Raw genomic sequence first — 288,358 nt, 5'->3', positions numbered from 1 at the left:
GAATTTGAAAGATATTGACATGAATATATAACTGTTTGTATCAAAAAATGATAGATTAAACTGATATTTGCAGTTTTGATGCGGTTTTAGGTACGATATGAGCCGAAGAAGCCGATTTTGACTGGAATCTGTTTAAAATGACAAAGAAAAACCTATTATCAATTAAAGGAAGTGAATTTTTAAGTAGTTATCTGCAGTTTTAATATAGATTTCAGTTCGCTAAGTTATGAAAATGCATGTTTTGGCTATAATCTTCCGTAAATCAAGGGCGAAAACCAATTATTTGTCCCAAAAGAAGGTGTTTTAAGTATATATCTGCATTTCTAAGGTAGATTTGGGTACAATAAGAGGCGAAAAAGCAGATTCTAAGATTTTATCGAAATCGGCAACTATTTGACTCAGAAAGGTTGCCTTACGTCGAAATCTAATAGTTTATTAAGGTTTTCGTTACTAAAATGAACAAAGACGCCGATTTTGACTAGAATTTGAAAGATATTGACATGAATATATAACTGTTTGTATCAAAAAATGATAGTTTAAACTGATATTTGCAGTTTTGATGCGGTTTTAGATACGATATGAATCGAAGAAGCCGATTTTGACTGGAATCTGTTTAAAATGACAAAGAAAAACCTATTATCAATTCAAGGAAGTGAATTTTTAAGTAGTTATCTGCAGTTTTAATGTAGATTTCAGTTCGCTGAGTTATGAAAATGCATGTTTTGGCTATAATCTTCCGTAAATCAAGGGCGAAAAGCAATTATTTGTCCCAAAAGAAGGTGTTTTAAGAATATATCTGCATTTCTAAGGTAGATTTGGGTACAATAAGAGGCGAAAAAGCAGATTCTGACTAAGATTTTATCGAAATCGGCAACTATTTGACTCAGAAAGGTTGCCTTACGTCGAAATCTAATTGTTTATTAAGGTTTTCGTTACTAAAATGCCCAAAGACGCCGATTTCGACTAGAATTTGAAAGATATTGGCATGAATATATAACTGTTTGTATCAAAAAATGATAGATTAAACTGATATTTGCAGTTTTGATGCGGTTTTAGGTACGATATGAGTCGAAGAAGCCGATTTTGACTGGAATCTGTTTAAAATGACAAAGAAAAACCTATTATCAATTCAAGGAAGTGAATTTTTAAGTAGTTATCTGCAGTTTTAATGTAGATTTCAGTTCGCTAAGTTATGAAAATGCATGTTTTGGCTATAATCTTCCGTAAATTAAGGGCGAAAACCAATTATTTGTCCCAAAAGAAGGTGTTTTAAGTATATATCTGCATTTCTAAGGTAGATTTGGGTACAATAAGAGGCGAAAAAGCAGATTCTGACAAAGATTTTATCGAAATCGGCAACTATTTGACTCAGAAAGGTTGCCTTACGTCGAAATCTAATAGTTAATTAAGGTTTTCGTTACTAAAATGCCCAAAGACGCCGATTTTGACTAGAATTTGGAAGATATTGACATGAATATATAACTGTTTGTATCAAAAATGATAGTTTATACTGATATTTGCAGTTTTGATGCGGTTTTAGATACGATATGAATCGAAGATGCCGATTTTGACTGGAATCTGTTTAAAATGACAAAGAAAAACCTATTATCAATTCAAGGAAGTGAATTTTTAAGTAGTTATCTGCAGTTTTAATGTAGATTTCAGTTCGCTAAGTTATGAAAATGCATGTTTTGGCTATAATCTTCCGTAAATCAAGGGCGAAAACCAATTATTTGTCCCAAAAGAAGGTGTTTTAAGTATATATCTGCATTTCTAAGGTAGATTTGGGTACAATAAGAGGCGAAAAAGCAGATTCTGACTAAGATTTTATCGAAATCGGCAACTATTTGACTCAGAAAGGTTGCCTTACGTCAAAATCTAATAGTTTATTAAGGTTTTCGTTACTAAAATGCCCAAAGACGCCGATTTTGACTAGAATTTGAAAGATATTGACATGAATATATAACTGTTTGTATCAAAAAATGATAGTTTAAAATGATATTTGCAGTTTTGATGCGCTTTTAGGTACGATATGAGTCGAAGAAGCCGATTTTGAATGGAATCTGTTTAAAATGACAAAGAAAAACCTATTATCAATTCAAGGAAGTGAATTTTTAAGTAGTTATCTGCAGTTTTAATATAGATTTCAGTTCGCTAAGTTATGAAAATGCATGTTTTGGCTATAATCTTCCGTAAATCAAGGGCGAAAACCAATTATTTGTCCCAAAAGAAGGTGTTTTAAGTATATATCTGCATTTCTAAGGTAGATTTGGGTACAATAAGAGGCGAAAAAGCAGATTCTAAGATTTTATCGAAATCGGCAACTATTTGACTCAGAAAGGTTGCCTTACGTCGAAATCTAATAGTTTATTAAGGTTTTCGTTACTAAAATGAACAAAGACGCCGATTTTGACTAGAATTTGAAAGATATTGACATGAATATATAACTGCTTGTATCAAAAAATGATAGTTTAAACTGATATTTGCAGTTTTGATGCGGTTTTAGATACGATATGAATCGAAGAAGCCGATTTTGACTGGAATCTGTTTAAAATGACAAAGAAAAACCTATTATCAATTCAAGGAAGTGAATTTTTAAGTAGTTATCTGCAGTTTTAATGTAGATTTCAGTTCGCTGAGTTATGAAAATGCATGTTTTGGCTATAATCTTCCGTAAATCAAGGGCGAAAAGCAATTATTTGTCCCAAAAGAAGGTGTTTTAAGAATATATCTGCATTTCTAAGGTAGATTTGGGTACAATAAGAGGCGAAAAAGCAGATTCTGACTAAGATTTTATCGAAATCGGCAACTATTTGACTCAGAAAGGTTGCCTTACGTCGAAATCTAATAGTTTATTAAGGTTTTCGTTACTAAAATGCCCAAAGACGCCGATTTCGACTAGAATTTGAAAGATATTGGCATGAATATATAACTGTTTGTATCAAAAAATGATAGATTAAACTGATATTTGCAGTTTTGATGCGGTTTTAGGTACGATATGAGTCGAAGAAGCCGATTTTGACTGGAATCTGTTTAAAATGACAAAGAAAAACCTATTATCAATTCAAGGAAGTGAATTTTTAAGTAGTTATCTGCAGTTTTAATGTAGATTTCAGTTCGCTAAGTTATGAAAATGCATGTTTTGGCTATAATCTTCCGTAAATTAAGGGCGAAAACCAATTATTTGTCCCAAAAGAAGGTGTTTTAAGTATATATCTGCATTTCTAAGGTAGATTTGGGTACAATAAGAGGCGAAAAAGCAGATTCTGACAAAGATTTTATCGAAATCGGCAACTATTTGACTCAGAAAGGTTGCCTTACGTCGAAATCTAATAGTTAATTAAGGTTTTCGTTACTAAAATGCCCAAAGACGCCGATTTTGACTAGAATTTGAAAGATATTGACATGAATATATAACTGTTTGTATCAAAAAATGATAGTTTATACTGATATTTGCAGTTTTGATGCGGTTTTAGATACGATATGAATCGAAGATGCCGATTTTGACTGGAATCTGTTTAAAATGACAAAGAAAAACCTATTATCAATTCAAGGAAGTGAATTTTTAAGTAGTTATCTGCAGTTTTAATGTAGATTTCAGTTCGCTAAGTTATGAAAATGCATGTTTTGGCTATAATCTTCCATAAATCAAGGGCGAAAACCAATTATTTGTCTCAAAAGAAGGTGTTTTAAGTATATATCTGCATTTCTAAGGTAGATTTGGGTACAATAAGAGGCGAAAAAGCAGATTCTGACTAAGATTTTATCGAAATCGGCAACTATTTGACTCAGAAAGGTTGCCTTACGTCGAAATCTAATAGTTTATTAAGGTTTTCGTTACTAAAATGCCCAAAGACGCCGATTTTGACTAGAATTTGAAAGATATTGACATGAATATATAACTGTTTGTATCAAAAAATGATAGTTTAAAATGATATTTGCAGTTTTGATGCGGTTTTAGGTACGATATGAGTCGAAGAAGCCGATTTTGACTGGAATCTGTTTAAAATGACAAAGAAAAACCTATTATCAATTCAAGGAAGTGAATTTTTAAGTAGTTATCTGCAGTTTTAATGTAGATTTCAGTTCGCTAAGTTATGAAAATGCATGTTTTGGCTATAATCTTCCGTAAATCAAGGGCGAAAACCAATTATTTGTCCCAAAAGAAGGTGTTTTAAGTATATATCTGCATTTCTAAGGTAGATTTGGGTACAATAAGAGGCGAAAAAGCAGATTCTAAGATTTTATCGAAATCGGCAACTATTTGACTCAGAAAGGTTGCCTTACGTCAAAATCTAATAGTTTATTAAGGTTTTCGTTACTAAAATGAACAAAGACGCCGATTTTGACTAGAATTTGAAAGATATTGACATGAATATATAACTGTTTGTATCAAAAAATGATAGTTTAAACTGATATTTGCAGTTTTGATGCGGTTTTAGATACGATATGAATCGAAGAAGCCGATTTTGACTGGAATCTGTTTAAAATGACAAAGAAAAACCTATTATCAATTCAAGGAAGTGAATTTTTAAGTAGTTATCTGCAGTTTTAATGTAGATTTCAGTTCGCTAAGTTATGAAAATGCATGATTTGGCTATAATCTTCCGTAAATCAAGGGCGAAAACCAATTATTTGTCCCAAAAGAAGGTGTTTTAAGTATATATCTGCATTTCTAAGGTAGATTTGGGTACAATAAGAGGCGAAAAAGCAGATTCTGACTAAGATTTTATCGAAATCGGCAACTATTTGACTCAGAAAGGTTGCCTTACGTCGAAATCTAATAGTTTATTAAGGTTTTCGTTACTAAAATGCCCAAAGACGCCGATTTTGACTAGAATTTGAAAGATATTGACATGAATATATAACTGTTTGTATCAAAAAATGATAGTTTAAAATGATATTTGCAGTTTTGATGCGGTTTTAGGTACGATATGAGTCGAAGAAGCCGATTTTGACTGGAATCTGTTTAAAATGACAAAGAAAAACCTATTATCAATTCAAGGAAGTGAATTTTTAAGTGGTTATCTGCAGTTTTAATGTAGATTTCAGTTCGCTAAGTTATGAAAATGCATGTTTTGGCTATAATTTTCCGTAAATCAAGGGCGAAAACCAATTATTTTTCCCAAAAGAAGGTGTTTTAAGTATATATCTGCATTTCTAAGGTAGATTTGGGTACAATAAGAGGCGAAAAAGCAGACTCTGACTAAGATTTTATCGAAATCGGCAACTATTTGACTCAGAAAGGTTGCCTTACGTCGAAATCTAATAGTTTATTAAGGTTTTCGTTATTAAAATGCCCAAAGACGCCGATTTTGACTAGAATTTGAAAGATATTGACATGAATATATAACTGTTTGTATCAAAAAATGATAGTTTAAACTGATATTTGCAGTTTTGATGCGGTTTTAGGTACGATATGAGTCGAAGAAGCCGATTTTGACTAGAATCTGTTTAAAATGACAAAGAAAAACCTATTATCAATTCAAGGAAGTGAATTTTTAAGTAGTTATCTGCAGTTTTAATGTAGATTTCAGTTCGCTAAGTTATGAAAATGCATGTTTTGGCTATAATCTTCCGTAAATCAAGGGCGAAAACCAATTATTTGTCCCAAAAGAAGGTGTTTTAAGTATATATCTGCATTTCTAAGGTAGATTTGGGTACAATAAGAGGCGAAAAAGCAGATTCTGACTAAGATTTTATCGAAATCGGCAACTATTTGACTCAGAAAGGTTGCCTTACGTCGAAATCTAATAGTTTATTAAGGTTTTCGTTACTAAAATGCCCAAAGACGCCGATTTTGACTAGAATTTGAAAAATATTGACATGAATATATAACTGTTTGTATCAAAAAATGATAGTTTAAACTGATATTTGCAGTTTTGATGCGGTTTTAGATACGATATGAATCGAAGAAGCCGATTTTGGCAGGAATCTGTTTAAAATGACAAAGAAAAACCTATTATCAATTCAAGGAAGTGAATTTTTAAGTAGTTATCTGCAGTTTTAATGTAGATTTCAGTTCGCTAAGTTATGAAAATGCATGTTTTGGCTATAATCTTCCGTAAATCAAGGGCAACAACCAATTATTTGTCCCAAAAGAAGCTGTTTTAAGTATATATCTGCATTTCTAAGGTAGATTTGGGTACAATAAGAGGCGAAAAAGCAGATTCTAACTAAGATTTTATCGAAATCGGCAACTATTTGACTCAGAAAGGTTGCCTTACGTCGAAATCTAATAGTTTATTAGGGTTTTCGTTACTAAAATGCCCAAAGACGCCGATTTTGACTAGAATTTGAAAGATATTGACATGAATATATCAAAAAAGACGCCGATTTTGACTAGAATTTGAAAGATATTGACATGAATATATCAAAAAATGATAGTTTAAGCTGATATTTGCAGTTTTGATGCGGTTTTAGATACGATATGAATCGAAGAAGCCGATTTTGACTGGAATCTGTTTAAAATGACAAAGAAAAACCTATTATCAATTCAAGGAAGTGAATTTTTAAGTAGTTATCTGCAATTTTAATGTAGATTTCAGTTCGCTAAGTTATGAAAATGCATGTTTTGGCTATAATCTTCCGTAAATCAAGGGCGAAAACCAATTATTTGTCCCAAAAGAAGGTGTTTTAAGTATATATCTGCATTTCTAAGGTAGATTTGAGTACAATAAGAGGCGAAAAAGCAGATTCTGACTAGGATTTTATCGAAATCGGCAACTATTTGACTCAGAAAAGTTGCCTTACGTCGAAATCTAATAGTTTATTAAGGTTTTCGTTACTAAAATGCCCAAAGACGCCGATTTTGACTAGAATTTGAAAGATATTGACATGAATATATAACTGTTTGTATCAAAAAATGATAGTTTAAACTGATATTTGCAGTTTTGATGCGGTTTTAGATACGATATGAATCGAAGAAGCCGATTTTGACTGGAATCTGTTTAAAATGACAAAGAAAAACCTATTATCAATTCAAGGAAGTGAATTTTTAAGTAGTTATCTGCAGTTTTAATGTAGATTTCAGTTCGCTAAGTTATGAAAATGCATGTTTTGGCTATAATCTTCCGTAAATCAAGGGCGAAAACCAATTATTTGTCCCAAAAGAAGGTGTTTTAAGTATATATCTGCATTTCTAAGGTAGATTTGGGTACAATAAGAGGCGAAAAAGCAGATTCTGACTAAGATTTTATCGAAATCGGCAACTATTTGACTCAGAAAGGTTGCCTTACGTCGAAATCTAATAGTTTATTAAGGTTTTCGTTACTAAAATGCCCAAAGACGTTGATTTTGACTAGAATTTGAAAGATATTGACATGAATATATGTATCAAAAAATGATAGTTTAAGCTGATATTTGCAGTTTTGATGCGGTTTTAGATACGATATGAATCGAAGAAGCCGATTTTGACTGGAATCTGTTTAAAATGACAAAGAAAAACCTATTATCAATTCAAGGAAGTGAATTTTTAAGTAGTTATCTGCAGTTTTAATGTAGATTTCAGTTCGCTAAGTTATGAAAATGCATGTTTTGGCTATAATCTTCCGTAAATCAAGGGCGAAAACCAATTATTTTTCCCAAAAGAAGGTGTTTTAAGTATATATCTGCATTTCTAAGGTAGATTTGGGTACAATAAGAGGCGAAAAAGCAGATTCTGACTAAGATTTTATCGAAATCGGCAACTATTTTACTCAGAAAGGTTGCCTTACGTCGAAATCTAATAGTTTATTAAGGTTTTCGTTATTAAAATGCCCAAAGACGCCGATTTTGACTAGAATTTGAAAGATATTGACATGAATATATAACTGTTTGTATCAAAAAATGATAGTTTAAACTGATATTTGCAGTTTTGATGCGGTTTTAGATACGATATGAATCGAAGAAGCCGATTTTGACTGGAATCTGTTTAAAATGACAAAGAAAAACCTATTATCAATTCAAGGAAGTGAATTTTTAAGTAGTTATCTGCAGTTTTAATGTAGATTTCAGTTCGCTAAGTTATGAAAATGCATGTTTTGGCTATAATCTTCCGTAAATCAAGGGCGAAAACCAATTATTTCTCCCCAAAGAAGGTGTTTTAAGTATATATCTGCATTTCTAAGGTAGATTTGGGTACAATAAGAGGCGAAAAAGCAGAATCTGACTAAGATTTTATCGAAATCGGCAACTATTTGACTCAGAAAGGTTGCCTTACGTCGAAATCTAATAGTTTATTAAGGTTTTCGTTACTAAAATGCCCAAAGACGCCGATTTTGACTAGAATTTGAAAGATATTGACATGAATATATAACTGTTTGTATCAAGAAATGATAGTTTAAAATGATATTTGCAGTTTTGATGCGGTTTTAGATACGATATGAATCGAAGAAGCCGATTCTGACTGGAATCTGTATAAAATGACAAAGAAAAACCTATTATCATTTCAAGGAAGCGAATTTTTAAGTAGTTATCTGCAGTTTTAATGTAGATTTCAGTTCGCTAAGTTATGAAAATGCATGTTTTGGCTATAATCTTCGGTAAATCAATAGTTTATAAGGTTTTCGTTACTAAAATGCCCAAAGACGCCGATTTTGACTAGAATTTGAAAGATATTGACATGAATATATAACTGTTTGTATCAAAAAATGATAGATTAAACTGATATTTGCAGTTTTGATGCGGTTTTAGGTACGATATGAGCCGAAGAAGCCGATTTTGACTGGAATCTGTTTAAAATGACAAAGAAAAACCTATTATCAATTAAAGGAAGTGAATTTTTAAGTAGTTATCTGCAGTTTTAATGTAGATTTCAGTTCGCTGAGTTATGAAAATGCATGTTTTGGCTATAATCTTCCGTAAATCAAGGGCGAAAACCAATTATTTGTCCCAAAAGAAGGTGTTTTAAGAATATATCTGCATTTCTAAGGTAGATTTGGGTACAATAAGAGGCGAAAAAGCAGATTCTGACTAGGATTTTATCGAAATCGGCAACTATTTGACTCAGAAAGGTTGCCTTACGTCGAAATCTATTAGTTTATTAAGGTTTTCGTTACTAAAATGCCCAAAGACGCCGATTTTGACTAAAATTTGAAAGATATTGACATGAATATATAACTGTTTGTATCAAAAAATGATAGTTTAAAATGATATTTGCAGTTTTGATGCGGTTTTAGGTACGATATGAGTCGAAGAAGCCGATTTTGACTGGAATCTGTTTAAAATGACAAAGAAAAACCTATTATCAATTCAAGGAAGTGAATTTTTAAGTAGTTATCTGCAGTTTTAATGTAGATTTCAGTTCGCTGAGTTATGAAAATGCATGTTTTGGCTATAATCTTCCGTAAATTAAGGGCGAAAACCAATTATTTGTCCCAAAAGAAGGTGTTTTAAGTATATATCTGCATTTCTAAGGTAGATTTGGGTACAATAAGAGGCGAAAAAGCAGATTCTGACAAAGATTTTATCGAAATCGGCAACTATTTGACTCAGAAAGGTTGCCTTACGTCGAAATCTAATAGTTTATTAAGGTTTTCGTTACTAAAATGCCCAAAGACGCCGATTTTGACTAGAATTTGAAAGATATTGACATGAATATATAACTGTTTGTATCAAGAAATGATAGTTTAAAATGATATTTGCAGTTTTGATGCGGTTTTAGATACGATATGAATCGAAGAAGCCGATTCTGACTGGAATCTGTATAAAATGACAAAGAAAAACCTATTATCATTTCAGTTTGCAGTTTTAATGTAGATTTCAGTTCGCTAAGTTATGAAAATGCATGTTTTGGCTATAATCTTCGGTAAATCAATAGTTTATAAGGTTTTCGTTACTAAAATGCCCAAAGACGCCGATTTTGACTAGAATTTGAAAGATATTGACATGAATATATAACTGTTTGTATCAAAAAATGATAGATTAAACTGATATTTGCAGTTTTGATGCGGTTTTAGGTACGATATGAGCCGAAGAAGCCGATTTTGACTGGAATCTGTTTAAAATGACAAAGAAAAACCTATTATCAATTAAAGGAAGTGAATTTTTAAGTAGTTATCTGCAGTTTTAATGTAGATTTCAGTTCGCTGAGTTATGAAAATGCATGTTTTGGCTATAATCTTCCGTAAATCAAGGGCGAAAACCAATTATTTGTCCCAAAAGAAGGTGTTTTAAGAATATATCTGCATTTCTAAGGTAGATTTGGGTACAATAAGAGGCGAAAAAGCAGATTCTGACTAGGATTTTATCGAAATCGGCAACTATTTGACTCAGAAAGGTTGCCTTACGTCGAAATCTATTAGTTTATTAAGGTTTTCGTTACTAAAATGCCCAAAGACGCCGATTTTGACTAAAATTTGAAAGATATTGACATGAATATATAACTGTTTGTATCAAAAAATGATAGTTTAAAATGATATTTGCAGTTTTGATGCGGTTTTAGGTACGATATGAGTCGAAGAAGCCGATTTTGACTGGAATCTGTTTAAAATGACAAAGAAAAACCTATTATCAATTCAAGGAAGTGAATTTTTAAGTAGTTATCTGCAGTTTTAATGTAGATTTCAGTTCGCTAAGTTATGAAAATGCATGTTTTGGCCATAATCTTCCGTAAATCAAGGGCGAAAACCAATTATTTGTCCCAAAAGAAGGTGTTTTAAGTATATATCTGCATTTCTAAGGTAGATTTGGGTACAATAAGAGGCGAAAAAGCAGATTCTGACTAAGATTTTATCGAAATCGGCAACTATTTGACTCAGAAAGGTTGCCTTACGTCGAAATCTAATAGTTTATTAAGGTTTTCGTTACTAAAATGCCCAAAGACGCCGATTTTGACTAGAATTTGAAAGATATTGACATGAATATATAACTGTTTGTATCAAGAAATGATAGTTTAAAATGATATTTGCAGTTTTGATGCGGTTTTAGATACGATATGAATCGAAGAAGCCGATTCTGACTGGAATCTGTATAAAATGACAAAGAAAAACCTATTATCATTTCAAGGAAGTGAATTTTTAAGTAGTTATCTGCAGTTTTAATGTAGATTTCAGTTCGCTAAGTTATGAAAATGCATGTTTTGGCTATAATCTTCGGTAAATCAATAGTTTATAAGGTTTTCGTTACTAAAATGCCCAAAGACGCCGATTTTGACTAGAATTTGAAAGATATTGACATGAATATATAACTGTTTGTATCAAAAAATGATAGATTAAACTGATATTTGCAGTTTTGATGCGGTTTTAGGTACGATATGAGCCGAAGAAGCCGATTTTGACTGGAATCTGTTTAAAATGACAAAGAAAAACCTATTATCAATTAAAGGAAGTGAATTTTTAAGTAGTTATCTGCAGTTTTAATGTAGATTTCAGTTCGCTGAGTTATGAAAATGCATGTTTTGGCTATAATCTTCCGTAAATTAAGGGCGAAAACCAATTATTTGTCCCAAAAGAAGGTGTTTTAAGTATATATCTGCATTTCTAAGGTAGATTTGGGTACAATAAGAGGCGAAAAAGCAGATTCTGACAAAGATTTTATCGAAATCGGCAACTATTTGACTCAGAAAGGTTGCCTTACGTCGAAATCTAATAGTTAATTAAGGTTTTCGTTACTAAAATGCCCAAAGACGCCGATTTTGACTAGAATTTGAAAGATATTGACATGAATATATAACTGTTTGTATCAAAAAATGATAGTTTATACTGATATTTGCAGTTTTGATGCGGTTTTAGATACGATATGAATCGAAGATGCCGATTTTGACTGGAATCTGTTTAAAATGACAAAGAAAAACCTATTATCAATTCAAGGAAGTGAATTTTTAAGTAGTTATCTGCAGTTTTAATGTAGATTTCAGTTCGCTAAGTTATGAAAATGCATGTTTTGGCTATAATCTTCCATAAATCAAGGGCGAAAACCAATTATTTGTCTCAAAAGAAGGTGTTTTAAGTATATATCTGCATTTCTAAGGTAGATTTGGGTACAATAAGAGGCGAAAAAGCAGATTCTGACTAAGATTTTATCGAAATCGGCAACTATTTGACTCAGAAAGGTTGCCTTACGTCGAAATCTAATAGTTTATTAAGGTTTTCGTTACTAAAATGCCCAAAGACGCCGATTTTGACTAGAATTTGAAAGATATTGACATGAATATATAACTGTTTGTATCAAAAAATGATAGTTTAAAATGATATTTGCAGTTTTGATGCGGTTTTAGGTACGATATGAGTCGAAGAAGCCGATTTTGACTGGAATCTGTTTAAAATGACAAAGAAAAACCTATTATCAATTCAAGGAAGTGAATTTTTAAGTAGTTATCTGCAGTTTTAATGTAGATTTCAGTTCGCTAAGTTATGAAAATGCATGTTTTGGCTATAATCTTCCGTAAATCAAGGGCGAAAACCAATTATTTGTCCCAAAAGAAGGTGTTTTAAGTATATATCTGCATTTCTAAGGTAGATTTGGGTACAATAAGAGGCGAAAAAGCAGATTCTAAGATTTTATCGAAATCGGCAACTATTTGACTCAGAAAGGTTGCCTTACGTCAAAATCTAATAGTTTATTAAGGTTTTCGTTACTAAAATGAACAAAGACGCCGATTTTGACTAGAATTTGAAAGATATTGACATGAATATATAACTGTTTGTATCAAAAAATGATAGTTTAAACTGATATTTGCAGTTTTGATGCGGTTTTAGATACGATATGAATCGAAGAAGCCGATTTTGACTGGAATCTGTTTAAAATGACAAAGAAAAACCTATTATCAATTCAAGGAAGTGAATTTTTAAGTAGTTATCTGCAGTTTTAATGTAGATTTCAGTTCGCTAAGTTATGAAAATGCATGATTTGGCTATAATCTTCCGTAAATCAAGGGCGAAAACCAATTATTTGTCCCAAAAGAAGGTGTTTTAAGTATATATCTGCATTTCTAAGGTAGATTTGGGTACAATAAGAGGCGAAAAAGCAGATTCTGACTAAGATTTTATCGAAATCGGCAACTATTTGACTCAGAAAGGTTGCCTTACGTCGAAATCTAATAGTTTATTAAGGTTTTCGTTACTAAAATGCCCAAAGACGCCGATTTTGACTAGAATTTGAAAGATATTGACATGAATATATAACTGTTTGTATCAAAAAATGATAGTTTAAAATGATATTTGCAGTTTTGATGCGGTTTTAGGTACGATATGAGTCGAAGAAGCCGATTTTGACTGGAATCTGTTTAAAATGACAAAGAAAAACCTATTATCAATTCAAGGAAGTGAATTTTTAAGTGGTTATCTGCAGTTTTAATGTAGATTTCAGTTCGCTAAGTTATGAAAATGCATGTTTTGGCTATAATTTTCCGTAAATCAAGGGCGAAAACCAATTATTTTTCCCAAAAGAAGGTGTTTTAAGTATATATCTGCATTTCTAAGGTAGATTTGGGTACAATAAGAGGCGAAAAAGCAGACTCTGACTAAGATTTTATCGAAATCGGCAACTATTTGACTCAGAAAGGTTGCCTTACGTCGAAATCTAATAGTTTATTAAGGTTTTCGTTATTAAAATGCCCAAAGACGCCGATTTTGACTAGAATTTGAAAGATATTGACATGAATATATAACTGTTTGTATCAAAAAATGATAGTTTAAACTGATATTTGCAGTTTTGATGCGGTTTTAGGTACGATATGAGTCGAAGAAGCCGATTTTGACTAGAATCTGTTTAAAATGACAAAGAAAAACCTATTATCAATTCAAGGAAGTGAATTTTTAAGTAGTTATCTGCAGTTTTAATGTAGATTTCAGTTCGCTAAGTTATGAAAATGCATGTTTTGGCTATAATCTTCCGTAAATCAAGGGCGAAAACCAATTATTTGTCCCAAAAGAAGGTGTTTTAAGTATATATCTGCATTTCTAAGGTAGATTTGGGTACAATAAGAGGCGAAAAAGCAGATTCTGACTAAGATTTTATCGAAATCGGCAACTATTTGACTCAGAAAGGTTGCCTTACGTCGAAATCTAATAGTTTATTAAGGTTTTCGTTACTAAAATGCCCAAAGACGCCGATTTTGACTAGAATTTGAAAAATATTGACATGAATATATAACTGTTTGTATCAAAAAATGATAGTTTAAACTGATATTTGCAGTTTTGATGCGGTTTTAGATACGATATGAATCGAAGAAGCCGATTTTGGCAGGAATCTGTTTAAAATGACAAAGAAAAACCTATTATCAATTCAAGGAAGTGAATTTTTAAGTAGTTATCTGCAGTTTTAATGTAGATTTCAGTTCGCTAAGTTATGAAAATGCATGTTTTGGCTATAATCTTCCGTAAATCAAGGGCAACAACCAATTATTTGTCCCAAAAGAAGCTGTTTTAAGTATATATCTGCATTTCTAAGGTAGATTTGGGTACAATAAGAGGCGAAAAAGCAGATTCTAACTAAGATTTTATCGAAATCGGCAACTATTTGACTCAGAAAGGTTGCCTTACGTCGAAATCTAATAGTTTATTAGGGTTTTCGTTACTAAAATGCCCAAAGACGCCGATTTTGACTAGAATTTGAAAGATATTGACATGAATATATCAAAAAAGACGCCGATTTTGACTAGAATTTGAAAGATATTGACATGAATATATCAAAAAATGATAGTTTAAGCTGATATTTGCAGTTTTGATGCGGTTTTAGATACGATATGAATCGAAGAAGCCGATTTTGACTGGAATCTGTTTAAAATGACAAAGAAAAACCTATTATCAATTCAAGGAAGTGAATTTTTAAGTAGTTATCTGCAATTTTAATGTAGATTTCAGTTCGCTAAGTTATGAAAATGCATGTTTTGGCTATAATCTTCCGTAAATCAAGGGCGAAAACCAATTATTTGTCCCAAAAGAAGGTGTTTTAAGTATATATCTGCATTTCTAAGGTAGATTTGGGTACAATAAGAGGCGAAAAAGCAGATTCTGACTAGGATTTTATCGAAATCGGCAACTATTTGACTCAGAAAAGTTGCCTTACGTCGAAATCTAATAGTTTATTAAGGTTTTCGTTACTAAAATGCCCAAAGACGCCGATTTTGACTAGAATTTGAAAGATATTGACATGAATATATAACTGTTTGTATCAAAAAATGATAGTTTAAACTGATATTTGCAGTTTTGATGCGGTTTTAGATACGATATGAATCGAAGAAGCCGATTTTGACTGGAATCTGTTTAAAATGACAAAGAAAAACCTATTATCAATTCAAGGAAGTGAATTTTTAAGTAGTTATCTGCAGTTTTAATGTAGATTTCAGTTCGCTAAGTTATGAAAATGCATGTTTTGGCTATAATCTTCCGTAAATCAAGGGCGAAAACCAATTATTTGTCCCAAAAGAAGGTGTTTTAAGTATATATCTGCATTTCTAAGGTAGATTTGGGTACAATAAGAGGCGAAAAAGCAGATTCTGACTAAGATTTTATCGAAATCGGCAACTATTTGACTCAGAAAGGTTGCCTTACGTCGAAATCTAATAGTTTATTAAGGTTTTCGTTACTAAAATGCCCAAAGACGTTGATTTTGACTAGAATTTGAAAGATATTGACATGAATATATGTATCAAAAAATGATAGTTTAAGCTGATATTTGCAGTTTTGATGCGGTTTTAGATACGATATGAATCGAAGAAGCCGATTTTGACTGGAATCTGTTTAAAATGACAAAGAAAAACCTATTATCAATTCAAGGAAGTGAATTTTTAAGTAGTTATCTGCAGTTTTAATGTAGATTTCAGTTCGCTAAGTTATGAAAATGCATGTTTTGGCTATAATCTTCCGTAAATCAAGGGCGAAAACCAATTATTTTTCCCAAAAGAAGGTGTTTTAAGTATATATCTGCATTTCTAAGGTAGATTTGGGTACAATAAGAGGCGAAAAAGCAGATTCTGACTAAGATTTTATCGAAATCGGCAACTATTTGACTCAGAAAGGTTGCCTTACGTCGAAATCTAATAGTTTATTAAGGTTTTCGTTATTAAAATGCCCAAAGACGCCGATTTTGACTAGAATTTGAAAGATATTGACATGAATATATAACTGTTTGTATCAAAAAATGATAGTTTAAACTGATATTTGCAGTTTTGATGCGGTTTTAGATACGATATGAATCGAAGAAGCCGATTTTGACTGGAATCTGTTTAAAATGACAAAGAAAAACCTATTATCAATTCAAGGAAGTGAATTTTTAAGTAGTTATCTGCAGTTTTAATGTAGATTTCAGTTCGCTAAGTTATGAAAATGCATGTTTTGGCTATAATCTTCCGTAAATCAAGGGCGAAAACCAATTATTTCTCCCCAAAGAAGGTGTTTTAAGTATATATCTGCATTTCTAAGGTAGATTTGGGTACAATAAGAGGCGAAAAAGCAGAATCTGACTAAGATTTTATCGAAATCGGCAACTATTTGACTCAGAAAGGTTGCCTTACGTCGAAATCTAATAGTTTATTAAGGTTTTCGTTACTAAAATGCCCAAAGACGCCGATTTTGACTAGAATTTGAAAGATATTGACATGAATATATAACTGTTTGTATCAAAAAATGATAGTTTAAACTGATATTTGCAGTTTTGATGCGGTATTAGATACGATATGAATCGAAGAAGCCGATTTTGGCAGGAATCTGTTTAAAATGACAAAGAAAAACCTATTATCAATTCAAGGAAGTGAATTTTTAAGTAGTTATCTGCAGTTTTAATGTAGATTTCAGTTCGCTAAGTTATGAAAATGCATGTTTTGGCCATAATCTTCCGTAAATCAAGGGCGAAAACCAATTATTTGTCCCAAAAGAAGGTGTTTTAAGTATATATCTGCATTTCTAAGGTAGATTTGGGTACAATAAGAGGCGAAAAAGCAGATTCTGACTAAGATTTTATCGAAATCGGCAACTATTTGACTCAGAAAGGTTGCCTTACGTCGAAATCTAATAGTTTATTAAGGTTTTCGTTACTAAAATGCCCAAAGACGCCGATTTTGACTAGAATTTGAAAGATATTGACATGAATATATAACTGTTTGTATCAAGAAATGATAGTTTAAAATGATATTTGCAGTTTTGATGCGGTTTTAGATACGATATGAATCGAAGAAGCCGATTCTGACTGGAATCTGTATAAAATGACAAAGAAAAACCTATTATCATTTCAAGGAAGCGAATTTTTAAGTAGTTATCTGCAGTTTTAATGTAGATTTCAGTTCGCTAAGTTATGAAAATGCATGTTTTGGCTATAATCTTCGGTAAATCAATAGTTTATAAGGTTTTCGTTACTAAAATGCCCAAAGACGCCGATTTTGACTAGAATTTGAAAGATATTGACATGAATATATAACTGTTTGTATCAAAAAATGATAGATTAAACTGATATTTGCAGTTTTGATGCGGTTTTAGGTACGATATGAGCCGAAGAAGCCGATTTTGACTGGAATCTGTTTAAAATGACAAAGAAAAACCTATTATCAATTAAAGGAAGTGAATTTTTAAGTAGTTATCTGCAGTTTTAATGTAGATTTCAGTTCGCTGAGTTATGAAAATGCATGTTTTGGCTATAATCTTCCGTAAATCAAGGGCGAAAACCAATTATTTGTCCCAAAAGAAGGTGTTTTAAGAATATATCTGCATTTCTAAGGTAGATTTGGGTACAATAAGAGGCGAAAAAGCAGATTCTGACTAGGATTTTATCGAAATCGGCAACTATTTGACTCAGAAAGGTTGCCTTACGTCGAAATCTATTAGTTTATTAAGGTTTTCGTTACTAAAATGCCCAAAGACGCCGATTTTGACTAAAATTTGAAAGATATTGACATGAATATATAACTGTTTGTATCAAAAAATGATAGTTTAAAATGATATTTGCAGTTTTGATGCGGTTTTAGGTACGATATGAGTCGAAGAAGCCGATTTTGACTGGAATCTTTTTAAAATGACAAAGAAAAACCTATTATCAATTCAAGGAAGTGAATTTTTAAGTAGTTATCTGCAGTTTTAATGTAGATTTCAGTTCGCTAAGTTATGAAAATGCATGTTTTGGCCATAATCTTCCGTAAATCAAGGGCGAAAACCAATTATTTGTCCCAAAAGAAGGTGTTTTAAGTATATATCTGCATTTCTAAGGTAGATTTGGGTACAATAAGAGGCGAAAAAGCAGATTCTGACTAAGATTTTATCGAAATCGGCAACTATTTGACTCAGAAAGGTTGCCTTACGTCGAAATCTAATAGTTTATTAAGGTTTTCGTTACTAAAATGCCCAAAGACGCCGATTTTGACTAGAATTTGAAAGATATTGACATGAATATATAACTGTTTGTATCAAGAAATGATAGTTTAAAATGATATTTGCAGTTTTGATGCGGTTTTAGATACGATATGAATCGAAGAAGCCGATTCTGACTGGAATCTGTATAAAATGACAAAGAAAAACCTATTATCATTTCAAGGAAGTGAATTTTTAAGTAGTTATCTGCAGTTTTAATGTAGATTTCAGTTCGCTAAGTTATGAAAATGCATGTTTTGGCTATAATCTTCGGTAAATCAATAGTTTATAAGGTTTTCGTTACTAAAATGCCCAAAGACGCCGATTTTGACTAGAATTTGAAAGATATTGACATGAATATATAACTGTTTGTATCAAAAAATGATAGATTAAACTGATATTTGCAGTTTTGATGCGGTTTTAGGTACGATATGAGCCGAAGAAGCCGATTTTGACTGGAATCTGTTTAAAATGACAAAGAAAAACCTATTATCAATTAAAGGAAGTGAATTTTTAAGTAGTTATCTGCAGTTTTAATGTAGATTTCAGTTCGCTGAGTTATGAAAATGCATGTTTTGGCTATAATCTTCCGTAAATCAAGGGCGAAAACCAATTATTTGTCCCAAAAGAAGGTGTTTTAAGAATATATCTGCATTTCTAAGGTAGATTTGGGTACAATAAGAGGCGAAAAAGCAGATTCTGACTAAGATTTTATCGAAATCGGCAACTATTTGACTCAGAAAGGTTGCCTTACGTCGAAATCTATTAGTTTATTAAGGTTTTCGTTACTAAAATGCCCAAAGACGCCGATTTTGACTAAAATTTGAAAGATATTGACATGAATATATAACTGTTTGTATCAAAAAATGATAGTTTAAAATGATATTTGCAGTTTTGATGCGGTTTTAGGTACGATATGAGTCGAAGAAGCCGATTTTGACTGGAATCTGTTTAAAATGACAAAGAAAAACCTATTATCAATTCAAGGAAGTGAATTTTTAAGTAGTTATCTGCAGTTTTAATGTAGATTTCAGTTCGCTAAGTTATGAAAATGCATGTTTTGGCTATAATCTTCCGTAAATCAAGGGCGAAAACCAATTATTTGTCCCAAAAGAAGGTGTTTTAAGTATATATATGCATTTCTAAGGTAGATTTGGGTACAATAAGAGGCGAAAAAGCAGATTCTAAGATTTTATCGAAATCGGCAACTATTTGACTCAGAAAGATTGCCTTACGTCGAAATCTAATAGTTTATTAAGGTTTTCGTTACTAAAATGAACAAAAACGCCGATTTTGACTAGAATTTGAAAGATATTGACATGAATATATAACTGTTTGTATCAAAAAATGATAGTTTAAACTGATATTTGCAGTTTTGATGCGGTTTTAGATACGATATGAATCGAAGAAGCCGATTTTGACTGGAATCTGTTTAAAAAGACAAAGAAAAACCTATTATCAATTCAAGGAAGTGAATTTTTAAGTAGTTATCTGCAGTTTTAATGTAGATTTCAGTTCGCTGAGTTATGAAAATGCATGTTTTGGCTATAATCTTCCGTAAATCAAGGGCGAAAAGCAATTATTTGTCCCAAAAGAAGGTGTTTTAAGAATATATCTGCATTTCTAAGGTAGATTTGGGTACAATAAGAGGCGAAAAAGCAGATTCTGACTAAGATTTTATCGAAATCGGCAACTATTTGACTCAGAAAGGTTGCCTTACGTCGAAATCTAATAGTTTATTAAGGTTTTCGTTACTAAAATGCCCAAAGACGCCGATTTCGACTAGAATTTGAAAGATATTGGCATGAATATATAACTGTTTGTATCAAAAAATGATAGATTAAACTGATATTTGCAGTTTTGATGCGGTTTTAGGTACGATATGAGTCGAAGAAGCCGATTTTGACTGGAATCTGTTTAAAATGACAAAGAAAAACCTATTATCAATTCAAGGAAGTGAATTTTTAAGTAGTTATCTGCAGTTTTAATGTAGATTTCAGTTCGCTAAGTTATGAAAATGCATGTTTTGGCTATAATCTTCGGTAAATCAAGGGCGAAAACCAATTATTTGTCCCAAAAGAAGGTGTTTTAAGTATATATCTGCATTTCTAAGGTAGATTTGGGTACAATAAGAGGCGAAAAAGCAGATTCTGACAAAGATTTTATCGAAATCGGCAACTATTTGACTCAGAAAGGTTGCCTTACGTCGAAATCTAATAGTTTATTAAGGTTTTCGTTACTAAAATGCCCAAAGACGCCGATTTTGACTAGAATTTGAAAGATATTGACATGAATATATAACTGTTTGTATCAAAAAATGATAGTTTATACTGATATTTGCAGTTTTGATGCGGTTTTAGATACGATATGAATCGAAGATGCCGATTTTGACTGGAATCTGTTTAAAATGACAAAGAAAAACCTGTTATCAATTCAAGGAAGTGAATTTTTAAGTAGTTATCTGCAGTTTTAATGTAGATTTCAGTTCGCTAAGTTATGAAAATGCATGTTTTGGCTATAATCTTCCGTAAATCAAGGGCGAAAACCAATTATTTGTCCCAAAAGAAGGTGTTTTAAGTATATATCTGCATTTCTAAGGTAGATTTGGGTACAATAAGAGGCGAAAAAGCAGATTCTGAGTAAGATTTTATCGAAATCGGCAACTATTTGACTCAGAAAGGTTGCCTTACGTCGAAATCTAATAGTTTATTAAGGTTTTCGTTACTAAAATGCCCAAAGACGCCGATTTTGACTAGAATTTGAAAGATATTGACATGAATATATAACTGTTTGTATCAAAAAATGATAGTTTAAAATGATATTTGCAGTTTTGATGCGGTTTTAGGTACGATATGAGTCGAAGAAGCCGATTTTGACTGGAATCTGTTTAAAATGACAAAGAAAAACCTATTATCAATTCAAGGAAGTGAATTTTTAAGTAGTTATCTGCAGTTTTAATGTAGATTTCAGTTCGCTAAGTTATGAAAATGCATGTTTTGGCTATAATCTTCCGTAAATCAAGGGCGAAAACCAATTATTTGTCCCAAAAGAAGGTGTTTTAAGTATATATCTGCATTTCTAAGGTAGATTTGGGTACAATAAGAGGCGAAAAAGCAGATTCTAAGATTTTATCGAAATCGGCAACTATTTGACTCAGAAAGGTTGCCTTACGTCGAAATCTAATAGTTTATTAAGGTTTTCGTTACTAAAATGAACAAAGACGCCGATTTTGACTAGAATTTGAAAGATATTGACATGAATATATAACTGTTTGTATCAAAAAATGATAGTTTAAACTGATATTTGCAGTTTTGATGCGGTTTTAGATACGATATGAATCGAAGAAGCCGATTTTGACTGGAATCTGTTTAAAATGACAAAGAAAAACCTATTATCAATTCAAGGAAGTGAATTTTTAAGTAGTTATCTGCAGTTTTAATGTAGATTTCAGTTCGCTGAGTTATGAAAATGCATGTTTTGGCTATAATCTTCCGTAAATCAAGGGCGAAAACCAATTATTTGTCCCAAAAGAAGGTGTTTTAAGAATATATCTGCATTTCTAAGGAAGATTTGGGTACAATAAGAGGCGAAAAAGCAGATTCTGACTAAGATTTTATCGAAATCGGCAACTATTTGACTCAGAAAGGTTGCCTTACGTCGAAATCTAATAGTTTATTAAGGTTTTCGTTACTAAAATGCCCAAAGACGCCGATTTTGACTAGAATTTGAAAGATATTGACATGAATATATAACTGTTTGTATCAAAAAATGATAGTTTAAACTGATATTTGCAGTTTTGATGCGGTTTTAGATACGATATGAATCGAAGAAGCCGATTTTGACTGGAATCTGTTTAAAATGACAAAGAAAAACCTATTATCAATACAAGGAAGTGAATTTTTAAGTAGTTATCTGCAGTTTTAATGTAGATTTCAGTTCGCTAAGTTATGAAAATGCATGTTTTGGCTATAATCTTCCGTAAACCAAGGGCGAAAACCAATTATTTGTCCCAAAAGAAGGTGTTTTAAGTATATATCTGCATTTCTAAGGTAGATTTGGGTACAATAAGAGGCGAAAAAGCAGATTCTGACTAAGATTTTATCGAAATCGGCAACTATTTGACTCAGAAAGGTTGCCTTACGTCGAAATCTAATAGTTTATTAAGGTTTTCGTTACTAAAATGCCCAAAGACGCTGATTTTGACTAGAATTTGAAAGATATTGACATGAATATATAATTGTTTGTATCAAAAAATGATAGTTTAAACTGATATTTGCAGTTTTGATGCGGTTTTAGATACGATATGAATCGAAGAAGCCGATTTTGACTGGAATCTGTTTAAAATGACAAAGAAAAACCTATTATCAATTCAAGGAAGTGAATTTTTAAGTAGTTATCTGCAGTTTTAATGTAGATTTCAGTTCGCTAAGTTATGAAAATGCATGTTTTGGCTATAATCTTCCGTAAATCAAGGGCGAAAACCAATTATTTTTCCCAAAAGAAGGTGTTTTAAGTATATATCTGCATTTCTAAGGTAGATTTGGGTACAATAAGAGGCGAAAAAGCAGACTCTGACTAAGATTTTATCGAAATCGGCAACTATTTGACTCAGAAAGGTTGCCTTACGTCGAAATCTAATAGTTTATTAAGGTTTTCGTTATTAAAATGCCCAAAGACGCCGATTTTGACTAGAATTTGAAAGATATTGACATGAATATATAACTGTTTGTATCGAAAAATGATAGTTTAAACTGATATTTGCAGTTTTGATGCGGTTTTAGATACGATATGAATCGAAGAAGCCGATTTTGACTGGAATCTGTTTAAAATGACAAAGAAAAACCTATTATCAATTCAAGGAAGTGAATTTTTAAGTAGTTATCTGCAGTTTTAATGTAGATTTCAGTTCGCTAAGTTATGAAAATGCATGTTTTGGCTATAATCTTCCGTAAATCAAGGGCGAAAACCAATAATTTGTCCCAAAAGAAGGTGTTTTAAGTATATATCTGCATTTCTAAGGTAGATATGGGTACAATAAGAGGCGAAAAAGCAGATTCTGACTAAGATTTTATCGAAATCGGCAACTATTTGACTCAGAAAGGTTGCCTTACGTCGAAATCTAATAGTTTATTAAGGTTTTCGTTACTAAAATGCCCAAAGACGCCGATTTTGACTACAATTTGAAAGATATTGACATGAATATATAACTGTTTGTATCAAAAAATGATAGTTTAAACTGATATTTGCAGTTTTGATGCGGTTTTAGATACGATATGAATCGAAGAAGCCGATTTTGGCAGGAATCTGTTTAAAAGGACAAAGAAAAACCTATTATCAATTCAAGGAAGTGAGTTTTTAAGTAGTTATCTGCAGTTTTAATGTAGATTTCAGTTCGCTAAGTTATGAAAATGCCTGTTTTGGCTATAATCTTCCGTAAATCAAGGGCGAAAACCAATTATTTGTCCCAAAAGAAGGTGTTTTAAGTATATATCTGCATTTCTAAGGTAGATTTGGGTACAATAAGAGGCGAAAAAGCAGATTCTGACTAAGATTTTATCGAAATCGGCAACTATTTGACTCAGAAAGGTTGCCTTACGTCGAAATCTAATAGTTTATTAAGGTTTTCGTTACTAAAATGCCCAAAGACGCCGATTTTGACTAGAATTTGAAAGATATTGACATGAATATATAACTGTTTGTATCAAAAAATGATAGTTTAAACTGATATTTGCAGTTTTGATGCGGTTTTAGATACGATATGAATCGAAGAAGCCGATTTTGACTGGAATCTGTTTAAAATGACAAAGAAAAACCTATTATCAATTCAAGGAAGTAAATTTTTAAGTAGTTATCTGCAGTTTTAATGTAGATTTCAGTTCGCTAAGTTATGAAAATGCATGTTTTGGCTATAATCTTCCGTAAATCAATTGCGAAAACCAATTATTTGTCCCAAAAGAAGGTGTTTTAATTATATATCTGCATTTCTAAGGTAGATTTGGGTACAATAAGAGGCGAAAAAACAGATTCTGAATAAGATTTTATCGAAATCGGCAACTATTTGACTCAGAAAGGTTGCCTTACGTCGAAATCTAATAGTTTATTAGGGTTTTCGTTAGTAAAATGCCCAAAGACGCCGATTTTGACTAGAATTTGAAAGATATTGACATGAATATATCAAAAAATGATAGTTTAAACTGATATTTGCAGTTTTGATGCGGTTTTAGATACGATATGAATCGAAGAAGCCGATTTTGACTGGAATCTGTTTAAAATGACAAAGAAAAACCTATTATCAATTCAAGGAAGCGAATTTTTAAGTAGTTATCTGCAGTTTTAATGTAGATTTCAGTTCGCTAAGTAATGAAAATGCATGTTTTGGCTATAATCTTCCGTAAATCAAGGGCGAAAACCAATTATTTGTCCCAAAAGAAGGTGTTTTAAGTATATATCTGCATTTCTAAGGTAGATTTGGGTACAATAAGAGGCGAAAAAGCAGATTCTGACTAAGATTTTATCGAAATCGGCAACTATTTGACTCAGAAAGGTTGCCTTACGTCGAAATCTAATAGTTTATTAAGGTTTTCGTTACTAAAATGCCCAAAGACGCCGATTTTGACTAGAATTTGAAAGATATTGACATGAATATATAACTGTTTGTATCAAAAAATGATAGTTTAAACTGATATTTGCAGTTTTGATGCGGTTTTAGATACGATATGAATCGAAGAAGCCGATTTTGACTGGAATCTGTTTAAAATGACAAAGAAAAACCTATTATCAATTCACGGAAGTAAATTTTTAAGTAGTTATCTGCAGTTTTAATGTAGATTTCAGTTCGCTAAGTTATGAAAATGCATGTTTTGGCTATAATCTTCCGTAAATCAAGGGCGAAAACCAATTATTTATCGCAAAAGAAGGTGTTTTAAGTAAATATCTGCATTTCTAAGGTAGATTTGGGTACATTAAGAAGCGAAAAAGCAGATTCTGACTAAGATTTTATCGAAATCGGCAACTATTTGACTCAGAAAGGTTGCCTTACGTCGAAATCTAATAGTTTATTAAGGTTTTCGTTACTAAAATGCCCAAAGACGCCGATTTTGACTAGAATTTGAAAGATATTGACATGAATATATAACTGTTTGTATCAAAAAATGATAGTTTAAACTGATATTTGCAGTTTTGATGCGGTTTTAGATACGATATGAATGGAAGAATCCGATTTTGACTGGAATCTGTTTAAAATGACAATGAAAAACCTATTATCAATTCAAGGAAGTGAATTTTTAAGTTGTTATCTGCAGTTTTAATGTAGATTTCAGTTCGCTAAGTTATGAAAATGCATGTTTTGGCTATAATCTTCCGTAAATCAAGGGCGAAAACCAATTATTTGTCCCAAAAGAAGGTGTTTTAAGTATATATCTGCATTTCTAAGGTAGATTTGGGTACAATAAGAGGCGAAAAAGCAGATTCTGACTAAGATTTTATCGAAATCGGCAACTATTTGACTCAGAAAGTTTGCCTTACGTCGAAATCTAATAGTTTATTAAGGTTTTCGTTACTAAAATGCCCAAAGACGCCGATTTTGACTAGAATTTGAAAGATATTGACATGAATATATAACTGTTTGTATCAAAAAATGATACTTTAAACTGATATTTGCAGTTTTGATGCGGTTTTAGATACGATATGAATCGAAGAAGCCGATTTTGACTGGAATCTGTTTAAAATAACAAAGAAAAACCTATTATCAATTCAAGGAAGTGAATTTTTAAGTAGTTATCTGCAGTTTTAATGTAGATTTCAGTTCGCTAAGTTATGAAAATGCATGTTTTGGCTATAATCTTCCGTAAATCAAGGGCGAAAACCAATTATTTGTCCCAAAAGAAGGTGTTTTAAGTATATATCTGCATTTCTAAGGTAGATTTGGGTACAATAAGAGGCGAAAAAGCAGATTCTGACTAAGATTTTATCGAAATCGGCAACTATTTGACTCAGAAAGGTTGCCTTACGTCGAAATCTAATAGTTTATTAAGGTTTTCGTTACTAAAATGCCCAAAGACGCCGATTTTGACTAGAATTTGAAAGATATTGACATGAATATATAACTGTTTGTATCAAAAAATGATAGTTTAAACTGATATTTGCAGTTTTGATGCGGTTTTAGATACGATATGAATCGAAGAAGCCGATTTTGACTGGAATCTGTTTAAAATGACAAAGAAAAACCTATTATCAATTCAAGGAAGTGAATTTTTAAGTAGTTATCTGCAGTTTTAATGTAGATTTCAGTTCGCTAAGTTATGATAATGCATGTTTTGGCTATAATCTTCCGTAAATCAAGGGCGAAAACCAATTATTTGTCCCAAAAGAAGGTGTTTTAAGTATATATCTGCATTTCTAAGGTAGATTTGGGTTCAATAAGAGGCGAAAAAGCAGATTCTGACTAAGATTTTATCGAAATCGGCAACTATTTGACTCAGAAAGGTTGCCTTACGTCGAAATCTAATAGTATATTAAGGTTTTCGTTACTAAAATGCCCAAAGACGCCGATTTTGACTAGAATTTGAAAAATATTGACATGAAGATATAACTGTTTGTATCAAAAAATGATAGTTTAAACTGATATTTGCAGTTTTGATGCGGTTTTAGATACGATATGAATCGAAGAAGCCGATTTTGACTGGAATCTGTTTAAAATGACAAAGAAAAACCTATTATCAATTAAAGGAAGTGAATTTTTAAGTAGTTATCTGCAGTTTTAATGTAGATTTCAGTTCGCTAAGTTATGAAAATGCATGTTTTGGCTATAATCTTCCGTAAATCAAGGGCGAAAACCAATTATTTGTCCCAAAAGAAGGTGTTTTAAGTATATATCTGCATTTCTAAGGTAGATTTGGGTTCAATAAGAGGCGAAAAAGCAGATTCTGACTAAGATTTTATCGAAATCGGCAACTATTTGACTCAGAAAGGTTGCCTTACGTCGAAATCTAATAGTTTATTAAGGTTTTCGTTACTAAAATGCCCAAAGACGCCGATTTTGGCTAGAATTTGAAAGATATTGACATGAATATATAACTGTTTGTATCAAAAAATGATAGTTTAAACTGATATTTGCAGTTTTGATGCGGTTTTAGATACGATATGAATCGAAGAAGCCGATTTTGACTGGAATCTGTTTAAAATGACAAAGAAAAACCTATTATCAATTAAAGGAAGTGAATTTTTAAGTAGTTATCTGCAGTTTTAATGTAGATTTCAGTTCGCTAAGTTATGAAAATGCATGTTTTGGCTATAATCTTCCGTAAATCAAGGGCGAAAACCAATTATTTGTCTCAAAAGAAGGTGTTTTAAGTATATATCTGCATTTCTAAGGTAGATTTGGGTAAAATAAGAGGCGAAAAAGCAGATTCTGACTAAGATTTTATCGAAATCGGCACATATTTGACTCAGAAAGGTTGCCTTACGTCGAAATCTAATAGTTTATTAAGGTTTTCGTTACTAAAATGCCCAAAGACGCCGATTTTGCCTAGAATTTGAAAGATATTGACATGAATATATATCTGTTTGTATCAAAAAATGATAGTTTAAACTGATATTTGCAGTTTTGATGCGGTTTTAGATACGATATGAATCGAAGAAGCCGATTTTGACTGGAATCTGTTTAAAATGACAAAGAAAAACCTATTATCAATTAAAGGAAGTGAATTTTTAAGTAGTTATCTGCAGTTTTAATGTAGATTTCAGTTTGCTAAGTTATGAAAATGCATGTTTTGGCTATAATCTTCCGTAAATCAAGGGCGAAAACCAATTATTTGTCCCAAAAGAAGGTGTTTTAAGTATATATCTGCATTTCTAAGGTAGATTTGGGTACAATAAGAGGCGAAAAAGCAGATTCTGACTAAGATTTTATCGAAATCGGCACATATTTGACTCAGAAAGGTTGCCTTACGTCGAAATCTAATAGTTTATTAAGGTTTTCGTTACTAAAATGCCCAAAGACGCCGATTTTGACTAGAATTTGAAAGATATTGGCATGAATATATAACTGTTTGTATCAAAAAATGATAGTTTAAACTGATATTTGTAGTTTTGATGCGGTTTTAGATACGATATGAATCGAAGAAGCCGATTTTGACTGGAATCTGTTTAAAATGACAAAGAAAAACCTATTATCAATTCAAGGAAGTGAATTTTTAAGTAGTTATCTGCAGTTTTAATGTAGATTTCAGTTCGCTAAGTTATGAAAATGCATGTTTTGGCTATAATCTACCGTAAATCAAGGGCGAAAACCAATTATTTGTCCCAAAAGAAGGTGTTTTAAGTATATATCTGCATTTCTAAGGTAGATTTGGGTACAATAAGAGGCGAAAAAGCAGATTCTGACTAAGATTTAAACGAAATCGGCAACTATTTGACTCAGAAAGGTTGCCATACGTCGAAATCTAATAGTTTATTAAGGTTTTCGTTACTAAAATGCCCAAAGACGCCGATTTTGACTAGAATTTGAAAGATATTAACATGAATATATAACTGTTTGTATCAAAAAATGATAGTTTAAACTGATATTTGCAGTTTTGATGCGGTTTTAGATACGATATGAATCGAAGAAGCCGATTTTGAATGGAATCTGTTTGAAATGACAAAGAAAAACCTATTATCAATTCAAGGAAGTGAATTTTTAAGTAGTTATCTGCAGTTTTAATGTAGATTTCATTTCGCTAAGTTATGAAAATGCATGTTTTCCGTAAATCAAGGGCGAAAACCAATTATTTGTCCCAAAAGAAAATGTTTTAAGTATATATCTGCATTTCTAAGGTAGATTTGGGTACAATAAGAGGCGAAAAAGCAGATTCTGACTAAGATTTTATCGAAATCGGCAACTATTTGACTCAGAAAGGTTGCCTTACGTCGAAATCTAATAGTTTATTAAGGTTTTCGTTACTAAAATGCCCAAAGACGCCGATTTTGCCTAGAATTTGAAAGATATTGACATGAATATATAACTGTTTGTATCAAAAAATGATAGTTTAAACTGATATTTGCAGTTTTGATGCGGTTTTAGATACGATATGAATCGAAGAAGCCGATTTTGACTGGAATCTGTTTAAAATGACAAAGAAAAACCTATTTTCAATTCAAGGAAGTGAATTTTTAAGTAGTTATCGGCAGTTTTAATGTAGATTTCAGTTCGCTAAGTTATGAAAATGCATGTTTTGGCTATAATCTTCCGTAAATCAAGGGCGAAAACCTATTATTTGTCCCAAAAGAAGGTGTTTTAAGTATATATCTGCATTTCTAAGGTAGATTTGGGTACAATAAGAGGCGAAAAAGCAGATTCTGACTAAGATTTTAACGAAATCGGCAACTATTTGACTCAGAAAGGTTGCCTTACGTCGAAATCTAATAGTTTATTAAGGTTTTCGTTACTAAAATGCCCAAAGACGCCGATTTTGACTAGAATTTGATAGATATTGACATGAATATATAACTGTTTGTATCAAAAAATGATAGTTTAAACTGATATTTGCAGTTTTGATGCGGTTTTAGATACGATATGAATCGAAGAAGCCGATTTTGACTGGAATCTGTTTAAAATGACAAAGAAAAACCTATTATCAATTCAAGGAAGTGAATTTTTAAGTAGTTATCTGCAGTTTTAATGTAGATTTCAGTTCGCTAAGTTATGAAAATGCATGTTTTGGCTATAATCTTCCGTAAATCAAGGGCGAAAACCAATTATTTGTCCCAAAAGAAGGTGTTTTAAGTATATATCTGCATTTCTAAGGTAGATTTGGGTACAATAAGAGGCGAAAAAGCAGATTCTGACTAAGATTTTATCGAAATCGGCAACTATTTGACTCAGAAAGGTTGCCTTACGTCGAAATCTAATAGTTTATTAAGGTTTTCGTTACTAAAATGCCCAAAGACGCCGATTTTGACTAGAATTTGAAAGATATTGACATGAATATATAACTGTTTGTATCAAAAAATGATAGTTTAAACTGATATTTGCAGTTTTGATGCGGTTTTAGATACGATATGAATCGAAGAAGCCGATTTTGACTGGAATCTGTTTAAAATGATAAAGAAAAACCTATTATCAATTCACGGAAGTAAATTTTTAAGTAGTTATCTGCAGTTTTAATGTAGATTTCAGTTCGCTAAGTTATGAAAATGCATGTTTTGGTTAGTTATCTGCATTTCTAAGGTAGATTTGGGTACAATAAGAGGCGAAAAAGCAGATTCTGACTAAGATTTTATCGAAATCGGCAACTATTTGACTCAGAAAGGTTGCCTTACGTCGAAATCTAATAGTATATTAAGGTTTTCGTTACTAAAATGCCCAAAGACGCCGATTTTGACTAGAATTTGAAAAATATTGACATGAAGATATAACTGTTTGTATCAAAAAATGATAGTTTAAACTGATATTTGCAGTTTTGATGCGGTTTTAGATACGATATGAATCAAAGAATCCGATTTTGACTGGAATCTGTTTAAAATGACAATGAAAAACCTATTATCAATTCAAGGAAGTGAATTTTTAAGTAGTTATCTGCAGTTTTAATGTAGATTTCAGTTCGCTAAGTTATGAAAATGCATGTTTTGGCTATAATCTTCCGTAAATCAAGGGCGAAAACCAATTATTTGTCCCAAAAGAAGGTGTTTTAAGTATATATATCTGCATTTCTAAGGTAGATTTGGGTACAATAAGAGGCGAAAAAGCAGATTCTGACTAAGATTTTATCGAAATCGGCAACTATTTGACTCAGAAAGTTTGCCTTACGTCGAAATCTAATAGTTTATTAAGGTTTTCGTTACTAAAATGCCCAAAGACGCCGATTTTGACTAGAATTTGAAAGATATTGACATGAATATATAACTGTTTGTATCAAAAAATGATACTTTAAACTGATATTTGCAGTTTTGATGCGGTTTTAGATACGATATGAATCGAAGAAGCCGATTTTGACTGGAATCTGTTTAAAATGACAAAGAAAAATCCTATTATCAATTCAAGGAAGTGAATTTTTAAGTAGTTATCTGCAGTTTTAATGTAGATTTCAGTTCGCTAAGTTATGAAAATGCATGTTTTGGCCATAATCTTCCGTAAATCAACGGCGAAAACCAATTATTTGTCCCAAAAGAAGGTGTAATAAGTATATATCTGCATTTCTAAGGTAGATTTGGGTACAATAAGAGGCGAAAAAGCAGATTCTGACTAAGATTTTATCGAAATCGGCAACTATTTGACTCAGAAAGGTTGCCTTACGTCGAAATCTAATAGTTTATTAAGGTTTCGTTACTAAAATGCCCAAAGACGCCGATTTTGCCTAGAATTTGAAAGATATTGTCATGAATATATAACTGTTTGTATCAAAAAATGATAGTTTAAACTGATATTTGCAGTTTTGATGCGGTTTTAGATACGATATGAATCGAAGAAGCCGATTTTGACTGGAATCTGTTTAAAATGACAAAGAAAAACCTATTATCAATTAAAGGAAGTGAATTTTTAAGTAGTTATCTGCAGTTTTAATGTAGATTTCAGTTCGCTAAGTTATGAAAATGCATGTTTTGGCTATAATCTTCCGTAAATCAAGGGCGAAAACCAATTATTTGTCCCAAAAGAAGGTGTTTTAAGTATATATCTGCATTTCTAAGGTAGATTTGGTTACAATAAGAGGCGAAAAAGCAGATTCTGACTAAGATTTTATCGAAATCGGCAACTATTTGACTCAGAAAGGTTGCCTTACGTCGAAATCTAATAGTTTATTAAGGTTTTCCTTACTAAAATGCCCAAAGACGCCGATTTTGACTAGAATTTGAAAGATATTGGCATGAATATATAACTGTTTGTATCAAAAAATGATAGTTTAAACTGATATTTGTAGTTTTGATGCGGTTTTAGATGCGATATGAATCGAAGAAGCCGATTTTGACTGGAATCTGTTTAAAATGACAAAGAAAAACCTATTATCAATTCAAGGAAGTGAATTTTTAAGTGGTCATCTGCAGTTTTAATGTAGATTTCAGTTCGCTAAGTTATGAAAATGCATGTTTTGGCTATAATCTTCCGTAAATCAAGGGCGAAAACCAATTATTTGTCCCAAAAGAAGGTGTTTTAAGTATATATCTGCATTTCTAAGGTAGATTTGGGTACAATAAGAGGCGAAAAAGCAGATTCTGACTAAGATTTTAACGAAATCGGCAACTATTTGACTCAGAAAGGTTGCCTTACGTCGAAATCAAATAGTTAATTAAGGTTTTCGTTACTAAAATGCCCAAAGACGCCGATTTTGACTAGAATTTGAAAGATATTAACATGAATATACAACTGTTTGTATCAAAAAATGATAGTTTAAACTGATATTTGCAGTTTTGATGCGCTTTTAGATACGATATGAATCGAAGAAGCCGATTTTGAATGGAATCTGTTTAAAATGACAAAGAAAAACCTATTATCAATTCAAGGAAGTGAATTTTTAAGTAGTTATCTGCAGTTTTAATGTTAATTTCATTTCGCTAAGTTATGAAAATGCATGTTTTGGCTATAATCTTCCGTAAATCAAGGGCGAAAACCAATTATTTGTCCCAAAAGAAGGTGTTTTAAGTATATATCTGCATTTCTAAGGTAGATTTGGGTACAATAAGAGGCGAAAAAGCAGATTCTGACTAAGATTTTATCGAAATCGGCAACTATTTGACTCAGAAAGGTTGCCTTACGTCGAAATCTAATAGTTTATTAAGGTTTTCGTTACTAAAATGCCCAAAGACGCCGATTTTGACTAGAATTTGAAAGATATTGACATGAATATATAATTGTTTGTATCAAAAAATGATAGTTTAAACTGATATTTGCAGTTTTGATGCGGTTTTAGATACGATATGAATCGAAGAAGCCGATTTTGACTGGAATCTGTTTAAAATGACAAAGAAAAAACTATTATCAATTCAAGGAAGTGAATTTTTAAGTAGTTATCTGCAGTTTTAATGTAGAATTCAGTTCGCTAAGTTATGAAAATGCATGTTTTGGCTATAATCTTAAATAAATCAAGGGCGAAAACCAATTATTTGTCCCAAAAGAAGGTGTTTTAAGTATATATCTGCATTTCTAAGGTAGATTTGGGTACAATAAGAGGCGAAAAAGCAGATTCTGACTAAGATTTTATCGAAATCGGCAACTATTTGACTCAGAAAGGTTGCCTTACGTCGAAATCTAATAGTTTATTAAGGTTTTCGTTACTAAAATGCCCAAAGACGCCGATTTTGACTAGAATTTGAAAGATATTGACATGAATATATAACTCTTTGTATCAAAAAATGATAGTTTAAACTGATGTTTGCAGTTTTGATGCGGTTTTAGATACGATATGAGTCGAAGAAGCCGATTTTGACTGGAATCTGTTTAAAATGACAAAGAAAAACCTATTATCAATTCAAGGAAGTGAATTTTTAAGTAGTTATCTGCAGTTTTAATGTAGATTTCAGTTCGCTAATTTATGAAAATGCATGTTTTGGCTATAATCTTCCGTAAATCAAGGGCGAAAACCAATTATTTGTCCCAAAAGAAGGTGTTTTAAGTATATATCTGCATTTCTAAGGTAGATTTGGGTACAATAAGAGGCGAAAAAGCAGATTCTGACTAAGATTTTATCGAAATCGGCAACTATTTGACTCAGAAAGGTTGCCTTACGTCGAAATCTAATAGTTTATTAAGGTTTTCGTTACTAAAATGCCCAAAGACGCCGATTTTGACTAGAATTTGAAAGATATTGACATGAATATATAACTGTTTCTATCAAAAAATGATAGTTTAAACTGATATTTGCAGTTTTGATGCGGTTTTAGGTACGATATGAGTCGAAAAAGCCGATTTTGACTGGAATCTGTTTAAAATGACAAAGAAAAACCTATTATCAATTCAAGGAAGTGAATTTTTAAGTAGTTATCTGCAGTTTTAATGTAGATTTCAGTTCGCTAAGTCATGAAAATGCATGTTTTGGCTATAATCTTCCGTAAATCAAGAACGAAAACCAATTATTTGTCCCAAAAGAAGGTGTTTTAAGTATATATCTGCATTTCTAAGGTAGATTTGGCTACAATAAGAGGCGAAAAAGCAGATTCTGACTAAGATTTTATCGAAATCGGACTCAGAAAGGTTGCCTTACGTCGAAATCTAATAGTTTATTAAGGTTTTCGTTACTAAAATGCCCAAAGACGCCGATTTTGACTAGAATTTGATAGATATTGACATGAATATATAACTGTTTGTATCAAAAAATGATGGTTTAAACTGATATTTGCAGTTTTGATGCGGTTTTAGATACGATATGAATCGAAGAAGCCGATTTTGACTGGAATTTGTTTAAAATGACAAAGAAAAACCTACTATCAATTCAAGGAAGTGAATTTTTAAGTAGTTATCTGCAGTTTTAATGTAGATTTCAGTTCGCTAAGTTATGAAAATGCATGTTTTGGCTATAATCTTCCGTAAATCAAGGGCGAAAACCAATTATTTGTCCCAAAAGAAGGTGTTTTAAGTATATATCTGCATTTCTAAGGTAGATTTGGGTACAATAAGAGGCGAAAAAGCAGATTCTGACTAAGATTTTATCGAAATCGGCAACTATTTGACTCAGAAAGGTTGCCTTACGTCGAAATATAATAGTTTATTAAGGTTTTCGTTACTAAAATGCCCAAAGACGCCGATTTTGACTAGAATTTGAAAGATATTGACATGAATATATAACTGTTTGTATCAAAAAATGATAGTTTAAACTGATATTTGCAGTTTTGATGCGGTTTTAGGTACGATGAGTCGAAGAAGCCGATTTTGACTGGAATCTGTTTAAAATGACAAAGAAAAACCTATTATCAATTCAAGGAAGTGAATTTTTAAGTAGTTATCTGCAGTTTTAATGTAGATTTCAGTTCGCTAAGTTATGAAAATGCATGTTTTGGCTATAATCTTCCGTAAATCAAGGGCGAAAACCAATTATTTGTCCCAAAAGAAGGTGTTTTAAGTATATATCTGCATTTCTAAGGTAGATTTGGGTACAATAAGAGGCGAAAAAGCAGATTCTGACTAAGATTTTAACGAAATCGGCAACTATTTGACTCAGAAAGGTTGCCTTACGTCGAAATCTAATAGTTTATTAAGGTTTTCGTTACTAAAATGCCCAAAGACGCCGATTTTGACTAAAATTTGAAAGATATTGGCATGAATATATAACTGTTTGTATCAAAAAATGATAGTTTAAACTGATATTTGCAGTTTTGATGCGGTTTTAGATACGATATGAATCGAAGAAGCCGATTTTGACTGGAATCTGTTTAAAATGACAAAGAAAAACCTATTATCAATTCAAGGAAGTGAATTTTTAAGTAGTTATCTGCAGTTTTAATGTAGATTTCAGTTCGCTAAGTTATGAAAATGCATGTTTTGGCTATAATCCTCCGTAAATCAAGGGCGAAAACCAATTATTTGTCCCAAAAGAAGGTGTTTTAAGTATATATCTGCATTTCTAAGGTAGATTTGGGTACAATAAGAGGCGAAAAATCAGATTCTGACTAAGATTTTATCGAAATCGGCAACTATTTGACTCAGAAAGGTTGCCTTACGTCGAAATCTAATAGTTTATTAAGGTTTTCGTTACTAAAATGCCCAAAGACGCCGATTTTGACTAGAATTTGAAAGATATTAACATGAATATATAACTGTTTGTATCAAAAAATGATAGTTTAAACTGATATTTGCAGTTTTGATGCGGTTTTAGATACGATATGAATCGAAGAAGCCGATTTTGACTGGAATCTGTTTAAAATGACAAAGAAAAACCTATTATCAATTCAAGGAAGTGAATTTTTAAGTAGTTATCTGCAGTTTTAATGTAGATTTCAGTTCGCTAAGTTATGAAAATGCATGTTTTGGCTATAATATTTCGTAAATCAAGGGCAAAAACCAATTATTTGTCCCAAAAGAAGGTGTTTTAGGTATATATCTGCATTTCTAAGGTAGATTTGGGTACAATAAGAGGCGAAAAAGCAGATTCTGACTAAGATTTTATCGAAATCGGCAACTATTTGACTCAGAAAGGTTGCCTTACGTCGAAATCTAATAGTTTATTAAGGTTTTCGTTACTAAAATGCCCAAAGACGCCGATTTTGACTAGAATTTGAAAGATATTGACATGAATATATAACTGTTTGTATCAAAAAATGATAGTTTAAACTGATATTTGCAGTTTTGATGCGGTTTTAGATACGATATGAATCGAAGAAGCCGATTTTGACTGGAATATGTTTAAAATGACAAAGAAAAACCTATTATCAATTCAAGGAAGTGAATTTTTAAGTAGTTATCTGCAGTTTTAATGTAGATTTCAGTTCGCTAAGTTATGAAAATGCATGTTTTGGCTATAATCTTCGGTAAATCAAGGGCGAAAACCAATTATTTGTCCCAAAAGAAGGTGTTTTAAGTATATATCTGCATTTCTAAGGTAGATTTGGGTACAATAAGAGGCGAAAAAGCAGATTCTGACTAAGATTTTATCGAAATCGGCAACTATTTGACTCAGAAAGGTTGCGTTACTTCGAAATCTAATAGTTTATTAAGGTTTTCGTTACTAAAATGCCCAAAGACGCCGATTTTGACTAGAATTTGATAGATATTGACATGAATATATAACTGTTTGTATCAAAAAATGATGGTTAAAACTGATATTTGCAGTTTTGATGCGGTTTTAGATACGATATGAATCGAAGAAGCCGATTTCGACTGGAATTTGTTTAAAATGACAAAGAAAAACCTACTATCAATTCAAGGAAGTGAATTTTTAAGTAGTTATCTGCAGTTTTAATGTAGATTTCAGTTCGCTAAGTTATGAAAATGCATGTTTTGGCTATAATCTTCCGTAAATCAAGGGCGAAAACCAATTATTTGTCCCAAAAGAAGGTGTTTTAAGTATATATCTGCATTTCTAAGGAAGATTTGGGTACAATAAGAGGCGAAAAAGCAGATTCTGACTAAGATTTTAACGAAATCGGCAACTATTTGACTCAGAAAGGTTGCCTTACGTCGAAATCTAATAGTTTATTAAGGTTTTCGTTACTAAAATGCCCAAAGACGCCGATTTTGACTAAAATTTGAAAGATATTGGCATGAATATATAACTGTTTGTATCAAAAAATGATAGTTTAAACTGATATTTGCAGTTTTGATGCGGTTTTAGATACGATATGAATCGAAGAAGCCGATTTTGACTGGAATCTGTTTAAAATGACAAAGAAAAACCTATTATCAATTCAAGGAAGTGAATTTTTAAGTAGTTATCTGCAGTTTTAATGTAGATTTCAGTTCGCTAAGTTATGAAAATGCATGTTTTGGCTATAATCCTCCGTAAATCAAGGGCGAAAACCAATTATTTGTCCCAAAAGAAGGTGTTTTAAGTATATATCTGCATTTCTAAGGTAGATTTGGGTACAATAAGAGGCGAAAAATCAGATTCTGACTAAGATTTTATCGAAATCGGCAACTATTTGACTCAGAAAGGTTGCCTTACGTCGAAATCTAATAGTTTATTAAGGTTTTCGTTACTAAAATGCCCAAAGACGCCGATTTTGACTAGAATTTGAAAGATATTAACATGAATATATAACTATTTGTATCAAAAAATGATAGTTTAAACTGATATTTGCAGTTTTGATGCGGTTTTAGATACGATATGAATCGAAGAAGCCGATTTTGACTGGAATCTGTTTAAAATGACAAAGAAAAACCTATTATTAATTCAAGGAAGTGAATTTTTAAGTAGTTATCTGCAGTTTTAATGTAGATTTCAGTTCGCTAAGTTATGAAAATGCATGTTTTGGCTATAATCTTTCGTAAATCAAGGGCGAAAACCAATTATTTGTCCCAAAAGAAGGTGTTTTAGGTATATATCTGCATTTCTAAGGTAGATTTGGGTACAATAAGAGGCGAAAAAGCAGATTCTGACTAAGATTTTATCGAAATCGGCAACTATTTGACTCAGAAAGGTTGCCTTACGTCGAAATCTAATAGTTTATTAAGGTTTTCGTTACTAAAATGCCCAAAGACGCCGATTTTGACTAGAATTTGAAAGATATTGACATGAATATATAACTGTTTGTATCAAAAAATGATAGTTTAAACTGATATTTGCAGTTTTGATGCGGTTTTAGATACGATATGAATCGAAGAAGCCGATTTTGACTGGAATCTGTTTAAAATGACAAAGAAAAACCTATTATCAATTCAAGGAAGTGAATTTTTAAGTAGTTATCTGCAGTTTTAATGTAGATTTCAGTTCGCTAAGTTATGAAAATGCATGTTTTGGCTATAATCTTCGGTAAATCAAGGGCGAAAACCAATTATTTGTCCCAAAAGAAGGTGTTTTAAGTATATATCTGCATTTCTAAGGTAGATTTGGGTACAATAAGAGGCGAAAAAGCAGATTCTGTCTAAGATTTTATCGAAATCGGCAACTATTTGACTCAGAAAGGTTGCCTTACGTCGAAATCTAATAGTTTATTAAGGTTTTCGTTACTAAAATGCCCAAAGACGCCGATTTTGACTAGAATTTGAAAGATATTGACATGAATATATAACTGTTTGTATCAAAAAATGATAGATTAAACTGATATTTGCAGTTTTGATGCGGTTTTAGATACGATATGAATCGAAGAAGCCGATTTTGACTGAAATCTGTTTAAAATGACAAAGAAAAACCTATTATCAATTAAAGGAAGTGAATTTTTAAGTAGTTATCTTCAGTTTTAATGTAGATTTCAGTTCGCTAAGTTATGAAAATGCATGTTTTGGCTATAATCTTCCGTAAATCAAGGGCGAAAACCAATTATTTGTCCCAAACGAAGGTGTTTTAAGTATATATCTGCATTTCTAAGGTAGATTTGGGTACAATAAGAGGCGAAAAAGCAGATTCTGACTAAGATTTTATCGAAATCGGCAACTATTTGACTCAGAAAGGTTGCCTTACGTCGAAATCTAATAGTTTATTAAGGTTTTCGTTACTAAAATGCCCAAAGACGCCGATTTTGACTAGAATATAAAGATATTGACATGAATATATAACTGTTTGTATCAAAAAATGATAGTTTAAAAATATATTTGCAGTTTTGATGCGGTTTTAGGTACGATATGAGTCGAAGAAGCCGATTTTGACTGGAATCTGTTTAAAATGACAAAGAAAAACCTATTATCAATTCAAGAAGTGAATTTTTAAGTAGTTATCTGCAGTTTTAATGTAGATTTCAGTTCGCTAAGTTATGAAAATGCATGTTTTGGCTATAATCTTCCGTAAATCAAGGGCGAAAACCAATTATTTGTCCCAAGAGAAGGTGTTTTACGTATATATCTGCATTTCTAAGGTAAATTTGGGTACAATAAGAGGCGAAAAAGCAGATTCTGACTAAGATTTTATCGAAATCGGCAACTATTTGACTCAGAAAGGTTGCCTTACGTCGAAATCTAATAGTTTATTAAGGTTTTCGTTACTAAAATGCCCAAAGACGCCGATTTTGACTAGAATTTGAAACATATTGACATGAATATATAACTGTTTGTATCAAAAAATGATAATTTAAACTGATTTTTGCAGTTTTGATGCGGTTTTAGATACGATATGGGTCGAAGAAGCCGATTTTGACTGGAATCTGTTTAAAATGACAAAGAAAAACCTATTATCAATTCAAGGAAGTGAATTTTTAAGTAGTTATCTGCAGTTTTAATGTAGATTTCAGTTCGCTAAGTTATGATAATGCATGTTTTGGCTATAATCTTCCGTAAATCAAGGGCGAAAACCAATTATTTGTCCCAAAAGAAGGTGTTTTAAGTATATATCTGCATTTCTAAGGTAGATTTGGGTACAATAAGAGGCGAAAAAGCAGATTCTGAATAAGATTTTATCGAAATCGGCAACTATTTGACTCAGAAAGGTTGCCTTACGTCGAAATCTAATAGTTTATTAAGGTTTTCGTTACTAAAATGCCCAAAGACGCCGATTTTGGCTAGAATTTGAAAGATATTGACATGAATATATAACTGTTTGTATCAAAAAATGATAGTATAAACTGATATTTGCAGTTTTGATGCGGTTTTAGATACGATATGAATCGAAGAAGCCGATTTTGACTGGAATCTGTTTAAAATCACAAAGAAAAACCTATTATCAATTCAAGGAAGTGAATTTTTAAGTAGTTATCTGCAGTTTTAATGTAGATTTCAGTTCGCTAAGTTATGAAAATGCATGTTTTGGCTATAATCTTCCGTAAATCAAGGGCGAAAACCAATTATTTGTCCCAAAAGAAGGTGTTTTAATTATATATCTGCATTTCTAAGGTAGATTTGGGTACAATAAGAGGCGAAAAAGCAGATTCTGACTAAGATTTTAACGAAATCGGCAACTATTTGACTCAGAAAGGTTGCCTTACGTCGAAATCTAATAGTTTATTAAGGTTTTCGTTACTAAAATGCCCAAAGACGCCGATTTTGACTAGAATTTGAAACATATTGACATGAATATATAACTGTTTGTATCAAAAAATGATAGTTTAAACTGATATTTGCAGTTTTGATGCGGTTTTAGATACGATATGGATCGAAGAAGCCGATTATGACTGGAATCTGTTTAAAATGACAAAGAAAAACCTATTATCAATTCAAGGAAGTGAATTTTTAAGTAGTTATCTGCAGTTTTAATGTAGATTTCAGTTCGCTAAGTTATGAAAATGCATGTTTTGGCTATAATCTTCCGTAAATCAAGAGCGAAAACCAATTATTTGTCCCAAAAGAAGGTGTTTTAAGTATATATCTGCATTTCTAAGGTAGATTTGGGTACAATAAGAGGCGAAAAAGCAGATTCTAAGATTTTATCGAAATCGGCAACTATTTGACTCAGAAAGGTTGCCTTACGTCGAAATCTAATAGTTTATTAAGGTTTTCGTTACTAAAATGCCCAAAGACGCCGATTTTGACTAGAATTTGAAAGATATTGACATGAATATATAACTGTTTGTATCAAAAAATGATAGTTTAAACTGATATTTGCAGTTTTGATGCGGTTTTAGATACGATATGAATCGAAGAAGCCGATTTTGACTGGAATCTGTTTAAAATGACAAAGAAAAACCTATTTTCAATTCAAGGAAGTGAATTTTTAAGTAGTTATCTGCAGTTTTAATGTAGATTTCAGTTCGCTGAGTTATGAAAATGCATGTTTTGGCTATAATCTTCCGTAAATCAAGGGCGAAAACCAATTATTTGTCCCAAAAGAAGGTGTTTTAAGAATATATCTGCATTTCTAAGGTAGATTTGGGTACAATAAGAGGCGAAAAAGCAGATTCTGACTAAGATTTTATCGAAATCGGCAACTATTTGACTCAGAAAGGTTGCCTTACGTCGAAATCTAATAGTTTATTAAGGTTTTCGTTACTAAAATGCCCAAAGACGCCGATTTTGACTAGAATTTGAAAGATATTGACATGAATATATAACTGTTTGTATCAAAAAATGATAGTTTAAACTGATATTTGCAGTTTTGATGCGGTTTTAGGTACGATATGTAGATTTCAGTTCGCTAAGTTATGAAAATGCATGTTTTGGCTATAATCTTCCGTAAATCAAGAGCGAAAACCAATTATTTGTCCCAAGAGAAGGTGTTTTACGTATATATCTGCATTTCTAAGGTAAATTTGGGTACAATAAGAGGCGAAAAAGCAGATTCTGACTAAGATTTTATCGAAATCGGCAACTATTTGACTCAGAAAGGTTGCCTTACGTCGAAATCTAATAGTTTATTAAGGTTTTCGTTACTAAAATGCCCAAAGACGCCGATTTTGACTAGAATTTGAAAGATATTGACATGAATATATAACTGTTTGTATCAAAAAATGATAGTTTAAACTGATATTTGCAGTTTTGATGCGGTTTTAGGTACGATATGAGTCGAAGAAGCCGATTTCGACTGGAATCTGTTTAAAATGACAAAGAAAAACCTATTATCAATTCAAGGAAGTGAATTTTTAAGTAGTTATCTGCAGTTTTAATGTAGATTTCAGTTCGCTAAGTTATGAAAATGCATGTATTGGCTATTATCTTCCGTAAATCAAGAGCGAAAACCAATTATTTGTCCCAAAAGGTGTTTTAAGAATATATCTGCATTTCTAAGGTAGATTTGGGTACAATAAGAGGCGAAAAAGCAGATTCTGACTAAGATTTTATCGAAATCGGCAACTATTTGACTCAGAAAGGTTGCCTTACGTCGAAATCTAATAGTTTATTAAGGTTTTCGTTATTAAAATGCCCAAGACGCCGATTTTGACTAGAATTTGAAAGATATTGACATGAATATATAACTGTTTGTATCAAAAAATGATAGTTTAAACTGATATTTGCAGTTTTGATGCGGTTTTAGATACGATATGAATCGAAGAAGCCGATTTTGACTGGAATCTGTTTAAAATGACAAAGAAAAACCTATTATCAATTCAAGGAAGTGAATTTTTAAGTAGTTATCTGCAGTTTTAATGTAGATTTCAGTTCGCTAAGTTATGAAAATGCATGTTTTGGCTATAATCTTCCGTAAATCAAGGGCGAAAACCAATTATTTGTCCCAAAAGAAGGTGTTTTAAGTATATATCTGCATTTCTAAGGTAGATTTGGGTACAATAAGTGGCGAAAAAGCAGATTCTGACTAAGATTTTATCGAAATCGGCAACTATTTGACTCAGAAAGGTTGCCTTACGTCGAAATCTAATGGTTTATTAAGGTTTTCGTTACTAAAATGCCCAAAGACGCCGATTTTGACTAGAATTTGAAAGATATTGACATGAATATATAACTGTTTGTATCAAAAAATGATAGTTTAAACTGATATTTGCAGTTTTGATGCGGTTTTAGATACGATATGAATCGAAGAAGCCGATTTTGACTGGAATCTGTTTAAAATGACAAAGAAAAACCTATTATCAATTCAAGGAAGTGAATTTTTAAGTAGTTATCTGCAGTTTTAATGTAGATTTCAGTTCGCTAAGTTATGAAAATGCATGTTTTGGCTATTATCTTCCGTAAATCAAGAGCGAAAACCAATTATTTGTCCCAAAAGAAGGTGTTTTAAGAATATATCTGCATTTCTAAGGTAGATTTGGGTACAATAAGAGGCGAAAAAGCAGATTCTGACTAAGATTTTATCGAAATCGGCAACTATTTGACTCAGAAAGGTTGCCTTACGTCGAAATCTAATAGTTTATTAAGGTTTTCGTTACTAAAATGCCCAAAGACGCCGATTTTGACTAGAATTTGAAAGATATTGACATGAATATATAACTGTTTGTATCAAAAAATGATAGTTTAAACTGATATTTGCAGTTTTGATGCGGTTTTAGATACGATATGAATCGAAGAAGCCGATTTTGACTGGAATCTGTTTAAAATGACAAAGAAAAACCTATTATCAATTCAAGGAAGTGAATTTTTAAGTAGTTATCTGCAGTTTTAATGTAGATTTCAGTTCGCTAAGTTATGAAAATGCATGTTTTGGCTATAATCTTCCGTAAATCAAGGGCGAAAACCAATTATTTGTCCCAAAAGAAGGTGTTTTAAGTATATATCTGCATTTCTAAGGTAGATTTGGGTACAATAAGAGGCGAAAAAGCAGATTCTGACTAAGATTTTATCGAAATCGGCAACTATTTGACTCAGAAAGGTTGCCTTACGTCGAAATCTAATGGTTTATTAAGGTTTTCGTTACTAAAATGCACAAAGACGCCGATTTTGACTAGAATTTGAAAGATATTGACATGAATATATAACTGTTTGTATCAAAAAATGATAGTTTAAACTGATATTTGCAGTTTTGATGCGGTTTTAGGTACGATATGAGTCGAAGAAGCCGATATTGACTGGAATCTGTTTAAAATGACAAAGAAAAACCTATTATCAATTCAAGGAAGTGAATTTCTAAGTAGTTATCTGCAGTTTTAATGTAGATTTCAGTTCGCTAAGTTATGAAAATGCATGTTTTGGCTATAATCTTCCGTAAATCAAGAGCGAAAACGAATTATTTGTCCCAAAAGAAGGTGTTTTAAGTATATATCTGCATTTCTAATGTAGATTTCAGTTCGCTAAGTTATGAAAATGCATGTTTTGGCTATAATCTTCCGTAAATCAAGGGCGAAAACCAATTATTTGTCCCAAAAGAAGGTGTTTTAAGTATATATCTGCATTTCTAAGGTAGATTTGGGTACAATAAGTGGCGAAAAAGCAGATTCTGACTAAGATTTTATCGAAATCGGCAACTATTTGACTCAGAAAGGTTGCCTTACGTCGAAATCTAATGGTTTATTAAGGTTTTCGTTACTAAAATGCCCAAAGACGCCGATTTTGACTAGAATTTGAAAGATATTGACATGAATATATAACTGTTTGTATCAAAAAATGATAGTTTAAACTGATATTTGCAGTTTTGATGCGGTTTTAGATACGATATGAATCGAAGAAGCCGATTTTGACTGGAATCTGTTTAAAATGACAAAGAAAAACCTATTATCAATTCAAGGAAGTGAATTTTTAAGTAGTTATCTGCAGTTTTAATGTAGATTTCAGTTCGCTAAGTTATGAAAATGCATGTTTTGGCTATTATCTTCCGTAAATCAAGAGCGAAAACCAATTATTTGTCCCAAAAGAAGGTGTTTTAAGAATATATCTGCATTTCTAAGGTAGATTTGGGTACAATAAGAGGCGAAAAAGCAGATTCTGACTAAGATTTTATCGAAATCGGCAACTATTTGACTCAGAAAGGTTGCCTTACGTCGAAATCTAATAGTTTATTAAGGTTTTCGTTACTAAAATGCCCAAAGACGCCGATTTTGACTAGAATTTGAAAGATATTGACATGAATATATAACTGTTTGTATCAAAAAATGATAGTTTAAACTGATATCTGCAGTTTTGATGCGGTTTTAGATACGATATGAATCGAAGAAGCCGATTTTGACTGGAATCTGTTTAAAATGACAAAGAAAAACCTATTATCAATTCAAGGAAGTGAATTTTTAAGTAGTTATCTGCAGTTTTAATGTAGATTTCAGTTCGCTAAGTTATGAAAATGCATGTTTTGGCTATAATCTTCCGTAAATCAAGGGCGAAAACCAATTATTTGTCCCAAAAGAAGGTGTTTTAAGTATATATCTGCATTTCTAAGGTAGATTTGGGTACAATAAGAGGCGAAAAAGCAGATTCTGACTAAGATTTTATCGAAATCGGCAACTATTTGACTCAGAAAGGTTGCCTTACGTCGAAATCTAATGGTTTATTAAGGTTTTCGTTACTAAAATGCACAAAGACGCCGATTTTGACTAGAATTTGAAAGATATTGACATGAATATATAACTGTTTGTATCAAAAAATGATAGTTTAAACTGATATTTGCAGTTTTGATGCGGTTTTAGGTACGATATGAGTCGAAGAAGCCGATATTGACTGGAATCTGTTTAAAATGACAAAGAAAAACCTATTATCAATTCAAGGAAGTGAATTTCTAAGTAGTTATCTGCAGTTTTAATGTAGATTTCAGTTCGCTAAGTTATGAAAATGCATGTTTTGGCTATAATCTTCCGTAAATCAAGAGCGAAAACGAATTATTTGTCCCAAAAGAAGGTGTTTTAAGTATATATCTGCATTTCTAAGGTAGATTTGGGTACAATAAGAGGCGAAAAAGCAGATTCTGACTAAGATTTTATCGAAATCGGCAACTATTTGACTCAGAAAGGTTGCCTTACGTCGAAATCTAATAGTTTATTAAGGTTTTCGTTACTAAAATGCCCAGAGACGCCGATTTTGACTAGAATTTGAAAGATATTGACATGAATATATAACTGTTTGTATCAAAAAATGATAGTTTAAACTGATATTTGCAGTTTTGATGCGGTTTTAGGTACGATATGAGTCGAAGAAGCCGATTTCGACTGGAATCTGTTTAAAATGACAAAGAAAAACCTATTATCAATTCAAGGAAGTGAATTTTTAAGTAGTTATCTGCAGTTTTAATGTAGATTTCAGTTCGCTAAGTTATGAAAATGCATGTATTGGCTATTATCTTCCGTAAATCAAGAGCGAAAACCAATTATTTGTCCCAAAAGGTGTTTTAAGAATATATCTGCATTTCTAAGGTAGATTTGGGTACAATAAGAGGCGAAAAAGCAGATTCTGACTAAGATTTTATCGAAATCGGCAACTATTTGACTCAGAAAGGTTGCCTTACGTCGAAATCTAATAGTTTATTAAGGTTTTCGTTATTAAAATGCCCAAGACGCCGATTTTGACTAGAATTTGAAAGATATTGACATGAATATATAACTGTTTGTATCAAAAAATGATAGTTTAAACTGATATTTGCAGTTTTGATGCGGTTTTAGATACGATATGAATCGAAGAAGCCGATTTTGACTGGAATCTGTTTAAAATGACAAAGAAAAACCTATTATCAATTCAAGGAAGTGAATTTTTAAGTAGTTATCTGCAGTTTTAATGTAGATTTCAGTTCGCTAAGTTATGAAAATGCATGTTTTGGCTATAATCTTCCGTAAATCAAGGGCGAAAACCAATTATTTGTCCCAAAAGAAGGTGTTTTAAGTATATATCTGCATTTCTAAGGTAGATTTGGGTACAATAAGTGGCGAAAAAGCAGATTCTGACTAAGATTTTATCGAAATCGGCAACTATTTGACTCAGAAAGGTTGCCTTACGTCGAAATCTAATGGTTTATTAAGGTTTTCGTTACTAAAATGCCCAAAGACGCCGATTTTGACTAGAATTTGAAAGATATTGACATGAATATATAACTGTTTGTATCAAAAAATGATAGTTTAAACTGATATTTGCAGTTTTGATGCGGTTTTAGATACGATATGAATCGAAGAAGCCGATTTTGACTGGAATCTGTTTAAAATGACAAAGAAAAACCTATTATCAATTCAAGGAAGTGAATTTTTAAGTAGTTATCTGCAGTTTTAATGTAGATTTCAGTTCGCTAAGTTATGAAAATGCATGTTTTGGCTATTATCTTCCGTAAATCAAGAGCGAAAACCAATTATTTGTCCCAAAAGAAGGTGTTTTAAGAATATATCTGCATTTCTAAGGTAGATTTGGGTACAATAAGAGGCGAAAAAGCAGATTCTGACTAAGATTTTATCGAAATCGGCAACTATTTGACTCAGAAAGGTTGCCTTACGTCGAAATCTAATAGTTTATTAAGGTTTTCGTTACTAAAATGCCCAAAGACGCCGATTTTGACTAGAATTTGAAAGATATTGACATGAATATATAACTGTTTGTATCAAAAAATGATAGTTTAAACTGATATTTGCAGTTTTGATGCGGTTTTAGATACGATATGAATCGAAGAAGCCGATTTTGACTGGAATCTGTTTAAAATGACAAAGAAAAACCTATTATCAATTCAAGGAAGTGAATTTTTAAGTAGTTATCTGCAGTTTTAATGTAGATTTCAGTTCGCTAAGTTATGAAAATGCATGTTTTGGCTATAATCTTCCGTAAATCAAGGGCGAAAACCAATTATTTGTCCCAAAAGAAGGTGTTTTAAGTATATATCTGCATTTCTAAGGTAGATTTGGGTACAATAAGAGGCGAAAAAGCAGATTCTGACTAAGATTTTATCGAAATCGGCAACTATTTGACTCAGAAAGGTTGCCTTACGTCGAAATCTAATGGTTTATTAAGGTTTTCGTTACTAAAATGCACAAAGACGCCGATTTTGACTAGAATTTGAAAGATATTGACATGAATATATAACTGTTTGTATCAAAAAATGATAGTTTAAACTGATATTTGCAGTTTTGATGCGGTTTTAGGTACGATATGAGTCGAAGAAGCCGATATTGACTGGAATCTGTTTAAAATGACAAAGAAAAACCTATTATCAATTCAAGGAAGTGAATTTCTAAGTAGTTATCTGCAGTTTTAATGTAGATTTCAGTTCGCTAAGTTATGAAAATGCATGTTTTGGCTATAATCTTCCGTAAATCAAGAGCGAAAACGAATTATTTGTCCCAAAAGAAGGTGTTTTAAGTATATATCTGCATTTCTAAGGTAGATTTGGGTACAATAAGAGGCGAAAAAGCAGATTCTGACTAAGATTTTATCGAAATCGGCAACTATTTGACTCAGAAAGGTTGCCTTACGTCGAAATCTAATAATTTATTAAGGTTTTCGTTACTAAAATGCCCAAAGACGCCGATTTTGACTAGAATTTGAAAGATATTGACATGAATATATAACTGTTTGTATCAAAAAATGATAGTTTAAACTGATATTTGCAGTTTTGATGCGGTTTTAGATACGATATGAATCGAAGAAGCCGATTTTGATTGGAATCTGTTTAAAATGACAAAGAAAAACCTATTATCAATTCAAGGAAGTGAATTTTTAAGTAGTTATCTGCAGTTTTAATGTAGATTTCAGTTCGCTAAGTTATGAAAATGCATGTTTTGGCTATAATCTTCCGTAAATCAAGGGCGAAAACCAATTATTTGTCCCATAAGAAGGTGTTTTAAGTATATATCTGCATTTCTAAGGTAGATTTGGGTACAATAAGAGGCGAAAAAGCAGATTCTGACTAAGATTTTATCGAAATCGGCAACTATTTGACTCAGAAAGGTTGCCTTACGTCGAAATCTAATAGTTTATTAAGGTTTTCGTTAATAAAATGAACAAAGACGCCGATTTTGACTAGAATTTGAAAGATATTGACATGAATATATAACTGTTTGTATCAAAAAATGATAGTTTAAACTGATATTTGCAGTTTTGATGCGGTTTTAGATACGATATGAATCGAAGAAGCCGATTTTGATTGGAATCTGTTTAAAATGACAAAGAAAAACCTATTATCAATTCAAGGAAGTGAATTTTTAAGTAGTTATCTGCAGTTTTAATGTAGATTTCAGTTCGCTAAGTTATGAAAATGCATGTTTTGGCTATAATCTTCAGTAAATCAAGGGCGAAAACCAATTATTTGTCCCATAAGAAGGTGTTTTAAGAATATATCTGCATTTCTAAGGTAGATTTGGGTACAATAAGAGGCGAAAATGCAGATTCTGACTAAGATTTTATCGAAATCGGCAACTATTTGACTCAGAAAGGTTGCCTTACGTCGAAATCTAATAGTTTATTAAGGTTTTCGTTACTAAAATGCCCAAAGACGCCAATTTTGACTAGAATTTGAAAGATATTGACATGAATATATAACTGTTTGTATCAAAAAATGATAGTTTAAACTGATATTTGCAGTTTTGATGCGGTTTTAGATACTATATGAATCGAAGAAGCCGATTTTGACTGGAATCTGTTTAAAATGACAAAGAAAAACCTATTATCAATTCAAGGAAGTGAATTTTTAAGTAGTTATCTGCAGTTTTAATGTAGATTTCAGTTCGCTAAGTTATGAAAATGCATGTTTTGGCTATAATCTTCCGTAAATCAAGGGCGAAAACCAATTATTTGTCCCAAAAGAAGGTGTTTTAAGTATATATCTGCATTTCTAAGGTAGATTTGGGTACAATAAGAGGCGAAAAAGCAGATTCTGACTAAGATTTTATCGAAATCGGCAACTATTTGACTCAGAAAGGTTGCCTTACGTCGAAATCTAATAGTTTATTAAGGTTTTCGTTACTAAAATGTGCAAAGACGCCGATTTTGACTAGAATTTGAAAGATATTGACATGAATATAGAACTGTTTGTATCAAAAAATGATAGTTTAAACTGATATTTGCAGTTTTGATGCGGTTTTAGATACGATATGAATCGAAGAAGCCGATTTTGATTGGAATCTGTTTAAAATGACAAAGAAAAACCTATTATCAATTCAAGGAAGTGAATTTTTAAGTAGTTATCTGCAGTTTTAATGTAGATTTCAGTTCGCTAAGTTATGAAAATGCATGTTTTGGCTATAATCTTCCGTAAATCAAGGGCGAAAACCAATTATTTGTCCCAAAAGAAGGTGTTTTAAGTATATATCTGCATTTATAAGGTAGATTTGGGTACAATAAGAGGCGAAAAAGCAGATTCTGACTAAGATTTTATCGAAATCGGCAACTATTTGACTCAGAAAGGTTGCCTTACGTCGAAATCTAATAGTTTATTAAGGTTTTTGTTACTAAAATGCCCAAAGACGCCGATTTTGACTAGAATTTGAAAGATATTGACATGAATATATAACTGTTTGTATCAAAAAATGATAGTTTAAACTGATATTTGCAGTTTTAATGCGGTTTTAGATACGATATGAATCGAAGAAGCCGATTTTGACTGGAATCTGTTTAAAATGACAAAGAAAAACCTATTATCAATTCAAGGAAGCGAATTTTTAAGTAGTTATCTGCAGTTTTAATGTAGATTTCAGTTCGCTAAGTTATGAAAATGCATGTTTTGGCTATAATTTTCCGTAAATCAAGGGCGAAAACGAATTATTTGTCCCAAAAGAAGGTGTTTTAAGTATATATCTGCATTTCTAAGGCAGATTTGGGTACAATAAGAGGCGAAAAAGCAGATTCTGACTAAGATTTTATCGAAATCGGCAACTATTTGACTCAGAAAGGTTGCCTTACGTCGAAATCTAATAGTTTATTAAGGTTTTCGTTACTAAAATGCCCAAAGACGCCGATTTTGACTAGAATTTGAAAGATATTGACATGAATATATAACTGTTTGTATTAAAAATGATAGTTTAAACTGATATTTGCAGTTTTGATGCGGTTTTAGATACGATATGAATCGAAGAAGCCGATTTTGATTGGAATCTGTTTAAAATGACAAAGAAAAACCTATTATCAATTCAAGGAAGTGAATTTTTAAGTAGTTATCTGCAGTTTTAATGTAGATTTCAGTTCGCTAAGTTATGAAAATGCATGTTTTGGCTATAATCTTCCGTAAATCAAGGGCGAAAACCAATTATTTGTCCCAAAAGAAGGTGTTTTAAGTATATATCTGCATTTCTAAGGTAGATTTGGGTACAATAAGAGGCGAAAAAGCAGATTCTGACTAAGATTTAATCGAAATCGGCAACTATTTGACTCAGAAAGTTTGCCTTACGTCGAAATCTAATAGTTTATTAAGGTTTTCGTTACTAAAATGCCCAAAGACGCCGATTTTGACTAGAATTTGAAAGATATTGACATGAATATAGAACTGTTTGTATCAAAAAATGATAGTTTAAACTGATATTTGCAGTTTTGATGCGGTTTTAGATACGATATGAATCGAAGAAGCCGATTTTAAATGGAATCTGTTTAAAATGACAAAGAAAAACCTATTATCAATTCAAGGAAGTGAATTTTCAAGTAGTTATCTGCAGTTTTAATGTAGATTTCACTTCGCTAAGTTATGAAAATGCATGTTTTGGCTATAATCTTCCGTAAATCAAGGGCGAAAACCAATTATTTGTCCCAAAAGAAGGTGTTTTAAGTATATATCTGCATTTCTAAGGTAGATTTGGGTACAATAAGAGGCGAAAAAGCAGATTCTGACTAAGATTTTATCGAAATCGGCAACTATTTGACTCAGAAAGGTTGCCTTACGTCGAAATCTAATAGTTTATTAAGGTTTTCGTTACTAAAATGCCCAAAGACGCCGATTTTGACTAGAATTTGAAAGATATTGACATGAATATATAACTGTTTGTATCAAAAAATGATAGTTTAAACTGATATTTGCAGTTTTGATGCGGTTTTAGATACGATATGAATCGAAGAAGCCGATTTTGACTGGAATCTGTTTAAAATGACAAAGAAAAACCTATTATCAATTCAAGGAAGTGAATTTTTAAGTAGTTATCTGCAGTTTTAATGTAGATTTCAGTTCGCTAAGTTATGAAAATGCATGTTTTGGCTATAATCTTCCGTAAATCAAGGGCGAAAACGAATTATTTGTCCCAAAAGAAGGTGTTTTAAGTATATATCTGCATTTCTAAGGTAGATTTGGGTACAATAAGAGGCGAAAAAGAAGATTCTGACTAAGATTTTTTCGAAATCGGCAACTATTTGACTCAGAAAGGTTGCCTTACGTCGAAATCTAATAGTTTATTAAGGTTTTCGTTACTAAAATGCCCAAAGACGCCAATTTTGACTAGAATTTGAAAGATATTGACATGAATATATAACTGTTTGTATCAAAAAATGATAGTTTAAACTGATATTTGCAGTTTTGATGCGGTTTTAAATACGATATGAATCGAAGAAGCCGATTTTGACTGGGATCTGTTTAAAATGACAAAGAAAAACCTATTATCAATTCAAGGAAGTGAATTTTTAAGTAGTTATCTGCAGTTTTAATGTAGATTTCAGTTCGCTAAGTTATGAAAATGCATGTTTTGGCTATAATCTTCCGTAAATCAAGGGCGAAAACCAATTATTTGTCCCAAAAGAAGGTGTTTTAATTATATATCTGCATTTCTAAGGTAGATTTGGTTACAATAAGAGGCGAAAAAGCAGATTCTGACTAAGATTTTATCGAAATCGGCAACTATTTGACTCAGAAAGGTTGCCTTACGTCGAAATCTAATAGTTTATTAAGGTTTTCGTTTCTAAAATGCCCAAAGACGCCGATTTTGACTAGAATTTGAAAGATATTGACATGAATATAGAACTGTTTGTATCAAAAATGATAGTTTAAACTGATATTTGCAGTTTTGATGCGGTTTTAGATACTATATGAATCGAAGAAGCCGATTTTGACTGGAATCTGTTTAAAATGACAAAGAAAAACCTATTATCAATTCAAGGAAGTGAATTTTTAAGTAGTTATCTGCAGTTTTAATGTAGATTTCAGTTCGCTAAGTTATGAAAATGCATGTTTTGGCTATAATCTTCCGTAAATCAAGGGCGAAAACCAATTATTTGTCCCAAAAGAAGGTGTTTTAAGTATATATCTGCATTTCTAAGGTAGATTTGGGTACAATAAGAGGCGAAAAAGCAGATTCTGACTAAGATTTTATCGAAATCGGCAACTATTTGACTCAGAAAGGTTGCCTTACGTCGAAATCTAATAGTTTATTAAGGTTTTCGTTACTAAAATGTGCAAAGACGCCGATTTTGACTAGAATTTGAAAGATATTGACATGAATATAGAACTGTTTGTATCAAAAAATGATAGTTTAAACTGATATTTGCAGTTTTGATGCGGTTTTAGATACGATATGAATCGAAGAAGCCGATTTTGATTGGAATCTGTTTAAAATGACAAAGAAAAACCTATTATCAATTCAAGGAAGTGAATTTTTAAGTAGTTATCTGCAGTTTTAATGTAGATTTCAGTTCGCTAAGTTATGAAAATGCATGTTTTGGCTATAATCTTCCGTAAATCAAGGGCGAAAACCAATTATTTGTCCCAAAAGAAGGTGTTTTAAGTATATATCTGCATTTATAAGGTAGATTTGGGTACAATAAGAGGCGAAAAAGCAGATTCTGACTAAGATTTTATCGAAATCGGCAACTATTTGACTCAGAAAGGTTGCCTTACGTCGAAATCTAATAGTTTATTAAGGTTTTTGTTACTAAAATGCCCAAAGACGCCGATTTTGACTAGAATTTGAAAGATATTGACATGAATATATAACTGTTTGTATCAAAAAATGATAGTTTAAACTGATATTTGCAGTTTTAATGCGGTTTTAGATACGATATGAATCGAAGAAGCCGATTTTGACTGGAATCTGTTTAAAATGACAAAGAAAAACCTATTATCAATTCAAGGAAGCGAATTTTTAAGTAGTTATCTGCAGTTTTAATGTAGATTTCAGTTCGCTAAGTTATGAAAATGCATGTTTTGGCTATAATTTTCCGTAAATCAAGGGCGAAAACGAATTATTTGTCCCAAAAGAAGGTGTTTTAAGTATATATCTGCATTTCTAAGGCAGATTTGGGTACAATAAGAGGCGAAAAAGCAGATTCTGACTAAGATTTTATCGAAATCGGCAACTATTTGACTCAGAAAGGTTGCCTTACGTCGAAATCTAATAGTTTATTAAGGTTTTCGTTACTAAAATGCCCAAAGACGCCGATTTTGACTAGAATTTGAAAGATATTGACATGAATATATAACTGTTTGTATCAAAAATGATAGTTTAAACTGATATTTGCAGTTTTGATGCGGTTTTAGATACGATATGAATCGAAGAAGCCGATTTTGATTGGAATCTGTTTAAAATGACAAAGAAAAACCTATTATCAATTCAAGGAAGTGAATTTTTAAGTAGTTATCTGCAGTTTTAATGTAGATTTCAGTTCGCTAAGTTATGAAAATGCATGTTTTGGCTATAATCTTCCGTAAATCAAGGGCGAAAACCAGTTATTTGTCCCAAAAGAAGGTGTTTTAAGTATATATCTGCATTTCTAAGGTAGATTTGGGTACAATAAGAGGCGAAAAAGCAGATTCTGACTAAGATTTAATCGAAATCGGCAACTATTTGACTCAGAAAGTTTGCCTTACGTCGAAATCTAATAGTTTATTAAGGTTTTCGTTACTAAAATGCCCAAAGACGCCGATTTTGACTAGAATTTGAAAGATATTGACATGAATATAGAACTGTTTGTATCAAAAAATGATAGTTTAAACTGATATTTGCAGTTTTGATGCGGTTTTAGATACGATATGAATCGAAGAAGCCGATTTTAAATGGAATCTGTTTAAAATGACAAAGAAAAACCTATTATCAATTCAAGGAAGTGAATTTTCAAGTAGTTATCTGCAGTTTTAATGTAGATTTCACTTCGCTAAGTTATGAAAATGCATGTTTTGGCTATAATCTTCCGTAAATCAAGGGCGAAAACCAATTATTTGTCCCAAAAGAAGGTGTTTTAAGTATATATCTGCATTTATAAGGTAGATTTGGGTACAATAAGAGGCGAAAAAGCAGATTCTGACTAAGATTTTATCGAAATCGGCAACTATTTGACTCAGAAAGGTTGCCTTACGTCGAAATCTAATAGTTTATTAAGGTTTTTGTTACTAAAATGCCCAAAGACGCCGATTTTGACTAGAATTTGAAAGATATTGACATGAATATATAACTGTTTGTATCAAAAAATGATAGTTTAAACTGATATTTGCAGTTTTGATGCGGTTTTAGATACGATATGAATCGAAGAAGCCGATTTTGACTGGAATCTGTTTAAAATGACAAAGAAAAACCTATTATCAATTCAAGGAAGTGAATTTTTAAGTAGTTATCTGCAGTTTTAATGTAGATTTCAGTTCGCTAAGTTATGAAAATGCATGTTTTGGCTATAATCTTCCGTAAATCAAGGGCGAAAACGAATTATTTGTCCCAAAAGAAGGTGTTTTAAGTATATATCTGCATTTCTAAGGTAGATTTGGGTACAATAAGAGGCGAAAAAGAAGATTCTGACTAAGATTTTTTCGAAATCGGCAACTATTTGACTCAGAAAGGTTGCCTTACGTCGAAATCTAATAGTTTATTAAGGTTTTCGTTACTAAAATGCCCAAAGACGCCAATTTTGACTAGAATTTGAAAGATATTGACATGAATATATAACTGTTTGTATCAAAAAATGATAGTTTAAACTGATATTTGCAGTTTTGATGCGGTTTTAAATACGATATGAATCGAAGAAGCCGATTTTGACTGGGATCTGTTTAAAATGACAAAGAAAAACCTATTATCAATTCAAGGAAGTGAATTTTTAAGTAGTTATCTGCAGTTTTAATGTAGATTTCAGTTCGCTAAGTTATGAAAATGCATGTTTTGGCTATAATCTTCCGTAAATCAAGGGCGAAAACCAATTATTTGTCCCAAAAGAAGGTGTTTTAATTATATATCTGCATTTCTAAGGTAGATTTGGTTACAATAAGAGGCGAAAAAGCAGATTCTGACTAAGATTTTATCGAAATCGGCAACTATTTGACTCAGAAAGGTTGCCTTACGTCGAAATCTAATAGTTTATTAAGGTTTTCGTTTCTAAAATGCCCAAAGACGCCGATTTTGACTAGAATTTGAAAGATATTGACATGAATATAGAACTGTTTGTATCAAAAATGATAGTTTAAACTGATATTTGCAGTTTTGATGCGGTTTTAGATACGATATGAATCGAAGAAGCCGATTTTGATTGGAATCTGTTTAAAATGACAAAGAAAAACCTATTATCAATTCAAGGAAGTGAATTTTTAAGTAGTTATCTGCAGTTGTAATGTAGATTTCAGTTCGCTAAGTTATGAAAATGCATGTTTTGGCTATAATCTTCCGTAAATCAAGGGCGAAAACCAATTATTTGTCCCAAAAGAAGGTGTTTTAAGTATATATCTGCATTTCTAAGGTAGATTTGGGTACAATAAGAGGCGAAAAAGCAGATTCTGACTAAGATTTAATCGAAATCGGCAACTATTTGACTCAGAAAGTTTGCCTTACGTCGAAATCTAATAGTTTATTAAGGTTTTCGTTACTAAAATGCCCAAAGACGCCGATTTTGACTAGAATTTGAAAGATATTGACATGAATATAGAACTGTTTGTATCAAAAAATGATAGTTTAAACTGATATTTGCAGTTTTGATGCGGTTTTAGATACGATATGAATCGAAGAAGCCGATTTTGATTGGAATCTGTTTAAAATGACAAAGAAAAACCTATTATCAATTCAAGGAAGTGAATTTTTAAGTAGTTATCTGCAGTTTTAATGTAGATTTCACTTCGCTAAGTTATGAAAATGCATGTTTTGGCTATAATCTTCCGTAAATCAAGGGCGAAAACCAATTATTTGTCCCAAAAGAAGGTGTTTTAAGTATATATCTGCATTTCTAAGGTAGATTTGGGTACAATAAGAGGCGAAAAAGCAGATTCTGACTAAGATTTTATCGAAATCGGCAACTATTTGACTCAGAAAGGTTGCCTTACGTCGAAATCTAATAGTTTATTAAGGTTTTCGTTACTAAAATGCCCAAAGACGCCGATTTTGACTAGAATTTGAAAGATATTGACATGAATATATAACTGTTTGTATCAAAAAATGATAGTTTAAAGTGATATTTGCAGTTTTGATGCGGTTTTAGATACGATATGAATCGAAGAAGCCGATTTTGACTGGAATCTGTTTAAAATGACAAAGAAAAACCTATTATCAATACAAGGAAGTGAATTTTTAAGTAGTTATCTGCAGTTTTAATGTAGATTTCAGTTCGCTAAGTTATGAAAATGCATGTTTTGGCTATAATCTTCCGTAAATCAACGGCGAAAACCAATTATTTGTCCCAAAAGAAGGTGTTTTAAGTATATATCTGCATTTCTAAGGTAGATTTGGGTACAATAAGAGGCGAAAAAGCAGATTCTGACTAAGATTTTATCGAAATCGGCAACTATTTGACTCAGAAAGGTTGCCTTACGTCGAAATCTAATAGTTTATTAAGGTTTTCGTTACTAAAATGCCCAAAGACGCCGATTTTGACTAGAATTTGAAAGATATTGACATGAATATATAACTGTTTGTATCAAAAAATTATAGTTTAAACTGATATTTGCAGTTTTGATGCGGTTTTAGGTACGCTAAGTTATGAAAATGCATGTTTTGGCTATAATCTTCCGTAAATCAAGGGCGAAAACCAATTATTTGTCCCAAAAGAAGGTGTTTTAAGTATATATCTGCATTTCTAAGGTAGATTTGGGTACAATAAGAGGCGAAAAAGCAGATTCTGACTAAGATTTTATCGAAATCGGCAACTATTTGACTCAGAAGGGTTGCCTTACGTCGAAATCTAATAAATTATTAAGGTTTTCGTTACTAAAATGCCCAAAGACGCCGATTTTGACTAGAATTTGAAAGATATTGACATGAATATATAACTGTTTGTATCAAAAAATGATAGTTTAAACTGATATTTGCAGTTTTGATGCGGTTTTAGATACGATATGAATCGAAGAAGCCGATTTTGACTGGAATCTGTTTAAAATGACAAAGAAAAACCTATTATCAATTCAAGGAAGTGAATTTTTAAGTAGTTATCTGCAGTTTTAATGTAGATTTCAGTTCGCTAAGTTATGAAAATGCATGTTTTGGCTATAATCTTCCGTAAATCAAGGGCGAAAACCAATTATTTGTCCCAAAAGAAGGTGTTTTAAGTATATATCTGCATTTCTAAGGTAGATTTGGGTACAATAAGAGGCGAAAAAGCAGATTCTGACTAAGATTTTATCGAAATCGGCAACTATTTGACTCAGAAGGGTTGCCTTACGTCGAAATCTAATAAATTATTAAGGTTTTCGTTACTAAAATGCCCAAAGACGCCGATTTTGACTAGAATTTGAAAGATATTGACATGAATATATAACTGTTTGTATCAAAAAATGATAGTTTAAACTGATATTTGCAGTTTTGATGCGGTTTTAGGTACGATATGAGTCGAAGAAGCCGATTTTGACTGGAATCTGTTTAAAATGACAAAGAAAAACCTATTATCAATTCAAGGAAGTGAATTTTGAAGTAATTATCTGCAGTTTTAATGTAGATTTCAGTTCGCTAAGTTATGAAAATGCATGTTTGGCTATAATCTTCCGTAAATCAAGGGCGAAAACCAATTATTTGTCCCAAAAGAAGGTGTTTTAAGGATATATCTGCATTTCTAAGGTAGATTTGGGTACAATAAGAGGCGAAAAAGCAGATTCTGACTAAGATTTTATCGAAGTCGTCAACTATTTGACTCAGAAAGGTTGCCTTACGTCGAAATCTAATAGTTTATTAAGGTTTTCGTTACTAAAATGCCCAAAGACGCCGATTTTGACTAGAATTTAAAGGATATTGACATGAATATATAACTGTTTGTATCAAAAAATGATAGTTTAAACTGATATTTGCAGTTTTGATGCGGTTTTAGGTACGATATGAGTCGAAGAAGCCGATTTTGACTGGAATCTGTTTAAAATGACAATGAAAAACCTATTATCAATTCAAGGAAGTGAATTTTTAAGTAGTTATCTGCAGTTTTAATGTAGATTTCAGTTCGCTAAGTTATGAAAATGCATGTTTTGGCTATAATCTTCCGTAAATCAAGGGCGAAAACCAATTATTTGTCCCAAAAGAAGGTGTTTTAAGTATATATCTGCATCTCTAAGGTAGTTTTGGGTACAATAAGAGGCGAAAAAGCAGATTCTGACTAAGATTTTATCGAAATCGGCCACTATTTGACTCAGAAAGGTTGCCTTACGTCGAAATCTAATAGTTTATTAAGGTTTTCGTTACTAAAATGCCCAAAGACGCCGATTTTGACTAGAATTTGAAAGATATTGACATGAATATATAACTGTTTGTATCAAAAAATGATAGTTTAAACTGATATTTGCAGTTTTGATGCGGTTTTAGATACGATATGAATCGAAGAAGCCGATTTTGACTGGAATCTGTTTAAAATGACAAAGAAAAACCTATTATCAATTCAAGGAAGTGAATTTTTAAGTAGTTATCTGCAGTTTTAATGTAGATTTCAGTTCGCTAAGTTATGAAAATGCATGTTTTGGCTATAATCTTCCGTAAATCAAGGGCGAAAACCAATTATTTGTCCCAAAAGAAGGTGTTTTAAGTATATATCTGCATTTCTAAGGTAGATTTGGGTACAATAAGAGGCGAAAAAGCAGATTCTGACTAAGATTTTATCGAAATCGGCAACTATTTGACTCAGAAAGGTTGCCTTACGTCGAAATCTAATAGTTTATTAAGGTTTTCGTTACTAGAATGCCCAAAGACGCCGATTTTGACTAGAATTTGAAAGATATTGACATGAATATATAACTGCTTGTATCAAAAAATGAAAGTTTAAAGTGATATTTGCAGTTTTGATGCGGTTTTAGATACGATATGAATCGAAGAAGCCGATTTTGACTGGAATCTGTTTAAAATGACAAAGAAAAACCTATTATCAATTCAAGGAAGTGAATTTTTAAGTAGTTATCTGCAGTTTTAATGTAGATTTCAGTTCGCTAAGTTATGAAAATGCATGTTTTGGCTAATATCTTCCGTAAATCAAGGGCGAAAACCAATTATTTGTCCCAAAAGAAGGTGTTTTAAGTATATATCTGCATTTCTAAGGTAGATTTGGGTACAATAAGTTGCGAAAAAGCAGATTCTGACTAAGATTTTATCGAAATCGGCAACTATTTGACTCAGAAAGGTTGCCCTACGTCGAAATCTAATAGTTTATTAAGGTTTTCGTTACTAAAATGCCCAAAGACGCCGATTTTGACTAGAATTTGAAAGATATTGACATGAATATATAACTGTTTGTATCAAAAAATGATAGTTTAAACTGATATTTGCAGTTTTGATGCAGTTTTAGATACGATATGAATCGAAGAAGCCTATTTTGACTGGAATCTGTTTAAAATGACAAAGAAAAATTTATTATCAATTCAAGGAAGTGAATTTTTAAGTAGTTATCTGCAGTTTTAATGTAGATTTCAGTTCGCTAAGTTATGAAAATGCATGTTTTGGCTATAATCTTCAGTAAATCAAGGGCGAAAACCAATTATTTGTCCCAAAAGAAGGTGTTTTAAGTATATATCTGCATTTCTAAGGTAGATTTGGGTACAATAAGAGGCGAAAAAGCAGATTCTGACTAAGATTTTATCGAAATCGGCAACTATTTGACTCAGAAAGGTTGCCTTACGTCGAAATCTAATAGTTTATTAAGGTTTTCGTTACTAAAATGCCCAAAGACGCCGATTTTGACTAGAATTTGGAAGATATTGACTTGAATATATAACGGTTTGTATCAAAAAATGATAGTTTAAACTGATATTTGCAGTTTTGATGCGGTTTTAGATACGATATGAATCGAAGAAGCCGATTTTGACTGGAGTCTGTTTAAAATGACAAAGAAAAACCTATTATCAATTCAAGGAAGTGAATTTTTAAGTAGTTATCTGCAGAAAATGCATGTTTTGGCTATAATCTTCCGTAAATCAAGGGCGAAAACCAATTATTTGTCCCAAAAGAAGGTGTTTTAAGTGTATATCTGCATTTCTAAGGTAGATTTGGGTACAATAAGACGCGAAAAAGCAGATTCTGACTAAGATTTTATCGAAATCGGCAACTATTTGACTCAGAAAGGTTGCCTTACGTCGAAATCTAATAGTTTATTAAGGTTTTCGTTACCAAAATGCCCAAAGACGCCGATTTTGACTAGAATTTGAAAGATATTGACATGAATATATAACTGTTTGTATCAAAAAATGATAGTTTAAACTGATATTTGCAGTTTTGATGCGGTTTTAGGTACGATATGAGTCGAAGAAGCCGATTTTGACTGGAATCTGTTTAAAATGACAAAGAAAAACCTATTATCAATTCAAGGAAGTGAATTTTTAAGTAGTTATCTGCAGTTTTAATGTAGATTTCAGTTCGCTAAGTTATGAAAATGCATGTTTTGGCTATAATCTTCCGTAAATCAAGGGCGAAAACCAATTATTTGTCCCAAAAGAAGGTGTTTTAAGTATAGATCTGCATTTCTAAGGTAGATCTGGGTACAATAAGAGGCGAAAAGGCAGATTCTGACTAAGATTTTATCGAAATCGGCAACTATTTGACTCAGAAAAGTTGCCTTACGTCGAAATCTAATAGTTTATTAGGGTTTTCGTTACTAAAATGCCCAAAGACGCCGATTTTGACTAGAATTTCAAAGATATTGACATGAATATATAACTGTTTGTATCAAAAAATGATAGTTTAAACTGATATTTGCAGTTTTGATGCGGTTTTAGATACGATATGAATCGAAGAAGCCGATTTTGACTGGAGTCTGTTTAAAATGACAAAGAAAAACCTATTATCAATTCAAGGAAGTGAATTTTTAAGTAGTTATCTGCAGTTTTAATGTAGATTTCAGTTCGCTAAGTTATGAAAATGCATGTTTTGGCTATAATCTTCCGTAAATCAAGGGCGAAAACCAATTATTTGTCCCAAAAGAAGGTGTTTTAAGTATATATCTGCATTTCTAAGGTAGATTTGGGTACAATAAGAGGCGAAAAAGCAGATTCTGACTAAGATTTTATCGAAATCGGCAACTATTTGACTCAGAAAGGTTGCCTTACGTCGAAATCTAATAGTTTATTAAGGTTTTCGTTACTAAAATGCCCAAAGACGCCGATTTTGACTAGAATTTCAAAGATATTGACATGAATATATAACTGTTTGTATCAAAAAATGATAGTTTAAACTGATATTTGCAGTTTTGATGCGGTTTTAGATACGATATGAATCGAAGAAGCCGATTTTGACTGGAGTCTGTTTAAAATGACAAAGAAAAACCTATTATCAATTCAAGGAAGTGAATTTTTAAGTAGTTATCTGCAGTTTTAATGTAGATTTCAGTTCGCTAAGTTATGAAAATGCATGTTTTGGCTGTAATCTTCCGTAAATCAAGGGCGAAAACCAATTATTTGTCCCAAAAGAAGGTGTTTTAAGTATATATCTGCATTTCTAAGGTAGATCTGGGTACAATAAGAGGCGAAAAGGCAGATTCTGACTAAGATTTTATCGAAATCGGCAACTATTTGACTCAGAAAAGTTGCCTTACGTCGAAATCTAATAGTTTATTAGGGTTTTCGTTACTAAAATGCCCAAAGACGCCGATTTTGACTAGAATTTGAAAGATATTGACATGAATATATAACTGTTTGTATCAAAAAATGATAGTTTAAACTGATATTTGCAGTTTTGATGCGGTTTTAGATACGATATGAATCGAAGATGCCGATTTTGACTGGAATCTGTTTAAAATGACAAAGAAAAACCTATTATCAATTCAAGGAAGTGAATTTTTAAGTAGTTACCTGCAGTTTTAATGTAGATTTCAGTTCGCTAAGTTATGAAAATGCATGTTTTGGCTATAATCTTCCGTAAATCAAGGGCGAAAACCAAATATTTTTCCCAAAAGAAGGTGTTTTAAGTATATATCTGCATTTCTAAGGTAGATTTGGGTACAATAAGAGGCGAAAAAGCAGATTCTGACTAAGATTTTATCGAAATCGGCAACTATTTGACTCAGAAAGGTTGCCTTACGTCGAAATCTAATAGTTTATTAAGGTTTTCGTTACTGAAATGCCCAAAGATGCCGATTTTGACTAGAATTTGGAAGATATTGACATGAATATATAACTGTTTGTATCAAAAAATGATAGTTTAAACTGATATTTGCAGTTTTGATGCGGTTTTAGGTACGATATGAGTAGAAGAAGCCGATTTTGACTGGAATCTGTTTAAAATGACAAAGAAGAACCTATTATCAATTCAAGGAAGTGAATTTTTAAGTAGTTATCTGCAGTTTTAATGTAGATTTCAGTTCGCTAAGTTATGAAAATGCATGTTTTGGCTATAATCTTCCGTAAATCAAGGGCAAAACCAATTATTTGTCCCAAAAGAAGGTGTTTAAAGTATATATCTGCATTTCTAAGGTAGATTTGGGTACAATAAGAGGCGAAAAAGCAGATTCTGACTAAGATTTTATCGAAATCGGCAACTATTTGACTCAGAAAGGTTGCCTTACGTCGAAATCTAATAGTTTATTAAGGTTTTCGTTACTAAAATGCCCAAAGACGCCGATTTTGACTAGAATTTGAAAGATATTGACATGAATATATAACTGTTTGTATCAAAAAATTTTAGTTTAAACTGATATTTGCAGTTTTGATGCGGTTTTAGATACGATATGAATCGAAGAAGCCGATTTTGACTGGAGTCTGTTTAAAATGACAAAGAAAAACCTATTATCAATTCAAGGAAGTGAATTTTTAAGTAGTTATCTGCAGTTTTAATGTAGATTTCAGTTCGCTAAGTTATGAAAATGCATGTTTTGGCTATAATCTTCCGTAAATCAAGGGCGAAAACCAATTATTTGTCCCAAAAGAAGGTGTTTTAAGTATATATCTGCATTTCTAAGGTAGATTTGGGTACAATAAGAGGCGAAAAAGCAGATTCTGACTAAGATTTTATCGAAATCGGCAACTATTTGACTCAGAAAGGTTGCCTTACGTCGAAATCTAATAGTTTATTAAGCTTTTCGTTACTAAAATGCCCAAAGACGCCGATTTTGACTAGAATTTGAAAGATATTGACATGAATATATAACTGTTTGTATCAAAAAATTATAGTTTAAACTGATATTTGCAGTTTTGATGCGGTTTTAGATACGATATGAATCGAAGAAGCCGATTTTGACTCTAATCTGTTTAAAATAACAAAGAAAAACCTATTATCAATTCAAGGAAGTGAATTTTTAAGTAGTTATCTGCAGTTTTAATGTAGGTTTCATTTCGCTAAGTTATGAAAATGCATGTTTTGGCTATAATCTTCCGTAAATCAAGGGCGAAAACCAATTATTTGTCCAAAAGAAGGTGTTTTAAGTATATATCTGCATTTCTAAGGTAGATTTGGGTACAATAAGAGGCGAAAAAGCAGATTCTGACTAAGATTTTATCGAAATCGGCAACTATTTGACTCAGAAAGGTTGCCTTACGTCGAAATCTAATAGTTTATTAAGGTTTTCGTTACTAAAATGCCCAAAGACGCCGATTTTGACTAGAATTTGAAAGATATTGACATAAATATACAACTGTTTGTATCAAAAAATGATAGTTTAGACTGATATTTGCAGTTTTGATGCGGTTTTAGTTACGATATGAGTCGAAGAAGCCGATTTTGACTGGAATCTGTTTAAAATGACAAAGAAAAACCTATTATCAATTCAAGGAAGTGAATTTTGAAGTAGTTATCTGCAGTTTTAATGTAGATTTCAGTTCGCTAAGTTATGAAAATGCATGTTTGGCTATAATCTTCCGTAAATCAAGGGCGAAAACCAATTATTTGTCCCAAAAGAAGGTGTTTTAAGGATATATCTGCATTTCTTAGGTAGATTTGGGTACAATAAGAGGCGAAAAAGCAGATTCTGACTAAGATTTTATCGAAATAGTCAACTATTTGACTCAGAAAGGTTGCCTTACGTCGAAATCTAATAGTTTATTAAGGTTTTCGTTACTAAAATGCCCAAAGACGCCGATTTTGACTAGAATTTAAAAGATTTTGACATAAATATATAACTGTTTGTATCAAAAAATGATAGTTTAAACTGATATTTGCAGTTTTGATGCGGTTTTAGGTACGATATGAGTCGAAGAAGCCGATTTTGACTGGAATCTGTTTAAAATGACAATGAAAAACCTATTATCAATTCAAGGAAGTGAATTTTTAAGTAGTTATCTGCAGTTTTAATGTAGATTTCAGTTCGCTAAGTTATGAAAATGCATGTTTTGGCTATAATCTTCCGTAAATCAAGGGCGAAAACCAATTATTTGTCCCAAAAGAAGGTGTTTTAAGTATATATCTGCATTTCTAAGGTAGATCTGGGTACAATAAGAGGCGAAAAAGCAGATTCTGACTAAGATTTTATCGAAATCGGCAACTATTTGACTCAGAAAGGTTGCCTTACGTTGAAATCTAATAGTTTATTAGGGTTTTCGTTACTAAAATGCCCAAAGACGCCGATTTTGACTAGAATTTGAAAGATATTGACATGAATATATAACTGTTTGTATCAAAAAATGATAGTTTAAACTGATATTTGCAGTTTTGATGCGGTTTTAGATACGATATGAATCGAAGAAGCCGATTTTGACTGGAATCTGTTTAAAATGACAAAGAAAAACCTATTATCAATTCAAGGAAGTGAATTTTTAAGTAGTTATCTGCAGTTTTAATGTAGATTTCAGTTCGCTAAGTTATGAAAATGCATGTTTTGGCTATAATCTTCCGTAAATCAAGGGCGAAAACCAATTATTTGTCCCAAAAGAAGGTGTTTTAAGTATATATCTGCATTTCTAAGGTAGATTTGGGTACAATAAGAGGCGAAAAAGCAGATTCTGACTAAGATTTTATCGAAATCGGCAACTATTTGACTCAGAAAGGTTGCCTTATGTCGAAATCTAATAGTTTATTAAGGTTTTCGTTACTAAAATGCCCAAAGACGCCGATTTTGACTAGAATTTAAAAGATTTTGACATAAATATATAACTGTTTGTATCAAAAAATGATAGTTTAAACTGATATTTGCAGTTTTGATGCGGTTTTAGGTACGATATGAGTCGAAGAAGCCGATTTTGACTGGAATCTGTTTAAAATGACAATGAAAAACCTATTATCAATTCAAGGAAGTGAATTTTTAAGTAGTTATCTGCAGTTTTAATGTAGATTTCAGTTCGCTAAGTTATGAAAATGCATGTTTTGGCTATAATCTTCCGTAAATCAAGGGCGAAAACCAATTATTTGTCCCAAAAGAAGGTGTTTTAAGTATATATCTGCATTTCTAAGGTAGATCTGGGTACAATAAGAGGCGAAAAAGCAGATTCTGACTAAGATTTTATCGAAATCGGCAACTATTTGACTCAGAAAGGTTGCCTTACGTTGAAATCTAATAGTTTATTAGGGTTTTCGTTACTAAAATGCCCAAAGACGCCGATTTTGACTAGAATTTGAAAGATATTGACATGAATATATAACTGTTTGTATCAAAAAATGATAGTTTAAACTGATATTTGCAGTTTTGATGCGGTTTTAGATACGATATGAATCGAAGAAGCCGATTTTGACTGGAATCTGTTTAAAATGACAAAGAAAAACCTATTATCAATTCAAGGAAGTGAATTTTTAAGTAGTTATCTGCAGTTTTAATGTAGATTTCAGTTCGCTAAGTTATGAAAATGCATGTTTTGGCTATAATCTTCCGTAAATCAAGGGCGAAAACCAATTATTTGTCCCAAAAGAAGGTGTTTTAAGTATATATCTGCATTTCTAAGGTAGATTTGGGTACAATAAGAGGCGAAAAAGCAGATTCTGACTAAGATTTTATCGAAATCGGCAACTATTTGACTCAGAAAGGTTGCCTTACGTCGAAATCTAATAGTTTATTAAGGTTTCCGTTACTAAAATGCCCAAAGACGCCGATTTTGACTAGAATTTGAAAGATATTGACATGAATATATAACTGTTTGTATCAAAAAATGATAGTTTAAACTGATATTTGCAGTTTTGATGCGGTTTTAGATACGATATGAATCGAAGAAGCCGATTTTGACTGGAATCTGTTTAAAATGACAAAGAAAAACCTATTATCAATTCAAGGAAGTGAATTTTTAAGTAGTTATCTGCAGTTTTAATGTAGATTTCAGTTCGCTAAGTTATGAAAATGCATGTTTTGGCTAATATCTTCCGTAAATCAAGGGCGAAAACCAATTATTTGTCCCAAAAGAAGGTGTTTTAAGTATATATCTGCATTTCTAAGGTAGATTTGGGTACAATAAGATGCGAAAAAGCAGATTCTGACTAAGATTTTATCGAAATCGGCAACTATTTGACTCAGAAAGGTTGCCCTACGTCGAAATCTAATAGTTTATTAAGGTTTTCGTTACTAAAATGCCCAAAGACGCCGATTTTGACTAGAATTTGAAAGATATTGACATGAATATATAACTGTTTGTATCAAAAAATGATAGTTTAAACTGATATTTGCAGTTTTGATGCAGTTTTAGATACGATATGAATCGAAGAAGCCTATTTTGACTGGAATCTGTTTAAAATGACAAAAAAAACCTATTATCAATTCAAGGAAGTGAATTTTTAAGTAGTTATCTGCAGTTTTAATGTAGATTTCAGTTCGCTAAGTTATGAAAATGCATGTTTTGGCTATAATCTTCCGTAAATCAAATTCGAAAACCAATTATTTGTCCCAAAAGAAGGTGTTTTAAGTATATATCTGCATTTCTAAGGTAGATTTGGGTACAATAAGAGGCGAAAAAGCAGATTCTGACTAAGATTTTATCGAAATCGGCAACTATTTGACTCAGAAAGGTTGCCTTACGTCGAAATCTAATAGTTTATTAAGGTTTTCGTTACTAAAATGCCCAAAGACGCCGATTTTGACTAGAATTTGAAAGATATTGACATGAATATATGACTGTTTGTATCAAAAAATGATAGTTTAAACTGATATTTGCAGTTTTGATGCGGTTTTAGATACGATATGAATCGAAGAAGCCGATTTTGACTGGAATCTGTTTAAAATGACAAAGAAAAACCTATTATCAATTCAAGGAAGTGAATTTTTAAGTAGTTATCTGCAGTTTTAATGTAGAATTCAGTTCGCTAAGTTATGAAAATGCATGTTTTGGCTATAATCTTCCGTAAATCAAGGGCGAAAACCAATTATTTGTCCCAAAAGAAGGTGTTTTAAGTATAGATCTGCATTTCTAAGGTAGATCTGGGTACAATAAGAATCGAAAAGGCAGATTCTGACTAAGATTTTATCGAAATCGGCAACTATTTGACTCAGAAAGGTTGCCTTACGTTGAAATCTAATAGTTTATTAGGGTTTTCGTTACTAAAATGCCCAAAGACGCCGATTTTGACTAGAATTTGAAAGATATTGACATGAATATATAACTGTTTGTATCAAAAAATGATAGTTTAAACTGATATTTGCAGTTTTGATGCGGTTTTAGATACGATATGAATCGAAGAAGCCGATTTTGACTGGAATCTGTTTAAAATGACAAAGAAAAACCTATTATCAATTCAAGGAAGTGAATTTTTAAGTAGTTATCTGCAGTTTTAATGTAGATTTCAGTTCGCTAAGTTATGAAAATGCATGTTTTGGCTATAATCTTCCGTAAATCAAGGGCGAAAACCAATTATTTGTCCCAAAAGAAGGTGTTTTAAGTATATATCTGCATTTCTAAGGTAGATTTGGGTACAATAAGAGGCGAAAAAGCAGATTCTGACTAAGATTTTATCGAAATCGGCAACTATTTGACTCAGAAAGGTTGCCTTACGTCGAAATCTAATAGTTTATTAAGGTTTCCGTTACTAAAATGCCCAAAGACGCCGATTTTGACTAGAATTTGAAAGATATTGACATGAATATATAACTGTTTGTATCAAAAAATGATAGTTTAAACTGATATTTGCAGTTTTGATGCGGTTTTAGATACGATATGAATCGAAGAAGCCGATTTTGACTGGAATCTGTTTAAAATGACAAAGAAAAACCTATTATCAATTCAAGGAAGTGAATTTTTAAGTAGTTATCTGCAGTTTTAATGTAGATTTCAGTTCGCTAAGTTATGAAAATGCATGTTTTGGCTATAATCTTCCGTAAATCAAGGGCGAAAACCAATTATTTGTCCCAAAAGAAGGTGTTTTAAGTATATATCTGCATTTCTAAGGTAGATCTGGGTACAATAAGATGCGAAAAAGCAGATTCTGACTAAGATTTTATCGAAATCGGCAACTATTTGACTCAGAAAGGTTGCCCTACGTCGAAATCTAATAGTTTATTAAGGTTTTCGTTACTAAAATGCCCAAAGACGCCGATTTTGACTAGAATTTGAAAGATATTGACATGAATATATAACTGTTTGTATCAAAAAATGATAGTTTAAACTGATATTTGCAGTTTTGATGCAGTTTTAGATACGATATGAATCGAAGAAGCCTATTTTGACTGGAATCTGTTTAAAATGACAAAAAAAAAACCTATTATCAATTCAAGGAAGTGAATTTTTAAGTAGTTATCTGCAGTTTTAATGTAGATTTCAGTTCGCTAAGTTATGAAAATGCATGTTTTGGCTATAATCTTCCGTAAATCAAATTCGAAAACCAATTATTTGTCCCAAAAGAAGGTGTTTTAAGTATATATCTGCATTTCTAAGGTAGATTTGGGTACAATAAGAGGCGAAAAAGCAGATTCTGACTAAGATTTTATCGAAATCGGCAACTATTTGACTCAGAAAGGTTGCCTTACGTCGAAATCTAATAGTTTATTAAGGTTTTCGTTACTAAAATGCCCAAAGACGCCGATTTTGACTAGAATTTGAAAGATATTGACATGAATATATGACTGTTTGTATCAAAAAATGATAGTTTAAACTGATATTTGCAGTTTTGATGCGGTTTTAGATACGATATGAATCGAAGAAGCCGATTTTGACTGGAATCTGTTTAAAATGACAAAGAAAAACCTATTATCAATTCAAGGAAGTGAATTTTTAAGTAGTTATCTGCAGTTTTAATGTAGAATTCAGTTCGCTAAGTTATGAAAATGCATGTTTTGGCTATAATCTTCCGTAAATCAAGGGCGAAAACCAATTATTTGTCCCAAAAGAAGGTGTTTTAAGTATAGATCTGCATTTCTAAGGTAGATCTGGGTACAATAAGAATCGAAAAGGCAGATTCTGACTAAGATTTTATCGAAATCGGCAACTATTTGACTCAGAAAGGTTGCCTTACGTTGAAATCTAATAGTTTATTAGGGTTTTCGTTACTAAAATGCCCAAAGACGCCGATTTTGACTAGAATTTGAAAGATATTGACATGAATATATAACTGTTTGTATCAAAAAATGATAGTTTAAACTGATATTTGCAGTTTTGATGCGGTTTTAGATACGATATGAATCGAAGAAGCCGATTTTGACTGGAATCTGTTTAAAATGACAAAGAAAAACCTATTATCAATTCAAGGAAGTGAATTTTTAAGTAGTTATCTGCAGTTTTAATGTAGATTTCAGTTCGCTAAGTTATGAAAATGCATGTTTTGGCTATAATCTTCCATAAATCAAGGGCGAAAACCAATTATTTGTCCCAAAAGAAGGTGTTTTAAGTATATATCTGCATTTCTAAGGTAGATTTGGGTACAATAAGAGGCGAAAAAGCAGATTCTGACTAAGATTTTATCGAAATCGGCAACTATTTGACTCAGAAAGGTTGCCTTACGTCGAAATCTAATAGTTTATTAAGGTTTCCGTTACTAAAATGCCCAAAGACGCCGATTTTGACTAGAATTTGAAAGATATTGACATGAATATATAACTGTTTGTATCAAAAAATGATAGTTTAAACTGATATTTGCAGTTTTGATGCGGTTTTAGATACGATATGAATCGAAGAAGCCGATTTTGACTGGAATCTGTTTAAAATGACAAAGAAAAACCTATTATCAATTCAAGGAAGTGAATTTTTAAGTAGTTATCTGCAGTTTTAATGTAGATTTCAGTTCGCTAAGTTATGAAAATGCATGTTTTGGCTAATATCTTCCGTAAATCAAGGGCGAAAACCAATTATTTGTCCCAAAAGAAGGTGTTTTAAGTATATATCTGCATTTCTAAGGTAGATTTGGGTACAATAAGATGCGAAAAAGCAGATTCTGACTAAGATTTTATCGAAATCGGCAACTATTTGACTCAGAAAGGTTGCCCTACGTCGAAATCTAATAGTTTATTAAGGTTTTCGTTACTAAAATGCCCAAAGACGCCGATTTTGACTAGAATTTGAAAGATATTGACATGAATATATAACTGTTTGTATCAAAAAATGATAGTTTAAACTGATATTTGCAGTTTTGATGCAGTTTTAGATACGATATGAATCGAAGAAGCCTATTTTGACTGGAATCTGTTTAAAATGACAAAAAAAAAACCTATTATCAATTCAAGGAAGTGAATTTTTAAGTAGTTATCTGCAGTTTTAATGTAGATTTCAGTTCGCTAAGTTATGAAAATGCATGTTTTGGCTATAATCTTCCGTAAATCAAATTCGAAAACCAATTATTTGTCCCAAAAGAAGGTGTTTTAAGTATATATCTGCATTTCTAAGGTAGATTTGGGTACAATAAGAGGCGAAAAAGCAGATTCTGACTAAGATTTTATCGAAATCGGCAACTATTTGACTCAGAAAGGTTGCCTTACGTCGAAATCTAATAGTTTATTAAGGTTTTCGTTACTAAAATGCCCAAAGACGCCGATTTTGACTAGAATTTGAAAGATATTGACATGAATATATGACTGTTTGTATCAAAAAATGATAGTTTAAACTGATATTTGCAGTTTTGATGCGGTTTTAGATACGATATGAATCGAAGAAGCCGATTTTGACTGGAATCTGTTTAAAATGACAAAGAAAAACCTATTATCAATTCAAGGAAGTGAATTTTTAAGTAGTTATCTGCAGTTTTAATGTAGAATTCAGTTCGCTAAGTTATGAAAATGCATTTTTTGGCTATAATCTTCCGTAAATCAAGGGCGAAAACCAATTATTTGTCCCAAAAGAAGGTGTTTTAAGTATAGATCTGCATTTCTAAGGTAGATCTGGGTACAATAAGAATCGAAAAGGCAGATTCTGACTAAGATTTTATCGAAATCGGCAACTATTTGACTCAGAAAAGTTGCCTTACGTCGAAATCTAATAGTTTATTAGGGTTTTCGTTACTAAAATGCGCAAAGACGCCGATTTTGACTAGAATTTCAAAGATATTGACATGAATATATAACTGTTTGTATCAAAAAATGATAGTTTAAACTGATATTTGCAGTTTTGATGCGGTTTTAGATACGATATGAATCGAAGAAGCCGATTTTGACTGGAGTCTGTTTAAAATGACAAAGAAAAACCTATTATCAATTCAAGGAAGTGAATTTTTAAGTAGTTATCTGCAGTTTTAATGTAGATTTCAGTTCGCTAAGTTATGAAAATGCATGTTTTGGCTATAATCTTCCGTAAATCAAGGGCGAAAACCAATTATTTGTCCCAAAAGAAGGTGTTTTAAGTATATATCTGCATTTCTAAGGTAGATTTGGGTACAATAAGAGGCGAAAAAGCAGATTCTGACTAAGATTTTATCGAAATCGGCAACTATTTGACTCAGAAAGGTTGCCTTACGTCGAAATCTAATAGTTTATTAAGGTTTTCGTTACTAAAATGCCCAAAGACGCCGATTTTGACTAGAATTTGAAAGATATTGACATGAATATATAACTGTTTGTATCAAAAAATTATAGTTTAAACTGATATTTGCAGTTTTGATGCAGTTTTAGATACGATATGAATCGAAGAAGCCTATTTTGACTGGAATCTGTTTAAAATGACAAAAAAAAACCTATTATCAATTCAAGGAAGTGAATTTTTAAGTAGTTATCTGCAGTTTTAATGTAGATTTCAGTTCGCTAAGTTATGAAAATGCATGTTTTGGCTATAATCTTCCGTAAATCAAATTCGAAAACCAATTATTTGTCCCAAAAGAAGGTGTTTTAAGTATATATCTGCATTTCTAAGGTAGATTTGGGTACAATAAGAGGCGAAAAAGCAGATTCTGACTAAGATTTTATCGAAATCGGCAACTATTTGACTCAGAAAGGTTGCCTTACGTCGAAATCTAATAGTTTATTAAGGTTTTCGTTACTAAAATGCCCAAAGACGCCGATTTTGACTAGAATTTGAAAGATATTGACATGAATATATGACTGTTTGTATCAAAAAATGATAGTTTAAACTGATATTTGCAGTTTTGATGCGGTTTTAGATACGATATGAATCGAAGAAGCCGATTTTGACTGGAATCTGTTTAAAATGACAAAGAAAAACCTATTATCAATTCAAGGAAGTGAATTTTTAAGTAGTTATCTGCAGTTTTAATGTAGAATTCAGTTCGCTAAGTTATGAAAATGCATGTTTTGGCTATAATCTTCCGTAAATCAAGGGCGAAAACCAATTATTTGTCCCAAAAGAAGGTGTTTTAAGTATAGATCTGCATTTCTAAGGTAGATCTGGGTACAATAAGAATCGAAAAGGCAGATTCTGACTAAGATTTTATCGAAATCGGCAACTATTTGACTCAGAAAAGTTGCCTTACGTCGAAATCTAATAGTTTATTAGGGTTTTCGTTACTAAAATGCCCAAAGACGCCGATTTTGACTAGAATTTCAAAGATATTGACATGAATATATAACTGTTTGTATCAAAAAATGATAGTTTAAACTGATATTTGCAGTTTTGATGCGGTTTTAGATACGATATGAATCGAAGAAGCCGATTTTGACTGGAGTCTGTTTAAAATGACAAAGAAAAACCTATTATCAATTCAAGGAAGTGAATTTTTAAGTAGTTATCTGCAGTTTTAATGTAGATTTCAGTTCGCTAAGTTATGAAAATGCATGTTTTGGCTATAATCTTCCGTAAATCAAGGGCGAAAACCAATTATTTGTCCCAAAAGAAGGTGTTTTAAGTATATATCTGCATTTCTAAGGTAGATTTGGGTACAATAAGAGGCGAAAAAGCAGATTCTGACTAAGATTTTATCGAAATCGGCAACTATTTGACTCAGAAAGGTTGCCTTACGTCGAAATCTAATAGTTTATTAAGGTTTTCGTTACTAAAATGCCCAAAGACGCCGATTTTGACTAGAATTTGAAAGACATTGACATGAATATATAACTGTTTGTATCAAAAAATTATAGTTTAAACTGATATTTGCAGTTTTGATGCGGTTTTAGATACGATATGAGTCGAAGAAGCCGATTTTGACTGGAATCTGTTTAAAATGACAAAGAAAAACCTATTATCAATTCAAGGAAGTGAATTTTTAAGTAGTTATCTGCAGTTTTAATGTAGATTTCAGTTCGCTAAGTTATGAAAATGCATGTTTTGGCTATAATCTTCCGTAAATCAAGGGCGAAAACCAATTATTTGTCCCAAAAGAAGGTGTTTTAAGTATATATCTGCATTTCTAAGGTAGATCTGGGTACAATAAGAGGCGAAAAGGCAGATTCTGACTAAGATTTTATCGAAATCGGCAACTATTTGACTCAGAAAAGTTGCCTTACGTCGAAATCTAATAGTTTATTAGGGTTTTCGTTACTAAAATGCCCAAAGACGCCGATTTTGACTAGAATTTCAAAGATATTGACATGTATATATAACCGTTTGTATCAAAAAATGATAGTTTAAACTGATATTTGCAGTTTTGATGCGGTTTTAGATACGATATGAATCGAAGAAGCCGATTTTGACTGGAGTCTGTTTAAAATGTCAAAGAAAAACCTATTATCAATTCAAGGAAGTGAATTTTTAAGTAGTTATCTGCAGTTTTAATGTAGATTTCAGTTCGCTAAGTTATGAAAATGCATGTTTTGGCTATAATCTTCCGTAAATCAAGGGCGAAAACCAATTATTTTTCCCAAAAGAAGGTGTTTTAAGTATATATCTGCATTTCTAAGGTAGATTTGGGTACAATAAGAGGCGAAAAAGCAGATTCTGACTAAGATTTTATCGAAATCGGCAACTATTTGACTCAGAAAGGTTGCCTTACGTCGAAATCTAATAGTTTATTAAGGTTTTCGTTACTAAAATGCCCAAAGACGCCGATTTTGACTAGAATTTGAAAGATATTGACATGAATATATAACTGTTTGTATCAAAAAATTATAGTTTAAACTGATATTTGCAGTTTTGATGCGGTTTTAGGTACGATATGAGTCGAAGAAGCCGATTTTGACTGGAATCTGTTTAAAATGACAAAGAAAAACCTATTATCAATTCAAGGAAGTGAATTTTTAAGTAGTTATCTGCAGTTTTAATGTAGATTTCAGTTCGCTAAGTTATGAAAATGCATGTTTTGGCTATAATCTTCCGTAAATCAAGGGCGAAAACCAATTATTTGTCCCAAAAGAAGGTGTTTTAAGTATATATCTGCATTTCTAAGGTAGATCTGGGTACAATAAGAGGCGAAAAGGCAGATTCTGACTAAGATTTTATCGAAATCGGCAACTATTTGACTCAGAAAAGTTGCCTTACGTCGAAATCTAATAGTTTATTAGGGTTTTCGTTACTAAAATGCCCAAAGACGCCGATTTTGACTAGAATTTCAAAGATATTGACATGTATATATAACCGTTTGTATCAAAAAATGATAGTTTAAACTGATATTTGCAGTTTTGATGCGGTTTTAGATACGATATGAATCGAAGAAGCCGATTTTGACTGGAGTCTGTTTAAAATGTCAAAGAAAAACCTATTATCAATTCAAGGAAGTGAATTTTTAAGTAGTTATCTGCAGTTTTAATGTAGATTTCAGTTCGCTAAGTTATGAAAATGCATGTTTTGGCTATAATCTTCCGTAAATCAAGGGCGAAAACCAATTATTTGTCCCAAAAGAAGGTGTTTTAAGTATATATCTGCATTTCTAAGGTAGATTTGGGTACAATAAGAGGCGAAAAAGCAGATTCTGACTAAGATTTTATCGAAATCGGCAACTATTTGACTCAGAAAGGTTGACTTACGTCGAAATCTAATAGTTTCTTAAGGTTTTCGTTACTAAAATGCCCAAAGACGCCGATTTTGACTAGAATTTGAAAGATATTGACATGAATATATAACTGTTTGTATCAAAAAATGATAGTTTAAACTGATATTTGCAGTTTTGATGCGGTTTTAGATACGATATGAATCGAAGAAGCCGATTTTGACTGGAATCTGTTTAAAATGACAAAGAAAAACCTATTATCAATTCAAGGAAGTGAATTTTTAAGTAGTTACCTGCAGTTTTAATGTAGATTTCAGTTCGCTAAGTTATGAAAATGCATGTTTTGGCTATAATCTTCCGTAAATCAAGGGCGAAAACCAATTATTTTTCCCAAAAGAAGGTGTTTTAAGTATATATCTGCATTTCTAAGGTAGATTTGGGTACAATAAGAGGCTAAAAAGCAGATTCTGACTAAGATTTTATCGAAATCGGCAACTATTTGACTCAGAAAGGTTGCCTTACGACGAAATCTAATAGTTTATTAAGGTTTTCGTTACTGAAATGCCCAAAGATGCCGATTTTGACTAGAATTTGGAAGATATTGACATGAATATATAACTGTTTGTATCAAAAAATGATAGTTTAAACTGATATTTGCAGTTTTGATGCGGTTTTAGGTACGATATGAGTAGAAGAAGCCGATTTTGACTGGAATCTGTTTAAAATGACAAAGAAAAACCTATTATCAATTCAAGGAAGTGAATTTTTAAGTAGTTATCTGCAGTTTTAATGTAGATTTCAGTTCGCTAAGTTATGAAAATGCATGTTTTGGCTATAATCTTCCGTAAATCAAGGGCAAAACCAATTATTTGTCCCAAAAGAAGGTGTTTAAAGTATATATCTGCATTTCTAAGGTAGATTTGGGTACAATAAGAGGCGAAAAAGCAGATTCTGACTAAGATTTTATCGAAATCGGCAACTATTTGACTCAGAAAGGTTGCCTTACGTCGAAATCTAATAGTTTATTAAGGTTTTCGTTACTAAAATGCCCAAAGACGCCGATTTTGACTAGAATTTGAAAGATATTGACATGAATATATAACTGTTTGTATCAAAAAATTTTAGTTTAAACTGATATTTGCAGTTTTGATGCGGTTTTAGATACAATATGAATCGAAGAAGCCGATTTTGACTGGAGTCTGTTTAAAATGACAAAGAAAAACCTATTATCAATTCAAGGAAGTGAATTTTTAAGTAGTTATCTGCAGTTTTAATGTAGATTTCAGTTCGCTAAGTTATGAAAATGCATGTTTTGGCTATAATCTTCCGTAAATCAAGGGCGAAAACCAATTATTTGTCCCAAAAGAAGGTGTTTTAAGTATAGATCTGCATTTCTAAGGTAGATTTGGGTACAATAAGAGGCGAAAAAGCAGATTCTGACTAAGATTTAATCGAAATCGGCAACTATTTGACTCAGAAAGGTTGCCTTACGTCGAAATCTAATAGTTTATTAAGGTTTTCGTTACTAAAATGCCCAAAGACGCCGATTTTGACTAGAATTTGAAAGATATTGACATGAATATATAACTGTTTGTATCAAAAAATTATAGTTTAAACTGATATTTGCAGTTTTGATGCGGTTTTAGATACGATATGAATCGAAGAAGCCGATTTTGACTGGAATCTGTTTAAAATGACAAAGAAAAACCTATTATCAATTCAAGGAAGTGAATTTTTAAGTAGTTATCTGCAGTTTTAATGTAGATTTCAGTTCGCTAAGTTATGAAAATGCATGTTTTGGCTATAATCTTCCATAAATCAAGGGCGAAAACCAATTATTTGTCCCAAAAGAAGGTGTTTTAAGTATATATCTGCATTTCTAAGGTAGATTTGGGTACAATAAGAGGCGAAAAAGCAGATTCTGACTAAGATTTTATTGAAATCGGCAACTATTTGACTCAGAAAGTTTGCCTTACGTCGAAATCTAATAGTTTATTAAGGTTTTCGTTACTAAAATGCCCAAAGACGCCGATTTTGACTAGAATTTGAAAGATATTGACATGAATATATAACTGTTTGTATCAAAAAATGATAGTTTAAACTGATATTTGCAGTTTTGATGCGGTTTTAGATACGATATGAATCGAAGAAGCCGATTTTGACTGGAATCTGTTTAAAATGACAAAGAAAAACCTATTATCAATTCAAGGAAGTGAATTTTTAAGTAGTTATCTGCAGTTTTAATGTAGATTTCAGTTCGCTAAGTTATGAAAATGCATGTTTTGGCTATAATCTTCCGTAAATCAAGGGCGAAAACCAATTATTTGTCCCAAACGAAGGTGTTTTAAGTATATATCTGCATTTCTAAGGTAGATTTGGGTACAATAAGAGGCGAAAAAGCAGATTCTGACTAAGATTTTATCGAAATCGGCAACTATTTGACTCAGAAAGGTTGCCTTACGTCGAAATCTAATAGTTTATTAAGGTTTTCGTTACTAAAATGCCCAAAGACGCCGATTTTGACTAGAATTTGAAAGATATTGACATGAATATATAACTGTTTGTATCAAAAAATGATAGTTTAAACTGATATTTGCAGTTTTGATGCGGTTTTAGGTACGATATGAGTCGAAGAAGCCGATTTTGACTGGAATCTGTTTAAAATGACAAAGAAAAACCTATTATCAATTCAAGGAAGTGAATTTTTAAGTAGTTATCTGCAGTTTTAATCTAGATTTCAGTTCGCTAAGTTATGAAAATGCATGTTTTGGCTATAATCTTCCGTAAATCAAGGGCGAAAACCAATTATTTGTCCCAAAAGAAGGTGTTTTAAGTATATATCTGCATTTCTAAGGTAGGTTTGGGTACAATAAGAATCGAAAAAGCAGATTCTGACTAAGATTTTATCGAAATCGGCAACTATTTGACTCAGAAAGGTTGACTTACGTCGAAATCTAATAGTTTCTTAAGGTTTTCGTTACTAAAATGCCCAAAGACGCCGATTTTGACTAGAATTTGAAAGATATTGACATGAATATATAACTGTTTGTATCAAAAAATGATAGTTTAAACTGATATTTGCAGTTTTGATGCGGTTTTAGGTACGATATGAGTCGAAGAAGCCGATTTTGACTGGAATCTGTTTAAAATGACAAAGAAAAACCTATTATCAATTCAAGGAAGTGAATTTTTAAGTAGTTATCTGCAGTTTTAATGTAGATTTCAGTTCGCTAAGTTATGAAAATGCATGTTTTGGCTATAATCTTCCGTAAATCAAGGGCGAAAACCAATTATTTGTCCCAAAAGAAGGTGTTTTAAGTATATATCTGCATTTCTAAGGTAGATTTGGGTACAATAAGAGGCGAAAAAGCAGATTCTGACTAAGATTTTATCGAAATCGGCAACTATTTGACTCAGAAAGGTTGCCTTACGTCGAAATCTAATAGTTTATTAAGGTTTTCGTTACTAAAATGCCCAAAGACGCCGATTTTGACTAGAATTTGAAAGATATTGACATGAATATATAACTGTTTGTATCAAAAAATGATAGTTTAAACTGATATTTGCAGTTTTGATGCGGTTTTAGGTACGATATGAGTCGAAGAAGCCGATTTTGACTGGAATCTGTTTAAAATGACAAAGAAAAACCTATTATCAATTCAAGGAAGTGAATTTTTAAGTAGTTATCTGCAGTTTTAATGTGGATTTCAGTTCGCTAAGTTATGAAAATGCATGTTTTGGCTATAATCTTCCGTAAATCAAGGGCGAAAACCAATTATTTGTCCCAAAAGAAGGTGTTTTAAGTATATATCTGCATTTCTAAGGTAGATTTGGGTACAATAAGAGGCGAAAAAGCAGATTCTGACTAAGATTTTATCGAAATCGGCAACTATTTGACTCAGAAAGGTTGCCTTACGTCGAAATCTAATATTTTATTAAGGTTTTCGTTACTAAAATGCCAAAAGATGCCGATTTTGACTAGAATTTGGAAGATATTGACATGAATATATAACTGTTTGTATCAAAAAATGATAGTTTAAAGTGATATTTGCAGTTTTGATGCGGTTTTAGGTACGATATGAGTAGAAGAAGCCGATTTTGACTGGAATCTGTTTAAAATGACAAAGAAAAACCTATTATCAATTCAAGGAAGTGAATTTTTAAGTAGTTATCTGCAGTTTTAATGTAGATTTCAGTTCGCTAAGTTATGAAAATGCATGTTTTGGCTATAATCTTCCGTAAATCAAGTGCGAAAACCAATTATTTGTCCCAAAAGAAGGTGTTTTAAGTATATATCTGCATTTCTAAGGTAGATTTGGGTACAATAAGAGGCGAAAAAGCAGATTCTGACTAAGATTTTATCGAAAACGGCAACTATTTGACTCAGAAAGGTTGCCTTACGTCGAAATCTAATAGTTTATTAAGGTTTTCGTTACTAAAATGCCCAAAGACGCCGATTTTGACTAGAATTTGAAAGATATTGACATGAATATATAATTGTTTGTATCAAAAAATGATAGTTTAAACTGATATTTGCAGTTTTGATGCGGTTTTAGATACGATATGAATCGAAGAAGCCGATTTTGACTGGAATCTGTTTAAAATGACAAAGAAAAACCTATTATCAATTCAAGGAAGTGAATTTTTAAGTAGTTATCTGCAGTTTTAATGTAGATTTCAGTTCGCTAAGTTATGAAAATGCATGTTTTGGCTATAATCTTCCGTAAATCAAGGGCGAAAACCAATTTTTTGTCCCAAAAGAAGGTGTTTTAAGTATATATCTGCATTTCTAAGGTAGATTTGGGTACAATAAGAGGCGAAAAAGCAGATTCTGACCAAGATTTTATCGAAATCGGCAACTATTTGACTCAGAAAGGTTGCCTTACGTGGAAATCTAATAGTTTATTAAGGTTTTCGTTACTAAAATGCCCAAAGACGCCGATTTTGACTAGAATTTGAAAGATATTGACATGAATATATAACTGTTTGTATCAAAAAATGAGAGTTTAAACTGATATTTGCAGTTTTGATGCGGTTTTAGATACGATATGAATCGAAGAAGCCGATTTTGACTGGCATCTGTTTAAAATGACAAATAAAAACCTATTATCAATTCAAGGAAGTGAATTTTTAAGTAGTTATCTGCAGTTCTAATGTAGATTTCAGTTCGCTAAGTTATGAAAATGCATGTTTTGGCTATAATCTTCCGTAAATCAAGGGCGAAAACCAATTATTTGTCCCAAAAGAAGGTGTTTTAAGTATATATCTGCATTTCTAAGGTAGATTTGGGTACAATAAGAGGCGAAAAAGCAGATTCTGACTAAGATTTTATCGAAATCGGCAACTATTTGACTCAGAAAGGTTGCCTTACGTCGAAATCTAATAGTTTATTAAGGTTTTCGTTACTAAAATGCCCAAAGACGCCGATTTTGACTAGAATTTGAAAGATATTGACATGAATATATAACTGTTTGTATCAAAAAATGATAGTTTAAACTGATATTTGCAGTTTTGATGCGGATTTAGATACGATATGAATCGAAGAAGCCGATTTTGACTGGAATCTGTTTAAAATGACAATGAAAAGCCTATTATCAATTCAAGGAAGTGAATTTTTAAGTAGTTATCTGCAGTTTTAATGTAGATTTCAGTTCGCTAAGTTATGAAAATGCATGTTTTGGCTATAATCTTCCGTAAATCAAGGGCGAAAACCAATTATTTGTCCCAAAAGAAGGTGTTTTAAGTGTATATCTGCATTTCTAAGGTAGATTTGGGTACAATAAGAGGCGAAAAAGCAGATTCTGACTAAGATTTTATCGAAATCGGCAACTCTTTGACTCACAAAAAGGTTGCCTTACGTCGAAATCTAATAGTTTATTAAGGTTTTCGTTACTAAAATGCCCAAAGACGCCGATTTTGACTAGAATTTGAAAGATATTGACATGAATATATAACTGTTTGTATCAAAAAATGATAGTTTAAACTGATATTTGCAGTTTTGATGCGGTTTTAGGTACGATATGAGTCGAAGAAGCCGATTTTGACTGGAATCTGTTTAAAATGACAAAGAAAAACCTATTATCATTTCAAGGAAGTGAATTTTTAAGTAGTTATCTGCAGTTTTAATGTAGATTTCAGTTCGCTAAGTTATGAAAATGCATGTTTTGGCTATAATCTTCCGAAAATCAAGGGCGAAAACTAATTATTTGTCCCAAAAGAAGGTGTTTTAAGTATATATCTGCATTTCTAAGGTAGATTTGGGTACAATAAGAGGCGAAAAAGCAGATTCTGACTAAGATTTTATCGAAATCGGCAATTATTTGACTCAGAAAGGTTGCCTTACGTCGAAATCTAATAGTTTATTAAGGTTTTCGTTACTAAAATGCCCAAAGACGCCGATTTTGACTAGAATTTGAAAGATATTGACAGGAATATATAACTGTTTGTATCAAAAAATGATAGTTTAAACTGATATTTGCAGTTTTGATGCGGTTTTAGATACGATATGAGTCGAAGGAGCCGATTTTGACTGGAATCTGTTTAAAATGACAAAGAAAAACCTATTATCAATTCAAGGATGTGAATTTTTAAGTAGTTATCTGCAGTTTTAATGTAGATTTCAGTTCGCTAAGTTATGAAAATGCATGTTTTGGCTATAATCTTCCGTAAATCAAGGGCGAAAACCAATTATTTGTCCCAAAAGATGGTGTTTTAAGTATATATCTGCATTTCTAAGGTAGATTTGGGTACAATAAGAGGCGAAAAAGCAGATTCTGACTAAGATTTTATCGAAATCGGCAACTATTTGACTCAGTAAGGTTGCCTTACGTCGAAATCTAATAGTTTATTAAGGTTTTCGTTACTAAAATGCCCAAAGACGACGATTTTGACTAGAATTTGAAAGATATTGACATGAATATATAACTGTTTGTATCAAAAAATGATAGTTTAAACTGATATTTGCAGTTTTGATGCGGTTTTAGATACGATATGAATCGAAGAAGCCGATTTTGACTGGAATCTGTTTAAAATGACAAAGAAAAACCTATTATCAATTCAAGGAAGTGAATTTTTAAGTAATTATCTGCAGTTTTAATGTAGATTTCAGTTCGCTAAGTTATGAAAATGCATGTTTTGGCTATAATTTTCGGTAAATCAAGGGCGAAAACCAATTATTTGTACAATAAGATGCGAAAAAGCAGATTCTGACTAAGATTTTATCGAAATCGGCAACTATTTGACTCAGAAAGGTTGCCTTACGTCGAAATCTAATAGTTTATTAAGGTTTTCGTTACTAAAATGCCCAAAGACGCCGATTTTGACTAGAATTTGAAAGATATTGACATGAATATATAACTGTTTGTATTAAAAAATGATAGTTTAAACTAATATTTGCAGTTTTGATGCGGTTTTAGGTACGATATGAGTCGAAGAAGCCGATTTTGACTGGAATCTGTTTAAAATGACAAAGAAAAACCTATTATCAATTCAAGGAAGTGAATTTTTAAGTAGTTATCTGCAGTTTTAATGTAGATTTCAGTTCGCTAAGTTATGAAAATGCATGTTTTGGCTATAATCTTCCGTAAATCAAGGGCGAAAACCAATTATTTGTCCCAAAAGAAGGTGTTTTAAGAATATATCTGCATTTCTAAGGTAGATTTGGGTACAATAAGAGGCGAAAAAGCAGATTCTGACTAAGATTTTATCGAAATCGGCAACTATTTGACTCAGAAAGGTTGCCTTACGTCGAAATCTAATAGTTTATTAAGGATTTCGTTACTAAAATGCCCAAAGACGCCGATTTTGACTAGAATTTGAAAGATATTGACATGAATATATAACTGTTTGTATCAAAAAATGATAGTTTAAACTGATATTTGCAGTTTTGATGCGGTTTTAGGTACGATATGAGTCGAAGAAGCCGATTTTGACTGGAATCTGTTTAAAATGACAAAGAAAAACCTATTATCATTTCAAGGAAGTGAATTTTTAAGTAGTTATCTGCAGTTTTAATGTAGATTTCAGTTCGCTAAGTTATGAAAATGCATGTTTTGGCTATAATCTTCCGTAAATCAAGCGCGAAAACCAATTATTTGTCCCAAAAGAAGGTGTTTCAAGTATATATCTGCATTTCTAAGGTAGATTTGGGTACAATAAGAGGCAAAAAAGCAGATTCTGACTAAGATTTTATCGAAATCGGCAACCATTTGAGTCAGAAAGGTTGCCTTACGTCGAAATCTAATAGTTTATTAAGGTTTTCGTTACTAAAATGCACAAAGACGCCGATTTTGACTAGAATTTGAAAGATATTGACATGAATATATAACTGTTTGTATCAAAAAATGATAGTTTAAACAGATATTTGCAGTTTTGATGCGGTTTTAGGTACGATATGAATCGAAGAAGCCGATTTTGACTGGAATCTGTTTAAAATGACAAAGAAAAACCTATTATCAATTCAAGGAAGTGAATTTTTAAGTAGTTATCTGCAGTTTTAATGTAGATTTCAGTTCGCTAAGTTATGAAAATGCATGTTTTGGCTATAATCTTCCGTAAATCAAGGGCGAAAACCAATTATTTGTCCCAAAAGAAGGTGTTTTAAGAATATATCTGCATTTCTAAGGTAGATTTGGGTACAATAAGAGGCGAAAAAGCAGATTCTGACTAAGATTTTATCGAAATCGGCAACTATTTGACTCAGAAAGGTTGCCTTACGTCGAAATCTAATAGTTTATTAAGGATTTCGTTACTAAAATGCCCAAAGACGCCGATTTTGACTAGAATTTGAAAGATATTGACATGAATATATAACTGTTTGTATCAAAAAATGATAGTTTAAACTGATATTTGCAGTTTTGATGCGGTTTTAGGTACGATATGAGTCGAAGAAGCCGATTTTGACTGGAATCTGTTTAAAATGACAAAGAAAAACCTATTATCATTTCAAGGAAGTGAATTTTTAAGTAGTTATCTGCAGTTTTAATGTAGATTTCAGTTCGCTAAGTTATGAAAATGCATGTTTTGGCTATAATCTTCCGTAAATCAAGCGCGAAAACCAATTATTTGTCCCAAAAGAAGGTGTTTCAAGTATATATCTGCATTTCTAAGGTAGATTTGGGTACAATAAGAGGCAAAAAAGCAGATTCTGACTAAGATTTTATCGAAATCGGCAACCATTTGAGTCAGAAAGGTTGCCTTACGTCGAAATCTAATAGTTTATTAAGGTTTTCGTTACTAAAATGCACAAAGACGCCGATTTTGACTAGAATTTGAAAGATATTGACATGAATATATAACTGTTTGTATCAAAAAATGATAGTTTAAACAGATATTTGCAGTTTTGATGCGGTTTTAGGTACGATATGAATCGAAGAAGCCGATTTTGACTGGAATCTGTTTAAAATGACAAAGAAAAACCTATTATCAATTCAAGGAAGTGAATTTTTAAGTAGTTATCTGCAGTTTTAATGTAGATTTCAGTTCGCTAAGTTATGAAAATGCATGTTTTGGCTATAATCTTCCGTAAATCAAGGGCGAAAACCAATTTTTTGTCCCAAAAGAAGGTGTTTTAAGTATATATCTGCATTTCTAAGGTAGATTTGGGTACAATAAGAGGCGAAAAAGCAGATTCTGACCAAGATTTTATCGAAATCGGCAACTATTTGACTCAGAAAGGTTGCCTTACGTCGAAATCTAATAGTTTATTAAGGTTTTCGTTACTAAAATGCCCAAAGACGCCGATTTTGACTAGAATTTGAAAGATATTGACATGAATATATAACTGTTTGTATCAAAAAATGAGAGTTTAAACTGATATTTGCAGTTTTGATGCGGTTTTAGATACGATATGAATCGAAGAAGCCGATTTTGACTGGAATCTGTTTAAAATGACAAATAAAAACCTATTATCAATTCAAGGAAGTGAATTTTTAAGTAGTTATCTGCAGTTCTAATGTAGATTTCAGTTCGCTAAGTTATGAAAATGCATGTTTTGGCTATAATCTTCCGTAAATCAAGGGCGAAAACCAATTATTTGTCCCAAAAGAAGGTGTTTTAAGTATATATCTGCATTTCTAAGGTAGATTTGGGTACAATAAGAGGCGAAAAAGCAGATTCTGACTAAGATTTTATCGAAATCGGCAACTATTTGACTCAGAAAGGTTGCCTTACGTCGAAATCTAATAGTTTATTAAGGTTTTCGTTACTAAAATGCCCAAAGACGCCGATTTTGACTAGAATTTGAAAGATATTGACATGAATATATAACTGTTTGTATCAAAAAATGATAGTTTAAACTGATATTTGCAGTTTTGATGCGGTTTTAGATACGATATGAATCGAAGAAGCCGATTTTGACTGGAATCTGTTTAAAATGACAAAGAAAAACCTATTATCAATTCAAGGAAGTGAATTTTTAAGTAGTTATCTGCAGTTTTAATGTAGATTTCAGTTCGCTAAGTTATGAAAATGCATGTTTTGGCCATAATCTTCCGTAAATCAAGGGCGAAAACCAATTATTTGTCCCAAAAGAAGGTGTTTTAAGTATATATCTGTATTTCTAAGGTAGATTTGGGTACAATAAGAGGCGAAAATGCAGATTCTGACTAAGATTTTATCGAAATCGGAAACTATTTGACTCAGAAAGGTTGCCTTACGTCGAAATCTAATAGTTTATTAAGGTTTTCGTTACTAAAATGCCCAAAGACGCCGATTTTGACTAGAATTTGAAAGATATTGACATGAATATATAACTGTTTGTATCAAAAAATGATAGTTTAAACTGATATTTGCAGTTTTGATGCGGTTTTAGATACGATATGAATCGAAGAAGCCGATTATGACTGGAATCTGTTTAAAATGACAAAGAAAAACCTATTATCAATTCAAGGAAGTGAATTTTTAAGTAGTTATCTGCAGTTTTAATGTAGATTTCAGTTCGCTAAGTTATGAAAATGCATGTTTTGGCTATAATCTTCCGTAAATCAAGGGCGAAAACCAATTATTTGTCCCAAAAGATGGTGTTTTAAGTATATATCTGCATTTCTAAGGTAGATTTGGGTACAATAAGAGGCGAAAAAGCAGATTCTGACTAAGATTTTATCGGAATCGGCAACTATTTGACTCAGAAAGGTTGCCTTACGTCGAAATCTAATAGTTTATTTAGGTTTTCGTTACTAAAATGCCCAAAGACGCCGATTTTGACTAGAATTTGAAAGATATTGACATGAATATATAACTGTTTGTATCAAAAAATGATAGTTTAAACTGATATTTGCAGTTTTGATGCGGTTTTAGATACGATATGAATCGAAGAAGCTGATTTTGACTGGAATCTGTTTAAAATGACAAAGAAAAACCTATTATCAATTCAAGGAAGTGAATTTTTAAGTAGTTATCTGCAGTTTTAATGTAGATTTCAGTTCGCTAAGTTATGAAAATGCATGTTTTATTTATAATCTTCCGTAAATCAAGGGCGAAAACCAATTATTTGTCAAAAAAGAAGGTGTTTTAAGTATATATCCGCATTTCTAAGGTAGATTTGGGTACCATAAGAGGCGAAAAAGCAGATTCTGACTAATATTTTATCGAAATCAACAACTATTTGACTCAGAAAGGTTGCCTTATGTCGAAATCTAATAGTTTATTAAGGTTTTCGTTACTAAAATGCCCAAAGACGCCGATTTTGACTAGAATTTGAAAGATATTGACATGAATATATAACTGTTTGTATCAAAAAATGATAGTTTAAACTGATATTTGCAGTTTTGATGCGGATTTAGATACGATATGAATCGAAGAAGCCGATTTTGACTGGAATCTGTTTAAAATGACAATGAAAAGCCTATTATCAATTCAAGGAAGTGAATTTTTAAGTAGTTATCTGCAGTTTTAATGTAGATTTCAGTTCGCTAAGTTATGAAAATGCATGTTTTGGCTATAATCTTCCGTAAATCAAGGGCGAAAACCAATTATTTGTCCCAAAAGAAGGTGTTTTAAGTGTATATCTGCATTTCTAAGGTAGATTTGGGTACAATAAGAGGCGAAAAAGCAGATTCTGACTAAGATTTTATCGAAATCGGCAACTCTTTGACTCACAAAAAGGTTGCCTTACGTCGAAATCTAATAGTTTATTAAGGTTTTCGTTACTAAAATGCCCAAAGACGCCGATTTTGACTAGAATTTGAAAGATATTGACATGAATATATAACTGTTTGTATCAAAAAATGATAGTTTAAACTGATATTTGCAGTTTTGATGCGGTTTTAGGTACGATATGAGTCGAAGAAGCCGATTTTGACTGGAATCTGTTTAAAATGACAAAGAAAAACCTATTATCATTTCAAGGAAGTGAATTTTTAAGTAGTTATCTGCAGTTTTAATGTAGATTTCAGTTCGCTAAGTTATGAAAATGCATGTTTTGGCTATAATCTTCGGAAAATCAAGGGCGAAAACTAATTATTTGTCCCAAAAGAAGGTGTTTTAAGTATATATCTGCATTTCTAAGGTAGATTTGGGTACAATAAGAGGCGAAAAAGCAGATTCTGACTAAGATTTTATCGAAATCGGCAACTATTTGACTCAGAAAGGTTGCCTTACGTCGAAATCTAATAGTTTATTAAGGTTTTCGTTACTAAAATGCCCAAAGACGCCGATTTTGACTAGAATTTGAAAGATATTGACATGAATATATAACTGTTTGTATCAAAAAATGATAGTTTAAACTGATATTTGCAGTTTTGATGCGGTTTTAGATACGATATGAATCGAAGAAGCCGATTTTGACTGGAATCTGTTTAAAATGACAAAGAAAAACCTATTATCAATTCAAGGAAGTGAATTTTTAAGTAGTTATCTGCAGTTTTAATGTTGATTTCAGTTCGCAAAATTATGAAAATGCATGTTTTGGCTATAATCTTCCGTAAATCAAGGGCGAAAACCAATTATTTGTCCCAAAAGAAGGTGTTTTAAGTATATATCTGCATTTCTAAGGTAGATTTGGGTACAATAAGATGCGAAAAAGCAGATTCTGACTAAGATTTTATCGAAATCGGCAACTATTTGACTCAGAAAGGTTGCCTTACGTCGAAATCTAATAGTTTATTAAGGTTTTCGTTACTAAAATGCCCAAAGACGCCGATTTTGACTAGAATTTGAAAGATATTGACATGAATATATAACTGTTTGTATTAAAAAATGATAGTTTAAACTAATATTTGCAGTTTTGATGCGGTTTTAGGTACGATATGAGTCGAAGAAGCCGATTTTGACTGGAATCTGTTTAAAATGACAAAGAAAAACCTATTATCAATTCAAGGAAGTGAATTTTTAAGTAGTTATCTGCAGTTTTAATGTAGATTTCAGTTCGCTAAGTTATGAAAATGCATGTTTTGGCTATAATCTTCCGTAAATCAAGGGCGAAAACCAATTATTTGTCCCAAAAGAAGGTGTTTTAAGAATATATCTGCATTTCTAAGGTAGATTTGGGTACAATAAGAGGCGAAAAAGCAGATTCTGACTAAGATTTTATCGAAATCGGCAACTATTTGACTCAGAAAGGTTGCCTTACGTCGAAATCTAATAGTTTATTAAGGATTTCGTTACTAAAATGCCCAAAGACGCCGATTTTGACTAGAATTTGAAAGATATTGACATGAATATATAACTGTTTGTATCAAAAAATGATAGTTTAAACTGATATTTGCAGTTTTGATGCGGTTTTAGGTACGATATGAGTCGAAGAAGCCGATTTTGACTGGAATCTGTTTAAAATGACAAAGAAAAACCTATTATCATTTCAAGGAAGTGAATTTTTAAGTAGTTATCTGCAGTTTTAATGTAGATTTCAGTTCGCTAAGTTATGAAAATGCATGTTTTGGCTATAATCTTCCGTAAATCAAGCGCGAAAACCAATTATTTGTCCCAAAAGAAGGTGTTTCAAGTATATATCTGCATTTCTAAGGTAGATTTGGGTACAATAAGAGGCAAAAAAGCAGATTCTGACTAAGATTTTATCGAAATCGGCAACCATTTGAGTCAGAAAGGTTGCCTTACGTCGAAATCTAATAGTTTATTAAGGTTTTCGTTACTAAAATGCACAAAGACGCCGATTTTGACTAGAATTTGAAAGATATTGACATGAATATATAACTGTTTGTATCAAAAAATGATAGTTTAAACAGATATTTGCAGTTTTGATGCGGTTTTAGGTACGATATGAGTCGAAGAAGCCGATTTTGACTGGAATCTGTTTGAAATGACAAAGAAAAACCTATTATCAATTCAAGGAAGTGAATTTTGAAGTAGTTATCTGCAGTTTTAATGTAGATTTCAGTTCGCTAAGTTATGAAAATGCAAGTTTTGGCTATAATCTTCCGTAAATCAAGGGCGAAAACCAATTGTTTGTCCCAAAAGAAGGTGTTTTAAGTATATATCTGCATTTCTAAGGTAGATTTGGGTACAATAAGAGGCGAAAAAGCAGATTCTGACTAAGATTTTATCGAAATCGGCAACTATTTGACTCAGAAAGGTTGCCTTACGTCGAAATCTAATAGTTTATTAAGGTTTTCGTTACTAAAATGCCCAAAGACGCAGATTTTGACTAGAATTTGAAAGATATTGACATGAATATATAACTGTTTGTATCAAAAAATGATAGTTTGAACTGATATTTGCAGTTTTGATGCGGTTTTAGGTACGATATGAGTCGAAGAAGCCGATTTTGACTGGAATCTGTTTAAAATGACAAAGAAAAACCTATTATCATTTCAAGGAAGTGAATTTTTAAGTAGTTATCTGCAGTTTTAATGTAGATTTCAGTTCGCTAAGTTATGAAAATGCATGTTTTGGCTATAATCTTCCGTAAATCAAGCGCGAAAACCAATTATTTGTCCCAAAAGAAGGTGTTTCAAGTATATATCTGCATTTCTAAGGTAGATTTGGGTACAATAAGAGGCAAAAAAGCAGATTCTGACTAAGATTTTATCGAAATCGGCAACCATTTGAGTCAGAAAGGTTGCCTTACGTCGAAATCTAATAGTTTATTAAGGTTTTCGTTACTAAAATGCCCAAAGACGCCGATTTTGACTAGAATTTGAAAGATATTGACATGAATATATAACTGTTTGTATCAAAAAATGATAGTTTAAACTGATATTTGCAGTTTTGATGCGGTTTTAGGTACGATGTGAGTCGAAGAAGCCGATTTTGACTGCAATCTGTTTAAAATGACAAAGAAAAACCTATTATCAATTCAAGGAAGTGAATTTTTAAGTAGTTATCTGCAGTTTTAATGTAGATTTCAGTTCGCTAAGTTATGAAAATGCATGTTTTGGCTATAATCTTCCGTAAATCAAGGGCGAAAACCAATTATTTGTCCCAAAAGAAGGTGTTTTAAGTATATATCTGCATTTCTAAGGTAGATTTGGGTACAATAAGAGGCGAAAAAGCAGATTCTGACTAAGATTTTATCGAAATCAACAACTATTTGACTCAGAAAGGTTGCCTTACGTCGAAATCTAATAGTTTATTAAGGTTTTCGTTACTAAAATGCCCAAAGACGCCGATTTTGACTAGAATTTGAAAGATATTGACATGAATATATAACTGTTTGTATCAAAAAATGATAGTTTAAACTGATATTTGCAGTTTTGATGCGGTTTTAGATACGATATGAATCGAAGAAGCCGATTTTGACTGGAATCTGTTTAAAATGACAAAGAAAAACCTATTATCAATTCAAGGAAGTAAATTTTTAAGTAGTTATCTGCAGTTTTAATGTAGATTTCAGTTCGCTAAGTTATGAAAATGCATGTTTTGGCTATAATCTTCCGTAAATCAAGGGCGAAAACCAATTATTTGTCCCAAAAGAAGGTGTTTTAAGTATATATCTGCATTTCTAAGGTAGATTTGGGTACATTAAGAGGCGAAAAAGCAGATTCTGACTAATATTTTATCGAAATCAACAACTATTTGACTCAGAAAGGTTGCCTTACGTCGAAATCTAATAGTTTATTAAGGTTTTCGTTCCTAAAATGCCCAAAGACGCCGATTTTGACTAGAATTTGAAAGATATTGACATGAATATATAACTGTTTGTATCAAAAAATGATAGTTTAAACTGATATTTGCAGTTTTGTTGCGGTTTTAGATACGATATGAATCGAAGAAGCCGATTTTGACTGGAATCTGTTTAAAATGACAAAGAAAAACCTATTATCAATTGAAGGAAGTGAAATTTTAAGTAGTTATCTGCAGTTTTAATGTAGATTTCAGTTCGCTAAGTTATGAAAATGCATGTTTTGGTTATAATCTTCCGTAAATCAAGGGCGAAAACCAATTATTTGTCCCAAAAGAAGGTGTTTTAAGTATATATCTGCATTTCTAAGGTAGATTTGGGTACAATAAGAGGCGAAAAAGCAGATTCTGACTAAGATTTTATCGAAATAAACAACTATTTGACTCAGAAAGGTTGCCTTACGTCGAAATCTAATAGTTTATTAAGGTTTTCGTTACTAAAATGCCCAAAGACGCCGATTTTGACTAGAATTTGAAAGATATTGACATGAATATATAACTGTTTGTATCAAAAAATGATAGTTTAAACTGATATTTGCAGTTTTGATGCGGTTTTAGATACGATATGAATCGAAGAAGCCGATTTTGACTGGAATCTGTTTAAAATGACAAAGAAAAACCTATTATCAATTCAAGGAAGTGAATTTTTAAGTAGTTATCTGCAGTTTTAATGTAGATTTCAGTTCGCTAAGTTATGAAAATGCATGTTTTGGCTATAATCTTCCGTAAATCAAGGGCGAAAATCAATTATTTGTCCCAAAAGAAGGTGTTATAAGTATATATCTGCATTTCTAAGGTAGATTTGGTTACAATAAGAGGCGAAAAAGCAGATTCTGACTAAGATTTTATCGAAATCAACAACTATTTGACTCAGAAAGGTTGCCTTACGTCGAAATCTAATAGTTTATTAAGGTTTTCGTTACTAAAATGCCCAAAGACGCCGATTTTGACTAGAATTTGAAAGATATTGACATGAATATATAACTGTTTGTATCAAAAAATGATAGTTTAAACTGATATTTGCAGTTTTGATGCGGTTTTAGATACGATATGAATCGAAGAAGCCGATTTTGACTGGAATCTGTTTAAAATGACAAAGAAAAACCTATTATCAATTCAAGGAAGTAAATTTTTAAGTAGTTATCTGCAGTTTTAATGTAGATTTCAGTTCGCTAAGTTATGAAAATGCATGTTTTGGCTATAATCTTCCGTAAATCAAGGGCGAAAACCAATTATTTGTCCCAAAAGAAGGTGTTCTAAGTATATATCTGCATTTCTAAGGTAGATTTGGGTACAATAAGAGGCGAAAAAGCAGATTCTGACTAATATTTTATCGAAATCAACAACTATTTGACTCAGAAAGGTTGCCTTACGTCGAAATCTAATCCTTTATTAACGTTTTCGTTCCTAAAATGCCCAAAGACGCCGATTTTGACTAGAATTTGAAAGATATTGACATGAATATATAACTGTTTGTATCAAAAAATGATAGTTTAAACTGATATTTGCAGTTTTGATGCGGTTTTAGATACGATATGAATCGAAGAAGCCGATTTTGACTGGAATCTGTTTAAAATGACAAAGAAAAACCTATTATCAATTGAAGGAAGTGAAATTTTAAGTAGTTATCTGCAGTTTTAATGTAGATTTCAGTTCGCTAAGTTATGAAAATTCATGTTTTGGTTATAATCTTCCGTAAATCAAGGGCGAAAACCAATTATTTGTCCCAAAAGAAGGTGTTTTAAGTATATATCTGCATTTCTAAGGTAGATTTGGGTACAATAAGAGGCGAAAAAGCAGATTCTGACTAAGATTTTATCGAAATAAACAACTATTTGACTCAGAAAGGTTGCCTTACGTCGAAATCTAATAGTTTATTAAGGTTTTCGTTACTAAAATGCCCAAAGACGCCGATTTTGACTAGAATTTGAAAGATATTGACATGAATATATAACTGTTTGTATCAAAAAATGATAGTTTAAACTGATATTTGCAGTTTTGATGCGGTTTTAGATACGATATGAATCGAAGAAGCCGATTTTGACTGGAATCTGTTTAAAATGACAAAGAAAAACCTATTATCAATTCAAGGAAGTGAATTTTTAAGTAGTTATCTGCAGTTTTAATGTAGATTTCAGTTCGCTAAGTTATGAAAATGCATGTTTTGGCTATAATCTTCCGTAAATCAAGGGCGAAAACCAATTATTTGTCCCAAAAGAAGGTGTTTTAAGTATATATCTGCATTTCTAAGGTAGATCTGGGTACAATAAGAGGCGAAAAAGCAGATTCTGACTAAGATTTTATCGAAATCGGCAACTATTTTACTCAGAAAGGTTGCCTTACGTCGAAATCTAATAGTTTATTAGGGTTTTCGTTACTAAAATGCCCAAAGACGCCGATTTTGACTAGAATTTGAAAGATATTGACATGAATATATAACTGTTTGTATCAAAAAATGATAGTTTAAACTGATATTTGCAGTTTTGATGCGGTTTTAGATACGATATGAATCGAAGAAGCCGATTTTGACTGGAATCTGTTTAAAATGACAAAGAAAAACCTATTATCAATTCAAGGAAGTGAATTTTTAAGTAGTTATCTGCAGTTTTAATGTAGATTTCAGTTCGCTAAGTTATGAAAATGCATGTTTTGGCTATAATCTTCCGTAAATCAAGGGCGAAAACCAATTATTTGTCCCAAAAGAAGGTGTTTTAAGTATATATCTGCATTTCTAAGGTAGATTTGGGTACAATAAGAGGCGAAAAAGCAGATTCTGACTAAGATTTTATCGAAATCGGCAACTATTTGACTCAGAAAGTTTGCCTTACGTCGAAATCTAATAGTTTATTAAGGTTTTCGTTACTAAAATGCCCAAAGACGCCGATTTTGACTAGAATTTGAAAGATATTGACATGAATATATAACTGTTTGTATCAAAAAATGATAGTTTAAACTGATATTTGCAGTTTTGATGCGGTTTTAGATACGATATGAGTCGAAGAAGCCGATTTTGACTGGAATCTGTTTAAAATGACAAAGAAAAACCTATTATCAATTCAAGGAAGTGAATTTTTAAGTAGTTATCTGCAGTTTTAATGTAGATTTCAGTTCGCTAAGTTATGAAAATGCATGTTTGGGCAATAATCTTCCGTAAATCAAGGGCGAAAACCAATTATTTGTCCCAAAAGAAGGTGTTTTAAGTATATATCTGCATTTCTAAGGTAGGTTTGGGTACAATAAGAATCGAAAAAGCAGATTCTGACTAAGATTTTATCGAAATCGGCAACTATTTGACTCAGAAAGGTTGACTTACGTCGAAATCTAATAGTTTCTTAAGGTTTTCGTTACTAAAATGCCCAAAGACGCCGATTTTGACTAGAATTTGAAAGATATTGACATGAATAAATAACTGTTTGTATCAAAAAATGATAGTTTAAACTGATATTTGCAGTTTTGATGCGGTTTTAGGTACGATATGAGTCGAAGAAGCCGATTTTGACTAAAATCTGTTTAAAATGACAAAGAAAAACCTATTATCAATTCAAGGAAGTGAATTTTTAAGTAGTTATCTGCAGTTTTAATGTAGATTTCAGTTCGCTAAGTTATGAAAATGCATGTTTTGGTTATAATCTTCCGTAAATCAAGTGCGAAAACCAATTATTTGTCCCAAAAGAAGGTGTTTTAAGTATATATCTGCATTTCTAAGGTAGATTTGGGTACAATAAGAGGCGAAAAAGCAGATTCTGACTAAGATTTTATCGAAATCGGCAACTATTTGACTCAGAAAGGTTGCCTTACGTCGAAATCTAATAGTTTATTAAGGTTTTCGTTACTAAAATGCCCAAAGACGCCGATTTTGACTAGAATTTGAAAGATATTGACATGAATATATAATTGTTTGTATCAAAAAATGATAGTTTAAACTGATATTTGCAGTTTTGATGCGGTTTTAGATACGATATGAATCGAAGAAGCCGATTTTGACTGGAATCTGTTTAAAATGACAAAGAAAAACCTATTATCAATTCAAGGAAGTGAATTTTTAAGTAGTTATCTGCAGTTTTAATGTAGATTTCAGTTCGCTAAGTTATGAAAATGCATGTTTTGGCTATAATCTTCCGTAAATCAAGGGCGAAAACCAATTTTTTGTCCCAAAAGAAGGTGTTTTAAGTATATATCTGCATTTCTAAGGTAGATTTGGGTACAATAAGAGGCGAAAAAGCAGATTCTGACCAAGATTTTATCGAAATCGGCAACTATTTGACTCAGAAAGGTTGCCTTACGTCGAAATCTAATAGTTTATTAAGGTTTTCGTTACTAAAATGCCCAAAGACGCCGATTTTGACTAGAATTTGAAAGATATTGACATGAATATATAACTGTTTGTATCAAAGAATGAGAGTTTAAACTGATATTTGCAGTTTTGATGCGGTTTTAGATACGATATGAATCGAAGAAGCCGATTTTGACTGGAATCTGTTTAAAATGACAAAGAAAAACCTATTATCAATTCAAGGAAGTGAATTTTTAAGTAGTTATCTGCAGTTCTAATGTAGATTTCAGTTCGCTAAGTTATGAAAATGCATGTTTTGGCTATAATCTTCCGTAAATCAAGGGCGAAAACCAATTATTTGTCCCAAAAGAAGGTGTTTTAAGTATATATCTGCATTTCTAAGGTAGATTTGGGTACAATAAGAGGCGAAAAAGCAGATTCTGACTAAGATTTTATCGAAATCGGCAACTATTTGACTCAGAAAGGTTGCCTTACGTCGAAATCTAATAGTTTATTAAGGTTTTCGTTACTAAAATGCCCAAAGACGCCGATTTTGACTAGAATTTGAAAGATATTGACATGAATATATAACTGTTTGTATCAAAAAATGATAGTTTAAACTGATATTTGCAGTTTTGATGCGGTTTTAGATACGATATGAATCGAAGAAGCCGATTTTGACTGGAATCTGTTTAAAATGACAAAGAAAAACCTATTATCAATTCAAGGAAGTGAATTTTTAAGTAGTTATCTGCAGTTTTAATGTAGATTTCAGTTCGCTAAGTTATGAAAATGCATGTTTTGGCCATAATCTTCCGTAAATCAAGGGCGAAAACCAATTATTTGTCCCAAAAGAAGGTGTTTTAAGTATATATCTGCATTTCTAAGGTAGATTTGGGTACAATAAGAGGCGAAAATGCAGATTCTGACTAAGATTTTATCGAAATCGGAAACTATTTGACTCAGAAAGGTTGCCTCACGTCGAAATCTAATAGTTTATTAAGGTTTTCGTTACTAAAATGCCCAAAGACGCCGATTTTGACTAGAATTTGAAAGATATTGACATGAATATATAACTGTTTGTATCAAAAAATGATAGTTTAAACTGATATTTGCAGTTTTGATGCGGTTTTAGATACGATATGAATCGAAGAAGCCGATTATGACTGGAATCTGTTTAAAATGACAAAGAAAAACCTATTATCAATTCAAGGAAGTGAATTTTTAAGTAGTTATCTGCAGTTTTAATGTAGATTTCAGTTCGCTAAGTTATGAAAATGCATGTTTTGGCTATAATCTTCCGTAAATCAAGGGCGAAAACCAATTATTTGTTCCAAAAGAAGGTGTTTTAAGTATATATCTGCATTTCTAAGGTAGATTTGGGTACAATAAGAGGCGAAAAAGCAGATTCTGACTAAGATTTTATCGAAATCGGCAACTATTTGACTCAGAAAGGTTGCCTTACGTCGAAATCTAATAGTTTATTAAGGTTTTCATTACTAAAATGCCCAAAGACGCCGATTTTGACTAGAATTTGAAAGATATTGACATGAATATATAACTGTTTGTATCAAAAAATGATAGTTTAAACTGATATTTGCAGTTTTGATGCGGTTTTAGATACGATATGAATCGAAGAAACCGATTTTGACTGGAATCTGTTTAAAATGACAAAGAAAAACCTATTATCAATTCAAGGAAGTGAATTTTTAAGTAGTTATCTGCAGTTTTAATGTAGATTTCAGTTCGCTAAGTTATGAAAATGCATGTTTTGGCTATAATCTTCCGTAAATCAAGGGCGAAAACCAATTATTTGTTCCAAAAGAAGGTGTTTTAAGTATATATCTGCATTTCTAAGGTAGATTTGGGTACAATAAGAGGCGAAAAAGCAGATTCTGACCAAGATTTTATCGAAATCGGCAACTATTTGACTTAGAAAGGTTGCCTTACGTCGAAATCTAATAGTTTATTAAGGTTTTCGTTACTAAAATGCCCAAAGACGCCGATTTCGACTAGAATTTGAAAGATATTGGCATGAATATATAACTGTTTGTATCAAAAAATGATAGATTAAACTGATATTTGCAGTTTTGATGCGGTTTTAGGTACGATATGAGTCGAAGAAGCCGATTTTGACTGGAATCTGTTTAAAATGACAAGAAAAACCTATTATCAATTCATGTTTTGGCTATAATCTTCCGTAAATCAAGGGCGAAAACCAGTTATTTGTCCCAAAATAAGGTGTTTTAAGTATATATCTGCATTTCTAAGGTAGGTTTGGGTACAATAAGAATCGAAAAAGCAGATTCTGACTAAGATTTTATCGAAATCGGCAACTATTTGACTCAGAAAGGTTGCCTTACGTCGAAATCTAATAGTTTATTAAGGTTTTCGTTACTAAAATGCCCAAAGACGCCGATTTTGACTAGAATTTGAAAGATATTGACATGAATATATAACTGTTTGTATCAAAAAATGATAGTTTAAACTGATATTTGCAGTTTTGATGCGGTTTTAGATACGATATGAATCGAAGAAGCCGATTTTGACTGGAATCTGTTTAAAATGACAAAGAAAAACCTATTATCAATTCAAGGAAGTGAATTTTTAAGTAGTTATCTGCAGTTTTAATGTAGATTTCAGTTCGCTAAGTTATGAAAATGCATGTTTTGGCTATAATCTTCCGTAAATCAAGGGCGAAAACCAATTATTTGTCCCAAAAGAAGGTGTTTTAAGTATATATCTGCATTTCTAGGGTAGATCTGGGTACAATAAGAGGCGAAAAAGCAGATTCTGACTACGATTTTATCGAAATCGGCAACTATTTTACTCAGAAAGGTTGCCTTACGTCGAAATCTAATAGTTTATTAGGGTTTTCGTTACTAAAATGCCCAAAGACGCCGATTTTGACTAGAATTTGAAAGATATTGACATGAATATATAACTGTTTGTATCAAAAAATGATAGTTTAAACTGATATTTGCAGTTTTGATGCGGTTTTAGATACGATATGAGTCGAAGAAGCCGATTTTGACTGGAATCTGTTTAAAATGACAAAGAAAAACCTATTATCAATTCAAGGAAGTGAATTTTTAAGTAGTTATCTGCAGTTTTAATGTAGATTTCAGTTCGCTAAGTTATGAAAATGCATGTTTTGGCTATAATCTTCCGTAAATCAAGGGCGAAAACCAATTATTTGTCCCAAAAGAAGGTGTTTTAAGTATATATCTGCATTTCTAAGGTAGGTTTGGGTACAATAAGAATCGAAAAAGCAGATTCTGACTAAGATTTTATCGAAATCGGCAACTATTTGACTCAGAAAGGTTGACTTACGTCGAAATCTAATAGTTTCTTAAGGTTTTCGTTACTAAAATGCCCAAAGACGCCGATTTTGACTAGAATTTGAAAGATATTGACATGAATATATAACTGTTTGTATCAAAAAATGATAGTTTAAACTGATATTTGCAGTTTTGATGCGGTTTTAGGTACGATATGAGTCGAAGAAGCCGATTTTGACTAAAATCTGTTTAAAATGACAAAGAAAAACCTATTATCAATTCAAGGAAGTGAATTTTTAAGTAGTTATCTGCAGTTTTAATGTAGATTTCAGTTCGCTAAGTTATGAAAATGCATGTTTTGGCTATAATCTTCCGTAAATCAAGGGCGAAAACCAATTATTTGTCCCAAAAGAAGGTGTTTTAAGTATATATCTGCATTTCTAAGGTAGGTTTGGGTACAATAAGAATCGAAAAAGCAGATTCTGACTAAGATTTTATCGAAATCGGCAACTATTTGACTCAGAAAGGTTGCCTTACGTCGAAATCTAATAGTTTATTAAGGTTTTCGTTACTAAAATGCCCAAAGACGCCGATTTTGACTAGAATTTGAAAGATATTGACATGAATATATAACTGTTTGTATCAAAAAATGATAGTTTAAACTGATATTTGCAGTTTTGATGCGGTTTTAGATACGATATGAATCGAAGAAGCCGATTTTGACTGGAATCTGTTTAAAATGACAAAGAAAAACCTATTATCAATTCAAGGAAGTGAATTTTTAAGTAGTTATCTGCAGTTTTAATGTAGATTTCAGTTCGCTAAGTTATGAAAATGCATGTTTTGGCTATAATCTTCCGTAAATCAAGGGCGAAAACCAATTATTTGTCCCAAAAGAAGGTGTTTTAAGTATATATCTGCATTTCTAAGGTAGATTTGGGTACAATAAGAGGCGAAAAAGCAGATTCTGACTAAGATTTTATCGAAATCGGCAACTATTTGACTCAGAAAGGTTGCCTTACGTCGAAATCTAATAGTTTATTAAGGTTTTCGTTACTAAAATGCCCAAAGATGCCGATTTTGACTAGAATTTGGAAGATATTGACATGAATATATAACTGTTTGTATCAAAAAATGATAGTTTAAACTGGTATTTGCAGTTTTGATGCGGTTTTAGGTACGATATGAGTAGAAGAAGCCGATTTTGACTGGAATCTGTTTAAAATGACAAAGAAAAACCTATTATCAATTCAAGGAAGTGAATTTTTAAGTAGTTATCTGCAGTTTTAATGTAGATTTCAGTTCGCTAAGTTATGAAAATGCATGTTTTGGCTATATTCTTCCGTAAATCAAGGGCGAAAACCAATTATTTGTCCCAAAAGAAGGTGTTTTAAGTATATATCTGCATTTCTAAGGTAGATTTGGGTACAATAAGAGGCGAAAAAGCAGATTCTGACTAAGATTTTATCGAAATCGGCAACTATTTGACTCAGAAAGGTTGCCTTACGTCGAAATCTAATAGTTTATTAAGGTTTTCGTTACTAAAATGCCCAAAGACGCCGATTATGACTAGAATTTGAAAGATATTGACATGAATATATAACTGTTTGTATCAAAAAATGATAGTTTAAACTGATATTTGCAGTTTTGATGCGGTTTTAGATACGATATGAATCGAAGAAGCCGATTTTGACTGGAGTCTGTTTAAAATGACAAAGAAAAACCTATTATCAATTCAAAGAAGTGAATTTTTAAGTAGTTATCTGCAGTTTTAATGTAGATTTCAGTTCGCTAAGTTATGAAAATGCATGTTTTGGCTATAATCTTCCGTAAATCAAGGGCGAAAACCAATTATTTGTCCCAAAAGAAGGTGTTTTAAGTATATATCTGCATTTCTAAGGTAGATTTGGGTACAATAAGAGGCGAAAAAGCAGATTCTGACTAAGATTTTATCGAAATCGGCAACTATTTGACTCAGAAAGGTTGCCTTACGTCGAAATCTAATAGTTTATTAAGGTTTTCGTTACTAAAATGCCCAAAGACGCCGATTTTGACTAGAATTTGAAAGATATTGACATGAATATATAACTGTTTGTATCAAAAAATTATAGTTTAAACTGATATTTGCAGTTTTGATGCGGTTTTAGATACGATATGAATCGAAGAAGCCGATTTTGACTGGAATCTGTTTAAAATGACAAAGAAAAACCTATTATCAATTCAAGGAAGTGAATTTTTAAGTAGTTATCTGCAGTTTTAAAGTAGATTTCAGTTCGCTAAGTTATGAAAATGCATGTTTTGGCTATAATCTTCCGTAAATCAAGGGCGAAAACCAATTATTTGTCCCAAAGGAAGGTGTTTTAAGTATATATCTGCATTTCTAAGGTAGATTTGGGTACAATAAGAGGCGAAAAAGCAGATTCTGACTAAGATTTTATCGAAATCGGCAACTATTTGACTCAGAAAGTTTGCCTTACGTCGAAATCTAATAGTTTATTAAGGTTTTCGTTACTAAAATGCCCAAAGACGCCGATTTTGACTAGAATTTGAAAGATATTGACATGAATATATAACTGTTTGTATCAAAAAATGATAGTTTAAACTGATATTTGCAGTTTTGATGCGGTTTTAGATACGATATGAATCGAAGAAGCCGATTTTGACTGGAATCTGTTTAAAATGACAAAGAAAAACCTATTATCAATTCCAGGAAGTGAATTTTTAAGTAGTTATCTGCAGTTTTAATGTAGATTTCAGTTCGCTAAGTTATGAAAATGCATGTTTTGGCTATAATCTTCCGTAAATCAAGGGCGAAAACCAATTATTTGTCCCAAAAGAAGGTGTTTTAAGTATATATCTGCATTTCTAAGGTAGATTTGGGTACAATAAGAGGCGAAAAAGCAGATTCTGACTAAGATTTTATCGAAATCGGCAACTATTTGACTCAGAAAGGTTGCCTTACGTCGAAATCTAATAGTTTATTAAGGTTTTCGTTACTAAAATTCCCAAAGACGCCGATTTTGACTAGAATTTGAAAGATATTGACATGAATATATAACTGTTTGTATCAAAAAATGATAATTTAAACTGATATTTGCAGTTTTGATGCGGTTTTAGATACGATATGAATCGAAGAAGCCGATTTTGGCTGGAATCTGTTTAAAATGACAAAGAAAAACCTATTATCAATTCCAGGAAGTGAATTTTTAAGTAGTTATCTGCAGTTTTAATGTAGATTTCAGTTCGCTAAGTTATGAAAATGCATGTTTTGGCTATAATCTTCCGTAAATCAAGGGCGAAAACCAATTATTTGTCCCAAAAGAAGGTGTTTTAAGTATATATCTGCATTTCTAAGGTAGATTTGGGTACAATAAGAGGCGAAAAAGCAGATTCTGACTAAGATTTTATCGAAATCGGCAACTATTTGACTCAGAAAGGTTGCCTTACGTCGAAATCTAATAGTTTATTAAGGTTTTCGTTACTAAAATTCCCAAAGACGCCGATTTTGACTAGAATTTGAAAGATATTGACATGAATATATAACTGTTTGTATCAAAAAATGATAATTTAAACTGATATTTGCAGTTTTGATGCGGTTTTAGGTACGATATGAGTCGAAGAAGCCGATTTTGACTGGAATCTGTTTAAAATGACAAGAAAAACCTATTATCAATTCATGTTTTGGCTATAATCTTCCGTAAATCAAGGGCGAAAACCAATTATTTGTCCCAAATAAGGTGTTTTAAGTATATATCTGCATTTCTAAGGTAGATTTGGGTACAATAAGAGGTGAAAAAGCAGATTCTGACTAAGATTTTGTAGAAATCGGCAACTATTTGACTCAGAAAGGTTGCCTTACGTCGAAATCTAATAGTTTATTAAGGTTTTCGTTACTAAAATGCCCAAAGACGCCGATTTTGACTAGAATTTGAAAGATATTGACATGAATATATAACTGTTTGTATCAAAAAATGATAGTTTAAACTGATATTTGCAGTTTTGATGCGGTTTTAGGTACGATATGAGTCGAAGGAGCCGATTTTGACTGGAATCTGTTTAAAATGACAAAGAAAAACCTATTATCAATTCAAGGAAGTGAATTTTTAAGTAGTTATCTGCAGTTTTAATGTAGATTTCAGTTCGCTAAGTTATGAAAATGCATGTTTTGGCTATAATCTTCCGTAAATCAAGGGCGAAAACCAATTATTTGTCCCAAAAGATGGTGTTTTAAGTATATATCTGCATTTCTAAGGTAGATTTGGGTACAATAAGAGGCGAAAAAGCAGATTCTGACTAAGATTTTATCGAAATCGGCAACTATTTGACTCAGAAAGGTTGCCTTACGTCGAAATCTAATAGTTTATTAAGGTTTTCGTTACTAAAATGCCCAAAGACGCCGATTTTGACTAGAATTTGAAAGATATTGACATGAATATATAACTGTTTGTATCAAAAAATGATAGATTAAACTGATATTTGCAGTTTTGATGCGGTTTTAGATACGATATGAATCGAAGAAGCCGATTTTGACTGGAATCTGTTTAAAATGACAAAGAAAAACCTATTATCAATTCAAGGAAGTGAATTTTTAAGTAGTTATCTGCAGTTTTAATGTAGATTTCAGTTCGCTAAGTTATGAAAATGCATGTTTTGGTTATAATCTTCCGTAAATCAAGGGCGAAAACCAATTATTTGTCCCAAAAGAAGGTGTTTTAAGTATATATCCGCATTTCTAAGGTAGATTTGGGTACCATAAGAGGCGAAAAAGCAGATTCTGACTAATATTTTATCGAAATCAACAACTATTTGACTCAGAAAGGTTGCCTTACGTCGAAATCTAATAGTTTATTAAGGTTTTCGTTACTAAAATGCCCAAAGACGCCGATTTTGACTAGAATTTGAAAGATATTGACATGAATATATAACTGTTTGTATCAAAAAATGATAGTTTAAACTGATATTTGCAGTTTTGATGCGGTTTTAGGTACGATATGAGTCGAAGAAGCCGATTTTGACCGGAATCTGTTTAAAATGACAAAGAAAAACCTATTATCATTTCAAGGAAGTGAATTTTGAAGTAGTTATCTGCAGTTTTAATGTTGATTTCAGTTCGCTAAGTTATGAAAATGCATGTTTTGGCTATAATCTTCCGTAAATCAAGGGCGAAAACTAATTATTTGTCCCAAAAGAAGGTGTTTTAAGTATATATCTGCATTTCTAAGGTAGATTTGGGTACAATAAGAGGCGAAAAAGCAGATTCTGACTAAGATTTTATCGAAATCGGCAACTATTTGACTCAGAAAGGTTGCCTTACGTCGAAATCTAATAGTTTATTAAGGTTTTCGTTACTAAAATGCCCAAAGACGCCGATTTTGACTAGAATTTGAAAGATATTGACATGAATATATAACTGTTTGTATCAAAAAATGATAGATTAAACTGATATTTGCAGTTTTGATGCGGTTTTAGATACGATATGAATCGAAGAAGCCGATTTTGACTGGAATCTGTTTAAAATGACAAAGGAAAACCTATTATCAATTCAAGGAAGTGAATTTTTAAGTAGTTATCTGCAGTTTTAATGTAGATTTCAGTTCGCTAAGTTATGAAAATGCATGTTTTGGCTATAATCTTCCGTAAGTCAAGGGCGAAAACCAATTATTTGTACCAAAAGAAGGTGTTTTAAGTATATATCTGCATTTCTAAGGTAGATTTGGGTACAATAAGAGGCGAAAAAGCAGATTCTGACTAAGATTTTATCGAAATCGGCAGCTATTTGATTCAGAAAGGTTGCCTTACGTCGAAATCTAATAGTTTATTAAGGTTTTCGTTACTAAAATGCCCAAAGACGCCGATTTTGACTAGAATTTGAAAGATATTGACATAAATATATAACTGTTTGTATCAAAAAATGATAGTTTAAACTGATATTTGCAGTTTTGATGCGGTTTTAGATACGATATGAATCGAAGAAGCCGATTTTGACTGGAATCTGTTTAAAATGACAAAGAAAAACCTATTATCAATTCAAGGAAGTGAATTTTTAAGTAGCAATCTGCAGTTTTAATGTAGATTTCAGTTCGCTAAGTTATGAAAATGCATGTTTTGGCTATAATCTTCCGTAAATCAAGGGCGAAAACCAATTATTTGTCCCAAAAGAAGGTGTTTTAAGTATATATCTGCATTTCTAAGGTAGATTTGGGTACAATAAGAGGTGAAAAAGCAGATTCTGACTAAGATTTTATCGAAATCGGCAACTATTTGACTCAGAAAGGTTGCCTTACGTCGAAATCTAATAGTTTATTAAGGTTTTCGTTACTAAAATGCCCAAAGACGCCGATTTTGACTAGAATTTGAAAGATATTGACATGAATGTATAACTGTTTGTATCAAAAAATGATAGTTTAAACTGATATTTGCAGTTTTGATGCGGTTTTAGGTACGATTTGAGTCGAAGGAGCCGATTTTGACTGGAATCTGTTTAAAATGACAAAGAAAAACCTATTATCAATTCAAGGAAGTGAATTTTTAAGTAGTTATCTGCAGTATTAATGTAGATTTCAGTTCGCTAAGTTATGAAAATGCATGTTTTGGCTATAATCTTCCGTAAATCAAGGGCGAAAACCAATTATTTGTCCCAAAAGATGGTGTTTTAAGTATATATCTGCATTTCTAAGGTAGATTTGGGTACAATAAGAGGCGAAAAAGCAGATTCTGACTAAGATTTTATCGGAATCGGCAACTATTTGACTCAGAAAGGTTGCCTTACGTCGAAATCTAATAGTTTATTAAGGTTTTCGTTACTAAAATGCCCAAAGACGCCGATTTTGACTAGAATTTGAAAGATATTGACATGAATATATAACTGTTTGTATCAAAAAATGATAGTTTAAACTGATATTTGCAGTTTTGATGCGGTTTTAGATACGATATGAATCGAAGAAGCCGATTTTGACTGGAATCTGTTTAAAATGACAAAGAAAAACCTATTATCAATTCAAGGAAGTGAATTTTTAAGTAGTTATCTGCAGTTTTAATGTAGATTTCAGTTCGCTAAGTTATGAAAATGCATGTTTTGGCTATAATCTTCCGTAAATCAAGGGCGAAAACCAATTATTTGTCCCAAAGGAAGGTGTTTTAAGTATATATCTGCATTTCTAAGGTAGATTTGGGTACAATAAGAGGCGAAAAAGCAGATTCTGACTAAGATTTTATCGAAATCGGCAACTATTTGACTCAGAAAGTTTGCCTTACGTCGAAATCTAATAGTTTATTAAGGTTTTCGTTACTAAAATGCCCAAAGACGCCGATTTTGACTAGAATTTGAAAGATATTGACATGAATATATAACTGTTTGTATCAAAAAATGATAGTTTAAACTGATATTTGCAGTTTTGATGCGGTTTTAGATACGATATGAATCGAAGAAGCCGATTTTGACTGGAATCTGTTTAAAATGACAAAGAAAAACCTATTATCAATTCAAGGAAGTGAATTTTTAAGTAGTTATCTGCAGTTTTAATGTAGATTTCAGTTCGCTAAGTTATGAAAATGCATGTTTTGGCTATAATCTTCCGTAAATCAAGGGCGAAAACCAATTATTTGTCCCAAAAGAAGGTGTTTTAAGTATATATCTGCATTTCTAAGGTAGGTTTGGGTACAATAAGAATCGAAAAAGCAGATTCTGACTAAGATTTTATCGAAATCGGCAACTATTTGACTCAGAAAGTTTGCCTTACGTCGAAATCTAATAGTTTATTAAGGTTTTCGTTACTAAAATGCCCAAAGACGCCGATTTTGACTAGAATTTGAAAGATATTGACATGAATATATAACTGTTTGTATCAAAAAATGATAGTTTAAACTGATATTTGCAGTTTTGATGCGGTTTTAGATACGATATGAATCGAAGAAGCCGATTTTGACTGGAATCTGTTTAAAATGACAAAGAAAAACCTATTATCAATTCAAGGAAGTGAATTTTTAAGTAGTTATCTGCAGTATTAATGTAGATTTCAGTTCGCTAAGTTATGAAAATGCATGTTTTGGCTATAATCTTCCGTAAATCAAGGGCGAAAACCAATTATTTGTCCCAAAAGATGGTGTTTTAAGTATATATCTGCATTTCTAAGGTAGATTTGGGTACAATAAGAGGCGAAAAAGCAGATTCTGACTAAGATTTTATCGGAATCGGCAACTATTTGACTCAGAAAGGTTGCCTTACGTCGAAATCTAATAGTTTATTAAGGTTTTCGTTACTAAAATGCCCAAAGACGCCGATTTTGACTAGAATTTGAAAGATATTGACATGAATATATAACTGTTTGTATCAAAAAATGATAGTTTAAACTGATATTTGCAGTTTTGATGCGGTTTTAGATACGATATGAATCGAAGAAGCCGATTTTGACTGGAATCTGTTTAAAATGACAAAGAAAAACCTATTATCAATTCAAGGAAGTGAATTTTTAAGTAGTTATCTGCAGTTTTAATGTAGATTTCAGTTCGCTAAGTTATGAAAATGCATGTTTTGGCTATAATCTTCCGTAAATCAAGGGCGAAAACCAATTATTTGTCCCAAAAGAAGGTGTTTTAAGTATATATCTGCATTTCTAGGGTAGATCTGGGTACAATAAGAGGCGAAAAAGCAGATTCTGACTACGATTTTATCGAAATCGGCAACTATTTTACTCAGAAAGGTTGCCTTACGTCGAAATCTAATAGTTTATTAGGGTTTTCGTTACTAAAATGCCCAAAGACGCCGATTTTGACTAGAATTTGAAAGATATTGACATGAATATATAACTGTTTGTATCAAAAAATGATAGTTTAAACTGATATTTGCAGTTTTGATGCGGTTTTAGATACGATATGAGTCGAAGAAGCCGATTTTGACTGGAATCTGTTTAAAATGACAAAGAAAAACCTATTATCAATTCAAGGAAGTGAATTTTTAAGTAGTTATCTGCAGTTTTAATGTAGATTTCAGTTCGCTAAGTTATGAAAATGCATGTTTTGGCTATAATCTTCCGTAAATCAAGGGCGAAAACCAATTATTTGTCCCAAAAGAAGGTGTTTTAAGTATATATCTGCATTTCTAAGGTAGGTTTGGGTACAATAAGAATCGAAAAAGCAGATTCTGACTAAGATTTTATCGAAATCGGCAACTATTTGACTCAGAAAGGTTGACTTACGTCGAAATCTAATAGTTTCTTAAGGTTTTCGTTACTAAAATGCCCAAAGACGCCGATTTTGACTAGAATTTGAAAGATATTGACATGAATATATAACTGTTTGTATCAAAAAATGATAGTTTAAACTGATATTTGCAGTTTTGATGCGGTTTTAGGTACGATATGAGTCGAAGAAGCCGATTTTGACTAAAATCTGTTTAAAATGACAAAGAAAAACCTATTATCAATTCAAGGAAGTGAATTTTTAAGTAGTTATCTGCAGTTTTAATGTAGATTTCAGTTCGCTAAGTTATGAAAATGCATGTTTTGGCTATAATCTTCCGTAAATCAAGGGCGAAAACCAATTATTTGTCCCAAAAGAAGGTGTTTTAAGTATATATCTGCATTTCTAAGGTAGGTTTGGGTACAATAAGAATCGAAAAAGCAGATTCTGACTAAGATTTTATCGAAATCGGCAACTATTTGACTCAGAAAGGTTGCCTTACGTCGAAATCTAATAGTTTATTAAGGTTTTCGTTACTAAAATGCCCAAAGACGCCGATTTTGACTAGAATTTGAAAGATATTGACATGAATATATAACTGTTTGTATCAAAAAATGATAGTTTAAACTGATATTTGCAGTTTTGATGCGGTTTTAGATACGATATGAATCGAAGAAGCCGATTTTGACTGGAATCTGTTTAAAATGACAAAGAAAAACCTATTATCAATTCAAGGAAGTGAATTTTTAAGTAGTTATCTGCAGTTTTAATGTAGATTTCAGTTCGCTAAGTTATGAAAATGCATGTTTTGGCTATAATCTTCCGTAAATCAAGGGCGAAAACCAATTATTTGTCCCAAAAGAAGGTGTTTTAAGTATATATCTGCATTTCTAAGGTAGATTTGGGTACAATAAGAGGCGAAAAAGCAGATTCTGACTAAGATTTTATCGAAATCGGCAACTATTTGACTCAGAAAGGTTGCCTTACGTCGAAATCTAATAGTTTATTAAGGTTTTCGTTACTAAAATGCCCAAAGATGCCGATTTTGACTAGAATTTGGAAGATATTGACATGAATATATAACTGTTTGTATCAAAAAATGATAGTTTAAACTGGTATTTGCAGTTTTGATGCGGTTTTAGGTACGATATGAGTAGAAGAAGCCGATTTTGACTGGAATCTGTTTAAAATGACAAAGAAAAACCTATTATCAATTCAAGGAAGTGAATTTTTAAGTAGTTATCTGCAGTTTTAATGTAGATTTCAGTTCGCTAAGTTATGAAAATGCATGTTTTGGCTATATTCTTCCGTAAATCAAGGGCGAAAACCAATTATTTGTCCCAAAAGAAGGTGTTTTAAGTATATATCTGCATTTCTAAGGTAGATTTGGGTACAATAAGAGGCGAAAAAGCAGATTCTGACTAAGATTTTATCGAAATCGGCAACTATTTGACTCAGAAAGGTTGCCTTACGTCGAAATCTAATAGTTTATTAAGGTTTTCGTTACTAAAATGCCCAAAGACGCCGATTATGACTAGAATTTGAAAGATATTGACATGAATATATAACTGTTTGTATCAAAAAATGATAGTTTAAACTGATATTTGCAGTTTTGATGCGGTTTTAGATACGATATGAATCGAAGAAGCCGATTTTGACTGGAGTCTGTTTAAAATGACAAAGAAAAACCTATTATCAATTCAAAGAAGTGAATTTTTAAGTAGTTATCTGCAGTTTTAATGTAGATTTCAGTTCGCTAAGTTATGAAAATGCATGTTTTGGCTATAATCTTCCGTAAATCAAGGGCGAAAACCAATTATTTGTCCCAAAAGAAGGTGTTTTAAGTATATATCTGCATTTCTAAGGTAGATTTGGGTACAATAAGAGGCGAAAAAGCAGATTCTGACTAAGATTTTATCGAAATCGGCAACTATTTGACTCAGAAAGGTTGCCTTACGTCGAAATCTAATAGTTTATTAAGGTTTTCGTTACTAAAATGCCCAAAGACGCCGATTTTGACTAGAATTTGAAAGATATTGACATGAATATATAACTGTTTGTATCAAAAAATTATAGTTTAAACTGATATTTGCAGTTTTGATGCGGTTTTAGATACGATATGAATCGAAGAAGCCGATTTTGACTGGAATCTGTTTAAAATGACAAAGAAAAACCTATTATCAATTCAAGGAAGTGAATTTTTAAGTAGTTATCTGCAGTTTTAATGTAGATTTCAGTTCGCTAAGTTATGAAAATGCATGTTTTGGCTATAATCTTCCGTAAATCAAGGGCGAAAACCAATTATTTGTCCCAAAGGAAGGTGTTTTAAGTATATATCTGCATTTCTAAGGTAGATTTGGGTACAATAAGAGGCGAAAAAGCAGATTCTGACTAAGATTTTATCGAAATCGGCAACTATTTGACTCAGAAAGTTTGCCTTACGTCGAAATCTAATAGTTTATTAAGGTTTTCGTTACTAAAATGCCCAAAGACGCCGATTTTGACTAGAATTTGAAAGATATTGACATGAATATATAACTGTTTGTATCAAAAAATGATAGTTTAAACTGATATTTGCAGTTTTGATGCGGTTTTAGATACGATATGAATCGAAGAAGCCGATTTTGACTGGAATCTGTTTAAAATGACAAAGAAAAACCTATTATCAATTCCAGGAAGTGAATTTTTAAGTAGTTATCTGCAGTTTTAATGTAGATTTCAGTTCGCTAAGTTATGAAAATGCATGTTTTGGCTATAATCTTCCGTAAATCAAGGGCGAAAACCAATTATTTGTCCCAAAAGAAGGTGTTTTAAGTATATATCTGCATTTCTAAGGTAGATTTGGGTACAATAAGAGGCGAAAAAGCAGATTCTGACTAAGATTTTATCGAAATCGGCAACTATTTGACTCAGAAAGGTTGCCTTACGTCGAAATCTAATAGTTTATTAAGGTTTTCGTTACTAAAATTCCCAAAGACGCCGATTTTGACTAGAATTTGAAAGATATTGACATGAATATATAACTGTTTGTATCAAAAAATGATAATTTAAACTGATATTTGCAGTTTTGATGCGGTTTTAGATACGATATGAATCGAAGAAGCCGATTTTGGCTGGAATCTGTTTAAAATGACAAAGAAAAACCTATTATCAATTCCAGGAAGTGAATTTTTAAGTAGTTATCTGCAGTTTTAATGTAGATTTCAGTTCGCTAAGTTATGAAAATGCATGTTTTGGCTATAATCTTCCGTAAATCAAGGGCGAAAACCAATTATTTGTCCCAAAAGAAGGTGTTTTAAGTATATATCTGCATTTCTAAGGTAGATTTGGGTACAATAAGAGGCGAAAAAGCAGATTCTGACTAAGATTTTATCGAAATCGGCAACTATTTGACTCAGAAAGGTTGCCTTACGTCGAAATCTAATAGTTTATTAAGGTTTTCGTTACTAAAATTCCCAAAGACGCCGATTTTGACTAGAATTTGAAAGATATTGACATGAATATATAACTGTTTGTATCAAAAAATGATAATTTAAACTGATATTTGCAGTTTTGATGCGGTTTTAGGTACGATATGAGTCGAAGAAGCCGATTTTGACTGGAATCTGTTTAAAATGACAAGAAAAACCTATTATCAATTCATGTTTTGGCTATAATCTTCCGTAAATCAAGGGCGAAAACCAATTATTTGTCCCAAATAAGGTGTTTTAAGTATATATCTGCATTTCTAAGGTAGATTTGGGTACAATAAGAGGTGAAAAAGCAGATTCTGACTAAGATTTTGTAGAAATCGGCAACTATTTGACTCAGAAAGGTTGCCTTACGTCGAAATCTAATAGTTTATTAAGGTTTTCGTTACTAAAATGCCCAAAGACGCCGATTTTGACTAGAATTTGAAAGATATTGACATGAATATATAACTGTTTGTATCAAAAAATGATAGTTTAAACTGATATTTGCAGTTTTGATGCGGTTTTAGGTACGATATGAGTCGAAGGAGCCGATTTTGACTGGAATCTGTTTAAAATGACAAAGAAAAACCTATTATCAATTCAAGGAAGTGAATTTTTAAGTAGTTATCTGCAGTTTTAATGTAGATTTCAGTTCGCTAAGTTATGAAAATGCATGTTTTGGCTATAATCTTCCGTAAATCAAGGGCGAAAACCAATTATTTGTCCCAAAAGATGGTGTTTTAAGTATATATCTGCATTTCTAAGGTAGATTTGGGTACAATAAGAGGCGAAAAAGCAGATTCTGACTAAGATTTTATCGAAATCGGCAACTATTTGACTCAGAAAGGTTGCCTTACGTCGAAATCTAATAGTTTATTAAGGTTTTCGTTACTAAAATGCCCAAAGACGCCGATTTTGACTAGAATTTGAAAGATATTGACATGAATATATAACTGTTTGTATCAAAAAATGATAGATTAAACTGATATTTGCAGTTTTGATGCGGTTTTAGATACGATATGAATCGAAGAAGCCGATTTTGACTGGAATCTGTTTAAAATGACAAAGAAAAACCTATTATCAATTCAAGGAAGTGAATTTTTAAGTAGTTATCTGCAGTTTTAATGTAGATTTCAGTTCGCTAAGTTATGAAAATGCATGTTTTGGTTATAATCTTCCGTAAATCAAGGGCGAAAACCAATTATTTGTCCCAAAAGAAGGTGTTTTAAGTATATATCCGCATTTCTAAGGTAGATTTGGGTACCATAAGAGGCGAAAAAGCAGATTCTGACTAATATTTTATCGAAATCAACAACTATTTGACTCAGAAAGGTTGCCTTACGTCGAAATCTAATAGTTTATTAAGGTTTTCGTTACTAAAATGCCCAAAGACGCCGATTTTGACTAGAATTTGAAAGATATTGACATGAATATATAACTGTTTGTATCAAAAAATGATAGTTTAAACTGATATTTGCAGTTTTGATGCGGTTTTAGGTACGATATGAGTCGAAGAAGCCGATTTTGACCGGAATCTGTTTAAAATGACAAAGAAAAACCTATTATCATTTCAAGGAAGTGAATTTTGAAGTAGTTATCTGCAGTTTTAATGTTGATTTCAGTTCGCTAAGTTATGAAAATGCATGTTTTGGCTATAATCTTCCGTAAATCAAGGGCGAAAACTAATTATTTGTCCCAAAAGAAGGTGTTTTAAGTATATATCTGCATTTCTAAGGTAGATTTGGGTACAATAAGAGGCGAAAAAGCAGATTCTGACTAAGATTTTATCGAAATCGGCAACTATTTGACTCAGAAAGGTTGCCTTACGTCGAAATCTAATAGTTTATTAAGGTTTTCGTTACTAAAATGCCCAAAGACGCCGATTTTGACTAGAATTTGAAAGATATTGACATGAATATATAACTGTTTGTATCAAAAAATGATAGATTAAACTGATATTTGCAGTTTTGATGCGGTTTTAGATACGATATGAATCGAAGAAGCCGATTTTGACTGGAATCTGTTTAAAATGACAAAGGAAAACCTATTATCAATTCAAGGAAGTGAATTTTTAAGTAGTTATCTGCAGTTTTAATGTAGATTTCAGTTCGCTAAGTTATGAAAATGCATGTTTTGGCTATAATCTTCCGTAAGTCAAGGGCGAAAACCAATTATTTGTACCAAAAGAAGGTGTTTTAAGTATATATCTGCATTTCTAAGGTAGATTTGGGTACAATAAGAGGCGAAAAAGCAGATTCTGACTAAGATTTTATCGAAATCGGCAGCTATTTGATTCAGAAAGGTTGCCTTACGTCGAAATCTAATAGTTTATTAAGGTTTTCGTTACTAAAATGCCCAAAGACGCCGATTTTGACTAGAATTTGAAAGATATTGACATAAATATATAACTGTTTGTATCAAAAAATGATAGTTTAAACTGATATTTGCAGTTTTGATGCGGTTTTAGATACGATATGAATCGAAGAAGCCGATTTTGACTGGAATCTGTTTAAAATGACAAAGAAAAACCTATTATCAATTCAAGGAAGTGAATTTTTAAGTAGCAATCTGCAGTTTTAATGTAGATTTCAGTTCGCTAAGTTATGAAAATGCATGTTTTGGCTATAATCTTCCGTAAATCAAGGGCGAAAACCAATTATTTGTCCCAAAAGAAGGTGTTTTAAGTATATATCTGCATTTCTAAGGTAGATTTGGGTACAATAAGAGGTGAAAAAGCAGATTCTGACTAAGATTTTATCGAAATCGGCAACTATTTGACTCAGAAAGGTTGCCTTACGTCGAAATCTAATAGTTTATTAAGGTTTTCGTTACTAAAATGCCCAAAGACGCCGATTTTGACTAGAATTTGAAAGATATTGACATGAATATATAACTGTTTGTATCAAAAAATGATAGTTTAAACTGATATTTGCAGTTTTGATGCGGTTTTAGGTACGATTTGAGTCGAAGGAGCCGATTTTGACTGGAATCTGTTTAAAATGACAAAGAAAAACCTATTATCAATTCAAGGAAGTGAATTTTTAAGTAGTTATCTGCAGTATTAATGTAGATTTCAGTTCGCTAAGTTATGAAAATGCATGTTTTGGCTATAATCTTCCGTAAATCAAGGGCGAAAACCAATTATTTGTCCCAAAAGATGGTGTTTTAAGTATATATCTGCATTTCTAAGGTAGATTTGGGTACAATAAGAGGCGAAAAAGCAGATTCTGACTAAGATTTTATCGGAATCGGCAACTATTTGACTCAGAAAGGTTGCCTTACGTCGAAATCTAATAGTTTATTAAGGTTTTCGTTACTAAAATGCCCAAAGACGCCGATTTTGACTAGAATTTGAAAGATATTGACATGAATATATAACTGTTTGTATCAAAAAATGATAGTTTAAACTGATATTTGCAGTTTTGATGCGGTTTTAGATACGATATGATTCGAAGAAGCCGATTTTGACTGGAATCTGTTTAAAATGACAAAGAAAAACCTATTATCAATTCAAGGAAGTGAATTTTTAAGTAGTTATCTGCAGTTTTAATGTAGATTTCAGTTCGCTAAGTTATGAAAATGCATGTTTTGGTTATAATCTTCCGTAAATCAAGGGCGAAAACCAATTATTTGTCCCAAAAGAAGGTGTTTTAAGTATATATCCGCATTTCTAAGGTAGATTTGGGTACCATAAGAGGCGAAACAGCAGATTCTGACTAATATTTTATCGAAATCAACAACTATTTGACTCAGAAAGGTTGCCTTACGTCGAAATCTAATAGTTTATTAAGGTTTTCGTTACTAAAATGCCCAAAGACGCCGATTTTGACTAGAATTTGAAAGATATTGACATGAATATATAACTGTTTGTATCAAAAAATGATAGTTTAAACTGATATTTGCAGTTTTGATGCGGTTTTAGATACGATATGAATCGAAGAAGCCGATTTTGACTGGAATCTGCTTAAAATGACAAAGAAAAACGTATTATCAATTCAAGGAAGTGAATTTTTAAGTAGTTATCTGCAGTTTTAATGTAGATTTCAGTTCGCTAAGTTATGAAAATGCATGTTTTAACTATAATCTTCCGTAAATCAAGGGCGAAAACCAATTATTTGTCCCAAAAGAAGGTGTTTTAAGTATATATCTGCATTTCTAAGGTAGATTTGGGTACAATAAGAGGCGAAAAAGCAGATTCTGACTAAGATTTTATTTTGACTGGAATCTGTTTAAAATGACAAAGAAAAACCTATTATCAATTCAAGGAAGTGAATTTTTAAGTAGTTATCTGCAATTTTAATGTAGATTTCAGTTCGCTAAGTTATGAAAATGCATGTTTTGGCTATAATCTTCCGTAAATCAAGGGAGAAAACCAATTATTTGTCCCAAAAGAAGGTGTTTTAAGTATATATCTGCATTTCTAAGGTAGATTTGGGTACAATAAGAGGCGAAAAAGCGGATTCTGACTAAGATTTTATCGAAATCGGCAACTATTTGACTCAGAAAGGTTGCCTTACGTCGAAATCTAATAGTTTATTAAGGTTTTCGTTCACTTCACTTCCTTGAATTGATAATAGGTTTTTCTTTGTCATTTTAAACAGATTCCAGTCAAAATCGGCTTCTTCGATTCATATCGTATCTAAAACCGCATCAAAACTGCAAATATCAGTTTAATCTATCATTTTTTGATACAAACAGTTATATATTCATGTCAATATCTTTCAAATTCTAGTCAAAATCGGCGTCTTTGGGCATTTTAGTAACGAAAACCTTAATAAACTATTAGATTTCGACGTAAGGCAACCTTTCTGAGTCAAATAGTTGTTGATTTCGATAAAATCTTAGTCAGAATCTGCTTTTTCGCCTCTTATTGTACCCAAATCTACCTTAGAAATGCAGATATATACTTAAAACACCTTCTTTTGGGACAAATAATTGATTTTCGCCCTTGATTTACGGAAGATTATAACCAAAACATGCATTTTCATAACTTAGCGAACTTAAATCTACATTAAAACTGCAGATAACTACTTAATTCACTTCCTTGAATTGATAATAGGTTTTTCTTTGTCATTTTAAACAGATTCCAGTCAAAATCGGCTTCTTCGATTCATATCGTATCTAAAACCGCATCAAAACTGCAAATATAAGTTAAAACTATCATTTTTTGATACAAACAGTTATATATTCATGTCAATATCTTTCAAATTCTAGTCAAAATCGGCGTCTTTGGGCATTTTAGTAACGAAAACCTTAATAAACTATTAGATTTCGACGTAAGGCAACATTTCTGAGTCAAATAGTTGCCGATTTCGATAAAATCTTAGTCAGAATCTGCTTTTTCGCCTCTTATTGTACCCAAATCTACCTTAGAAATGCAGATATATACTTAAAACACCATCTTTTGGGACAAATAATTGGTTTTCGCCCTTGATTTACGGAAGATTATAGCCAAAACATGCATTTTCATAACTTAGCGAACTGAAATCTACATTAAAACTGCAGATAACTACTTAAAAATTCACTTCCTTGAATTGATAATAGGTTTTTCTTTGTCATTTTAAACAGATTCCAGTCAAAATCGGCTCCTTCGACTCATATCGTATCTAAAACCGCATCAAAACTGCAAATATCAGTTTAAACTATCATTTTTTGATACAAACAGTTATATATTCATGTCAATATCTTTCAAATTCTAGTCAAAATCGGCGTCTTTGGGCATTTTAGTAACGAAAACCTTAATAAACTATTAGATTTCGACGTAAGGCTACCTTTCTGAGTCAAAGAGTTGCCGATTTCGATAAAATCTTAGTCAGAATCTGCTTTTTCACCTCTTATTGTACCCAAATCTACCTTAGAATTGCAGATATATACCTAAAACAATTTCTTTTGGGACAAATAATTGGTTTTCGCCCTTGATTTACCGAAGATTATAGCCAAAACATGCATTTTCATAACTTAGCGAACTGAAATCTACATTAAAACTGCAGATAACTACTTAAAAATTCACTTCCTTGAATTGATAATAGGTTTTTCTTTGTCATTTTAAACAGATTCCAGTCAAAATCGGCTTCTTCGATTCATATCGTATCTAAAACCGCATCAAAACTGCAAATATCAGTTTAAACTATCATTTTTTGATAAAAACAGTTATATATTCATGTCAATATCTTTCAAATTCTAGTCAAAATCGGCGTCTTTGGGCATTTTAGTAACGAAAACCCTAATAAACTATTAGATTTCGACGTAAGGCAACCTTTCTGAGTCAAATAGTTGCCGATTTCGATAAAATCTTAGTCAGAATCTGCTTTTTCGCCTCTTATTGTACCCAGATCTACCTTAGAAATGCAGATATATACTAAAAACACGTTCTTTTGGGACAAATAATTGGTTTTCGCCCTTGATTTACGGAAGATTATAGCCAAAACATGCATTTTCATAACTTAGCGAACTGAAATCTACATTAAAACTGCAGATAACTACTTAAAAATTCAATTCCTTGAATTGATAATAGGTTTTTCTTAGTCATTTTAAATAGATTCCAGTCAAAATCGGCTTCTTCGATACATATCGTAACTAAAACCGCATCAAAACTGCAAATATCAGTTTAAACTATCATTTTTTGATACAAACAGTTATATATTCATGTCAATATCTTTCAAATTCTAGTCAAAATCGGCGTCTTTGGGCATTTTAATAACGAAAACCTTAATTAACTATTAGATTTTGACCTAAGGCAACCTTTCTGAGTCAAATAGTTGCCGATTTCGATAAAATCTTAGTCAGAATCTGCTTTTTCCCCTCTTATTGTACCCAAATCTACCTTAGAAATGCAGATATATACTTAAAACACCTTCTTTTGGGAAAAATAATTGGTTTTCGCCCTTGATTTACGGAAGATTATAGCCAAAACATGCATTTTCATAACTTAGCGAACTGAAATCTACATTAAAACTGCAGATAACTACTTAAAAATTCACTTCCTTGAATTGATAATAGGTTTTTCTTTGTCATTTTAAACAGATTCCAGTCAAAATCGGCTTCTTCGATTCATATCGTATCTAAAACCGCATCAAAACTGCAAATATCAGTTTAAACTATCATTTTTTGATACAAACATTTATATATTCATGTCAATATCTTTCAAATTCTAGTCAAAATCGGCGTCTTTGGGCATTTTAGTAGCGAAAACCTTAATAAACTATTAGATTTCGACGTAAGGCAACCATTCTGAGTCAGATAGTTGCCGATTTCGATAAAATCATAGTCAGAATCTGCTTTTTCGCCTCTTATTGTACCCAAATCTACCTTAGAAATGCAGATATATACTTAAAACACCTTCTTTTGGGACAAATAATTGGTTTTCGCCCTTGATTTACGGAAGATTATAGCCAAAACATGCATTTTCATAACTTAGCGAACTGAAATCTACATTAAAACTGCAGATAACTACTTAAAAATTCACTTCCTTGAATTGATAATAGGTTTTTCTTTGTCATTTTAAACAGATTCCAGTCAAAATCGGCTTCTTCGATTCATATCGTATCTAAAACCGCATCAAAACTGCAAATATCAGTTTAAACTATCATTTTTTGATAAAAACAGTTATATATTCATGTCAATATCTTTCAAATTCTAGTCAAAATCGGCGTCTTTGGGCATTTTAGTAACGAAAACCTTAATAAACTATTAGATTTCGACGTAAGGCAACCTTTCTGAGTCAAATAGTTGCCGATTTCGATAAAATCTTAGTCAGAATCTGCTTTTTCGCCTCTTATTGTACCCAAATCTACCTTAGAAATGCAGATATATACTTAAAACACCATCTTTTGGGACAAATAATTGGTTTTCGCCATTGATTTACGGAAGATTATAGCCAAAACATGCATTTTCATAACTTAGCGAACTGAAATCTACATTAAAACTGCAGATAGTTACTTAAAAAATCACTTCCTTGAATTGATAATAGGTTTTTCTTTGTCATTTTAAACAGATTCCAGTCAAAATCGGCTCCTTCGATTCATATCGTATCTAAAACCGCATCAAAACTGCAAATATCAGTTTAATCTATCATTTTTTGATACAAACAGTTATATATTCATGTCAATATCTTTCAAATTCTAGTCAAAATCGGCGTCTTTGGGCATTTTAGTAACGAAAACCTTAACAAACTATTAGATTTCGACGTAAGGCAACCTTTCTGAGTCAAATAGTTGCCGATTTCGATAAAATTTTAGTCAGAATCTGCTTTTTCGCCTCTTATTGTACCCAAATCTACCTTAGAAATGCAGAAATATACTTAAAACACCTTCTTTTGGGACATATAATTGGTTTTCGAACTTGATTTACGGAAGATTATAGCCAAAACATGCATTTTCATAACTTAGCGAACTGAAATCTACATTAAAACTGCAGATAACTACTTAAAAATTCACTTCCTTGAATTGATAATAGGTTTTTCTTTGTCATTTTAAACAGATTCCAGTCAAAATCGGCTTCTTCGACTCATATCGTACCTAAAACCGCATCAAAACTGCAAATATCAGTTTAAACTATCATTTTTTGATACAAGCAGTTATATATTCATGTCAATATCTTTCAAATTCTAGTCAAAATCGGCGTCTTTGGGCATTTTAGTAACGAAAACCTTAATAAACTATTAGATTTCGACGTAAGGCAACCTTTCTGAGTCAAATAGTTGCCGATTTCGATAAAATCTTAGTCAGAATCTGCTTTTTCGCCTCTTGTTGTACCCAAATCTACCTTAGAAATGCAGATATATACTTAAAACACCTTCTTTTGGGACAAATAATTGGTTTTCGCCCTTGATTTACGGAAGATTATAGCCAAAACATGCATTTTCATAACTTAGCGAACTGAAATCTACATTAAAATTGCAGATAACTACTTAAAAATTCACTTCCTTGAATTGATAATAGGTTTTTCTTTGTCATTTTAAACAGATTCCAGTCAAAATCGGCTTCTTCGATTCATATCGTATCTAAAACCGCATCAAAACTGCAAATATCAGTTTAAACTATCATTTTTTGATATATTCATGTCAATATCTTTCAAATTCTAGTCAAAATCGGCGTCTTTGGGCATTTTAGTAACGAAAACCCTAATAAACTATTAGATTTCGACGTAAGGCAACCTTTCTGAGACAAATAGTTGCCGATTTCGATAAAATCTTAGTTAGAATCTGCTTCTTCGCCTCTTATTGTACCCAAATCTACCTTAGAAATGCAGATATATACTTAAAACACCTTCTTTTGGGACAAATAATTGGTTTTCGCCTTTGATTTACGGAAGATTATAGACAAAACATGCATTTTCATAAATTAGCGAACTGAAATCTACATTAAAACTGCAGATAACTACTTAAAAATTCACTTCCTTGAATTGATAATAGGTTTTTCTTTGTCATTTTAAACAGATTCCTGCCAAAATCGGATTCTTCGATTCATATCGTATCTAAAACCGCATCAAAACTGCAAATATCAGTTTAAACTATCATTTTTTGATACAAACAGTTATATATTCATGTCAATATCTTTCAAATTCTAGTGAAAATCGGCGTCTTTGGGCATTTTAGTAACGAAAACCTTAATAAACTATTAGATTTCGACGTAAGGCAACCTTTCTGAGTCAAATAGTTGCCGATTTCGATAAAATCTTAGTCAGAATCTGCTTTTTCGCCTCTTATTGTACCCAAATCTACCTTAGAAATGCAGATATATACTTAAAACACCTTCTTTTGGGACAAATAATTGGTTTTCGCCCTTGATTTACGGAAGATTATAGCCAAAACATGCATTTTCATAACTTAGCGAACTGAAATCTACATTAAAACTGCAGATAACTACTTAAAAATTCACTTCCTTGAATTGATAATAGGTTTTTCTTAGTCATTTTAAACAGATTCCAGTCAAAATCGGCTTCTTCGATACATATCGTATCTAAAACCGCATCAAAACTGCAAATATCAGTTTAAACTATCATATTTTGATACAAACAGTTATATATTCATGTCAATATCTTTCAAATTCTAGTCAAAATCGGCGTCTTTGGGCATTTTAATAACGAAAACCTTAATAAACTATTAGATTTCGACGTAAGGCAACCTTTCTGAGTCAAATAGTTGCCGATTTCGATAAAATCTTAGTCAGAATCTGCTTTTTCGCCTCTTATTGTACCCAAATCTACCTTAGAAATGCAGATATATACTTAAAACACCTTCTTTTGGGAAAAATAATTGGTTTTCGCCCTTGATTTACGGAAGATTATAGCCAAAACATGCATTTTCATAACTTAGCGAACTGAAATCTACATTAAAACTGCAGATAACTACTTAAAAATTCACTTCCTTGAATTGATAATAGGTTTTTCTTTGTCATTTTAAACAGATTCCAGTCAAAATCGGCTTCTTCGATTCATATCGTATCTAAAACCGCATCAAAACTGCAAATATCAGTTTAAACTATCATTTTTTGATAAAAACAGTTATATATTCATGTCAATATCTTTCAAATTCTAGTCAAAATCGGCGTCTTTGGGCATTTTAGTAACGAAAACCCTAATAAACTATTAGATTTCGACGTAAGGCAACCTTTCTGAGTCAAATAGTTGCCGATTTCGATAAAATCTTAGTCAGAATCTGCTTTTTCGCCTCTTATTGTACCCAGATCTACCTTAGAAATGCAGATATATACTAAAAACACGTTCTTTTGGGACAAATAATTGGTTTTCGCCCTTGATTTACGGAAGATTATAGCCAAAACATGCATCTACATTAAAACTGCAGATAACTACTTAAAAATTCAATTCCTTGAATTGATAATAGGTTTTTCTTAGTCATTTTAAATAGATTCCAGTCAAAATCGGCTTCTTCGATACATATCGTATCTAAAACCGCATCAAAACTGCAAATATCAGTTTAAACTATCATTTTTTGATACAAACAGTTATATATTCATGTCAATATCTTTCAAATTCTAGTCAAAATCGGCGTCTTTGGGCATTTTAATAACGAAAACCTTAATAAACTATTAGATTTTGACGTAAGGCAACCTTTCTGAGTCAAATAGTTGCCGATTTCGATAAAATCTTAGTCAGAATCTGCTTTTTCGCCTCTTATTGTACCCAAATCTACCTTAGAAATGCAGATATATACTTAAAACACCTTCTTTTGGGAAAAATAATTGGTTTTCGCCCTTGATTTACGGAAGATTATAGCCAAAACATGCATTTTCATAACTTAGCGAACTGAAATCTACATTAAAACTGCAGATAACTACTTAAAAATTCACTTCCTTGAATTGATAATAGGTTTTTCTTTGTCATTTTAAACAGATTCCAGTCAAAATCGGCTTCTTCGATTCATATCGTATCTAAAACCGCATCAAAACTGCAAATATCAGTTTAAACTATCATTTTTTGATACAAACATTTATATATTCATGTCAATATCTTTCAAATTCTAGTCAAAATCGGCGTCTTTGGGCATTTTAGTAACGAAAACCTTAATAAACTATTAGATTTCGACGTAAGGCAACCATTCTGAGTCAGATAGTTGCCGATTTCGATAAAATCATAGTCAGAATCTGCTTTTTCGCCTCTTATTGTACCCAAATCTACCTTAGAAATGCAGATATATACTTAAAACACCTTCTTTTGGGACAAATAATTGGTTTTCGCCCTTGATTTACGGAAGATTATAGCCAAAACATGCATTTTCATAACTTAGCGAACTGAAATCTACATTAAAACTGCAGATAACTACTTAAAAATTCACTTCCTTGAATTGATAATAGGTTTTTCTTTGTCATTTTAAACAGATTCCAGTCAAAATCGGCTTCTTCGATTCATATCGTATCTAAAACCGCATCAAAACTGCAAATATCAGTTTAAACTATCATTTTTTGATAAAAACAGTTATATATTCATGTCAATATCTTTCAAATTCTAGTCAAAATCGGCGTCTTTGGGCATTTTAGTAACGAAAACCCTAATAAACTATTAGATTTCGACGTAAGGCAACCTTTCTGAGTCAAATAGTTGCCGATTTCGATAAAATCTTAGTCAGAATCTGCTTTTTCGCCTCTTATTGTACCCAGATCTACCTTAGAAATGCAGATATATACTAAAAACACGTTCTTTTGGGACAAATAATTGGTTTTCGCCCTTGATTTACGGAAGATTATAGCCAAAACATGCATTTTCATAACTTAGCGAACTGAAATCTACATTAAAACTGCAGATAACTACTTAAAAATTCAATTCCTTGAATTGATAATAGGTTTTTCTTTGTCATTTTAAACAGATTCCAGTCAAAATCGGCCTCTTCGACTCATATCTTACCTAAAACCGCATCAAAACTGCAAATATCAGTTTAAACTATCATTTTTTGATACAAACAGTTATATATTCATGTCAATATCTTACAAATTCTAGTCAAAATCGGCGTCTTTGGGCATTTTAGTAACGAAAACCTTAATAAACTATTAGATTTCGACGTAAGGCAACCTTTCTGAGTCAAATAGTTGCCGATTTCGATAAAATCTTAGTCAGAATCTGCTTTTTCGCCTCTTATTGTACCCAAATCTACCTTAGAAATGCAGATATATACTTAAAACACCATCTTTTGGGACAAATAATTGGTTTTCGCCATTGATTTACGGAAGATTATAGCCAAAACATGCATTTTCATAACTTAGCGAACTGAAATCTACATTAAAACTGCAGATAGTTACTTAAAAAATCACTTCCTTGAATTGATAATAGGTTTTTCTTTGTCATTTTAAACAGATTCCAGTCAAAATCGGCTCCTTCGATTCATATCGTATCTAAAACCGCATCAAAACTGCAAATATCAGTTTAATCTATCATTTTTTGATACAAACAGTTATATATTCATGTCAATATCTTTCAAATTCTAGTCAAAATCGGCGTCTTTGGGCATTTTAGTAACGAAAACCTTAACAAACTATTAGATTTCGACGTAAGGCAACCTTTCTGAGTCAAATAGTTGCCGATTTCGATAAAATTTTAGTCAGAATCTGCTTTTTCGCCTCTTATTGTACCCAAATCTACCTTAGAAATGCAGAAATATACTTAAAACACCTTCTTTTGGGACATATAATTGGTTTTCGAACTTGATTTACGGAAGATTATAGCCAAAACATGCATTTTCATAACTTAGCGAACTGAAATCTACATTAAAACTGCAGATAACTACTTAAAAATTCACTTCCTTGAATTGATAATAGGTTTTTCTTTGTCATTTTAAACAGATTCCAGTCAAAATCGGCTTCTTCGACTCATATCGTACCTAAAACCGCATCAAAACTGCAAATATCAGTTTAAACTATCATTTTTTGATACAAGCAGTTATATATTCATGTCAATATCTTTCAAATTCTAGTCAAAATCGGCGTCTTTGGGCATTTTAGTAACGAAAACCTTAATAAACTATTAGATTTCGACGTAAGGCAACCTTTCTGAGTCAAATAGTTGCCGATTTCGATAAAATCTTAGTCAGAATCTGCTTTTTCGCCTCTTGTTGTACCCAAATCTACCTTAGAAATGCAGATATATACTTAAAACACCTTCTTTTGGGACAAATAATTGGTTTTCGCCCTTGATTTACGGAAGATTATAGCCAAAACATGCATTTTCATAACTTAGCGAACTGAAATCTACATTAAAATTGCAGATAACTACTTAAAAATTCACTTCCTTGAATTGATAATAGGTTTTTCTTTGTCATTTTAAACAGATTCCAGTCAAAATCGGCTTCTTCGATTCATATCGTATCTAAAACCGCATCAAAACTGCAAATATCAGTTTAAACTATCATTTTTTGATATATTCATGTCAATATCTTTCAAATTCTAGTCAAAATCGGCGTCTTTGGGCATTTTAGTAACGAAAACCCTAATAAACTATTAGATTTCGACGTAAGGCAACCTTTCTGAGACAAATAGTTGCCGATTTCGATAAAATCTTAGTTAGAATCTGCTTCTTCGCCTCTTATTGTACCCAAATCTACCTTAGAAATGCAGATATATACTTAAAACACCTTCTTTTGGGACAAATAATTGGTTTTCGCCTTTGATTTACGGAAGATTATAGACAAAACATGCATTTTCATAAATTAGCGAACTGAAATCTACATTAAAACTGCAGATAACTACTTAAAAATTCACTTCCTTGAATTGATAATAGGTTTTTCTTTGTCATTTTAAACAGATTCCTGCCAAAATCGGATTCTTCGATTCATATCGTATCTAAAACCGCATCAAAACTGCAAATATCAGTTTAAACTATCATTTTTTGATACAAACAGTTATATATTCATGTCAATATCTTTCAAATTCTAGTGAAAATCGGCGTCTTTGGGCATTTTAGTAACGAAAACCTTAATAAACTATTAGATTTCGACGTAAGGCAACCTTTCTGAGTCAAATAGTTGCCGATTTCGATAAAATCTTAGTCAGAATCTGCTTTTTCGCCTCTTATTGTACCCAAATCTACCTTAGAAATGCAGATATATACTTAAAACACCTTCTTTTGGGACAAATAATTGGTTTTCGCCCTTGATTTACGGAAGATTATAGCCAAAACATGCATTTTCATAACTTAGCGAACTGAAATCTACATTAAAACTGCAGATAACTACTTAAAAATTCACTTCCTTGAATTGATAATAGGTTTTTCTTAGTCATTTTAAACAGATTCCAGTCAAAATCGGCTTCTTCGATACATATCGTATCTAAAACCGCATCAAAACTGCAAATATCAGTTTAAACTATCATATTTTGATACAAACAGTTATATATTCATGTCAATATCTTTCAAATTCTAGTCAAAATCGGCGTCTTTGGGCATTTTAATAACGAAAACCTTAATAAACTATTAGATTTCGACGTAAGGCAACCTTTCTGAGTCAAATAGTTGCCGATTTCGATAAAATCTTAGTCAGAATCTGCTTTTTCGCCTCTTATTGTACCCAAATCTACCTTAGAAATGCAGATATATACTTAAAACACCTTCTTTTGGGAAAAATAATTGGTTTTCGCCCTTGATTTACGGAAGATTATAGCCAAAACATGCATTTTCATAACTTAGCGAACTGAAATATACATTAAAACTGCAGATAACTACTTAAAAATTCACTTCCTTGAATTGATAATAGGTTTTTCTTTGTCATTTTAAACAGATTCCAGTCAAAATCGGCTTCTTCGATTCATATCGTATCTAAAACCGCATCAAAACTGCAAATATCAGTTTAAACTATCATTTTTTGATACAAACATTTATATATTCATGTCAATATCTTTCAAATTCTAGTCAAAATCGGCGTCTTTGGGCATTTTAGTAACGAAAACCTTAATAAACTATTAGATTTCGACGTAAGGCAACCATTCTGAGTCAGATAGTTGCCGATTTCGATAAAATCTTAGTCAGAATCTGCTTTTTCGCCTCTTATTGTACCCAAATCTACCTTAGAAATGCAGATATATACTTAAAACACCTTCTTTTGGGAAAAATAATTGGTTTTCGCCCTTGATTTACGGAAGATTATAGCCAAAACATGCATTTTCATAACTTAGCGAACTGAAATCTACATTAAAACTGCAAATAACTATTTAAAAATTCACTTCCTTGAATTGATAACAGGTTTTTCTTTGTCATTTTAAACAGATTCCAGTCAAAATCGGCTTCTTCGATCCATATCGTATCTAAAACCGCATCAAAACTGCAAATATCAGTTTAAACTATCATTTTTTGATACAAACAGTTATATATTCATGTCAATATCTTTCAAATTCTAGTCAAAATCGGCGTCTTTGGGCATTTTAGTAACGAAAACCTTAATAAACTATTAGATTTCGACGTAAGGCAACCTTTCTGAGTCAAATAGTTGCCGATTTCGATAAAATCTTAGTCAGAATCTGCTTTTTCGCCTCTTATTGTACCCAAATCTACCTTAGAAATGCAGATATATACTTAAAACACCTTTTTTGGGAAAAATAATTGGTTTTCGCCCTTGATTTACGGAAGATTATAGCCAAAACATGCATTTTCATAACTTAGCGAACTGAAATCTACATTAAAACTGCAGATAACTACTTAAAAATTCACTTCCTTGAATTGATAATAGGTTTTTCTTTGTCATTTTAAACAGATTCCAGTCAAAATCGGCTTCTCCGATTCATATCGTATCTAAAACCGCATCAAAACTGCAAATATCAGTTTAAACTATCATTTTTTGATACAAACAGTTATATATTCATGTCAATATCTTTCAAATTCTAGTCAAAATCGGCGTCTTTGGGCATTTTAATAACGAAAACCTTAATAAACTATTAGATTTCGACGTAAGGCAACCTTTCTGAGTCAAATAGTTGCCGATTTCGATAAAATCTTAGTCAGAATCTGCTTTTTCGCCTCTTATTGTACCCAAATCTACCTTAGAAATGCAGAAATCCAGAAAGGTTGCCTTACGTCGAAATCTAATAGTTTATTAAGGTTTTCGATACTAAAATGCCCAAAGACGCCGATTTTGACTAGAATTTGAAAGATATTGACATGAATATATAACTGTATGTATCAAAAAATGATAGTTTAAACTGATATTTGCAGTTTTGATGCGGTTTTAGATACGATATGAATCGAAGAAGCCGATTTTGACTGGAATCTGTTTAAAATGACAAAGAAAAACCTATTATCAATTCAAGGAAGTGAATTTTTAAGTAGTTATCTGCAGTTTTAATGTAGATTTCAGTTCGCTAAGTTATGAAAATGCATGTTTTGGCTATAGTCTTCCGTAAATCAAGGGCGAAAACCAATTATTTGTCCCAAAATAAGGTGTTTTAAGTATATATCTGCATTTCTAAGGTAGATTTGGGTACAATAAGAGGCGAAAAAGCAGATTCTGACTAAGATTTTATCGAAATCGGCAACTTTTTGGCTCAGAAAGGTTGCCTTACGTCGAAATCTAATAGTTTATTAAGGTTTTCGTTACTAAAATGCCCAAAGACGCCGATTTTGACTAGAATTTGAAAGATATTGACATGAATATATAACTGTTTGTATCAAAAAATGATAGTTTAAACTGATATTTGCAGTTTTGATGCGGTTTTAGATACGATATGAATCGAAGAAGCCGATTTTGACTGGAATCTGTTTAAAATGACAAAGAAAAACCTATTATCAAATCAAGGAAGTGAATTTATAAGTAGTTATCTGCAGTTTTAATGTAGATTTCAGTTCGCTAAGTTATGAAAATGCATGTTTTGGCTATAATCTTCCGTAAATCAAGTGCGAAAACCAATTATTTGTCCCAAAAGAAGGTGTTTTAAGAATATATCTGCATTTCTAAGGTAGATTTGGGTACAATAAGAGGCGAAAAAGCAGATTCTGACTAAGAATTTATCGAAATCGGCAACTATTTGACTCAGGAAGGTTGCCTTACGTCGAAATCTAATAGTTTATTAAAGTTTTCGTTACTAAAATGCCCAAAGACGCCGATTTTGACAGGAATTTGAAAGATATTGACATGAATATATAACTGTTTGTATCAAAAAATGATAGTTTAAACTGATATTTGCAGTTTTGATGCGGTTTTAGATACGATATGAATCGAAGAAGCCGATTTTGACTAAAATCTGTTTAAAATGACAAAGAAAAACCTATTATCAATTCAAGGAAGTGAATTTTGAAGTAGTTATCTGCAGTTTTAATGTAGATTTCAGTTCGCTAAGTTATGAAAATGCATGTTTTGGCTATAATCTTCCGTAAATCAAGGGCGAAAAGCAATTATTTGTCCTAAAAGAAGGTGTTTTAAGTATATATCTGCATTTCTAAGGTAGATTTGGGTACAATTAGAGGCGAAAAAGCAGATTCTGACTAAGATTTTATCGAAATCGGCAACTATTTGACTCAGAAAGGTTGCCTTACGTCGAAATCTAATAGTTTATAAGGGTTTTCGTTATTAAAATGACCAAAGACGCCGATTTTGACTAGAATTTGAAAGATATTGACATGAATATATAATTGTTTGTATCAAAAAATGATAGTTTAAACTGATATTTGCAGTTTTGATGCGGTTTTAGATACGATATGAATCGAAGAAGCCGATTTTGACTGGAATCTGTTTAAAATGACAAAGAAAAACCTATTATCAATTCAAGGAAGTGAATTTTGAAGTAGTTATCTGCAGTTTTAATGTAGATTTCAGTTCGCTAAGTTATGAAAATGCATGTTTTGGCTATAATCTTCCGTAAATCAAAGGCGAAAACCAATTATTTGTCCCAAAAGAAGGTGTTTTAAGTATATATCTGCATTTCTAAGGTAGATTTGGGTACAATAAGAGGCGAAAAAGCAGATTCTGACTAAGAATTTATCGAAATCGGCAACTATTTGACTCAGGAAGGTTGCCTTACGTCGAAATCTAATAGTTTATTAAAGTTTTCGTTACTAAAATGCCCAAAGACGCCGATTTTGACAGGAATTTGAAAGATATTGACATGAATATATAACTGTTTGTTTCAAAAAATGATAGTTTAAACTGATATTTGCAGTTTTGATGCGGTTTTAGATACGATATGAATCGAAGAAGCCGATTTTGACTAAAATCTGTTTAAAATGACAAAGAAAAACCTATTATCAATTCAAGGAAGTGAATTTTGAAGTAGTTATCTGCAGTTTTAATGTAGATTTCAGTTCGCTAAGTTATGAAAATGCATGTTTTGGCTATAATCTTCCGTAAATCAAGGGCGAAAACCAATTATTTGTCCCAAAAGAAGGTGTTTTAAGTATATATTTCGATAAAATCTTAGTCAGAATCTGCTTTTTCGCCTCTTATTGTACCCAAATCTACCTTAGAAATGCAGGTATATACTTAAAACACCTTCTTTTGGGACAAATAATTGGTTTTCGCCCTTGATTTACTTAAGATTATAGCCAAAACATGCATTTTCATAACTTAGCGAACTGAAATCTACATTAAAACTGCAGATAACTACTTAAAAATTCACTTCCTTGAATTGATAATAGGTTTTTCTTTGTCATTTTAAACAGATTCCAGTCAAAATCGGCTTCTTCGACTCATATCGTACCTAAAACCGCATCAAAACTGCAAATATCAGTTTAAACTATCATTTTTTGATACAAACAGTTATATATTCATGTCAATATCTTTCAAATTCTAATCAAAATCGGCGTCTTTGGGCATTTTAGTAACGAAAACCTTAATAAACTATTAGATTTCGACGTAAGGCAACCTTTCTGAGTCAAATAGTTGCGATTTCGATAAAATCTTAGTCAGAATCTGCTTTTTTGCCTCTTATTGTACCCAAATCTACCTTAGAAATGCAGATATATACTTAAAACACCTTCTTTTGCGACAAATAATTGGTTTTCGCCCTTGATTTACGGAAGATTATAGCCAAAACATGCAATTTCATAACTTAGCGAACTGAAATCTACATTAAAACTGCAGATAACTACTTAAAAATTCACTTCCTTGAATTGATAATAGGTTTCTCTTTGTCATTTTAAACAGATTCCAGTCAAAATCGGCTTCTTCGATTCATATCGTATCTAAAACCGCATCAAAACTGCAAATATCAGTTTAAACTATCATTTTTTGATACAAACAGTTATATGTTCATGTCAATATCCTTCAAATTCTAGTCAAAATCGGCGTCTTTGGGCATTTTAGTAACGAAAACCTTAATAAACAATTAGATTTCGACGTAAGGCAACCTTTCTGAGTCAAATAGTTGCGATTTCGATAAAATCTTAGTCAGAATCTGCTTTTTTGCCTCTTATTGTACCCAAATCTACCTTAGAAATGCAGATATATACTTAAAACACCTTCTTTTGGGACAAATAATTGGTTTTCGCCCTTGATTTACGGAAGATTATAGCCAAAACATGCATTTTCATAACTTAGCGAACTGAAATCTACATTAAAACTGCAGATAACTACTTAAAAATTCACTTCCTTGAATTGATAATAGGTTTTTCTTTGTCATTTTAAACAGATTCCAGTCAAAATCGGCTTCTTCGATTCATATCGTATCTAAAACCGCATCAAAACTGCAAATATCAGTTTAAACTATCATTTTTTGATACAAACAGTTATATATTCATGTCAATATCTTTCAAATTCTAGTCAAAATCGGCGTCTTTGGGCATTTTAGTAACGAAAACCTTAATAAACTATTAGATTTCGACGTAAGGCAACCTTTCTGAGTCAAATAGTTGCCGATTTCGATAAAATCTTAGTCAGAATCTGCTTTTTCGCCTCTTATTGTACCCAAATCTACCTTAGAAATGCAGGTATATACTTAAAACACCTTCTTTTGGGACAAATAATTGGTTTTCGCCCTTGATTTACGGAAGATTATAGCCAAAACATGCATTTTCATAACTTAGCGAACTGAAATCTACATTAAAACTGCAGATAACTACTTAACAATTCACTTCCTTGAATTGATAATAGGTTTTTCTTTGTCATTTTAAACAGATTCCAGTCAAAATCGGCTTCTTCGATTCATATCGTATCTAAAACCGCATCAAAACTGCAAATATCAGTTTAAACTATCATTTTTTGATACAAACAGTTATATATTCATGTCAATATCTTTCAAATTCTAGTCAAAATCGGCGTCTTTGGGCATTTTAGTAACGAAAACCTTAATAAACTATTAGATTTCGACGTAAGGCAACCTTTCTGAGTCAAATAGTTGCCGATTTCGATAAAATCTTAGTCAGAATCTACTTTTTCGCCTCTTATTGTACCCCAATCTACCTTAGAAATGCAGATATATACTTAAAACACCTTCTTTTGGGACAAACAATTGGTTTTCGCCCTTGATTTACGGAAGATTATAGCCAAAACATGCATTTTCATAACTTAGCGAACTGAAATCTACATTAAAACTGCAGATAACTACTTAAAAATTCACTTCCTTGAATTGATAATAGGTTTTTCTTTGTCATTTTAAACAGATTCCAGTCAAAATCGGCTTCTTCGATTCATATCGTATCTAAAACCGCATCAAAACTGCAAATATCAGTTTAAACTATCATTTTTTGATACAAACAGTTATATATTCATGTTAATATCTTTCAAATTCTAGTCAAAATCGGCGTCTTTGGGCATTTTAGTAACGAAAACCTTAATAGACTATTAGATTTCGACGTAAGGCAACCTTTCTGAGTCAAATAGTTGCCGATTTCGATAAAATCTTAGTCAGAATCTGCTTTTTCGCCTCTTATTGTACCCAAATCTACCTTAGAAATGCAGATATATACTTAAAACACCTTCTTTTGGGACAAATAATTGGTTTTCGCCCTTGATTTACTTAAGATTATAGCCAAAACATGCATTTTCATAACTTAGCGAACTGAAATCTACATTAAAACTGCAGATAACTACTTAAAAATTCACTTCCTTGAATTGATAATAGGTTTTTCTTTGTCATTTAAATCAGATTCCAGTCAAAATCGGCTTCTTCGATTCATATCGTATCTAAAACCGCATCAAAACTGCAAATATCAGTTTAAACTATCATTTTTTGATACAAACAGTTATATATTCATCTCAATATCTTTCAAATTCTAGGCAAAATCGGCGTCTTTGGGCATTTTAGTAACGAAAACCTTAATAAACTATTAGATTTCGACGTAAGGCAACCTTTCTGAGTCAAATAGTTGCCGATTTCGATAAAATCTTAGTCAGAATCTGCTTTTTCGCCTCTTATTGTACCCAAATCTACCTTAGAAATGCAGATATATATTTAAAACACCTTCTTTTGGGACAAATAATTGGTTTTCGCCCTTGATTTACGGAAGATTATAGCCAAAACATGCATTTTCATAACTTAGCGAACTGAAATCTACATTAAAACTGCAGATAACTACTTAACAATTCACTTCCTTGAATTGATAATAGGTTTTTCTTTGTCATTTTAAACAGATTCCAGTCAAAATCGGCTTCTTCGATTCATATCGTATCTAAAACCGCATCAAAACTGCAAATATCAGTTTAAACTATCATTTTTTGATACAAACAGTTATATATTCATGTCAATATCTTTCAAATTCTAGTCAAAATCGGCGTCTTTGGGCATTTTAGTAACGAAAACCTTAATAAACTATTAGATTTCGACGTAAGGCAACCTTTCTGAGTCAAATAGTTGCCGATTTCGATAAAATCTTAGTCAGAATCTAATTTTTCGCCTCTTATTGTACCCCAATCTACCTTAGAAATGCAGATATATACTTAAAACACCTTCTTTTGGGACAAACAATTGGTTTTCGCCCTTGATTTACGGAAGATTATAGCCAAAACATGCATTTTCATAACTTAGCGAACTGAAATCTACATTAAAACTGCAGATAACTACTTAAAAATTCACTTCCTTGAATTGATAATAGGTTTTTCTTTGTCATTTTAAACAGATTCCAGTCAAAATCGGCTTCTTCGATTCATGTCGTATCTAAAACCGCATCAAAACTGCAAATATCAGTTTAAACTATCATTTTTTGATACAAACAGTTATATATTCATGTTAATATCTTTCAAATTCTAGGCAAAATCGGCGTCTTTGGGCATTTTAGTAACGAAAACCTTAATAAACTATTAGATTTCGACGTAAGGCAACCTTTCTGAGTCAAATAGTTGCCGATTTCGATAAAATCTTAGTCAGAATCTGCTTTTTTGCCTCTTATTGTACCCAAATCTACCTTAGAAATGCAGATATATACTTAAAACACCTTCTTTTGGGACAAATAATTGGTTTTCGCCCTTGATTTACGGAAGATTATAGCCAAAACATGCATTTTCATAACTTAGCGAACTGAAATCTACATTAAAACTGCAGATAACTACTTAAAAATTCACTTCCTTGAATTGATAATAGGTTTTTCTTTGTCATTTTAAACAGATTCCAGTCAAAATCGGCTTCTTCGACTCATATCGTACCTAAAACCGCATCAAAACTGCAAATATCAGTTTAAACTATCATTTTTTGATACAAACAGTTATATATTGATGTCAATATCTTTCAAATTCTAGTCAAAATCGGCGTCTTTGGGCATTTTAGTAACGAAAACCTTAATAAACTATTAGATTTCGACGTAAGGCAACCCTTCTGAGTCAAATAGTTGCCGATTTCGATAAAATCTTAGTCAGAATCTGCTTTTTCGCCTCTTATTGTACCCAAATCTACCTTAGAAATGCAGATATATACTTAAAACACCTTCTTTTGGGACAAATAATTGGTTTTCGCCCTTGATTTACGAAAGATTATAGCCAAAACATGCATTTTCATAACTTAGCGAACTGAAATCTACATTAAAATTGCAGATAACTACTTAAAAATTCACTTCCTTGAATTGATAATAGGTTTTTCTTTGTCATTTTAAACAGATTCCAGTCAAAATCGGCTTCTTCGATTCAAATCGTATCTAAAACCGCATCAAAACTGCAAATATCAGTTTAAACTATCATTTTTTGATATATTCATGTCAATATCTTTCAAATTCTAGTCAAAATCGGCGTCTTTGGGCATTTTAGTAACGAAAACCCTAATAAACTATTAGATTTCGACGTAAGGCAACCTTTCTGAGTCAAATAGTTGCCGATTTCGATAAAATCTTAGTTAGAATCTGCTTTTTCGCCTCTTATTGTACCCAAATCTACCTTAGAAATGTAGATATATACTTAAAACACCTTCTTTTGGGACAAATAATTGGTTTTCGCTCTTGATTTACGGAAGATTATAGCCAAAACATGCATTTTCATAACTTAGCGAACTGAAATCTACATTAAAATTCCAGATAACTACTTAAAAATTCACTTCCTTGAATTGATAATAGGTTTTTCTTTGTCATTTTAAACAGATTCCAGTCAAAATCGGCTTCTTCGACTCATATCGTACCTAAAACCGCATCAAAACTGCAAATATCAGTTTAAACTATCATTTTTTGATACAAACAGTTATATATTGATGTCAATATCTTTCAAATTCTAGTCAAAATCGGCGTCTTTGGGCATTTTAGTAACGAAAACCCTAATAAACTATTAGATTTCGACGTAAGGCAACCTTTCTGAGTCAAATAGTTGCCGATTTCGATAAAATCTTAGTCAGAATCTGCTTTTTCGCCTCTTATTGTACCCAAATCTACCTTAGAAATGCAGATATATACTTAAAACACCTTCTTTTGGGACAAATAATTGGTTTTCGCCCTTGATTTACGAAAGATTATAGGCAAAACATGCATTTTCATAACTTAGCGAACTGAAATCTACATTAAAATTGCAGATAACTACTTAAAAATTCACTTCCTTGAATTGATAATAGGTTTTTCTTTGTCATTTTAAACAGATTCCAGTCAAAATCGGCTTCTTCGATTCAAATCGTATCTAAAACCGCATCAAAACTGCAAATATCAGTTTAAACTATCATTTTTTGATATATTCATGTCAATATCTTTCAAATTCTAGTCAAAATCGGCGTCTTTGGGCATTTTAGTAACGAAAACCCTAATAAACTATTAGATTTCGACGTAAGGCAACCTTTCTGAGTCAAATAGTTGCCGATTTCGATAAAATCTTAGACAGAATCTGCTTTTTCGCCTCTTATTGTACCCAAATCTACCTTAGAAATGCAGATATATACTTAAAACACCTTATTTTGGGACAAATAATTGGTTTTCGCCCTTGATTTACGGAAGATTATAGCCAAAACATGCATTTTCATAACTTAGCGAACTGAAATCTACATTAAAACTGCAGATAACTACTTAAAAATTCAGTTCCTTGAATTGATAATAGGTTTTTCTTTGTCATTTTAAACAGATTCCAGTCAAAATCGGCTTCTTCGATTCATATCGTATCTAAAACCGCATCAAAACTGCAAATATCAGTTTAAACTATCATTTTTTGATACAAACAGTTACATATTGATGTCAATATCTTTCAAATTCTAGTCAAAATCGGCGTCTTTGGGCATTTTAGTAACGAAAACCTTAATAAACTATTAGATTTCGACGTAAGGCAACCCTTCTGAGTCAAATAGTTGCCGATTTCGATAAAATCTTAGTCAGAATCTGCTTTTTCGCCTCTTATTGTACCCAAATCTACCTTAGAAATGCAGATATATACTTAAAACACCTTCTTTTGGGACAAATAATTGGTTTTCGCCCTTGATTTACGAAAGATTATAGCCAAAACATGCATTTTCATAACTTAGCGAACTGAAATCTACATTAAAATTGCAGATAACTACTTAAAAATTCACTTCCTTGAATTGATAATAGGTTTTTCTTTGTCATTTTAAACAGATTCCAGTCAAAATCGGCTTCTTCGATTCAAATCGTATCTAAAACCGCATCAAAACTGCAAATATCAGTTTAAACTATCATTTTTTGATATATTCATGTCAATATCTTTCAAATTCTAGTCAAAATCGGCGTCTTTGGGCATTTTAGTAACGAAAACCCTAATAAACTATTAGATTTCGACGTAAGGCAACCTTTCTGAGTCAAATAGTTGCCGATTTCGATAAAATCTTAGTTAGAATCTGCTTTTTCGCCTCTTATTGTACCCAAATCTACCTTAGAAATGTAGATATATACTTAAAACACCTTCTTTTGGGACAAATAATTGGTTTTCGCTCTTGATTTACGGAAGATTATAGCCAAAACATGCATTTTCATAACTTAGCGAACTGAAATCTACATTAAAATTCCAGATAACTACTTAAAAATTCACTTCCTTGAATTGATAATAGGTTTTTCTTTGTCATTTTAAACAGATTCCAGTCAAAATCGGCTTCTTCGACTCATATCGTACCTAAAACCGCATCAAAACTGCAAATATCAGTTTAAACTATCATTTTTTGATACAAACAGTTATATATTGATGTCAATATCTTTCAAATTCTAGTCAAAATCGGCGTCTTTGGGCATTTTAGTAACGAAAACCCTAATAAACTATTAGATTTCGACGTAAGGCAACCTTTCTGAGTCAAATAGTTGCCGATTTCGATAAAATCTTAGTCAGAATCTGCTTTTTCGCCTCTTATTGTACCCAAATCTACCTTAGAAATGCAGATATATACTTAAAACACCTTCTTTTGGGACAAATAATTGGTTTTCGCCCTTGATTTACGAAAGATTATAGGCAAAACATGCATTTTCATAACTTAGCGAACTGAAATCTACATTAAAATTGCAGATAACTACTTAAAAATTCACTTCCTTGAATTGATAATAGGTTTTTCTTTGTCATTTTAAACAGATTCCAGTCAAAATCGGCTTCTTCGATTCAAATCGTATCTAAAACCGCATCAAAACTGCAAATATCAGTTTAAACTATCATTTTTTGATATATTCATGTCAATATCTTTCAAATTCTAGTCAAAATCGGCGTCTTTGGGCATTTTAGTAACGAAAACCCTAATAAACTATTAGATTTCGACGTAAGGCAACCTTTCTGAGTCAAATAGTTGCCGATTTCGATAAAATCTTAGACAGAATCTGCTTTTTCGCCTCTTATTGTACCCAAATCTACCTTAGAAATGCAGATATATACTTAAAACACCTTATTTTGGGACAAATAATTGGTTTTCGCCCTTGATTTACGGAAGATTATAGCCAAAACATGCATTTTCATAACTTAGCGAACTGAAATCTACATTAAAACTGCAGATAACTACTTAAAAATTCAGTTCCTTGAATTGATAATAGGTTTTTCTTTGTCATTTTAAACAGATTCCAGTCAAAATCGGCTTCTTCGATTCATATCGTATCTAAAACCGCATCAAAACTGCAAATATCAGTTTAAACTATCATTTTTTGATACAAACAGTTACATATTGATGTCAATATCTTTCAAATTCTAGTCAAAATCGGCGTCTTTGGGCATTTTAGTAACGAAAACCTTAATAAACTATTAGATTTCGACGTAAGGCAACCCTTCTGAGTCAAATAGTTGCCGATTTCGATAAAATCTTAGTCAGAATCTGCTTTTTCGCCTCTTATTGTACCCAAATCTACCTTAGAAATGCAGATATATACTTAAAACACCTTCTTTTGGGACAAATAATTGGTTTTCGCCCTTGATTTACGAAAGATTATAGCCAAAACATGCATTTTCATAACTTAGCGAACTGAAATCTACATTAAAATTGCAGATAACTACTTAAAAATTCACTTCCTTGAATTGATAATAGGTTTTTCTTTGTCATTTTAAACAGATTCCAGTCAAAATCGGCTTCTTCGATTCAAATCGTATCTAAAACCGCATCAAAACTGCAAATATCAGTTTAAACTATCATTTTTTGATATATTCATGTCAATATCTTTCAAATTCTAGTCAAAATCGGCGTCTTTGGGCATTTTAGTAACGAAAACCCTAATAAACTATTAGATTTCGACGTAAGGCAACCTTTCTGAGTCAAATAGTTGCCGATTTCGATAAAATCTTAGTTAGAATCTGCTTTTTCGCCTCTTATTGTACCCAAATCTACCTTAGAAATGTAGATATATACTTAAAACACCTTCTTTTGGGACAAATAATTGGTTTTCGCTCTTGATTTACGGAAGATTATAGCCAAAACATGCATTTTCATAACTTAGCGAACTGAAATCTACATTAAAACTCCAGATAACTACTTAAAAATTCACTTCCTTGAATTGATAATAGGTTTTTCTTTGTCATTTTAAACAGATTCCAGTCAAAATCGGCTTCTTCGATTCATATCGTATCTAAAACCGCATCAAAACTGCAAATATCAGTTTAAACTATCATTTTTTGATACAAACAGTTATATATTCATGTCAATATCTTTCAAATTCTAGTCAAAATCGGCGTCTTTGGACATTTTAGTAACGAAAACCTTAATAAACTATTAGATTTCGACGTAAGGCAACCTTTCTGAGTCAAATAGTTGCCGATTTCGATAAAATCTTTGATAGAATCTGCTTTTTCGCCTCTTATTGTACCCAAATCTACCTTAGAAATGCAGATATATACTTAAAACACCTTATTTTGGACAAATAATTGGTTTTCGCCCTTGATTTACGGAAGATTATAGCCAAAACATGCATTTTCATAACTTAGCGAACTGAAATCTACATTAAAACTGCAGATAACTACTTAAAAATTCACTTCCTTGAATTGATAATAGGTTTTTCTTTGTCATTTTAAACAGATTCCAGTCAAAATCGGCTTCTTCGACTCATATCGTACCTAAAACCGCATCAAAACTGCAAATATCAGTTTAAACTATCATTTTTTGATACAAACAGTTATATATTGATGTCAATATCTTTCAAATTCTAGTCAAAATCTGCGTCTTTGGGCATTTTAGTAACGAAAACCCTAATAAACTATTAGATTTCGACGTAAGGCAACCTTTCTGAGTCAAATAGTTGCCGATTTCGATAAAATCTTAGTCAGAATCTGCTTTTTCGCCTCTTATTGTACCCAAATCTACCTTAGAAATGCAGATATATACTTAAAACACCTTCTTTTGGGACAAATAATTGGTTTTCGCCCTTGATTTACGAAAGATTATAGCCAAAACATGCATTTTCATAACTTAGCGAACTGAAATCTACATTAAAATTGCAGATAACTACTTAAAAATTCACTTCCTTGAATTGATAATAGGTTTTTCTTTGTCATTCTAAACAGATTCCAGTCAAAATCGGCTTCTTCGATTCAAATCGTATCTAAAACCGCATCAAAACTGCAAATATCAGTTTAAACTATCATTTTTTGATATATTCATGTCAATATCTTTCAAATTCTAGTCAAAATCGGCGTCTTTGGGCATTTTAGTAACGAAAACCCTAATAAACTATTAGATTTCGATGTAAGGCAACCTTTCTGAGTCAAATAGTTGCCGATTTCGATAAAATCTTAGACAGAATCTGCTTTTTCGCCTCTTATTGTACCCAAATCTACCTTAGAAATGCAGATATATACTTAAAACACCTTATTTTGGGACAAATAATTGGTTTTCGCCCTTGATTTACGGAAGATTATAGCCAAAACATGCATTTTCATAACTTAGCGAACTGAAATCTACATTAAAACTGCAGATAACTACTTAAAAATTCACTTCCTTGAATTGATAATAGGTTTTTCTTTGTCATTTTAAACAGATTGAAGTCAAAATCGGCTTCTTCGATTCATATCGTATCTAAAACCGCATCAAAACTGCAAATATCAGTTTAAACTATCATTTTTTGATACAAACAGTTATATATTCATGTCAATATCTTTCAAATTCTAGTCAAAATCGGCGTCTTTGGGCATTTTAGTAAGGAAAACCTTAATGAACTATTAGATTTCGACGTAAGGCAACCTTTCTGAGTCAAATAGTTGCCGATTTCGATAAAATCTTAGTCAGAATCTGCTTTTTCGCCTCTTATTGTACCCAAATCTACCTTAGAAATGCAGGTATATACTTAAAACACCTTCTTTTGGGACAAATAATTGGTTTTCGCCCTTGATTTACGGAAGATTATAGCCAAAACATGCATTTTCATAACTTAGCGAACTGAAATCTACATTAAAACTGCAGATAACTACTTAAAAATTCACTTCCTTGAATTGATAACAGGTTTTTCTTTGTCATTTTAAACAGATTCCAGTCAAAATCGGCTTCTTCGATTCATATCGTATCTAAAACCGCATCAAAACTGCAAATATCAGTTTAAACTATCATTTTTTGATACAAACAGTTATATATTCATGTCAATATCTTTCAAATTTTAGTCAAAATCGGCGTCTTTGGGCATTTTAGTAACGAAAAGCTTAATAAACTATTAGATTTCGACGTAAGGCAACCCTTCTGAGTCAAATAGTTGCCGATTTCGATATAATCTTAGTCAGAATCTGCTTTTTCGCCTCTTATTGTACCCAAATCTACCTTAGAAATGCAGATATATACTTAAAACACCTTCTTTTGGGACAAATAATTGGTTTTCGCCCTTGATTTACGGAAGATTGTAGCCAAAACATGCATTTTCATAACTTAGCGAACTGAAATCTACATTAAAACTGCAGATAACTACTTAAAAATTCACTTCCTTGAATTGATAATAGGTTTTTCTTTGTCATTTTAAACAGATTCCAGTCAAAATCGGCTTCTTCGACTCATATCGTACCTAAAACCGCATCAAAACTGCAAATATCAGTTTAAACTATCATTTTTTGATACAAACAGTTATATATTGATGTCAATATCTTTCAAATTCTAGTCAAAATCGGCGTCTTTGGGCATTTTAGTAACGAAAACCCTAATAAACTATTAGATTTCGACGTAAGGCAACCTTTCTGAGTCAAATAGTTGCCGATTTCGATAAAATCTTAGTCAGAATCTGCTTTTTCGCCTCTTATTGTACCCAAATCTACCTTAGAAATGCAGATATATACTTAAAACACCTTCTTTTGGGACAAATAATTGGTTTTCGCCCTTGATTTACGAAAGATTATAGCCAAAACATGCATTTTCATAACTTAGCGAACTGAAATCTACATTAAAATTGCAGATAACTACTTAAAAATTCACTTCCTTGAATTGATAATAGGTTTTTCTTTGTCATTCTAAACAGATTCCAGTCAAAATCGGCTTCTTCGATTCAAATCGTATCTAAAACCGCATCAAAACTGCAAATATCAGTTTAAACTATCATTTTTTGATATATTCATGTCAATATCTTTCAAATTCTAGTCAAAATCGGCGTCTTTGGGCATTTTAGTAACGAAAACCCTAATAAACTATTAGATTTCGACGTAAGGCAACCTTTCTGAGTCAAATAGTTGCCGATTTCGATAAAATCTTAGTCAGAATCTGCTTTTTCGCCTCTTATTGTACCCAAATCTACCTTAGAAATGCAGATATATACTTAAAACACCTTATTTTGGGACAAATAATTGGTTTTCGCCCTTGATTTACGGAAGATTATAGCCAAAACATGCATTTTCATAACTTAGCGAACTGAAATCTACATTAAAACTGCAGATAACTACTTAAAAATTCACTTCCTTGAATTGATAATAGGTTTTTCTTTGTCATTTTAAACAGATTGAAGTCAAAATCGGCTTCTTCGATTCATATCGTATCTAAAACCGCATCAAAACTGCAAATATCAGTTTAAACTATCATTTTTTGATACAAACAGTTATATATTCATGTCAATATCTTTCAAATTCTAGTCAAAATCGGCGTCTTTGGGCATTTTAGTAAGGAAAACCTTAATGAACTATTAGATTTCGACGTAAGGCAACCTTTCTGAGTCAAATAGTTGCCGATTTCGATAAAATCTTAGTCAGAATCTGCTTTTTCGCCTCTTATTGTACCCAAATCTACCTTAGAAATGCAGGTATATACTTAAAACACCTTCTTTTGGGACAAATAATTGGTTTTCGCCCTTGATTTACGGAAGATTATAGCCAAAACATGCATTTTCATAACTTAGCGAACTGAAATCTACATTAAAACTGCAGATAACTACTTAAAAATTCACTTCCTTGAATTGATAACAGGTTTTTCTTTGTCATTTTAAACAGATTCCAGTCAAAATCGGCTTCTTCGATTCATATCGTATCTAAAACCGCATCAAAACTGCAAATATCAGTTTAAACTATCATTTTTTGATACAAACAGTTATATATTCATGTCAATATCTTTCAAATTTTAGTCAAAATCGGCGTCTTTGGGCATTTTAGTAACGAAAACCTTAATAAACTATTAGATTTCGACGTAAGGCAACCTTTCTGAGTCAAATAGTTGCCGATTTCGATATAATCTTAGTCAGAATCTGCTTTTTCGCCTCTTATTGTACCCAAATCTACCTTAGAAATGCAGATATATACTTAAAACACCTTCTTTTGGGACAAATAATTGGTTTTCGCCCTTGATTTACGGAAGATTGTAGCCAAAACATGCATTTTCATAACTTAGCGAACTGAAATCTACATTAAAACTGCAGATAACTACTTAAAAATTCACTTCCTTGAATTGATAATAGGTTTTTCTTTGTAATTTTAAACAGATTCCAGTCAAAATCGGCTTCTTCGATTCATATCGTATCTAAAACCGCATCAAAACTGCAAATATCAGTTTAAACTATCATTTTTTGATACAAACAGTTATATATTCATGTCAATATCTTTCAAATTCTAGTCAAAATCGGCGTCTTTGGGCATTTTAGTAACGAAAACCTTAATAAACTATTAGATTTCGACGTAAGGCAACCTTTCCGAGTCAAATAGTTGCCGATTTCGATAAAATCTTAGTCAGAATCTGCTTTTTCGCCTCTTATTGTACCCAAATCAACCTTAGAAATGCAGATATATACTTAAAACACCTTCTTTTGGGACAAATAATTGGTTTTCGCCCTTGATTTACGGAAGATTATAGCCAAAACATGCATTTTAATAACTTAGCGAACTGAAATCTACATTAAAACTGCAGATAACTACTTAAAAATTCACTTCCTTGAATTGATAATAGGTTTTTCTTTGTCATTTTAAACAGATTCCAGTCAAAATCGGCTTCTTCGATTCATATCGTATCTAAAACCGCATCAAAACTGCAAATATCAGTTTAAACTATCATTTTTTGATATAAACAGTTATATATTCATGTCAATATCTTTCAAATTCTAGTCAAAATCGGCGTCTTTGGGCATTTTAGTAACGAAAACCTTAATAAACTATTAGATTTCGACGTAAGGCAACCTTTCTGAGTCAAATAGTTGCCGATTTCGATAAAATCTTAGTCAGAATCTGCTTTTTCGCCTCTTATTGTACCCAAATCTACCTTAGAAATGCAGATATATACTTAAAACACCTTCTTTTGGGACAAATAATTGGTTTTCGCCCTTGATTTACGGAAGATTATAGCCAAAACATGCATTTTCATAACTTAGCGAACTGAAATCTACATTAAAACTGCAGATAACTACTTAAAAATTCACTTCCTTGAATTGATAATTGGTTTTTTTTGTCATTGTAAACAGATTCCAGTCAAAATCGGCTTCTTCGATTCATATCGTATCTAAAACCGCATCAAAACTGCAAATATCAGTTTAAACTATCATTTTTTGATACAGTTATATATTCATGTCAATATCTTTAAAATTCTAGTCAAAATCGGCGTCTTTGGGCATTTTAGTAACGAAAACCTTAATAAACTATTAGATTTCGACGTAAGGCAACCTTTCTGAGCCAAATAGTCGCCGATTTCGATAAAATCTTAGTCAGAATCTGCTTTTTCGCCTCTTATTGTACCCAAATCTACCTTAGAAATGCAGATATATACTTAAAATACCTTCTTTTGGGACAAATAATTGGTTTTCGCCCTTGATTTACGGAAGATTATAGCCAAAACATGCATTTTCATAACTTAGCGAACTGAAATCTACATTAAAACTGCAGATAACTACTTAAAAATTCACTTCCTTGAATTGATAATAGGTTTTTCTTTGTCATTTTAAACAGATTCCAGTCAAAATCGGCTTCTTCGACTCATATCGTACCTAAAACCGCATCAAAACTGCAAATATCAGTTTAAACTATCATTTTTTGATACGAACAGTTATATATTCATGTCAATATCTTTCAAATTCTAGTTAAAATCGGCGTCTTTGGTCATTTTAGTAACGAAAACCTTAACAAACTATTAGATTTCGACGTAAGGCAACCTTTCTGAGTCAAATAGTTGCCGATTTCGATAAAATCTTAGTCAGAATCTGCTTTTTCGCCTCTTATTGTACCCAAATCTACCTTAGAAATGCAGATATATACTTAAAGCACCTTCTTTTGGGACAAATAATTGGTTTTCGCCCTTGATTTACGGAAGATTATAGCCAAAACATGCATTTTCATAACTTAGCGAACTGAAATCTACATTAAAACTGCAGATAATTACTTAAAAATTCACTTCCTTGAATTGATAATAGGTTTTTCTTTGTCATTTTAAACAGATTCCAGTCAAAATCGGCTTCTTCGATTCATATCGTATCTAAAACCGCATCAAAACTGCAAATATCAGTTTAAACTATCATTTTTTGATACAAACAGTTATATATTCATGTCAATATCTTTCAAATTCTAGTCAAAATCGGCGTCTTTGGGCATTTTAGTAACGAAAACCTTAATAAACTATTAGATTTCGACGTAAGGCAACCTTTCTGAGTCAAATAGTTGCCGATTTCGATAAAATCTTAGTCAGAATCTGCTTTTTCGCCTCTTATTGTACCCAAATCTACCTTAGAAATGCAGAAATCCAGAAAGGTTGCCTTACGTCGAAATCTAATAGTTTATTAAGGTTTTCGATACTAAAATGCCCAAAGACGCCGATTTTGACTAGAATTTGAAAGATATTGACATGAATATATAACTGTTTGTATCAAAAAATGATAGTTTAAACTGATATTTGCAGTTTTGATGCGGTTTTAGATACGATATGAATCGAAGAAGCCGATTTTGACTGGAATCTGTTTAAAATGACAAAGAAAAACCTATTATCAATTCAAGGAAGTGAATTTTTAAGTAGTTATCTGCAGTTTTAATGTAGATTTGAGTTCGCTAAGTTATGAAAATGCATGTTTTGGCTATAATCTTCCGTAAATCAAGGGCGAAAACCAATTATTTGTCCCAAAAGAAGGTGTTTTAAGAATATATCTGCATTTCTAAGGTAGATTTGGGTACAATAAGAGGCGAAAAAGCAGATTCTGACTAAGAATTTATCGAAATCGGCAACTATTTGACTCAGGAAGGTTGCCTTACGTCGAAATCTAATAGTTTATTAAAGTTTTCGTTACTAAAATGCCCAAAGACGCCGATTTTGACAGGAATTTGAAAGATATTGACATGAATATATAACTGTTTGTATCAAAAAATGATAGTTTAAACTGATATTTGCAGTTTTGATGCGGTTTTAGATACGATATGAATCGAAGAAGCCGATTTTGACTGAAATCTGTTTAAAATGACAAAGAAAAACCTATTATCAATTCAAGGAAGTGAATTTTTAAGTAGTTATCTGCAGTTTTAATTTAGATTTCAGTTCGCTAAGTTATGAAAATGCATGTTTTGGCTATAATCTTCCCTGAATCAAGGGCGAAAACCAATTATTTGTAACAAAAGAAGGTGTTTTAAGTATATATCTGCATTTCTAAGGTAGATTTGGGTACAATAAGAGGCGAAAAAGCAGATTCTGACTAAGATTTTATCGAAATCGGCAACTATTTGACTCAGAAAGGTTGTCTTTCGTCGAAATCTAATAGTTTATTAAGGTTTTCGTTACTAAAATGCCCAAAGACGCCGATTTTGACTCAGAAATGTTGCCTTACGTCGAAATCTAATAGTTTATTAAGGTTTTCGATACTAAAATGCCCAAAGACGCCGATTTTGACTAGAATTTTAAAGATATTGACATGAATATATAACTGTTTGTATCAAAAAATGATAGTTTAAACTGATATTTGCAGTTTTGATGCGGTTTTAGATACGATATGAATCGAAGAAGCCGATTTTGACTGGAATCTGTTTAAAATGACAAAGAAAAACCTATTATCAATTCAAGGAAGTGAATTTTTAAGTAGTTATCTGCAGTTTTAATGTAGATTTCAGTTCGCTAAGTTATGAAAATGCATGTTTTGGCTATAATCTTCCGTAAATCAAGGGCGAAAACCAATTATTTGTCCCAAAAGAAGGTGTTTTAAGTACATATCTGCATTTCTAAGGTAGATTTGGGTACAATAAGAGGCGAAAAAGCAGATTCTGACTAAGATTTTATCGAAATCGGCAACTATTTGACTCAGAAAGGTTGCCTTACGTCGAAATCTAATAGTTTATTAAGGTTTTCGTTACTAAAATGCCCAAAGACGCCGATTTTGACTAGAATTTGAAAGATATTGACATGAATATATAACTGTTTGTATCAAAAAATGATAGTTTAAACTGATATTTGCAGTTTTGATGCGGATTTAGATACGATATGAATCGAAGAAGCCGATTTTGACTGGAATCTGTTTAAAATGACAAAGAAAAACCTATTATCAATTCAAGGAAGTGAATTTTTAAGTAGTTATCTGAAGTTTTAATGTAGATTTCAGTTCGCTAAGTTATGAAAATGCATGTTTTGGCTATAATCTTCCGTAAATCAAGGGCGAAAACCAATTATTTGTCCCAAAAGAAGATGTTTTAAGCATATATCTGCATTTCTAAGGTAGATTTGGGTACAATAAGAGGCGAAAAAGCAGATTCTGACTAAGAATTTATCGAAATCGGCAACTATTTGACTCAGGAAGGTTGCCTTACGTCGAAATCTAATAGTTTATTAAAGTTTTCGTTACTAAAATGCCCAAAGACGCCGATTTTGACAGGAATTTGAAAGATATTGACATGAATATATAACTGTTTGTATCAAAAAATGATAGTTTAAACTGATATTTGCAGTTTTGATGCGGTTTTAGATACGATATGAATCGAAGAAGCCGATTTTGACTGGAATCTGTTTAAAAAGACAAAGAAAAACCTATTATCAATTCAAGGAAGTGAATTTTTAAGTAGTTATCTGCATTTTTAATGTAGATTTCGGTTCGCTAAGTTATGAAAATGCATGTTTTGGCTATAATCTTCCGTAAATCAAGGGCGAAAACCAATTATCTGTCCCAAAAGAAGGTGTTTTAAGTATATATCTGCATTTCTAAGGTAGATTTGGGTACAATAAGAGGCGAAAAAGCAGATTCTGACTAAGATTTTATCGAAATCGGCAACTATTTGACTCAGAAAGGTTGCCCTACGTCGAAATCTAATAGTTTATTAAGGTTTTCGTTACTAAAATGCCCAAAGACGCCGATTTTGACTAGAATTTGAAAGATATTGACATGAATATATAACTGTTCGTATCAAAAAATGATAGTTTAAACTGATATTTGCAGTTCTGATGCGGTTTTAGATACGATATGAATCGAAGAAGCCGATTTTGACTGGAATCTGTTTAAAATGATAAGGAAAAACCTACTATCAATCCAAGAAAGTGAATTTTGTGTGAAGTTGGTGAAGTTACCTGTAGTTTTAATGTAAATTTCATTCCGCTAAGTTATGGCCACGTGGAGACGTCGGGCTACTTCGTACCTATATCCGCAGCATGTCTCCAAAGTGAAGAGCCTCTAGTCGATAGAATAATGTCGGTAATTGAAGTCGGCAAATTGGATCCGTAACTTCGGGATAAGGATTGGCTCTAAGGATCGGGGCATGTCGGGCTTGGCGAGGAAGCGAGTTCCGGTTAACGAGCCGATCCGAACCCGGTCCCGAGCTTTGGCCTCCCGCGGAACCGCCTCGCTACGAGACCTTAAAAACTCCGGTTTTCCGGTGTTCTCTTCGCCCGCTATTTAACATTCAGCTCAGAACTGGCACGAACCGGGGGAATCCGACTGTCTAATTAAAACAAAGCATTGCGATGGTCTTAACGTGATGTTGACGCAATGTGATTTGTGCCCAGTGCTCTGAAGGTCAAAGTGAAAAAATTCAATCCAGCGCGGGTAAACGGTGGGAGTAACTTAACTATGCCTCTCTTGAGAGAGGTCATCGAGTGTGGACATGCGTTTCGCGGCTGCTCGTAAATCGGCGCTTTTCGCCATCGCCCTTGCGCCATCGAATCCGGGATAGTCGCGTGTGTCGTCTTAACGTGTTGTGTGCGTTCTGTAGCTTTCCCGATGGGCGTTTCGGGCATTTCGGGACAGATTGTGGAGACAGTGACAACCCCCTCATCTACACTATCTTGGAGCATTTCTAAACCTAATATGCGCCCCAGCCCTTCACTATTGCAGTAGAATGTCGCAACAGCACAGGGGTTAACCGCCAAACAACTTCGTGCGCGTCGTATTGCTTCCCAGGGGATTTCCCCTGCCGACTTCCCTTACCTACATTATTCTATCGACTAGAGGCTCTTCACCTTGGAGACCTGCTGCGGATATAGGTACGAACTGGCCCGACGTCTCCACGTGGCCATAACTTAGCGGAATGAAATTTACATTAAAACTACAGGTAACTTCACCAACTTCACACAAAATTTACTTTCTTGGATTGATAGTAGGTTTTTCCTTATCATTTTAAACAGATTCCAGTCAAAATCGGCTTCTTCGATTCATATCGTATCTAAAACCGCATCAAAACTGCAAATATCAGTTTAAACTATCATTTTTTAATACAAACAGTTATATATTCATGTCAATATCTTTCAAATTCTAGTCAAAATCGGCGTCTTTGGGCATTTTAGTAACGAAAACCTTAATAAACTATTAGATTTCGACGTAAGGCAACCTTTCTGAGTCAAATAGTTGCCGATTTCGATAAAATCTTAGTCAGAATCTGCTTTTTCGCCTCTTATTGTACCCAAATCTACCTTAGAAATGCAGATATATACTTAAAACACCTTCTTTTGGGACAAATAATTGGTTTTCGCCCTTGATTTACGGAAGATTATAGCCAAAACATGCATTTTCATAACTTTGCGAACTGAAATCTACATTAAAACTGCAGATAACTACTTAAAAATTCACTTCCTTGAATTGATAATAGGTTTTTCTTTGTCATATTAAACAGATTCCAGTCAAAATCGGCTTCTTCGATTCATATCGTATCTAAAACCGCATCAAAACTGCAAATATCAGTTTAAACTATCATTTTTTGATACAAACAGTTATATATTCATGTCAATATCTTTCAAATTCTAGTCAAAATCGGCGTCTTTGGGCATTTTAGTAACGAAAACCTTAATAAACTATTAGATTTCGACGTAAGGCAACCTTTCTGAGTCAAATAGTTGCCGATTTCGATAAAATCTTAGTCAGAATCTGCTTTTTCGCCTCTTATTGTACCCAAATCTACCTTAGAAATGCAGATATATATTTAAAACACCTTCTTTTGGGACAAATAATTGGTTTTCGCCCTTGATTTACGGAAGATTATAGCCAAAACATGCATTTTCATAACTTAGCGAACTGAAATCTACATTAAAACTGCAGATAACTACTTAAAAATTCACTTCCTTGAATTGATAATAGGTTTTTCTTTGTCATTTTAAACAGATTCCAGTCAAAATCGGCTTCTTCGATTCATATCGTATCTAACACCGCATCAAAACTGCAAATATCAGTTTAAACTATCATTTTGTGATACAAAGAGTTATATATTCATGTCAATATCTTTCAAATTCTAGTCAAAATCGGCGTCTTTGGGCATTTTAGTAACGAAAACCTTAATAAACTATTAGATTTCGACGTAAGGCAACCTTACTGAGTCAAATAGTTGAAGATTTCGATAAAATCTTAGTCAGAATCTGCTTTTTCGCCTCTTATTGTACCCAAATCTACCTAAGAAATGCAGATATATACTTAAAACACCTTCTTTTGGGACAAATAATTGGTTTTCGCCCTTGATTTACGGAAGATTATAGCCAAAACATGCATTTTCATAACTTAGCGAAATGAAATCTACATTAAAACTGCAGATAACTACTTAAAAATTCACTTCCTTGAATTGATAATAGGTTTTTCTTTGTCATTTTAAACAGATTCCAGTCAAAATCGGCTTCTTCGATTCATATCGTATCTAAAACCGCATCAAAACTGCAAATATCAGTTTAAACTATCAATTTTTGATACAAACAGTTATATATTCATGTCAATATCTTTCAAATTCTAGTCAAAATCGGCGTCTTTGGGCATTTTAGTAACGAAAACCTTAATAAACTATTAGATTTCGACGTAAGGCAACCTTTCTGAGTCAAATAGTTGCCGATTTCGATAAAATCTTAGTCAGAATCTGCTTTTTCGCCTCTTATTGTACCCAATTCTACCTTAGAAATGCAGATATATACTCAAAACACCTTCTTTTGGGACAAATAATTGGTTTTCGCCCTTGATTTACGGAAGATTATAGCCAAAACATGCATTTTCATAACTTAGCGAACTGAAATCTACATTAAAACTGCAGATAACTACTTAAAAATTCACTTCCTTGAATTGATAATAGGTTTTTCTTTGTCATTTTAAACAGATTCCAGTCGAAATCGGCTTCTTCGATTCATATCGTATCTAAAACCGCATCAAAACTGCAAATATCAGTTTAAACTATCATTTTTTGATACAAAAAGTTATATATTCATGTCAATATCTTTCAAATTCTATTCAAAATCGGCGTCTTTGGGCATTTTAGTAACGAAAACCTTAATAAACTATTAGATTTCGACGTAAGGCAACCTTTCTGAGTCAAATAGTTGCCGATTTCGATAAAATCTTAGTCAGAATCTGCTTTTTCGCCTCTTATTGTACCCAAATCTACCTTAGAAATGCAGATATATACTTAAAACACCTTCTTTTGGGACAAATAATTGGTTTTCGCCCTTGATTTACGGAAGATTATAGCCAAAACATGCATTTTCATAACTTTGCGAACTGAAATCTACATTAAAACTGCAGATAACTACTTAAAAATTCACTTCCTTGAATTGATAATAGGTTTTTCTTTGTCATTTTAAACAGATTCCAGTCAAAATCGGCTTCTTCGATTCATATCGTATCTAAAACCGCATCAAAACTGCAAATATCAGTTTAAACTATCATTTTTTGATACAAACAGTTATATATTCATGTCAATATCTTTCAAATTCTAGTCAAAATCGGCGTCTTTGGGCATTTTAGTAACGAAAACCTTAATAAACTATTAGATTTCGACGTAAGGCAACCTTTCTGAGTCAAATAGTTGCCGATTTCGATAAAATCTTAGTCAGAATCTGCTTTTTCGCCTCTTATTGTACCCAAATCTACCTTAGAAATGCAGATATATATTTAAAACACCTTCTTTTGGGACAAATAATTGGTTTTCGCCCTTGATTTACGGAAGATTATAGCCAAAACATGCATTTTCATAACTTAGCGAACTGAAATCTACATTAAAACTGCAGATAACTACTTAAAAATTCACTTCCTTGAATTGATAATAGGTTTTTTATTGTCATTTTAAACAGATTCCAGTCAAAATCGGCTTCTTCGATTCATATCGTATCTAACACCGCATCAAAACTGCAACTATCAGTTTAAACTATCATTTTGTGATACAAACAGTTATATATTCATGTCAATATCTTTCAAATTCTAGTCAAAATCGGCGTCTTTGGGCATTTTAGTAACGAAAACCTTAATAAACTATTAGATTTCGACGTAAGGCAACCTTACTGAGTCAAATAGTTGAAGATTTCGATAAAATCTTAGTCAGAATCTGCTTTTTCGCCTCTTATTGTACCCAAATCTACCTAAGAAATGCAGATATATACTTAAAACACCTTCTTTTGGGACAAATAATTGGTTTTCGCCCTTGATTTGCGGAAGATTATAGCCAAAACATGCATTTTCATAACTTTGCGAACTGAAATCTACATTAAAACTGCAGATAACTACTTAAAAATTCACTTCCTTGAATTGATAATAGGTTTTTCTTTGTCATTTTAAACAGATTCCAGTCAAAATCGGCTTCTTCGATTCATATCGTATCTAAAACCGCATCAAAACTGCAAATATCAGTTTAAACTATCATTTTTTGATACAAACAGTTATATATTCATGTCAATATCTTTCAAATTCTAGTCAAAATCGGCGTCTTTGGGCATTTTAGTAACGAAAACCTTAATAAACTATTAGATTTCGACGTAAGGCAACCTTTCTGAGTCAAATAGTTGCCGATTTCGATAAAATCTTAGTCAGAATCTGCTTTTTCGCCTCTTATTGTACCCAAATCTACCTTAGAAATGCAGATATATACTTGAAACACCTTCTTTTGGGACAAATAATTGGTTTTCGCCCTTGATTTACGGAAGATTATAGCCAAAACATGCATTTTCATAACTTAGCGAACTGAAATCTACATTAAAACTGCAGATAACTACTTAAAAATTCACATCCTTGAATTGATAATAGGTTTTTCTTTGTCATTTTAAACAGATTCCAGTCAAAATCGGCTTCTTCGATTCATATCGTATCTAAAACCGCATCAAAACTGCAAATATCAGTTCAAACTATCATATTTTGATACAAACAGTTATATATTCATGTCAATATCTTTCAAATTCTAGTCAAAATCGGCGTCTTTGGGCATTTTAGTAACGAAAACCTTAATAAACTATTAGCTTTCGACGTAAGGCAACCATTCTGAGTCAAATAGTTGCCGATTTCGATAAAATCTTAGTCAGAATCTGCTTTTTCGCCTCTTATTGTACCCAAATCTACCTTAGAAATGCAGATATATACTTAAAACACCATCTTTTGGGACAAATAATTGGTTTTCGCCCTTGATTTACGGAAGATTATAGCCAAAACATGCATTTTCATAACTTAGCGAACTGAAATCTACATTAAAACTGCAGATAACTACTTAAAAATTCACTTCCTTGAATTGATAACAGGTTTTTCTTTGTCATTTTAAACAGATTCCAGTCAAAATCGGCTTCTTCGATTCATATCGTATCTAAAACCGCATCAAAACTGCAAATATCAGTTTAAACTATCAATTTTTGATACAAACAGTTATATATTCATGTCAATATCTTTCAAATTCTAGTCAAATTCGGCGTCTTTGGGCATTTTAGTAACGAAAACCTTAATAAACTATTAGATTTCGACGTAAGGCAACCTTTCTGAGTCAAATAGTTGCCGATTTCGATAAAATCTTAGTCAGAATCTGCTTTTTCGCCTCTTATTGTACCCAATTCTACCTTAGAAATGCAGATATATACTCAAAACACCTTCTTTTGGGACAAATAATTGGTTTTCGCCCTTGATTTACGGAAGATTATAGCCAAAACATGCATTTTCATAACTTAGCGAACTGAAATCTACATTAAAACTGCAGATAACTACTTAATAATTCACTTCCTTGAATTGATAATAGGTTTTTCTTTGTCATTTTAAACAGATTCCAGTCGAAATCGGCTTCTTCGATTCATATCGTATCTAAAACCGCATCAAAACTGCAAATATCAGTTTAAACTATCATTTTTTGATACAAACAGTTATATATTCATGTCAATATCTTTCAAATTCTATTCAAAATCGGCGTCTTTGGGCATTTTAGTAACGAAAACCTTAATAAACTATTAGATTTCGACGTAAGGCAACCTTTCTGAGTCAAATAGTTGCCGATTTCGATAAAATCTTAGTCAGAATCTGCTTTTTCGCCTCTTATTGTACCCAAATCTTCCTTAGAAATGCAGATATATACTTAAAACACCTTCTTTTGGGACAAATAATTGGTTTTCGCCCTTGATTTACGGAAGATTATAGCCAAAACATGCATTTTCATAACTTAGCGAACTGAAATCTACATTAAAACTGCAGATAACTACTTAAAAATTCACATCCTTGAATTGATAATAGGTTTTTCTTTGTCATTTTAAACAGATTCCAGTCAAAATCGGCTTCTTCGATTCATATCGTATCTAAAACCGCATCAAAACTGCAAATATCAGTTCAAACTATCATATTTTGATACAAACAGTTATATATTCATGTCAATATCTTTCAAATTCTAGTCAAAATCGGCGTCTTTGGGCATTTTAGTAACGAAAACCTTAATAAACTATTAGCTTTCGACGTAGGGCAACCATTCTGAGTCAAATAGTTGCCGATTTCGATAAAATCTTAGTCAGAATCTGCTTTTTCGCCTCTTATTGTACCCAAATCTACCTTAGAAATGCAGATATATACTTAAAACACCTTCTTTTGGGACAAATAATTGGTTTTCGCCCTTGATTTACGGAAGATTATAGCCAAAACATGCATTTTCATAACTTAGCGAACTGAAATCTACATTAAAACTGCAGATAACTACTTAAAAATTCACTTCCTTGAATTGATAATAGGTTTTTCTTTGTCATTTTAAACAGATTCCAGTCAAAATCGGCTTCTTCGATTCATATCGTATCTAAAACCGCATCAAAACTGCAAATATCAGTTTAAACCATCAATTTTTGATACAAACAGTTATATATTCATGTCAATATCTTTCAAATTCTAGTCAAAATCGGCGTCTTTGGGCATTTTAGTAACGAAAACCTTAATAAACTATTAGCTTTCGACGTAAGGCAACCATTCTGAGTCAAATAGTTGCCGATTTCGATAAAATCTTAGTCAGAATCTGCTTTTTCGCCTCTTATTGTACCCAAATCTACCTTAGAAATGCAGATATATACTTAAAACACCTTCTTTTGGGACAAATAATTGGTTTTCGCCCTTGATTTACGGAAGATTATAGCCAAAACATGCATTTTCATAACTTAGCGAACTGAAATCTACATTAAAACTGCAGATAACTACTTAAAAATTCACTTCCTTGAATTGATAACAGGTTTTTCTTTGTCATTTTAAACAGATTCCAGTCAAAATCGGCTTCTTCGATTCATATCGTATCTAAAACCGCATCAAAACTGCAAATATCAGTTTAAACTATCAATTTTTGATACAAACAGTTATATATTCATGTCAATATCTTTCAAATTCTAGTCAAATTCGGCGTCTTTGGGCATTTTAGTAACGAAAACCTTAATAAACTATTAGATTTCGACGTAAGGCAACCTTTCTGAGTCAAATAGTTGCCGATTTCGATAAAATCTTAGTCAGAATCTGCTTTTTCGCCTCTTATTGTACCCAATTCTACCTTAGAAATGCAGATATATACTCAAAACACCTTCTTTTGGGACAAATAATTGGTTTTCGCCCTTGATTTACGGAAGATTATAGCCAAAACATGCATTTTCATAACTTAGCGAACTGAAATCTACATTAAAACTGCAGATAACTACTTAATAATTCACTTCCTTGAATTGATAATAGGTTTTTCTTTGTCATTTTAAACAGATTCCAGTCGAAATCGGCTTCTTCGATTCATATCGTATCTAAAACCGCATCAAAACTGCAAATATCAGTTTAAACTATCATTTTTTGATACAAACAGTTATATATTCATGTCAATATCTTTCAAATTCTATTCAAAATCGGCGTCTTTGGGCATTTTAGTAACGAAAACCTCAATAAACTATTACATTTCGACGTAAGGCAACCTTTCTGAGTCAAATAGTTGCCGATTTCGATAAAATCTTAGTCAGAATCTGCTTTTTCGCCTCTTATTGTACCCAAATCTACTTTAGAAATGCAGATATATACTTAAAACACCTTCTTTTGGGACAAATAATTGGTTTTCGCCCTTGATTTACGGAAGATTATAGCCAAAACATGCATTTTCATAACTTAGCGAACTGAAATCTACATTAAAACTGCAGATAACTACTTAAAAATTCACTTCCTTGAATTGATAATAGGTTTTTCTTTGTCATTTTAAACAGATTCCAGTCAAAATCGGCTTCTTCGATTCATATCGTATCTAAAACCGCATCAAAACTGCAAATATCAGTTTAAACCATCAATTTTTGATACAAACAGTTATATATTCATGTCAATATCTTTCAAATTCTAGTCAAAATCGGCGTCTTTGGGCATTTTAGTAACGAAAACCTTAATAAACTATTAGATTTCGACGTAAGGCAACCTTTCTGAGTCAAATAGTTGCCGATTTCGATAAAATCTTAGTCAGAATCTGCTTTTTCGCCTCTTATTGTACCCAATTCTACCTTAGAAATGCAGATATATACTCAAAACACCTTCTTTTGGGACAAATAATTGGTTTTCGCCCTTGATTTACGGAAGATTATAGCCAAAACATGCATTTTCATAACTTAGCGAACTGAAATCTACATTAAAACTGCAGATAACTACTTAAAAATTCACTTCCTTGAATTGATAATAGGTTTTTCTTTGTCATTTTAAACAGATTCCAGTCGAAATGGGCTTCTTCGATTCATATCGTATCTAAAACCGCATCAAAACTGCAAATATCAGTTTAAACTATCATTTTTTGATACAAACAGTTATATATTCATGTCAATATCTTTCAAATTCTATTCAAAATCGGCGTCTTTGGGCATTTTAGTAACGAAAACCTTAATAAACTATTAGATTTCGACGTAAGGCAACCTTTCTGAGTCAAATAGTTGCCGATTTCGATAAAATCTTAGTCAGAATCTGCTTTTTCGCCTCTTATTGTACCCAAATCTACCTTAGAAATGCAGATATATACTTAAAACACCTTCTTTTGGGACAAATAATTGGTTTTCGCCCTTGATTTACGGAAGATTATAGCCAAAACATGCATTTTCATAACTTAGCGAACTGAAATCTACATTAAAACTGCAGATAACTACTTAAAAATTCACATCCTTGAATTGATAATAGGTTTTTCTTTGTCATTTTAAACAGATTCCAGTCAAAATCGGCTTCTTCGATTCATATCGTATCTAAAACCGCATCAAAACTGCAAATATCAGTTCAAACTATCATATTTTGATACAAACAGTTATATATTCATGTCAATATCTTTCAAATTCTAGTCAAAATCGGCGTCTTTGGGCATTTTAGTAACGAAAACCTTAATAAACTATAAGGTTTCGACGTAAGGCAACCATTCTGAGTTAAATAGTTGCCGATTTCGATAAAATCTTAGTCAGAATCTGCTTTTTCGCCTCTTATTGTACCCAAATCTACCTTAGAAATGCAGATATATGCTTAAAACACCTTCTTTTGGGACAAATAATTGGTTTTCGCCCTTGATTTACGGAAGATTACAGCCAAAACATGCATTTTCATAACTTAGAGAACTGAAATCTACATTAAAACTGCAGATAACTACTTAAAAATTCACTTCCTTGAATTGATAATAGGTTTTTCTTTGTCATTTTAAACAGATTCCAGTCAAAATCGGCTTCTTCGATTCATATCGTATCTAAAACCGCATCAAAACTGCAAATATCAGTTTAAACTATCAATTTTTGATACAAACAGTTATATATTCATGCATTAAGGCAACCTTTCTGAGTCAAATAGTTGCCGATTTCGATAAAATCTTAGTCAGAATCTGCTTTTTCGCCTCTTATTGTACCCAAATCTACCTTAGAAATGCAGATATATACTTAAAACACCTTCTTTTGGGACAAATAATTGGTTTTCTCCCTTGATTTACGGAAGATTATAGCCAAAACATGCATTTTCATAACTTAGCGAACTGAAATCTACATTAAAACTGCAGATAACTACTTAAAAATTCACTTCCTTGAATTGATAATAGGTTTTTCTTTGTCATTTTAAACAGATTCCAGTCAAAATCGGCTTCTTCGACTCATATCGTACCTAAAACCGCATCAAAACTGCAAATATCAGTTTAAACTATCATTTTTTGATACAAACAGTTATATATTCATGTCAATATCTTTCAAATTCTAGTCAAAATCGGCGTCTTTGGGCATTTTAGTAACGAAAACCTTAATAAACTATTAGGTTTCGACGTAAGGCAACCATTCTGAGTCAAATAGTTGCCGATTTCGATAAAATCTTAGTCAGAATCTGCTTTTTCGCCTCTTATTGTACCCAAATCTACCCTAGAAATGCAGATATATACTTAAAACACCTTCTTTTGGGACAAATAATTGGTTTTCGCCCTTGATTTACGGAAGATTATAGCCAAAACATGCATTTTCATAACTTAGCGAACTGAAATCTACATTAAGACTGCAGATAACTACTTAAAAATTCACTTCCTTGAATTGATAATAGGTTTTTCTTTGTCATTTTAAACAGAGTCCAGTCAAAATCGGCTTCTTCGATTCATATCGTATCTAAAACCGCATCAAAACTGCAAATATCAGTTTAAACTATCAATTTTTGATACAGCCAGTTATATATTCATGTCAATATCTTTCAAATTCTAGTCAAAATCGGCGTCTTTGGGCATTTCAGTAACGAAAACCCTAATAAACTATTAGATTTCGACGTAAGGCAACCTTTCTGAGTCAAATAGTTGCCGATTTCGATAAAATCTTAGTCAGAATCTGCTTTTTCGCCTCTTATTGTACCCAAATCTACCTTAGAAATGCAGATATATACTTAAAAAACCTTCTTTTGGGACAAATAATTGGTTTTCGCCCTTGATTTACGGAAGATTATAGCCAAAACATGCATTTTCATAACTTAGCGAACTGAAATCTACATTAAAACTGCAGATAACTACTTAAAAATTTACTTCCTTGAATTGATAATAGGTTTTTCTTTGTCATTTTAAACAGATTCCAGTCAAAATCGGCTTCTTCGATTCATATCGTATCTAAAACCGCATCAAAACTGCAAATATCAGTTTAAACTATCATTTTTTGATACAAACAGTTATATATTCATGTCAATATCTTTCAAATTCTAGTCAAAATCGGCGTCTTTGGGCATTTTAGTAACGAAAACCTTAATAAACTATTAGATTTCGACGTAAGGCAACCTTTCTGAGTCAAATAGTTGTTGATTTCGATAAAATCTTAGTCAGAATCTGCTTTTTCGCCTCTTATTGTACCCAAATCTACCTTAGAAATGCAGATATATACTTAAAACACCTTCTTTTGGGACAAATAATTGGTTTTCGCCCTTGATTTACGGAAGATTATAACCAAAACATGCATTTTCATAACTTAGCGAACTGAAATCTACATTAAAACTGCAGATAACTACTTAAAAATTCACTTCCTTGAATTGATAATAGGTTTTTCTTTGTCATTTTAAACAGATTCCAGTCAAAATCGGCTTCTTCGACTCATATCGTACCTAAAACCGCATCAAATCTGCAAATATCAGTTTAAACTATCATTTTTTGATACAAACAGTTATATATTCATGTCAATATCTTTCAAATTCTAGTCAAAATCGGCGTCTTAGGGCATTTTAGTAACGAAAACCTTAATAGACTATTAGGTTTCGACCTAAGGCAACCATTCTGAGTCAAATAGTTGCCGATTTCGATAAAATCTTAGTCAGAATCTGCTTTTTCGCCTCTTATTGTACCCAAATCTACCTTAGAAATGCAGATATATACTTAAAACACCTTCTTTTGGGACAAATAATTGGTTTTCGCCCTTGATTTACGGAAGATTATAGCCAAAACTTGCATTTTCATAACTTAGCGAACTGAAATCTACATTAAAACTGCAGATAACTACTTAAAAATTCACTTCCTTGAATTGATAATAGGTTTTTCTTTGTCATTTTAAACAGATTCCAGTCAAAATCGGCTTCTTCGATTCATATCGTATCTAAAACCGCATCAAAACTGCAAATATCAGTTTAAACTATCAATTTTTGATACAAACAGTTATATATTCATGCATTAAGGCAACCTTTCTGAGTCAAATAGTTGCCGATTTCGATAAAATCTTAGTCAGAATCTGCTTTTTCGCCTCTTATTGTACCCAAATCTACCTTAGAAATGCAGATATATACTTAAAACACCTTCTTTTGGGACAAATAATTGGTTTTCTCCCTTGATTTACGGAAGATTATAGCCAAAACATGCATTTTCATAACTTAGCGAACTGAAATCTACATTAAAACTGCAGATAACTACTTAAAAATTCACTTCCTTGAATTGATAATAGGTTTTTCTTTGTCATTTTAAACAGATTCCAGTCAAAATCGGCTTCTTCGACTCATATCGTACCTAAAACCGCATCAAAACTGCAAATATCAGTGTAAACTATCATTTTTTGATACAAACAGTTATATATTCATGTCAATATCTTTCAAATTCTAGTCAAAATCGGCGTCTTTGGGCATTTTAGTAACGAAAACCTTAATAAACTATTAGGTTTCGACGTAAGGCAACCATTCTGAGTCAAATAGTTGCCGATTTCGATAAAATCTTAGTCAGAATCTGCTTTTTCGCCTCTTATTGTACCCAAATCTACCTTAGAAATGCAGATATATACTTAAAACACCTTCTTTTGGGACAAATAATTGGTTTTCGCCCTTGATTTACGGAAGATTATAGCCAAAACATGCATTTTCATAACTTAGCGAACTGAAATCTACATTAAAACTGCAGATAACTACTTAAAAATTCACTTCCTTGAATTGATAATAGGTTTTTCTTTGTCATTTTAAACAGAGTCCAGTCAAAATCGGCTTCTTCGATTCATATCGTATCTAAAACCGCATCAAAACTGCAAATATCACTATAAACTATCAATTTTTGATACAACCAGTTATATATTCATGTCAATATCTTTCAAATTCTAGTCAAAATCGGCGTCTTTGGGCATTTTAGTAACGAAAACCTTAATAAACTATTAGATTTCGACGTAAGGCAACCTTTCTGAGTCAAATAGTTGTTGATTTCGATAAAATATTAGTCAGAATCTGCTTTTTCGCCTCTTATTGTACCCAAATCTACCTTAGAAATGCAGATATATACTTAAAACACCTTCTTTTGGGACAAATAATTGGTTTTCGCCCTTGATTTACGGAAGATTATAGCCAAAACATGCATTTTCATAACTTAGCGAACTGAAATCTACATTAAAACTGCAGATAACCACTTAAAAATTTACTTCCTTGAATTGATAATAGGTTTTTCTTTGTCATTTTAAACAGATTCCAGTCAAAATCGGCTTCTTCGATTCATATCGTATCTAAAACCGCATCAAAACTGCAAATATCAGTTTAAACTATCATTTTTTGATACACACAGTTATATATTCATGTCAATATCTTTCAAATTCTAGTCAAAATCGGCGTCTTTGGGCATTTTAGTAACGAAAACCTTAATAAACTATTAGATTTCGACGTAAGGCAACCTTTCTGAGCCAAATAGTTGTTGATTTCGATAAAATCTTAGTCAGAATCTGCTTTTTCGCCTCTTATTGTACCCAAATCTACCTTAGAAATGCAGATATATACTTAAAACACCTTCTTTTGGGACAAATAATTGGTTTTCGCCCTTGATTTACGGAAGATTATAACCAAAACATGCATTTTCATAACTTAGCGAACTGAAATCTACATTAAAACTGCAGATAACTACTTAAAAATTCACTTCCTTGAATTGATAATAGGTTTTTCTTTGTCATTTTAAACAGATTCCAGTCAAAATCGGCTTCTTCGATTCATATCGTATCTAAAACCGCATCAAAACTGCAAATATCAGTTTAAACTATCATTTTTTGATACAAACAGTTATATATTCATGTCAATATCTTTCAAATTCTAGTCAAAATCGGCGTCTTTGGGCATTTTAGTAACGAAAACCTTAATAAACTATTAGATTTCGACGTAAGGCAACCTTTCTGAGTCAAATAGTTGCCGATTTCGATAAAATCTTAGTCAGAATCTGCTTTTTCGCCTCTTATTGTACCCAAATCTACCTTAGAAATGCAGATATATACTTAAAACACCTTCTTTTGGGACAAATAATTGGTTTTCGCCCTTGATTTACGGAAGATTTTAGCCAAAACCTGCATTTTCATAACTTAGCGAACTGAAATCTACATTAAAACTGCAGATAACTACTTAAAAATTCACTTCCTTGAATTGATAATAGGTTTTTCTTTGTCATTTTAAACAGATTCCAGTCAAAATCGGCTTCTTCGACTCATATCGTACCTAAAACCGCATCAAAACTGCAAATATCAGTTTAAACTATCATTTTTTGATACAAACAGTTATATATTCATGTCAATATCTTTCAAATTCTAGTCAAAATCGGCGTCTTTGGGCATTTTAGTAACTAAAACCTTAATAAACTATTAGGTTTCGACCTAAGGCAACCATTCTGAGTCAAATAGTTGCCGATTTCGATAAAATCTTAGTCAGAATCTGCTTTTTCGCCTCTTATTGTACCCAAATCTACCTTAGAAATGCAGATATATACTTAAAACACCTTCTTTTGGGACAAATAATTGGTTTTCGCCCTTGATTTACGGAAGATTATAGCCAAAACATGCATTTTCATAACTTAGCGAACTGAAATCTACATTAAAACTGCAGATAACTACTGAAAAATTCTCTTCCTGGAATTGATAATAGGTTTTTCTTTGTCATTTTAAACAGATTCCAGTCAAAATCGGCTTCTTCGACTCATATCGTACCTAAAACCGCATCAAAACTGCAAATATCAGTTTAAACTATCATTTTTTGATACAAACAGTTATATATTCATGTCAATATCTTTCAAATTCTAGTCAAAATCGGCGTCTTTGGGCATTTTAGTAACGAAAACCTTAATAAACTATTAGATTTCGACGTAGGGCAACCTTTCTGAGTCAAATAGTTGCCGATTTCGATAAAATCTTAGTCAGAATCTGCTTTTTCGCCTCTTATTGTACCCAAATCTACCTTAGAAATGCAGATATATACTTAAAACACCTTCTTTTGGGACAAACAATTGGTTTTCGCCCTTGATTTACGGAAGATTATAGCCAAAACTTGCATTTTCATAACTTAGCGAACTGAAATCTACATTAAAACTGCAGATAACTACTTAAAAATTCACTTCCTTGAATTGATAATAGGTTTTTCTTTGTCATTTTAAACAGATTCCAGTCAAAATCGGCTTCTTCGACTCATATCGTACCTAAAACCGCATCAAAACTGCAAATATCTGTTTAAACTATCATTTTTTGATACAAACAGTTATATATTCATGTCAATATCTTTCAAATTCTAGTCAAAATCGGCGTCTTTGGGCATTTTAGTAACGAAAACCTTAATAAACTATTAGATTTCGACGTAAGGCAACCTTTCTGAGTCAAATAGTTGCCGATTTCGATAAAATCTTAGTCAGAATCTGCTTTTTCGCCTCTTATTGTACCCAAATCTACCTTAGAAATGCAGATATATACTTAAAACACCTTCTTTTGGGACAAATAATTGGTTTCGCCCTTGATTTACGGAAGATTTTAGCCAAAACATGCATTTTCATAACTTAGCGAACTGAAATCTACATTAAAACTGCAGATAACTACTTAAAAATTCACTTCCTTGAATTGATAATAGGTCTTTCTTTGTCATTTTAAACAGATTCCAGTCAAAATCGGCTTCTTCGACTCATATCGTACCTAAAACCGCATCAAAACTGCAAATATCAGTTTAAACTATCATTTTTGGATACAAACAGTTATATATTCATGTCAATATCTTTCAAATTCTAGTCAAAATCGGCGTCTTTGGGCATTTTAGTAACTAAAACCTTAATAAACTATTAGGTTTCGACCTAAGGCAACCATTCTGAGTCAAATAGTTGCCGATTTCGATAAAATCTTAGTCAGAATCTGCTTTTTCGCCTCTTATTGTACCCAAATCTACCTTAGAAATGCAGATATATACTTAAAACACCTTCTTTTGGGACAAATAATTGGTTTTCGCCCTTGATTTACGGAAGATTATAGCCAAAACATGCATTTTCATAACTTAGCGAACTGAAATCTACATTAAAACTGCAGATAACTACTGAAAAATTCACTTCCTGGAATTGATAATAGGTTTTTCTTTGTCATTTTAAACAGAGTCCAGTCAAAATCGGCTTCTTCGATTCATATCGTATCTAAAACCGCATCAAAACTGCAAATATCACTATAAACTATCAATTTTTGATACAACCAGTTATATATTCATGTCAATATCTTTCAAATTCTAGTCAAAATCGGCGTCTTTGGGCATTTTAGTAACGAAAACCTTAATAAACTATTAGATTTCGACGTAAGGCAACCTTTCTGAGTCAAATAGTTGTTGATTTCGATAAAATATTAGTCAGAATCTGCTTTTTCGCCTCTTATTGTACCCAAATCTACCTTAGAAATGCAGATATATACTTAAAACACCTTCTTTTGGGACAAATAATTGGTTTTCGCCCTTGATTTACGGAAGATTATAGCCAAAACATGCATTTTCATAACTTAGCGAACTGAAATCTACATTAAAACTGCAGATAACCACTTAAAAATTTACTTCCTTGAATTGATAATAGGTTTTTCTTTGTCATTTTAAACAGATTCCAGTCAAAATCGGCTTCTTCGATTCATATCGTATCTAAAACCGCATCAAAACTGCAAATATCAGTTTAAACTATCATTTTTTGATACACACAGTTATATATTCATGTCAATATCTTTCAAATTCTAGTCAAAATCGGCGTCTTTGGGCATTTTAGTAACGAAAACCTTAATAAACTATTAGATTTCGACGTAAGGCAACCTTTCTGAGCCAAATAGTTGTTGATTTCGATAAAATCTTAGTCAGAATCTGCTTTTTCGCCTCTTATTGTACCCAAATCTACCTTAGAAATGCAGATATATACTTAAAACACCTTCTTTTGGGACAAATAATTGGTTTTCGCCCTTGATTTACGGAAGATTATAACCAAAACATGCATTTTCATAACTTAGCGAACTGAAATCTACATTAAAACTGCAGATAACTACTTAAAAATTCACTTCCTTGAATTGATAATAGGTTTTTCTTTGTCATTTTAAACAGATTCCAGTCAAAATCGGCTTCTTCGATTCATATCGTATCTAAAACCGCATCAAAACTGCAAATATCAGTTTAAACTATCATTTTTTGATACAAACAGTTATATATTCATGTCAATATCTTTCAAATTCTAGTCAAAATCGGCGTCTTTGGGCATTTTAGTAACGAAAACCTTAATAAACTATTAGATTTCGACGTAAGGCAACCTTTCTGAGTCAAATAGTTGCCGATTTCGATAAAATCTTAGTCAGAATCTGCTTTTTCGCCTCTTATTGTACCCAAATCTACCTTAGAAATGCAGATATATACTTAAAACACCTTCTTTTGGGACAAATAATTGGTTTTCGCCCTTGATTTACGGAAGATTTTAGCCAAAACCTGCATTTTCATAACTTAGCGAACTGAAATCTACATTAAAACTGCAGATAACTACTTAAAAATTCACTTCCTTGAATTGATAATAGGTTTTTCTTTGTCATTTTAAACAGATTCCAGTCAAAATCGGCTTCTTCGACTCATATCGTACCTAAAACCGCATCAAAACTGCAAATATCAGTTTAAACTATCATTTTTTGATACAAACAGTTATATATTCATGTCAATATCTTTCAAATTCTAGTCAAAATCGGCGTCTTTGGGCATTTTAGTAACTAAAACCTTAATAAACTATTAGGTTTCGACCTAAGGCAACCATTCTGAGTCAAATAGTTGCCGATTTCGATAAAATCTTAGTCAGAATCTGCTTTTTCGCCTCTTATTGTACCCAAATCTACCTTAGAAATGCAGATATATACTTAAAACACCTTCTTTTGGGACAAATAATTGGTTTTCGCCCTTGATTTACGGAAGATTATAGCCAAAACATGCATTTTCATAACTTAGCGAACTGAAATCTACATTAAAACTGCAGATAACTACTGAAAAATTCTCTTCCTGGAATTGATAATAGGTTTTTCTTTGTCATTTTAAACAGATTCCAGTCAAAATCGGCTTCTTCGACTCATATCGTACCTAAAACCGCATCAAAACTGCAAATATCAGTTTAAACTATCATTTTTTGATACAAACAGTTATATATTCATGTCAATATCTTTCAAATTCTAGTCAAAATCGGCGTCTTTGGGCATTTTAGTAACGAAAACCTTAATAAACTATTAGATTTCGACGTAGGGCAACCTTTCTGAGTCAAATAGTTGCCGATTTCGATAAAATCTTAGTCAGAATCTGCTTTTTCGCCTCTTATTGTACCCAAATCTACCTTAGAAATGCAGATATATACTTAAAACACCTTCTTTTGGGACAAACAATTGGTTTTCGCCCTTGATTTACGGAAGATTATAGCCAAAACTTGCATTTTCATAACTTAGCGAACTGAAATCTACATTAAAACTGCAGATAACTACTTAAAAATTCACTTCCTTGAATTGATAATAGGTTTTTCTTTGTCATTTTAAACAGATTCCAGTCAAAATCGGCTTCTTCGACTCATATCGTACCTAAAACCGCATCAAAACTGCAAATATCTGTTTAAACTATCATTTTTTGATACAAACAGTTATATATTCATGTCAATATCTTTCAAATTCTAGTCAAAATCGGCGTCTTTGGGCATTTTAGTAACGAAAACCTTAATAAACTATTAGATTTCGACGTAAGGCAACCTTTCTGAGTCAAATAGTTGCCGATTTCGATAAAATCTTAGTCAGAATCTGCTTTTTCGCCTCTTATTGTACCCAAATCTACCTTAGAAATGCAGATATATACTTAAAACACCTTCTTTTGGGACAAATAATTGGTTTCGCCCTTGATTTACGGAAGATTTTAGCCAAAACATGCATTTTCATAACTTAGCGAACTGAAATCTACATTAAAACTGCAGATAACTACTTAAAAATTCACTTCCTTGAATTGATAATAGGTTTTTCTTTGTCATTTTAAACAGATTCCAGTCAAAATCGGCTTCTTCGACTCATATCGTACCTAAAACCGCATCAAAACTGCAAATATCAGTTTAAACTATCATTTTTGGATACAAACAGTTATATATTCATGTCAATATCTTTCAAATTCTAGTCAAAATCGGCGTCTTTGGGCATTTTAGTAACTAAAACCTTAATAAACTATTAGGTTTCGACCTAAGGCAACCATTCTGAGTCAAATAGTTGCCGATTTCGATAAAATCTTAGTCAGAATCTGCTTTTTCGCCTCTTATTGTACCCAAATCTACCTTAGAAATGCAGATATATACTTAAAACACCTTCTTTTGGGACAAATAATTGGTTTTCGCCCTTGATTTACGGAAGATTATAGCCAAAACATGCATTTTCATAACTTAGCGAACTGAAATCTACATTAAAACTGCAGATAACTACTGAAAAATTCACTTCCTGGAATTGATAATAGGTTTTTCTTTGTCATTTTAAACAGATTCCAGTCAAAATCGGCTTCTTCGACTCATATCGTACCTAAAACCGCATCAAAACTGCAAATGTCAGTTTAAACTATCATTTTTTGATACAAACAGTTATATATTCATGTCAATATCTTTCAAATTCTAGTCAAAATCGGCGTCTTTGGGCATTTTAGTAACGAAAACCTTAATAAACTATTAGATTTCGACGTAAGGCAACCTTTCTGAGTCAAATAGTTGCCGATTTCGATAAAATCTTAGTCAGAATCTGCTTTTTCGCCTCTTATTGTACCCAAATCTACCTTAGAAATGCAGATATATACTTAAAACACCTTCTTTTGGGACAAACAATTGGTTTTCGCCCTTGATTTACGGAAGATTATAGCCAAAACTTGCATTTTCATAACTTAGCGAACTGAAATCTACATTAAAACTGCAGATAACTACTTAAAAATTCACTTCCTTGAATTGATAATAGGTTTTTCTTTGTCATTTTAAACAGATTCCAGTCAAAATCGGCTTCTTCGACTCATATCGTACCTAAAACCGCATCAAAACTGCAAATATCTGTTTAAACTATCATTTTTTGATACAAACAGTTATATATTCATGTCAATATCTTTCAAATTCTAGTCAAAATCGGCGTCTTTGTGCATTTTAGTAACGAAAACCTTAATAAACTATTAGATTTCGACGTAAGGCAACCTTTCTGATTCAAATGGTTGCCGATTTCGATAAAATCTTAGTCAGAATCTGCTTTTTCGCCTCTTATTGTACCCAAATCTACCTTAGAAATGCAGATATATACTTGAAACACCTTCTTTTGGGACAAATAATTGGTTTTCGCCCTTGATTTACGGAAGATTATAGCCAAAACATGCATTTTCATAACTTAGCGAACTGAAATCTACATTAAAACTGCAGATAACTACTTAAAAATTCACTTCCTTGAATTGATAATAGGTTTTTCTTTGTCATTTTAAACAGATTCCAGTCAAAATCGGCTTCTTCGATTCATATCGTATTTAAAACCGCATCAAAACTGCAAATATCAGTTTAAACTATCATTTTTTGATACAAACAGTTATATATTCATGTCAATATCTTTCAAATTCTAGTCAAAATCGGCGTCTTTGGGCATTTTAGTAACGAAAACCTTAATAAACTATTAGATTTCGACGTAAGGCAACCTTTCTGAGTCAAATAGTTGTTTATTTCGATAAAATCTTAGTCAGAATCTGCTTTTTCGCCTCTTATTGTACCCAAATCTACCGTAGAAATGCAGATATATACTTAAAACACCTTCTTTTGGGACAAATAATTGGTTTTCGCCCTTGATTTACGGAAGATTATAACCAAAACATGCATTTTCATAACTTAGCGAACTGAAATCTACATTAAAACTGCAGATAACTACTTAAAATTTCACTTCCTTGAATTGATAATAGGTTTTTCTTTGTCATTTTAAACAGATTCCAGTCAAAATCGGCTTCTTCGATTCATATCGTATCTAAAACCGCATCAAAACTGCAAATATCAGTTTAAACTATCATTTTTTGATACAAACAGTTATATATTCATGTCAATATCTTTCAAATTCTAGTCAAAATCGGCGTCTTTGGGCATTTTAGTAACGAAAACCTTAATAAACTATTAGATTTCGACGTAAGGCAACCTTTCTGAGTCAAATAGTTGCCGATTTCGATAAAATCTTAGTCAGAATCTGCTTTTTCGCCTCTTATTGTACCCAAATCTACCTTAGAAATGCAGATATATACTTAAAACACCATCTTTTGGGACAAATAATTGGTTTTCGCCCTTGATTTACGGAAGATTATAGCCAAAACATGCATTTTCATAACTTAGCGAACTGAAATCTACATTAAAACTGCAGATAACTACTTAAAAATTCACTTCCTTGAATTGATAATAGGTTTTTCTTTGTCATTTTAAACAGATTCCAGTCAAAATCGGCTCCTTCGACTCATATCGTACCTAAAACCGCATCAAAACTGCAAATATCAGTTTAAACTATCATTTTTTGATACAAACAGTTATATATTCATGTCAATATCTTTCAAATTCTAGTCAAAATCGGCGTCTTTGGGCATTTTAGTAACGAAAACCTTAATAAACTATTAGATTTCGACGTAAGGCAACCTTTCTGAGTCAAATAGTTGCCGATTTCGATAAAATCTTAGTCAGAATCTGCTTTTTCGCCTCTTATTGTACCCAAATCTACCTTAGAAATGCAGATATATACTTAAAACACCTTCTTTTGGGACAAACAATTGGTTTTCGCCCTTGATTTACGGAAGATTATAGCCAAAACTTGCATTTTCATAACTTAGCGAACTGAAATCTACATTAAAACTGCAGATAACTACTTAAAAATTCACTTCCTTGAATTGATAATAGGTTTTTCTTTGTCATTTTAAACAGATTCCAGTCAAAATCGGCTTCTTCGACTCATATCGTACCTAAAACCGCATCAAAACTGCAAATATCTGTTTAAACTATCATTTTTTGATGCAAACAGTTATATATTCATGTCAATATCTTTCAAATTCTAGTCAAAATCGGCGTCTTTGTGCATTTTAGTAACGAAAACCTTAATAAACTATTAGATTTCGACGTAAGGCAACCTTTCTGAGTCAAATGGTTGCCGATTTCGATAAAATCTTAGTCAGAATCTGCTTTTTCGCCTCTTATTGTACCCAAATCTACCTTAGAAATGCAGATATATACTTGAAACACCTTCTTTTGGGACAAATAATTGGTTTTCGCCCTTGATTTACGGAAGATTATAGCCAAAACATGCATTTTCATAACTTAGCGAACTGAAATCTACATTAAAACTGCAGATAACTACTTAAAAATTCACTTCCTTGAATTGATAATAGGTTTTTCTTTGTCATTTTAAACAGATTCCAGTCAAAATCGGCTTCTTCGATTCATATCGTATCTAAAACCGCATCAAAACTGCAAATATCAGTTTAAACTATCATTTTTTGATACAAACAGTTATATATTCATGTCAATATCTTTCAAATTCTAGTCAAAATCGGCGTCTTTGGGCATTTTAGTAACGAAAACCTTAATAAACTATTAGATTTCGACGTAAGGCAACCTTTCTGAGTCAAATAGTTGTTTATTTCGATAAAATCTTAGTCAGAATCTGCTTTTTCGCCTCTTATTGTACCCAAATCTACCGTAGAAATGCAGATATATACTTAAAACACCTTCTTTTGGGACAAATAATTGGTTTTCGCCCTTGATTTACGGAAGATTATAACCAAAACATGCATTTTCATAACTTAGCGAACTGAAATCTACATTAAAACTGCAGATAACTACTTAAAATTTCACTTCCTTGAATTGATAATAGGTTTTTCTTTGTCATTTTAAACAGATTCCAGTCAAAATCGGCTTCTTCGATTCATATCGTATCTAAAACCGCATCAAAACTGCAAATATCAGTTTAAACTATCATTTTTTGATACAAACAGTTATATATTCATGTCAATATCTTTCAAATTCTAGTCAAAATCGGCGTCTTTGGGCATTTTAGTAACGAAAACCTTAATAAACTATTAGATTTCGACGTAAGGCAACCTTTCTGAGTCAAATAGTTGCCGATTTCGATAAAATCTTAGTCAGAATCTGCTTTTTCGCCTCTTATTGTACCCAAATCTACCTTAGAAATGCAGATATATACTTAAAACACCATCTTTTGGGACAAATAATTGGTTTTCGCCCTTGATTTACGGAAGATTATAGCCAAAACATGCATTTTCATAACTTAGCGAACTGAAATCTACATTAAAACTGCAGATAACTACTTAAAAATTCACTTCCTTGAATTGATAATCGGTTTTTCTTTGTCATTTTAAACAGATTCCAGTCAAAATCGGCTCCTTCGACTCATATCGTACCTAAAACCGCATCAAAACTGCAAATATCAGTTTAAACTATCATTTTTTGATACAAACAGTTATATATTCATGTCAATATCTTTCAAATTCTAGTCAAAATCGGCGTCTTTGTGCATTTTAGTAACGAAAACCTTAATAAACTATTAGATTTCGACGTAAGGCAACCTTTCTGAGTCAAATAGTTGCCGATTTCGATAAAATCTTAGTCAGAATCTGCTTTTTCGCCTCTTATTGTACCCAAATCTACCTTAGAAATGCAGATATATACTTAAAACACCTTCTTTTGGGACAAATAATTGGTTTTCGCCCTTGATTTACGGAAGATTATAGCCAAAACATGCATTTTCATAACTTAGCGAACTGAAATCTACATTATAACTGCAGATAACTACTTAAAAATTCACTTCCTTGAATTGATAATAGGTTTTTCTTTGTCATTTTAAACAGATTCCAGTCAAAATCGGCTTCTTCGATTCATATCGTATCTAAAACCGCATCAAAACTGCAAATATCAGTTAAAACTATCATTTTTTGATACAAACAGTTATATATTCATGTCAATATCTTTCAAATTCTAGTCAAAATCGGCGTCTTTGGGCATTTTAGTAACGAAAACCTTAATAAACTATTAGATTTCGACGTAAGGCAACCTTTCTGAGTCAAATAGTTGCCGATTTCGATAAAATCTTAGTCAGAATCTGCTTTTTCGCCTCTTATTGTACCCAAATCTACCTTAGAAATGCAGATATATACTTAAAACACCATCTTTTGGGACAAATAATTGGTTTTCGCCCTTGATTTACGGAAGATTATAGCCAAAACATGCATTTTCATAACTTAGCGAACTGAAATCTACATTAAAACTGCAGATAACTACTTAAAAATTCACTTCCTTGAATTGATAATAGGTTTTTCTTTGTCATTTTAAACAGATTCCAGTCAAAATCGGCTCCTTCGACTCATATCGTATCTAAAACCGCATCAAAACTGCAAATATCAGTTTAAACTATCATTTTTTGATACAAACAGTTATATATTCATCTCAATATCTTTCAAATTCTAGTCAAAATCGGCGTCTTTGGGCATTTTAGTAACGAAAACCTTAATAAACTATTAGATTTCGACGTAAGGCAAACTTTCTGAGTCAAAGAGTTGCCGATTTCGATAAAATCTTAGTCAGAATCTGCTTTTTCACCTCTTATTGTACCCAAATCTACCTTAGAAATGCAGATATATACCTAAAACAATTTCTTTTGGGACAAATAATTGGTTTTCGCCCTTGATTTACGGAAGATTATAGCCAAAACATGCATTTTCATAACTTAGCGAACTGAAATCTACATTAAAACTGCAGATAACTACTGAAAAATTCACTTCCTTGAATTGATAATAGGTTTTCCTTTGTCATTTTAAACAGATTCCAGTCAAAATCGGCTTCTTCGACTCATATCGTACCTAAAACCGCATCAAAACTGCAAATGTCAGTTTAAACTATCATTTTTTGATACAAACAGTTATATATTCATGTCAATATCTTTCAAATTCTAGTCAAAATCGGCGTCTTTGGGCATTTTAGTAACGAAAACCTTAATAAACTATTAGATTTCGACGTAAGGCAACCTTTCTGAGTCAAATAGTTGCCGATTTCGATAAAATCTTAGTCAGAATCTGCTTTTTCGCCTCTTATTGTACCCAAATCTACCTTAGAAATGCAGATATATACTTAAAACACCTTCTTTTGGGACAAACAATTGGTTTTCGCCCTTGATTTACGGAAGATTATAGCCAAAACTTGCATTTTCATAACTTAGCGAACTGAAATCTACATTAAAACTGCAGATAACTACTTAAAAATTCACTTCCTTGAATTGATAATAGGTTTTTCTTTGTCATTTTAAACAGATTCCAGTCAAAATCGGCTTCTTCGACTCATATCGTACCTAAAACCGCATCAAAACTGCAAATATCTGTTTAAACTATCATTTTTTGATACAAACAGTTATATATTCATGTCAATATCTTTCAAATTCTAGTCAAAATCGGCGTCTTTGTGCATTTTAGTAACGAAAACCTTAATAAACTATTAGATTTCGACGTAAGGCAACCTTTCTGAGTCAAATGGTTGCCGATTTCGATAAAATCTTAGTCAGAATCTGCTTTTTCGCCTCTTATTGTACCCAAATCTACCTTAGAAATGCAGATATATACTTGAAACACCTTCTTTTGGGACAAATAATTGGTTTTCGCCCTTGATTTACGGAAGATTATAGCCAAAACATGCATTTTCATAACTTAGCGAACTGAAATCTACATTAAAACTGCAGATAACTACTTAAAAATTCACTTCCTTGAATTGATAATAGGTTTTTCTTTGTCATTTTAAACAGATTCCAGTCAAAATCGGCTTCTTCGATTCATATCGTATTTAAAACCGCATCAAAACTGCAAATATCAGTTTAAACTATCATTTTTTGATACAAACAGTTATATATTCATGTCAATATCTTTCAAATTCTAGTCAAAATCGGCGTCTTTGGGCATTTTAGTAACGAAAACCTTAATAAACTATTAGATTTCGACGTAAGGCAACCTTTCTGAGTCAAATAGTTGTTTATTTCGATAAAATCTTAGTCAGAATCTGCTTTTTCGCCTCTTATTGTACCCAAATCTACCGTAGAAATGCAGATATATACTTAAAACACCTTCTTTTGGGACAAATAATTGGTTTTCGCCCTTGATTTACGGAAGATTATAACCAAAACATGCATTTTCATAACTTAGCGAACTGAAATCTACATTAAAACTGCAGATAACTACTTAAAATTTCACTTCCTTGAATTGATAATAGGTTTTTCTTTGTCATTTTAAACAGATTCCAGTCAAAATCGGCTTCTTCGATTCATATCGTATCTAAAACCGCATCAAAACTGCAAATATCAGTTTAAACTATCATTTTTTGATACAAACAGTTATATATTCATGTCAATATCTTTCAAATTCTAGTCAAAATCGGCGTCTTTGGGCATTTTAGTAACGAAAACCTTAATAAACTATTAGATTTCGACGTAAGGCAACCTTTCTGAGTCAAATAGTTGCCGATTTCGATAAAATCTTAGTCAGAATCTGCTTTTTCGCCTCTTATTGTACCCAAATCTACCTTAGAAATGCAGATATATACTTAAAACACCATCTTTTGGGACAAATAATTGGTTTTCGCCCTTGATTTACGGAAGATTATAGCCAAAACATGCATTTTCATAACTTAGCGAACTGAAATCTACATTAAAACTGCAGATAACTACTTAAAAATTCACTTCCTTGAATTGATAATAGGTTTTTCTTTGTCATTTTAAACAGATTCCAGTCAAAATCGGCTCCTTCGACTCATATCGTACCTAAAACCGCATCAAAACTGCAAATATCAGTTTAAACTATCATTTTTTGATACAAACAGTTATATATTCATGTCAATATCTTTCAAATTCTAGTCAAAATCGGCGTCTTTGGGCATTTTAGTAACGAAAACCTTAATAAACTATTAGATTTCGACGTAAGGCAACCTTTCTGAGTCAAATAGTTGCCGATTTCGATAAAATCTTAGTCAGAATCTGCTTTTTCGCCTCTTATTGTACCCAAATCTACCTTAGAAATGCAGATATATACTTAAAACACCTTCTTTTGGGACAAACAATTGGTTTTCGCCCTTGATTTACGGAAGATTATAGCCAAAACTTGCATTTTCATAACTTAGCGAACTGAAATCTACATTAAAACTGCAGATAACTACTTAAAATTTCACTTCCTTGAATTGATAATAGGTTTTTCTTTGTCATTTTAAACAGATTCCAGTCAAAATCGGCTTCTTCGATTCATATCGTATCTAAAACCGCATCAAAACTGCAAATATCAGTTTAAACTATCATTTTTTGATACAAACAGTTATATATTCATGTCAATATCTTTCAAATTCTAGTCAAAATCGGCGTCTTTGGGCATTTTAGTAACGAAAACCTTAATAAACTATTAGATTTCGACGTAAGGCAACCTTTCTGAGTCAAATAGTTGCCGATTTCGATAAAATCTTAGTCAGAATCTGCTTTTTCGCCTCTTATTGTACCCAAATCTACCTTAGAAATGCAGATATATACTTAAAACACCATCTTTTGGGACAAATAATTGGTTTTCGCCCTTGATTTACGGAAGATTATAGCCAAAACATGCATTTTCATAACTTAGCGAACTGAAATCTACATTAAAACTGCGGATAACTACTTAAAAATTCACTTCCTTGAATTGATAATCGGTTTTTCTTTGTCATTTTAAACAGATTCCAGTCAAAATCGGCTCCTTCGACTCATATCGTACCTAAAACCGCATCAAAACTGCAAATATCAGTTTAAACTATCATTTTTTGATACAAACAGTTATATATTCATGTCAATATCTTTCAAATTCTAGTCAAAATCGGCGTCTTTGTGCATTTTAGTAACGAAAACCTTAATAAACTATTAGATTTCGACGTAAGGCAACCTTTCTGAGTCAAATAGTTGCCGATTTCGATAAAATCTTAGTCAGAATCTGCTTTTTCGCCTCTTATTGTACCCAAATCTACCTTAGAAATGCAGATATATACTTAAAACACCTTCTTTTGGGACAAATAATTGGTTTTCGCCCTTGATTTACGGAAGATTATAGCCAAAACATGCATTTTCATAACTTAGCGAACTGAAATCTACATTATAACTGCAGATAACTACTTAAAAATTCACTTCCTTGAATTGATAATAGGTTTTTCTTTGTCATTTTAAACAGATTCCAGTCAAAATCGGCTTCTTCGATTCATATCGTATCTAAAACCGCATCAAAACTGCAAATATCAGTTAAAACTATCATTTTTTGATACAAACAGTTATATATTCATGTCAATATCTTTCAAATTCTAGTCAAAATCGGCGTCTTTGGGCATTTTAGTAACGAAAACCTTAATAAACTATTAGATTTCGACGTAAGGCAACCTTTCTGAGTCAAATAGTTGCCGATTTCGATAAAATCTTAGTCAGAATCTGCTTTTTCGCCTCTTATTGTACCCAAATCTACCTTAGAAATGCAGATATATACTTAAAACACCATCTTTTGGGACAAATAATTGGTTTTCGCCCTTGATTTACGGAAGATTATAGCCAAAACATGCATTTTCATAACTTAGCGAACTGAAATCTACATTAAAACTGCAGATAACTACTTAAAAATTCACTTCCTTGAATTGATAATAGGTTTTTCTTTGTCATTTTAAACAGATTCCAGTCAAAATCGGCTCCTTCGACTCATATCGTATCTAAAACCGCATCAAAACTGCAAATATCAGTTTAAACTATCATTTTTTGATACAAACAGTTATATATTCATCTCAATATCTTTCAAATTCTAGTCAAAATCGGCGTCTTTGGGCATTTTAGTAACGAAAACCTTAATAAACTATTAGATTTCGACGTAAGGCAAACTTTCTGAGTCAAAGAGTTGCCGATTTCGATAAAATCTTAGTCAGAATCTGCTTTTTCACCTCTTATTGTACCCAAATCTACCTTAGAAATGCAGATATATACCTAAAACAATTTCTTTTGGGACAAATAATTGGTTTTCGCCCTTGATTTACGGAAGATTATAGCCAAAACATGCATTTTCATAACTTAGCGAACTGAAATCTACATTAAAACTGCAGATAACTACTTAAAAATTCACTTCCTTGAATTGATAATAGGTTTTCCTTTGTCATTTTAAACAGATTCCAGTCAAAATCGGCTTCTTCGATTCATATCGTATCTAAAACCGCATCAAAACTGCAAATATCAGTTTTAACTATCATTTATTGATACAAACAGTTATATATTCATGTCAATATCTTTCAAATTCTAGTCAAAATCGGCGTCTTTGGGCATTTTAGTAACGAAAACCTTAATAAACTATTAGATTTCGACGTAAGGCAACCTTTCTGAGTCAAATAGTTGCCGATTTCGATAAAATCTTAGTCAGAATCTGCTTTTTCGCCTATTATTGTACCCAAATCTACCTTAGAAATGCAGATATATACTTAAAACACCTTCTTTTGGGACAAATAATTGGTTTTCGCCCTTGATTTACGGAAGATTATAGCCAAAACATGCATTTCCATAACTTAGCGAACTGAAATCTACATTAAAACTGCAGATAACTACTTAAAAATTCACTTCCTTGAATTGATAATAGGTTTTTCTTTGTCATTTTAAACAGATTCCAGTCAAAATCGGCTTCTTCGATTCATATCGTATCTAAAACCGCATCAAAACTGCAAATATCAGTTTAAACTATCATTTTTTGATAAAAACAGTTATATATTCATGTCAATATCTTTCAAATTCTAGTCAAATTCGGCGTCTTTGGGCATTTTAGTAACGAAAACCCTAATAAACTATTAGATTTTGACGTAAAGCAACCTTTCTGAGTCAAATAGTTGCCGATTTCGATAAAATCTTAGTCAGAATCTGCTTTTTCGCCTCTTATTGTACCCAGATCTACCTTAGAAATGCAGATATATACTTAAAACACCTTCTTTTGGGACAAATAATTGGTATTCGCCCTTGATTTACGGAAGATTATAGCCAAAACATGCATTTTCATAACTTTGCGAACTGAAATCAACATTAAAACTGCAGATAACTACTTAAAAATTCACTTCCTTGAATTGATAATAGGTTTTTCTTTGTCATTTTAAACAGATTCCAGTCAAAATCGGCTTCTTCGATTCATATCGTATCTAAAACCGCATCAAAACTGCAAATATCAGTTTAAACTATCATTTTTTGATACAAACAGTTATATATTCATGTCAATATCTTTCAAATTCTAGTCAAAATCGGCGTCTTTGGGCATTTTAGTAACGAAAACCTTAATAAACTATTAGATTTCGACGTAAGGCAACCTTTCTGGGTCAAATAGTTGCCGATTTCGATAAAATCTTAGTCAGAATCTGCTTTTTCGCCTCTTATTGTACCCAAATCTACCTTAGAAATGCAGATATATACTTAAAACACCATCTTTTGGGACAAATAATTGGTTTTCGCCCTTGATTTACGGAAGATTATAGCCAAAACATGCATTTTCATAACTTAGCGAACTGAAATCTACATTAAAACTGCAGATAACTACTTAAAAATTCACATCCTTGAATTGATAATAGGTTTTTCTTTGTCATTTTAAACAGATTCCAGTCAAAATCGGCTCCTTCGACTCATATCGTATCAAAAACCGCATCAAAACTGCAAATATCAGTTTAAACTATCATTTTTTGTTACAAACAGTTATATATTCCTGTCAATATCTTTCAAATTCTAGTCAAAATCGGCGTCTTTGGGCATTTTAGTAACGAAAACCTTAATAAACTATTAGATTTCGACGTAAGGCAACCTTTCTGAGTCAAATAGTTGCCGATTTCGATAAAATCTTAGTCAGAATCTGCTTTTTCGCCTCTTATTGTACCCAAATCTACCTTAGAAATGCAGATATATACTTAAAACACCTTCTTTTGGGACAAATAATTAGTTTTCGCCCTTGATTTACGGAAGATTATAGCCAAAACATGCATTTTCATAACTTAGCGAACTGAAATCTACATTAAAACTGCAGATAACTACTTAAAAATTCACTTCCTTGAAATGATAATAGGTTTTTCTTTGTCATTTTAAACAGATTCCAGTCAAAATCGGCTTCTTCGACTCATATCGTACCTAAAACCGCATCAAAACTGCAAATATCAGTTTAAACTATCATTTTTTGATACAAACAGTTATATATTCATGTCAATATCTTTCAAATTCAAGTCAAAATCGGCGTCTTTGGGCATTTTAGTAACGAAAACCTTAATAAACTATTAGATTTCGACGTAAGGCAACCTTTTTGTGAGTCAAAGAGTTGCCGATTTCGATAAAATCTTAGTCAGAATCTGCTTTTTCGCCTCTTATTGTACCCAAATCTACCTTAGAAATGCAGATATATACTTAAAACACCTTCTTTTGGGACAAATAATTGGTTTTCGCTCTTGATTTACGGAAGATTATAGCCAAAACATGCATTTTCATAACTTAGCGAACTGAAATCTACATTAAAACTGCAGATAACTACTTAAAAATTCACTTCCTTGAATTGATAATAGGTTTTTCTTTGTCATTTTAAACAGATTCCAGTCAAAATCGGCTTCTTCGATTCATATCGTATCTAAAACCGCATCAAAACTGCAAATATCAGTTTAAACTATCATTTTTTGATACAAACAGTTATATATTCATGTCAATATCTTTCAAATTCTAGTCAAAATCGGCGTCTTTGGGCATTTTAGTAACGAAAACCTTAATAAACTATTAGATTTCGACGTAAGGCAACCTTTCTGAGTCAAATAGTTGTTGATTTCGATAAAATATTAGTCAGAATCTGCTTTTTCGCCTCTTATGATACCCAAATCTACCTTAGAAATGCGGATATATACTTAAAACACCTTCTTTTGGGACAAATAATTGGTTTTCGCCCTTGATTTACGAAAGATTATAAATAAAACATGCATTTTCATAACTTAGCGAACTGAAATCTACATTAAAACTGCAGATAAATACTTAAAAATTCACTTCCTTGAATTGATAATAGGTTTTTCTTTGACATTTTAAACAGATTCCAGTCAAAATCGGCTTCTTCGATTCATATCGTATCTAAAGCCGCATCAAAACTGCAAATATCAGTTTAAACTATCATTTTTTGATACAAACAGTTATATATTCATGTCAATATCTTTCAAATTCTAGTCAAAATCGGCGTCTTTGGGCATTTTAGTAACGAAAACCTTAATAAACTATTAAATTTCGACGTAAGGCAACCTTTCTGAGTCAAATAGTTGCCGATTCCGATAAAATCTTAGTCAGAATCTGCTTTTTCGCCTCTTATTGTACCCAAATCTACCTTAGAAATGCAGATATATACTTAAAACACCATCTTTTGGGACAAATAATTGGTTTTCGCCCTTGATTTACGGAAGATTATAGCCAAAACATGCATTTTCATAACTTAGCGAACTGAAATCTACATTAAAACTGCAGATAGCTACTTAAAAATTCACTTCCTTGAATTGATAATAGGTTTTTCTTTGTCATTTTAAACAGATTCCAGTCAAAATCGGCTTCTTCGATTCATATCGTATCTAAAACCGCATCAAAACTGCAAATATCAGTTTAAACTATCATTTTTTGATACAAACAGTTATATATTCATGTCAATATCTTTCAAATTCTAGTCAAAATCGGCGTCTTTGGGCATTTTAGTAACGAAAACCTTAATAAACTATTAGATTTCGACGTAAGGCAACCTTTCTGAATCAAATAGCTGCCGATTTCGATAAAATCTTAGTCAGAATCTGCTTTTTCGCCTCTTATTGTACCCAAATCTACCTTAGAAATGCAGATATATACTTAAAACACCTTCTTTTGGGACAAATAATTGGTTTTCGCCCTTGACTTACGGAAGATTATAGCCAAAACATGCATTTTCATAACTTAGCGAACTGAAATCTACATTAAAACTGCAGATAACTACTTAAAAATTCACTTCCTTGAATTGATAATAGGTTTTCCTTTGTCATTTTAAACAGATTCCAGTCAAAATCGGCTTCTTCGATTCATATCGTATCTAAAACCGCATCAAAACTGCAAATATCAGTTTAAACTATCATTTTTTGATACAAACAGTTATATATTCATGTCAATATCTTTCAAATTCTAGTCAAAATCGGCGTCTTTGGGCATTTTAGTAACGAAAACCTTAATAAACTATTAGATTTCGACGTAAGGCAACCTTTCTGAGTCAAATAGTTGCCGATTTCGATAAAATCTTAGTCAGAATCTGCTTTTTCGCCTCTTATTGTACCCAAATCTACCTTAGAAATGCAGATATATACTTAAAACACCTTCTTTTGGGACAAATAATTAGTTTTCGCCCTTGATTTACGGAAGATTATAGCCAAAACATGCATTTTCATAACTTAGCGAACTGAAATCTACATTAAAACTGCAGATAACTACTTAAAAATTCACTTCCTTGAAATGATAATAGGTTTTTCTTTGTCATTTTAAACAGATTCCAGTCAAAATCGGCTTCTTCGACTCATATCGTACCTAAAACCGCATCAAAACTGCAAATATCAGTTTAAACTATCATTTTTTGATACAAACAGTTATATATTCATGAAAATATCTTTCAAATTCTAGTCAAAATCGGCGTCTTTGGGCATTTTAGTAACGAAAACCTTAATAAACTATTAGATTTCGACGTAAGGCAACCTTTTTGTGAGTCAAATAGTTGCCGATTTCGATAAATTCTTAGTCAGAATCTGCTTTTTCGCCTCTTATTGTACCCAAATCTACCTTAGAAATGCAGATATATACTTAAAACACCATCTTTTGGGACAAATAATTGGTTTTCGCCCTTGATTTACGGAAGATTATAGCCAAAACATGCATTTTCATAACTTAGCGAACTGAAATCTACATTAAAACTGCCGATAACTACTTAAAAATTCACTTCCTTGAATTGATAGTAGGTTTTTCTTTGTCATTTTAAACAGATTCCAGTCAAAATCGGCTCCTTCGACTCATATCGTACCTAAAACCGCATCAAAACTGCAAATATCAGTTTAAACTATCATTTTTTGATACAAACAGTTATATATTCATGTCAATATCTTTCAAATTCTAGTCAAAATCGGCGTCTTTGGGCATTTTAGTAACGAAAACCTTAATAAACTATTAGATTTCGACGTAAGGCAACCTTTCTGAGTCAAATAGTTGCCGATTTCGACAAAATCTTAGTCAGAATCTGCTTTTTCACCTCTTATTGTACCCAAATCTACCTTAGAAATGCAGATATATACTTAAAACACCTTATTTGGGACAAATAATTGGTTTTCGCCCTTGATTTACGGAAGATTATAGCCAAAACATGCAATTTCATAACTTAGCGAACTGAAATCTACATTAAAACTGCAGATAGCTACTTAAAAATTCACTTCCTTGAATTGATAATAGGTTTTTCTTTGTCATTTTAAACAGATTCCAGTCAAAATCGGCTTCTTCGATTCATATCGTATCTAAAACCGCATCAAAACTGCAAATATCAGTTTAAACTATCATTTTTTGATACAAACAGTTATATATTCATGTCAATATCTTTCAAATTCTAGTCAAAATCGGCGTCTTTGGGCATTTTAGTAACGAAAACCTTAATATACTATTAGATTTCGACGTAAGGCAACCTTTCTGAGTCAAATAGTTGCCGATTTCGATAAAATCTTAGTCAGAATCTGCTTTTTCGCCTCTTATTGTACCCAAATCTACCTTAGAAATAGAGATATATTCTTAAAACACCTTCTTTTGGGACAAATAATTGGTTTTCGCCCTTGATTTACGGAAGATTATAGCCAAAACATGCATTTTCATAACTTAGCGAACTGAAATCTACATTAAAACTGCAGATAACTACTTAAAAATTCACTTCCTTGAATTGATAATAGGTTTTTCTTTGTCATTTTAAACAGATTCCAGTCAAAATCGGCTTCTTCGGCTCATATCGTACCTAAAACCGCATCAAAACTGCAAATATCAGTTTAAATTATCATTTTTTGATACAAACAGTTATATGTTCATGTCAATATCTTTCAAATTCTAGTCGAAATCGGCGTCTTTGGGCATTTTAGTAACGAAAACCTTAATAAACTATTAGATTTCGACGTAAGGCAACCTTTCTGAGTCAAATAGTTGACGATTTCGATAAAATCTTAGTCAGAATCTGCTTTTTCGCCTCTTATTGTACCCAAATCTACCTTAGAAATGCAGATATATACTTAAAACACCTTCTTTTGGGACAAATAATTGGTTTTCGCCCTTGATTTACGGAAGATTATAGCCAAAACATGCATTTTCATAACTTAGCGAACTGAAATCTACATTAAAACTGCAGATAACTACTTAAAAATTCACTTCCTTGAATTGATAATAGGTTTTTCTTTGTCATTTTAAACAGATTCCAGTCAAAATCGGCTTCTTCGATTCATATCGTATCTAAAACCGCATCAAAACTGCAAATATCAGTTTAAACTATCATTTTTTGGTACAAACAGTTATATATTCATGTCAATATCTTTCAAATTCTAGTCAAAATCGGCGTCTTTGGGCATTTTAGTAACGAAAACTCTAATAAACCATTAGATTTCGACGTAAGGCAACCTTTCTGAGTCAAATAGTTGCCGATTTCGATAAAATCTTAGTCAGAATCTGCTTTTTCGCCTCTTATTGTACCCAGATCTACCTTAGAAATGCAGATATATACCTTAAACACCTTCTTTTGGGACAAATAATTGGTTTACGCCCTTGATTTACGGAAGATTATAGTCAAAACATGCATTTTAATAACTTAGCGAACTGAAATCTACATTAAAACTGCAGATAACTACTTAAAAATTCACTTCCTTGAATTGATAATAGGTTTTTCTTTGTCATTTTAAACAGATTCCAGTCAAAATCGGCTTCTTCGATTCATATCGTATCTAAAACCGCATCAAAACTGCAAATATCAGTTTAAACTATCATTTTTTGATACAAACAGTTATATATTCATGTCAATATCTTTCAAATTCTAGTCAAAATCGGCGTCTTTGGGCATTTTAGTAACGAAAACCCTAATTAACTATTAGATTTCGACGTAAGGCAACCTTTCTGAGTCAAATAGTTGCCGATTTCGATAAAATCTTAGTCAGAATCTGCTTTTTCGCTTCTTATTGTACCCAGATCTACCTTAGAAATGCAGATATATACTTAAAACACCTTCTTTTGGGACAAATAATTGGTTTTCGCCCTTGATTTACGGAAGATTATAGCCAAAACATGCATTTTCATAACTTAGCGAACTGAAATCTACATTAAAACTGCAGATAACTACTTAAAAATTCACTTCCTTGAATTGATGATAGGTTTTTCTTTGTCATTTTAAACAGATTCCAGTCAAAATCGGCTTCTTCGATTCATATCGTATCTAAAACCGCATCAAAACTGCAAATATCAGTTTAAACTATCATTTTTTGATACAAACAGTTATATATTCATGTCAATATCTTTCAAATTCTAGTCAAAATCGGCGTCTTTGGGCATTTTAGTAACGAAAACCTTAATAAACTATTAGATTTCGACGTAAGGCAACCTTTCTGAGTCAAATAGTTGCCGATTTCGATAAAATCTTAGTCAGAATCTGCTTTTTCGATTCTTATTGTACCCAAACCTACCTTAGAAATGCAGATATATACTTAAAACACCTTCTTTTGGGACAAATAACTGGTTTTCGCCCTTGATTTACGGAAGATTATAGCCAAAACATGAATTGATAATAGGTTTTTCTTGTCATTTTAAACAGATTCCAGTCAAAATCGGCTTCTTCGACTCATATCGTACCTAAAACCGCATCAAAACTGCAAATATCAGTTTAAACTATCATTTTTTGATACAAACAGTTATATATTCATGTCAATATCTTTCAAATTCTAGTCAAAATCGGCGTCTTTGGGAATTTTAGTAACGAAAACCTTAATAAACTATTAGATTTCGACGTAAGGCAACCTTTCTGAGTCAAATAGTTGCCGATTTCGATAAAATCTTAGTCAGAATCTGCTTTTTCGCCTCTTATTGTACCCAAATCTACCTTAGAAATGCAGATATATACTTAAAACACCTTCTTTTGGGACAAATAATTGGTTTTCGCCCTTGATTTACGGAAGATTATAGCCAAAACATGCATTTTCATAACTTAGCGAACTGAAATCTACATTAAAACTGCAGATAACTACTTAAAAATTCACTTCCTGGAATTGATAATAGGTTTTTCTTTGTCATTTTAAACAGATTCCAGTCAAAATCGGCTTCTTCGATTCATATCGTATCTAAAACCGCATCAAAACTGCAAATATCAGTTTAAATTATCATTTTTTGATACAAACAGTTATATGTTCATGTCAATATCTTTCAAATTCTAGTCGAAATCGGCGTCTTTGGGCATTTTAGTAACGAAAACCTTAATAAACTATTAGATTTCGACGTAAGGCAACCTTTCTGAGTCAAATAGTTGACGATTTCGATAAAATCTTAGTCAGAATCTGCTTTTTCGCCTCTTATTGTACCCAAATCTACCTTAGAAATGCAGATATATACTTAAAACACCTTCTTTTGGGACAAATAATTGGTTTTCGCCCTTGATTTACGGAAGATTATAGCCAAAACATGCATTTTCATAACTTAGCGAACTGAAATCTACATTAAAACTGCAGATAACTACTTAAAAATTCACTTCCTTGAATTGATAATAGGTTTTTCTTTGTCATTTTAAACAGATTCCAGTCAAAATCGGCTTCTTCGATTCATATCGTATCTAAAACCGCATCAAAACTGCAAATATCAGTTTAAACTATCATTTTTTGGTACAAACAGTTATATATTCATGTCAATATCTTTCAAATTCTAGTCAAAATCGGCGTCTTTGGGCATTTCAGTAACGAAAACTCTAATAAACTATTAGATTTCGACGTAAGGCAACCTTTCTGAGTCAAATAGTTGCCGATTTCGATAAAATCTTAGTCAGAATCTGCTTTTTCGCCTCTTATTGTACCCAGATCTACCTTAGAAATGCAGATATATACCTAAAACACCTTCTTTTGGGACAAATAATTGGTTTTCGCCCTTGATTTACGGAAGATTATAGTCAAAACATGCATTTTAATAACTTAGCGAACTGAAATCTACATTAAAACTGCAGATAACTACTTAAAAATTCACTTCCTTGAATTGATAATAGGTTTTTCTTTGTCATTTTAAACAGATTCCAGTCAAAATCGGCTTCTTCGATTCATATCGTATCTTAAACCGCATCAAAACTGCAAATATCAGTTTAAACTATCATTTTTTGATACAAACAGTTATATATTCATGTCAATATCTTTCAAATTCTAGTCAAAATCGGCGTCTTTGGGCATTTTAGTAACGAAAACCCTAATAAACTATTAGATTTAGACGTAAGGCAACCTTTCTGAGTCAAATAGTTGCCGATTTCGATAAAATCTTAGTCAGAATCTGCTTTTTCGCCTCTTATTGTACCCAGATCTACCTTAGAAATGCAGATATATACTTAAAACACCTTCTTTTGGGACAAATAATTGGTTTTCGCCCTTGATTTACGGAAGATTATAGCCAAAACATGCATTTTCATAACTTAGCGAACTGAAATCTACATTAAAACTGCAGATAACTACTTAAAAATTCACTTCCTTGAATTGATGATAGGTTTTTCTTTGTCATTTTAAACAGATTCCAGTCAAAATCGGCTTCTTCGATTCATATCGTATCTAAAACCGCATCAAAACTGCAAATATCAGTTTAAACTATCATTTTTTGATACAAACAGTTATATATTCATGTCAATATCTTTCAAATTCTAGTCAAAATCGGCGTCTTTGGGCATTTTAGTAACGAAAACCCTAATAAACTATTAGATTTCGACGTAAGGCAACCTTTCTGAGTCAAATAGTTGCCGATTTCGATAAAATCTTAGTCAGAATCTGCTTTTTCGCCTCTTATTGTACCCAGATCTACCTTAGAAATGCAGATATATACTTAAAACACCTTCTTTTGGGACAAATAATTGGTTTTCGCCCTTGATTTACGGAAGATTATAGCCAAAACATGCATTTTCATAACTTAGCGAACTGAAATCTACATTAAAACTGCAGATAACTACTTAAAAATTCACTTCCTTGAATTGATGATAGGTTTTTCTTTGTCATTTTAAACAGATTCCAGTCAAAATCGGCTTCTTCGATTCATATCGTATCTAAAACCGCATCAAAACTGCAAATATCAGTTTAAACTATCATTTTTTGATACAAACAGTTATATATTCATGTCAATATCTTTCAAATTCTAGTCAAAATCGGCGTCTTTGGGCATTTTAGTAACGAAAACCTTAATAAACTATTAGATTTCGACGTAAGGCAACCTTTCTGAGTCAAATAGTTGCCGATTTCGATAAAATCTTAGTCAGAATCTGCTTTTTCGATTCTTATTGTACCCAAACCTACCTTAGAAATGCAGATATATACTTAAAACACCTTCTTTTGGGACAAATAACTGGTTTTCGCCCTTGATTTACGGAAGATTATAGCCAAAACATGAATTGATAATAGGTTTTTCTTGTCATTTTAAACAGATTCCAGTCAAAATCGGCTTCTTCGACTCATATCGTACCTAAAACCGCATCAAAACTGCAAATATCAGTTTAAACTATCATTTTTTGATACAAACAGTTATATATTCATGTCAATATCTTTCAAATTCTAGTCAAAATCGGCGTCTTTGGGAATTTTAGTAACGAAAACCTTAATAAACTATTAGATTTCGACGTAAGGCAACCTTTCTGAGTCAAATAGTTGCCGATTTCGATAAAATCTTAGTCAGAATCTGCTTTTTCGCCTCTTATTGTACCCAAATCTACCTTAGAAATGCAGATATATACTTAAAACACCTTCTTTTGGGACAAATAATTGGTTTTCGCCCTTGATTTACGGAAGATTATAGCCAAAACATGCATTTTCATAACTTAGCGAACTGAAATCTACATTAAAACTGCAGATAACTACTTAAAAATTCACTTCCTGGAATTGATAATAGGTTTTTCTTTGTCATTTTAAACAGATTCCAGTCAAAATCGGCTTCTTCGATTCATATCGTATCTAAAACCGCATCAAAACTGCAAATATCAGTTTAAACTATCATTTTTTGATACAAACAGTTATATATTCATGTCAATATCTTTCAAATTCTAGTCAAAATCGGCGTCTTTGGGCATTTTAGTAACGAAAACCTTAATAAACTATTAGATTTCGACGTAAGGCAAACTTTCTGAGTCAAATAGTTGCCGATTTCGATAAAATCTTAGTCAGAATCTGCTTTTTCGCCTCTTATTGTACCCAAATCTACCTTAGAAATGCAGATATATACTTAAAACACCTTCCTTTGGGACAAATAATTGGTTTTCGCCCTTGATTTACGGAAGATTATAGCCAAAACATGCATTTTCATAACTTAGCGAACTGAAATCTACATTAAAACTGCAGATAACTACTTAAAAATTCACTTCCTTGAATTGATAATAGGTTTTTCTTTGTCATTTTAAACAGATTCCAGTCAAAATCGGCTTCTTCGATTCATATCGTATCTAAAACCGCATCAAAACTGCAAATATAAGTTTAAACTATAATTTTTTGATACAAACAGTTATATATTCATGTCAATATCTTTCAAATTCTAGTCAAAATCGGCGTCTTTGGGCATTTTAGTAACGAAAACCTTAATAAACTATTAGATTTCGACGTAAGGCAACCTTTCTGAGTCAAATAGTTGCCGATTTCGATAAAATCTTAGTCAGAATCTGCTTTTTCGCCTCTTATTGTACCCAAATCTACCTTAGAAATGCAGATATATACTTAAAACACCTTCTTTTGGGACAAATAATTGGTTTTCGCCCTTGATTTACGGAAGATTATAGCCAAAACATGCATTTTCATAACTTAGCGAACTGAAATCTACATTAAAACTGCAGATAACTACTTAAAAATTCACTTCTTTGAATTGATAATAGGTTTTTCTTTGTCATTTTAAACAGACTCCAGTCAAAATCGGCTTCTTCGATTCATATCGTATCTAAAACCGCATCAAAACTGCAAATATCAGTTTAAACTATCATTTTTTGATACAAACAGTTATATATTCATGTCAATATCTTTCAAATTCTAGTCATAATCGGCGTCTTTGGGCATTTTAGTAACGAAAACCTTAATAAACTATTAGATTTCGACTTAAGGCAACCTTTCTGAGTCAAATAGTTGCCGATTTCGATAAAATCTTAGTCAGAATCTGCTTTTTCGCCTCTTATTGTACCCAAATCTACCTTAGAAATGCAGATATATACTTAAAACACCTTCTTTTGGGACAAATAATTGGTTTTCGCCCTTGATTTACGGAAGATTATAGCCAAAACATGCATTTTCATAACTTAGCGAACTGAAATCTACATTAAAACTGCAGATAACTACTTAAAAATTCACTTCCTTGAATTGATAATAGGTTTTTCTTTGTCATTTTAAACAGATTCCAGTCAAAATCGGCTTCTTCTACTCATATCGTACCTAAAACCGCATCAAAACTGCAAATACCAGTTTAAACTATCATTTTTTGATACAAACAGTTATATATTCATGTCAATATCTTCCAAATTCTAGTCAAAATCGGCATATTTGGGCATTTTAGTAACGAAAACCTTAATAAACTATTAGATTTCGACGTAAGGCAACCTTTCTGAGTCAAATAGTTGCCGATTTCGATAAAATCTTAGTCAGAATCTGCTTTTTCGCCTCTTATTGTACCCAAATCTACCTTAGAAATGCAGATATATACTTAAAACACCTTCTTTTGGGACAAATAATTGGTTTTCGCCCTTGATTTACGGAAGATTATAGCCAAAACATGCATTTTCATAACTTAGCGAACTGAAATCTACATTAAAACTGCAGATAACTACTTAAAAATTCACTTCCTTGAATTGATAATAGGTTTTTCCTTGTCATTTTAAACAGATTCCAGTCAAAATCGGCTTCTTCGATTCATATCGTATCTAAAACCGCATCAAAACTGCAAATATCAGTTTAAACTATCATTTTTTGATACAAACAGTTATATATTCATGTCAATATCTTTCAAATTCTAGTCAAAATCGGCGTCTTTGGGCATTTTAGTAACGAAAACCTTAATAAACTATTAGATTTCGACGTAAGGCAACCTTTCTGAGTCAAATAGTTGCCGATTTCGATAAAATCTTAGTCAGAATCTGCTTTTTCGCCTCTTATTGTACCCAAATCTACCTTAGAAATGCAGATATATACTTAAAACACCTTCTTTTGGGACAAATAATTGGTTTTCGCCCTTGATTTACGGAAGATTATAGCCAAAACATGCATTTTCATAACTTAGCGAACTGAAATCTACATTAAAACTGCAGATAACTACTTAAAAATTCACTTCCTGGAATTGATAATAGGTTTTTCTTTGTCATTTTAAACAGATTCCAGTCAAAATCGGCTTCTTCGATTCATATCGTATCTAAAACCGCATCAAAACTGCAAATATCAGTTTAAACTATCATTTTTTGATACAAACAGTTATATATTCATGTCAATATCTTTCAAATTCTAGTCAAAATCGGCGTCTTTGGGCATTTTAGTAACGAAAACCTTAATAAACTATTAGATTTCGACGTAAGGCAAACTTTCTGAGTCAAATAGTTGCCGATTTCGATAAAATCTTAGTCAGAATCTGCTTTTTCGCCTCTTATTGTACCCAAATCTACCTTAGAAATGCAGATATATACTTAAAACACCTTCCTTTGGGACAAATAATTGGTTTTCGCCCTTGATTTACGGAAGATTATAGCCAAAACATGCATTTTCATAACTTAGCGAACTGAAATCTACATTAAAACTGCAGATAACTACTTAAAAATTCACTTCCTTGAATTGATAATAGGTTTTTCTTTGTCATTTTAAACAGATTCCAGTCAAAATCGGCTTCTTCGATTCATATCGTATCTAAAACCGCATCAAAACTGCAAATATAAGTTTAAACTATAATTTTTTGATACAAACAGTTATATATTCATGTCAATATCTTTCAAATTCTAGTCAAAATCGGCGTCTTTGGGCATTTTAGTAACGAAAACCTTAATAAACTATTAGATTTCGACGTAAGGCAACCTTTCTGAGTCAAATAGTTGCCGATTTCGATAAAATCTTAGTCAGAATCTGCTTTTTCGCCTCTTATTGTACCCAAATCTACCTTAGAAATGCAGATATATACTTAAAACACCTTCTTTTGGGACAAATAATTGGTTTTCGCCCTTGATTTACGGAAGATTATAGCCAAAACATGCATTTTCATAACTTAGCGAACTGAAATCTACATTAAAACTGCAGATAACCACTTAAAAATTCACTTCCTGGAATTGATAATAGGTTTTTCTTTGTCATTTTAAACAGATTCCAGTCAAAATCGGCTTCTTCGATTCATATCGTATCTAAAACCGCATCAAAACTGCAAATATCAGTTTAAACTATCATTTTTTGATACAAACAGTTATATATTCATGTCAATATCTTTCAAATTCTAGTCAAAATCGGCGTCTTTGGGCATTTTAGTAACGAAAACCTTAATAAACTATTAGATTTCGACGTAAGGCAAACTTTCTGAGTCAAATAGTTGCCGATTTCGATAAAATCTTAGTCAGAATCTGCTTTTTCGCCTCTTATTGTACCCAAATCTACCTTAGAAATGCAGATATATACTTAAAACACCTTCCTTTGGGACAAATAATTGGTTTTCGCCCTTGATTTACGGAAGATTATAGCCAAAACATGCATTTTCATAACTTAGCGAACTGAAATCTACATTAAAACTGCAGATAACTACTTAAAAATTCACTTCCTTGAATTGATAATAGGTTTTTCTTTGTCATTTTAAACAGATTCCAGTCAAAATCGGCTTCTTCGATTCATATCGTATCTAAAACCGCATCAAAACTGCAAATATAAGTTTAAACTATAATTTTTTGATACAAACAGTTATATATTCATGTCAATATCTTTCAAATTCTAGTCAAAATCGGCGTCTTTGGGCATTTTAGTAACGAAAACCTTAATAAACTATTAGATTTCGACGTAAGGCAACCTTTCTGAGTCAAATAGTTGCCGATTTCGATAAAATCTTAGTCAGAATCTGCTTTTTCGCCTCTTATTGTACCCAAATCTACCTTAGAAATGCAGATATATACTTAAAACACCTTCTTTTGGGACAAATAATTGGTTTTCGCCCTTGATTTACGGAAGATTATAGCCAAAACATGCATTTTCATAACTTAGCGAACTGAAATCTACATTAAAACTGCAGATAACTACTTAAAAATTCACTTCTTTGAATTGATAATAGGTTTTTCTTTGTCATTTTAAACAGACTCCAGTCAAAATCGGCTTCTTCGATTCATATCGTATCTAAAACCGCATCAAAACTGCAAATATCAGTTTAAACTATCATTTTTTGATACAAACAGTTATATATTCATGTCAATATCTTTCAAATTCTAGTCATAATCGGCGTCTTTGGGCATTTTAGTAACGAAAACCTTAATAAACTATTAGATTTCGACTTAAGGCAACCTTTCTGAGTCAAACAGTTGCCGATTTCGATAAAATCTTAGTCAGAATCTGCTTTTTCGCCTCTTATTGTACCCAAATCTACCTTAGAAATGCAGATATATACTTAAAACACCTTCTTTTGGGACAAATAATTGGTTTTCGCCCTTGATTTACGGAAGATTATAGCCAAAACATGCATTTTCATAACTTAGCGAACTGAAATCTACATTAAAACTGCAGATAACTACTTAAAAATTCACTTCCTTGAATTGATAATAGGTTTTTCTTTGTCATTTTAAACAGATTCCAGTCAAAATCGGCTTCTTCTACTCATATCGTACCTAAAACCGCATCAAAACTGCAAACACCAGTTTAAACTATCATTTTTTGATACAAACAGTTATATATTCATGTCAATATCTTCCAAATTCTAGTCAAAATCGGCATATTTGGGCATTTTAGTAACGAAAACCTTAATAAACTATTAGATTTCGACGTAAGGCAACCTTTCTGAGTCAAATAGTTGCCGATTTCGATAAAATCTTAGTCAGAATCTGCTTTTTCGCCTCTTATTGTACCCAAATCTACCTTAGAAATGCAGATATATACTTAAAACACCTTCTTTTGGGACAAATAATTGGTTTTCGCCCTTGATTTACGGAAGATTATAGCCAAAACATGCATTTTCATAACTTAGCGAACTGAAATCTACATTAAAACTGCAGATAACTACTTAAAAATTCACTTCCTTGAATTGATAATAGGTTTTTCTTTGTCATTTTAAACAGATTCCAGTCAAAATCGGCTTCTTCGATTCATATCGTATCTAAAACCGCATCAAAACTGCAAATATCAGTTTAAACTATCATTTTTTGATACAAACAGTTATATATTTATGTCAATATCTTTCAAATTCTAGTCAAAATCGGCGTCTTTGGGCATTTTAGTAACGAAAACCTTAATAAACTATTAGATTTCGACGTAAGGCAACCTTTCTGAGTCAAATAGTTGCCGATTTCGATAAAATCTTAGTCAGAATCTGCTTTTTCGATTCTTATTGTACGCAAACCTACCTTAGAAATGCAGATATATACTTAAAACACCTTCTTCTGGGACAAATAATTGGTTTTCGCCCTTGATTTACGGAAGATTATAGCCAAAACATGCATTTTCATAACTTAGCGAACTGAAATCAACATTAAAACTGCAGATAACTACTTAAAAATTCACTTCCTTGAATTGATAATAGGTTTTTCTTTGTCATTTTAAACAGATTTTAGTCAAAATCGGCTTCTTCGACTCATATCGTACCTAAAACCGCATCAAAACTGCAAATATCAGTTTAAACTATCATTTTTTGATACAAACAGTTATATATTTATGTCAATATCTTTCAAATTCTAGTCAAAATCGGCGTCTTTGGGCATTTTAGTAACGAAAACCTTAATAAACTATTAGATTTCGACGTAAGGCAACCTTTCTGAGTCAAATAGTTGCCGATTTCGATAAAATCTTAGTCAGAATCTGCTTTTTCGCCTCTTATTGTACCCAAATCTACCTTAGAAATGCAGGTATATACTTAAAACACCTTCTTTTGGGACAAATAATTGGTTTTCGCCCTTGATTTACGGAAGATTATAGCCAAAACATGCATTTTCATAACTTAGCGAACTGAAATCTACATTAAAAGTGCAGATAAATACTTAAAAATTCACTTCCTTGAATTGATAATAGGTTTTTCTTTGTCATTTTAAACAGATTCCAGTCAAAATCGGCTTCTTCGATTCATATCGTATCTAAAACCGCATCAAAACTGCAAATATCAGTTTAAACTATCATTTTTTGATACAAACAGTTATATATTCATGTCAATATCTTTCAAATTCTAGTCAAAATCGGTGTCTTTGGGCATTTTAGTAACGAAAACCCTAATAAACTATTAGATTTCGACGTAAGGCAACCTTTCTGAGTCAAATAGTTGCCGATTTCGATAAAATCTTAGTCAGAATCTGCTTTTTCGCCTCTTATTGTACCCAGATCTACCTTAGAAATGCAGATATATACTTAAAACACCTTCTTTTGGGACAAATAATTGGTTTTCGCCCTTGATTTACGGAAGATTATAGCCAAAACATGCATTTTCATAACTTAGCGAACTGAAATCTACATTAAAACTGCAGATAACTACTTAAAAATTCACTTCCTTGAATTGATAATAGGTTTTTCTTTGTCATTTTAAACAGATTCCAGTCAAAATCGGCTTCTTCGATTCATATCGTATCTAAAACCGCATCAAAACTGCAAATATCAGTTTAAACTATCATTTTTTGATACAAACAGTTATATATTCATGTCAATATCTTTCAAATTCTAGTCAAAATCGGCGTCTTTGGGCATTTTAGTAACGAAAACCTTAATAAACTATTAGATTTCGACGTAAGGCAACCTTTCTGAGTCAAATAGTTGCCGATTTCGATAAAATCTTAGTCAGAATCTGCTTTTTCGATTCTTATTGTACCCAAACCTACCTTAGAAATGCAGATATATACTTAAAACACCTTATTTTGGGACAAATAACTGGTTTTCGCCCTTGATTTACGGAAGATTATAGCCAAAACATGAATTGATAATAGGTTTTTCTTGTCATTTTAAACAGATTCCAGTCAAAATCGGCTTCTTCGACTCATATCGTACCTAAAACCGCATCAAAACTGCAAATATCAGTTTAATCTATCATTTTTTGATACAAACAGTTATATATTCATGCCAATATCTTTCAAATTCTAGTCGAAATCGGCATCTTTGGGCATTTTAGTAACGAAAACCTTAATAAACTATTAGATTTCGACGTAAGGCAACCTTTCTAAGTCAAATAGTTGCCGATTTCGATAAAATCTTGGTCAGAATCTGCTTTTTCGCCTCTTATTGTACCCAAATCTACCTTAGAAATGCAGATATATACTTAAAACACCTTCTTTTGGAACAAATAATTGGTTTTCGCCCTTGATTTACGGAAGATTATAGCCAAAACATGCATTTTCATAACTTAGCGAACTGAAATCTACATTAAAACTGCAGATAACTACTTAAAAATTCACTTCCTTGAATTGATAATAGGTTTTTCTTTGTCATTTTAAACAGATTCCAGTCAAAATCGGCTTCTTCGATTCATATCGTATCTAAAACCGCATCAAAACTGCAAATATCAGTTTAAACTATCATTTTTTGATACAAACAGTTATATATTCATGTCAATATCTTTCAAATTCTAGTCAAAATCGGCGTCTTTGGGCATTTTAGTAACGAAAACCTTAATAAACTATTAGATTTCGACGTAAGGCAACCTTTCTGAGTCAAATAGTTGCCGATTTCGATAAAATCTTAGTCAGAATCTGCTTTTTCGCCTCTTATTGTACCCAAATCTACCTTAGAAATGCAGATATATACTTAAAACACCTTCTTTTGGGACAAATAATTGGTTTTCGCCCTTGATTTACGGAAGATTATGGCCAAAACAGACATTTTCATAACTTAGCGAACTGAAATCTACATTAAAACTGCAGATAACTACTTAAAAATTCACTTCCTTGAATTGATAATAGGTTTTTCTTTGTCATTTTAAACAGATTCCAGTCAAAATCGGCTTCTTCGATTCATATCGTATCTAAAACCGCATCAAAACTGCAAATATCAGTTTAAACTATCATTTTTTGATACAAACAGTTACATATTCATGTCAATATCTTTCAAATTCTAGTCAAAATCGGCGTCTTTGGGCATTTTAGTAACGAAAACCTTAATAAACTATTAGATTTCGACGTAAGGCAACCTTTCTGAGTGAAATAGTTGCCGATTTCGATAAAATCTTAGTCAGAATCTGCTTTTTCGCCTCTTATTGTACCCAAATCTACCTTAGAAATGCAGATATATACTTAAAACACCTTCTTTTGGGACAAATAATTGGTTTTCGCACTTGATTTACGGAAGATTATAGCCAAAACATGCATTTTCATAACTTAGCGAACTGAAATCTACATTAAAACTGCAGATAACTACTTAAAAATTCACTTCCTTGAATTGGTAATAGGTTTTTCTTTGTCATTTTAAACAGATTCCAGTCAAAATCGGCTTCTTCTACTCATATCGTACCTAAAACCGCATCAAAACTGCAAATATCACTTTAAACTATCATTTTTTGATACAAACAGTTATATATTCATGTCAATATCTTCCAAATTCTAGTCAAAATCGGCATCTTTGGGCATTTTAGTAACGAAAACCTTAATAAACTATTAGATTTCGACGTAAGGCAACCTTTCTGAGTCAAATAGTTGCCGATTTCGATAAAATCTTAGTCAGAATCTGCTTTTTCGCCTCTTATTGTACCCAAATCTACCTTAGAAATGCAGATATATACTTAAAACACCTTCTTTTGGGACAAATAATTGGTTTTCGCCCTTGATTTACGGAAGATTATAGCCAAAACATGCATTTTCATAACTTAGCGAACTGAAATCTACATTAAAACTGCAGATAACTACTTAAAAATTCACTTCCTTGAATTGATAATAGGTTTTTCTTTGTCATTTTAAACAGATTCCAGTCAAAATCGGCTTCTTCGACTCATCGTACCTAAAACCGCATCAAAACTGCAAATATCAGTTTAAACTATCATTTTTTGATACAAACAGTTATGTATTCATGTCAATATCTTTCAAATTCTAGTCAAAATCGGCGTCTTTGGGCATTTTAGTAACGAAAACCCTAATAAACTATTAGATTTCGACGTAAGGCAACCTTTCTGAGTCAAATAGTTGCCGATTTCGATAAAATCTTAGTCAGAATCTGCTTTTTCGCCTCTTATTGTACCCAGATCTACCTTAGAAATGCAGATATATACTTAAAACACCTTCTTTTGGGACAAATAATTGGTTTTCGCCCTTGATTTACGGAAGATTATAGCCAAAACATGCATTTTCATAACTAAGCGAACTGAAATCTACATTAAAACTGCAGATAACTACTTAAAAATTCACTTCCTTGAATTGATAATAGGTTTTTCTTTGTCATTTTAAACAGATTCCTGTCAAAATCGGCTTCTTCGATTCATATCGTATCTAAAACCGCATCAAAACTGCAAATATCAGTTTAAACTATCATTTTTTGATACAAACAGTTATATATTCATGTCAATATCTTCCAAATTCTAGTCAAAATCGGCATCTTTGGGCATTTCAGTAACGAAAACCTTAATAAACAATTAGATTTCGACGTAAGGCAACCTTTCTGAGTCAAATAGTTGCCGATTTCGATAAAATCTTAGTCAGAATCTGCTTTTTCGCTTCTTATTGTATCCAAATCTACCTTAGAAATGCAGATATATACTTAAAACACCTTCTTTTGGGACAAATAATTGGTTTTCGCCCTTGATTTACGGAAGATTATAGCCAAAACATGCATTTTCATAACTTAGCGAACTGAAATCTACATTAAAACTGCAGATAACTACTTAAAAATTCACTTCCTTGAATTGGTAATAGGTTTTTCTTTGTCATTTTAAACAGATTCCAGTCAAAATCGGCTTCTTCTACTCATATCGTACCTAAAACCGCATCAAATCTGCAAATATCACTTTAAACTATCATTTTTTGATACAAACAGTTATATATTCATGTCAATATCTTCCAAATTCTAGTCAAAATCGGCATCTTTGGGCATTTTAGTAACGAAAACCTTAATAAACTATTAGATTTCGACGTAAGGCAACCTTTCTGAGTCAAATAGTTGCCGATTTCGATAAAATCTTAGTCAGAATCTGCTTTTTCGCCTCTTATTGTACCCAAATCTACGTTAGAAATGCAGATATATACTTAAAACACCTTCTTTTGGGACAAATAATTGGTTTTCGCCCTTGATTTACGGAAGATTATAGCCAAAACATGCATTTTCATAACTAAGCGAACTGAAATCTACATTAAAACTGCAGATAACTACTTAAAAATTCACTTCCTTGAATTGATAATAGGTTTTTCTTTGTCATTTTAAACAGATTCCTGTCAAAATCGGCTTCTTCGATTCATATCGTATCTAAAACCGCATCAAAACTGCAAATATCAGTTTAAACTATCATTTTTTGATACAAACAGTTATATATTCATGTCAATATCTTCCAAATTCTAGTCAAAATCGGCATCTTTGGGCATTTCAGTAACGAAAACCTTAATAAACAATTAGATTTCGACGTAAGGCAACCTTTCTGAGTCAAATAGTTGCCGATTTCGATAAAATCTTAGTCAGAATCTGCTTTTTCGCTTCTTATTGTATCCAAATCTACCTTAGAAATGCAGATATATACTTAAAACACCTTCTTTTGGGACAAATATTTGGTTTTCGCCCTTGATTTACGGAAGATTATAGCCAAAACATGCATTTTCATAACTTAGCGAACTGAAATCTACATTAAAAGTGCAGATAACTACTTAAAAATTCACTTCCTTGAATTGATAATAGGTTTTTCTTTGTCATTTTAAACAGATTCCAGTCAAAATCGGCTTCTTCGATTCATATCGTATCTAAAACCGCATCAAAACTGCAAATATCAGTTTAAACTATCATTTTTTGATACAAACAGTTATATATTCATGTCAATATCTTTCAAATTCTAGTCAAAATCGGTGTCTTTGGGCATTTTAGTAACGAAAACCCTAATAAACTATTAGATTTCGACGTAAGGCAACCTTTCTGAGTCAAATAGTTGCCGATTTCGATAAAATCTTAGTCAGAATCTGCTTTTTCGCCTCTTATTGTACCCAGATCTACCTTAGAAATGCAGATATATACTTAAAACACCTTCTTTTGGGACAAATAATTGGTTTTCGCCCTTGATTTACGGAAGATTATAGCCAAAACATGCATTTTCATAACTTAGCGAACTGAAATCTACATTAAAACTGCAGATAACTACTTAAAAATTCACTTCCTTGAATTGATAATAGGTTTTTCTTTGTCATTTTAAACAGATTCCATTCAAAATCGGCTTCTTCGATTCATATCGTATCTAAAACCGCATCAAAACTGCAAATATCAGTTTAAACTATCATTTTTTGATACAAACAGTTACATATTCATGTCAATATCTTTCAAATTCTAGTCAAAATCGGCGTCTTTGGGCATTTTAGTAACGAAAACCTTAATAAACTATTAGATTTCGACGTAAGGCAACCTTTCTGAGTGAAATAGTTGCCGATTTCGATAAAATCTTAGTCAGAATCTGCTTTTTCGCCTCTTATTGTACCCAAATCTACCTTAGAAATGCAGATATATACTTAAAACACCTTCTTTTGGGACAAATAATTGGTTTTCGCACTTGATTTACGGAAGATTATAGCCAAAACATGCATTTTCATAACTTAGCGAACTGAAATCTACATTAAAACTGCAGATAACTACTTAAAAATTCACTTCCTTGAATTGGTAATAGGTTTTTCTTTGTCATTTTAAACAGATTCCAGTCAAAATCGGCTTCTTCTACTCATATCGTACCTAAAACCGCATCAAAACTGCAAATATCACTTTAAACTATCATTTTTTGATACAAACAGTTATATATTCATGTCAATATCTTCCAAATTCTAGTCAAAATCGGCATCTTTGGGCATTTTAGTAACGAAAACCTTAATAAACTATTAGATTTCGACGTAAGGCAACCTTTCTGAGTCAAATAGTTGCCGATTTCGATAAAATCTTAGTCAGAATCTGCTTTTTCGCCTCTTATTGTACCCAAATCTACCTTAGAAATGCAGATATATACTTAAAACACCTTCTTTTGGGACAAATAATTGGTTTTCGCCCTTGATTTACGGAAGATTATAGCCAAAACATGCATTTTCATAACTTAGCGAACTGAAATCTACATTAAAACTGCAGATAACTACTTAAAAATTCACTTCCTTGAATTGATAATAGGTTTTTCTTTGTCATTTTAAACAGATTCCAGTCAAAATCGGCTTCTTCGACTCATCGTACCTAAAACCGCATCAAAACTGCAAATATCAGTTTAAACTATCATTTTTTGATACAAACAGTTATGTATTCATGTCAATATCTTTCAAATTCTAGTCAAAATCGGCGTCTTTGGGCATTTTAGTAACGAAAACCCTAATAAACTATTAGATTTCGACGTAAGGCAACCTTTCTGAGTCAAATAGTTGCCGATTTCGATAAAATCTTAGTCAGAATCTGCTTTTTCGCCTCTTATTGTACCCAGATCTACCTTAGAAATGCAGATATATACTTAAAACACCTTCTTTTGGGACAAATAATTGGTTTTCGCCCTTGATTTACGGAAGATTATAGCCAAAACATGCATTTTCATAACTAAGCGAACTGAAATCTACATTAAAACTGCAGATAACTACTTAAAAATTCACTTCCTTGAATTGATAATAGGTTTTTCTTTGTCATTTTAAACAGATTCCTGTCAAAATCGGCTTCTTCGATTCATATCGTATCTAAAACCGCATCAAAACTGCAAATATCAGTTTAAACTATCATTTTTTGATACAAACAGTTATATATTCATGTCAATATCTTCCAAATTCTAGTCAAAATCGGCATCTTTGGGCATTTCAGTAACGAAAACCTTAATAAACAATTAGATTTCGACGTAAGGCAACCTTTCTGAGTCAAATAGTTGCCGATTTCGATAAAATCTTAGTCAGAATCTGCTTTTTCGCTTCTTATTGTATCCAAATCTACCTTAGAAATGCAGATATATACTTAAAACACCTTCTTTTGGGACAAATAATTGGTTTTCGCCCTTGATTTACGGAAGATTATAGCCAAAACATGCATTTTCATAACTTAGCGAACTGAAATCTACATTAAAACTGCAGATAACTACTTAAAAATTCACTTCCTTGAATTGGTAATAGGTTTTTCTTTGTCATTTTAAACAGATTCCAGTCAAAATCGGCTTCTTCTACTCATATCGTACCTAAAACCGCATCAAAACTGCAAATATCACTTTAAACTATCATTTTTTGATACAAACAGTTATATATTCATGTCAATATCTTCCAAATTCTAGTCAAAATCGGCATCTTTGGGCATTTTAGTAACGAAAACCTTAATAAACTATTAGATTTCGACGTAAGGCAACCTTTCTGAGTCAAATAGTTGCCGATTTCGATAAAATCTTAGTCAGAATCTGCTTTTTCGCCTCTTATTGTACCCAAATCTACGTTAGAAATGCAGATATATACTTAAAACACCTTCTTTTGGGACAAATAATTGGTTTTCGCCCTTGATTTACGGAAGATTATAGCCAAAACATGCATTTTCATAACTAAGCGAACTGAAATCTACATTAAAACTGCAGATAACTACTTAAAAATTCACTTCCTTGAATTGATAATAGGTTTTTCTTTGTCATTTTAAACAGATTCCTGTCAAAATCGGCTTCTTCGATTCATATCGTATCTAAAACCGCATCAAAACTGCAAATATCAGTTTAAACTATCATTTTTTGATACAAACAGTTATATATTCATGTCAATATCTTCCAAATTCTAGTCAAAATCGGCATCTTTGGGCATTTCAGTAACGAAAACCTTAATAAACAATTAGATTTCGACGTAAGGCAACCTTTCTGAGTCAAATAGTTGCCGATTTCGATAAAATCTTAGTCAGAATCTGCTTTTTCGCTTCTTATTGTATCCAAATCTACCTTAGAAATGCAGATATATACTTAAAACACCTTCTTTTGGGACAAATATTTGGTTTTCGCCCTTGATTTACGGAAGATTATAGCCAAAACATGCATTTTCATAACTTAGCGAACTGAAATCTACATTAAAAGTGCAGATAACTACTTAAAAATTCACTTCCTTGAATTGATAATAGGTTTTTCTTTGTCATTTTAAACAGATTCCAGTCAAAATCGGCTTCTTCGATTCATATCGTATCTAAAACCGCATCAAAACTGCAAATATCAGTTTAAACTATCATTTTTTGATACAAACAGTTATATATTCATGTCAATATCTTTCAAATTCTAGTCAAAATCGGTGTCTTTGGGCATTTTAGTAACGAAAACCCTAATAAACTATTAGATTTCGACGTAAGGCAACCTTTCTGAGTCAAATAGTTGCCGATTTCGATAAAATCTTAGTCAGAATCTGCTTTTTCGCCTCTTATTGTACCCAGATCTACCTTAGAAATGCAGATATATACTTAAAACACCTTCTTTTGGGACAAATAATTGGTTTTCGCCCTTGATTTACGGAAGATTATAGCCAAAACATGCATTTTCATAACTTAGCGAACTGAAATCTACATTAAAACTGCAGATAACTACTTAAAAATTCACTTCCTTGAATTGATAATAGGTTTTTCTTTGTCATTTTAAACAGATTCCATTCAAAATCGGCTTCTTCGATTCATATCGTATCTAAAACCGCATCAAAACTGCAAATATCAGTTTAAACTATCATTTTTTGATACAAACAGTTATATATTCATGTCAATATCTTTCAAATTCTAGTCAAAATCGGCGTCTTTGGGCATTTTAGTAACGAAAACCTTAATTAACTATTAGATTTCGACGTAAGGCAACCTTTCTGAGTCAAATAGTTGCCGATTTCGATAAAATCTTAGTCAGAATCTGCTTTTTCGATTCTTATTGTACCCAAACCTACCTTAGAAATGCAGATATATACTTAAAACACCTTATTTTCGGACAAATAACTGGTTTTCGCCCTTGATTTACGGAAGATTATAGCCAAAACATGAATTGATAATAGGTTTTTCTTGTCATTTTAAACAGATTCCAGTCAAAATCGGCTTCTTCGACTCATATCGTACCTAAAACCGCATCAAAACTGCAAATATCAGTTTAATCTATCATTTTTTGATACAAACAGTTATATATTCATGCCAATATCTTTCAAATTCTAGTCGAAATCGGCGTCTTTGGGCATTTTAGTAACGAAAACCTTAATAAACTATTAGATTTCGACGTAAGGCAACCTTTCTAAGTCAAATAGTTGCCGATTTCGATAAAATCTTGGTCAGAATCTGCTTTTTCGCCTCTTATTGTACCCAAATCTACCTTAGAAATGCAGATATATACTTAAAACACCTTCTTTTGGAACAAATAATTGGTTTTCGCCCTTGATTTACGGAAGATTATAGCCAAAACATGCATTTTCATAACTTAGCGAACTGAAATCTACATTAAAACTGCAGATAACTACTTAAAAATTCACTTCCTTGAATTGATAATAGGTTTTTCTTTGTCATTTTAAACAGATTCCAGTCAAAATCGGCTTCTTCGATTCATATCGTATCTAAAACCGCATCAAAACTGCAAATATCAGCTTAAACTATCATTTTTTGATACAAACAGTTATATATTCATGTCAATATCTTTCAAATTCTAGTCAAAATCGGCGTCTTTGGGCATTTTAGTAACGAAAACCTTAATAAACTATTAGATTTCGACGTAAGGCAACCTTTCTGAGTCAAATAGTTGCCGATTTCGATAAAATCTTAGTCAGAATCTGCTTTTTCGCCTCTTATTGTACCCAAATCTACCTTAGAAATGCAGATATATACTTAAAACACCTTCTTTTGGGACAAATAATTGGTTTTCGCCCTTGATTTACGGAAGATTATGGCCAAAACAGACATTTTCATAACTTAGCGAACTGAAATCTACATTAAAACTGCAGATAACTACTTAAAAATTCACTTCCTTGAATTGATAATAGGTTTTTCTTTGTCATTTTAAACAGATTCCAGTCAAAATCGGCTTCTTCGATTCATATCGTATCTAAAACCGCATCAAAACTGCAAATATCAGTTTAAACTATCATTTTTTGATACAAACAGTTATATATTCATGTCAATATCTTTCAAATTCTAGTCAAAATCGGCGTCTTTGGGCATTTTAGTAACGAAAACCTTAATAAACTATTAGATTTCGACGTAAGGCAACCTTTCTGAGTGAAATAGTTGCCGAATTCGATAAAATCTTAGTCAGAATCTGCTTTTTCGCCTCTTATTGTACGCAAATCTACCTTAGAAATGCAGATATATACTTAAAACACCTTCTTTTGGGACAAATAATTGGTTTTCGCACTTGATTTACGGAAGATTATAGCCAAAACATGCATTTTCATAACTTAGCGAACTGAAATCTACATTATAACTGCAGATAACTACTTAAAAATTCACTTCCTTGAATTGATAATAGGTTTTTCTTTGTCATTTTAAACAGATTCCAGTCAAAATCGGCTTCTTCTACTCATATCGTACCTAAAACCGCATCAAAACTGCAAATATCACTTTAAACTATCATTTTTTGATACAAACAGTTATATATTCATGTCAATATCTTCCAAATTCTAGTCAAAATCGGCATCTTTGGGCATTTTAGTAACGAAAACCTTAATAAACTATTAGATTTCGACGTAAGGCAACCTTTCTGAGTCAAATAGTTGCCGATTTCGATAAAATCTTAGTCAGAATCTGCTTTTTCGCCTCTTATTGTACCCAAATCTACCTTAGAAATGCAGATATATACTTAAAACACCTTCTTTTGGGACAAATAATTGGTTTTCGCCCTTGATTTACGGAAGATTATAGCCAAAACATGCATTTTCATAACTTAGCGAACTGAAATCTACATTAAAACTGCAGATAACTACTTAAAAATTCACTTCCTTGAATTGATAATAGGTTTTTCTTTGTCATTTTAAACAGATTCCAGTCAAAATCGGCTTCTTCGACTCATCGTACCTAAAACCGCATCAAAACTGCAAATATCAGTTTAAACTATAATTTTTTGATACAAGCAGTTATGTATTCATGTCAATATCTTTCAAATTCTAGTCAAAATCGGCGTCTTTGGGCATTTTAGTAACGAAAACCTTAATAAACTATTAGATTTCGACGTAAGGCAACCTTTCTGAGTCAAATAGTTGCCGATTTCGATAAAATCTTAGTCAGAATCTGCTTTTTCGCCTCTTATTGTACCCAAATCTACCTTAGAAATGCAGATATATACTTAAAACACCTTCTTTTGGGACAAATAATTGGTTTTCGCCCTTGATTTACGGAAGATTATAGCCAAAACATGCATTTTCATAACTTAGCGAACTGAAATCTACATTAAAACTGCAGATAACTACTTAAAAATTCACTTCCTTGAATTGATAATAGGTTTTTCTTTGTCATTTTAAACAGATTCCAGTCAAAATCGGCTTCTTCGATTCATATCGTATCTAAAACCGCATCAAAACTGCAAATATCAGTTTAAACTATCATTTTTTGATACAAACAGTTATATATTCATGTCAATATCTTCCAAATTCTAGTCAAAATCGGCATCTTTGGGCATTTCAGTAACTAAAACCTTAATAAACTATTAGATTTCGACGTAAGGCAACCTTTCTGAGTCAAATAGTTGCCGATTTCGATAAAATCTTAGTCAGAATCTGCTTTTTCGCCTCTTATTGTACCCAAATCTACCTTAGAAATGCAGATATATACTTAAAACACCTTCTTTTGGGACAAATAATTGGTTTTCGCCCTTGATTTACGGAAGATTATAGCCAAAACATGCATTTTCATAACTTAGCGAACTGAAATCTACATTAAAACTGCAGATAACTACTTAAAAATTCACTTCCTTGAATTGATAATAGGTTTTTCTTTGTCATTTTAAACAGATTCCAGTCAAAATCGGCTTCTTCTACTCATATCGTACCTAAAACCGCATCAAAACTGCAAATACCAGTTTAAACTATCATTTTTTGATACAAACAGTTATATATTCATGTCAATATCTTCCAAATTCTAGTCAAAATCGGCGTCTTTGGGCATTTTAGTAACGAAAACCTTAATAAACTATTAGATTTCGACGTAAGGCAACCTTTCTGAGTCAAATAGTTGATGATTTCGATAAAATCTTAGTCAGAATCTGCTTTTTCGCCTCTTATTGTACCCAAATCTACCTTAGAAATGCAGATATATACTTAAAACACCTTCTTTTGGGACAAATAATTGGTTTTCGCCCTTGATTTACGGAAGATTATAGCCAAAACATGCATTTTCATAACTTAGCGAACTGAAATCTACATTAAAACTGCAGATAACTACTTAAAAATTCACTTCCTGGAATTGATAATAGGATTTTCTTTGTCATTTTAAACAGATTCCAGTCAAAATCGGCTTCTTCGATTCATATCGTATCTAAAACCGCATCAAAACTGCAAATATCAGTTTAAATTATCATTTTTTGATACAAACAGTTATATGTTCATGTCAATATCTTTCAAATTCTAGTCGAAATCGGCGTCTTTGGGCATTTTAGTAACGAAAACCTTAATAAACTATTAGATTTCGACGTAAGGCAACCTTTCTGAGTCAAATAGTTGACGATTTCGATAAAATCTTAGTCAGAATCTGCTTTTTCGCCTCTTATTGTACCCAAATCTACCTTAGAAATGCAGATATATACTTAAAACACTTTCTTTTGGGACAAATAATTGGTTTTCGCCCTTGATTTACGGAAGATTATAGCCAAAACATGCATTTTCATAACTTAGCGAACTGAAATCTACATTAAAACTGCAGATAACTACTTAAAAATTCACTTCCTTGAATTGATAATAGGTTTTTCTTTGTCATTTTAAACAGATTCCAGTCAAAATCGGCTTCTTCGATTCATATCGTATCTAAAACCGCATCAAAACTGCAAATATCAGTTTAAACTATCATTTTTTGGTACAAACAGTTATATATTCATGTCAATATCTTTCAAATTCTAGTCAAAATCGGCGTCTTTGGGCATTTCAGTAACGAAAACTCTAATAAACTATTAGATTTCGACGTAAGGCAACCTTTCTGAGTCAAATAGTTGCCGATTTCGATAAAATCTTAGTCAGAATCTGCTTTTTCGCCTCTTATTGTACCCAGATCTACCTTAGAAATGCAGATATATACCTAAAACACCTTCTTTTGGGACAAATAATTGGTTTTCGCCCTTGATTTACGGAAGATTATAGTCAAAACATGCATTTTAATAACTTAGCGAACTGAAATCTACATTAAAACTGCAGATAACTACTTAAAAATTCACTTCCTTGAATTGATAATAGGTTTTTCTTTGTCATTTTAAACAGATTCCAGTCAAAATCGGCTTCTTCGATTCATATCGTATCTTAAACCGCATCAAAACTGCAAATATCAGTTTAAACTATCATTTTTTGATACAAACAGTTATATATTCATGTCAATATCTTTCAAATTCTAGTCAAAATCGGCGTCTTTGGGCATTTTAGTAACGAAAACCCTAATAAACTATTAGATTTCGACGTAAGGCAACCTTTCTGAGTGAAATAGTTGCCGATTTCGATAAAATCTTAGTCAGAATCTGCTTTTTCGCCTCTTATTGTACCCAGATCTACCTTAGAAATGCAGATATATACTTAAAACACCTTCTTTTGGGACAAATAATTGGTTTTCGCCCTTGATTTACGGAAGATTATAGCCAAAACATGCATTTTCATAACTTAGCGAACTGAAATCTACATTAAAACTGCAGATAACTACTTAAAAATTCACTTCCTTGAATTGATGATAGGTTTTTCTTTGTCATTTTAAACAGATTCCAGTCAAAATCGCCTTCTTCGATTCATATCGTATCTAAAACCGCATCAAAACTGCAAATATCAGTTTAAACTATCATTTTTTGATACAAACAGTTATATATTCATGTCAATATCTTTCAAATTCTAGTCAAAATCGGCGTCTTTGGGCATTTTAGTAACGAAAACCCTAATAAACTATTAGATTTCGACGTAAGGCAACCTTTCTGAGTCAAATAGTTGCCGATTTCGATAAAATCTTAGTCAGAATCTGCTTTTTCGCCTCTTATTGTACCCAGATCTACCTTAGAAATGCAGATATATGCTTAAAACACCTTCTTTTGGGACAAATAATTGGTTTTCGCCCTTGATTTACGGAAGATTATAGCCAAAACATGCATTTTCATAACTTAGCGAACTGAAATCTACATTAAAACTGCAGATAACTACTTAAAAATTCACTTCCTTGAATTGATGATAGGTTTTTCTTTGTCATTTTAAACAGATTCCAGTCAAAATCGGCTTCTTCGATTCATATCGTATCTAAAACCGCATCAAAACTGCAAATATCAGTTTAAACTATCATTTTTTGATACAAACAGTTATATATTCATGTCAATATCTTTCAAATTCTAGTCAAAATCGGCGTCTTTGGGCATTTTAGTAACGAAAACCTTAATAAACTATTAGATTTCGACGTAAGGCAACCTTTCTGAGTCAAATAGTTGCCGATTTCGATAAAATCTTAGTCAGAATCTGCTTTTTCGATTCTTATTGTACCCAAACCTACCTTAGAAATGCAGATATATACTTAAAACACCTTCTTTTGGGACAAATAACTGGTTTTCGCCCTTGATTTACGGAAGATTATAGCCAAAACATGAATTGATAATAGGTTTTTCTTGTCATTTTAAACAGATTCCAGTCAAAATCGGCTTCTTCGACTCATATCGTACCTAAAACCGCATCAAAACTGCAAATATCAGTTTAAACTATCATTTTTTGATACAAACAGTTATATATTCATGTCAATATCTTTCAAATTCCAGTCAAAATCGGCGTCTTTGGGAATTTTAGTAACGAAAACCTTAATAAACTATTAGATTTCGACGTAAGGCAACCTTTCTGAGTCAAATAGTTGCCGATTTCGATAAAATCTTAGTCAGAATCTGCTTTTTCGCCTCTTATTGTACCCAAATCTACCTTAGAAATGCAGATATATACTTAAAACACCTTCTTTTGGGACAAATAATTGGTTTTCGCCCTTGATTTACGGAAGATTATAGCCAAAACATGCATTTTCATAACTTAGCGAACTGAAATCTACATTAAAACTGCAGATAACTACTTAAAAATTCACTTCCTGGAATTGATAATAGGTTTTTCTTTGTCATTTTAAACAGATTCCAGTCAAAATCGGCTTCTTCGATTCATATCGTATCTAAAACCGCATCAAAACTGCAAATATCAGTTTAAACTATCATTTTTTGATACAAACAGTTATATATTCATGTCAATATCTTTCAAATTCTAGTCAAAATCGGCGTCTTTGGGCATTTTAGTAACGAAAACCTTAATAAACTATTAGATTTCGACGTAAGGCAAACTTTCTGAGTCAAATAGTTGCCGATTTCGATAAAATCTTAGTCAGAATCTGCTTTTTCGCCTCTTATTGTACCCAAATCTACCTTAGAAATGCAGATATATACTTAAAACACCTTCCTTTGGGACAAATAATTGGTTTTCGCCCTTGATTTACGGAAGATTATAGCCAAAACATGCATTTTCATAACTTAGCGAACTGAAATCTACATTAAAACTGCAGATAACTACTTAAAAATTCACTTCCTTGAATTGATAATAGGTTTTTCTTTGTCATTTTAAACAGATTCCAGTCAAAATCGGCTTCTTCGATTCATATCGTATCTAAAACCGCATCAAAACTGCAAATATAAGTTTAAACTATAATTTTTTGATACAAACAGTTATATATTCATGTCAATATCTTTCAAATTCTAGTCAAAATCGGCGTCTTTGGGCATTTTAGTAACGAAAACCTTAATAAACTATTAGATTTCGACGTAAGGCAACCTTTCTGAGTCAAATAGTTGCCGATTTCGATAAAATCTTAGTCAGAATCTGCTTTTTCGCCTCTTATTGTACCCAAATCTACCTTAGAAATGCAGATATATACTTAAAACACCTTCTTTTGGGACAAATAATTGGTTTTCGCCCTTGATTTACGGAAGATTATAGCCAAAACATGCATTTTCATAACTTAGCGAACTGAAATCTACATTAAAACTGCAGATAACTACTTAAAAATTCACTTCTTTGAATTGATAATAGGTTTTTCTTTGTCATTTTAAACAGACTCCAGTCAAAATCGGCTTCTTCGATTCATATCGTATCTAAAACCGCATCAAAACTGCAAATATCAGTTTAAACTATCATTTTTTGATACAAACAGTTATATATTCATGTCAATATCTTTCAAATTCTAGTCATAATCGGCGTCTTTGGGCATTTTAGTAACGAAAACCTTAATAAACTATTAGATTTCGACTTAAGGCAACCTTTCTGAGTCAAATAGTTGCCGATTTCGATAAAATCTTAGTCAGAATCTGCTTTTTCGCCTCTTATTGTACCCAAATCTACCTTAGAAATGCAGATATATACTTAAAACACCTTCTTTTGGGACAAATAATTGGTTTTCGCCCTTGATTTACGGAAGATTATAGCCAAAACATGCATTTTCATAACTTAGCGAACTGAAATCTACATTAAAACTGCAGATAACTACTTAAAAATTCACTTCCTTGAATTGATAATAGGTTTTTCTTTGTCATTTTAAACAGATTCCAGTCAAAATCGGCTTCTTCTACTCATATCGTACCTAAAACCGCATCAAAACTGCAAACACCAGTTTAAACTATCATTTTTTGATACAAACAGTTATATATTCATGTCAATATCTTCCAAATTCTAGTCAAAATCGGCATATTTGGGCATTTTAGTAACGAAAACCTTAATAAACTATTAGATTTCGACGTAAGGCAACCTTTCTGAGTCAAATAGTTGCCGATTTCGATAAAATCTTAGTCAGAATCTGCTTTTTCGCCTCTTATTGTACCCAAATCTACCTTAGAAATGCAGATATATACTTAAAACACCTTCTTTTGGGACAAATAATTGGTTTTCGCCCTTGATTTACGGAAGATTATAGCCAAAACATGCATTTTCATAACTTAGCGAACTGAAATCTACATTAAAACTGCAGATAACTACTTAAAAATTCACTTCCTTGAATTGATAATAGGTTTTTCTTTGTCATTTTAAACAGATTCCAGTCAAAATCGGCTTCTTCGATTCATATCGTATCTAAAACCGCATCAAAACTGCAAATATCAGTTTAAACTATCATTTTTTGATACAAACAGTTATATATTCATGTCAATATCTTTCAAATTCTAGTCAAAATCGGCGTCTTTGGGCATTTTAGTAACGAAAACCTTAATAAACTATTAGATTTCGACGTAAGGCAACCTTTCTGAGTCAAATAGTTGCCGATTTCGATAAAATCTTAGTCAGAATCTGCTTTTTCGATTCTTATTGTACGCAAACCTACCTTAGAAATGCAGATATATACTTAAAACACCTTCTTCTGGGACAAATAATTGGTTTTCGCCCTTGATTTACGGAAGATTATAGCCAAAACATGCATTTTCATAACTTAGCGAACTGAAATCAACATTAAAACTGCAGATAACTACTTAAAAATTCACTTCCTTGAATTGATAATAGGTTTTTCTTTGTCATTTTAAACAGATTTTAGTCAAAATCGGCTTCTTCGACTCATATCGTACCTAAAACCGCATCAAAACTGCAAATATCAGTTTAAACTATCATTTTTTGATACAAACAGTTATATATTTATGTCAATATCTTTCAAATTCTAGTCAAAATCGGCGTCTTTGGGCATTTTAGTAACGAAAACCTTAATAAACTATTAGATTTCGACGTAAGGCAACCTTTCTGAGTCAAATAGTTGCCGATTTCGATAAAATCTTAGTCAGAATCTGCTTTTTCGCCTCTTATTGTACCCAAATCTACCTTAGAAATGCAGGTATATACTTAAAACACCTTCTTTTGGGACAAATAATTGGTTTTCGCCCTTGATTTACGGAAGATTATAGCCAAAACATGCATTTTCATAACTTAGCGAACTGAAATCTACATTAAAAGTGCAGATAAATACTTAAAAATTCACTTCCTTGAATTGATAATAGGTTTTTCTTTGTCATTTTAAACAGATTCCAGTCAAAATCGGCTTCTTCGATTCATATCGTATCTAAAACCGCATCAAAACTGCAAATATCAGTTTAAACTATCATTTTTTGATGCAAACAGTTATATATTCATGTCAATATCTTTCAAATTCTAGTCAAAATCGGTGTCTTTGGGCATTTTAGTAACGAAAACCCTAATAAACTATTAGATTTCGACGTAAGGCAACCTTTCTGAGTCAAATAGTTGCCGATTTCGATAAAATCTTAGTCAGAATCTGCTTTTTCGCCTCTTATTGTACCCAGATCTACCTTAGAAATGCAGATATATACTTAAAACACCTTCTTTTGGGACAAATAATTGGTTTTCGCCCTTGATTTACGGAAGATTATAGCCAAAACATGCATTTTCATAACTTAGCGAACTGAAATCTACATTAAAACTGCAGATAACTACTTAAAAATTCACTTCCTTGAATTGATAATAGGTTTTTCTTTGTCATTTTAAACAGATTCCAGTCAAAATCGGCTTCTTCGATTCATATCGTATCTAAAACCGCATCAAAACTGCAAATATCAGTTTAAACTATCATTTTTTGATACAAACAGTTATATATTCATGTCAATATCTTTCAAATTCTAGTCAAAATCGGCGTCTTTGGGCATTTTAGTAACGAAAACCTTAATAAACTATTAGATTTCGACGTAAGGCAACCTTTCTGAGTCAAATAGTTGCCGATTTCGATAAAATCTTAGTCAGAATCTGCTTTTTCGATTCTTATTGTACCCAAACCTACCTTAGAAATGCAGATATATACTTAAAACACCTTATTTTGGGACAAATAACTGGTTTTCGCCCTTGATTTACGGAAGATTATAGCCAAAACATGAATTGATAATAGGTTTTTCTTGTCATTTTAAACAGATTCCAGTCAAAATCGGCTTCTTCGACTCATATCGTACCTAAAACCGCATCAAAACTGCAAATATCAGTTTAATCTATCATTTTTTGATACAAACAGTTATATATTCATGCCAATATCTTTCAAATTCTAGTCGAAATCGGCATCTTTGGGCATTTTAGTAACGAAAACCTTAATAAACTATTAGATTTCGACGTAAGGCAACCTTTCTAAGTCAAATAGTTGCCGATTTCGATAAAATCTTGGTCAGAATCTGCTTTTTCGCCTCTTATTGTACCCAAATCTACCTTAGAAATGCAGATATATACTTAAAACACCTTCTTTTGGAACAAATAATTGGTTTTCGCCCTTGATTTACGGAAGATTATAGCCAAAACATGCATTTTCATAACTTAGCGAACTGAAATCTACATTAAAACTGCAGATAACTACTTAAAAATTCACTTCCTTGAATTGATAATAGGTTTTTCTTTGTCATTTTAAACAGATTCCAGTCAAAATCGGCTTCTTCGATTCATATCGTATCTAAAACCGCATCAAAACTGCAAATATCAGTTTAAACTATCATTTTTTGATACAAACAGTTATATATTCATGTCAATATCTTTCAAATTCTAGTCAAAATCGGCGTCTTTGGGCATTTTAGTAACGAAAACCTTAATAAACTATTAGATTTCGACGTAAGGCAACCTTTCTGAGTCAAATAGTTGCCGATTTCGATAAAATCTTAGTCAGAATCTGCTTTTTCGCCTCTTATTGTACCCAAATCTACCTTAGAAATGCAGATATATACTTAAAACACCTTCTTTTGGGACAAATAATTGGTTTTCGCCCTTGATTTACGGAAGATTATGGCCAAAACAGACATTTTCATAACTTAGCGAACTGAAATCTACATTAAAACTGCAGATAACTACTTAAAAATTCACTTCCTTGAATTGATAATAGGTTTTTCTTTGTCATTTTAAACAGATTCCAGTCAAAATCGGCTTCTTCGATTCATATCGTATCTAAAACCGCATCAAAACTGCAAATATCAGTTTAAACTATCATTTTTTGATACAAACAGTTACATATTCATGTCAATATCTTTCAAATTCTAGTCAAAATCGGCGTCTTTGGGCATTTTAGTAACGAAAACCTTAATAAACTATTAGATTTCGACGTAAGGCAACCTTTCTGAGTGAAATAGTTGCCGATTTCGATAAAATCTTAGTCAGAATCTGCTTTTTCGCCTCTTATTGTACCCAAATCTACCTTAGAAATGCAGATATATACTTAAAACACCTTCTTTTGGGACAAATAATTGGTTTTCGCACTTGATTTACGGAAGATTATAGCCAAAACATGCATTTTCATAACTTAGCGAACTGAAATCTACATTAAAACTGCAGATAACTACTTAAAAATTCACTTCCTTGAATTGGTAATAGGTTTTTCTTTGTCATTTTAAACAGATTCCAGTCAAAATCGGCTTCTTCTACTCATATCGTACCTAAAACCGCATCAAAACTGCAAATATCACTTTAAACTATCATTTTTTGATACAAACAGTTATATATTCATGTCAATATCTTCCAAATTCTAGTCAAAATCGGCATCTTTGGGCATTTTAGTAACGAAAACCTTAATAAACTATTAGATTTCGACGTAAGGCAACCTTTCTGAGTCAAATAGTTGCCGATTTCGATAAAATCTTAGTCAGAATCTGCTTTTTCGCCTCTTATTGTACCCAAATCTACCTTAGAAATGCAGATATATACTTAAAACACCTTCTTTTGGGACAAATAATTGGTTTTCGCCCTTGATTTACGGAAGATTATAGCCAAAACATGCATTTTCATAACTTAGCGAACTGAAATCTACATTAAAACTGCAGATAACTACTTAAAAATTCACTTCCTTGAATTGATAATAGGTTTTTCTTTGTCATTTTAAACAGATTCCAGTCAAAATCGGCTTCTTCGACTCATCGTACCTAAAACCGCATCAAAACTGCAAATATCAGTTTAAACTATCATTTTTTGATACAAACAGTTATGTATTCATGTCAATATCTTTCAAATTCTAGTCAAAATCGGCGTCTTTGGGCATTTTAGTAACGAAAACCTTAATAAACTATTAGATTTCGACGTAAGGCAACCTTTCTGAGTCAAATAGTTGCCGATTTCGATAAAATCTTAGTCAGAATCTGCTTTTTCGCCTCTTATTGTACCCAAATCTACCTTAGAAATGCAGATATATACTTAAAACACCTTCTTTTGGGACAAATAATTGGTTTTCGCCCTTGATTTACGGAAGATTATAGCCAAAACATGCATTTTCATAACTAAGCGAACTGAAATCTACATTAAAACTGCAGATAACTACTTAAAAATTCACTTCCTTGAATTGATAATAGGTTTTTCTTTGTCATTTTAAACAGATTCCAGTCAAAATCGGCTTCTTCGATTCATATCGTATCTAAAACCGCATCAAAACTGCAAATATCAGTTTAAACTATCATTTTTTGATACAAACAGTTATATATTCATGTCAATATCTTCCAAATTCTAGTCAAAATCGGCATCTTTGGGCATTTCAGTAACGAAAACCTTAATAAACAATTAGATTTCGACGTAAGGCAACCTTTCTGAGTCAAATAGTTGCCGATTTCGATAAAATCTTAGTCAGAATCTGCTTTTTCGCCTCTTATTGTACCCAAATCTACCTTAGAAATGCAGATATATACTTAAAACACCTTCTTTTGGGACAAATAATTGGTTTTCGCCCTTGATTTACATAAGATTATAGCCAAAACATGCATTTTCATAACTTAGCGAAATGAAATCTACATTAAAACTGCAGATAACTACTTAAAAATTCACTTCCTTGAATTGATAATAGGTTTTTCTTTGTCATTTTAAACAGATTCCAGTCAAAATCGGCTTCTTCTACTCATATCGTACCTAAAACCGCATCAAAACTGCAAATATCACTTTAAACTATCATTTTTTGATACAAACAGTTATATATTCATATCAATATCTTCCAAATTCTAGTCAAAATCGGCATCTTTGGGCATTTTAGTAACGAAAACCTTAATAAACTATTAGATTTCGACGTAAGGCAACCTTTCTGAGTCAAATAGTTGCCGATTTCGATAAAATCTTAGTCAGAATCTGCTTTTTCGCTTCTTATTGTATCCAAATCTACCTTAGAAATGCAGATATATACTTAAAACACCTTCTTTTGGGACAAATATTTGGTTTTCGCCCTTGATTTACGGAAGATTATAGCCAAAACATGCATTTTCATAACTTAGCGAACTGAAATCTACATTAAAAGTGCAGATAACTACTTAAAAATTCACTTCCTTGAATTGATAATAGGTTTTTCTTTGTCATTTTAAACAGATTCCAGTCAAAATCGGCTTCTTCGATTCATATCGTATCTAAAACCGCATCAAAACTGCAAATATCAGTTTAAACTATCATTTTTTGATACAAACAGTTATATATTCATGTCAATATCTTTCAAATTCTAGTCAAAATCGGTGTCTTTGGGCATTTTAGTAACGAAAACCCTAATAAACTATTAGATTTCGACGTAAGGCAACCTTTCTGAGTCAAATAGTTGCCGATTTCGATAAAATCTTAGTCAGAATCTGCTTTTTCGATTCTTATTGTACCCAAACCTACCTTAGAAATGCAGATATATACTTAAAACACCTTATTTTCGGACAAATAACTGGTTTTCGCCCTTGATTTACGGAAGATTATAGCCAAAACATGAATTGATAATAGGTTTTTCTTGTCATTTTAAACAGATTCCAGTCAAAATCGGCTTCTTCGACTCATATCGTACCTAAAACCGCATCAAAACTGCAAATATCAGTTTAATCTATCATTTTTTGATACAAACAGTTATATATTCATGCCAATATCTTTCAAATTCTAGTCGAAATCGGCGTCTTTGGGCATTTTAGTAACGAAAACCTTAATAAACTATTAGATTTCGACGTAAGGCAACCTTTCTAAGTCAAATAGTTGCCGATTTCGATAAAATCTTGGTCAGAATCTGCTTTTTCGCCTCTTATTGTACCCAAATCTACCTTAGAAATGCAGATATATACTTAAAACACCTTCTTTTGGAACAAATAATTGGTTTTCGCCCTTGATTTACGGAAGATTATAGCCAAAACATGCATTTTCATAACTTAGCGAACTGAAATCTACATTAAAACTGCAGATAACTACTTAAAAATTCACTTCCTTGAATTGATAATAGGTTTTTCTTTGTCATTTTAAACAGATTCCAGTCAAAATCGGCTTCTTCGATTCATATCGTATCTAAAACCGCATCAAAACTGCAAATATCAGCTTAAACTATCATTTTTTGATACAAACAGTTATATATTCATGTCAATATCTTTCAAATTCTAGTCAAAATCGGCGTCTTTGGGCATTTTAGTAACGAAAACCTTAATAAACTATTAGATTTCGACGTAAGGCAACCTTTCTGAGTCAAATAGTTGCCGATTTCGATAAAATCTTAGTCAGAATCTGCTTTTTCGCCTCTTATTGTACCCAAATCTACCTTAGAAATGCAGATATATACTTAAAACACCTTCTTTTGGGACAAATAATTGGTTTTCGCCCTTGATTTACGGAAGATTATGGCCAAAACAGACATTTTCATAACTTAGCGAACTGAAATCTACATTAAAACTGCAGATAACTACTTAAAAATTCACTTCCTTGAATTGATAATAGGTTTTTCTTTGTCATTTTAAACAGATTCCAGTCAAAATCGGCTTCTTCGATTCATATCGTATCTAAAACCGCATCAAAACTGCAAATATCAGTTTAAACTATCATTTTTTGATACAAACAGTTATATATTCATGTCAATATCTTTCAAATTCTAGTCAAAATCGGCGTCTTTGGGCATTTTAGTAACGAAAACCTTAATAAACTATTAGATTTCGACGTAAGGCAACCTTTCTGAGTGAAATAGTTGCCGAATTCGATAAAATCTTAGTCAGAATCTGCTTTTTCGCCTCTTATTGTACGCAAATCTACCTTAGAAATGCAGATATATACTTAAAACACCTTCTTTTGGGACAAATAATTGGTTTTCGCACTTGATTTACGGAAGATTATAGCCAAAACATGCATTTTCATAACTTAGCGAACTGAAATCTACATTATAACTGCAGATAACTACTTAAAAATTCACTTCCTTGAATTGATAATAGGTTTTTCTTTGTCATTTTAAACAGATTCCAGTCAAAATCGGCTTCTTCTACTCATATCGTACCTAAAACCGCATCAAAACTGCAAATATCACTTTAAACTATCATTTTTTGATACAAACAGTTATATATTCATGTCAATATCTTCCAAATTCTAGTCAAAATCGGCATCTTTGGGCATTTTAGTAACGAAAACCTTAATAAACTATTAGATTTCGACGTAAGGCAACCTTTCTGAGTCAAATAGTTGCCGATTTCGATAAAATCTTAGTCAGAATCTGCTTTTTCGCCTCTTATTGTACCCAAATCTACCTTAGAAATGCAGATATATACTTAAAACACCTTCTTTTGGGACAAATAATTGGTTTTCGCCCTTGATTTACGGAAGATTATAGCCAAAACATGCATTTTCATAACTTAGCGAACTGAAATCTACATTAAAACTGCAGATAACTACTTAAAAATTCACTTCCTTGAATTGATAATAGGTTTTTCTTTGTCATTTTAAACAGATTCCAGTCAAAATCGGCTTCTTCGACTCATCGTACCTAAAACCGCATCAAAACTGCAAATATCAGTTTAAACTATCATTTTTTGATACAAGCAGTTATGTATTCATGTCAATATCTTTCAAATTCTAGTCAAAATCGGCGTCTTTGGGCATTTTAGTAACGAAAACCTTAATAAACTATTAGATTTCGACGTAAGGCAACCTTTCTGAGTCAAATAGTTGCCGATTTCGATAAAATCTTAGTCAGAATCTGCTTTTTCGCCTCTTATTGTACCCAAATCTACCTTAGAAATGCAGATATATACTTAAAACACCTTCTTTTGGGACAAATAATTGGTTTTCGCCCTTGATTTACGGAAGATTATAGCCAAAACATGCATTTTCATAACTTAGCGAACTGAAATCTACATTAAAACTGCAGATAACTACTTAAAAATTCACTTCCTTGAATTGATAATAGGTTTTTCTTTGTCATTTTAAACAGATTCCAGTCAAAATCGGCTTCTTCGATTCATATCGTATCTAAAACCGCATCAAAACTGCAAATATCAGTTTAAACTATCATTTTTTGATACAAACAGTTATATATTCATGTCAATATCTTCCAAATTCTAGTCAAAATCGGCATCTTTGGGCATTTCAGTAACTAAAACCTTAATAAACTATTAGATTTCGACGTAAGGCAACCTTTCTGAGTCAAATAGTTGCCGATTTCGATAAAATCTTAGTCAGAATCTGCTTTTTCGCCTCTTATTGTACCCAAATCTACCTTAGAAATGCAGATATATACTTAAAACACCTTCTTTTGGGACAAATAATTGGTTTTCGCCCTTGATTTACGGAAGATTATAGCCAAAACATGCATTTTCATAACTTAGCGAACTGAAATCTACATTAAAACTGCAGATAACTACTTAAAAATTCACTTCCTTGAATTGATAATAGGTTTTTCTTTGTCATTTAAAAACAGATTCCAGTCAAAATCGGATTCTTCGATTCATATCGTATCTAAAACCGCATCAAAACTGCAAATATCACTTTAAACTATCATTTTTTGATACAAACAGTTATATATTCATGTCAATATCTTCCAAATTCTAGTCAAAATCGGCATCTTTGGGCATTTTAGTAACGAAAACCTTAATAAACTATTAGATTTCGACGTAAGGCAACCTTTCTGAGTCAAATAGTTGCCGATTTCGATAAAATCTTAGTCAGAATCTGCTTTTTCGCCTCTTATTGTACCCAAATCTACCTTAGAAATGCAGATATATTCTTAAAACACCTTCTTTTGGGACAAATAATTGGTTTTCGCCCTTGATTTAAGGAAGATTATAGCCAAAACATGCATTTTCATAACTTAGCGAACTGAAATCTACATTAAAACTGCAGATAACTACTTAAAAATTCACTTCCTTGAATTGATAATAGGTTTTTCTTTGTCATTTTAAACAGATTCCAGTCAAAATCGGCTTCTTCGACTCATCGTACCTAAAACCGCATCAAAACTGCAAATATCAGTTTAAACTATCATTTTTTGATACAAGCAGTTATGTATTCATGTCAATATCTTTCAAATTCTAGTCAAAATCGGCGTCTTTGGGCATTTTAGTAACGAAAACCTTAATAAACTATTAGATTTCGACGTAAGGCAACCTTTCTGAGTCAAATAGTTGCCGATTTCGATAAAATCTTAGTCAGAATCTGCTTTTTCGCCTCTTATTGTACCCAAATCTACCTTAGAAATGCAGATATATACTTAAAACACCTTCTTTTGGGACAAATAATTGGTTTTCGCCCTTGATTTACGGAAGATTATAGCCAAAACATGCATTTTCATAACTTAGCGAACTGAAATCTACATTAAAACTGCAGATAACTACTTAAAAATTCACTTCCTTGAATTGATAATAGGTTTTTCTTTGTCATTTTAAACAGATTCCAGTCAAAATCGGCTTCTTCGATTCATATCGTATCTAAAACCGCATCAAAACTGCAAATATCAGTTTAAACTATCATTTTTTGATACAAACAGTTATATATTCATGTCAATATCTTCCAAATTCTAGTCAAAATCGGCATCTTTGGGCATTTCAGTAACTAAAACCTTAATAAACTATTAGATTTCGACGTAAGGCAACCTTTCTGAGTCAAATAGTTGCCGATTTCGATAAAATCTTAGTCAGAATCTGCTTTTTCGCCTCTTATTGTACCCAAATCTACCTTAGAAATGCAGATATATACTTAAAACACCTTCTTTTGGGACAAATAATTGGTTTTCGCCCTTGATTTACGGAAGATTATAGCCAAAACATGCATTTTCATAACTTAGCGAACTGAAATCTACATTAAAACTGCAGATAACTACTTAAAAATTCACTTCCTTGAATTGATAATAGGTTTTTCTTTGTCATTTAAAAACAGATTCCAGTCAAAATCGGATTCTTCGATTCATATCGTATCTAAAACCGCATCAAAACTGCAAATATCACTTTAAACTATGATTTTTTGATACAAACAGTTATATATTCATGTCAATATCTTCCAAATTCTAGTCAAAATCGGCATCTTTGGGCATTTTAGTAACGAAAACCTTAATAAACTATTAGATTTCGACGTAAGGCAACCTTTCTGAGTCAAATAGTTGCCGATTTCGATAAAATCTTAGTCAGAATCTGCTTTTTCGCCTCTTATTGTACCCAAATCTACCTTAGAAATGCAGATATATTCTTAAAACACCTTCTTTTGGGACAAATAGTTGGTTTTCGCCCTTGATTTAAGGAAGATTATAGCCAAAACATGCATTTTCATAACTTAGCGAACTGAAATCTACATTAAAACTGCAGATAACTACTTAAAAATTCACTTCCTTGAATTGATAATAGGTTTTTCTTTGTCATTTTAAACAGATTCCAGTCAAAATCGGCTTCTTCGACTCATCGTACCTAAAACCGCATCAAAACTGCAAATATCAGTTTAAACTATCATTTTTTGATACAAACAGTTATATATTCATGTCAATATCTTTCAAATTCTAGTCAAAATCGGCGTCTTTGGGCATTTTAGTAACGAAAACCTTAATAAGCTATTAGATTTCGACGTAAGGCAACCTTTCTGAGTCAAATAGTTGCCGATTTCGATAAAATCTTAGTCAGAATCTGCTTTTTCGCCTCTTATTGTACCCAAATCTACCTTAGAAATGCAGATATATACTTAAAACACCTTCTTTTGGGACAAATAATTGGTTTTCGCCCTTGATTTACGGAAGATTATAGCCAAAACATGCATTTTCATAACTTAGCGAACTGAAATCTACATTAAAACTGCAGATAACTACTTAAAAATTCACTTCCTTGAATTGATAATAGGTTTTTCTTTGTCATTTTAAACAGATTCCAGTCAAAATCGGCTTCTTCGATTCATATCGTATCTAAAACCGCATCAAAACTGCAAATATCAGTTTAAACTATCATTTTTTGATACAAACAGTTATATATTCATGTCAATATCTTTCAAATTCTAGTCAAAATCGGCGTCTTTGGGCATTTTAGTAACGAAAACCTTAATTAACTATTAGATTTCGACGTAAGGCAACCTTTCTGAGTCAAATAGTTGCCGATTTCGATAAAATCTTAGTCAGAATCTGCTTTTTCGATTCTTATTGTACCCAAACCTACCTTAGAAATGCAGATATATACTTAAAACACCTTATTTTGGGACAAATAACTGGTTTTCGCCCTTGATTTACGGAAGATTATAGCCAAAACATGAATTGATAATAGGTTTTTCTTGTCATTTTAAACAGATTCCAGTCAAAATCGGCTTCTTCGACTCATGTCGTAACTAAAACCGCATCAAAACTGCAAATATCAGTTTAATCTATCATTTTTTGATACAAACAGTTATATATTCATGCCAATATCTTTCAAATTCTAGTCGAAATCGGCGTCTTTGGGCATTTTAGTAACGAAAACCTTAATAAACTATTAGATTTCGACGTAAGGCAGACTTTCTAAGTCAAATAGTTGCCGATTTCGATAAAATCTTGGTCAGAATCTGCTTTTTCGCCTCTTATTGTACCCAAATCTACCTTAGAAATGCAGATATATACTTAAAACACCTTCTTTTGGAACAAATAATTGGTTTTCGCCCTTGATTTACGGAAGATTATAGCCAAAACATGCATTTTCATAACTTAGCGAACTGAAATCTACATTAAAACTGCAGATAACTACTTAAAAATTCACTTCCTTGAATTGATAATAGGTTTTTCTTTGTCATTTTAAACAGATTCCAGTCAAAATCGGCTTCTTCGATTCATATCGTATCTAAAACCGCATCAAAACTGCAAATATCAGTTTAAACTATCATTTTTTGATACAAACAGTTATATATTCATGTCAATATCTTCCAAATTCTAGTCAAAATCGGCATCTTTGGGCATTTTAGTAACGAAAACCTTAATAAACTATTAGATTTCGACGTAAGGCAACCTTTCTGAGTCAAATAGTTGCCGATTTCGATAAAATCTTAGTCAGAATCTGCTTTTTCGCCTCTTATTGTACCCAAATCTACCTTAGAAATGCAGATATATACTTAAAACACCTTCTTTTGGGACAAATAATTGGTTTTCGCCCTTGATTTACGGAAGATTATAGCCAAAACATGCATTTTCATAACTTAGCGAACTGAAATCTACATTAAAACTGCAGATAACTACTTAAAAATTCACTTCCTTGAATTGATAATAGGTTTTTCTTTGTCATTTTAAACAGATTCCAGTCAAAATCGGCTTCTTCGACTCATCGTACCTAAAACCGCATCAAAACTGCAAATATCAGTTTAAACTATCATTTTTTGATACAAGCAGTTATGTATTCATGTCAATATCTTTCAAATTCTAGTCAAAATCGGCGTCTTTGGGCATTTTAGTAACGAAAACCTTAATAAACTATTAGATTTCGACGTAAGGCAACCTTTCTGAGTCAAATAGTTGCCGATTTCGATAAAATCTTAGTCAGAATCTGCTTTTTCGCCTCTTATTGTACCCAAATCTACCTTAGAAATGCAGATATATACTTAAAACACCTTCTTTTGGGACAAATAATTGGTTTTCGCCCTTGATTTACGGAAGATTATAGCCAAAACATGCATTTTCATAACTTAGCGAACTGAAATCTACATTAAAACTGCAGATAACTACTTAAAAATTCACTTCCTTGAATTGATAATAGGTTTTTCTTTGTCATTTTAAACAGATTCCAGTCAAAATCGGCTTCTTCGATTCATATCGTATCTAAAACCGCATCAAAACTGCAAATATCAGTTTAAACTATCATTTTTTGATACAAACAGTTATATATTCATGTCAATATCTTCCAAATTCTAGTCAAAATCGGCATCTTTGGGCATTTCAGTAACTAAAACCTTAATAAACTATTAGATTTCGACGTAAGGCAACCTTTCTGAGTCAAATAGTTGCCGATTTCGATAAAATCTTAGTCAGAATCTGCTTTTTCGCCTCTTATTGTACCCAAATCTACCTTAGAAATGCAGATATATACTTAAAACACCTTCTTTTGGGACAAATAATTGGTTTTCGCCCTTGATTTACGGAAGATTATAGCCAAAACATGCATTTTCATAACTTAGCGAACTGAAATCTACATTAAAACTGCAGATAACTACTTAAAAATTCACTTCCTTGAATTGATAATAGGTTTTTCTTTGTCATTTAAAAACAGATTCCAGTCAAAATCGGATTCTTCGATTCATATCGTATCTAAAACCGCATCAAAACTGCAAATATCACTTTAAACTATCATTTTTTGATACAAACAGTTATATATTCATGTCAATATCTTCCAAATTCTAGTCAAAATCGGCATCTTTGGGCATTTTAGTAACGAAAACCTTAATAAACTATTAGATTTCGACGTAAGGCAACCTTTCTGAGTCAAATAGTTGCCGATTTCGATAAAATCTTAGTCAGAATCTGCTTTTTCGCCTCTTATTGTACCCAAATCTACCTTAGAAATGCAGATATATTCTTAAAACACCTTCTTTTGGGACAAATAATTGGTTTTCGCCCTTGATTTAAGGAAGATTATAGCCAAAACATGCATTTTCATAACTTAGCGAACTGAAATCTACATTAAAACTGCAGATAACTACTTAAAAATTCACTTCCTTGAATTGATAATAGGTTTTTCTTTGTCATTTTAAACAGATTCCAGTCAAAATCGGCTTCTTCGACTCATCGTACCTAAAACCGCATCAAAACTGCAAATATCAGTTTAAACTATCATTTTTTGATACAAACAGTTATATATTCATGTCAATATCTTTCAAATTCTAGTCAAAATCGGCGTCTTTGGGCATTTTAGTAACGAAAACCTTAATAAGCTATTAGATTTCGACGTAAGGCAACCTTTCTGAGTCAAATAGTTGCCGATTTCGATAAAATCTTAGTCAGAATCTGCTTTTTCGCCTCTTATTGTACCCAAATCTACCTTAGAAATGCAGATATATACTTAAAACACCTTCTTTTGGGACAAATAATTGGTTTTCGCCCTTGATTTACGGAAGATTATAGCCAAAACATGCATTTTCATAACTTAGCGAACTGAAATCTACATTAAAACTGCAGATAACTACTTAAAAATTCACTTCCTTGAATTGATAATAGGTTTTTCTTTGTCATTTTAAACAGATTCCAGTCAAAATCGGCTTCTTCGATTCATATCGTATCTAAAACCGCATCAAAACTGCAAATATCAGTTTAAACTATCATTTTTTGATACAAACAGTTATATATTCATGTCAATATCTTTCAAATTCTAGTCAAAATCGGCGTCTTTGGGCATTTTAGTAACGAAAACCTTAATTAACTATTAGATTTCGACGTAAGGCAACCTTTCTGAGTCAAATAGTTGCCGATTTCGATAAAATCTTAGTCAGAATCTGCTTTTTCGATTCTTATTGTACCCAAACCTACCTTAGAAATGCAGATATATACTTAAAACACCTTATTTTGGGACAAATAACTGGTTTTCGCCCTTGATTTACGGAAGATTATAGCCAAAACATGAATTGATAATAGGTTTTTCTTGTCATTTTAAACAGATTCCAGTCAAAATCGGCTTCTTCGACTCATGTCGTAACTAAAACCGCATCAAAACTGCAAATATCAGTTTAATCTATCATTTTTTGATACAAACAGTTATATATTCATGCCAATATCTTTCAAATTCTAGTCGAAATCGGCGTCTTTGGGCATTTTAGTAACGAAAACCTTAATAAACTATTAGATTTCGACGTAAGGCAGACTTTCTAAGTCAAATAGTTGCCGATTTCGATAAAATCTTGGTCAGAATCTGCTTTTTCGCCTCTTATTGTACCCAAATCTACCTTAGAAATGCAGATATATACTTAAAACACCTTCTTTTGGAACAAATAATTGGTTTTCGCCCTTGATTTACGGAAGATTATAGCCAAAACATGCATTTTCATAACTTAGCGAACTGAAATCTACATTAAAACTGCAGATAACTACTTAAAAATTCACTTCCTTGAATTGATAATAGGTTTTTCTTTGTCATTTTAAACAGATTCCAGTCAAAATCGGCTTCTTCGATTCATATCGTATCTAAAACCGCATCAAAACTGCAAATATCAGTTTAAACTATCATTTTTTGATACAAACAGTTATATATTCATGTCAATATCTTTCAAATTCTAGTCAAAATCGGCGTCTTTGGGCATTTTAGTAACGAAAACCTTAATAAACTATTAGATTTCGACGTAAGGCAACCTTTCTGAGTCAAATAGTTGCCGATTTCGATAAAATCTTAGTCAGAATCTGCTTTTTCGCCTCTTATTGTACCCAAATCTACCTTAGAAATGCAGATATATACTTAAAACACCTTCTTTTGGAACAAATAATTGGTTTTCGCCCTTGATTTACGGAAGATTATAGCCAAAACATGCATTTTCATAACTTAGCGAACTGAAATCTACATTAAAACTGCAGATAACTACTTAAAAATTCACTTCCATGAATTGATAATAGGTTTTTCTTTGTCATTTTAAACAGATTCCAGTCATAATCGGCTTCTTCGATTCATATCGTATCTAAAACCGCATCAAAACTGCAAATATCAGTTTAAACTATCATTTCTTGATACAAACAGTTATATATTCATGTCAATATCTTTCAAATTCTAGTCAAAATCGGCGTCTTTGGGCATTTTAGTAACGAAAACCTTAATAAACTATTAGATTTCGACGTAAGGCAACCTTTCTGAGTCAAATAGTTGCCGATTTCGATAAAATCTTAGTCAGAATCTGCTTTTTCGCCTCTTATTGTACCCAAATCTACCTTAGAAATGCAGATATATACTTAAAACACCTTCTTTTGGGACAAATAATTGGTTTTCGCCCTTGATTTACGGAAGATTATGGCCAAAACATGCATTTTCATAACTTAGCGAACTGAAATCTACATTAAAACTGCAGATAACTACTTAAAAATTCACTTCCTTGAATTGATAATAGGTTTTTCTTTGTCATTTTAAACAGATTCCAGTCAAAATCGGCTTCTTCGATTCATATCGTATCTAAAACCGCATCAAAACTGCAAATATCAGTTTAAACTATCATTTTTTGATACAAACAGTTATATATTCATGTCAATATCTTTCAAATTCTAGTCAAAATCGGCGTCTTTGGGCATCTTAGTAACGAAAACCTAAATAAACTATTAGATTTCAACGTAAGGCAACCTTTCTGAGTCAAATAGTTGCCGATTTCGATAAAATCTTAGTCAGAATCTGCTTTTTCGCCTCTTATTGTACCCAAATCTACCTTAGAAATGCAGATATATACTTAAAACACCTTCTTTTGGGACAAATAATTGGTTTTCGCCCTTGATTTACGGAAGATTATAGCCAAAACATGCATTTTCATAACTTAGCGAACTGAAATCTACATTAAAACTGCAGATAACTACTTAAAAATTCACTTCCTTGAATTGATAATAGGTTTTTCTTTGTCATTTTAAACAGATTCCAGTCAAAATCGGCTTCTTCGATTCATATCGTATCTAAAACCGCATCAAAACTGCAAATATCAGTTTAAACTATCATTTTTTGATACAAAGAGTTATATATTCATGTCAATATCTTTCAAATTCTAGTCAAAATCGGCGTCTTTGGGCATTTTAGTAACGAAAACCTTAATAAACTATTAGATTTCGACGTAAGGCAACCTTTCTGAGTGAAATAGTTGCCGATTTCGATAAAATCTTAGTCAGAATCTGCTTTTTCGCCTCTTATTGTACCCAAATCTACCTTAGAAATGCAGATATATACTTAAAACACCTTCTTTTGGGACAAATAATTGGTTTTCGCACTTGATTTACGGAAGATTATAGCCAAAACATGCATTTTCATAACTTAGCGAACTGAAATCTACATTAAAACTGCAGATAACTACTTAAAAATTCACTTCCTTGAATTGATAATAGGTTTTTCTTTGTCATTTTAAACAGATTCCAGTCAAAATCGGCTTCTTCGATTCATATCGTATCTAAAACCGCATCAAAACTGCAAATATCAGTTTAAACTATCATTTTTTGATACAAACAGTTATATATTCATGTCAATATCTTCCAAATTCTAGTCAAAATCGGCATCTTTGGGCATTTCAGTAACTAAAACCTTAATAAACTATTAGATTTCGACGTAAGGCAACCTTTCTGAGTCAAATAGTTGCCGATTTCGATAAAATCTTAGTCAGAATCTGCTTTTTCGCCTCTTATTGTACCCAAATCTACCTTAGAAATGCAGATATATACTTAAAACACCTTCTTTTGGGACAAATAATTGGTTTTCGCCCTTGATTTACGGAAGATTATAGCCAAAACATGCATTTTCATAACTTAGCGAACTGAAATCTACATTAAAACTGCAGATAACTACTTAAAAATTCACTTCCTTGAATTGATAATAGGTTTTTCTTTGTCATTTAAAAACAGATTCCAGTCAAAATCGGATTCTTCGATTCATATCGTATCTAAAACCGCATCAAAACTGCAAATATCACTTTAAACTATCATTTTTTGATACAAACAGTTATATATTCATGTCAATATCTTCCAAATTCTAGTCAAAATCGGCATCTTTGGGCATTTTAGTAACGAAAACCTTAATAAACTATTAGATTTCGACGTAAGGCAACCTTTCTGAGTCAAATAGTTGCCGATTTCGATAAAATCTTAGTCAGAATCTGCTTTTTCGCCTCTTATTGTACCCAAATCTACCTTAGAAATGCAGATATATTCTTAAAACACCTTCTTTTGGGACAAATAATTGGTTTTCGCCCTTGATTTAAGGAAGATTATAGCCAAAACATGCATTTTCATAACTTAGCGAACTGAAATCTACATTAAAACTGCAGATAACTACTTAAAAATTCACTTCCTTGAATTGATAATAGGTTTTTCTTTGTCATTTTAAACAGATTCCAGTCAAAATCGGCTTCTTCGACTCATCGTACCTAAAACCGCATCAAAACTGCAAATATCAGTTTAAACTATCATTTTTTGATACAAACAGTTATATATTCATGTCAATATCTTTCAAATTCTAGTCAAAATCGGCGTCTTTGGGCATTTTAGTAACGAAAACCTTAATAAGCTATTAGATTTCGACGTAAGGCAACCTTTCTGAGTCAAATAGTTGCCGATTTCGATAAAATCTTAGTCAGAATCTGCTTTTTCGCCTCTTATTGTACCCAAATCTACCTTAGAAATGCAGATATATACTTAAAACACCTTCTTTTGGGACAAATAATTGGTTTTCGCCCTTGATTTACGGAAGATTATAGCCAAAACATGCATTTTCATAACTTAGCGAACTGAAATCTACATTAAAACTGCAGATAACTACTTAAAAATTCACTTCCTTGAATTGATAATAGGTTTTTCTTTGTCATTTTAAACAGATTCCAGTCAAAATCGGCTTCTTCGATTCATATCGTATCTAAAACCGCATCAAAACTGCAAATATCAGTTTTAACTATCATTTTTTGATACAAACAGTTATATATTCATGTCAATATCTTTCAAATTCTAGTCAAAATCGGCGTCTTTGGGCATTTTAGTAACGAAAACCTTAATTAACTATTAGATTTCGACGTAAGGCAACCTTTCTGAGTCAAATAGTTGCCGATTTCGATAAAATCTTAGTCAGAATCTGCTTTTTCGATTCTTATTGTACCCAAACCTACCTTAGAAATGCAGATATATACTTAAAACACCTTATTTTGGGACAAATAACTGGTTTTCGCCCTTGATTTACGGAAGATTATAGCCAAAACATGAATTGATAATAGGTTTTTCTTGTCATTTTAAACAGATTCCAGTCAAAATCGGCTTCTTCGACTCATGTCGTAACTAAAACCGCATCAAAACTGCAAATATCAGTTTAATCTATCATTTTTTGATACAAACAGTTATATATTCATGCCAATATCTTTCAAATTCTAGTCGAAATCGGCGTCTTTGGGCATTTTAGTAACGAAAACCTTAATAAACTATTAGATTTCGACGTAAGGCAGACTTTCTAAGTCAAATAGTTGCCGATTTCGATAAAATCTTGGTCAGAATCTGCTTTTTCGCCTCTTATTGTACCCAAATCTACCTTAGAAATGCAGATATATACTTAAAACACCTTCTTTTGGAACAAATAATTGGTTTTCGCCCTTGATTTACGGAAGATTATAGCCAAAACATGCATTTTCATAACTTAGCGAACTGAAATCTACATTAAAACTGCAGATAACTACTTAAAAATTCACTTCCTTGAATTGATAATAGGTTTTTCTTTGTCATTTTAAACAGATTCCAGTCAAAATCGGCTTCTTCGATTCATATCGTATCTAAAACCGCATCAAAACTGCAAATATCAGTTTAAACTATCATTTTTTGATACAAACAGTTATATATTCATGTCAATATCTTTCAAATTCTAGTCAAAATCGGCGTCTTTGGGCATTTTAGTAACGAAAACCTTAATAAACTATTAGATTTCGACGTAAGGCAACCTTTCTGAGTCAAATAGTTGCCGATTTCGATAAAATCTTAGTCAGAATCTGCTTTTTCGCCTCTTATTGTACCCAAATCTACCTTAGAAATGCAGATATATACTTAAAACACCTTCTTTTGGAACAAATAATTGGTTTTCGCCCTTGATTTACGGAAGATTATAGCCAAAACATGCATTTTCATAACTTAGCGAACTGAAATCTACATTAAAACTGCAGATAACTACTTAAAAATTCACTTCCATGAATTGATAATAGGTTTTTCTTTGTCATTTTAAACAGATTCCAGTCATAATCGGCTTCTTCGATTCATATCGTATCTAAAACCGCATCAAAACTGCAAATATCAGTTTAAACTATCATTTCTTGATACAAACAGTTATATATTCATGTCAATATCTTTCAAATTCTAGTCAAAATCGGCGTCTTTGGGCATTTTAGTAACGAAAACCTTAATAAACTATTAGATTTCGACGTAAGGCAACCTTTCTGAGTCAAATAGTTGCCGATTTCGATAAAATCTTAGTCAGAATCTGCTTTTTCGCCTCTTATTGTACCCAAATCTACCTTAGAAATGCAGATATATACTTAAAACACCTTCTTTTGGGACAAATAATTGGTTTTCGCCCTTGATTTACGGAAGATTATGGCCAAAACATGCATTTTCATAACTTAGCGAACTGAAATCTACATTAAAACTGCAGATAACTACTTAAAAATTCACTTCCTTGAATTGATAATAGGTTTTTCTTTGTCATTTTAAACAGATTCCAGTCAAAATCGGCTTCTTCGATTCATATCGTATCTAAAACCGCATCAAAACTGCAAATATCAGTTTAAACTATCATTTTTTGATACAAACAGTTATATATTCATGTCAATATCTTTCAAATTCTAGTCAAAATCGGCGTCTTTGGGCATCTTAGTAACGAAAACCTAAATAAACTATTAGATTTCAACGTAAGGCAACCTTTCTGAGTCAAATAGTTGCCGATTTCGATAAAATCTTAGTCAGAATCTGCTTTTTCGCCTCTTATTGTACCCAAATCTACCTTAGAAATGCAGATATATACTTAAAACACCTTCTTTTGGGACAAATAATTGGTTTTCGCCCTTGATTTACGGAAGATTATAGCCAAAACATGCATTTTCATAACTTAGCGAACTGAAATCTACATTAAAACTGCAGATAACTACTTAAAAATTCACTTCCTTGAATTGATAATAGGTTTTTCTTTGTCATTTTAAACAGATTCCAGTCAAAATCGGCTTCTTCGATTCATATCGTATCTAAAACCGCATCAAAACTGCAAATATCAGTTTAAACTATCATTTTTTGATACAAAGAGTTATATATTCATGTCAATATCTTTCAAATTCTAGTCAAAATCGGCGTCTTTGGGGATTTTAGTAACGAAAACCTTAATAAACTATTAGATTTCGACGTAAGGCAACCTTTCTGAGTGAAATAGTTGCCGATTTCGATAAAATCTTAGTCAGAATCTGCTTTTTCGCCTCTTATTGTACCCAAATCTACCTTAGAAATGCAGATATATACTTAAAACACCTTCTTTTGGGACAAATAATTGGTTTTCGCACTTGATTTACGGAAGATTATAGCCAAAACATGCATTTTCATAACTTAGCGAACTGAAATCTACATTAAAACTGCAGATAACTACTTAAAAATTCACTTCCTTGAATTGATAATAGGTTTTTCTTTGTCATTTTAAACAGATTCCAGTCAAAATCGGCTTCTTCTACTCATATCGTACCTAAAACCGCATCAAAACTGCAAATACCAGTTTAAACTATCATTTTTTGATACAAACAGTTATATATTCAAGTCAATATCTTCCAAATTCTAGTCAAAATCGGCATCTTTGGGCATTTTAGTAACGAAAACCTTAATAAACTATTAGATTTCGACGTAAGGCAACCTTTCTGAGTCAAATAGTTGCCGATTTCGATAAAATCTTAGTCAGAATCTGCTTTTTCGCCTCTTATTGTACCCAAATCTACCTTAGAAATGCAGATATATACTTAAAACACCTTCTTTTGGGACAAATAATTGGTTTTCGCCCTTGATTTACGGAAGATTATAGCCAAAACATGCATTTTCATAACTTAGCGAACTGAAATCTACATTAAAACTGCAGATAACTACTTAAAAATTCACTTCCTTGAATTGATAATAGGTTTTTCTTTGTCATTTTAAACAGATTCCAGTCAAAATCGGCTTCTTCGATTCATATCGTATCTAAAACCGCATCAAAACTGCAAATATCAGTTTAAACTATCATTTTTTGATACAAACAGTTATATATTCATGTCAATATCTTTCAAATTCTAGTCAAAATCGGCGTCTTTGGGCATTTTAGTAACGAAAACCTTAATAAACTATTAGATTTCGACGTAAGGCAACCTTTCTGAGTCAAATAGTTGCCGATTTCGATAAAATCTTAGTCAGAATCTGCTTTTTCGATTCTTATTGTACCCAAACCTACCTTAGAAATGCATATATATACTTAAAACACCTTCTTTTGGGACAAATAATTGGTTTTCGCTCTTGATTTACGGAAGATTATAGCCAAAACATGCATTTTCATAACTTAGCGAACTGAAATCTACATTAAAACTGCAGATAACTACTTAAAAATTCACTTCCTTGAATTGATAATAGGTTTTTCTTTGTCATTTTAAACAGATTTTAGTCAAAATCGGCTTCTTCGACTCATATGGTACCTAAAACCGCATCAAAACTGCAAATATCAGTTTAAACTATCATTTTTTGATACAAACAGTTATATATTCATGTCAATATCTTTCAAATTCTAGTCAAAATCGGCGTCTTTGGGCATTTTAGTAACGAAAACCTTAAGAAACTATTAGATTTCGACGTAAGTCAACCTTTCTGAGTCAAATAGTTGCCGATTTCGATAAAATCTTAGTCAGAATCTGCTTTTTCGATTCTTATTGTACCCAAACCTACCTTAGAAATGCAGATATATACTTAAAACACCTTCTTTTGGGACAAATAATTGGTTTTCGCCCTTGATTTACGGAAGATTATAGCCAAAACATGCATTTTCATAACTTAGCGAACTGAAATCTACATTAAAACTGCAGATAACTACTTAAAAATTCACTTCCTTGAATTGATAATAGGTTTTTCTTTGTCATTTTAAACAGATTCCAGTCAAAATCGGCTTCTTCGACTCATATCGTACCTAAAACCGCATCAAAACTGCAAATATCAGTTTAAACTATCATTTTTTGATACAAACAGTTATATATTTATGACAACATCTTTCAAATTCTAGTCAAAATCGGCGTCTTTGGGCATTTTAGTAACGAAAACCTTAATAAACTATTAGATTTCAACCTTTCTGAGTCAAATAGTTGCCGATTTCGATAAAATCTTAGTCAGAATCTGCTTTTTCGCCTCTTATTGTACCCAAATCTACCTTAGAAATGCAGATATATACTTAAAACACCTTCTTTTAGGACAAATAATTGGTTTTCGCCCTTGATTTACGGAAGATTATAGCCAAAACATGCATTTTCATAACTTAGCGAACTGAAATCTACATTAAAAGTGCAGATAACTACTTAAAAATTCACTTCCTTGAATTGATAATAGGTTTTTCTTTGTCATTTTAAACAGATTCCAGTCAAAATCGGCTTCTTCGATTCATATCGTATCTAAAACCGCATCAAAACTGCAAATATCAGTTTAAACTATCATTTTTTGATACAAACAGTTATATATTCATGTCAATATCTTTCAAATTCTAGTCAAAATCGGCGTCTTTGGGCATTTTAGTAACGAAAACCTTAATAAACTATTAGATTTCGACGTAAGGCAACCTTTCTGAGTCAAATAGTTGCCGATTTCGATAAAATCTTAGTCAGAATCTGCTTTTTCGATTCTTATTGTACCCAAACCTACCTTAGAAATGCAGATATATACTTAAAACACCTTCTTTTGGGACAAATAATTGGTTTTCGCCCTTGATTTACGGAAGATTATAGCCAAAACATGCATTTTCATAACTTAGCGAACTGAAATCTACATTAAAACTGCAGATAACTACTTAAAAATTCACTTCCATGAATTGATAATAGGTTTTTCTTTGTCATTTTAAACAGATTTTAGTCAAAATCGGCTTCTTCGACTCATATCGTACCTAAAACCGCATCAAAACTGCAAATATCAGTTTAAACTATCATTTTTTGATACAAACAGTTATATATTCATGTCAATATCTTTCAAATTCTAGTCAAAATCGGCGTCTTTGGGCATTTTAGTAACGAAAACCTTAAGAAACTATTAGATTTCGACGTAAGTCAACCTTTCTGAGTCAAATAGTTGCCGATTTCGATAAAATCTTAGTCAGAATCTGCTTTTTCGATTCTTATTGTACCCAAACCTACCTTAGAAATGCAGATATATACTTAAAACACCTTCTTTTGGGACAAATAATTGGTTTTCGCCCTTGATTTACGGAAGATTATAGCCAAAACATGCATTTTCATAACTTAGCGAACTGAAATCTACATTAAAACTGCAGATAACTACTTAAAAATTCACTTCCTTGAATTGATAATAGGTTTTCCTTTGTCATTTTAAACAGATTCCAGTCAAAATCGGCTTCTTCGACTCATATCGTACCTAAAACCGCATCAAAACTGAAAATATCAGTTTAAACTATCATTTTTTGATACAAACAGTTATATATTTATGACAATATCTTTCAAATTCTAGTCAAAATCGGCGTCTTTGGGCATTTTAGTAACGAAAACCTTAATAAACTATTAGATTTCGACGTAAGGCAACCTTTCTGAGTCAAATAGTTGCCGATTTCGATAAAATCTTAGTCAGAATCTGCTTTTTCGCCTCTTATTGTACCCAAATCTACCTTAGAAATGCAGATATATACTTAAAACACCTTCTTTTGGGACAAATAATTCTTTTTTCGCCTTTGATTTACGGAAGATTATAGCCAAAACATGCATTTTCATAACTTAGCGAACTGAAATCTACATTAAAAGTGCAGATAACTACTTAAAAATTCACTTCCTTGAATTGATAATAGGTTTTTCTTTGTCATTTTAAACAGATTCCAGTCAAAATCGGCTTCTTCGATTCATATCGTATCTAAAACCGCATCAAAACTGCAAATATCAGTTTAAACTATCATTTTTTGATACAAACAGTTATATATTCATGTCAATATCTTTCAAATTCTAGTCAAAATCGGTGTCTTTGGGCATTTTAGTAACGAAAACCCTAATAAACTATTAGATTTCGACGTAAGGCAACCTTTCTGAGTCAAATAGTTGCCGATTTCGATAAAATCTTAGTCAGAATCTGCTTTTTCGCCTCTTATTGTACCCAGATCTACCTTAGAAATGCAGATATATACTTAAATCACCTTCTTTTGGGACAAATAATTGGTTTTCGCCCTTGATTTACGGAAGATTATAGCCAAAACATGCATTTTCATAACTTAGCGAACTGAAATCTACATTAAAACTGCAGATAACTACTTAAAAATTCACTTCCTTGAATTGATAATAGGTTTTTCTTTGTCATTTTATACAGATTCCAGTCAAAATCGGCTTCTTCGATTCATATCGTATCTAAAACCGCATCAAAACTGCAAATATCAGTTTAAACTATCATTTTTTGATACAAACAGTTATATATTCAGGTCAATATCTTTCAAATTCTAGTCAAAATCGGCGTCTTTGGGCATTTTAGTAACGAAAACCTTAATAAACTATTAGATTTCGACGTAAGGCAACCTTTCTGAGTCAAATAGTTGCCGATTTCGATAAAATCTTAGTCAGAATCTGCTTTTTCGATTCTTATTGTACCCAAACCTACCTTAGAAATGCAGATATATACTTAAAACACCTTATTTTGGGACAAATAACTGGTTTTCGCCCTTGATTTACGGAAGATTATAGCCAAAACATGAATTGATAATAGGTTTTTCTTGTCATTTTAAACAGATTCCAGTCAAAATCGGCTTCTTCGACTCATATCGTACCTAAAACCGCATCAAAACTGCAAATATCAGTTTAATCTATCATTTTTTGATACAAACAGTTATATATTCATGCCAATATCTTTCAAATTCTAGTCGAAATCGGCGTCTTTTGGCATTTTAGTAACGAAAACCTTAATAAACTATTAGATTTCGACGTAAGGCAACCTTTCTAAGTCAAATAGTTGCCGATTTCGATAAAATCTTGGTCAGAATCTGCTTTTTCGCCTCTTATTGTACCCAAATCTACCTTAGAAATGCAGATATATACTTAAAACACCTTCTTTTGGAACAAATAATTGGTTTTCGCCCTTGATTTACGGAAGATTATAGCCAAAACATGCATTTTCATAACTTAGCGAACTGAAATCTACATTAAAACTGCAGATAACTACTTAAAAATTCACTTCCTTGAATTGATAATAGGTTTTTCTTTGTCATTTTAAACAGATTCCAGTCAAAATCGGCTTCTTCGATTCATATCGTATCTAAAACCGCATCAAAACTGCAAATATCAGTTTAAACTATCATTTTTTGATACAAACAGTTATATATTCATGTCAATATCTTTCAAATTCTAGTCAAAATCGGCGTCTTTGGGCATTTTAGTAACGAAAACCTTAATAAACTATTAGATTTCGACGTAAGGCAACCTTTCTGAGTCAAATAATTGCCGATTTCGATAAAATCTTAGTCAGAATCTGCTTTTTCGCCTCTTATTGTACCCAAATCTACCTTAGAAATGCAGATATATACTTAAAACACCTTCTTTTGGAACAAATAATTGGTTTTCGCCCTTGATTTACGGAAGATTATAGCCAAAACATGCATTTTCATAACTTAGCGAACTGAAATCTACATTAAAACTGCAGATAACTACTTAAAAATTCATTTCCATGAATTGATAATAGGTTTTTCTTTGTCATTTTAAACAGATTCCAGTCATAATCGGCTTCTTCGATTCATATCGTATCTAAAACCGCATCAAAACTGCAAATATCAGTTTAAACTATCATTTTTTGATACAAACAGTTATATATTCATGTCAATATCTTTCAAATTCTAGTCAAAATCGGCGTCTTTGGGCATTTTAGTAACGAAAACCTTAATAAACTATTAGATTTCGACGTAAGGCAACCTTTCTGAGTCAAATAGTTGCCGATTTCGATAAAATCTTAGTCAGAATCTGCTTTTTCGCCTCATATTGTACCCAAATCTACCTTAGAAATGCAGATATATACTTAAAACACCTTCTTTTGGGACAAATAATTGGTTTTCGCCCTTGATTTACGGAAGATTATGGCCAAAACAGACATTTTCATAACTTAGCGAACTGAAATCTACATTAAAACTGCAGATAACTACTTAAAAATTCACTTCCTTGAATTGATAATAGGTTTTTCTTTGTCATTTTAAACAGATTCCAGTCAAAATCGGCTTCTTCGATTCATATCGTATCTAAAACCGCATCAAAACTGCAAATATCAGTTTAAACTATCATTTTTTGATACAAACAGTTATATATTCATGTCAATATCTTTCAAATTCTAGTCAAAATCGGCGTCTTTGGGCATTTTAGTAACGAAAACCTTAATAAACTATTAGATTTCGACGTAAGGCAACCTTTCTGAGTGAAATAGTTGCCGATTTCGATAAAATCTTAGTCAGAATCTGCTTTTTCGCCTCTTATTGTACCCAAATCTACCTTAGAAATGCAGATATATACTTAAAACACCTTCTTTTGGGACAAATAATTGGTTTTCGCACTTGATTTACGGAAGATTATAGCCAAAACATGCATTTTCATAACTTAGCGAACTGAAATCTACATTAAAACTGCAGATAACTACTTAAAAATTCACTTCCTTGAATTGATAATAGGTTTTTCTTTGTCATTTTAAACAGATTCCAGTCAAAATCGGCTTCTTCTACTCATATCGTACCTAAAACCGCATCAAAACTGCAAATATCACTTTAAACTATCATTTTTTGATACAAACAGTTATATATTCATGTCAATATCTTCCAAATTCTAGTCAAAATCGGCATCTTTGGGCATTTTAGTAACGAAAACCTTAATAAACTATTAGATTTCGACGTAAGGCAACCTTTCTGAGTCAAATAGTTGCCGATTTCGATAAAATCTTAGTCAGAATCTGCTTTTTCGCCTCTTATTGTACCCAAATCTACCTTAGAAATGCAGATATATACTTAAAACACCTTCTTTTGGGACAAATAATTGGTTTTCGCCCTTGATTTACGGAAGATTATAGCCAAAACATGCATTTTCATAACTTAGCGAACTGAAATCTACATTAAAACTGCAGATAACTACTTAAAAATTCACTTCCTTGAATTGATAATAGGTTTTTCTTTGTCATTTTAAACAGATTCCAGTCAAAATCGGCTTCTTCGACTCATCGTACCTAAAACCGCATCAAAACTGCAAATATCAGTTTAAACTATCATTTTTTGATACAAACAGTTATGTATTCATGTCAATATCTTTCAAATTCTAGTCAAAATCGGCGTCTTTGGGCATTTTAGTAACGAAAACCTTAATAAACTATTAGATTTCGACGTAAGGCAACCTTTCTGAGTCAAATAGTTGCCGATTTCGATAAAATCTTAGTCAGAATCTGTTTTTTCGCCTCTTATTGTACCCAAATCTACCTTAGAAATGCAGATATATACTTAAAACACCTTCTTTTGGGACAAATAATTGGTTTTCGCCCTTGATTTACGGAAGATTATAGCCAAAACATGCATTTTCATAACTTAGCGAACTGAAATCTACATTAAAACTGCAGATAACTACTTAAAAATTCACTTCCTTGAATTGATAATAGGTTTTTCTTTGTCATTTTAAACAGATTCCAGTCAAAATCGGCTTCTTCGATTCATATCGAATCTAAAACCGCATCAAAACTGCAAATATCAGTTTAAACTATCATTTTTTGATACAAACAGTTATATATTCATGTCAATATCTTCCAAATTCTAGTCAAAATCGGCATCTTTGGGCATTTCAGTAACGAAAACCTTAATAAACTATTAGATTTCGACGTAAGGCAACCTTTCTGAGTCAAATAGTTGCCGATTTCGATAAAATCTTAGTCAGAATCTGCTTTTTCGCCTCTTATTGTACCCAAATCTACCTTAGAAATGCAGATACATACTTAAAACACCTTCTTTTGGGACAAATAATTGGTTTTCGCCCTTGATTTACGGAAGATTATAGCCAAAACATGCATTTTCATAACTTAGCGAACTGAAATCTACATTAAAACTGCAGATAACTACTTAAAAATTCACTTCCTTGAATTGATAATAGGTTTTTCTTTGTCATTTTAAACAGATTCCAGTCAAAATCGGCTTCTTCGATTCATATCGTATCTAAAACCGCATCAAAACTGCAAATATCACTTTAAACTATCATTTTTTGATACAAACAGTTATATATTCATGTCAATATCTTCCAAATTCTAGTCAAAATCGGCATCTTTGGGCATTTTAGTAACGAAAACCTTAATAAACTATTAGATTTCGACGTAAGGCAACCTTTCTGAGTCAAATAGTTGCCGATTTCGAAAAAATCTTAGTCAGAATCTGCTTTTTCGCCTCTTATTGTACCCAAATCTACCTTAGAAATGCAGATATATACTTAAAACACCTTCTTTTGGGACAAATAATTGGTTTTCGCCCTTGATTTACGGAAGATTATAGCCAAAACATGCATTTTCATAACATAGCGAACTGAAATCTACATTAAAACTGCAGATAACTACTTAAAAATTCACTTCCTTGAATTGATAATAGGTTTTTCTTTGTCATTTTAAACAGATTCCAGTCAAAATCGGCTTCTTCGACTCATCGTACCTAAAACCGCATCAAAACTGCAAATATCAGTTTAAACTATCATTTTTTGATACAAACAGTTATATATTCATGTCAATATCTTTCAAATTCTAGTCAAAATCGGCGTCTTTGGGCATTTTAGTAACGAAAACCTTAATAAACTATTAGATTTCGACGTAAGGCAACCTTTCTGAGTCAAATAGTTGCCGATTTCGATAAAATCTTAGTCAGAATCTGCTTTTTCGCCTCTTATTGTACCCAAATCTACCTTAGAAATGCAGATATATACTTAAAACACCTTCTTTTGGGACAAATAATTGGTTTTCGCCCTTGATTTACGGAAGATTATAGCCAAAACATGCATTTTCATAACTTAGCGAACTGAAATCTACATTAAAACTGCAGATAACTACTTAAAAATTCACTTCCTTGAATTGATAATAGGTTTTTCTTTGTCATTTTAAACAGATTCCAGTCAAAATCGGCTTCTTCGATTCATATCGTATCTAAAACCGCATCAAAACTGCAAATATCAGTTTAAACTATCATTTTTTGATACAAACAGTTATATATTCATGTCAATATCTTCCAAATTCTAGTCAAAATCGGCATCTTTGGGCATTTCAGTAACGAAAACCTTAATAAACTATTAGATTTCGACGTAAGGCAACCTTTCTGAGTCAAATAGTTGCCGATTTCGATAAAATCTTAATCAGAATCTGCTTTTTCGCCTCTTATTGTACCCAAATCTACCTTAGAAATGCAGATATATACTTAAAACACCTTCTTTTGGTACAAATAATTGGTTTTCGCCCTTGATTTACGGAAGATTATAGCCAAAACATGCATTTTCATAACTTAGCGAACTGAAATCTACATTAAAACTGCAGATAACTACTTAAAAATTCACTTCCTTGAATTGATAATAGGTTTTTCTTTGTCATTTTAAACAGATTCCAGTCAAAATCGGCTTCTTCGATTCATATCGTATCTAAAACCGCATCAAAACTGCAAATATCAGTTTAAACTATCATTTTTTGATACAAACAGTTATATATTCATGTCAATATCTTTCAAATTCTAGTCAAAATCGGCGTCTTTGGGCATTTTAGTAACGAAAACCTTAATAAACTATTAGATTTCGACGTAAGGCAATTTTTCTGAGTCAAATAGTTGCCGATTTCGATAAAATCTTAGTCAGAATCTGCTTTTTCGATTCTTATTGTACCCAAACCTACCTTAGAAATGCAGATATATACTTAAAACACCTTATATTGGGACAAATAACTGGTTTTCGCCCTTGATTTACGGAAGATTATAGCCAAAACATGAATTGATAATAGGTTTTTCTTGTCATTTTAAACAGATTCCAGTCAAAATCGGCTTCTTCGACTCATATCGTACCTAAAACCGCATCAAAACTGCAAATATCAGTTTAATCTATCATTTTTTGATACAAACAGTTATATATTCATGCCAATATCTTTCAAATTCTAGTCGAAATCGGCGTCTTTGGGCATTTTAGTAACGAAAACCTTAATAAACTATTAAATTTCGACGTAAGGCAGACTTTCTAAGTCAAATAGTTGCCGATTTCGATAAAATCTTGGTCAGAATCTGCTTTTTCGCCTCTTATTGTACCCAAATCTACCTTAGAAATGCAGATATATACTTAAAACACCTTCTTTTGGAACAAATAATTGGTTTTCGCCCTTGATTTACGGAAGATTATAGCCAAAACATGCATTTTCATAACCTAGCGAACTGAAATCTACATTAAAACTGCAGATAACTACTTAAAAATTCACTTCCTTGAATTGATAATAGGTTTTTCTTTGTCATTTTAAACAGATTCCAGTCAAAATCGGCTTCTTCGATTCATATCGTATCTAAAACCGCATCAAAACTGCAAATATCAGTTTAAACTATCATTTTTTGATACAAACAGTTATATATTCATGTCAATATCTTTCAAATTCTAGTCAAAATCGGCGTCTTTGGGCATTTTAGTAACGAAAACCTTAATAAACTATTAGATTTCGACGTAAGGCAACCTTTCTGAGTCAAATAGTTGCCGATTTCGATAAAATCTTAGTCAGAATCTGCTTTTTCGCCTCTTATTGTACCCAAATCTACCTTAGAAATGCAGATATATACTTAAAACACCTTCTCTTGGAACAAATAATTGGTTTTCGCCCTTGATTTACGGAAGATTATAGCCAAAACATGCATTTTCATAACTTAGCGAACTGAAATCTACATTAAAACTGCAGATAACTACTTAAAAATTCACTTCCATGAATTGATAATAGGTTTTTCTTTGTCATTTTAAACAGATTCCAGTCATAATCGGCTTCTTCGATTCATATCGTATCTAAAACCGCATCAAAACTGCAAATATCAGTTTAAACTATCATTTTTTGATACAAACAGTTATATATTCATGTCAATATCTTTCAAATTCTAGTCAAAATCGGCGTCTTTGGGCATTTTAGTAACGAAAACCTTAATAAACTATTACATTTCGACGTAGGGCAACCTTTCTGAGTCAAATAGTTGCCGATTTCGATAAAATCTTAGTCAGAATCTGCTTTTTCGCCTCTTATTGTACCCAAATCTACCTTAGAAATGCAGATATATACTTAAAACACCTTCTTTTGGGACAAATAATTGGTTTTCGCCCTTGATTTACGGAAGATTATGGCCAAAACATGCATTTTCATAAATTAGCGAACTGAAATCTACATTAAAACTGCAGATAACTACTTAAAAATTCACTTCCTTGAATTGATAATAGGTTTTTCTTTGTCATTTTAAACAGATTCCAGTCAAAATCGGCTTCTTCGATTCATATCGTATCTAAAACCGCATCAAAACTGCAAATATCAGTTTAAACTATCATTTTTTGATACAAACAGTTATATATTCATGTCAATATCTTTCAAATTCTAGTCAAAATCGGCGTCTTTGGGCATTTTAGTAACGAAAACCTTAATAAACTATTAGATTTCGACGTAAGGCAACCTTTCTGAGTCAAATAGTTGCCGATTTCGATAAAATCTTAGTCAGAATCTGCTTTTTCGCCTCTTATTGTACCCAAATCTACCTTAGAAATGCAGATATATACTTAAAACACCTTCTTTTGGGACAAATAATTGGTTTTCGCCCTTGATTTACGGAAGATTATAGCCAAAACATGCATTTTCATAACTTAGCGAATTGAAATCTACATTAAAACTGCAGATAACTACTTAAAAATTCACTTCCTTGAATTGATAATAGGTTTTTCTTTGTCATTTTAAACAGATTCCAGTCAAAATCGGCTTCTTCGATTCATATCGTATCTAAAACCGCATCAAAACTGCAAATATCAGTTTAAACTATCATTTTTTGATACAAACAGTTATATATTCATGTCAATATCTTTCAAATTCTAGTCAAAATCGGCGTCTTTGGGCATTTTAGTAACGAAAACCTTAATAAACTATTAGATTTCGACGTAAGGCAACCTTTCTGAGTGAAATAGTTGCCGATTTCGATAAAATCTTAGTCAGAATCTGCTTTTTCGCCTCTTATTGTACCCAAATCTACCTTAGAAATGCAGATATATACTTAAAACACCTTCTTTTGGGACAAATAATTGGTTTTCGCACTTGATTTACGGAAGATTATAGCCAAAACATGCATTTTCATAACTTAGCTAACTGAAATCTACATTAAAACTGCAGATAACTACTTAAAAATTCACTTCCTTGAATTGATAATAGGTTTTTCTTTGTCATTTTAAACAGATTCCAGTCAAAATCGGCTTCTTCTACTCATATCGTACCTAAAACCGCATCAAAACTGCAAATATCACTTTAAACTATCATTTTTTGATACAAACAGTTATATATTCATGTCAATATCTTCCAAATTCTAGTCAAAATCGGCATCTTTGGGCATTTTAGTAACGAAAACCTTAATAAACTATTAGATTTCGACGTAAGGCAACCTTTCTGAGTCAAATAGTTGCCGATTTCGATAAAATCTTAGTCAGAATCTGCTTTTTCGCCTCTTATTGTACCCAAATCTACCTTAGAAATGCAGATATATACTTAAAACACCTTCTTTTGGGACAAATAATTGGTTTTCGCCCTTGATTTACGGAAGATTATAGCCAAAACATGCATTTTCATAACTTAGCGAACTGAAATCTACATTAAAACTGCAGATAACTACTTAAAAATTCACTTCCTTGAATTGATAATAGGTTTTTCTTTGTCATTTTAAACAGATTCCAGTCAAAATCGGCTTCTTCGACTCATATCGCACCTAAAACCGCATCAAAACTGCAAATATCAGTTTAAACTATCATTTTTTGATACAAACAGTTATATATTCATGTCAATATCTTTCAAATTCTAGTCAAAATCGGCGTCTTTGGGCATTTTAGTAACGAAAACCTTAATAAACTATTAGATTTCGACGTAAGGCAACCTTTCTGAGTCAAATAGTTGCCGATTTCGATAAAATCTTAGTCAGAATCTGCTTTTTCGCCTCTTATTGTACCCAAATCTACCTTAGAAATGCAGATATATACTTAAAACACCTTCTTTTGGGACAAATAATTGGTTTTCGCCCTTGATTTACGGAAGATTATAGCCAAAACATGCATTTTCATAACTTAGCGAACTGAAATCTACATTAAAACTGCAGATAACTACTTAAAAATTCACTTCCTTAAATTGATAATAGGTTTTTCTTTGTCATTTTAAACAGATTCCAGTCAAAATCGGCTTCTTCGACTCATATCTACCTAAAACCGCATCAAAACTGCAAATATCAGTTTAAACTATCATTTTTTGATACAAATAGTTATATATTCATGTCAATATCTTTCAAATTCTAGTCAAAATCGGCGTCTTTGGGCATTTTAGTAACGAAAACCTTAATAAACTATTAGATTTCGACGTAAGGCAAACTTTCTGAGTCAAATAGTTGCCGATTTCGATAAAATCTTATTCAGAATCTGCTTTTTCGCCTCTTATTGTACCCAAATCTACCTTAGAAATGCAGATATATACTTAAAACACCTTCCTTTTTGACAAATAATTGGTTTTCGCCCTTGATTTAGGGAAGATTATAGCCAAAACATGCATTTTCATAACTTAGCGAACTGAAATCTACATTAAAACTGCAGATAACTACTTAAAAATTCACTTCCTTGAATTGATAATAGGTTTTTCTTTGTCATTTTAAACAGATTCCAATCAAAATCGGCTTCTTCTACTCATATCGTACCTAAAACCGCATCAAAACTGCAAATATCACTTTAAACTATCATTTTTTGATACAAACAGTTATATATTCATGTCAATATCTTCCAAATTCTAGTCAAAATCGGCATCTTTGGGCATTTTAGTAACGAAAACCTTAATAAACTATTAGATTTCGACGTAAGGCAACCTTTCTGAGTCAAATAGTTGCCGATTTCGATAAAATCTTAGTCAGAATCTGCTTTTTCGCCTCTTATTGTACCCAAATCTACCTTAGAAATGCAGATATATACTTAAAACACCTTCTTTTGGGACAAATAATTGGTTTTCGCCCTTGATTTACGGAAGATTATAGCCAAAACATGCATTTTCATAACTTAGCGAACTGAAATCTACATTAAAACTGCAGATAACTACTTAAAAATTCACTTCCTTGAATTGATAATAGGTTTTTCTTTGTCATTTTAAACAGATTCCAGTCAAAATCGGCTTCTTCGACTCATATCGTACCTAAAACCGCATCAAAACTGCAAATATCAGTTTAAACTATCATTTTTTGATACAAACAGTTAAAACACCTTCTTTTGGGACAAATAATTGGTTTTCGCCCTTGATTTACGGAAGATTATAGCCAAAACATGCATTTTCATAACTTAGCGAGCTGAAATCTACATTAAAACTGCAGATAACTACTTAAAAATTCACTTCCTTGAATTGATAATAGGTTTTTCTTTGTCATTTTAAACAGATTCCAGTCAAAATCGGCTTCTTCGATTCATATCGTATCTAAAACCGCATCAAAACTGCAAATATCAGTTTAAACTATCATTTTTTGATACAAACAGTTATATATTCATGTCAATATCTTTCAAATTCTAGTCAAAATCGGCGTCTTTGGGCATTTTAGTAACGAAAACCTTAATAAACTATTAGATTTCGACGTAAGGCAACCTTTCTGAGTCAAATAGTTGCCGATTTCGATAAAATCTTAGTCAGAATCTGCTTTTTCGCCTCTTATTGTACCCAAATCTACCTTAGAAATGCAGATATATACTTAAAACACCTTCTTTTGGGACAAATAATTGGTTTTCGCCCTTGATTTACGGAAGATTATAGCCAAAACATGCATTTTCATAACTTAGCGAACTGAAATCTACATTAAAACTGCAGATAACTACTTAAAAATTCACTTCCTTGAATTGATAATAGGTTTTTCTTTGTCATTTTAAACAGATTCCAGTCAAAATCGGCTTCTTCGATTCATATCGTATCTAAAACCGCATCAAAGCTGCAAATATCAGTTTAAACTATCATTTTTTGATACAAACAGTTATATATTCATGTCAATATCTTTCAAATTCTAGTCAAAATCGGCGTCTTTGGGCATTTTAGTAACGAAAACCTTAATAAACTATTAGATTTCGACGTAAGGCAACCTTTCTGAGTGAAATAGTTGCCGATTTCGATAAAATCTTAGTCAGAATCTGCTTTTTCGCCTCTTATTGTACCCAAATCTACCTTAGAAATGCAGATATATACTTAAAACACCTTCTTTTGGGACAAATAATTGGTTTTCGCACTTGATTTACGGAAGATTATAGCCAAAACATGCATTTTCATAACTTAGCGAACTGAAATCTACATTAAAACTGCAGATAACTACTTAAAAATTCACTTCCTTGAATTGATAATAGGTTTTTCTTTGTCATTTTAAACAGATTCCAGTCAAAATCGGCTTCTTCTACTCATGTCGTACCTAAAACCGCATCAAAACTGCAAATATCACTTTAAACTATCATTTTTTGATACAAACAGTTATATATTCATGTCAATATCTTCCAAATTCAAATCAAAATCTGCATCTTTGGGCATTTTAGTAACGAAAACCTTAATAAACTATTAGATTTCGACGTAAGGCAACCTTTCTGAGTCAAATAGTTGCCGATTTCGATAAAATCTTAGTCAGAATCTGCTTTTTCGCCTCTTATTGTACCCAAATCTACCTTAGAAATGCAGATATATACTTAAAACACCTTCTTTTGGGACAAATAATTGGTTTTCGCCCTTGATTTACGGAAGATTATAGCCAAAACATGCATTTTCATAACTTAGCGAACTGAAATCTACATTAAAACTGCAGATAACTACTTAAAAATTCACTTCCTAAAATTGATAATAGGTTTTTCCTTGTCATTTTAAACAGATTCCAGTCAAAATCGGCTTCTTCGACTCATATCTACCTAAAACCGCATCAAAACTGCAAATATCAGTTTAAACTATCATTTTTTGATACAAATAGTTATATATTCATGTCAATATCTTTCAAATTCTAGTCAAAATCGGCGTCTTTGGGCATTTTAGTAACGAAAACCTTAATAAACTATTAGATTTCGACGTAAGGCAAACTTTCTGAGTCAAATAGTTGCCGATTTCGATAAAATCTTATTCAGAATCTGCTTTTTCGCCTCTTATTGTACCCAAATCTACCTTAGAAATGCAGATATATACTTAAAACACCTTCCTTTTTGACAAATAATTGGTTTTCGCCCTTGATTTACGGAAGATTATAGCCAAAACATGCATTTTCATAACTTAGCGAACTGAAATCTACATTAAAACTGCAGATAACTACTTAAAAATTCACTTCCTTGAATTGATAATAGGTTTTTCTTTGTCATTTTAAACAGATTCCAATCAAAATCGGCTTCTTCTACTCATATCGTACCTAAAACCGCATCAAAACTGCAAATATCACTTTAAACTATCATTTTTTGATACAAACAGTTATATATTCATGTCAATATCTTCCAAATTCAAATCAAAATCTGCATCTTTGGGCATTTTAGTAACGAAAACCTTAATAAACTATTAGATTTCGACGTAAGGCAACCTTTCTGAGTCAAATAGTTGCCGATTTCGATAAAATCTTAGTCAGAATCTGCTTTTTCGCCTCTTATTGTACCCAAATCTACCTTAGAAATGCAGATATATACTTAAAACACCTTCTTTTGGGACAAATAATTGGTTTTGGCACTTGATTTACGGAAGATTATAGCCAAAACATGCATTTTCATAACTTAGCGAACTGAAATCTACATTAAAACTGCAGATAACTACTTAAAAATTCACTTCCTTGAATTGATAATAGGTTTTTCTTTGTCATTTTAAACAGATTCCAGTCAAAATCGGCTTCTTCTACTCATGTCGTACCTAAAACCGCATCAAAACTGCAAATATCACTTTAAACTATCATTTTTTGATACAAACAGTTATATATTCATGTCAATATCTTCCAAATTCAAATCAAAATCTGCATCTTTGGGCATTTTAGTAACGAAAACCTTAATAAACTATTAGATTTCGACGTAAGGCAACCTTTCTGAGTCAAATAGTTGCCGATTTCGATAAAATCTTAGTCAGAATCTGCTTTTTCGCCTCTTATTGTACCCAAATCTACCTTAGAAATGCAGATATATACTTAAAACACCTTCTTTTGGGACAAATAATTGGTTTTCGCCCTTGATTTACGGAAGATTATAGCCAAAACATGCATTTTCATAACTTAGCGAACTGAAATCTACATTAAAACTGCAGATAACTACTTAAAAATTCACTTCCTAAAATTGATAATAGGTTTTTCCTTGTCATTTTAAACAGATTCCAGTCAAAATCGGCTTCTTCGACTCATATCTACCTAAAACCGCATCAAAACTGCAAATATCAGTTTAAACTATCATTTTTTGATACAAATAGTTATATATTCATGTCAATATCTTTCAAATTCTAGTCAAAATCGGCGTCTTTGGGCATTTTAGTAACGAAAACCTTAATAAACTATTAGATTTCGACGTAAGGCAAACTTTCTGAGTCAAATAGTTGCCGATTTCGATAAAATCTTATTCAGAATCTGCTTTTTCGCCTCTTATTGTACCCAAATCTACCTTAGAAATGCAGATATATACTTAAAACACCTTCCTTTTTGACAAATAATTGGTTTTCGCCCTTGATTTACGGAAGATTATAGCCAAAACATGCATTTTCATAACTTAGCGAACTGAAATCTACATTAAAACTGCAGATAACTACTTAAAAATTCACTTCCTTGAATTGATAATAGGTTTTTCTTTGTCATTTTAAACAGATTCCAATCAAAATCGGCTTCTTCTACTCATATCGTACCTAAAACCGCATCAAAACTGCAAATATCACTTTAAACTATCATTTTTTGATACAAACAGTTATATATTCATGTCAATATCTTCCAAATTCTAGTCAAAATCGGCATCTTTGGGCATTTTAGTAACGAAAACCTTAATAAACTATTAGATTTCGACGTAAGGCAACCTTTCTGAGTCAAATGGTTGCCGATTTCGATAAAATCTTAGTCAGAATCTGCTTTTTCGCCTCTTATTGTACCCAAATCTACCTTAGAAATGCAGATATATACTTAAAACACCTTCTTTTGGGACAAATAATTGGTTTTCGCCCTTGATTTACGGAAGATTATAGCCAAAACATGCATTTTCATAACTTAGCGAAATGAAATCTACATTAAAACTGCAGATAACTACTTAAAAATTCACTTCCTTGAATTGATAATAGGTTTTTCTTTGTCATTTTAAACAGATTCCAGTCAAAATCGGCTTCTTCGACTCATATCGTACCTAAAACCGCATCAAAACTGCAAATATCAGTTTAAACTATCATTTTTTGATACAAACAGTTAAAACACCTTCTTTTGGGACAAATAATTGGTTTTCGCCCTTGATTTACGGAAGAATATAGCCAAAACATGCATTTTCATAACTTAGCGAACTGAAATCTACATTAAAACAGCAGATAACTACTTAAAAATTCACTTCCTTAAATTGATAATAGGTTTTTCTTTGTCATTTTAAACAGATTCCAGTCAAAATCGGCTTCTTCGACTCATATCTACCTAAAACCGCATCAAAACTGCAAATATCAGTTTAAACTATCATTTTTTGATACAAATAGTTATATATTCATGTCAATATCTTTCAAATTCTAGTCAAAATCGGCGTATTTGGGCATTTTAGTAACGAAAACCTTAATAAACTATTAGATTTCGACGTAAGGCAAACTTTCTGAGTCAAATAGTTGCCGATTTCGATAAAATCTTATTCAGAATCTGCTTTTTCGCCTCTTATTGTACCCAAATCTACCTTAGAAATGCAGATATATACTTAAAACACCTTCCTTTTTGACAAATAATTGGTTTTCGCCCTTGATTTACGGAAGATTATAGCCAAAACATGCATTTTCATAACTTAGCGAACTGAAATCTACATTAAAACTGCAGATAACTACTTAAAAATTCACTTCCTTGAATTGATAATAGGTTTTTCTTTGTCATTGTAAACAGACTCCAGTCAAAATCGGCTTCTTCGATTCATATCGTATCTAAAACCGCATCAAAACTGCAAATATCAGTTTAAACTATCATTTTTTGATACAAACAGTTATATATTCATGTCAATATCTTTCAAATTCTAGTCAAAATCGGCGTCTTTGGGCATTAAAATAACGAAAACCTTAATAAACTATTAGATTTCGACGTAAGGCAACCTTTCTTAGTCAAATAGTTGCCGATTTCGATAAAATCTTAGTCAGAATCTGCTTTTTCGCCTCTTATTGTACCCAAATCTACCTTAGAAATGAAGATATATACTTAAAACACCTTCTTTTGGGACAAATAATTGGTTTTCGCCCTTGATTTACACAAGATTATAGCCAAAACATGCATTTTCATAACTTAGCGAACTGAAATCTACATTAAAACTGCAGATAACTACTTAAAAATTCACTTCCTTGAATTGATAATAGGTTTTTCTTTGTCATTTTAAACAGATTCCAGTCAAAATCGGCTTCTTCGACTCATATCTTACCTAAAACCGCATCAAAACTGCAAATATCAGTTTAAACTATCATTTTTTGATACAAACAGTTATATATTCATGTCAATATCTTACAAATTCTAGTCAAAATCGGCGTCTTTGGGCATTTTAGTAACGAAAACCTTAATAAACTATTAGATTTCGACGTAAGGCAACCTTTCTGAGTCAAATAGTTGCCGATTTCGATAAAATCTTAGTCAGAATCTGCTTTTTCGCCTCTTATTGTACCCAAATCTACCTTAGAAATGCAGATATATACTTAAAACCCCTTCTTTTGGGACAAATAATTGGTTTTCGCCATTGATTTACGGAAGATTATAGCCAAAACATGCATTTTCATAACTTAGCGAACTGAAATCTACATTAAAACTGCAGATAGTTACTTAAAAATTCACTTCCTTGAATTGATAATAGGTTTTTCTTTGTCATTTTAAACAGATTCCAGTCAAAATCGGCTTCTTCGATTCATATCGTATCTAAAACCGCATCAAAACTGCAAATATCAGTTTAATCTATCATTTTTTGATACAAACAGTTATATATTCATGTCAATATCTTTCAAATTCTAGTCAAAATCGGCGTCTTTGGGCATTTTAGTAACGAAAACCTTAATAAACTATTAGATTTCGACGTAAGGCAAACTTTCTGAGTCAAATAGTTGCCGATTTCGATAAAATCTTAGTCAGAATCTGCTTTTTCGCCTCTTATTGAACCCAAATCTACCTTAGAAATGCAGATATATATTTAAAACACCTTCTTTTGGGACAAATAATGGGTTTTCGCCCTTGATTTACGGAAGATTATAGCCAAAACATGCATTTTCATAACTTAGCGAACTGAAATCTACATTAAAACTGCAGAAAACTACTTAAAAATTCACTTCCTTGAATTGATAATAGGTTTTTCTTTGTCATTTTAAACAGATTCCAGTCAAAATCGGCTTCTTCGACTCATATCTTACCTAAAACCGCATCAAAACTGCAAATATCAGTTTAAACTATCATTTTTTGATACAAACAGTTATATATTCATGTCAATATCTTACAAATTCTAGTCAAAATCGGCGTCTTTGGGCATTTTAGTAACGAAAACCTTAATAAACTATTAGATTTCGACGTAAGGCAACCTTTCTGAGTCAAATAGTTGCCGATTTCGATAAAATCTTAGTCAGAATCTGCTTTTTCGCCTCTTATTGTACCCAAATCTACCTTAGAAATGCAGATATATACTTAAAACACCTTCTTTTGGGACAAATAATTGGTTTTCGCCATTGATTTACGGAAGATTATAGCCAAAACATGCATTTTCATAACTTAGCGAACTGAAATCTACATTAAAACTGCAGATAGTTACTTAAAAATTCACTTCCTTGAATTGATAATAGGTTTTTCTTTGTCATTTTAAACAGATTCCAGTCAAAATCGGCTCCTTCGATTCATATCGTATCTAAAACCGCATCAAAACTGCAAATATCAGTTTAATCTATCATTTTTTGATACAAACAGTTATATATTCATGTCAATATCTTTCAAATTCTAGTCAAAATCGGCGTCTTTGGGCATTTTAGTAACGAAAACCTTAACAAACTATTAGATTTCGACGTAAGGCAACCTTTCTGAGTCAAATAGTTGCCGATTTCGATAAAATTTTAGTCAGAATCTGCTTTTTCGCCTCTTATTGTACCCAAATCTATCTTAGAAATGCAGATATATACTTAAAACACCTTCTTTTGGGACAAATAATTGGTTTTCGCCCTTGATTTACGGAAGATTATAGCCAAAACATGCATTTTCATAACTTAGCGAACTGAAATCTACATTAAAACTGCAGATAACTACTTAAAAATTCACTTCCTTGAATTGATAATAGGTTTTTCTTTGTCATTTTAAACAGATTCCAGTCAAAATCGGCTTCTTCGACTCATATCGTACCTAAAACCGCATCAAAACTGCAAATATCAGTTTAAACTATCATCTTTTGATACAAACAGTTATATATTCATGTCAATATCTTTCAAATTCTAGTCAAAATCGGCGTCTTTGGGCATTTTAGTAACGAAAACCTTAATAAACTATTAGATTTCGACGTAAGGCAACCTTTCTGAGTCAAATAGTTGCCGATTTCGATAAAATCTTAGTCAGAATCTGCTTTTTCGCCTCTTATTGTGCCGAAATCTACCTTAGAAATGCAGATATATACTTAAAACACCTTTTGGGACAAATAATTGGTTTTCGCCCTTGATTTACGGAAGATTATAGCCAAAACATGCATTTTCATAACTTAGCGAACTGAAATCTACATTAAAATTGCAGATAACTACTTAAAAATTCACTTCCTTGAATTGATAATAGGTTTTTCTTTGTCATTTTAAACAGATTTTAGTCAAAATCGGCTTCTTCGATTCATATCGTATCTAAAACCGCATCAAAACTGCAAATATCAGTTTAAACTATCATCTTTTGATACAAACAGTTATATATTCATGTCAATATCTTTCAAATTCTAGTCAAAATCGGCGTCTTTGGGCATTTTAGTAACGAAAACCTTAATAAACTATTAGATTTCGACGTAAGGCAACCTTTCTGAGTCAAATAGTTGCCGATTTCGATAAAATCTTAGTCAGAATCTGCTTTTTCGCCTCTTATTGTGCCCAAATCTACCTTAGAAATGCAGATATATACTTAAAACACCTTTTGGGACAAATAATTGGTTTTCGCCCTTGATTTACGGAAGATTATAGCCAAAACATGCATTTTCATAACTTAGCGAACTGAAATCTACATTAAAATTGCAGATAACTACTTAAAAATTCACTTCCTTGAATTGATAATAGGTTTTTCTTTGTCATTTTAAACAGATTCCAGTCAAAATCGGCTTCTTCGACTCATATCGTACCTAAAACCGCATCAAAACTGCAAATATCAGTTTAAACTATCATCTTTTGATACAAACAGTTATATATTCATGTCAATATCTTTCAAATTCTAGTCAAAATCGGCGTCTTTGGGCATTTTAGTAACGAAAACCTTAATAAACTATTAGATTTCGACGTAAGGCAACCTTTCTGAGTCAAATAGTTGCCGATTTCGATAAAATCTTAGTCAGAATCTGCTTTTTCGCCTCTTATTGTGCCCAAATCTACCTTAGAAATGCAGATATATACTTAAAACACCTTTTGGGACAAATAATTGGTTTTCGCCCTTGATTTACGGAAGATTATAGCCAAAACATGCATTTTCATAACTTAGCGAACTGAAATCTACATTAAAATTGCAGATAACTACTTAAAAATTCACTTCCTTGAATTGATAATAGGTTTTTCTTTGTCATTTTAAACAGATTCCAGTCAAAATCGGCTTCTTCGACTCATATCTTACCTAAAACCGCATCAAAACTGCAAATATCAGTTTAAACTATCATTTTTTGATACAAACAGTTATATATTCATGTCAATATCTTACAAATTCTAGTCAAAATCGGCGTCTTTGGGCATTTTAGTAACGAAAACCTTAATAAACTATTAGATTTCGACGTAAGGCAACCTTTCTGAGTCAAATAGTTGCCGATTTCGATAAAATCTTAGTCAGAATCTGCTTTTTCGCCTCTTATTGTACCCAAATCTACCTTAGAAATGCAGATATATACTTAAAACATCTTCTTTTGGGACAAATAATTGGTTTTCGCCATTGATTTACGGAAGATTATAGCCAAAACATGCATTTTCATAACTTAGCGAACTGAAATCTACATTAAAACTGCAGAAAACTACTTAAAAATTCACTTCCTTGAATTGATAATAGGTTTTTCTTTGTCATTTTAAACAGATTCCAGTCAAAATCGGCTTCTTCGATTCATATCGTATCTAAAACCGCATCAAAACTGCAAATATCAGTTTAAACTATCATTTTTTGATACAAACAGTTATATATTCATGTCAATATCTTTCAAATTCTAGTCAAAATCGGCGTCTTTGGGCATTTTAATAACGAAAACCTTAATAAACTATTAGATTTCGACGTAAGGCAACCTTTCTTAGTCAAATAGTTGCCGATTTCGATAAAATCTTAGTCAGAATCTGCTTTTTCGCCTCTTATTGTACCCAAATCTACCTTAGAAATGCAGATATATACTTAAAACACCTTCTTTTGGGACAAATAATTGGTTTTCGCCCTTGATTTACGGAAGATTATAGCCAAAACATGCATTTTCATAACTTAGCGAACTGAAATCTACATTAAAACTGCAGATAACTACTTAAAAATTCACTTCCTTTAATTGATAATAGGTTTTTCTTTGTCATTTTAAACAGATTCCTGCCAAAATCGGCTTCTTCGATTCATATCGTATCTAAAACCGCATCAAAACTGCAAATATCAGTTTAAACTATCATTTTTTGATACAAACAGTTATATATTCATGTCAATATCTTTCAAATTCTAGTCAAAATCGGCGTCTTTGGGCATTTTAGTAACGAAAACCTTAATAAACTATTAGATTTCGACGTAAGGCAACCTTTCTGAGTCAAATAGTTGCCGATTTCGATAAAATCTTAGTCAGAATCTGCTTTTTCGCCTCTTATTGTACCCAAATCTACCTTAGAAATGCAGATATATACTTAAAACACCTTCTTTTGGGACAAATAATTGGTTTTCGCCATTGATTTACGGAAGATTATAGCCATAACATGCATTTTCATAACTTAGCGAACTGAAATCTACATTAAAACTGCAGATAGTTACTTAAAAATTCACTTCCTTGAATTGATAATAGGTTTTTCTTTGTCATTTTAAACAGATTCCAGTCAAAATCGGCTCCTTCGATTCATATCGTATCTAAAACCGCATCAAAACTGCAAATATCAGTTTAATCTATCATTTTTTGATACAAACAGTTATATATTCATGTCAATATCTTTCAAATTCTAGTCAAAATCGGCGTCTTTGGGCATTTTAGTAACGAAAACCTTAACAAACTATTAGATTTCGACGTAAGGCAACCTTTCTGAGTCAAATAGTTGCCGATTTCGATAAAATTTTAGTCAGAATCTGCTTTTTCGCCTCTTATTGTACCCAAATCTATCTTAGAAATGCAGATATATACTTAAAACACCTTCTTTTGGGACAAATAATTGGTTTTCGCCCTTGATTTACGGAAGATTATAGCCAAAACATGCATTTTCATAACTTAGCGAACTGAAATCTACATTAAAACTGCAGATAACTACTTAAAAATTCACTTCCTTGAATTGATAATAGGTTTTTCTTTGTCATTTTAAACAGATTCCAGTCAAAATCGGCTTCTTCGACTCATATCGTACCTAAAACCGCATCAAAACTGCAAATATCAGTTTAAACTATCATCTTTTGATACAAACAGTTATATATTCATGTCAATATCTTTCAAATTCTAGTCAAAATCGGCGTCTTTGGGCATTTTAGTAACGAAAACCTTAATAAACTATTAGATTTCGACGTAAGGCAACCTTTCTGAGTCAAATAGTTGCCGATTTCGATAAAATCTTAGTCAGAATCTGCTTTTTCGCCTCTTATTGTACCCAAATCTACCTTAGAAATGCAGATATATACTTAAAACACCTTCTTTTGGGACAAATAATTGGTTTTCGCCATTGATTTACGGAAGATTATAGCCAAAACATGCATTTTCATAACTTAGCGAACTGAAATCTACATTAAAACTGCAGATAGTTACTTAAAAATTCACTTCCTTGAATTGATAATAGGTTTTTCTTTGTCATTTTAAACAGATTCCAGTCAAAATCGGCTCCTTCGATTCATATCGTATCTAAAACCGCATCAAAACTGCAAATATCAGTTTAATCTATCATTTTTTGATACAAACAGTTATATATTCATGTCAATATCTTTCAAATTCTAGTCAAAATCGGCGTCTTTGGGCATTTTAGTAACGAAAACCTTAACAAACTATTAGATTTCGACGTAAGGCAACCTTTCTGAGTCAAATAGTTGCCGATTTCGATAAAATTTTAGTCAGAATCTGCTTTTTCGCCTCTTATTGTACCCAAATCTATCTTAGAAATGCAGATATATACTTAAAACACCTTCTTTTGGGACAAATAATTGGTTTTCGCCCTTGATTTACGGAAGATTATAGCCAAAACATGCATTTTCATAACTTAGCGAACTGAAATCTACATTAAAACTGCAGATAACTACTTAAAAATTCACTTCCTTGAATTGATAATAGGTTTTTCTTTGTCATTTTAAACAGATTCCAGTCAAAATCGGCTTCTTCGACTCATATCGTACCTAAAACCGCATCAAAACTGCAAATATCAGTTTAAACTATCATCTTTTGATACAAACAGTTATATATTCATGTCAATATCTTTCAAATTCTAGTCAAAATCGGCGTCTTTGGGCATTTTAGTAACGAAAACCTTAATAAACTATTAGATTTCGACGTAAGGCAACCTTTCTGAGTCAAATAGTTGCCGATTTCGATAAAATCTTAGTCAGAATCTGCTTTTTCGCCTCTTATTGTGCCCAAATCTACCTTAGAAATGCAGATATATACTTAAAACACCTTTTGGGACAAATAATTGGTTTTCGCCCTTGATTTACGGAAGATTATAGCCAAAACATGCATTTTCATAACTTAGCGAACTGAAATCTACATTAAAATTGCAGATAACTACTTAAAAATTCACTTCCTTGAATTGATAATAGGTTTTTCTTTGTCATTTTAAACAGATTTTAGTCAAAATCGGCTTCTTCGATTCATATCGTATCTAAAACCGCATCAAAACTGCAAATATCAGTTTAAACTATCATCTTTTGATACAAACAGTTATATATTCATGTCAATATCTTTCAAATTCTAGTCAAAATCGGCGTCTTTGGGCATTTTAGTAACGAAAACCTTAATAAACTATTAGATTTCGACGTAAGGCAACCTTTCTGAGTCAAATAGTTGCCGATTTCGATAAAATCTTAGTCAGAATCTGCTTTTTCGCCTCTTATTGTGCCCAAATCTACCTTAGAAATGCAGATATATACTTAAAACACCTTTTGGGACAAATAATTGGTTTTCGCCCTTGATTTACGGAAGATTATAGCCAAAACATGCATTTTCATAACTTAGCGAACTGAAATCTACATTAAAATTGCAGATAACTACTTAAAAATTCACTTCCTTGAATTGATAATAGGTTTTTCTTTGTCATTTTAAACAGATTCCAGTCAAAATCGGCTTCTTCGACTCATATCGTACCTAAAACCGCATCAAAACTGCAAATATCAGTTTAAACTATCATCTTTTGATACAAACAGTTATATATTCATGTCAATATCTTTCAAATTCTAGTCAAAATCGGCGTCTTTGGGCATTTTAGTAACGAAAACCTTAATAAACTATTAGATTTCGACGTAAGGCAACCTTTCTGAGTCAAATAGTTGCCGATTTCGATAAAATCTTAGTCAGAATCTGCTTTTTCGCCTCTTATTGTGCCCAAATCTACCTTAGAAATGCAGATATATACTTAAAACACCTTTTGGGACAAATAATTGGTTTTCGCCCTTGATTTACGGAAGATTATAGCCAAAACATGCATTTTCATAACTTAGCGAACTGAAATCTACATTAAAATTGCAGATAACTACTTAAAAATTCACTTCCTTGAATTGATAATAGGTTTTTCTTTGTCATTTTAAACAGATTCCAGTCAAAATCGGCTTCTTCGACTCATATCTTACCTAAAACCGCATCAAAACTGCAAATATCAGTTTAAACTATCATTTTTTGATACAAACAGTTATATATTCATGTCAATATCTTACAAATTCTAGTCAAAATCGGCGTCTTTGGGCATTTTAGTAACGAAAACCTTAATAAACTATTAGATTTCGACGTAAGGCAACCTTTCTGAGTCAAATAGTTGCCGATTTCGATAAAATCTTAGTCAGAATCTGCTTTTTCGCCTCTTATTGTACCCAAATCTACCTTAGAAATGCAGATATATACTTAAAACATCTTCTTTTGGGACAAATAATTGGTTTTCGCCATTGATTTACGGAAGATTATAGCCAAAACATGCATTTTCATAACTTAGCGAACTGAAATCTACATTAAAACTGCAGAAAACTACTTAAAAATTCACTTCCTTGAATTGATAATAGGTTTTTCTTTGTCATTTTAAACAGATTCCAGTCAAAATCGGCTTCTTCGATTCATATCGTATCTAAAACCGCATCAAAACTGCAAATATCAGTTTAAACTATCATTTTTTGATACAAACAGTTATATATTCATGTCAATATCTTTCAAATTCTAGTCAAAATCGGCGTCTTTGGGCATTTTAATAACGAAAACCTTAATAAACTATTAGATTTCGACGTAAGGCAACCTTTCTTAGTCAAATAGTTGCCGATTTCGATAAAATCTTAGTCAGAATCTGCTTTTTCGCCTCTTATTGTACCCAAATCTACCTTAGAAATGCAGATATATACTTAAAACACCTTCTTTTGGGACAAATAATTGGTTTTCGCCCTTGATTTACGGAAGATTATAGCCAAAACATGCATTTTCATAACTTAGCGAACTGAAATCTACATTAAAACTGCAGATAACTACTTAAAAATTCACTTCCTTTAATTGATAATAGGTTTTTCTTTGTCATTTTAAACAGATTCCTGCCAAAATCGGCTTCTTCGATTCATATCGTATCTAAAACCGCATCAAAACTGCAAATATCAGTTTAAACTATCATTTTTTGATACAAACAGTTATATATTCATGTCAATATCTTTCAAATTCTAGTCAAAATCGGCGTCTTTGGGCATTTTAGTAACGAAAACCTTAATAAACTATTAGATTTCGACGTAAGGCAACCTTTCTGAGTCAAATAGTTGCCGATTTCGATAAAATCTTAGTCAGAATCTGCTTTTTCGCCTCTTATTGTACCCAAATCTACCTTAGAAATGCAGATATATACTTAAAACACCTTCTTTTGGGACAAATAATTGGTTTTCGCCATTGATTTACGGAAGATTATAGCCATAACATGCATTTTCATAACTTAGCGAACTGAAATCTACATTAAAACTGCAGATAGTTACTTAAAAATTCACTTCCTTGAATTGATAATAGGTTTTTCTTTGTCATTTTAAACAGATTCCAGTCAAAATCGGCTCCTTCGATTCATATCGTATCTAAAACCGCATCAAAACTGCAAATATCAGTTTAATCTATCATTTTTTGATACAAACAGTTATATATTCATGTCAATATCTTTCAAATTCTAGTCAAAATCGGCGTCTTTGGGCATTTTAGTAACGAAAACCTTAACAAACTATTAGATTTCGACGTAAGGCAACCTTTCTGAGTCAAATAGTTGCCGATTTCGATAAAATTTTAGTCAGAATCTGCTTTTTCGCCTCTTATTGTACCCAAATCTATCTTAGAAATGCAGATATATACTTAAAACACCTTCTTTTGGGACAAATAATTGGTTTTCGCCCTTGATTTACGGAAGATTATAGCCAAAACATGCATTTTCATAACTTAGCGAACTGAAATCTACATTAAAACTGCAGATAACTACTTAAAAATTCACTTCCTTGAATTGATAATAGGTTTTTCTTTGTCATTTTAAACAGATTCCAGTCAAAATCGGCTTCTTCGACTCATATCGTACCTAAAACCGCATCAAAACTGCAAATATCAGTTTAAACTATCATCTTTTGATACAAACAGTTATATATTCATGTCAATATCTTTCAAATTCTAGTCAAAATCGGCGTCTTTGGGCATTTTAGTAACGAAAACCTTAATAAACTATTAGATTTCGACGTAAGGCAACCTTTCTGAGTCAAATAGTTGCCGATTTCGATAAAATCTTAGTCAGAATCTGCTTTTTCGCCTCTTATTGTGCCCAAATCTAAGTTAGAAATGCAGATATATACTTAAAACACCTTTTGGGACAAATAATTGGTTTTCGCCCTTGATTTACGGAAGATTATAGCCAAAACATGCATTTTCATAACTTAGCGAACTGAAATCTACATTAAAATTGCAGATAACTACTTAAAAATTCACTTCCTTGAATTGATAATAGGTTTTTCTTTGTCATTTTAAACAGATTCCAGTCAAAATCGGCTTCTTCGATTCATATCGTATCTAAAACCGCATCAAAACTGCAAATATCAGTTTAAACTATCATTTTTTGATATATTCATGTCAATATCTTTCAAATTCTAGTCAAAATCGGCGTCTTTGGGCATTTTAGTAACGAAAACCCTAATAAACTATTAGATTTCGACGTAAGGCAACCTTTCTGAGACAAATAGTTGCCGATTTCGATAAAATCTTAGTTAGAATCTGCTTCTTCGCCTCTTATTGTACCCAAATCTACCTTAGAAATGCAGATATATACTTAAAACACCTTCTTTTGGGACAAATAATTGGTTTTCGCCCTTGATTTACGGAAGATTATAGCCAAAACATGCATTTTCATAAATTAGCGAACTGAAATCTACATTAAAACTGCAGATAACTACTTAAAAATTCACTTCCTTGAATTGATAATAGGTTTTTCTTTGTCATTTTAAACAGATTCCTGCCAAAATCGGATTCTTCGATTCATATCGTATCTAAAACCGCATCAAAACTGCAAATATCAGTTTAAACTATCATTTTTTGATACAAACAGTCATATATTCATGTCAATATCTTTCAAATTCTAGTCAAAATCGGCGTCTTTGGGCATTTTAGTAACGAAAACCTCAATAAACTATTAGATTTCGACGTAAGGCAACCTTTCTGAGTCAAATAGTTGCCGATTTCGATAAAATCTTAGTCAGAATCTGCTTTTTCGCCTCTTATTGTACCCAAATCTACCTTAGAAATGCAGATATATACTTAAAACACCTTCTTTTGGGAAAAATAATTGGTTTTCGCCCTTGATTTACGGAAGATTATAGCCAAAACATGCATTTTCATAACTTAGCGAACTGAAATCTACATTAAAACTGCAGATAACTACTTAAAAATTCACTTCCTTGAATTGATAATAGGTTTTTCTTTGTCATTTTAAACAGATTCCAGTCAAAATCGGCTTCTTCGATTCATATCGTATCTAAAACCGCATCAAAACTGCAAATATCAGTTTAAACTATCATTTTTTGATACAAACATTTATATATTCATGTCAATATCTTTCAAATTCTAGTCAAAATCGGCGTCTTTGGGCATTTTAGTAACGAAAACCTTAATAAACTATTAGATTTCGACGTAATGCAACCATTCTGAGTCAGATAGTTGCCGATTTCGATAAAATCTTTGTCAGAATCTGCTTTTTCGCCTCTTATTGTACCCAAATCTACCTTAGAAATGCAGATATATACTTAAAACACCTTCTTTTGGGACAAATAATTGGATTCGCGCTTGATTTACGGAAGATTATGGCCAAAACATGCATTTTCATAACTTAGCGAACTGAAATCTACATTAAAACTGCAGATAACTACTTAAAAATTCACTTTCTTGAATTGATAATAGGTTTTTCTTTGTCATTTTAAACAGATTCCAGTCAAAATCGGCTTCTTCGACTCATATCTTACCTAAAACCGCATCAAAACTGCAAATATCAGTTTAAACTATCATTTTTTGATACAAACAGTTATATATTCATGTCAATATCTTACAAATTCTAGTCAAAATCGGCGTCTTTGGGCATTTTAGTAACGAACACCTTAATAAACTATTAGATTTCGACGTAAGGCAACCTTTCTGAGTCAAATAGTTGCCGATTTCGATAAAATCTTAGTCAGAATCTGCTTTTTCGCCTCTTATTGTACCCAAATCTACCTTAGAAATGCAGATATATACTTAAAACACCTTCTTTTGGGACAAATAATTGGTTTTCGCCATTGATTTACGGAAGATTATAGCCAAAACATGCATTTTCATAACTTAGCGAACTGAAATCTACATTAAAACTGCAGATAGTTACTTAAAAATTCACTTCCTTGAATTGATAATAGGTTTTTCTTTGTCATTTTAAACAGATTCCAGTCAAAATCGGCTCCTTCGATTCATATCGTAACTAAAACCGCATCAAAACTGCAAATATCAGTTTAATCTATCATTTTTTGATACAAACAGTTATATATTCATGTCAATATCTTTCAAATTCTAGTCAAAATCGGCGTCTTCGGGCATTTTAGTAACGAAAACCTTAACAAACTATTAGATTTCGACGTAAGGCAAACTTTCTGAGTCAAATAGTTGCCGATTTCGATAAAATTTTAGTCAGAATCTGCTTTTTCGCCTCTTATTGTACCCAAATCTACCTTAGAAATGCAGATATATACTTAAAACACCTTTTGGGACAAATAATTGGTTTTCGCCCTTGATTTACGGAAGATTATAGCCAAAACATGCATTTTCATAACTTAGCGAACTGAAATCTACATTAAAATTGCAGATAACTACTTAAAAATTCACTTCCTTGAATTGATAATAGGTTTTTCTTTGTCATTTTAAACAGATTCCAGTCAAAATCGGCTTCTTCGATTCATATCGTATCTAAAACCGCATCAAAACTGCAAATATCAGTTTAAACTATCATTTTTTGATATATTCATGTCAATATCTTTCAAATTCTAGTCAAAATCGGCGTCTTTGGGCATTTTAGTAACGAAAACCCTAATAAACTATTAGATTTCGACGTAAGGCAACCTTTCTGAGACAAATAGTTGCCGATTTCGATAAAATCTTAGTTAGAATCTGCTTCTTCGCCTCTTATTGTACCCAAATCTACCTTAGAAATGCAGATATATACTTAAAACACCTTCTTTTGGGACAAATAATTGGTTTTCGCCCTTGATTTACGGAAGATTATAGCCAAAACATGCATTTTCATAAATTAGCGAACTGAAATCTACATTAAAACTGCAGATAACTACTTAAAAATTCACTTCCTTGAATTGATAATAGGTTTTTCTTTGTCATTTTAAACAGATTCCTGCCAAAATCGGATTCTTCGATTCATATCGTATCTAAAACCGCATCAAAACTGCAAATATCAGTTTAAACTATCATTTTTTGATACAAACAGTCATATATTCATGTCAATATCTTTCAAATTCTAGTCAAAATCGGCGTCTTTGGGCATTTTAGTAACGAAAACCTCAATAAACTATTAGATTTCGACGTAAGGCAACCTTTCTGAGTCAAATAGTTGCCGATTTCGATAAAATCTTAGTCAGAATCTGCTTTTTCGCCTCTTATTGTACCCAAATCTACCTTAGAAATGCAGATATATACTTAAAACACCTTCTTTTGGGAAAAATAATTGGTTTTCGCCCTTGATTTACGGAAGATTATAGCCAAAACATGCATTTTCATAACTTAGCGAACTGAAATCTACATTAAAACTGCAGATAACTACTTAAAAATTCACTTCCTTGAATTGATAATAGGTTTTTCTTTGTCATTTTAAACAGATTCCAGTCAAAATCGGCTTCTTCGATTCATATCGTATCTAAAACCGCATCAAAACTGCAAATATCAGTTTAAACTATCATTTTTTGATACAAACATTTATATATTCATGTCAATATCTTTCAAATTCTAGTCAAAATCGGCGTCTTTGGGCATTTTAGTAACGAAAACCTTAATAAACTATTAGATTTCGACGTAAGGCAACCATTCTGAGTCAGATAGTTGCCGATTTCGATAAAATCTTTGTCAGAATCTGCTTTTTCGCCTCTTATTGTACCCAAATCTACCTTAGAAATGCAGATATATACTTAAAACACCTTCTTTTGGGACAAATAATTGGATTCGCGCTTGATTTACGGAAGATTATGGCCAAAACATGCATTTTCATAACTTAGCGAACTGAAATCTACATTTAAACTGCAGATAACTACTTAAAAATTCACTTCCTTGAATTGATAATAAGTTTTTTTTGTCATTTTAAACAGATTCCAGTCAAAATCGGCTTCTTCGATTCATATCGTATCTAAAACCGCATCAAAACTGCAAATATCAGTTTAAACTATCATTTTTTGATACAAACAGTTATATATTCATGTCAATATCTTTCAAATTCTAGTCAAAATCGGCGTCTTTGGGCATTTTAGTAACGAAAACCTTAATAAACTATTAGATTTCGACGTAAGGCAACCTTTCTGAGTCAAATAGTTGCCGATTTCGATAAAATCTTAGTCAGAATCTGCTTTTTCGCCTCTTATTGTACCCAAATCTACCTTAGAAATGCAGATATATACTTAAAACACCTTCTTTTGGGACAAATAATTGGTTTTCGCCATTGATTTACGGAAGATTATAGCCAAAACATGCATTTTCATAACTTAGCGAACTGAAATCTACATTAAAACTGCAGATAACTACTTAAAAATTCACTTCCTTGAATTGATAATAGGTTTTTCTTTGTCATTTTAAACAGATTCCAGTCAAAATCGGCTTCTTCGACTCATATCGTACCTAAAACCGCATCAAAACTGCAAATATCAGTTTAAACTATCATTTTTTGATACAAACAGTTATATATTCATGTCAATATCTTTCAATTTCTAGTCAAAATCGGCGTCTTTGGGCATTTTAGTAACGAAAACCTTAATAAACTATTAGATTTCGACGTAAGGCAACCTTTCTGAGTCAAATAGTTGCCGATTTCGATAAAATCTTAGTCAGAATCTGCTTTTTCGCCTCTTATTGTACCCAAATCTACCTTAGAAATGCAGATATATACTTAAAACACCTTCTTTTGGGACAAATAATTGGTTTTCGCCCTTGATTTACGGAAGATTATAGCCAAAACATGCATTTTCATAACTTAGCGAACTGAAATCTACATTAAAACTGCAGATAACTACTTAAAAATTCACTTCCTTGAATTGATAATAGGTTTTTCTTTGTCATTTTAAACAGATTCCAGTCAAAATCGGCTTCTTCGACTCATATCGTACCTAAAACCGCATCAAAACTGCAAATATCAGTTTAAACTATCATTTTTTGATACAAACAGTTATATATTCATGTCAATATCTTTCAATTTCTAGTCAAAATCGGCGTCTTTGGGCATTTTAGTAACGAAAACCTTAATAAACTATTAGATTTCGACGTAAGGCAACCTTTCTGAGTCAAATAGTTGCCGATTTCGATAAAATCTTAGTCAGAATCTGCTTTTTCGCCTCTTATTGTACCCAAATCTACCTTAGAAATGCAGATATATACTTAAAACACCTTCTTTTGGGACAAATAATTGGTTTTCGCCCTTGATTTACGGAAGATTATAGCCAAAACATGCATTTTCATAACTTAGCGAACTGAAATCTACATTAAAATTGCAGATAACTACTTAAAAATTCACTTCCTTGAATTGATAATAGGTTTTTCTTTGTCATTTTAAACAGATTCCAGTCAAAATCGGCTTCTTCGATTCATATCGTATCTAAAACCGCATCAAAACTGCAAATATCAGTTTAAACTATCATTTTTTGATATATTCATGTCAATATCTTTCAAATTCTAGTCAAAATCGGCGTCTTTGGGCATTTTAGTAACGAAAACCCTAATAAACTATTAGATTTCGACGTAAGGCAACCTTTCTGAGACAAATAGTTGATGATTTCGATAAAATCTTAGTTAGAATCTGCTTCTTCGCCTCTTATTGTACCCAAATCTACCTTAGAAATGCAGATATATACTTAAAACACCTTCTTTTGGGACAAATAATTGGTTTTCGCCCTTGATTTACGGAAGATTATAGCCAAAACATGCATTTTCATAAATTAGCGAACTGAAATCTACATTAAAACTGCAGATAACTACTTAAAAATTCACTTCCTTGAATTGATAATAGGTTTTTCTTTGTGATTTTAAACAGATTCCTGTCAAAATCGGATTCTTCGATTCATATCGTATCTAAAACCGCATCAAAACTGCAAATATCAGTTTAAACTATCATTTTTTGATACAAACAGTTATATATTCATGTCAATATCTTTCAAATTCTAGTCAAAATCGGCGTCTTTGGGCATTTTAATAACGAAAACCTTAATAAACTATTAGATTTCGACGTAAGGCAACTTTTCTGAGTCAAATAGTTGCCGATTTCGATAAAATCTTAGTCAGAATCTGCTTTTTCGCCTCTTATTGTACCCAAATCTACCTTAGAAATGCAGATATATACTTAAAACACCTTCTTTTGGGAAAAATAATTGGTTTTCGCCCTTGATTTACGGAAGATTATAGCCAAAACATGCATTTTCATAACTTAGCGAACTGAAATCTACATTAAAACTGCAGATAACTACTTAAAAATTCACTTCCTTGAATTGATAATAGGTTTTTCTTTGTCATTTTAAACAGATTCCAGTCAAAATCGGCTTCTTCGATTCATATCGTATCTAAAACCGCATCAAAACTGCAAATATCAGTTTAAACTATCATTTTTTGATACAAACATTTATATATTCATGTCAATATCTTTCAAATTCTAGTCAAAATCGGCGTCTTTGGGCATTTTAGTAACGAAAACCTTAATAAACTATTAGATTTCGACGTAAGGCAACCATTCTGAGTCAGATAGTTGCCGATTTCGATAAAATCTTAGTCAGAATCTGCTTTTTCGCCTCTTATTGTACCCAAATCTACCTTAGAAATGCAGATATATACTTAAAACACCTTCTTTTGGGACAAATAATTGGTTTTCGCCCTTGATTTACGGAAGATTATAGCCAAAACATGCATTTTCATAACTTAGCGAACTGAGATCTACATTAAAACTGCAGATAACTACTTAAAAATTCACTTCCTTGAATTGATAATAGGTTTTTCTTTGTCATTTTAAACAGATTCCAGTCAAAATCGGCTTCTTCGATTCATATCGTATCTAAAACCGCATCAAAATTGCAAATATCAGTTTAAACTATCATTTTTTGATACAAACAGTTATATATTCATGTCAATATCTTTCAAATTCTAGTCAAAATCGGCGTCTTTGGGCATTTTAGTAACGAAAACCTTAATAAACTATTAGATTTCGACGTAAGGCAACCTTTCTGAGTCAAATGGTTGCCGATTTCGATAAAATCTTAGTCAGAATCTGCTTTTTCGCCTCTTATTGTACCCAAATCTACCTTAGAAATGCAGATATATACTTAAAACACCTTTTTTGGGAAAAATAATTGGTTTTCGCAATTGATTTACGGAAGATTATAGCCAAAACATGCATTTTCATAACTTAGCGAACTGAAATCTACATTAGAACTGCAGATAACTACTTAAAAATTCACTTCCTTGAATTGATAATAGGTTTTTCTTTGTCAATTTAAACAGATTCCAGTCAAAATCGGCTTCTTCGATTCATATCGTATCTAAAACCGCATCAAAACTGCAAATATCAGTTTAAACTATCATTTTTTGATACAAACATTTATATATTCATGTCAATATCTTTCAAATTCTAGTCAAAATCGGCGTCTTTGGGCATTTTAGTAACGAAAACCTTAATAAACTATTAGATTTCGACGTAAGGCAACCATTCTGAGTCAGATAGTTGCCGATTTCGATAAAATCTTAGTCAGAATCTGCTTTTTCGCCTCTTATTGTACCCAAATCTACCTTAGAAATGCAGATATATACTTAAAACACCTTCTTTTGGGACAAATAATTGGTTTTCGCCCTTGATTTACGGAAGATTATAGCCAAAACATGCATTTTCATAACTTAGCGAACTGAGATCTACATTAAAACTGCAGATAACTACTTAAAAATTCACTTCCTTGAATTGATAATAGGTTTTTCTTTGTCATTTTAAACAGATTCCAGTCAAAATCGGCTTCTTCGATTCATATCGTATCTAAAACCGCATCAAAATTGCAAATATCAGTTTAAACTATCATTTTTTGATACAAACAGTTATATATTCATGTCAATATCTTTCAAATTCTAGTCAAAATCGGCGTCTTTGGGCATTTTAGTAACGAAAACCTTAATAAACTATTAGATTTCGACGTAAGGCAACCTTTCTGAGTCAAATGGTTGCCGATTTCGATAAAATCTTAGTCAGAATCTGCTTTTTCGCCTCTTATTGTACCCAAATCTACCTTAGAAATGCAGATATATACTTAAAACACCTTTTTTGGGAAAAATAATTGGTTTTCGCCCTTGATTTACGGAAGACTATAGCCAAAACATGCATTTTCATAACTTAGCGAACTGAAATCTACATTAGAACTGCAGATAACTACTTAAAAATTCACTTCCTTGAATTGATAATAGGTTTTTCTTTGTCAATTTAAACAGATTCCAGTCAAAATCGGCTTCTTCGATTCATATCGTATCTAAAACCGCATCAAAACTGCAAATATCAGTTTAAACTATCATTTTTTGATACAAACAGTTATATATTCATGTCAATATCTTTCAAATTCTAGTCAAAATCGGCGTCTTTGGGCATTTTAATAACGAAAACCTTAATAAACTATTAGATTTCGACGTAAGGCAACCTTTCTGAGTCAAATAGTTGCCGATTTCGATAAAATCATAGTCAGAATCTGCTTTTTCGCCTCTTATTGTACCCAAATCTACCTTAGAAATACAGATATATACTTAAAACACCTTCTTTTGGGACAAATAATTGGTTTTCGCCCTTGATTTACGGAAGATTATAGCCAAAACATGCATTTTCATAACTTAGCGAACTGAAATCTACATTAAAACTGCAGATAACTACTTAAAAATTCACTTCCTTGAATTGATAATAAGTTTTTCTTTGTCATTTTAAACAGATTCCAGTCAAAATCGGCTTCTTCGATTCATATCGTATCTAAAACCGCATCAAAACTGCAAATATCAGTTTAAACTATAATTTTTTGATACAAACAGTTATATATTCATGTCAATATCTTTCAAATTCTAGTCAAAATCGGCGTCTTTGGGCATTTTAGTAACGAAAACCTTATTAAACTATTAGATTTCGACGTAAGGCAAACTTTCTGAGTCAAATAGTTGCCGATTTCGATAAAATCTTAGCCAGAATCTGCTTTTTCGCCTCTTATTGTACCCAAATCTACCTTTGAAATGCAGATATATATTTAAAACACCTTCTTTTGGGACAAATAATTGGTTTTCGCCCTTGATTTACGGAAGATTATAGCCAAAGCATGCATTTTCAAAACTTAGAGAACTGAAATCTACATTAAAACTGCAGAAAACTACTTAAAAATTCACTTCCTTGAATTGATAATAGGTTTTTCTTTGTCATTTTAAACAGATTCCAGTCAAAATCGGCTTCTTCGATTCATATCGTATCTAAAACCGCATCAAAACTGCAAATATCAGTTTAAACTATCATTTTTTGATACAAACAATTATATATTCATGTCAATATCTTACAAATTCTAGTCAAAATCGGCGTCTTTGGGCATTTTAGTAACGAAAACCTTAATAAACTATTAGATTTCGACGTAAGGCAACCTTTCTGAGTCAAATAGTTGCCGATTTCGATAAAATCTTAGTCAGAATCTGCTTTTTCGCCTCTTATTGTACCCAAATCTACCTTAGAAATGCAGATATATACTTAAAACACCTTCTTTTGGGACAAATAATTGGTTTTCGCCATTGATTTACGGAAGATTATAGCCAAAACATGCATTTTCATAACTTAGCGAACTGAAATCTACATTAAAACTGCAGATAGTTACTTAAAAATTCACTTCCTTGAATTGATAATAGGTTTTTCTTTGGCATTTTAAACAGATTCCAGTCAAAATCGGCTTCTTCGATTCATATCGTATCTAAAACCGCATCAAAACTACAAATATCAGTTTAATCTATCATTTTTTGATACAAACAGTTATATATTCATGTCAATATCTTTCAAATTCTAGTCAAAATCGGCGTCTTTGGGCATTTTAGTAACGAAAACCTTAACAAACTATTAGATTTCGACGTAAGGCAACCTTTCTGAGTCAAATAGTTGCCGATTTCGATAAAATTTTAGTCAGAATCTGCTTTTTCGCCTCTTATTGTACCCAAATCTACCTTAGAAATGCAGATATATACTTAAAACAAATTCTTTTGGGACAAATAATTGGTTTTCGCCCTTGATTTACGGAAGATTATAGTCAAAACATGCATTTTCATAACTTAGCGAACTGAAATCTACATTAAAACTGCAGATAACTACTTAAAAATTCACTTCCTTGAATTGATAATAGGTTTTTCTTTGTCATTTTAAACAGATTCCAGTCAAAATCGGCTTCTTCGACTCATATCGTACCTAAAACCGCATCAAAACTGCAAATATCAGTTTAAACTATCATTTTTTGATACAAACAGTTATATATTCATGTCAATATCTTTCAAATTCTAGTCAAAATCGGCGTCTTTGGGCATTTTAGTAACGAAAACCTTAATAAACTATTAGATTTCGACGTAAGGCAACCTTTCTGAGTCAAATAGTTGCCGATTTCGATAAAATCTTAGTCAGAATCTGCTTTTTCGCCTCTTATTGTACCCAAATCTACCTTAGAAATGCAGATATATACTTAAAACACCTTCTTTTGGGACAAATAATTGGTTTTTGCCCTTGATTTACGGAAGATTATAGCCAAAACATGCATTTTCATAACTTAGCGAACTGAAATCTACATTAAAATTGCTGATAACTACTTAAAAATTCACTTCCTTGAATGGATAATAGGTTTTTCTTTGTCATTTTAAACAGATTCCAGTCAAAATCGGCTTCTTCGATTCATATCGTATCTAAAACCGCATCAAAACTGCAAATATCAGTTTAAACTATCATTTTTTGATATATTCATGTCAATATCTTTCAAATTCTAGTCAAAATCGGCGTCTTTGGGCATTTTAGTAACGAAAACCCTAATAAACTATTAGATTTTGACGTAAGGCAACCTTTCTGAGTCAAATAGTTGCCGATTTCGATAAAATCTTAGTTAGAATCTGCTTCTTCGCCTCTTATTGTACCCAAATCTACCTTAGAAATGCAGATATATACTTAAAACACCTTCTTTTGGGACAAATAATTGGTTTTCGCCCTTGATTTACGGAAGATTATAGCCAAAACATGCATTTTCATAAATTAGCGAACTGAAATCTACATTAAAACTGCAGATAACTACTTAAAAATTCACGTCCTTGAATTGATAATAGGTTTTTCTTTGTCATTTTAAACAGATTCCAGTCAAAATCGGCTTCTTCGACTCATATCGTACCTAAAACCGCATCAAAACTGCAAATATCAGTTTAAACTATCATTTTTTGATACAAACAGTTATATATTCATGTCAATATCTTTCAAATTCTACTCAAAATCGGCGTCTTTGGGCATTTTAGTAACGAAAACCTTAATAAACTATTAGATTTCGACGTAAGGCAACCTTTCTGAGTCAAATAGTTGCCGATTTCGATAAAATCTTAGTCAGAATCTGCTTTTTCGCCTCTTATTGTACCCAAACCTACCTTAGAAATGCAGATATATACTTAAAACCCCTTCTTTTGGGACAAATAATTGGTTTTTGCCCTTGATTTACGGAAGATTATAGCCAAAACATGCATTTTCATAACTTAGCGAACTGAAATCTACATTAAAATTGCAGATAACTACTTAAAAATTCACTTCCTTGAATTGATAATAGGTTTTTCTTTGTCATTTTAAACAGATTCCAGTCAAAATCGGCTTCTTCGATTCATATCGTATCTAAAACCGCATCAAAACTGCAAATATCAGTTTAAACTATCACTTTTTGATATATTCATGTCAATATCTTTCAAATTCTAGTCAAAATCGGCGTCTTTGGGCATTTTAGTAACGAAAACCCTAATAAACTATTAGATTTCGACGTAAGGCAACCTTTCTGAGTCAAATAGTTGCCGATTTCGATAAAATCTTAGTTAGAATCTGCTTCTTCGCCTCTTATTGTACCCAAATCTACCTTAGAAATGCAGATATATACTTAAAACACCTTCTTTTGGGACAAGTAATTGGTTTTCGCAATTGATTTACGGAAGATTATAGCCAAAACATGCATTTTCATAACTTAGCGAACTGAATTCTACATTAAAACTGCAGATAACTACTTAAAAATTCACTTCCTTGAATTGATAATAGGTTTTTCTTTGTCATTTTAAACAGATTCCAGTCAAAATCGGCTTCTTCGATACATATCGTATCTAAAACCGCATAAAAACTGCAAATATCAGTTTAAACTATCATTTTTTGATACAAACAGTTATATATTCATGTCAATATCTTTCAAATTCTAGTCAAAATCGGCGTCTTTGGGCATTTTAGTAACGAAAACCTTAATAAACTATTAGATTTCGACGTAAGGCAACCTTTCTGAGTCAAATAGTTGCCGATTTCGATAAAATTTTAGTCAGAATCTGCTTTTTCGCCTCTTATTGTACCCAAATCTACCTTAGAAATGCAGATATATACTTAAAACACCTTCTTTTGGGACAAATAATTGGTTTTCGCCCTTGATTTACGGAAGATTATAGCCAAAACATGCATTTTCATAACTTAGCGAACTGAAATCTACATTAAAATTGCAGATAACTACTTAAAAATTCACTTCCTTGAATTGATAATAGGTTTTTCTTTGTCATTTTAAACAGATTCCAGTCAAAATCGGCTTCTTCGATTCATATCGTATCTAAAACCGCATCAAAACTGCAAATATCAGTTTAAACTATCACTTTTTGATATATTCATGTCAATATCTTTCAAATTCTAGTCAAAATCGGCGTCTTTGGGCATTTTAGTAACGAAAACCCTAATAAACTATTAGATTTCGACGTAAGGCAACCTTTCTGAGTCAAATAGTTGCCGATTTCGATAAAATCTTAGTCAGAATCTGCTTTTTCGCCTCTTATTGTACCCAAATCTACCTTAGAAATGCAGATATATACTTAAAACACCTTCTTTTGGGACAAATAATTGGTTTTCGCCCTTGATTTACGGAAGATTATAGCCAAAACATGCATTTTCATAATTTAGCGAACTGAATTCTACATTAAAACTGCAGATAACTACTTAAAAATTCACTTCCTTGAATTGATAATAGGTTTTTCTTTGTCATTTTAAACAGATTCCAGTCAAAATCGGCTTCTTCGATACATATCGTATCTAAAACCGCATAAAAACTGCAAATATCAGTTTAAACTATCATTTTTTGATACAAACAGTTATATATTCATGTCAATATCTTTCAAATTCTAGTCAAAATCGGCGTCTTTGGGCATTTTAGTAACGAAAACCTTAATAAACTATTAGATTTCGACGTAAGGCAACCTTTCTGAGTCAAATAGTTGCCGATTTCGATAAAATCTTAGTCAGAATCTGCTTTTTCGCCTCTTATTGTACCCAAATCTACCTTAGAAATGCAGATATATACTTAAAACACCTTCTTTTGGGACAAATAATTGGTTTTCGCCCTTGATTTACGGAAGATTATAGCCAAAACATGCATTTTCATAATTTAGCGAACTGAATTCTACATTAAAACTGCAGATAACTACTTAAAAATTCACTTCCTTGAATTGATAATAGGTTTTTCTTTGTCATTTTAAACAGATTCCAGTCAAAATCGGCTTCTTCGATACATATCGTATCTAAAACCGCATAAAAACTGCAAATATCAGTTTAAACTATCATTTTTTGATACAAACAGTAATATATTCATGTCAATATCTTTCAAATTCTAGTCAAAATCGGCGTCTTTGGGCATTTTAATAACGAAAACCTTAATAAACTATTAGATTTCGACGTAAGGCAACCTTTCTGAGTCAAATAGTTGCCGATTTCGATAAAATCTTAGTCAGAATCTGCTTTTTCGCCTCTTATTGTACCCAAATCTACCTTAGAAATGCAGATATATACTTAAAACACCTTCTTTTGCGACAAATAATTGGTTTTCGCCCTTGATTTACGGAAGATTATAGCCAAAACATGCATTTTCATAACTTAGCGAACTGAAATCTACATTAAAACTGCAGATAACTACTTAAAAATTCACTTCCTTGAATTGATAATAGGTTTTTCTTTGTCATTTTAAACAGATTCCAGTCAAAATCGGCTTCTTCGACTCATATCGTACCTAAAACCGCATCAAAACTGCAAATATCAGTTTAAACTATCATTTTTTGATACAAACAGTTATATATTCATGTCAATATCTTTCAAATTCTAGTCAAAATCGGCGTCTTTGGGCATTTTAGTAACGAAAACCTTAATATAAACTATTAGATTTCGACGTAAGGCAACTTTTCTGAGTCAAATAGTTGCCGATTTCGATAAAATCCTAGTCAGAATCTGCTTTTTCGCCTCTTATTGTACCCAAATCTACCTTAGAAATGCAGATATATACTTAAAACACCTTCTTTTGGGACAAATAATTGGTTTTCGCCCTTGATTTACGGAAGATTATAGCCAAAACATGCATTTTCATAACTTAGCGAACTGAAATCTACATTAAAATTGCAGATAACTACTTAAAAATTCACTTCCTTGAATTGATAATAGGTTTTTCTTTGTCATTTTAAACAGATTCCATTCAAAATCGGCTTCTTCGATTCATATCGTATCTAAAACCGCATCAAAACTGCAAATATCAGCTTAAACTATCATTTTTTGATATATTCATGTCAATATCTTTCAAATTCTAGTCAAAATCGGCGTCTTTTTTGATATATTCATGTCAATATCTTTCAAATTCTAGTCAAAATCGGCGTCTTTGGGCATTTTAGTAACGAAAACCCTAATAAACTATTAGATTTCGACGTAAGGCAACCTTTCTGAGTCAAATAGTTGCCGATTTCGATAAAATCTTAGTTAGAATCTGCTTTTTCGCCTCTTATTGTACCCAAATCTACCTTAGAAATGCAGATATATACTTAAAACACCTTCTTTTGGGACAAATAATTGGTTTTCGCCCTTGATTTACGGAAGATTATAGCCAAAACATGCATTTTCATAACTTAGCGAACTGAAATCTACATTAAAACTGCAGATAACTACTAAAAAATTCACTTCCTTGAATTGATAATAGGTTTTTCTTTGTCATTTTAAACAGATTCCTGCCAAAATCGGCTTCTTCGATTCATATCGTATCTAAAACCGCATCAAAACTGCAAATATCAGTTTAAACTATCATTTTTTGATACAAACAGTTATATATTCATGTCAATATTTTTCAAATTCTAGTCAAAATCGGCGTCTTTGGGCATTTTAGTAACGAAAACCTTAATAAACTATTAGATTTCGACGTAAGGCAACCTTTCTGAGTCAAATAGTTGCCGATTTCGATAAAATCTTAGTCAGAATCTGCTTTTTCGCCTCTTATTGTACCCAAATCTACCTTAGAAATGCAGATATATACTTAAAACACCTTCTTTTGGGACAAATAATTGGTTTTCGCCCTTGATTTACGGAAGATTATAGCCAAAACATGCATTTTCATAGCTTAGCGAACTGAAATCTACATTAAAACTGCAGATAACTACTTAAAAATTCACTTCCTTGAATTGATAATAGGTTTTTCTTTGTCATTTTAAACAGATTCTAGTCAAAATCGGCTTCTTCGGCTCATATCGTACCTAAAACCGCATCAAAACTGCAAATATCAGTTTAAACTATCATTTTTTGATACAAACAGTTATATATTCATGTCAATATCTTTCAAATTCTAGTCAAAATCGGCGTCTTTGGGCATTTTAATAACGAAAACCTTAATAAACTATTAGATTTCGACGTAAGGCAACCTTTCTGAGTCAAATAGTTGCCGATTTCGATAAAATCTTAGTCAGAGTCTGCTTTTTCGCCTCTTATTGTACCCAAATCTACCTTAGAAATGCAGATATATACTTAAAACACCTTCTTTTGGGAAAAATAATTGGTTTTCGCCCTTGATTTACGGAAAATTATAGCCAAAACATGCATTTTCATAACTTAGCGAACTGAAATCTACATTAAAACTGCAGATAACCACTTAAAAATTCACTTCCTTGAATTGATAATAGGTTTTTCTTTGTCATTTTAAACAGATTCCAGTCAAAATCGGCTTCTTCGATTCATATCGTATCTAAAACCGCATCAAAACTGCAAATATCAGTTTAAACTATCATTTTTTGATACAAACAGTTATATATTCATGTCAATATCTTTCAAATTCTAGTCAAAATCGGCGTCTTTGGGCATTTTAGTAACGAAAACCTTAATAAACTATTAGATTTCAACGTAAGGCAACCTTTCTGAGTCAAATAATTGCCGATAAAATCTTAGTCAGAATCTGCTTTTTCACCTCTTATTGTACCCAAATCTACCTTAGAAATGCAGATATATACTTAAAACACCTTCTTTTGCGACAAATAATTGGTTTTCGCCCTTGATTTACGGAAGATTATAGCCAAAACATGCATTTTCATAACTTAGCGAACTGAAATCCACATTAAAATTGCAGATAACTACTTAAAAATTCATTTCCTTGAATTGATAATAGGTTTTTCTTTGTCATTTTAAACAGATTCCAGTCAAAATTGGCTTCTTCGATTCATATCGTATCTAAAACCGCATCAAAACTGCAAATATCAGTTTAAACTATCATTTTTTGATATATTCATGTCAATATCTTTCAAATTCTAGTCAAAATCGGCGTCTTTGGGCATTTTAGTAACGAAAACCCTAATAAACTATTAGATTTCGACGTAAGGCAACCTTTCTGTGTCAAATAGTTGCCCATTTCGATAAAATCTTAGTTAGAATCTGCTTTTTCGCCTCTTATTGTACCCAAATCTACCTTAGAAATGCAGATATATTCTTAAAACACCTTCTTTTGGGACAAATAATTGGTTTTCGCCCTTGATTTACGGAAGATTATAGCCAAAACATGCATTTTCATAACTTAGCGAACTGAAATCTACATTAAAACTGCAGATAACTACTTAAAAATTCGCTTCCTTGAATTGATAATAGGTTTTTCTTTGTCATTTTAAACAGATTCCTGCCAAAATCGGCTTCTTCGATTCATATCGTATCTAAAACCGCATCAAAACTGCAAATATCAGTTTAAACTATCATTTTTTGATACAAACAGTTATATATTCATGTCAATATCTTTCAAATTCTAGTCAAAATCGGCGTCTTTGGGCTTTTAGTAACGAAAACCTTAATAAACTATTAGATTTCGACGTAAGGCAACCTTTCTGAGTCAAATAGTTGCCGATTTCGATAAAATCTTAGTCAGAATCTGCTTTTTCGCCTCTTATTGTACCCAAATCTACCTTAGAAATGCAGATATATACTTAAAACACCTTCTTTTGCGACAAATAATTGGTTTTCGCCCTTGATTTACGGAAGATTATAGCCAAAACATGCATTTTCATAACTTAGCGAACTGAAATCTACATTAAAACTGCAGATAACTACTTAAAAATTCACTTCCTTGAATTGATAATAGGTTTTTCTTTGTCATTTTAAACAGATTCCAGTCAAAATCGGCTTCTTCGATTCATATCGTATCTAAAACCGCATCAAAACTGCAAATATCAGTTTAAACTATCATTTTTTGATACAAACAGTTATATATTCATGTCAATATCTTTCAAATTCTAGTCAAAATCGGCGTCTTTGGGCATTTTAATAACGAAAACCTTAATAAACTATTAGATTTCGACGTAAGGCAACCTTTCTGAGTCAAATAGTTGCCGATTTCGATAAAATCTTGGTCAGAATCTGCTTTTTCGCCTCTTATTGTACCCAAATCTACCTTAGAAATGCAGATATATACTTAAAACACCTTCTTTTGGGAAAAATAATTGGTTTTCGCCCTTGATTTACGGAAGATTATAGCCAAAACATGCATTTTCATAACTTAGCGAACTGAAATCTACATTAAAACTGCAGATAACTACTTAAAAATTCACTTCCTTGAATTGATAATAGGTTTTTCTTTGTCATTTTAAACAGATTCCAGTCAAAATCGGCTTCTTCGATTCATATCGTATCTAAAACCGCATCAAAACTGCAAATATCAGTTTAAACTATCATTTTTTGATACAAACAGTTATATATTCATGTCAATATCTTTCAAATTCTAGTCAAAATCGGCGTCTTTGGGCATTTTAATAACGAATACCTTTATAAACTATTAGATTTCGACGTAAGGCAACCTTTCTGAGTCAAATAGTTGCCGATTTCGATAAAATCTTAGTCAGAATCTGCTTTTTCGCCTCTTATTGTACCCAAATCTACCTTAGAAATGCAGATATATACTTAAAACACCTTCTTTTGGGACAAATAATTGGTTTTCGCCCTTGATTTACGGAAGATTATAGCCAAAACATGCATTTTCATAACTTAGCGAACTGAAATCTACATTGAAACTGCAGATAACTACTTAAAAATTCACTTCCTTGAATTGATAATAGGTTTTTCTTTGTCATTTTAAACAGATTCCAGTCAAAATCGGCTTCTTCGATTCATATCGTATCTAAAACCGCATCAAAACTGCAAATATCAGTTTAAACTATCATTTTTTGATACAAACAGTTTTATATTCATGTCAATATCTTTCAAATTCTAGTCAAAATCGGCGTCTTTGGGCATTTTAGTAACGAAAACCTTAATAAACTATTAGATTTCGACGTAAGGCAAACTTTCTGAGTCAAATAGTTGCCGATTTCGATAAAATCTTGGTCAGAATCTGCTTTTTCGCCTCTTATTGTACCCAAATCTACCTTAGAAATGCAGATAATATACTTAAAACACCTTCTTTTGGGACAAATAATTGGTTTTCGCCCTTGCTTTACGGAAGATTATAGCCAAAACATGCATTTTCATAACTTAGCGAACTGAAATCTACATTAAAACTGCAGATAACTACTTAAAAATTCACTTCCTTGAATTGATAATAGGTTTTTCTTTGTCATTTTAAACAGATTCCAGTCAAAATCGGCTTCTTCGATTCACATCGTATCTAAAACCGCATCAAAACTGCAAATATCAGTTTAAACTATCATTTTTTGATACAAACAGTTATATATTCATGTCAATATCTTTCAAATTCTAGTCAAAATCGGCGTCTTTGGGCATTTTAGTAACGAAAACCTTAATAAACTACTAGATTTCGACGTAAGGCAACCTTTCTGAGTCAAATAGTTGCCGATTTCGATAAAATCTTAGTCAGAATCTGCTTTTTCGCCTCTTATTGTACCCAAATCTACCTTAGAAATGCAGATATATACTTAAAACACCTTCTTTTGCGACAAATAATTGGTTTTCGCCCTTGATTTACGGAAGATTATAGCCAAAACATGCATTTTCATAAGTTAGCGAACTGAAATCTACATTAAAACTGTAGATAACTACTTAAAAATTCACTTCCTTGAATTGATAATAGGTTTTTCTTTGTCATTTTAAACAGATTCCAGTCAAAATCGGCTTCTTCGATTCATATCGTATCTAAAACCGCATCAAAACTGCAAATATCAGTTTAAACTATCATTTTTTGATACAAACAGTTATATATTCATGTCAATATCTTTCAAATTCTAGTCAAAATCGGCGTCTTTGGGCATTTTAATAACGAATACCTTTATAAACTATTAGATTTCGACGTAAGGCAACCTTTCTGAGTCAAATAGTTGCCGATTTCGATAAAATCTTAGTCAGAATCTGCTTTTTCGCCTCTTATTGTACCCAAATCTACCTTAGAAATGCAGATATATACTTAAAACACCTTCTTTTGGGACAAATAATTGGTTTTCGCCCTTGATTTACGGAAGATTATAGCCAAAACATGCATTTTCATAACTTAGCGAACTGAAATCTACATTGAAACTGCAGATAACTACTTAAAAATTCACTTCCTTGAATTGATAATAGGTTTTTCTTTGTCATTTTAAACAGATTCCAGTCAAAATCGGCTTCTTCGATTCATATCGTATCTAAAACCGCATCAAAACTGCAAATATCAGTTTAAACTATCATTTTTTGATACAAACAGTTTTATATTCATGTCAATATCTTTCAAATTCTAGTCAAAATCGGCGTCTTTGGGCATTTTAGTAACGAAAACCTTAATAAACTATTAGATTTCGACGTAAGGCAAACTTTCTGAGTCAAATAGTTGCCGATTTCGATAAAATCTTGGTCAGAATCTGCTTTTTCGCCTCTTATTGTACCCAAATCTACCTTAGAAATGCAGATAATATACTTAAAACACCTTCTTTTGGGACAAATAATTGGTTTTCGCCCTTGCTTTACGGAAGATTATAGCCAAAACATGCATTTTCATAACTTAGCGAACTGAAATCTACATTAAAACTGCAGATAACTACTTAAAAATTCACTTCCTTGAATTGATAATAGGTTTTTCTTTGTCATTTTAAACAGATTCCAGTCAAAATCGGCTTCTTCGATTCACATCGTATCTAAAACCGCATCAAAACTGCAAATATCAGTTTAAACTATCATTTTTTGATACAAACAGTTATATATTCATGTCAATATCTTTCAAATTCTAGTCAAAATCGGCGTCTTTGGGCATTTTAGTAACGAAAACCTTAATAAACTACTAGATTTCGACGTAAGGCAACCTTTCTGAGTCAAATAGTTGCCGATTTCGATAAAATCTTAGTCAGAATCTGCTTTTTCGCCTCTTATTGTACCCAAATCTACCTTAGAAATGCAGATATATACTTAAAACACCTTCTTTTGCGACAAATAATTGGTTTTCGCCCTTGATTTACGGAAGATTATAGCCAAAACATGCATTTTCATAAGTTAGCGAACTGAAATCTACATTAAAACTGTAGATAACTACTTAAAAATTCACTTCCTTGAATTGATAATAGGTTTTTCTTTGTCATTTTAAACAGATTCCAGTCAAAATCGGCTTCTTCGATTCATATCGTATCTAAAACCGCATCAAAACTGCAAATATCAGTTTAAACTATCATTTTTTGATACAAACAGTTATATATTCATGTCAATATCTTTCAAATTCTAGTCAAAATCGGCGTCTTTGGGCATTTTAATAACGAAAACCTTAATAAACTATTAGATTTCGACGTAAGGCAACCTTTCTGAGTCAAATAGTTGCCGATTTCGATAAAATCTTAGTCAGAATCTGCTTTTTCGCCTCTTATTGTACCCAAATCTACCTTAGAAATGCAGATAATATACTTAAAACACCTTCTTTTGGGACAAATAATTGGTTTTCGCCCTTGCTTTACGGAAGATTATAGCCAAAACATGCATTTTCATAACTTAGCGAACTGAAATCTACATTAAAACTGCAGATAACTACTTAAAAATTCACTTCCTTGAATTGATAATAGGTTTTTCTTTGTCATTTTAAACAGATTCCAGTCAAAATCGGCTTCTTCGATTCACATCGTATCTAAAACCGCATCAAAACTGCAAATATCAGTTTAAACTATCATTTTTTGATACAAACAGTTATATATTCATGTCAATATCTTTCAAATTCTAGTCAAAATCGGCGTCTTTGGGCATTTTAGTAACGAAAACCTTAATAAACTACTAGATTTCGACGTAAGGCAACCTTTCTGAGTCAAATAGTTGCCGATTTCGATAAAATCTTAGTCAGAATCTGCTTTTTCGCCTCTTATTGTACCCAAATATACCTTAGAAATGCAGATATATACTTAAAACACCTTCTTTTGCGACAAATAATTGGTTTTCGCCCTTGATTTACGGAAGATTATAGCCAAAACATGCATTTTCATAAGTTAGCGAACTGAAATCTACATTAAAACTGTAGATAACTACTTAAAAATTCACTTCCTTGAATTGATAATAGGTTTTTCTTTGTCATTTTAAACAGATTCCAGTCAAAATCGGCTTCTTCGATTCATATCGTATCTAAAACCGCATCAAAACTGCAAATATCAGTTTAAACTATCATTTTTTGATACAAACAGTTATATATTCATGTCAATATCTTTCAAATTCTAGTCAAAATCGGCGTCTTTGGGCATTTTAATAACGAAAACCTTAATAAACTATTAGATTTCGACGTAAGGCAACCTTTCTGAGTCAAATAGTTGCCGATTTCGATAAAATCTTAGTCAGAATCTGCTTTTTCGCCTCTTATTGTACCCAAATCTACCTTAGAAATGCAGATATATACTTAAAACACCTTCTTTTGGGAAAAATAATTGGTTTTCGCCCTTGATTTACGGAAGATTATAGCCAAAACATGCATTTTCATAACTTAGCGAACTGAAATCTACATTAAAACTGCAGATAACTACTTAAAAATTCACTTCCTTGAATTGATAATAGGTTTTTCTTTGTCATTTTAAACAGATTCTAGTCAAAATCGGCTTCTTCGACTCATATCGAACCTAAAACCGCATCAAAACTGCAAATATCAGTTTAAACTATCATTTTTTGATACAAACAGTTATATATTCATGTCAATATCTTTCAAATTCTAGTCAAAATCGGCGTCTTTGGGCATTTTAATAACGAAAACCTTAATAAACTATTAGATTTCGACGTAAGGCAACCTTTCTGAGTCAAATAGTTGCCGATTTCGATAAAATCTTAGTCAGAGTCTGCTTTTTCGCCTCTTATTGTACCCAAATCTACCTTAGAAATGCAGATATATACTTAAAACACCTTCTTTTGGGAAAAATAATTGGTTTTCGCCCTTGATTTACGGAAAATTATAGCCAAAACATGCATTTTCATAACTTAGCGAACTGAAATCTACATTAAAACTGCAGATAACCACTTAAAAATTCACTTCCTTGAATTGATAATAGATTTTTCTTTGTCATTTTAAACAGATTCCAGTCAAAATCGGCTTCTTCGATTCATATCGTATCTAAAACCGCATCAAAACTGCGAATATCAGTTTAAACTATCATTTTTTGATACAAACAGTTATATATTCATGTCAATATCTTTCAAATTCTAGTCAAAATCGGCGTCTTTGGGCATTTTAGTAACGAAAACTTTAATAAACTATTAGATTTCAACGTAAGGCAACCTTTCTGAGTCAAATAATTGCCGATAAAATCTTAGTCAGAATCTGCTTTTTCACCTCTTATTGTACCCAAATCTACCTTAGAAATGCAGATATATACTTAAAACACCTTCTTTTGCGACAAATAATTGGTTTTCGCCCTTGATTTACGGAAGATTATAGCCAAAACATGCATTTTCATAACTTAGCGAACTGAAATCCACATTAAAATTGCAGATAACTACTTAAAAATTCATTTCCTTGAATTGATAATAGGTTTTTCTTTGTCATTTTAAACAGATTCCAGTCAAAATCGGCTTCTTCGATTCATATCGTATCTAAAACCGCATCAAAACTGCAAATATCAGTTTAAACTATCATTTTTTGATATATTCATGTCAATATCTTTCAAATTCTAGTCAAAATCGGCGTCTTTGGGCATTTTAGTAACGAAAACCCTAATAAACTATTAGATTTCGACGTAAGGCAACCTTTCTGAGTCAAATAGTTGCCGATTTCGATAAAATCTTAGTTAGAATCTGCTTTTTCGCCTCTTATTGTACCCAAATCTACCTTAGAAATGCAGATATATACTTAAAACAATTTCTTTTGGGACAAATAATTGGTTTTCGCCCTTGATTTACGG

Source organism: Cylas formicarius, unplaced genomic scaffold, assembly GCF_029955315.1.
Source record: "Cylas formicarius isolate icCylForm1 unplaced genomic scaffold, icCylForm1.1 PGA_scaffold_1__22_contigs__length_36826433, whole genome shotgun sequence".
NCBI classification, from domain to species: domain Eukaryota; kingdom Metazoa; phylum Arthropoda; class Insecta; order Coleoptera; family Brentidae; genus Cylas; species Cylas formicarius.
This window is presented reverse-complemented; position numbering follows the sequence as displayed.